The sequence below is a fragment of the Cylas formicarius genome, unplaced genomic scaffold (genome assembly GCF_029955315.1).
Source record: "Cylas formicarius isolate icCylForm1 unplaced genomic scaffold, icCylForm1.1 PGA_scaffold_8__14_contigs__length_24414737, whole genome shotgun sequence".
NCBI classification, from domain to species: Eukaryota; Metazoa; Arthropoda; class Insecta; order Coleoptera; family Brentidae; genus Cylas; species Cylas formicarius.
The window spans coordinates 9,139,334-9,388,486 of NW_026844361.1; the positions used below are offsets into that span (position 1 = coordinate 9,139,334).

Here is a 249,153-nt window from a genome sequence, read left to right on the forward strand (position 1 = left end):
CATGTCAAAAGCCTTAAAATTGCCAGTTTCAGAATATGTCTGTGATGGAAGTGTTCGAACATTTTCGCAGACAAATGTCGATAACTCTAAAAAGGTTTAACGCGTTTTAATAAACTTTAAGTCGCTAAAAAGAGATTTTCCAGGGTTATTAGATCTACGTAATAAATTTTCGTTTTCAAATTTCTGAGACCTTACCGGGACACCCGCGCACACTTACGACCAAAGAAATCCGGTAAATTTACTCCGAAAATTATTATGACGGTCGTTATACGCCGAATAAAGCATATAATGTCCAACTTTCGAAGGAAGTTGGATCGGAAGTTCAGGTGAGCGACCGATTCGATGCGGTGTGAACGCGCGCGTGTGTGTGAACCGAACTAATGCTATTTAACAGAAAGTTAGTCAGTGTTATGGTTCACCCGTTTCACGGCCCTGATGTATACGAATGCCGGTCCCTGGGGAGAGCCCGCAGGGTCCCGGGGGACCCATACGGTGACTCCGCAGACAGAAATACAGCCGAGAGCTTCCCTAATTATCCCCGGGCTCGACGAGCGAACCCGAAGTCTTAAACTCAATCGTAAAAACCGAAATTTTTTGCCACGATACCGCCGTTACTTGTTGTGTTAGAGTGTTAAAGTGTTGCTTCTGGCGTACAAGATGGCGTCGGTAAGTTTTTCAAAATACGTCGACGAGTAACGAAAATAATCGATCAATGCAAATTTTTTTTAGTGGCTGACCGGGGGGAGAGTAGGGAAACATTGCAAAAAATTTAATCCTGCGCCGAAATTTTTTTCTGAAGAAATCGACAAGGATGACGTGAAAAAATGGTTGCTCTCGGTAAAGAACTCACACCATGGGCTCTAACGACTAAAAATCCATCTGATCACGTCCGAATACCAAAACATCAGTATTATCAGATTACTGGAAAAGTCTCTACCTAAAATTACTAATCCTACCCAGTTTTCTCATATAAAGTCAATTTTTGCTAGATGAATTACAATAGAATGTAAAAGAAAGAAAAGGAAAGAAAAAAAAATATTTTGACAGGATGATTTAGGATCATATAATTAACATACAAGGTTATACAAAAGTAGAGCAATGGCCATATATATCAGGAATTGTTCGATTATTAGATGGGATTTTATGGTCGTGTTACGGACGAATCGATTTTAAATCCAAATTCCTTTAGTTATATCTTGTTTTCGGATGAGGCAACTTTTTGTTTGAATTGTTTCGAATTAGCTTTGCTATATCCGAACTACGAATGATTGATAATCGCGAATGGTTTCAACAAGATGGAGCACCTCCCCGTTATACACGAACCTGAATTAAATGTTTCCATGTTTTTTTTTTTAATTTTGAGGGCAATCTAAAACTGGGTAACCCTGTATAAGACTAGTATCAAATTTCTTGACTCTTTTTTTTATGATGATTGTACAGTGTAACCATTTTTCGTTGTTATTAAGGGACATCTCAGTAGAACGATGCAATTTTCGCAATAATTTTCGTGAAACGAAAGATGCCGCCCGAGCTTTGTTTTCGAGATACAGACTGAAACAGAAAATTTGACCATCTCTGCTTAGATACGGATACAGTTTTTTGTACGCTTTTCAAAAATGTGTAATTGTCTAAATACATTTTTTAAATAAACGCTTATGTTAATTATATACAATAATCTGTAAATAATCCAACTGTTTTGCATTTGGTGTAATAATGCCTTCTGTAAGAAATTTTAAATTTTTTGGACGAATTTCTTTTAACAAAAAAAATTGACGAAGTTTAGTGTAGTTTTCCTCCAAGAAATACAGTGTATTATCCCTTTTAACAAAAAATTTATCTGATAGATCTTTATGTTTTATCTGTGTCCTATTCTAACATTATATGCATTGCTTCCAAGGGGTTTTTCACATGGTGTGAACTTCGGACTTCTGAAGACCTTCTAAAGGTACCACTGACTGCCGTCAAAAATACTTTTAGAATATTGCACGAAATCACTAATTAAGTTCACAGATAAATCTTCAAATAGCTGCATTTTTTATACCAGGACACCTAAAATTACCAGGATAGCTTGAAAAAGTGCCGATTACATGTTAAGTGAAAGTAACCAGTTCTAACAATTTTTATAGTAATTTAGGTAATATTACCACCAAAAGTTAATAAATAAAGCTAAAGTAATGATCAACTTCTCATTTCTAAGATTCGATGGAGGACTAAGAAACTTTTCTAAAATTTTAAAGTAAACGGACCTACCAAACAAAAGCCAACATTGTAAATACATGTAATAGTCATTAAAATGACTTCTTGTTGACATGTTATTCTAAAAAATATTCATATCTCTACTAAAAAGTATGCTCAAAAATTGAAAAAATATATATCACAATAAAATCGATATCGTTAACTATCAGTATGAAATGGGCTAAGTAGAAAACTGCGGTATGTTTCGATAGTGAGACAAAAATGGCAGCTCTCTCCCGGACTACGGTCTAAGTTATACTGAGAATGCACTGGTGTCGGGCAATAATCAGGTCCGGTCTCAAACAAATTTCGATGGTCGGGTGAACTGTCGCCAGAATTCACGCTAATAATTTCTTTTAGGTTACCGGCAGACCAAATTTAATTTTCCGTTTTTTCTATGACATGTTGAACATAATTACTCCAATTTTGTTCAGTATCATTTAGAAATGATTCATCTATTAACGAACGAACATATTCTGTATTGAAATGTAAGTAGATGTTATACTACAATTTGGTTGGCGATATTTCTTGATTGTCCTTAAATACCTGTGTCGCCAATTAATAATGAACGTTCGCTCTAACGTTATACTTTTGCGACCACGCCTCACATATTCAAAAAATATTTCTTTTATTAATCTACGTAAGGTCTTTTAAAAATTATAACAAATAAAAAATTATATAAATTGCAATTTCAATCGTTATGAACAATTTGTACGAGTAAACTCTTAAAACCTTTATCGTATGTATAATGATGAGAATTTTACTGACTTGATGCTTTTTTATGTTAAAATTTAATTTCCCTACCACCTCTCAATTTTGAAGCGCCAATCGCAGCTACACTTAAATTCAACTTTTCATCATTTACTTGTACTTCTTGAAAACCATGTTAGTGGTAAGAAATTTAACATGAAATATATGAAAAATTGGTTTTTTTTAGGCCATTTTGACGGACTTGGTCAATTAAGTCATTAAACTAATCCCTTAAACACTGTTACTATTCAGCTTTTATTATTATCTATTTTACAAACAAATTCGAAAAATGTTATTCTAATCATCGGAGGAGTAATTATTTTAATATTTTAATTTATTTGTATTTAAAATGATATCTGGGACTGCTATTTACAGAGAAAAAGAATTAGTTCCTGAAAATAAATATTAAATATCGAATTCGATGAATTGTTTTTTTTAATTCGTATCTCAAGTAAAATATATTTGTTTCATGAAGATTCTAGTTGCCAGGATAAGTCTTATACTATTTCAAGAAATATGCTGTATTATGATAACTCTACTTTGCAAGAAAAGGGGTACAATTATTATTTATTTGCGAGAACTTTTCGTTGCGGTAACAAAAGTGAAATATTTATTTCAATCAATGTAAAATTAATTTACATAGTGACGAAGGAGGAACTCACGAACAATAATATTTCATTGAACGAAATGTAGCGACAGTCGACGTTTTGGCAAAATCAAGTTTGCTATATTTAACATTCGCTTTATTCCAAGCAATAATTTTTGTATTCCAGTTAATAATAAACGTATGTGATGTTAAGAATTGTTTAATTCAGGGAATAAATTATATAATATATACTTTGTTAATGTTGGTTTGTAGAAAATTTCAGCAAAACTTTATTGGAAAAATAAGAATATAATATAATATAATAATAAAATGACGCATTGACTTATGAAACGCTACTCTTACTTAGTGATATCAGTTTATACTATTATAAAATAGTATGTGGTACTTTGTTTTTATTTATTTTTTAATATCTGTAATGCTGAGGGAGACTTATTTGTGGCCCATGTACGTATTCGGGTATTCCCAGAAGCGGATTATGGGTAAATTAGACATCACAAATGCATAATAATTTATTATAAAATACATGTCATTATTAAATAATAATAGATAACACTCCAAAATTGATATTTAAAACATATTGATAGAATTTGACTAGTTAATTAAGAAGTAGTAAATTGACCTCTCAACACTAGCTATTCCACAATATATAACTTATTTTATCATAAATTTGTACTTTACCCTATAATTTCAATATCCTGACACTAAATTTAATATTTGGTAAATATGCATGTAATATAGAATATTCATACCTGGTAAATCAACTTCCAAATTATATTTTTGTTAAATCACATCACAAACATTATAGAAACTGAAATTCAAATAACCTCAATTTATTATAAAAATTAACACCAAGACGAATTTCTCACCAACGCTATTCTGGTAAGAATTGGGAGAGACTTGGTATTTTGCTGATAACGCATTGCCAGCTTGAAAAAAAAAATAGCAAATAAATTGTAAATGAGTATAACTGGGTCAATATAAAATTCAATTTTTTGAGATTCTGTGCCGCTTTCTCCGCAGCATTGCGTATGCTGCCCACGCTGTATTTTCAGTGTTACCATTTCGTTACTTATCTTAATTAAAAAAGCATATTGCTGTGGACATGCTGGGTTAGTAAACATGGAAATATTATAAGGTAACTCCCAAGCACCATATCCAATGTTGCTATACAGAAAATAACCCCTTTACCGCTCGCATCGAAAAAATTTGACGTTGTTCCAGAGATTCAACCAGATCATTAAAGAGTCACTTAGGTGAACTTCAAAATGATGTATTTCTCAACCACCTCGAAACCGTGGAGAACACATTAAACTACCCCCAATAATGAAATACATAAAATTCGTTTTATTTATTTCGCAATCTCAACAAAATCTAACATTGTCCCAAATGTTGAATTAGACCATTGAAGAGCCACTTAGGAGAGCTTCAAAATGATGTTTTACTCAACTACTTGGTAACCGTAGGGAAGATATAAAACTACCCCCAATAACGAGATACATAAAATTCGTTTTATTTATTTCGGAGTCCCAAAAAATCTGATGTTGTCCCAGATATTAAAGGGTCGCTTAGAAGAGCTTCAACCGCCTTGAAACTGTGGGGAAGATATAAAACTACCCCCAATAATAAGATACACTTAGGAGAGCTTCAAAATGATGTATTACTCAACTACCTGGAAACCGTCGGGAAGATATAAAACTACCTCCAATAATGAAATACATAAAATTCGTTTTATTTATTTCGGAGTCTCAAAAAAATCTGACTTTGTTTCAGATATTCAATTAGACTATTAAAGGTCCGCTTAGAAGAGCTTCAAAATGATATATTACTCAACCACGTCGAAACCGTCGGGAGGATATAAAACTACCCCAAATAATGAAATACCCAAATATATTCATTTCGCAATCTCAACAAAATCTGACGTTGTTCCATATGTTAAATTAGACCACTGAAGAGCCATTTAGGAGAGCTTCAAAATGGTGTATTACTCAACCATCTGGAAACTGTCGGGAAGATATAAAACTATCCCCAATAATGAGATACATAAAATTCGTTTTATTTATTTCGGAGTCTCAAAAAAATCTGTCGAAACCGTCAGAAAGATATAAAACTACCCCCAATAATGAAATATCCAAATATTCGTTATATTTATTTCGCAATCTCAACAAAATCTGACATTGTCCCAAATGTTGAATTAGACCATAAAAGAGCCACTTAGAAGAAGTTCAAAATGATGTATTACTCAACCACCTGGACCGTCGGGAGATATAAAACTACCCCAACAATGAGATACATAAAATTCGTTTTATTTATTTCGCAATCTCAACAAAATCTGACATTGTCCCAAATGTTGAATTAGACCATTGAAGAGCCACTTAGGAGAGCCTTAAAATGATATATTACTCAACTACCTGGAAATCGTCGGGAAGATATAAAACTACCCCGAATAATGAGATCATAAAATTCGATTTATTTATTCCGAAATCTCAAAAAAATCTGATGTTTTCGCAGATATTCAATTAGACTATTAAAGGGCCGCTTAGAAGAGTTTCAAAATGATGTATCACTAAACCACCTACAAACCGTCGGGAAGATATAAAACTACCCCAATAATGAGATATATAAAATTCGTTTTATTTATTTCGGAGTCTCAAAAAATCTGACGTTGTGTCAGATATTCAATTAGACTATTATGAGTCCGCTTAGAAGAGCTTCAAAGTGATGTATTACTCAACCACCTCGGAACCGTCGGAATGATATAAAACTACCCCCAATAATGAGATACATAAAATTCGTTTTATTTATTTCGGAATCTCAAAAAAATATGACGTTATCCCAGATATTCAATTAGACCATAAACGGGCTATTTTGAAGTTCTCCTAAGTGGTTCTTTAATGGTCTTATGCAATATGTGGGACAACGTAAGATTATTTGGAGATTGCGAAATAAATATAGCGAACTTTAGGATATTTCATAATTGGGGGTAGTTTTATGTATTCCCGACGGTTTCAAGGTACTTGAGTAATACATCAATTTGAAGTTCACCTAATTGGTGGTCCATTTGAATCTCTGGGACAACGTCAGATTTTTTCGAGATTGCGATATAGTAATAATGTTATTTTTTGTGGTGATCCGAGCGGAAAAGGGGTTTTTTTCTGTATAGCAACATTGGATATGATATATATATATATATATATATATATATATATATATATATATATATATATATATATATATATATATATATATATATATATATATATATATATATATATATATATATATATATATATATATATATATATATATATATATATATGATGATATGATGATATGATTTCCGTGCATGCTTATGCAGCATGCCCTCAGGAATATGTTTTTTTGATTGAGATAAGTAACGAACTGGTTCACTGTAATATTTGCAAATCCGAATCCAAATCCAAATCGAACTTCAGCCACATCAGTGTTACTTGGACTATAGCAGCACGTTGGTAGTGTTCCGGTTGCATCCGCGTAATTTTCGAGATGTTAATTTTCTTCGCGGTTGACATGAATGTTAATTGAGAAATTCCCGCATAATTCGTCCCCCACCCCCGGCCGGTGGTCGGGAATTGCGTCGAAGCTGATTGCCGTAAACACCGACTGTATTAAGGTTGCGTAGGGGGTACCCATTTCTAAAGGAAGGACCAATATTCCCCGAGCAACAAATTTTCCGCCATCATCGTTTGCGTTAATTCTTCAACGTTTCTTTCGCCCTTTTAGGGGCGCGTCCTACGACTGGAACAAAAGCCACCCTCGCTTTCGCCAGCAATTTTCTTCATAATTGGCGCCGAATCTAATCCAGAAAAAAAACACTAAAAAAATACTACCGATGCCGTGCTGTGCAGTGGCGTGGGCGGGTCATCGCGATCGAAATAGGAACGTTCGTTTATTTATATTCGGGCAATTCGGGAAAGTTTGTAGTCGCCGCCCTTTACAGAAGAGTAATGTTAGGTTTTTCACTTTATAAGTTTCAGTTTTTCTTTTAGCTCACGGAAAGGTAATACGCCATGAAGTAGAACGAGAAAACTGCGATAGCGCTTCAAGCTATTCAATAAGTTCAATTCAATAAATTTGTTCCTAAAATATTAATACAAAATATATTACCTGCTGAACGGAGTATTTCCTGAGCTCATTTTAAGAATGAAATTTCAAACGAACACAAATATTTTTGGCTAGTTAATTAAATTTATTATGTCGAAACATATTCAGTTTTTGTTTTTTAAGAAAATTTTTAGTTTATCGGTTCTTGTTTCGAGAGTAGTCGCAGAAGTACTTAACTCTTCACTGGATGTGCAGTGACATTCAGCGAATCACACAGAATTTAGCAAGTTATTAAGGAGAGGAATAAGTGAAGTAACTCAGGTGTAAAGCTCAGTTTCAAGGTAGGTTTGCATTTATTAAACTCTTAATAATTATTTACAGTTATGCTGCCAAAATTCGATTAACCTTGTCGCAGTTATCATAGATTTTATTGTAGTTTGCAAGATTCAAATGATATGTGTATGATCAAAATAATGATTACCTTCAGATCAGCCAAGATTAATGAATGATGGATAGGTAGCTAGATTTATTTAGCCATTTTTGACATAAAAAATCTTTACAACAAATGGCGCGTCAGTAGTACAAAAGAAAAAAGAAAAATTTACGCTGACAACTGTGGTTGTGGATAAATAAATCGTATAAACAGAGTCTTAAGACAGAGAAATAGAAAACTGCGATGCGTGAAAATAATATAACAAAATGTACAATAGACATACACTATAAAAGTGCAATACATAAATTATAAAGTGTAAAAACGATGGAATCTAAAATTTAACAGAAAATGTAAATATAGACAGGTAGATAATAAAACATATGTTGATTAAAATTCGTGGTTGGACAAAAGGGTGTATGTTGTAAAAGTTATTAAAAACATCCTTTGAACCAGAACGATAAACACTTATAACCACTGTATCGATCGTAGGGAACACAATACCGCAGAATTCGGCATGCAAATCTACACAATATTTATCAAGATCTAATACTTCACACTTAATATTATTTTTGACATATATTGCACAGCCACCTTTGATGGTGCTTTTCCTACGCTCTACCGTAGTAACTCTGCAAGATGAAATTTTCAAGATTTACACATTTTAGAACGTAACATGATGCTGAGACATACATACCACATCGAAGTGATTATCCATAAGAAACAGAGACAACATATCGATCTTGCCTCGCCGGCCCTGCACGTTCTGGCGAAAGATTCGGAGGGCCCCACGACCACACGGAAGAGTCCCAGCTACTTGTGGAGGTGCACCCCCACGGGACGGGAGAAAAAACGATTACTCAGTATCCCGGACTTTTGCGGCGTCATAATCACATACCTTGAAGGATGCATAATATTCCGGATATTTTGAATTTACTTTGTGAGGTAGGCTTGGATATCTTCTGTCGTTGTCTCCTGATGTAGTTTCGTGGCATGAAAGCTAACAGGCCTCTCGGCAGCCTGTAGTTTGCATTTGCTCGTATCCCGCAGACTTCCTAACAGAGGTCTTTTTTTAGACGATGTAGTTCTACTCAGCCCCCTTGAAGCATTACGCTCTAGTCCGGCAACATCGAAGCACTTCGTTTCAGTTAAAGCGCTATGGACAGCTACCGCAACATCGCGTTCGGTGACAAATTCGGGACTTTTATTTTTCTGCCGTACTGACTGACTGTCGTCGCAGGTAGACTTTGTTTAAGCCAGCTGCCTCTGCAAATGTAGATTTACATGGCCTGTTTTTGTCGAGTGTGTGTCTATCACTTCGCTTGAGGAGAGCAACCTAATCCTGCAAAGCGGTGATAGCAGTTGCCTGATATTGGATAATTAGATCTTTCTGCTTTAGCAGCTCGTTCAAGTGTGATATCTCGAGATCCAGATCGACCGAACCAAAATCGGCCGAGGTGTCTTTATCCTCATTTGTATTTGTACGGATGTTTTCGTTTGTTTTAATATCGGAGCAACAGCCAATTTTGTCACCATCGAGGTTTCTAACATGTTTCAGTATTTTGACATTTCACACAGACTAAACCAGATCCAGCCACGTTGTCGCACCTCTTGCATGGATTATTATTCCGTTCTCTACCCATGATATTCAAAATTTCCATAATAATCATCCAGTTTTATTTAATGTCTTTACAGAAATTAGTATTCTAGTAATCTTCGAATAGATTAAATTTTTCTACCAAGACACTTTGAAGGCAAGTGAAAATGACTATTATTAACAATTTTTATAATAATTTAGTTAATATCAGTAGCAAAAATTAATAATTTTTTTCTATTGGTCAGTGCAGCCAACTGGGTCACTTTTAGTTTAATTATTCTCCTTAAGAAGAGTGCATCTGACTATCTGACTATCGAATAAAAGTATTCACCTCGAAAAACGTCAGTGGTATTCAATTTTGTTGTATACAATCACTTAGGCATTCAAAAACACCTTTGCATTTTCGAAAGCATTAAAAAATGACATTTCTTACAAACCATGTTGTTAAAAACAATAAATACTTGTCATTTTATGGGTAATGTTTAACCAAATATTAGCAAGATATTTTGCTATCGTATATTGAGTTAACTTTCTAATTTACCTATGCTTAAGTGAAATTTCTAATTGTTTTTGAATACATAAAATTATAAGTGTCTCTATTCTGTATGACAAAAAATCTCGGCGATGTCCAGCACTGGCAACATTGTCCAAGATATTTGCATGAAAACAGTGCCCCTTGATGATATATGTATGGTCAACATAATATAGGACAATTTTTTATTGTTTTAAAATAACTAAAAATATGAAAATACTGGGTTAATCGATTATTCAAATTTCTTCCTAATCCTTATGGTAAACTTTTAACGGACGGTTCGCTCGGATAATTCGCTGTATAATTAACCAGATACGTTAAGTTTTTAAGTCCATAATGCGCCGCCGCTGCCGGGAGCGCGCCAACTCGTAATCTGGGCTCGCGATTGCTCCCGGGCATCCTCCTCCAGAAACAAATGGATTCAAAAGCGATAGCATTTTTCGGCACCATTAAGCGCAATGTTGGCGCCAAAAATTCGGTTAGCTTGGCACGAGCACCGGATGATAAAACGGAAATTACTCCAATCCAGTCACCGGCTAATACTCCGTTGTAGATTTTTCCAGTCGCTTTTTAAGTTCCGCTTTTACGTGCGGGTCGGGGATCATCAGAGAGCGAATCGAGAGACGCCGTAACTCATTTATTTTCCTTCGGGTTTGTAAAGTTGGATTATCTTTCAACAGTTCTGCAATGACCAGGTGGGCCTAGGTTTGATCCTAGAACTGCTGTCGAACTGTCAAGGAATTGCTAAAAACCAGAACGAGCTTTTAGAGTCGTTTCTTTGTGACATAACCTAAATTCTTTGTTACGAATTGCAATTGGTTTTACAAGGTTGAACCGTTTTAATTTCAATACATTTATTATCAACGTTTTTCACATAAAAATTTTCTGTGATGATAGACAAACAAATCTGTTTGGCTTAAACTGATGAGTCATGAATAGTTAAATCCATTATATCTATCACAAAGGCATACAAAAAATAAAAAGCAAAACACAAAACAAGTGGTCCAAAAATCGCACAGGAAAAACACGTAAAAAGATATACAAAAGTAACGAAAAACAATCATAGACCAGTGGACCAACCAGTTTGTTGTATCTACAACTGCCTCTTCACTTAAAACATTAGCATTGCCTACTCCACACAAGTAAAATGGCTCTCGAGAGTGCGACATCTCTTAGATTTGCTATGTCATCAAAAGTGGAAACTTTAATGAGCAAGAACCGAAATACACCTACAGCAACGCCACTAAGTTATTTGGTAATTTGAGTGTTTTAAGAGCTACAACCGATTTCTGAACTAGATCGGTTTGCCGATTTCGTTGTTTAGAAAAAAGCTTATGCAATAAACATGATATAAATGAGCAATGTAAAAAGATGTAGTGCAAGTTGCGGTTGCTGCATTAATACTGTCATTAAAGGTTTATAATCAATTTAATAAAATGTAAAGTTTTAACACAAGTTATAAAATAACCTTCTGCTTCTCTGAATACAATCTTCTTTTTTGAGACCTTTTCGTTCATGTATGGTTGTTGTGTGTCAACTGTAGACATCACATTTATTCTTATTCATTTGTGCTCTGTCACACATATTTTTAGTAACCAAACATAAATTAAATTATTTATTAATATTAAAATTATTATATGATAAAGTGTTATAAATTGTCAAACGAAATCTCAAAGAAAAAATATATTTTAAAATATTCTGATCTAAATTTTGTGATTTAGTACTGTTATAATTATTGTGTTCAGTATATTACATTAGAATAACTGTAATATATACACAGTGTTTCTTGAGTAATCTAAAATATCAAAATTAAAGATTGTAATATTAAAAGCAAAATATTAAATAGTTTTTGGATTTCGCAATTTCCATAATAAGTTATTTTTAATTAGCAATTAGCAACCAGCAATTTTCAAAATGGCCTAAAATTGATTTGAATATCTCGGTGGGTAGCGAAAATATTTCTCCAAGATCGAGAACTTGACAAGTATATCAGTTTTACTTTATCTAGCTTAGAAATGGGGTTTCCTGTTAAAACACCCTATTGAGCAAGTACAATTATGATGCACGGAGGCCCTCTATATCTATGCTGGTGAACACCCCCGACAAGCACGCGGCTCCTTCCGCCTCAGTGACTCGAAGAAATGTCATTATTTTTACTCTGGAACCTGCTTTGGTAATCTACTTATAACCGCCCCATATACAGAGTATGTCAAAAGTCTCACAACGGAGATATATCTCAGTAATTATTAGACTTAAATTTATGAAACGTAGTTTACAGGGGGGTTTCTAAATCCAATGGTGATATAGGCGACGTTCCACATTTATAGTTTTTTCGCTCCGCCATCAAACTTCGTTATTTTAAATGGAAATATTTTTTTATTTCGTTTTTGGATTGTTTTTAAAATTTTCATGTAACATACCCTATACCCAAATTTAATTAGAATTTAATTTATGACGATATAATTGATAAACGGTAAACTTAAATATCTAAAAATTAGAAATTTCCTAAGGTAATAGACAATAATTAAAAGAACGTTACAAAATTTTGTATACGTCTCTTTTAAACAAATGTAGGCTTAAGTTAAATAAGTCCGTATCTTCGTTGTTCAGAAAAACACACTTATTGTACATACGAGTTCATCTAAAAAGTGGAGAGCATAAGAATTAGTTAGATCTGATTTTTTCTATAAAAAAAGTTAGCCTAGTGGACACTCGATATAGACTAGCGTTAAAAGATAAGTGACTTGTACAAGAAGGTGACTCAATAAGATCAATGACAATTTTATAAAGAAAAATTACGTCTGAGCAATTTCGGCGTGTTTCAAGCGACCTTAATTTATAAAATTGTAGGTTATTTCCATACGAAAAGTAGTGTCTGACTTTATTATATCTAAAATTAAGGTTTCTAAAAGGTTTGATGACGCTATTATAAATTAGAATGACTGATTTATTTTGGAGGAAACCTTTGGTGTTACGTAATACAAAACCCAGATTTCGCAAGCCCTTCCTTAAAATATTTTTCACCTGTGCTTCAAATGTTAACTCAGAGTCCAGTATGATGCCTAAATCCTTAACTTGAGTAACTCTTTTAAGTTTTGTATTGTTTAATTTTAAGTCAATATTAATAGGTTCTATTTTTCTTCTAAACTGTATTATTTGGCATTTATCGAGATTAAAAAAAAAGTTTGTGATATTTACAGTACATAGTAAACCTATCGAGATCATTCTGGAGTTCTAAAATGTCCGATTGGGACTGAACTTCTATTCTTCTTTTTAAATAATGTGTTCTGTTCATAAATTAATATGTAATTTATTGATTAAAACATAAATTATTTTCGTTCCTGTTTCGATCATGCACCAAAATAAAAAGTTAGGTAGCTTAGGGAAAAAACACAAATGTAACAACGTCGCCTATAACATTATTGGATCCAGGGTAATTGTGCAACTTTTGACTAATCCTGTTCAAGATAAGATAAAGTTTATCGTCCCTTTTTTAATGCTCACAGTTATCGATGAAACTGGCGAGACAAGTCAAAGAACAATATGGACTTCGCCTAGCTCATTTAAATTCCCGGAGATCCATTAAAGTTTCTTGGCGGGAAGCCCCCGCGATCCTGCACGACGGCCACCATTGTAGCATACGTGACGACGCGACGCGAGTGTATTAAAATTAGACGATGACAAGCCATTTGCGACTTCGCTCAGCTCGTACGTTACCATCTAATGTGGCGGATAGAGTCGCACAGATAGTGTTAATGATCCCCAGGGTTCGGGTGTAAATTACGCCCCTTCCCCGCGTTCCTCCGCGATATCATAATAAATCCGCACCTTGCGCGGATGATGTACGACCGCTGCGGCCCCATGACAAAGGGCGCGCCGTTATATACCCCCCATAATCGAGGCTCCTCCGTAGACAGCTTGCAAATCTGCACGCCGTCACTTGCAACAACAATTAACTTGCTAATTCTGTCGGTGCGTGTCGGCGGTTTTGATATATATCACCGTGATGCTCGCGCTGAGGGTGGCGCCCGGTAACAGATTAGAAACGGTGTCGGCTGGGAAAGACGATGGGGTGGGAACGTACTTCGTCGGGCCTTAGACTAGACAGAGGCCGGGCTCTCTCGATCGCTTGAATTGCAAAAATGTCAGTTATAACCTGTCTCATTCTTCATCGTGTTGGCTTTGGTCGGACCCTTCCCAATCAAACTTTAACGATATTGTTATACTTCGACCACAAATATAGTGTTTTTACAACCGACCCCGTGATTAACTTTGCCCCTGTTAATTACTCCATCCCATTATAGTACACCCTGCCGAGCAGGCCCATACCCGTAACCATTCCAGAACCGTCATGGAAAATTTACTTACCTACACTAGCAAGCAGAATGTAAGTATGTTTTTCAATCTTTTTCGCCGACCAATTTTTGAAACATGTACATACAAAAATTAGTACAATGTAACAATTTATTACGTTCTATTTCATTACGTTTTTGCATAGTATCATTATGTATATGTGTTTTTCATGTGAAGGCGCCACGTCTAGCACACATTTTTTTTACTGTGTCGTGAGTGTCGAACCATGTTTCGTCTGACTACACTATTGACCTATTTTGCTCCCAAAATTTTTCTTGAAGATACCACTAGGATTTGACGTTTATTAATTGTTTGGAGCTGAAGATCCATTTTCTTCAAAAAAGTACGCAACGATTTTTTGGCACAACTAATGCTTAAAGTTCGACTACCATATCCACTTCGTCTTTAACGCAGAATTTCATGTCTTCTTCTAACAGGGGAACATCTTCATTCCACAGTCTCCACATTTTAAAGTATTAAAAGGCAGTAAACCTTCAAAAAACTTTTAATTGTAAGATTCTAATAAATATTTATCTTATCTTATAACGTACGCGACTGTTGTTGTTTACAAATCGAAGAGCTATATAGAAGAGACAAAAATACAAGAAGAAAAATGTTGTTAATCGGCATAGGCATAGGCATACAAGACAAAAATGATTATTTTCAAACCTACCTGTAAGATAAATAGAGTACAGGTACCTTACCTTGTGAACTATCCAGTGAAAACAATATCGCAGTATCAAAGCTTGAGAATCAGGTAAAGTCCGTTCATAGATATAAGAAAGTGACTAACTGATACGAATTAAGGAAAGACCCGGGCAAGCTGTAAGAATGAAATATGACCGAACAGGTCCGTACTTTGCTTAGAACTTAATTATTTGCGGTTTTGTTAGCAAAGATACGAAACAATGTTTATTTTTTATGTGTGTATTTATGTTTAAATCTAAAATAAAATTCCAAATTATTTTTATTACCTACTTAAATTACATAAATACGTACAGTCAAATACCTCCCTCATATATATTCAAACATACTGCAATTTAGATTAAACTCCTAAGAAAGATACATATCACCTGATGTTAAAATAAATGCTTTTATTTATTCGACAACACCCCGCAGCATCGATGCTTAATTAAAGATAAAATTGTCCATTTACGTTTCAAATAAAAATTTGAAGGTTCTACAAATATTCGTTACGGTCCATCTCAAGCAAGATAATGCGGAATAAATATCTGTTGGGATGGGTTTCACCACGGCCCTGAGTCGTATTATACCTAAATTTATTCACAGGCCAGGGTGGGTCAGATATATTTATTTCTTTCTAACATGTTTTTTGTCTGTGGCAGTGTTGAATAATCGTTTTTACTGTGCGTTTCGAAAAAGTTATTTTACAAGAATGTCGCGTCGAAATTTTAATCAGTAGAGGACTTATTCAACAACAAGCTTTAAAAGAAACCTGTCTGCTTACAAAAACGCGAATATCTGCGATAAGGGATATTATTAATAGTGGAGAATTGAAGAAAAGGCATAAACGTAGTGATTTTCAAACTCACAGTATAGATAATAGTGATCGCGACCTTAAAAGAAGGAAAATATATTGTCTTCAACAAAGCGAAGTTGTTCTTACCTTGAATAAACTGAAAAAGAAGAGGTACAAGAAACCAACATAATTATAAGCCGTGCCGCCCTCCATAGAGTTTTTTTGGAAAATGGGATTTAAGTAATAATGGAATCAATCACATTGGAGTTTTAATTACCTTAAAAAAATTAAAAGATATAGATGGGACAGTAGATTCATAAAAACATGGTTCGATACACACGATACAGTATCAAAAGGATGCGTTGATTACCCTGAAAAGTGTCAGACGAAACCACCTTCAAATAAAGGAAAACGATTCACCATAATACACACTGTTGTCTTCAAAGAATATTAAGGATTCTAACTTGGATTATTAAAAAATAGTCTTAATAACAGTGATTGATATTTAGTTAGAAAAAAGGGCCACTTTTGGAAGTCCTGAATTCATATGCAATTAAAAAACAGTATGTACGCGATGGGCATACTGTTTTACGTCTTCCTCCATTTGTGGAACGAAGTAAAATCAAAGGTCAGAGCAGAAAATGTTATTCCTACATTAAGTCCCTGTGTTATAAATTTGATAAAAAAATGTAATTAATAACATACAGCACAATGTAAAAATTGAGGACTCTTACATTCCAATCCAAAACAATATAAATCCTATTATACTTAGCTCAATGACAACTCTAAGCATAGATTTTCCTAGCTATGAAATTATAAATAAAATTATAGTAAAAAAAAATTATATCATTACCAAAACCTTTGAGAATCCGTCCTTAATGTTCTATCCTCTAATTCCTACAAGACCCGAGTTTTATTGCCGTCGGCAGGTAACTTCCATAATTGCTGGCAAACCCCAGCACGATGAAGATGAGACTATACAAAATGACTGTTTATCTCTAGTTCAAGAGGATATAGAAAGTCCTAGCCAAACAGGAATTGCATTGAAAACATGTAGCGAAGAAAACAGCGCTCCTTTTTATCTTGGATATGAACTAAGTCTACACTTGATAAATGGTAGTGATAAAACTGCCCAAAGTATTGTGATAATTCAAAATAAAATAAGGACAATCGGAGCTTGAAAGAATTTTATCGTTATATCAAAAATATCTATTGGAAGACTTGAGAGTTCTATATTACCATCAAGCTTTGCAAGCTTAATCGCTCCGGATATGAAATGTTCATATGGAACGTACACTACCGTAGCCCTGTTCATTCGCATAGAATAAATCAGTGTGGAGAAATTTGCATCATATCCTGGAATGAAAGTCAGGTACTTTATTATCGCTTGCTGTCTCTCAGAAAAAATGCTTCTCCTGACCTACGTTTACAGAAACCTTTTTCAAGAAATCAGTCGCTTTCATTTGTGCATGATATTTATAAGTAAAAATATTGTGCGAACCGTTTAACCAAATTTAAAAACGTCACAAGTTTAAAAATTAAATATAAAAAATGGAACAAAGTGGAGCTAATTTATATTTTACAGTATATTCAACGTCGGAAATATGGTGAAATCACTAACAAAAAGGTTATTATATTATGAAGTTGTAATTGTGATTTGATAAGTATATCAGTTTCATTTACCAGCTCCATGAAATAGGCAGAAAAATCAAAATATTTTAAATATTTATTATTATATACCGAAAGTATTATTACCCATAAAAGAAATAATTAACCTAGTTTCACGGAGCGCCGCAATCTAGCAATAGGATATTAACTGTTTTTATCTAAACCAACTAGTGTAGAAGAGTGTTATATATAATAATTTATTTATATAATATCCCACACGAAAGTATCATTTATAACCAGTGTTTTTCTTACAAATGCGACCAGTGTGCACCGCTTGACATCATGTTTTCACTGAAAGTAATTGAAATACTTGCGGTACGCAGACGACACCGTGATATTGGCAGACAATGCACAGGATCTGAAAAGTGTGCTAACGCGTGTGCTTAAAAATTAACATCAGAAAAACCATGGTTATGATCGTTATCAGGGACCATTTTCCTCATGCACGAATACATATTAATGAAGAAAACATCGAACAGGTTACACAATTTAAATACTTGGGATGTATGATCAATAAAGGATGGGAGCATCAAAAAAATTAAAACGTGCTATCTCGGACATACAATCCGATGAGAACCACACCACTTTCAACGTCTTATTTTCCAGGGCAAGATTGAAGGAGGAAAAAGAGGAATAGGCAGAAAAAAAATATCGTGGCTAAGAAATATCCGCCAATGGACATGGACTTTCAAACACTACAGAATGCTGCAATTAACAGAACCATCTGATAAGAAAACGATGAACGCCCACGCAGGAATCTGCTTGGCACTTTAAGAAGAAGAATTGGAATATTAAAGGTGTATTGCGGTGATCTGTAATTTTGAACGACACTGTAAAAATGACATATAAAGGGTGATTCAATAAGGGTTTCCACATTAAAATAATAAAAAAAAACTCGGAAGAAAATAAAAATATACAAACATTTTTATTTGCCATTTTAGATTAGTGTATTACAATTAGGTATGAAAGATGATGTCATTCAAATGACCCCCGCGACTCATGTGGCATGACGTAATTCGTTTATTGAAATTTCCTATCACTTTTTGACACAATTCAGGTTCTATTCCGGCTATTTCGCATCTAATCTCCTGTTTCAGCTCTGGAATAGTGTTTGGTTTATTTCTATACAATCTGCTTTTTAGATGCCCCAAAAAAAAATCTAGGGGAGTAAGATCACATGATTGTGGCGGCCAATTGATATCGCCGTTACGTGAGATAGTCCGACCAGGAAACTTGCCCCGCAGCAATTGCATCGTTTCTCTGGATGTGTGACAAGTGGCTCCATCCTGTTGGAACCACAAATCTTCAATGTACATACCTTCCAACTGCTCCCAGAAAAAATCAGATATCATGTTTCTATAGCGAACACCATTAATCGTAACAGCGTTCTCCGCATTATCCTCGAAAAAAAAAGGGCCAATTATTCCTCCGCACCAAAATGCGCACCAAACAGTCACTTTTTGAGGATGCGTTGCTTTTTGAACAATCTCTCTTGGATTTTCTAATCCCCAAATACGAGCATTGTGTTTGTTTACAAAGCCACCAACGTGAAAATGTGCCTCATCGCTAAAGATGATTTTCGTTGAAAAATGAATCCCTTGTTCGCGTATCCATTCTGCAAACACGCGGCGCTGTTTGAGTTCTCGAGGTTTCAACTCCTGAGTTATTTGGACTTTATATGGGTGTAGATGCAAGTATTTTGTTAAAATTCGCTGTGTGGTTGAATACGTAAGGCCCACTTCCTGCCATCGATGACGATCGATGATCTTCGGCTACACTTGCGCGAACAATGGCAATATTTTGATCTGACCGACTTGCACGAGCACGTTGAGGGGCTTTGAGGTTAGTTACAGATCCAGTTTGCTCAAATTTTTGAACCACATTCCAAATTGTCCTTTCAGAAGGTCGATTTTGTGCGCCGAAAAATTCACGTAGAGCCCGAAATGCATTTTTTCTTGATCGACCATTTTAATAATAGGCTTGCACAATTTTTACACGTTGTTCAATCGTATATTGCTCCACGACTAATTTTGTTTATGTTTTGAGGTTAGAAATCTCATATGATAATAAACAAATACAGTGGCGTTTCAAAAATATTTCAGATTGTAATGTGGAAACTCTTATTGAATCACCCGTTATTTACACGGGTTATAACGTATTAATGCAACTTTCAATGGAATATGCAACAAAATTAACTGAATCTGCCCACTATTTGTGAAATCACTTAGTTTAGTAATTTTTTGTATATATTGTATATTCAACCTCCGTGGAAAATTGGCATTTCTGCGCGATAAAATATAGAGTTCCAACGAGTCCGACTAATCCGATCCGAACTGCCATAAAACGACAAGGTATAAAGTTCTCTCGAACACACCGTCAGACGGCAGATCTCGAATTTCTTAATTAGCCGGGACCGGACTTCTGGAAAAACATTAAAGTTTCTTCCGCCGGCCTTATCCGGACAGCAGTGCAAACAGCGAGATATTTGGTTTGGAGACGCGGGTGCAAATTGAAACTCTACCTCTCTCTACCTCTCAAACAGACGTTAACTAACTCATCTCTGGGCGCGCGTGTACAGTAACACCCAAATTTGATATTCCAACGCAAACTTCCGCGCCACAATAGTAGGCTTGGCGCACAAAAGATCACATTCGAAGCGGCGAACAAAAACAGCGGCTGCCGCCGCGTAATTCGGTTCGTGCTCTTTCGCAGTCGGCATCGCTGTTTCTCTTGTCGACTATATTAACGACAAACGCTCCCGCGGCCTTACTACATGTATTGTGTTACACAGGAACTCCAAAGCGATACTTTTTGCTTCGTCTCGTTCGATATTATGGAGTGTTTTCCTTGCTGCAACACCGCGAACCTGCATCGTCTCCCTGTGCTTTGCAGCCCCAGACCGCCGAACTACGTTTGATTCTAAGAAGTCTGGGAATAACCACATCCTTTTTCAATTTGCAGTAAAAACATTCTACTTCTTCGGATACCACTGCTAGCTAATCTCACCCTGTGGGCTACTCTTCTAAATAATTCACTGGAACTTCAGTCGCACCACCAATTGGTTTAAAAATAATTATTTAAAATTGAATACGCACAAAACTTAAAAAATATTCTTTTCGCCAGATAAATACAACAACGGCGAACGCCAGTCGCCTAAATTACATGGCATTACACTTGATAGTAGACTTGACTGGAAAGATCATATTTTATTTCTTAAGTGAAAACTTCCAACTTAGGGAGAGCGTAGACTAAAATGCCCTAATGACAGTGTATTATGCTCTATTTCATTCCCACATATCATATGGCACAATATTATAGGGAAATTCTGTCAATGAATGAATAAGCACAATGAACACTGTACTCCATATTTTAAAAAATATAAGATAATGAGACCGCCCTGTATCTATATTCTCCATAATCTTTTAGAAATTCACAAACATACTAACATATTTAAAGATGTGTTTCATAGTTATCCAACACGTGCAAAAAATCTTATGGTGCCAGATAGGAACAGACATATGGCTTTTAAGGTGTTCAAAATAAATATTAAAGTGCTGCTTATTGAAAATTGTTTCTGTAGTGTGGACGAGTATTCCATCAAAATAGAAAAACTAACGTAAAATCCTTGGCTTACTGAAATGTGTGAAGATCTTGCACTTTCTGTACGATTTTTATACTCCGTGTTGGCATTATGGACCTTTACATTTGTTATTATACACCACTGTGTTATTTATAACATAAGTTTTTTGCCTTTTACACCTTTAACTTTTTAAATTATGCTTTTGTGTTTTACCTTATATTGACAGGCTGCAATTATATTATTAATGTACAATATGTGGTTAATAATAAAATTCTTCCAAATTCTTCTTTTTTCCACTCCCTCAAACTCCGCAGCCAGGATATCTTACATAGGCCTACACACTTCTTTCACCTCTTATCTTGCATGATATTTTTCAATCTTGATGTGCCCCAAATACTGAAGTTTTCCTCTTTTGATTGTGGTGATTGTGGGAGACCCTCAGCGTTCGTTACCCACGAAGGTTTCGGTGATCGAAGCATATGAATTCTAGAATATGTAGATCCCGATTACGGAAGAACTTTCTTTTTATTCAAAGTCGAAAGAGCGACTTCTATTCTATATCTTATTTCTTTATTTTGATCAGTGGAAATAGTTATCCAAGTACCCAGTTATTTGCTCTCTCGCTGTATTGTAAACTTTTAGATCTCCTTCATGGTTATGTGTTTTATTTATTATCATCGTTGCTTCATAAATTCCTGTATTATAAGCAAAGGCAGGGCCTCAGTTACTGATTGATTAGACGAAGCATTAAAACTAAGATTAACGGGTCATAAAATAATATTTCTCAATTTGGTAAATCCTTTTGTCAGCAGGCAAGAATTTTTAGGTTTCCACAGGAAGACAACCAAAGACAAAATATCTGAATGCTCAAAAAATGGTCAATTTTGGTCCAAGTCTTATAGCATATGTGAAGTGACAAAAAGAATGTGCATGAAAGCAAAGAATTGAAAAACAGTTCATTTTAAATGAAATAAGTAGATGCATAAATGTAAATGAAACGGTTATTCTACTGAGTTATAAGTAAAGGTAAATTGGTTTGCTGATGAAATATTATAACTTTTCAGATAGACGGACCAGACCTGAGGGCAGTAACAATGAGTTAATCTTCGGAGTACATAATTATGAATATCAATATTAACATCATGTAGCATGGTTTAAGGTGTAGATTTATGTTCACTTTTCACGTGTTATTATTAGTTTTAAAAACAATATGTTTCAGTACAAATCAAATTAGTTGCGGCATTGACAAGCAATTTAGCAAATTTAACACTTTCTTACATATAGTAAAAATCAATCAATTACATCTTGTGCAACTGGTAAGAACATGGATTCTTATGTATAACATATATCAAATAATTATAATTAAAAGATGAAGTTGAGTTTTGCTTTTTGTAACTAAAACTAACATTTCTTGTCCGACTCAGCTCTGCCTGTCTCTCGGATATTTTTTTCTAATGTTGGCCGCTTGAAATGGTCGCCTAATTAATGGAAATGGCGCGTCCATTGTACAACTTGATTTGATGTTCTAAATGAGTGCAAAATTAGTTTTGGTTCGTTTTGGTAGTAAATACCGTTGATTATGCTACTAGTGAGATGACCGCCTGAAATGATACTTGTAAGGGGTGTTTTTTTTTCGATGTATAGAACTTGTTGAAGTTGCAATAAAACAAGGATGGATTATTCGATTGACATGAATTTTATTTATCCGAAAGATAATCTTGTGACATTACATTTTAAATATGATTTCTGGAATATGACCGCCACGGCTGGCGCGGATGTAGTCCAATGTGGACGTCCAATTTCGATGACTTTTTCCAACATTGCCGTATATCGGCAATTACACGGCGAATGTTGTCGTCCAAATGGTCAAGCGTTTGTGGCTTATCCGCATAGACAAATGACTTTACATAGCCCCACAGAAAGTAGTCTAGCGGTGTTAAATCACAAGATCTTGGAGGCCAATTCACAGGTCCAAAACGTGAAATTATGCGGTCACCAAACGTGTCTTTCAACAAATCGATTGTAGCCACGAGCTGTGTGACATGTTGCGCCGCCTTGTTGAAACCACATCTCCTGGACATCATGGTTATTCAATTCAGGAATGAAAGAGTTAGTAATCATAGCTCTATACCGATCACCATTGACTGTAACGTTCTGGCCATCATCGTTTTTGAAGAAGTACGGACCAATGATTCCACCAGCCCATAAAGCGCACCAAACAGTCAGATTTTCTGGATGTAACGATGTTTCGACATACACTTAAGGATTAGCTTCGCTCGAAATGCGGCAGTTTTGTTTGTTGACGTAGCCATTCAACCAGAAGTGCGCTTCATCGCTAAACAAAGTTCGCTTATGAAAATCGGGAACAACGGAAATCTCGTTTTGGGCCCATTCGACGAATCTACGCCTTACTTGATGATCGTTTGCCTTCAATTCTTGAACGAGTTGGATTTTGTAAGCACGTAAACCAAGATCCTTCCGCAAAATCTTCTATAAAGTGGATGGACGCCGATTCAATTCCCGTGCTCGATGGCGGATGGACTCATTCGGGTCTTCCTCAATGCTATGCTCTACAGCAGCAATAGTTTCCTCTGTACGCACCGTACGGCGTCTCTGGGGATGCGAGTTATCAATAAGAGTAAACGTGGTGCGAAAACGTTCCATGTTTAATAAAATTAACTGCTCTGATGGACGATTTTGTCGACGATAAAATGGACGTAGTGCGCGATACGTATACCGCACAGAACCATTATTTTCGAAATTAAATTGCACTATCTGCAAGCTTTGTTCAGGCGTGAGTCTATTCATGATGAATTGCCAAACCAAACTAAGAATAAATCACTTGACAGCTGTTAAATTGGTAGTCATCTTGAACAGTAATGCCAACTTAAAGTTCTATACATCGAAAAAAAAACACCCGTTAGATTTTGATATTAAACATAAATCAGAATTCTAGGAAGCCATTGAACAGGTCCGGGCGTTCCAATCTCGTGTTCGTAGAAGTTTTCTTGTAAGTAACGCCTCACAACATGCAAATTATGTATCGAAGCATCTTTTTGTTGGAAACAGATTTCATTTAAATGTCCCTAGTATGAAACAAGCGACAGTAAAGCCGAAGCTCTAGTCTTTTTGGATTAGGCCAATTTTATTAAATGAGTTTTAATCTTATGGAACCTAGGCTGTCTTCTTTTCATTGCACTTATTATTATTAACCACTTTCTTCTTAAAAAATAACATAATTGTGGCAAGTCATATTGTTCAGGTAAAAGTATATAAAATGTATAATGTTATAGAGTGATAGTGTCATACACAAAACTGAAAAAACAACAAAATACAATACTATTACACATTAAGAGAGGATAACCTATAAAATATCACAGATGGAATCCTCCATCATGATGGTGGTTTGCATGTACTTCTGCACTGGTTTTTGCAGAACCTTTTTTGCATATGTTTCAAATTTTTTATTCTCAGTGCCTTAACATTTGGTCATTTATAATATCAACACATAGAAACTATTTTTTTTGCATTTAATATACTTAAATTTCTGGTTGAGAAAGAAGTCACTTTGAGGTATTATAATCATTATAAAAAGAAGTTCAGCCTGAATGTGCCTTTGCCTCTCTGTACTTCCAGCAGTTGCCAATGAAGTACAGACTTGGAAGAGGCATGATTTTCAATCCTTGAAAGATAGAATTACTGTTTCTCTTACTACCCTCTTTTGAAGTTTAAAAGCCCGAGCAACTGGAGAAAAGTTACCCCACAGGACAACACCATTGGTAAGGTGTGAATGAAACAGAAGATAATATGTCATTATTAATGTTTCCTTAGCGACTATTTTTTTTAATTCACGGACTACAAAGATATTAGATGACAGTGTTTTACACATCAAATTAATATTATGAGCCCACCCCAAACCATCATTCAGTGTAATCCCCAGTATCATTTGCAGAAAACATGAATCAAATTTAATCAAAGAGATAGTTTTGGTTTAGTGTACATAGTAAAAAGCAGTAGGCCCAAGACGGTGCCCTGTGGCACACCACTGTTACTTTCGAAAATCGATGAAATCGAATTTTTCTAAAGTATCTACGCTCGTATAAAATTTTTATATCTCGATCACGGTAGGTCCTGTGGGATCGTCGTTGGTACAGAAATGATCACCGTCGAAAAAAAAATTTTTTTTTGGCTGTCCGTTCTCCGTTCTCCGATCGCCGTTCTTGTCTTTTGGTTTTTCCTGAATAGCTTTCGAACCGTTGGAGCTATGAAATATAAATTTGCCTCCTTTTTAATCCTAGACAACGCATATAAGCTTATGAGAAATGGCCCTGATCCGACGCCGGTATGCATATTTTTTTCACTATTTTCGACTGCTTTTTGGACATTGCTATGAAACACGATAAGTGTTCAAAATTTGAAGCAATCGACTTCATATTTCGCATATATGCGGCTTTGCCCCGTGACGGAACCTATTGAAAATGGTTGGGCTGGGGGGGTCGAGAAGTATTTTAAAAAAATTAAAAATCGCGTATGCAAGGGTCTACAAAATCATTTATGAGACCAACAAAATTCTTGAACCAGAATCGGCTCCATAAACTTTTATTCTTGACAATTTTTCAAAAATATACAGGGTGCGCCGCAAATTTAAAAAAAAACTGAAAAATGGGCCCCCCTATTATTGAAAATTACAAATAATTAAAAATCTGTGTTTTAGATGTCAGTTTCTTTTACAAGATGATATAGCCCATATAGACAGCTAAAACTTTTATATTTAAGGTTTTTAAATATTGTACAGGATGTTCGCGATATTCCGTGCAATATTAAAAAACATAATAAGTGCTCCAAATTTGCAGCTACCGACTTCAAACTTGGGACAGAAGTAGTAGTCTGGACTCGCATTTAGGCTCTTTAAATTGGGCTCAATTATCCGATCGGAAAAATTTTACAACCGTAATACGTGGGAGACCAGGCACTATAACTTTTGTTTCACGCATTTTTTCGATTATATGCAAAGTGTTTTAGTTATTGACAAAAATCTAAAATTGTTCTTTTAGTTCTTTTGTTCTTACCGTAAATCAAAATTCGTACAAAAAATAGCTAATCCATTCAAACAGTATTATAGAATTTTTGTATTTACGGTTTTCGTCTATCAGATACGCTGTTCGAGATATTTTAAAGAATCCAAATGAAAATCACCATTTCTCGCCCTCAATCTAGACGCGATGACGTCATATACTATTACCAAGTACTGCATGGTATCAGAAACCAAGTAGTTTCTTGAAAACTATTTACTCCATTGGAAAAATTCCTATACCAGGAAACTAAGGAGAGCCAGGGCTATATCCCCTATTTCGAACATTGTAGGAATTATATACAGGGTACGTCCTTTGTGGGCAAAAAATTCTAATAGATCCTAGAAATTTCCGCTTTTGTGGGTAAATTATTGGCGAAAAGTGAAAAACGTTTAAAGATGTGAAAACTTGATCTAAACAGTATCGTAAACTATGTCGAGGTTTCGAGATATTTGAAAAAATATAATTTTAAATTGCAATTACCAGTACAAATTTTAATATTTTCCGAAGTTTGCCATAACTGTGAAATTAGACGAGATGTGAACGACACTTTATACAGGATGTATTTAGAATAAAATTACATCGATTTTGCGAAAGTTCCATAGTGGTCCGCAGGAGCACGATAGAAAAACAATGCATCCCTCTAGGACAAGAAACCGCAAAGCCCCTTCTGTTTAAAATAAAATGCTGATGCTATATTTCATTATTAGAGAGCAGGGTCTACTAGATCACAGCTATGACTTAACAAGATCCAATGGAAGTCGTCGTTTACCATATTTGTTGAATTTTTCCAGCAGAAGACTGTTCAACAATAATTTGTTTTAAAAATTTAAAAATAAAGTATGATCCCAAACCGTTTTCGCGAGATCCAACGGGACGCGCATATCAGTAACGGTCGACGCCGAAAACTACCCCGTGTTTCGCTCAATTCTCACGCTCGCCAGTTTCGTAATTTATCATTGCAGGTAACCTGTTTCGAATTACAGTTGCGTCGCAAATTCTGGCGGCGTCGCGGGGATGCGAAGGGTGCGCGACCATCCTGGCGTATCGTTGCAGGGTCCCGCTAAATGCGGCAAGTAGACTAATTTATATTATATCTTACAAAGGGACGAGTCTAACCTACATTAAACCTACAAAGGTTAGAACCCCTAGGGGCGCTTATCCAAGACCTTGTGTGTCGCTAGGAGAAGTTTAACCACAGAATACGAAGGTTTGAGCAGTGCAAACGCAGTATAAAGACTTAGAAATACAAAAGAGCGCCGCCGTACCGTGGCATGAAGAACTACAAGAATATATTATAATAGAATATCATGCTACAAGTGTGGTAAGACGCAGCGGAGCGAGTTTATCTTCATAGAAATAATACATTTTATAAATGCACTATTTCTAATTAAAACATAATGTCTATTGGGAAAGATCTTTTACCATAAAGTCATTGTTAATTAAAATTATTATTATCTATTTATTTATTTATTTTACACCACTGAACATATAATAGTATATTATGCAACAAGTGCGGTAAACGGCATATGACTCACCAGTTTTTAGTAAACAAGTGACGCTTCCTGTACCCTAGATCGGTGTGTAATTAGGTATTTTACAGACGGGAGTAGAAAATAGTATATTATGCAACAAGTGCGCAAACGGAATTTGACTCACGAGTTTATTTGACACGAAATGAGTGAGTTCAAAAGTTTACCGAACGTGTTGCATACTATACTTCTTCTACGACCGTTAGTTTTTGGGTACATTTTCGTAAAACAACACAAATATATTCACTGACATGACCGTCAGAATTGACAAACGTCATAATTCAAAGCGTGGGAAATATCTCTGAAAACATCCGATTGCTCCCAAATCCGTGCGGTAAAATCCCGGAAATGTCCGAAGTGGCTCGGATTAATAGGAAAGCTGACGTGGTAAAGTGACGCTTCCTGTACCCTAGGTCGGTGTGTAATTAGGTATTTTACAGACGGGAGTAGAAAATAGTATATTATGCAACAAGTGCGGTAAACGGAATTTGACTCACGAGTTTACTTGACACGAAATGAGTGAGTTCAAAAGTTTACCGAACGTGTTGCATACTATACTTCTTCTACGACCGTTAGTTTTTGGGTACAGTTTCGCAAAGCGTGGGAAATATCTCCGAAAACATCCGATTGCTCCCAAATCCGTCCGGTAAAATCCTGGAAATGTCCGAAATGGCTCGGATTCGTGGGAAACGAAACTGACATGGTAAAGTGACACTTCCCACACTCTAGATCGGTGTGTAATTAGGTATTTTACAGACGGAAGTAGAAAAATCTAATTACAGTTAGCAGGTAAACTAATCTGGAAGAAAATTTATCGTTTATAACTTTTGTGTACTGTTGTTACGTGAAAATTTGCCTATGTTTGTTCCAGATCGTTTAGTATAAAATGTTGGGAACTCTCCGACTTTAACTCTAATATTAATGTGACTAAGTAAGTAAGAAGAATCAATTACACTATTCATTAATTACAATATGCATAATAATTCTGCTATTTGACGTCACTGCTCTAAAGGCTGTATAGAAATTTCTTCCAAAAGCACTTCTTAGGAAAACACAATTTTTTAAGTTTTATTTGAATTTTTTCTAATTTAAATTCTAATAGCAGGGTGATCTCACTACCGATATCTTCTGTATAAGGTAACCAAGCTCCATGAACTATCGATTAAGAATGAAGGCGATAACATCAATTTTTTTGTTGATATAAAGCCAACCTATTCACACGTCATCTGTGTGTTTTCAAAGATAATGTAGTTACATTCACTCTTGGTCTCACAGTATACCTTGGGCGATTAGCTATGTCAGACTCAGAGAATTTCAACCATATCATTAATGAAACATTTAAACAGCATTGATCTAAACAACTAATTCTACAACATGTTAACCAATCCTACAACATTTTATCAAATTTACGAAATAGAAGGAAATAGCTATTTTGATCAAGACAGCAATAAATTGGGTAATTATTAAAACAATGAATGCAGCAGATTTATATCCTTTGTGTTTGTGTTGCCGTGTGTCAATTCTATTCATTACGGGAAAATATATTGTAAGGTAAATAAAATTAAATAAATGTTTTCTAACGATCTCACTATCCATTAACATGATAATGAAATAATGACCGGCATTGTCATGTTAATTCGAGATTATAAGAGAACGCTGCCCTTACAATTGGTGAAAATACAATAGTTAAAACAGTGTATAAAACGGTAACAGAAAAATAAAATTGGCACTAAAAAAATATGGGCATAACGATAAAAAAGTTTACGGAAAACCGAAATTAAATTTCTTTTTTTAAAGTTTCCTTAAAATGTCTTCCAACAGTTACTTTACCTTTTGTGACCCTTACAACCAAATCTGTAATTCAAATGTGCAATTTTCCTAAGTATTTAGGTGAAAATAGACTCCGGTTTCACTTATAATAAATATATAAATAAAATGCAACGTTGCCGCATATGGAAACATTGTTACCTTATATTGCCTATATGTCCTATATTTTATTACATATTTAGATTCACTGCTTTTTTCTGATTTTTTTTGGCTTAATACTTTCCTATACTAATGTCATTTTATAAACATATGTTGTCTCTATTATGGTTATTTATGGACATTTATTTATTATTATTATTTTATACAGGGACGTACCTCCTAAAAGATTCCTAATATATGGAAATATTTTATCGTCATTGGAACATGAACATTGAACATTAAGTTGGTTATGTTATCATTGTGATTATTTATAATTTTGTGGTGACATCTTTAAAGTTATTTATGATGCCGAGTTTTTGTCTGAAATTTAGGAATCTTTCAGGGAATATCGACCCGAAAATCTAAGCACCCAAATTTTGAAAAAGATTCTCTTTTCGGTTCTCTGTAAACACCAAACTTTCTTTCAACAATCATATAATACTTTGTAGTACAATTTTTGTTATCGGATTTCTTAAATTAAACAAAAGGTACTTCTTGGAAAATGTGCCTGATCAGTAGGATAGCAAGACTGGTTAAAATCTCAAAATTAAGAGGAGCTCTGCGTTGCTGACACCACGCTTACAAACTACTGACATCAGTATTCAATCAGACTTTCATTTGACAAAATTTCGCCACACGGTCGGTCGTTTTTTTGATCCCGGCGCAGTAACATCTATTTTGGCGGAAGCGAAAAAGGGGCCATCATTTATATTAGTCTTTTGTTTCGGCTGATGAATCGGACGGGACGCGACAGTTTTTTTGTCGGGCGACAAATTGACAAAGCGCGCGCAATCATCCAGTTCCGGGTGGAAAAATTCGGCGCGAAAAACGGAAATTCAGCCGTTTTCCCCATTTAACACTTACGCGGCATTATTTTCGATTAGCGAGGGGGGTCCGACGATTGTTTGGCCTTTTTTTGCGTAATGGCGACACGACTAGCGCATACGTCACTTTTTACAATCTGGAGTTTTAGAAATATTTTACAGTTTAATATATAGATAAATAATAACTACATTAAGGTATTTTTTTTAATATTATTTAATTTTAGCGCATTATTTTTTAACCAAAATAAATATCGAGATGCAATTCTCGCATTACTTTTAATTACGCCATATTATTATTATTATATTTTATTTATTATTATTGATACAAAAGATATACAATTTTAGCAAGCGATGCAATATACAGGGCAGCATTGAAGTGGCCTAATACAATTTAATAAATGATGCTCAGGGTCAAAGTAACTTGTATATAACAGAAAGAGAAGCCTTTCTAAATGAAACCAATGTGAGATCACCTTAATACAGGTAGTCTGTTAAAATAGTAAATATAATAATTATACATGATTATAATTCAATTAAATTAGAACAAAAAATGTTCAGATTTTCACAGTTTTTAGTGATTTAATATTATTTAATGATTTATAAATAAGTCATTAAAAACTGTGCAAATCTGAACGTCTTTTGTTCTAATTCAATTGTGTTAAACTAATTTTCATCAAGTAAAAGCCACCTCAGGCCAATTTTTATGATTGTAGAGATTTTTTTTGAGGGAATTGTACGTGAAATCCTTTACGGACGTCCTGCGTGGCAAGCGCAGATGCGTGTGGGACTACCTGGTGAGTTGTGCAATCCAGGTTTACCCACTAAAACACCCTCAATCTACAGCATCGGCTGCTAGGGTCCTTAGCTCTCAATCTCTATTATATCTACACATATGTTCCTCGTCTAATCATAGGATTTTCTATATATTGTTAAATATGTTGATATCTTTTAAATATGCCAATCTGTTCCTTCTTCAAGTTGTCTTCAAAAATCGGTTTTATTTTATATTGTTGTCTTTGCAAACCATACATTGGACACTCACTGATTATGTAAACGACTGTCAAATTTACCTCACACTTAGGAGGAGATTCACCGTTAAGGAGATGCTTGTGGGTAAGGGTTGTGTGTCCTCATACTTGTGCACTCATACTTTGCCATAACTTCAGGTATTGTTTCTTACATCCAATCCAGATGATTTGCCAGTCCTAGCGAATTTTTAATTAACCAATTGTCTGAATTCTTAACAAGTTGTTTTCAGTTATCACCTCGTCATCTATCAGTTCCGTGGGTAGGTTAATTTCAATTTTTTCGAGATACCCTCAATATCTTACTGCGAAAGGACGTGTAATGGGCAGATAATTGAGATATTAATTAATCTAAGATCGAGTGAATAGAAACTTATAGATAATTAAGAATATAGAATTAGAAAATTATAGAAAATAGATTAATTGTAATAAATATTATTGTTAAACAAAAACTGCTACTATTTACAAGACAACTTCATTTGAAAATTTTGGTCATTATGTTTCGAGTAGACGTTCTTCATTTTTTATAATCCACCGTCTTTATTTTCTCTTGCGTGAGCGTTTCAACACCCTTAATTTTAAAAATGGTGATATGCCTTGCTAAAAATCCTTTTACGTTAGGTCCCGTTATTTATATTTATATATCATACATCAAGTTTTATTCAAATTTGCAAATTCATGTAGCTTCCTTTTCAGCAAATCTTTCTGGAATTGCTTGTTATTTAAATTGAGACAATGAATTTTTTCTCAAGAAGACGTGGTTATTTTTTCGGATTTTCTTGAATGGTTGCTAGCATTATCCATGATATAACAGACCCAAGAAAAATAAGACCTAGCATTTGCTGGAAGTAGTCTTCAAAAACTGTCTAACTCCTCTCAAATATCGTTGTCGCCAGCAGATAATTTCGTCTTCCTTTGCCACTCCCGAAACTCTTGACAATCAATAATTAATTAAGAAACAGAGCACAGGTCAAGTGTCCACAATGTCCACCAAGTGCCTTCTATTTGTTTACTTTGTTTATTCTTGTCATTTTGTGTGTCTTATACTCTTATTTAGTAGTCTTGTTATCATTGAGATGACTTGTACTACGTGCAAGCTAAATAGGAAAATGTACGAAATGTAGGCTTCTTTTATCGATTGATCTGAGGTGACTTTTACTTGATGAAAATCCATTTATCAAAATAAATAAGAACTAAAAGTTGTTTGATAAAGACACGGTGTTGTCGAAACAATTGTCATATAAAAATATATAATTTCGTGAAAATCTGAACTTTTATTTCTTATTTATTTTGATAAATGGATTTTCATCAAGTAAAAGCCACCTGAGTTCAATTTTTGAAAAAAGCTGAAATTGGTTTCTTGGCTATTTCTTTTATCGAGTCTGGACTGAACAAAATATGAATTAGGTATCCCGGCGGGGTCGAAATTCATTAATTGCATCATTTGATGTCACTTTTATAATACCTTATATAAAGATATAACAAATACTTATAGCTCACTTCTATGAGCGAAAGCTAGACTATGTTTCAACGGCATCAAAATAGTCAGTCAACAGTGTCGATCTATGCTCCCATCAACATAAAGCAATGACGCCGAGTACATGTTTTAATATAATATGCTTACGTTTCTTATTTTTTATATTTTTCATAGTCCCTGGAGAGTGGCGTCCGAGTCTAAGGCCTGCATGGTGATCTCCGAAACGATTCGGATAACAATGGCAATCGCGAATGCAACAAAGAAAAATAAACCAGAAGAAGAGGCGACGGAGAATGAACACTTAAGTTTTTAGCTCAAACAATACGATGTTTCTAATTCAAATTTGGTCTTGGATCTTGACTAAATTTAATAGTAAACAGCACGCAGTGATTATATATTATAAATTATAAATAGTAGAGGACTCGCGAGTCCTGGGACACATCGCTTGTTAGAGTTTGGAACGGACATCCGGAACTTCCTCAAACTGCTGTCTGCTTCATAGGTTTGAGATTATAAACGTACTACAGTTTGGATATTAAACACCACTTAAACATATTACGATTTGTGATGTAAATTAGAATAAAAGGAAAAAATACATACATCAAACAATCGATATAACACCACAATGGCAGCGGCTTCACTGACGTTTCCAATATTGCATCGAAAACATTTTTACAACTGCGCGTGAGCTTGCTCTTTTTGGTCCATCAAAAGGCGATTTTTTTACAATGAGCTAACAAGCTTCTGGATTTACTCTGATGTTGAAAAATAATGGAAGATTTCATTTTCATTTCGGTTCGAACAAGATGTACGCTTTCATTGGTTTTATTAGTTTGAGAATATTTTTATTAGACACGAGAGAATTCAATTGGGAAACCCTAATAAGTAACATTGACTGTTAAATTTCGAGCGAATAAAATTTTAAAAGTGTAATAAATTATCGAGTAACGTTGCCTTGTGTTATTGTCAGGAGCGGCAACGTTGTATTGTCGATTGAGCAGACTAGAATATCCAAGTATCTAAATTTTTAAAAAACAATTCTATTTTCGATTGCCCGTAAACATCTATCACTATCGAGCGTCGATCAGCCGGTATGCGGTGAGCTACCTTTTTGCGGGACCCTCGTGTATTTTACCCGACCACATTGGAAGTTTATAAGACGACATCGTTGATTTACGACTAGCAGTAATCTTCGGGTAGATTTATTTGTTTAAAAAGACCTCCTTCGAGTTCTGAATTATGTCGTTCTTGCTCGCCGCTGCCCGATCTAAAATTCCCTGCTCTTTTAACACGCTTTTTATTTACGAAAACTTTCAGTTGAAAACAAAAGTTAAAATATTTCGGTACACATTTAAACTTGGTCTAACTTTTAGAAAAGCTCTCCCTCTCTCCCTCGGATTTGCAAATATTACATAATACATAATAATCGTTAAATATCTTAATTAAAAAAATCAATTTCCTGTGGACATGCTGGATAAGTAAGCTCGGAAATTATGTAAGGGAGGTCTCAAAAACCATATCCAATGTTGCTATACAGAAATAATAATCCCCTTTCGGCTCGTATCAGCCCAAATAATAATTTAATTAATATTTTGCAATCTCGAAAAACTCTGACGTTGTGCGAGAAATTCAACCAGACCATTGAAAAGCCAAGGAGGAGAGCTTCAAAATGATGTATTACTCAACCACCTTGGAACCGTCGGCAATATATAAAACTACCCCCAATAATGATATAACCCAATATTCGTTTTATGTTTATTTCGGAATCTCAAAAAAATCGGACGTTATCCCAGATATTAAATTAGATCATTAAAGAGCCACTTAAGAGAGCTTCAAAATAATATATTACTCAACCACCTCGAAACGGTCGGGAAGAGATAAAATTACCCCCAATAATAAGATACCCAAGAATTCGTTGTATTTATTTCGAAATCTCAAAAAAAATTGACGTCCCAGGTATTGAATTAGACCATTAAAGAGCCGCTTAGGAGAGCTTCAAAATGATGAATTACGCAACCATCTTGAAACCGTCGGGAATATATAAAACTACCCCCAACAATGAAATAACCAAATATTCGTTTTATTTATTTCGGAATCTCAAAAAAATCTGACGTTGTTCCAGAGATTCAACCAGACCATTAAATAGCTACTGAGGAGAGCTTCAAAATGATGTATTACTCAACCACCTTGAAACGGTCGGGAAGATAAAAACCTACACTCAATTATGAGATGCCCTAGAATTCGTTTTCAAATGGTTGTCATATTTAAAATGTTAAGTTGCACACCCTGTATATTTTATCATGTTAATTTTAAGTTAATTTTCAAAAGGTGTATATTTCTGTCTCATTTTGTTTTTAAATTATTTGAAAAAAATTGTACAACCAGCATGATAACTATTGCTCCTAATCCGCAAACGATTCAACGATTTTTTCTTTAAATGGGACACCCTGTTTCTCTAAACAGCATCAAGTACAAAATTTAGTCCCCTGTCGAATATTAGCGTTTCTTATACTGGAAATATTTTATAATGAATGAATGGGATTAATATCAATTGCATATTATAATTGTTATTAATCCCAAAAGCTCAAATTTGTGCACAAATGTCTTCCCAGAAAACTTTTAATGAACGGCTAAATAAAAATAAAAATGAAAAGTACAAATAAAATTAAGAAAGTTTCCTGAATATCCCGAGCATCCATGATGATGTTGTCTTTGTGAATAAATTTCGAGTCAAAAACCAAATCTCTTCTTTGATAATCGCGAATTTTAGGGTAACTCTTTATTAGGGGTAGTTTTACATCTTCCAGACCGTTTCGAGGTGGTTAAGTAATACATCATTTTGAAGCTCTCTTCAATAGTCTGTCAGGGACAACGTCACGTTTTTTTGAGATTCCGAAATAAAATTAAAGAATATTTTGTTATTTCATTATGGGGGGTAGTTTTATATCTTCCCGACGGTTTCAAGATGATTGAGTAATACATCGTTTTGAAGCTCTCCTATGTTTATGTTTTTTTAATTAAGGTAAATAACGTACTGGTTCGCTGTAATATTCGCAAATCCGAATCCAAATCCAAATCTAACTTCAGTCACATCAAGCGAGATGCAACAGTAGCTAACAAAGTTCCCGGAATAAACGCCAAAAAGCTCGGACAAGCTCACTGACCCAGCGCTTATCTTACGTTATTGAAATGTGCTTAGTAGTCAGAGAATATTTCTTAGTTTCTTTATTGCGAATTTTTATTTTGTTTTCATTTTTGTATTACTTTGATTTCGTGTGCTTATCGCGGGCGTCATTGTTTGACTCGCTTGGATATGTCAATTAATTTGAGAAATTTGTTGAAAATTAGTGAAAAAAAAAAGAGCACGGCAGTACCACTACCCAATTTTAGTTAAAATATACTATCTCTACCAATACAACTTTAATTTGTGGGTAATTGTTATAAAAGTGATGAGATATCCATAAGCCACAATTTTGTTATATGCGAAGCCCCGAAAGAATTGAACATAGACCAACTATTTAAAACTTAAAAAATAAGTAATAAATCCACAAATGAGGGCCCAACAATTGGTTAATTATGTTTATAATTTCCAATCAATTTCGATTTCAAACTTTAAAAGTTTATTTACAGAACGTGGGTTATGATAAAATTTATTATATTTAATGGTCGCTAAATGTGTACTACAACCATGTAGTAATTTCCCGAAAAAACATCTTCTTAAATTATTTAATAGAGCAACAATTCTTTATTCATTTAAATCCTCTAATGAAGATATAAAAAAAATCAGGCAGAAAAGAAAAATCACAATTTTATGCCAAATTATAAATCCTTATTTTACTTATATGTTTAAAAGTTTTTAGTTTTATAAAGTTTTATGTAAATATTTTGACATAGATACTTATGTAATCATTATACGTATGTATACTTCTACCAAAAATATAGTGCTTTTACAACCGACCCCGTGCTTGACTTTACCTACTGTTTATTACTCCAAAACCGCAGCCCCTTATAGAACACCCTGCCGAGCAGACCCTTACCCGTAACCATTCCAGGACCGTCCTAAAAATGTATCTACCTACACTAACAAGCGGGATGTAAGTATGTTTTAAATCTTTTTCGCTGAATAATTCTTGAAACATGTACATAAAAAAAATAATCCACCCTCCATGACGTTTTTTAATTAAAAAGTACGCAACGAATCTTTGGCACAACTAATGTTCAAATCTGGCAGTATTTTTTATGCAGTTCTTCTAGGGTTAAAACACTTTATAAGCGTCGTAGATATACACCTAATTAGATCTGCGTGTTGCTCTTTGAAAACTCAAGAGGTACCAGCATCTTCTCTCACTTTCTTCTTGACAATCCCATTGACAACAATTTTTCTTACATTTGACTTCGGAACTTTGGTCATGTCACTTATTTTTATTGCTCCTCCTACCTCCTCTTGTATACATTCAAAACAATTTGTTTATCATCCGAAGACAATTGGATTCGTTTTTTTATTTCCTGAAGTAGTTCGTCTCCTAAAGTGTCATTAGGTTCGACTACCATCTCCACTCCGTCTTCAAATTCTGCGTTGTTTTCCATGTCTTCTTCTAACAGGGGAACATCTGCTTCATTCCACGGTCTCCACATTTTAAAGTGTTAAAAAACAGGAACCTTCAAAAAATGTTTAATTCTAAGATTCTAATAAAGATTTATCTGTATTCTTATGACGTATTTTTATCTACCTCGAATATAATATATAGTTTTACAAATCGAAGGACAATCTAGAAGACAGAAAAATACAAGAAGAGGAATATTGTTAATCGACAGACACACAAGACAAAATGATTATTTTCAAACTTACCTGTAAGATAAATAGAATACAATACCCCGTGAAAACAGCCTCGCAAGGTCAAAGCTCGAAAATCAGGTACATAAATACGTACTTAAAGGATCACAGTCAAATATCTCCGTAATATATGTGAATATATTGCAATTTAGAACGATACATATCACCTGACGCTTAATCAAATTTAAAACGGCCGATTTACGTTGTAAATAAAAATTTAAAGTTCCTACAAATTTCCGTAACGGTCCGTCTCAGGCAAGACCTTCATCTACAAAGTACTTATAAAATTACAATAATAAATAAATAATGAGTTTTTCTTTTTCGTGCAATTTTATTTAAAACTTAAAAAGTACTTTTTATTTTCAAACATTCGACAATAACCGAATATAAAATGCACTGCAGTTTATTTTCTCTGATAAACAAATTTTTCTCAATCTATGACGGGTATAAACGTCAAATGAAGGGACCGAAACAATGAACAAGGTCACGACCAATGCATCTTGCGTCCTAAATTTCTAAGGTGAGGACGCTTTCTGAGGCCTCTCGTTAGATTTCAGCTCTCTGATATGCTGGCAACATGTCTAGTGCTCAATGAAACTATGAACGAAAGGGGTGTGTCTATTCGATTTCCGAACGATTACTAATTTAGGCCGAGCACCGGCTCTACGTCCGAAATATGGAAATGAATTATTTAGATTTTATTCAATTATTCAGAATTTTATATCGGGCATAATCCGTATGAATTATTAAAGGCCTGATGGCCGATTCGGCAACGGGACCTCGTTTCTAATTCGGCCTTTTGACTTTCATCCGCCTATCCGGACGCGTGCCGGAAAGTACGGGACAATTTAAACCGAAAAGGTTAGGTGTTTTTTTTCGCTTTCTCGCTTTTCCTTGACGTGGGCAATCTAATTAAGGACATTCGCCCATTACCGACTACCGTCCAGCGTTTTTCCTAAAAGTCCAAGTAAATTAAAAATGGATCAGTTACATTTCCTTCCATGTACATGACTACTCTAAGCAGTCTGAAATTTATGCACACCAAGTCTGTTTATAAGCTGCGTACTAAGAAATGGGTTCCAAATTATTCACAGAAAATATGGCAGCTACCAAAGAAATGGGAGAGGGAACACGAGAATTAATCATACTTCTACTTCTCCGCATTCATACAAGTTACCTTTACGTTAATTCTGCATAGGTGGGCCGGATAACAGCAGTGATTACTTCTTAATCTACACAGACTAGTAATTTCTTTTCTAGTGAGATTCAACCCATTAAACCAGGGTTTAGCCGGGGAGTTCTCGTGGAAACTGGTATAAAACCATAGAATTTATTTTTCACCAGTAAATATACAATAATTTTCAGAACAAACTACTATTTATAACGTATGACTCTAAACGTGTAAAAATCTTGTCAGACAACAAATATCTAATCTACAGGCTATTTCAGAAAAGTGTAGTGTAAAAAAATTGTAAATTCCGCCCAGTTTTTCTCAATTTCCCTGTAACGACAGAGTAATACCTTATTGACATCAGTACTGTATATATTCCAATGATTCTCCACTATCAATCAATATTGTTTACTGGAAAGCGATGAAACGGTTTGCTGACGACGAAAACACTTGAGAGGTGTAAAGAAAATTTTTTATTTTTATGAATCGTGAGTTAATGAAGGTTGTATGTGTAGAACCAAAAATGTGACTAAACAAAAATGTAAGGCAATGCATGACATTTTGTTTCTTTTTATATTATATTTATTTATTGCAGCACGAAAGTTACAAACTAGGAAAATTGAGAAAATGACATGTTGCTTTTTTTCTAAAATATAAAGAAAAATATCAATGTCGTCGTAAGTTTAGATGCATTCAAAAAATTAATGCTGAATATCATAATGCTTAAAATAGTGTCGGTTGTTGACAAATCGAACTTGCTGAGTCGCATTCTACTCTATACCTGCTTTTATACTGTTTGAAGAGGGTGGAGCCAAAGGAAAGGTATGAAAATTGTCTTAGAGTCCGATCTTGCTGAGTCGCGGTTAAGATTGTTTGGTTGTTCAGAACTTTTTATGCATTTTATTTCTCTTAGTCCAAGGCCCTTTCATGTTTTTTAAGCCTAGTTGATATTTTTCGTCCTGTTTTTGCGCATATGCATGGAAAGCTGTAAAGCCCTAGTATCTTAAATGGAATTTTGTCTTTGACGGATCGAAGATATTGAGAGATTTTTGGACAAGGTGTAAATGTTATATTCGTTAAAAACTTTTTATATGTAGTCAGTGATATTTTGAATGCAAGAAAGAGCCGCAGTGGCAACTGTGGAGCTGTTTTCAGACTCATTTTCTTTGGACGATTGTTGTGAAGTATGTTTTGTGATGAACGCTTAAAATATCTAATGTGGAAATTATTAGAGAGAAAAGCAGGTGCGAGGTGTTTAAATTCTAGGTTTAGTAGCTCGGGTTTCCCGAATTCTAATAGAGAAAAAGCCTTAATAACAAATTTAAGGTTGTGTTCCATAGATACGTAAATAGTTCATGACCACCATCATTTCCTTTATCTGATTTTAGAATTACGATGATTAGATTTTAGGTTATTTTAGGTTGGGTTTGGATTTTTAAAGAATTTTTGCGATTTTTTATTTCGACTTAGGTTTTTGAATCTAATTTTCTGTCGATGGCAGGTCAATCATCTACGATGACACCAGTTAACTGGCGAATAACATTCATTATAGAAGAAGAGAAAATGTGGGATCCTGACTATTTTATCGATCGAACCATCAACTCATCAACGTTAAGGGGAGATGATAACTCCTTAGGTAATGAAGAATATATATTGTTATCTTAAAATTTAATTTCCGTGTAATCTATTTTTTTTATTATATTCAATAAAAAATAATGCCACAAAAGGGTTGATTTATTCTATGTTCAAATAAAATTCTTCCCTTTTTAGCAGTATCCTCCACCGTTGGCACACAATTTTCAGTGTTGGTTACTGAATAACAATAGGCAGAACCCAAACTGGCCAAAAACCGTGTAGTACTACCTGCCCTCGATAACAAGAAACAAATGAAATCTGTAGTCTCCTTGCAGACCTTATAAGGTTATATTTTTTAACAGAAAACCAGAAAACGACCTCGATTAAAAATTTATTTGGTAGAGTCTATGCAAATATAAATCCACTCTGCGGCTCGTACGGGAATCGCAGAGGTGACAAACAATGGCATCAAAAACCGTTTTCGACCCCATTAAGGCAGTTTTAATGCGCCGTATCTATACGAAAGTGTAAAAATCCCCGTCGGAAAGCGGAGGACGACGTCCTGAAAGTTGAAAATGTATAATTCGAAATTTTTAAGCCGGTTTTTAAACGGCTTTCCGGTAGACCCGGACATTTTAATTAATCACGTGCTTTTCGCGGTCGTGCGTAAAAAGCCAAATCCGGATACTCCGAACCTTATCGAAGAAGTATATTTCAAACTTATCGTTATTACAGTCTAGATAGCGGCAATCGAATAGACGAAGAAGACACCCCTCGCGATATTAATAATACGACGCCCTCCCCCAAGTGGTTAAATCTAGAACGATAAAAGCGACACAAAGAAATCGCGTGTTGTACGTATTTCTAAGGCGTGGGGTTTTCCTCGGGGACCAATTCGACGTTTTCCATATAGAGGGGTTTAAATTTTCACAATTTAGGGTGTAAAATTCGGTTTGTTTTCGGATAATGGCGGCATAATACAAGATTTTATGTATATTGAACATTTTGTGAATTAAAAAAAGTATGCAAACACACCAAGTCGAGATCTCAATAATAATTAGTATTAAAACATTCTACGTGTTTCGCCTGGACGGACATCATCATCAGAAATTTTCATTTTTTTTTTATCTTCAATGAACGAGATTAATGTTCAAGTAGTACAGAATTTTCTTAGTACTCATAAAGCATAGCATTACAAAGAATTAGTGGAAACTATGCTTTCGTCTAGACCCCTTTCCACAAAACTTAAGTTAAGTGACTTTTAAGCAAGATCGTTATCAGGACCAAGGCCACATGATGGCCGACTACTGCTGAAGCCTTCAGCGAGACTACCTTAGTAAACTCAGTTCTAGAAAGTTCTATAAAAGTGAAGGTGACAAGTGACTAACGCAAGTAAATCTAATTTTTGTAATGAATATTTATAATCTTGCTTTTTTTAACTGGCAATAATAACATAAAACTTAAAAATATAAAATGATAATATAACCCATATGAAAAACTAGAATCCTGCATCCAAAAATTGCCCAGAAACAGTTGAAAAATCGCGGTCACCAAAATGTTCATTGGAGGTTTCCAAATAAACATCCATTAAAGAAAGAAAATAATATTTGACTCCAAAACACAATTGGAGCGGATGTGGACTCAGTCTCTTCTTGTTCCGCTTGTGTTCCAGAAAAATGATACACGCCGCTTCTCATGCAAGAGAACACGTCACTCGAAAAGCGCTATTTCGAGCATTCCATTTTGAGCGCAAACTATTATAACATATGTAGGAATTATGAGAACTACTGGTTTCAAATCGCACGGAAGACAAACATTTTGCTATCGAATAAATACTAACCAGAACTAACCTAACAAAAATGCCTGAAAGCGACGTGTTGTATTCAGTGACTTTAAGCCTTTGGAAAACTTTTTCGCACTTTAACACATATATTTAGCATTTAGCACATAAAAAACACGTCAATTCAAACACACACAGACGCAAACTGAAACGAGATCGTGAAAAGAATAGATTTGAAAGAGAATTAAAAACGTAGAAAAGTTAAATTAGTTGTAATTGAAATATAAAAAAAAAAACAAAAAAAAGCTATAAGAATGGGACCTTGCCTATTGCCTTAAGAGAAAAATCATGGCAGTATTGCAATTTTTCAAACAAAATATATTTGGTTAGTTTCGTGGAGATTTAATTTAAAAATAGTTTTTAGTGTTCGACCATTTTAATTAAATGGCTAAACATTATATAAAAATTGTATTTGCCAAGCAGATAATGAGTAATGAGTATATAAGAAAAATCCATAATAGATAATTGTTTGAATTACTTAAAAAATACAAATCCAATGCAAATTATATAAATTTTTGTATTCTCTAAAATTAATTTCTTAAATAGCGGAGTTATCAACATTTAAAGATAATATAGGCTCCTTATGTCTCTTATTTATAATCTAGGCATTTATTAATAACGTCATTTCATTAAAAACACGAAATACAGTTTTTTAAACAAATTGTCCATTGGCAATTTTTATAATAATGCATTATTATTATTCCCGTGTATGATATTAATTGGAATAGGGAAAAGAATTGAATTCGCAACTTTTAGAAAGTACAATGTAATACAATTTTCCTTCAAACCTCCCCTTTTTCCATAAGATTTCCGCCTTCAATTCTACATCCTATGGGCTTTTTGTATTTCACTTTCAAATGAAATGTTTAATGATACTAGTTATCAATATCAACAGGTCGTTTTAAGAAGTTCGTCTGCAAATACAAATTGCCTTCTAATATAATAAAATTAAATCCTCCATAAAGTAAATTCCAATGCTTGAGCGTCTTCTGTAATATTTCATTACAATTGGCTGAGGTGTTTAAGAGTATATATTTTAAAACGAACAAAGCACTGAAGAAATTTCTAAACAAAATTAGATCAGGAGTATATTCTTTGAGGTATGAATATGTAGTTTATATTACGGGGATCAAAGTTTGGTGAAAAAGCAAAAAGACACTCATATGACAGAGACCAAATCATGCTCATCTGTTTTACGGGGCATAGTTTTCAATGTCAATTTTTCAAATGATCTTCTGAATAAATTCGAAATCACCAAAACCAATCTTTGATTGTGTTAAGGACGTTTTGAATTTTGAGCCGACATTAATTTATAATAACATGCACTGTAGGTCTTCTGCATATGTGCGTTTGAGTTGTCTTTTCTGTATGTGCGCATATTGCTAAATTTATGTATGCTATTTGATTCTATTAAGGTTTGCTTGTACAGATCTCGGCGTTGACTTATGGGTTTGTTTCAATCCTCACTTTTATAAAACCTGGTCTCTTCGAATATGGGCCATTTGTTTTAATTTTTAAATCAAATCGCAAACGTCTCCGGATAGAAGGACTAATTCTTACCTCATCGAGCGCCAAATTCAACAGCTTAGCCTCGGCCAATATTGCCAACCCGAATCGATTAGCGGACACGCGAGTTCTTTATTTCTAAGGGATGAAGACAATTAAATCCGTTCATCTGGAATGCCGAAAAAAGAAGCTAATAAAAATACATCACCGCCCGAAAGCCGTATATCAACATTTGCCTTTTTTTCCCCGTTTTATTTTAATATCCGCTCCAAAAGGGCCGCCATTGTTTGCGGCGATGAGAACTGGCCGATCTGTTTCCTCTCCGATAATTAAAAATAACACGGGTAAGCTTTCCTTGGCGTACCCGCTCTTTTTTTATTTACCTTTCGAGACATTGTGTAAGGGTATCTGGAGATGACGGCTCTGAATGAGGGCCTACTATGTGCTAAAAGCCTGGTAGGTACATAAAATCACAGAGAGTCCTCAAACGCAACGTTGGGTTGGTGTTGCTTTATGTTAGTGAAACATGGGACATTACAAGCTTCAATTATAAACTAGCTACGAGTAGAATTTTGGCGTTCCATAGATATCCTGGTTTGCCCTTACTTTCAACGGAGATGTTCTTGCCATGATGACATATGACTTACAATAATCACGTAAAAGTAGCGAAGACGGACTACCTCGGAAAAATTATCTCCGCCATATCATCCAGATGATCGACAACGTCCGATGACAGAAGTTTTATAAATAAAATTATTGAGTTCCATTTTTTCAAAACTATGAGATACTAAATATCGGAAATCTAAGTGAAAAAGAAGCAACTGTAGAACACTGGGATGAGGTTCGACAACCACATCGATTCCGATGTGGTTTTCAGATTATTGGTTAGAAAAAGTCATACCTAGACAGAACGCTCAATCCTCCATTCCAAGTCTAGTGATCGCAGGTGAAAGATTGAAAGTGAAAGGTGAAGATTATGAAACAAGCCAATAAACAATTTGTTTAAAAAAACTATATTTCGAGTTTGTTACGAAATAGCGTTTTTAGTATATAAATGGATTGGAATTTCGATTAGATTTGGATTTTTTAAGAAATTCAAACAAAAATGCCCACTTCTCTCGCTTTTTATAGAGCTGAAATTATGGATTTTATACACCCATTACTCATTATCATCATTATGTGCATATATATGAAAAAATTTCAGAGTGTCTACCAGCAATTTTTATCAGCTCAGAACACACATTTACACAGCAATATCCTTGTATCCATTGCTGTGGTGATTGCCGTGGCGCCATCTACAACCAGTTTTATACGCTCTGTCTTTGGACGAATTTATCTTTGGCGCCATTTTCCTGCTAAACTTACTTTTTAAATGGCAATATTGAAGGTTCGTTCTCAACATTTTACTGCAGGTTTGTGGTCCATGGAATTCGCAGCATGCTTTTCAATTTTTCTACAGTATATTATCGAAGCAAAGACAGAACGAAAAAGGAACATAGATAGTGTTTAAATATCTAATTTTTAATGCAGTAGAAAGCTGGAACTTAAAGAATTTAAGAGAGTTAAATAGATCCAGTTTTGGGTCATGTTTTGAAAGCAGATATTAATAAATATAATCTAGGTTTCCTGGATTTACGAATGAAAAGTTTTAATATAATTTAGATCAATGAGTCTCTAAGGGTTTCCACATTAAAATAATAAAAACTCGGAAGAAAATAAAAATATACAAACATTTTTATTTGCCATTTTAGATTAGTGTATTACAATTAGGTATGAAAGATGATGTCATTCAAATGACCCCCGCGACTCATGTGGCATGACGTAATTCGTTTATTAAAATTTCCTATCACTTTTTGACACAATTCAGGTTCTATGCCGGCTATTTCGCGTCTAATCTCCTGTCTCAGCTCTGGAATAGTGTTTGGTTTATTTCTATACACTCTGCTTTTTAGATACCCCAAAAAAAAAATCTAGGGGAGTAAGATCAGATGATCGCGGCGGCCAATTGATATCGCCGTTACGTGAGATAATCCGACCAGGAAACTTGCCCCGCAGCAATTGCATCGTTTCTCTGGATGTGTGTCTCCATCCTGTTGGAACCACAAATCTTCAATGCCCATACCTTCCAACTTCCGCACCAAACAGTCACTTTTTGAGCAATGCATCGCTTTTTGAACAATCTCTCTTGGATTTTCTAATCGCCAAATACAGCATTGTGTTGGTTTACAAAGCCACCAATGTGAAAATGTGCCTCATCGCTAAAGATGATTTTCGTTGAAAAATGAACCCCCTTGTTCTCGTATCCATTTTGCAAACACGCGGCGCTGTTGATGATCTCGAGGTTTCAACTCCTGAGTTATTTGGACTTTATATGGGTGTAGATGCAAGTCTTTTGTTAAAATTCGCTATGTGGTTGAATACGTAAGGCCCACTTGCTGCGATCGATGACGAATCGATGTGTTTGGATCTTCGGCTACACTTTCGCGAACAATGGCAATATTTTGATCTGACCGACTTGCACGAGCACGTCGAGGGACTTTGAGGTTAGTCACAAATCCAGTTTGCTCAAATTTTTGAACCACATTCCAAATTGTCCTCGCAGAAGGTCGAATTTGCGCGCCGAAAAATTCACGTAGAGCCCGAAATGCATTTTTTCTTGATCGACCATTTTCATAATAGGTTTGCACAATTTTTACACGTTGTTCAGTCGTATATTGCGCCATGACTAATTTTGTTTATGTTTTAAGGTTAGAAATGATAATAAACAAATACAGTGGCGTTTCAAAAATATTTCAGATTGTAATGTGGAAACTCTTATTGAATCACCCGTTATAAAGTTTGGACAAAATGTGGTCTTTTAATAAACGGAATTAATTCTTCTTTCTGTATATCCTATTGAAAGAAAATGTCAGCTCGTCGAAAAATAATAATTAATGTCTAGTAAAAGCAATAGTTAATGTTATACATATGAAAATATGCTTGTAAGGCTGCTAGCGGGCTGGTACGTCTCGATACGCACACGAATGATATTTCTTTTTATTTTTTTCGTTTAAACTCACGCATTAAGGTGGTTTTATTATTCTAGACATATGCTTAATTTTGAGAAGAAATTCTTTGGTTTCCTAAACACCTGTATTGTAAGAAATAAAACCTAAATTTGGACAGCCGACGGCGATATACGGGCGTCACATCCATAGTTGGCCTTCGTTACGGCCACAAAAGGCCGTGGCGGAAACGTTCCTTATCTCGGCTATGACAGACGAGAGAGCGGATGGGCCGCGCTTCAACGGTTACTTGATTTGATAGATGTGTATTCTTCTTATAACAAAATTGCTTAATAGACGCCTCTCAGGGATGATATATATTGACGTCGCTCTCGAGAGTGGGCCGGGAGATTATCGAAAATTGCAAAAAACACAGACGGCAATAAAAACCACATCTCAGCGCATTAAGAAAGCAGCTGGGGCAAATTGAGGTTAAGGTGTTTTTTTCCTGGAGTTTAAATAAAATATGAAACGGGGACTGTATGTAACTGCAGCATAAAAAAATAATTTAACTAAGATATAACAGCAATTTTTTAATGAAAAACATGCAGCGCACCTGCCACGAACAACCATAATTAAAAAATATACTGGAGTAAAATTTCAATTTTTATCAGGCACTTTTAAAATGAATGGGGTAAGCAGAATAAGTGTTAAAATTTTGTAAATATTTAAAACGCGCTAAATTAATATAAAAAAGTAAATAAAGTTCCAACAAAATAAAATTCACCACTTATTTGTATTTTTTAGAGGTACGAGTACAATATTTATCTGATCTTTAACTATGGTAAAACGCAAGAACATAGGAAGAAGTAGTTTTGTAACACTTTAGAATCGTTATTACAGTGAAATACGATCCGGCACTTCCGTGCTTACATTTTAAATTCTAAGCGATTTCTTTTTTTGCTGCCTCACCGGCAAACACCTGACTTGCTCTGACGTCTACGGCAGTGCTACCAGGCTATTAAAAGTACTTCAAATCCTTCAAATACTTACATCATAATTAAAAATATAAACTTAAATAATCAATAATTCAATCCGACAGCGGAATAAATATGTACGTATTTTCCTTAAATACATAATTGTTTTGCGCAATAAATTCGTACCGCTAGTATCATTCGCTCCGAGCGACATACGTGGTATCGTATCGTTTTCCTGGTACTTGGTAGAAGAGGAGTGTTGTAGCTAACCAAAAGTGATTAAACTACCAGATTTTTCTTCATCCATCGCTTTGCGGATGTGTGGTCAGCGATTTGGTGAATCCGTTGCTATTTTTTGGTATTTTTTGGTACTTTTGGAAAACTACCCATACCTACTCTGTAAGAGGATTTGACGGCTACCTGCTGCCCACCAAGCTTTCACTCTCAAGAACATTCACCGAGAGTCCTTGGAGCACCCGTACTCTGCCTGGAACACCCGCACTCTGGTAAGAGCATCTGTACTCTCTTTGAAGCACCGTATTGACCTTAGAGTACCCGTACCCCTTTAAGAGGGCCCGTGTTTTAGAAGCACCCGTATCGGTGTATTCTGGGAGGATCCAAACTTCGAAGTCCCTGTGTTATCGGGATATTGGAGCCAGACCTCTTGTAGGCTGCACTGCTCAGGAATCAACGAGGTGACAATTTGATGTAAGCGCTTCGCGAGATATTATTAGGCGTACTTTTTTTTCCTTTTCCGTTTTATTACGCTAGGTTATTTAATCGATAGTTGTTTGCTATACCGAAACGGAGATTCGATAATCATGTAGTTTTACTCTCGGAAAATTTGTGTATGAATAGTTGACGTACTCGTAATACTGAGTACGATTGTTGTCGAGTTATTAACAGTTATTTATATTGCCCTTGTTAGCCTGTGGTGATCACCTAAGGGAATTTGTTTTTTTTTTGTGTATTTCTATTATTTTGAAAATTTCGTATTAAATGGGCAATCAACTTATTGTGGGCAAGGAGATTAAATTAAGTTTAGGTCGGTACGTCACGAATTTATAATTTTCTATTTTCGCCGCATATTAAATAACGTAGATCAATTTTCATCTTTTATTTTTTTTACACCCCTTAACCTTCACGACTTTTATTTAAATTTAATAGAACATTCCATCGTTAATATTCTTTTAAGTTTTTTTCATCTACCTATTGATTTATTTATCTTTTTTTTTTCATAATTATTTCTTTTTTTTTTCACTATTCCAAAAGGTATTTCGAGTTGCTTTTATATATCGTTATATATCGTTAAGAGTTTTGTCTTTAAGACCTATTTTTCTTCTGCAACACAAATTGCAACACATCCAAAGATCACAAAGCGCAAATGTCAAAAAACACCCAAACTAAGCTGCGAAAGAACGTGACAATGGTAGAGCTAGCAAAAGCAAAAGATACATTCATGAACAGCAAAGTGACATTTTTATTAGGTTAGGTTTATTGTTTACGACGAGGAAGAAAGAAGATTTTTTTTCTGTTTGGTTGGACACCTAAACTACTGATTTATGTTCAGTACAGAACAAACGATAATCTATTATTGTTATTGTTTGCTATTGCTATGCTATATTGTTTGCTATTAAAAATTGTAATAAAAATGTCAAAAAGAAGATTTAATAATAATATATTTTTGTTCTTTAAAGTCTTTTTCTCTTAAATAGATTTTCTTAGACTTAGAGGAGGTTCTTTTATCATTTTATGTTGCAGGGGTCATTCATTTTTATTTATTGACAATAATTGCTCTTTTAGAACTGATAAAATGGAATAATTACTATTAGCCCATTGCTTTGGTCACCATTTTGTGATATTCTTAATTAACCAATATCTAATTAAATTAAACAGTTTAATAATTAATTATTGTATTTTAATTTTTTTTTTCTTTAGAAAGAGTTCTAAAAATATTACACACTTGACACCCCTATTCTGAAATACACGTTTTGATTCAATAAATGCAAACTAATTAGAACCCCAGAACAATTATTAAAGATAATATTTTAATTAAAATATCTTCGTTGTTTTTTATTTGATAATGTTATATTTAATATTTATGATTAATTAATTAATTTTATATTAATATTAATAACACGGTCTCGGAGTCGCGGTTAAGATTGTTAAGTTGCTCATAGATTTCTATAGACTCTCGGGTTTTTCGTTGGTACATGCAAGAATTTTAGTTTTATCGAATAAAATTTTATGTCCGGTTGCGTGATTGTATTCGGCAACTTCTGATTTGTCTTAGCCGTAAGGGTCTTTCATATTCTTTGAGCCTAGTTGATATTTTCGTCCGATCTCTCCCTTCCACCTATTGTCAGCAACATTGGTTCTCCAACATATTCTCTAGCAAAATATCTAGCTTCCTTATTAAAACCCTTTACAAGGAAAACTGACAGTTTCGTACTTAATTTTCACTTCATTGAACAAATAAAAAGCATTACATTAGATACACAAGATATTCTGGTGAGTTTCGACGTAGAATCCCTGTTTACTAAAGTTCCCATTCCTGAAACTCTCACCATCATTTCAAACCTTCTCACCTTAATTGACATATTTTCCTTATAACGGTCAAATTTTGGAATAAATGTCAGAAACAGCTATGGGTTCTCCACTATCACCAGTCATTGCGAATATAATTATGGAAGCCTTTGAGAAGAAAGCTCTCGACACCTTCCATCAAAACCCAAAATTATGGAAACGCTACGTCGATGATACTTTTGTTATTTACCCTCATGGTCAGGAATACCTAGTAGATTGATTTCTTTCGACATTTAAACTCTATATACCCTAACATACGTTTTACCACTGAAATAGAAAGTAATAGCAACCTCCCGTTCTTAGGTATTCTTATCAATAGGCAATCAGGCCTAACATTGGGTGTTAATAAACGGTATTAGGTGTTTACAGAAAACCTACGCACACAGACTGATACACATCACCATCCGGCCCAAAAATCATCGGTTATCAACTCTCTTGTTTACATAGTCGTAAAACTATCTCAGCCCGAGTCATTGAACCCAGAATTAAAACACCTTACCGCTTCTTTCTAATAATTTCCACTTTAAAGATATTAAGCGTTCCATCATAAAATACACTTCACCACAACCTTCCAATAACAATGAAACCGAACGCAATCCTACACTTACCACTGTTGTCCTACCTTATATTCAAAACATCACTGACCAGATATCAAAAGTTCTAAATAAATATAACGTCAAAACCAGATTTACCACTTGCCTAAAAATCTCTCAACATCTTCGATCCGTCAAAGACAAAATTCCATGCATATGCGGCAAAGAATACATTGAAGAGACCGGACGAAAAATATCAACTAGGCTCAAAAAACATAAAAGAGCCAGTTTCGGTCAAGCTCCGAAGAAGCCAACATGATGATTGGCGAAACGTTAGCTGGTTCGACTCAACAAAAACCGACGCAGAAGAAATCCAGAATTTTTATAAAAAGTATTACTGTAGCCTGTGGAAGTTTCTTTGAAAAATTCTCAAAATGGTGTTTTTGACGCGACGTGCTTGTCTTAGAAACCAGCTGTTCATTTTTGTGTCTTATAACTCTGTATATAAAAGTCAGTACTTTATAATTTTTCTTATAGCTCAGAATAACAGTAGTTATTGGATTCGCTCTTTCCAATGGCATTTATTATTAATTTATTTATTTATTATTAAAGATATCTTGGCCACAACTACCAAGCTCATCGCCCAAGCTTTCTAAACTTCGAGCAATTAAGCTGTGGGAAAAACCGCTAGAGCTCATCCTTTTAATACTGACAGTTATGAGACGATGTTATATTTGTGTTCTATTCCATGTCAGTTTCCTATAAAAACCCTCAATTTTATTTTTAAGTTAAACATTTTTATTTTAATGGCCTACATTATGGATATTTGCTAAAAGAAACATGGGATGTCGCCGGGCTACGATACTTTGACCACCTTCGAATCTTTATTCGCAAAAAGGAAATCCGCAGTGTCTGCGACGACGTCCGGAATACCCGCGACGTTTTGATCCATGCAACCGACCCCGAAAAAAGTTTCGTCGCATTCGTCGACGCGGAAAGAAAACGAAGAAAATTTGTAACCAACGGCCCGGATAAAAATTTACGAAAAGTTTTAATGAAATTTTCCTCTTCGCCTTTTTTTTGGATTTAATTGAATGCGCGCTGTAACCCTGATGGTGTAAAACGGATTCTCTGTCCGCCCCCCACCCCGCGGCACTCGATCGATCCGCGTCCATTCCCGTGCACACCTGATTTTAACGATTCGCGGGGATTTAAAACGTCGACTCGAAATGCAGAATGACGGGAAAGCGCAAACACACCTCCCCGCCACCCTCACCGCACGGGCTCAAATCCTACGTACAAATATTCCATTTCGAAAGGCACGTAATCATGCTAATGAATAAATCGCCCTTTGTCCGTTCTCTGTTCGAACGTAAACAATTTCGTCCTAAATTATTCCGCTTAATTTCGATGGAATTGTCGCTTATAAATTCTTAAGTGTGAAGCCAATCGCCCGCCACCGTTTATTAACCCGTTAAAAATTCATAATTTCACATATAGTACTACGGCACTGAAATCATGGGTTTGTACTTTATAAATAATATTTTATAAAACCCCAGAATCTATCTTATTAACCCATGGAGAGTCTTATAAAGGTAACGGTGACCAAATTTTAGTCCCCAATAAAACTTTTACTCTCCATTTTATAAATAATAAATAAGTTTTACAACGGCAAGGAATAAGTTTTTGGTTACCGCTATAGAATCTACCTACAGTCCTTGTAAACACCAAACAAGAAACGAACCATAAAGGTGACAGAAATGGATTCTTACTTTGACACTACTACGAAAATGTCGCAAAAACTCTTTTTTCCAACGATGACTTAATTTTATTTGACACAAAATAGTATATTATGCAACAAGTGCGGTAAACGGCATTTGACTCACGAGTTTATTTGACACGAGCGGAGCGCAGCGAAGCGAGTGTTTAATAAACGAGTGACTTAAAAAGTTTACCGAATGTGTTGCATACAATACTTTTGTACGACCGCAAAACAACGCGAATACATTCACTGACATGATCATCAGAATTGACAAACGTCAAAATTCCAAGCGTGGGAAATATCTCCGAAAACATCCGATTGCTCCCAAACCCGTGCGGTAAAATCCCGGAAATCTCCGAAGAGACTCGAATCCGTGGGAAAGGAAACTGACGTGGTAAAATGACGCCTCCCGCACGCTAGATCGGTGTGTAATTAGGTATTTTACAGACTGGAGTAGAAAACAATTATAAAATAATTTTATATTTTACCCTTCCGAAAACTGAAGCGCTCTCGTTTTAAACACTTCAAAACGCACTTTTGATAAAATTTTCGTGTTGCAATTAAAATGTGAGATCCTTTTTAATCTTATATTTTTAAGGAAAGATGTCGTCAAGTTTAAGGAATACTGCTTAAAATGCAATATTCTTCTTTTTTATGAAATCATTTATGTCAGTTTGACAAAACATAAGAATTGGCGCCACATGAATCATGTTCACCATGTTTAATAACTTATAGTCTTAAATGGGCTTTCAAGTAATAGTAAACTTGGGAACTATTCCAAAACTGACCTGGATGTCTCGTAAGCATTATTATAAGTAACCAACAATTCGTGCATTCACAATGTCGCAACACGATTCTGAAAATTTTCTACTGTTCAAAATGCGATATTCTTCTTTTTATATGAAATCATTTTGTCACAAATTGGACAAAACATAAGAAGAATAGTCAAGTAATATTAAATGCCTTGGAAACCATTCTAAAACTGATCTGGATGTCCCGTAAGTATTAGTATAGGTAAGCAACAATTCGTGCATTCGCAATTTCCGAAGCGAGCCGATTGACATAGTATTAAGCAAACTACTAGTCAGATTCATTCTTCGGTTAGATTATTGTTTAGTTGAACGATCACGTAGCAGAGATCACATAGCACTATTCAAAAATAACCAAATATTTACATGTACTCCTGACTCTACGGTTACTTAATATCTCATCAATCGACTTGCTTCGGAAATTGCGAATGAAGGGGATATCGGCTTCTGATAATATTACGCTATAAATGTAAAAGCAATCGGAAGACCATTATGCAATCATAACCTCAGTTGTTGCAAGCAGTATGCCTAGTATTTTGAAAATATCTAGATAAAGAAATTGGCAAACGGCACCGTCTTTGACGATCCTCCCAAGCGCATGGTAGTTCAGGTTTTACAACAACTGAAGAATATTTATTAGGTGCTTTGAGATTTATAAGGGTTTTACGAAATAAGCAACACCAACAGTAGACGTATTATTAGTAATATTTTTAGTAACGCTATAAAACCTTTGTAAGGAACGATCAAAGGTTTTACAGGTAAAGTAAACGTTTTGGATGCAATGTATAAAACTTATCGTATTTATTGTCGAGTTATTGGTATTTATTGGATCTCCAAACTATAAAAACATATAACAGGTAATGCTTCTTATAAATACCTTTTCTATATCAACAAATTTGAACACCATTCTGACCACCACCAAACTGACGCACCTTGCAAGTAGTTTTTCTTTCTGCACCTAGAAAAGTTCTCGCTTTTAACCAAACCACTTCTCTCCTTCATAGAATACCTGTCCATTACTGGATGTTGGTGATCACATAGGAATATTCTTCTCTCCCCGCTGCGGTATGCATCAATTCTCCTATCGTTCGTAGTCCTGTCCATTCCCATATGTTTCTCAGCCAGAACATTTGTTTCCTCCCTATCTGACGTTTACCTTCGATTTTTTCCTCTATTGTTAGTTACAGGAGCTCGCATGGTCTTTTTAAACGACGGCGATGGGTCCACATTTCAAATGCTTCCGGTTTATTAAACATTGTCGATTTCAGGATTCAAGCTATATAAGAGGGCCGACCGCACATAGCATTTGATGTAATGTACCTTTAGACTAGAAGTTAGCACATTCTTATACTTGTAAAACGCACTTCGGGCCATTTTGATTCAGCAATTAATCAGTCATTATCACAACTATTTGCATCTTGTTGTACTTAGGGCAGGATTATCCACATTTATTTCAGTGTCGTCGTATCTTATCATATATTTTGCCTTTTTAGAGTAGTTTTTCGATGCTATTTCCAAGGAGCATTGAATCGTCATCGCATCTGATGTTATTTATATGGACTTCATTAACTTTTATTCCCAACGGTTAGTTTTCCAACAAAATCATTAATCCAATTGCTTTTCAAAAATTGTAATTTTAAAAATTTCTACACACATTATTTAAGAACTCACAGTTTCATTATTTAGTCATTCCGCAGTCATATGGAATAACATCTCTAGGTTTAACGTTTGGTGGTTATTCTCCACACTAACTACGAATCATTCCAGTTCATTCTAGAATGTACTGCAATTATAATATTATATTATATAAAATTTCTATCAAAATAGTAGTCCATTGTTGTTGATAATCTCAAATGAACTCTAATTGATTCACAAACACTTTTGTTTGTTGTGTTTTCACAAACAATTTCTCTCACAAACTTTTATTTGCCACCAAAAAATAACTAAAATATTGCATATTTTTTATATAACTAAAGATCGATTATTTGATAGACAGATATAAACTAACCAAAACTAACTGTTCCGAAAGCTCCGTAATTAGCTCAATGTCCACAAAAGTGCCTTCTGTTTGTTTACTATTTTTAAGTGTTGGAATTTTGTGTGTTGCATACTGTTATTTAATAGTTCCATCGATATTTGCCGTGGATGCATTATAACATTACATCGGGTGAGTTGTAAAACCAGCATACCTCGTTACTAACTAATTCAAATCGCCGCAGTTTGTAAACGAAACATAAGCATAAACATAAGGGTTTGGTTATTTGGTAACCATCGCGAAAAAATAGTGATTTGGATCGAACAACGGCGCTAATTAGAATAGAACAGTGTTGCAAGTAGAAAACTCTATTAGTTCAGCAATGTTGCTGGAAAGACAGTAACAAATATAAAAGAAGATAAAATGGTAATGAATAATCAGATCTTTCAAAATCATGGGAAATGAAATAATGTTCAGGCCGTTCCATTTAAAAAACTTACCTGACAATGAAATATGTGCTTCGGAGACAACCAGTATATATAGACTTGTACAGTAGCAGAAAAGGGGAAAACGCCTTCCGCACTCTCCACCGTAAGCCTAAGACAAAATTCACAAAGCGCGGGGTCATATTACACATGACCCCCTGCGTCCCGGGCAGAATTATAAATTTCGACGAAACTAATGAGTTTACTCTGGAAATTAACTTCCAAAAGTAAACCAGTAATATGCTTAATTTAAAGCATTATTTCGCTAAAGCGGACCTGAAGCAGACTGTTACAGAGGCACTGAACTCAATCGACTCGAAGTCATCAACATTCTTTGAAAAGTACTCAATCCCCGCGGTGTAATCTTAGCATAACATTGCTAATGTAAATAGTAACTAGCTTAATCGAATACTAAAAGGGAGAAGATAAGTTTTGGAGAATTAAAAATAAATTGTTTATACAGCTTGGGATAGTTAGTGTCTCTGGTCGTTACTAGTTTTGGCAATTTATATGGGTTGTACAACCATAGTTAATCTGCCTAAAATCAACATTGGTTAGAATTGCACGCCAATGGACACAACGTATTAATAGTTCTTAATGCGGCCCATACATAGTGCAACTCAAAACATCCTAATTTTAAACAAAAATGAACACGCATTAGCAGAAAAGTGACATTTTTGTGAGGTCAGTTTTGTTTAGTTTTTTTTATTAGAAATGTTGTCTTTCAACCCAGTGGTTCCTATGGTTCCGAAACATGTGCTCAAACTTAGATTCTCAAAATGGCGCTTTTTACGTGACGCATTTTGTTGCCTAGTCCATCGTTGTCAAGTTGTACTCTCTATCACAGTATAAATATTATCAACAAAAATAACAACCAAAAAATACAAACTAATCACAGCTAATTAAATTATTTCTGAACAGTTAAGCGGAGTGTTCATTTTTGCATCTTCACCCAAATTTATTGCTGTCCTTGCCTGTACACGGTGAGATAGTTGAAAAACGACGAATTTTGGATATTTATTGATAATAATAAATTCGTGGTTGACACAGAAAATCGAAAAACTACCCAATTTTAAAACAAAATAGCCATTTTAATTATTATTTTTTTGTTTTGTGTATCATATTTTGGAAAAATGTTACTTTTAAGATTTCGTTGTCAATAATTTAAAGCCAATCATTTTTTAGCTTCATTATGTATAGTATATATGTATATGTGCATATAATGGATACTTGTTTTTGATATTTGCTTAGTTTACATTGAAAAAGAAAATGTGAAATAAAAATTGTTATAATAACAATTAATGATGTTCTTTTTTGCATTTTTGTTTCTTTTAATAATTTGTATTTCTAAGGGATATTTATTTGGAAGCATTAGAGTATTATTTCTTATTTCTACAATTCTTAGGTAACTGGGGTCGTTTAAATGTTTCGCCACCTAACATTTTTCTGTTTTGGACATTTTGCTTTTATAACAAACATATGCTTCAGAAGTGCTAGTCTTGCGAACCCTTCTGCGTATGAATATGGTACATCCTGCACAATAGACGCGCTATCGCGAAGTTATATTAAAGTATTAAAATAAAAACTATTGAATAAAGTGACACATGTATTTTATTTGGTTTGTGTTATTGTTCTTTATGCTATGTGTGTTTTTTATAAGACGATAATAATCGTGCCCAAGTGTCAGTGGTTTATCTCTGGTACATTATAGAATCAGCAATCCTCCAACAAGTCCTCCCCACTCTAGCTATTCCCTTAAAACTGTTAACAAACAATATTAAAGGATTGTATGAATGACTAGTTGAGCCTGTCTGAGCCTGAGGTTTTATCCGCAGCGGTGCCTTGGAAGCCGTCTTCGACGATTAAGTTCAATGGTCTGTAACGGGCATACAGTTTCACGTATAATTCCCCGCGCTTCCTAGGGGAAATTAAAATAAAGTGTTTGTCTTTATACCCCTCTCGCGCGCGCTTATTCTGACCGGGGTTTTGTTTGGTTACCGCGGTCAGATATAGCTAGATACCCCGAAGACTAGAACAGGTCACTTTTTCGCCAATAGCGTTTTTTGCGCCTCTTATTTTGACGTTGTTTTATTTACGTTGTTGTTTACGTTTTTCCTTGTTAACCGACAGAATTCAACGTTACCTACGACGCAATAATGCTCCCGACAATTTTCTAAAATAGCAAATATTTTGGGTTATTAATTTAAAAAAATTAGATTTGTTTTTATTTCGTTGTACTTATCGAATCGTCTGCTTTTAATAGTAAAAATATTTTTATTTGAGTAGTTTAAATTTTGTTTATTCCATATAGTTACCAGAGACATAAAGGCCCTTCCTACTCCGATAATACAGGAACTTATGAAGCAACTATCAATAACAATGAGAAAACCATCCAACATGCGCATACGCGGGATTTAAAATTTCGTTTTTAGCCAATGCCCTTGCAGCATTCAACAACTAACATGGCCGCTGACAGATCATTAATAAGTTTGAATGCAGCATTTTTAGGGCAGTATTTTTTAAAAATATGCCTGCATGAAACACATTTTCCATTACAATTAAAACTATTTTCTCTTTTAATTACGGAAAGAAGTTCAGACTTACAAAGCTAGAAACAAGGAAATTCTATAAGAGGTGCAAAAAGTCCGCAATAACGCGTGATTCTTAAAACGCTTTGTATAATTTTTGCTTTCAATACTTTCATCTTTCATAAAATTAGAGCAAATGTCGCAAATATAAGGACCTAATAGGATTTTAGATAAACCCGAGTGACGTCTATTTCCATTTTCTTTCACTTTTTCTATACGTTTATTTAAGATTATGTGAAATATCCATCACTGTCAGTCAAAAACATCGGGATGGGAATGGGGATGGGGACCAAAAGAGCAGGAGCAAGACTACTTCTTGATAAGCTGCAGATATTGGCATGCCTGTGCATAACGGGTGCCATGAGGGCCCCGGGGGTTCTGGTGGGTCTGCGCTCTCTGGCGGATCGGGTGCGGATGGACGCGGCCAGGACGGCTGTAATGCTAGCGAGCTGCGGGCTCTGGAGAGAGGGAACCTTCAAGCGGGTCCCGTACGACATGCTGGCGCAGGGATTGCGATGTCATAGGCATGCCGAGTGACGTCATGACCCCTGAGACGACCTTCTTTGACAAATGGAGCTTTGTCTTCCCATCAAAGGAGGAGTGGAGAGAGAGCAGAGTTGGCTCGTGGAATTGATCTCCTGGTACACGGACGGGTCCAGAAAGGGAACTTTGGCCGGAGCTGCAGCGTACTGCAAGACAACGGGATCAAGCTTGTCGGTCCCTCTGGGTCTGTACTGCACCGTGTTTCAGGCGGAAATTTTCACTATTTTGATGGCGACCAGAGAGGTGCTTCGGCTCAACTACGGTAGCAGGAGAGTATTCTTCTGCTCCGACAGTAGTGTTGCACTCCTTGTTGATCCTTGTTGATAAAGGAGTGCAAAGGGGTACTAAGGGAAGCGGCCGAGGAGAGGACTGTCACGTTGGTCGGGTCCCGGGTCGCACCGGGCAGCGGACGCCTTAGCCAGAGAGGGCCCCTCGCACAGGCATATGGGACCAGAGCCCCGCTGGGGGATCGCTCCGTGCGTGGGCCCGCCTGCCCTCGGACCAGGGAACTTCTTGGACTGCCCAGAAGGGACTGTAGATCACTAACAGGGTCTACACAAGACATTGCATGCTTAGGAGGCATCTTTGCTTTGGAGACGACCCGGAGCGCAGGTGGTGCATGGAAGGGGAGGAGACCTCGTATCATCTTCTCACTGAGTGCCCTGCTTTGACATGGGCAAGATTTGGAGTCTTCGGAACGACCATGATGGATCTGCACTCAGTGCACGGTATTGGGCTAAAGGAGTTGCTGACCTTCTACATGAGGGGCGGCATTCTGGACGCCCTCTAGCGTGGTCTGGGGGTACAACGGGCCCATCTGGTGACCTAAGTGCTTGGACGTTCGCTTGGCGCCCCCTTAAATACCAATACCAATTGTCAACTTGTGGAAAGTTACTTCGAAAGTTGTAAATAATGCCACGAAAACGATGCAATAGGTTCTAAATTACATATTTTTTAACAAATTGATGCCCTTAAAAATGAAACTGAAACCCTACGCCTTAATATCCTCGAGGTAACATGATATTTGTCCGCAAGAAACGTGCGTTTTTGGCAACCAGCATGACGTCATTGCAAATGAGTATAACTTTAGAAATAATTAAATCTTTTAATTCAATAGATCGCAGCCAAGTTATACTCCCGCTCCCATGTACATATTATTAAATAATAGTGTAAATACGTATATGCTCTCTCCTCTTTTGTCTCTTCTCAATAACAGAAAGTAACCAAAATTAACAAAATATATTCTTATTTTAACAAAACTAAACTACACAAAGCCAACAGCAACAATGGATTCTAAATAGACTATAAAATTGCCGCATTCAAACTTTTTGACTTTCTGTCAGGGCCCGTGACTTGTTGGTCGAGAGCCACAATTTGCAATTACAAATGTCAGTTGTTAAAAACGACATTTTAAATCTCGCGCATGCGCATGTTGAATTGACCTTCTTGTTGTGGCTTAATAAGTTTATGTATTATTAACATTTAGACTGGACGTCTGTACTAGCCATATAGGGGAAACGGCTACTGTGTTCAATAATTATCCGAGTGCGCCGGTCCTGAACTTGGAACGAGGCGGCAATAAAACTACCGGAGACGGGATTAAACCGCGGAAAAGCGCGGGACCGCCATATATCTTTTCTACTTTTTAATAACGCACAACAAACTCAAAAGAAACAAAAGCGACGGATCGCGCGCGGATACAAATTATACGACCCGAAATGCCGGCAATAAAAACGAAATTGCTAGATAAATAACCGGCAGGGAGCGGGTGCGAGTTTTTTATTTTATTTCTAGCAACTTTCAATCGATAACGAGCCGAAAAATAGGATGGCGTCCTACTGCTATTTATTCTATAAATGAAAACAATTATTTCCCTATTCACTGGCCGATTACTTTTTATTATATAGACGAAAAACCCTATTTTAACATGTAACATCCATAACCAATATTTATAATCCAAATCTCTTTCACAGAGCGTACCTAACGACAAAACGCCAAATTTTATTTAGTATAGTGGCGGTAAATACCACCAAAGAACAATTTTCCGACAGATTTGGCAATGAGTTAATAATATCAGCGGTATTTATTTATTTGTTAAACTTATGTGAGGATGAAGAAACTCTGCGCGTTGGAGCTCGATCAACAGTAAAATTAAAAAAAAAGAGTGAACTACTAAACTAACCAATTGGTCGAATGATCCTAGCAAATTTGCCCAATAGCAGCAAAAAAAACTAACCAATGTTTATCTTTGAAATAGAAGTCGGCCTTTTCTTGAATCTAATGAGGTTTTTGCTTCTTTTAAACTGTTGTAATGTTTAAATAATGTCGACATCGAGCGCCTTTTGCTGTATTTGCATTGAGACTGCAACGAATCTCGTCAGCGTGTTGCAAATCGACGAACGTGACACAAAATATGTTAAAAAATTAAAAGTTTGTGAACCAAACCAGGTAGTCCTTATTAATTTGATTTAGTTTAAAGTAATTTAATTGCAATTTAAGGATTGGGAGAGCGAGCAGCTTAGCATTTGCAAACTTTGCATTGGTCGACTGGATCTGGCATATATTTTTATTGAGGATTGCCGTAAAAGTGAAACTTTGAGGAACCAAAAATTGTTACAGCTTAGGGACAAAAATAATGTGGGAGAATTCATTAATCTAATTGAGTGTGATTTGAAAGAAGAATCGACGTGTAAGGAAAAATCAAAAAATATATTAGAATGTGATACATGCAAGAAACAGTTCAAGCAGAAACGCTTTCTTAAGCTACATATAACCCGGATTCATAGTATTAAAAAGAAAATAATTGAAGTTAATGAAAAAGTGGAAGTGAGTGAAGATAAGGAAAACAGTGAGTTAGAGTTAATTAAAACTGGCAGCGATAGTGACTGTGATGATGAATTTTTTGAAAATGGAGGTTTTGATGATAATAATATACCTAGTGATGAGGAAGTAATAAGGCAACCTAAACTTAGAAAAAAGTATGCCAAAAGGAAAGATCCATTGAATTGTGAATATTGCGGCAAACTCTTTAATCGAAGACAACATTGGTCAGCTCATATAAGAGCTAATCACACATTTGAGAAGCCCTACCAGTGCAGTCTATGTGAAGCTAGTTTTATTAATTCCCACAGTTTGTTGGTACACAAAAGAAAACACAATAATGAGAAACCTTATATATGCAGCTCTTGTGGCAAGAGCTTCGTGTGCTCAGGGGACTTATACCACCATAGCAAAATTCATTTAAATAAGCGGGAATACCAGTGCAATGTATGTGAAAAAAGATTTAACACAACCAGTATTTTGCGCACCCATAAGATTGTTAAGCATATGGACCCCAAGGAATGGAAATATGCCTGTTCAATCTGTGATCGGCGGTTCCCCATAAACAGTGGTCTCGCTATCCACATGAAACGTCACGCCGGCGTTAAAGACTTTTCCTGCCATATCTGTGACAAAAAATTCTTCAACAAGTCTGAAGTTACTAAACATGTTCTAAGCCACTCAAGCGAGAGGCGCTTCAAATGCCCCAATTGCGAAGAAAAGGAGTACAAAAATCGGGAAGGGCTTAGAAAACACCTGAAGCTTGCCCACGACATTGGCAACTGGAAACCTCCCAAGCAAGACAAAAAGTTCCTTTGCCCTATGTGTCCCAAACTGTTCAATTTTAATAATAAGCTGCAGAGACATATACTGACTCATACAGGAGAGAAACCTTTTAAGTGTGAGCACTGCGACAAGAAATTTATAGATAATTACTACCGAAAAGTCCACTTGAGAAAAGACCACAAGATCGTGGAGTGTGATGAAAACAAATACTAAACTTGTCAGGACATTAAACAGGGTCAAAACAATTGACTATTTGGTTCTATGAAAAATATGTCAATTAAATCAATCAGAATTGACCAGTGTGCTAAAAACAATATATAATTTTTTTTTTATTTGACTTTTTCATTTTGGAATTTTCATACGGGAACAAACTCAACATGCAAAAAAGAACAATATTGATTTTTAAAATGAATTTCGACGTAAGAATCAGCACTTTGCAATTAATAATATTTAGTTACAAATTACAAAATACTATACCTAGATTCAAATAACATTATTAATGTAATCCAACATAACCACGACTGCAAAAGGTAATCAAAAAAGCCCAAAACTCAGGTCTTATCCATGTAAAGTTCAAAAAGCTGTAATGTAATTTAAAGTTAAACAGTTTGGGAGCAACATAAGGAAAGGATCGCTGAAATAATTCAGAATTATTTTGTTAAAGTTATTCAGGAATGAACTGGACAAGGAAGGAAAGAAGGAAAAAATTATGCGAAAAAACTAAGTTATATAAAGAGACCTTTTAAAATTAAATTCCTTTAAAAAAATATATTGTTTGTTTTTTGTAAATGGAGTTGTCAGTTGTCAAAATTCAAATGATACATACACCACTTCGGATTAACTGTCAACATTTTTTTTTGGCGATTCTGAATGATTTTATGGACATATTTTTCAAAAAATTGTCGATTTATTTAGCCCAGCCTCAGTAGAAATTGACTTGAAAAAATTCAAACAATCTCATATATTAGGTATTAAGTAATTGTGAGTGTGTGCAACGATTTAAGTATATAAAAATGGTATATATTTCTATATAAATAGTTTTTACATCTTACATAACATATTTTTGTATATAAGTAAGACATTAAATGCAAACAATTAAAAACAATAACACTAAATCACATGAGCTCCTGTATAAGATCTGCTTTGGTTAGTAATGTTCTAGCTAGTTGGGCCTCATTTCCCAGGAATTTGTTGGCCCGCTTCGGGTTCTGTTCTTCATGGTACAGTACTTTGAGATTCATCTCCGTGGCCCGCATGCAATGTAACTTTCTACCGTACCGCAGGAACATTTCCAAAATATTCCCAACATCCTTGAAGTTGTCGCCCAAAACGTTTGCTATATCATTATCCACTCTTATTAAGGGCACCAGGTGTTGATATTTTTTTCGTGCTGTAATCAGACCACTAACCAAAAAATACTTTCACCCACGAACCTTTACCAGCCACATAATCCCTCCCATAAAATGATATATATTTGTATTCCTCTCTGTCAAAATGTCCGGAATTTTTGGACACGTCCATGTTTACGGTTAAAGACACTTTCGGGTTATATTGCCTAAATGGTATGGGGCTAAATATTTGATAATTTTCTATGGTATTCATCCTGACCTGATGAAAATCCAATTAAATAATGTGGGCGATAGCTACCTTTGGCTTACCCTATTTAGAAAATCGATTGTAACGTTGGAATAAACATCCAAAATCAACACCAGACTGTCTAACCCGATTTTTTTCAATGCTAAGTCGATAAGTGCGAAATTTAAGGCGCCATGATTTTCCAAAAACACCCCTCCGGCAGCGTCAGGCAACCTAATCGACACCCAACCAATTTTAATGTCTTCAGTTTTATATTTGGCAGTCGTTTTGGTGGCGAAATCCTTTATTTTTAAATACACATCGTCTAATCCTATTAAAATTCCATGAAAAGAAAATATTAACAAAATAGGATAATTTTGATATGGTATTACCTTTGCTACTACTTCCATATTGATACATAAATACAAGCATTAAAAATGTTTTCTCTTTCTTATCCATTATCAAGGAACTGTAAGTCGATAAAAAATTTAAAGCCAATTCTATCCCAGTCTCTTGTATAGGCAAAAGGATGGTGACCCGCGAATTTTCGGTAACATAGGGGGCAGGTATGAATTCTACATTACCCAAGGGCTTGCAGACTTCAAACCTAATAAATTAAAAATGCTTAGAATTACCTCTGCAAAGATATCTCCTAGATACCTTTTAACTATTTCTTTGCCAGAATTTCGGTCCCTAAATGCTATATCCAGAATGTAATCCATACCTCTGCTCAAGTCAAACGTCTTATAACCATTGATGAGCCTTTTAAAATCCAGATCTTTGGAATTCCCATTTAAAACTTGGGAAATTACATTTTCAATTATATTCTAAGGTAATAGTGGATGATTGAAAGGTAGCTGTAAGTATTGAGGGTGTAAATACCTCTATGTCTAATAGCTCAGGTTCATTATGGGCTCTAATAACTGTAAAATCGTCAGGAAAGAAAATATGAGTCATATTAAAGTAGTATTGTCGTGGCAAATCAAATCTGGTAGCTGGTTTGGCTCCAGATCTCTGTCCAGGAGGCCAAAAACCTGTCAAGGTTTTAGACAATAGCCCAATTTGCTCATTTAAAACTGATAATCTTTGCTAAAATAAATGCTTATTGAAGAATAAAATTAGATGGATGGGAATACCTTAAGAAAGTAAGCATTTAACATATAAAAGTCATTTTTCTCGAGCACCGGGTATATAGTGGCAGCTTCCTTAAATTCTGTGTTTCTACTTAAGTCTAGTAAATGCTCTTGTAAGTTGAAGTGCTTTAGCCTGAAGGAGGGTACTGTCTGACCCTAAAATTCATTGCAAAAGTAATAAAAGCAATGGATTTGCATTTTCATCTGAACCTGAACTTTTTCCTGACATGTAAGTCCCAAGCTATGATGCACACACCGCCCTAAATTTTCACTGTGATCATCAGATACTGCATTTATAATACACCATTCTAAATGTGTCCTCATCATTTTTAATACTGAGTTGCTAATTACAATTCCAGCATCTGAAAAATAAAATTTCAAACTGAACTAACACATCAGGGTTATCACCTAGGCTGCAGTAACTTCCATCAGGTACTCTGGTGCCCATATAAACATCCATACTAACACTTATTTTGGCAACAATATCTTTTAAGCGATGGATATTGACAAAAGTGTGGTCATTAGCCAAAAAGTAATAATCGTAATCTTGAGCAAAAGTATCACCCACATATTTGATTACTTGAAAAGGTCTATATTTGCTTCTAGCATCAGTGAACCCAACTAAGCCCGTCAAGTTGAATTTTGTTTTGAGTTTATACTGGGCTGTGATAAAAAACTTAATTTTATCAACTATATGCCCAATAGTCTTATTTATATGTATCGCCTGAGTGTTGACTTTCTCTTCAGACGTAAAAATACCAACAAACATCTTCTCCCTGATGCCTAATTCAGTGGAGTAATACCTTGGTCTCACAAGTTTTGATTTCTTAACGTCGTTATCTGGATTTTTCGTTACAACTTTCGGGGCCAACCGATTTACGGAATTATCAATAATTTCTCTTGCTGTTTTGTTGCTTACTTTTAAATGGTCGTGGTTTAGGATAGTGCAAGAAAGGTCTAGACTTGACGATAGAAACGAGGATATATAAAGACCTATAAGTATACCCAAGAAGAGGTACATATTGTCAGAAACCATTCTTTTGATTCCCTTGTACATCTTGGCGTACAACACTTAAGGGATCCGTAAAAAAACAAACAATTGAAATCAAAACATGATGAGCCTTTAACCAAAAATATAAATATTAACCAACTACTTTGTCATGGACAGAAGATATTGCTAAAGAATATGTGGTTGAGGGCTATGGTTGTGGTCATTCGCCCATTCCCAACATTGATTATGTGATACTTGTTATAGTTTGTCGAAAAAGCTACCGCTTTTACAACCTTTAAGTGATTTCACTTAAAAAATGAGTTTATGACCCGAATGTTGTAAAGCGGAAGGGATCATTCTTTTCAGCACGTGTGCCACAAGCCAGGGCCGGGACTTTCGATGGAACCATTGCACATGGCGGACGTTGCTCTTGCCCGGTTCCAAAAAATCTGTAGAAATCGGTTGAAATTAGTGTTCTTTAAAGAAAATTTTGTTTTGTACATTTGTTATCTGAAGTGATAGAGGCGTAGTGCCTATAAATATGGGAAAAAGTGTTCGTCTTACGCGGATGTACACTGATTTGTGATGTGTTATTCCATGATGTGTATGTTAACATGGTTTCCGGATGTCTTATATTCACGCTGGTAACCAGGCCCAATTTAATGAAGGCATTCTTCAGAATTTTTGTATGTTACACTTGTAAGGTGCCCGAATGACCTATTGTAGTCGCGGCCATTAGAAGTAAAATCTAATCCAATATCTAATTCAAGCCAGTGCCGCATTTAAGGTGTTAGACGACAGTTGCTGTTTACAGTCCATACTGAGGTAGTTTGATTGCAAGTTGAATTTGCCCATTAGATAGATTGTAAAAACACATTGGAAAGCTTAAACGCATTCCCAATTTAAGGGTTTAACGTAATGACACTAGAATATTTTCCTAGGAAAGCAATACAAAATCTTAGACAGATAATTGATTTATAATGTGTTTGCCCAATTTACTACTGGTTGAATTGTGGGGGTTGGTGAAATCAAAGTATGCTGTCCGTTTTATGAAACAGTATTTTCTTAGCCGTCAAAACTTTGGAATTATTTCTATTCCGTCTTGTATTTATAATTAGTAATTACCAGCTTACTGTTATTTAATAGTTTTTCAAGACTCAGTGTGCCATTTTTATCGAGATACCATATACATTTTATTACAATTTATTTCTTACCAAATACTAACATTATTCATTTTTGTTAGTCACTTGTGGTGTCCAGCGACGAAGAAGTCGAGAATGTGGTCTATTACATAAAAATCGTTGATAATGAACATTCGTCAAATTTAAATGGATTAAAGACTCTGAGACATTTGCTGAAAAATTATAATTTGAAATGTGTTTTTGAAATCGACATCCGGGGAAAGTGGAGCCATAAAATTAACTGGCGACTAAAACACTGTATGCTACAGTATGTGACATATTTGTGAATGGTGTCCAAGAAACAAAAACGCGGAAAGACCGTGGGGTCCCAAAAAGTCTACTTGACATGCACCATGCCGGAATAGGGTAGATAATGTTTGTTGCTTTCTGCGAAAGATGTCAAAGTTTTTTGAAACATTTATTTCCCAATATTCCACCACACAGTGATGTGATGGGCAACGCCAGCTACCATTCTGCACAGGCGGAAAAAATACCGAAATCTTCTTCCCAATGATACGAAGTATAATGTGGACAAGTTGACCGTAGGGCAATGACCGCACTGCAATTTTAATCTGATAGAACTGATATGGGGATAGCTGAAATCCAGTTTAACAACACAACAATTAATTAGAAGTGAAGTGCTGTTCGTTGGAAAAAACGTGTAGAACATGTTTTCAAAGAAGAAAATGTTAGTCGACTAGTGCCAGAATTAATTATTAATGTGGCAGACGAGTCCAGTGACGATAGTGATTTTTTTTGTTAAGAATGGATTTCTGACTGCATGGACTGGACTAATAATAAGCGAAGAAAATCACCGATGAAACTCTACACAAATCCGTTAGCGTTCAACATTTGTATGTATGAAGTACCGAAGCACCGTCCTGGAATGTCATAGTAGTCTTCAAAGTATTATCAATTATGTAGAAGACTGTAAAATAGATAATAAAAAGGAGCCCTTGGTAATTAATTGCGTACAACTCACAGATCCATGCTAAAGTCCGCTAAACACAATGCAAATGTATTTTTGGATGTCGCCGACACCTAAAAAGTGATTTATTAATTCAGATTCTTACCAATACCGAAGAATTCTCAGTAGTAGTTTTAATATCTGTTATCTGGTTGAATGACCTTTAGTAGACACGCCAATTAGTAGTAAAGAGAAAAAAGAAAACCAAGAAAATTTTTAAATTTATTTTCCCAAAATTACATTTAGATAAGTGGATAGTTCAGCATAACATCCTGCCTGGCCAATTCTAGCAACATAGGATCGTCGAAGAACTTGTTGATGGAGACGTCCTGACTGAGACCTTTGCGCCGCCTGGTCTTGATCATGAATTCTCTGGCCAGATGCGTAGCTGGTTGCGGTTCTAACGGCCTTATGACGATCGATTTATCCAACGGGTCGCCCGGCACTATCTGCCAATGATGAAACACAGACAGGCAAAACGCCTGGCCTTGCGTATGAGTTCTCAAATCGGTCTCAAAGCCAAAACTGTCAATGGCGGGTATAAAAGCTTTTATCGTGTATAGAGGAGAGCCGGGCACGGGCGCGTCTTGTGTCACGTGACCTCTCCGTTTAGCCAACACCGTGTAGACGGCAGACACGCAATCGGCCGGCGCTTGAACCTCGACGAACAAATATGGTTCCATTAGACGAGGCGTGGCCATCAGGAACGCAGAGTACACCACTCTGCGCGCGGTCGGAATGATTTGACCTCCTCCTCTGTGCAGGGGCTCTTGAGCGATGACCGCGTCCAAGATTTTAAACTTGACATTACGGATGGGTTCCTCGCACAACGGGCCCTCCCGCGTGCCCCATTGGAAACCCTGCACTATGGAGTCCTTAACTGAGCTGAGCAAACCTTTGTCCACTTCAGAGGGCAGGGTGTCGTCCACCAATATGTTAGGCCCTACACGTTACATAAAATAAAAATATCCCAAGGTCACTTAAGGTCATTTATGTATACTATATAAATGGGTAAATGCCAATATGGTCTAATTAATAGATAGGTTAGGACAGCATAAAGGTTGGTAGAGTGTGTCAGAAAGTATGTCGCCTTGGTTCTTGATGACGTTCATACCTTTTGTTATTGGGTAAACCAACAACCAATAATGTATGTTTAGGTAAAGGACAAGACAGGGGCTGGTCAGGTAGATGTCAATATTAGTGGCAGAGTTGAATAACCCCTTCTTCTTTGCGTTTTTGAAAAAGCTTACGGGTTATGCAGTTTCGAAATCACTTGTAATTAGATGCAAAACAAATTGTGAAAAATGTGTATGGTTGTTTAATAATTAGAGGATTCTTTAAACAAGAAGTTTTAAAAGAAACCGGCCTACTTACGAAAACGCCAATATCCTGGATAACATGTTAACAGGGAATTATTAAATGAAAGAAAAAAACGTGATTTCCAATCGTGCCGTCTGGACAACAGAACAAGATATGATAAGAAGGCAAGTGTATTCCGTTTAGCAAAACAAAATTGTTCCTACTTTGGACAGTGTCATTGTCTTTATCTTTATAAAATACTTTAAAACTCCGTCCCTGATGCTATGTCTTACAATACCGACCGGCCAGGTGTTTTATTGCCGTGGGCAGTATGCAACATTGACAAACAATCACTTTTCTTCTTCTTTTTGTGGTGCCTATCCGTTACGAATGTTGGCGATCATCATGGTAATGCGTACTTTGTCAAATGCTGCACGAAAAAGGCCTACTGTTGTATTGAACCATCTACGCAGGTTCTTCAACCACGCTATCCCTGCAGAATTAGCTGCAACAAGTCATGCCGCTCGCTTATGTGTCCCAGACATTCAAGCTGGCGTGTTTTTATTAAGAGAAGCAGCTCGTTGTCTTTACCCATTCTTTCTAGGACCCTAGAATTGGTTATATGGTCAATCCATGGGATTCTTAAAATGCGTCTATATAACCACAATCTCAAATGACTCGATTCTTGTACACGCAGCCTCGGTTAAAGTCCAGGATTCCACCCTGTAGAACAGCACTGGAAATACATAGCACCTCAATAGTCTGATCTTAGTTGGCAGTGATAGATCATGGCATTTAAATAGTTTTGCCATTTCCAGAAATGCGGCTCTGGCCTTCTCTATTCTGCATTTGATCTCCAGAGAGTGATCCCACGTTTCACTTATCTTGGTTCCGAGATAAACACAAGTCTGAACTCGTTCTATATACTGGTTATTTATAGAAAGTTGGCCAACATGGTTGTTGGTTTTTGACACAACCATAAATTTTGTTTTCTTAAAGTTCAGAGAAAGCCCGTATCCTTCACTGACCTCGACCACCCGAACCATCATCTCTTGGAGACTCTCTAGGCTATTAGCAAACACTACCGTGTCATCTGCGTATCCTATGTTGTTTATATACTCGCCGTTGATCTTAATCCCACTGTTCGTGTCTTCCAGAGCCTCCTGACAAATTCGTTCCGAGTATACGTTAAAAAGTAGAGGCCTCAGCACACAGCTCTGACGGACCCCTCTTTCTATCAAAGTATCCCCCGACTCCTCTCCTTCGATGCGCACAGATGCGGTTTGTTGCCAGTACAAGTTGATAATTATTCGTAGGTCTTGTTCGCCCAATCCGATCTCCTTTAGAATTTCAATAAGTTTGTTGTGTTGCACGTTATCAAAGGCTTTCTGGTAGTCGATGAAGCAGGCAAAGCAACTGACGTCCCTGCACCGTTTGAAAAAGGACCTGAACACTAACTAGTACCTAGTACCTAGCGCGTTTCGAAATCCGAACTGTGTGCAGTTTACTTGATCTTCGCATTGTTTAAAAATTCTCCTATGTATTATTTTCAGAAAGAGTTTGCACCTCTTTGCATGACAGCTTTTTGTTAGTTGCCTAATGCCGGCCGCATCAAGCATTGGCAAAATTAAAAAGATGGCAAATGGCAAAATTAAAAAGATTGCTACCAAATGTAGCAGGGCCAAGAGCTGCGAAGAGACAGATGTTGTGCAATGCAACGCAAAATATAATAATGTATGGAGCACCCATTTGGAGCAAAGCCATCGAGAAAGCAAAATACAGAAACAAAGTCCTTAGCGCACAAAGAAACATGCTTCTGCGAGTGGCGTCAGCCTACAGGACGACATCCGCGGTTGCACTTCAGGTTGTGACTGGTGTCCTACCTATGAACTTACTAATAAAAGAGCGAATATATATACAAGAACACAAAGAACAAAGGGACAGAAAAACTAAGGCAAGACAAATATCCTTGGTAGAGTGGCAAGACAGGTGGGATAGAGAGACAAAAAAGCGCAGTGGACTAAGAGGCTAAGAAAGAATATTAAAAGCTGGATAGATTGTGCACATCGAGATATAGACTATTTCTTAACACAAGCATTGATTGCACACGGATGTTACAGGGCGTATGCGAAGCGTTTTCATAAAGATGAGGCAGATCGATGCATATACTGCCCAGAGGACGATACGGCAGAGTACACTATATTTGATTGTGACAGATGGAAAGATATGAGAAGGGATGCAAGTAATAAAATAGGGTAGATACTGACGTCAGATAATATAATTCAAACTATGACCCTAAAAAAGGAATATTGGAATGTGGTGCACAAAATTATCAGTAACATTATGAGTTTAAAGGAAAGAGACGAACTTGAAAGGCAAAGGAGAACCAGCACTTAGCCCGACTGTCAGATGCACCTGAGGTTATGTCCACAGACGGTTCCGGGTGTATCGAACGTGGCGAAGGGGTTTTAGTGGGTAAAAATCCCACACGCTTGACTGTACGGGCAGGATAGTGTCTTCTTGAAGATTTCCCCTCTCAAAAAAAAAATAGTGAGTATACTTATTAGTATTAGTATACTTAATAGTAAAGACTTCAAAATCAGGGACCACATAAGTTTTTTTTGTATAGTCTCAACATTTTTCAAAGCGAGCAGATAATTTATTTTATCATTGAGATATTAGAACCAACTGAAAACCCAATAGTGAAGTTACAAACCTGTGTTATCGGGGCCAAACGCCCAGATACTCCGCGCGGCGAGCAAGTCCCAATCGTACTTGTTCTGGAAAAATTCGCCAAGTTTCTTCTTATTCCAACCAATCTGCACGTGTTCGTTTTCGATGTCCTCGGCGAGGCCCTTCTCCAGCGGTTCCGCGATCATCGTCAGTTTGTTCTTCTTGTTGGGCGTTTCGGCGAAACACTTCAAGCTGGACGTTTCGACCACCGTTTCGCAAAACGCCACTACCGGATCGGCGACCTTGATATCTATCTCCGAGTACATTTTCCTGAGGTCGTGCATGACGCAGTCCAAGTAAAGCTCGCCCGTTCCCAAAATGACGTGTTCGCCACTCTCCTCGACCCTCGTGGTCAGCAGGGGATACGATTTGTTTACTTTCCTGAGCCCGTCGAGCATTTTCGGCAGTTCCGAAGGATTGACCGGCTCGACCGCGATTTTTATCACGCTCTGCGTGTTAAACTTCAACGGCCTGAATATGTAGAGTTCGTCGTGAATCGTGAGGTCGGTGATCGTTGCCGTTTTCACGATAGACTGATCGATACCCTCGATCAGCACCCAATTACCGGCGGGCACTCTATTCAATTCCACTTTGTACCTGAATTGACGTCAAATTTATAATTAGCCTCGGAGAAGTCTTTTTAAATTATATTACCTTAATTACTGAAAATTCAACGAAGAGAATAATATTGTAAATGTAATATCAAGTGTACCAAAACATTTTCCAACAGAGCCTTTGCAGATTTAAGGCAAAACATCATAAATACTTTTTTAAAGACCTGTTGAAGTTTGCAAGACATGAAGTGAACTAGAGTCCTTTAAATATGACGTCACACGAAAACGCTTTACTAACTTAACTTAAACAGATTTTTATCTATGGATTGTGTGGTACTGTTGTCATTGAAGTTGCAGTAGTCGCATTGTATACTTTTAGAAAATTATTTAAAATTTTTTGAGGGATTTACAACACTTTACATGTTAATTTGCATAAGTTATTAATTAAGTAAAAGTATTCTGAGTTAGGGCATTTCGAAAATATTTGGCAGGTGCGTTCTAAATCTACTAATACTTTTATAGCAAATAAAAAAAATAGGAACAAGCAGCCTACTCTCGTAAACGTCTGGCAAAAGCACAAATTAAAAACTCAGCCAGAGGCTGGTTTCATTCAAATTCACAATCTTTAAACAGTAAATATAGAATTGCCAAAAAAAATGAAACAGAAACGTTTTTTAGTCTTAAAATTCCACATTAAAGAATTTAAAGAACTAAGCAAAAAAAATAATATAACACACTGATGCGGAGTGTCAGGACTGTAAACATGAGCATGTTCCCAAAATCTTACATTGTATCCAGACAGTAGTGTATTTTGTTACTGTTTCATCCTCCCACTAAGGAAGACTTTGAGAAAACAAAATTGAATATTCCTAACTAAATAAAGATTTAGTTCCGCCACTCATGTACAGATGGTTAGCACACCAAAGAATTACAGACTCCAAACTCGCTCACCAAAGACGTAGGTGCAATTTTTTGGATAGACTTACTGAAGTACAACTATATTTTCTGAACCAATAACTAGTAGGCATTCCATAACTGTATCTATAGAGTTCTAACCATTATTTTTCCTTAATATTTAATAAACTAAGTTGCATAATATTGTTGCCTGCAATGTACCGAAGTTCGAATGTGCATAAATACACAAATAGTACTGTGTAGTGACTGGTGATTAGTGACTTTGTTATTTAAGTTTTAAGGGGAGTGGCTTATTTAATTTCATAAATACATAGAAAAACAAATAAATAATTAAATACATAAATACACAAATAGTAGTATGTATAGTGAATGGTGATTAGTGACTTTGTTATTTAAGTTTTACCCGAAATGACTTATTTAATTTCATAAATACATAAATAAATAGATAAAAATAAATACATACATAAATACCCATAAATACACATATAGCAGTGCGTAGAGTGAATGGTGATTGGTGACTTTGTCATTTAAATTTTATGATACAGAACAATTTTAATTCATTTAAAAACGATACCTTGATTCGTAAATCCAAAGACGTCCCACAGTGAGTACTCTGGAGTCCTCTTCATCCTGGAGGGTATAGTTTTCTCCCAGGATTCGGACGTCGGTGCCCGCGTGCAACGTACCGCTCATTACTCTCGCCAGGACTTGGAAAAAGGTGCAGTCCTCCGTCGGGTACATTTTCGTGCTGTGCACCTGAAGACATCACACCTCGCATCAAATAATACAGAAAATTCATCTCCTTACCATTAAATATCCCTCCTGATCGCAATTAACCATATCATCGTACACTTTGCTAATATTGGGGCCAGTATAAATGTGATCTATTTTCTTCTTGGCATTGTCCAAAGGAGAATGTATGTGTTCAACGCACATATTGACGAAACCTAAAGAGAAACACTCTAAATGGAAAACAACTTCTAAGATGAGACTGGTTACCGTTAAAATCGCCGAGGAACTTGTTGCAAACGAGCCGCAGTAGAGGTCTAATATTCAGTTTGCGTTCGTTTTTGGTCAGTTTAATTCCTAACTCCTCTAGGACGTCGGGAAGCGTGGTGTCCACGTCTCCGACGACTTGAGCGAATATCTTATACAATGGTTCTAGAATAAACTCAACGAAACTCCGCTGAGCTGAATTGTGGGGCGCCTTCTTTGTAAATTTGCGACTAAAAAAAATGCCGCGTTCATTTAGCACAGAAAAACAAATAACCATAATGCGACTTACTTTTTACTGTTAAAGTATATGTCCCCCCACAGCCTCTTAGAAAATTCATCAATATTAACTTCCCCATAATACTGATGGTAAATGTTTGCAAAGGACTTTAAAGTGAAGCAAACGCCGTATTGAGAACTGGCAAAACACACATTGCCAAGCACTGGGGAAACTATGTGTGGATTAGCGTCGTCCGAATACAACCTACCGCGGGAGACATAGTCATAGTATTTTTGCATATAACAAATGGTTTGGCTTACGTGAGAAGGCCGTTTATTTCTTCCACAATATGTCTGAGTTTATAATAAGCATCTTGAGGTGGCAATTTGAGCTCCATAATAAGTCGGTCAATTTTATTTATGCAAACTGTGATTTGCATCTGTTCCTGCACAGCGTGTTTGAGCAGTCGTTCCGTGTTTAACATCACACCCTCGGCTGCATCCACAAAGAGAACAACGCCGTCGCACAGGCGCATCGCGGCAGTAACCTCGTCGGAAAAATTCACGTGACCTTAAAATATAAAGTTTAACCCAAAAAGAAACCAAGCTAATTATTTTTACCAGGTGTGTCAAAAATATTTAATAGATAACTTTTGTTTTTAATGTCCTGAAGGAGAAGAGTAACCGGAATGGACTTTATTGAACAACCTCTCTCCTGCTCAGTAAACAGAATGTCAGTATACCGTAAATTCTTCTCCTCATTATCTTGATAACCTGGATGGGTTTGACGGATCAGACAATCAACAAAAGTAGTCTTGCCATGATGCAAATGCCCAACGAGGGCCACGTTTCTGATGAGGGAAGTGTTATCCATCATGTCTGCCAAAAATTCCATGCTGTAGAGTGTTTCTGGCAAATCTTGTTCTTTGAGTTGGAACTTTTTCTTTTTGACAGGCTCTACCAATGGAACATCTAATGCTTGGGTGTCTTCCTCTTGCACAATGGTTTCGACATCCGGTCCGTACACTTGCAATGCTGATGGATAATACTGTTTGTCTTCGTGCAGCACTATAGCCATCGGTTGAGGCTCATCTTCCATTTGTTCATCCTGCACCAGTATTGCATGTAATCATTTATTAACACCTTTGCAATACTCACATCATATTCCTGCTGCTCATCGTCATCTTGACGATCTTGTTCTTCTTCTTCGTCATCGTCGCTGTCCAATTCGGGGCCAATATAATTTCCAAATTCGTCATACAAATCACCATCCATATTCTAAAACCTAGACATCAACATAAAGACAAATTATTTATTTATTATTATTTAATATATTTACCTTGGTACGCTCTCACACTTTATTCGAATTATCTCGACTTTGTTCGCTAAAAGTTTATTTTGACTTGATTATTACGCACACACGCGTTTGAGGTTAAGTTAATACAAAGCTATAACAAACCATACAGAAGATTCAATTCAATTCAATTATGCGTTTCACAAAAAAATGTTGGGCTAGACTACTAGGATCATTCGCCCATTGCCGACTTCCGTCGAGGATTTTGCTCTAAGCTAGGCATGTTTGCTATGGTTATTCACCCATTTCCCAGCATCCGCCCAGAAATTTTCTTTTGGTCACATGTCAACACGTAAAAAAAACTATAACCAACATTTGTTCTCAGCTTGGCAAAAAAGACTTTGACCGATAACAAAAAACGGCCACCCCCGGTTCTGCCACGGGTCATCCTCCGGGCCCACGCACCCTTTAACCGGCGTGGATGACAAAAACAGCGGAGCCGACAACAATTACACACTTTAAAACTTTCACTAAACACTTAGAAAACTAAAACCACAAAATTGAAATCGATATCAATTTTTTTTTGGGAAGATTACAAAAGATTCTGTCCGGAGCGAGCGGAGGTTGAACCGCCATGCGTAAGCTCACGACAGAATTCCACCATACCAAAATTCCAAGAAAATAATAAAGTAGTGAATAAACTGCATATATTGGACAATTGATCCAAGCCTATTTGCTTTGAGAAATAATAAAAAGCAAAGATTTGTTCTAGGCAATAGATCATACCTTACCTATGCGGTAAATGTGCGGCAAATATGAAAAATAATTCGAACCTGTCGTTTCTTTTATATATGGAATACCAGAATCATACTTAGTATTCTGTGATATCGTCTAACAGTAAAATGTGATATACGGAGGTTCTTGATTTATTTTTATTTTTATTTATTTTTTATAATGAAATCATAGTTTACTGTAAAATGGGCGCAAACCTAAAAGCGGAGGAAGTGTTGTATTTAAATAACATCGATGATTTAATTTTTGAAGAGGAATGCAATGAAGAAAAAATATCAGAAAACGAGTTTACTAAAAATGTAAAAACAGAACTGTGTTCCATCGAAGATTCAAGGTTCAAGTCGGAGTACGAGCAGTACGAGAATAAATATCAAATAAATCACGAAGTTTTAAAAAGTGAATCAGATGAAGAATCGCGAAAACCAAAAGTTATTGAGAAAAATGTTTTAAAACTTAAGGGGGCTAGGCGCAAACGCACACGTCGTGCCATATACGCGTGCAAAGAGTGTAACTACAGAGGAGCTTCCGAATCAAATTTTGAGAGACATAAACTGATACATGCAGACCCAGACAAAGTAAAGTGGTATCATTGCCCTGTATGTCATTACAAAACTAAATATGATTATACATTGAAAAATCATGAAATTATTCATAAAAAATCTGAGGAATTGACATACTTTAATTGCCAATTTTGTTCTTACAAAGCAATTAGAAAAACAACTTTAAAGAATCACATACGCAATCGTCACATCCTTGTTAACCATTACTACTTTTGCGCCCAATGCAATTATAGAACCAATTGCAAGGATCGTCTGAAAACACATATTTTCGGTACTCACTCCCAGAAGCTCTTTAATTGTGCAAAATGTAACTTCATTACTAATTCTGTACGTAACTTAACTGGTCATATGCAGAGAATTCATATGAACAGTAGCTCAAATTTTTGTAGTCTGTGTGATTTTGAGGGCAAAACCCCAAGAGACGTGAAAAGGCATGCGGATCGCATGCATTACAAATCTCAGCAAAAATTATTCAGCTGTCCACAGTGCCCCTTTCAGTCTATTTACAAACACAATGTTCAAAAGCATCAAATACACATGCACGAAAATTCAAAAGATGTAGAAAAGTTTATTTGCGGGCATTGTATGCGGGAGTTTCGCTACAAGTGTCAGCTGAAGGCGCATATATTAAGGAAACATGTGCACTTCACTAAAGATGATTACACCAAGTGCCCACTTTGCCCTTATAAGTGCAAGGTTCCTTTTGCATTGAAGCGACATACTGAATTAAAACACAAAAAGATTAAATTGAAGTGCGAGAAGTGCAATTTTGAAACATCAAGGAAAATTTCAATGACTGCGCATGTGAAAACTCACAATTTGGATGCAGATGTTTATTTGGTAATTTCTAAATATTTCATTTTTGCTTAGTAATGTTGTGTTGTATTATTAATCTTTAAAATTTGATATTTTCAGTGCAATGAATGCCCATATAGGGCGACCTCTGTGTCTTCCTTCAAATACCACATGGAGAAATTTCATGATATAACGGTGGGGCATAAAAATGCTTGCCAATTTCTAACAAATGGTGCTGAATCTAGTTAATGGTGCTAAAATATGATTTTTTTTATTAATGTGCAATGATTTCAATTTTTTTTATACTTGCAGAGATCATCTGTTTTTACATGTTTTCTCATGTAGCCCTTAGTTTAAATTAAAGGTTTAAAACCTCAAAAATGAACTGTCATCTCGATCTGTTTTGCAAAATGCTTTTACCGAAGGTGTACTTTTTCTACGACCGTCAGAAAATGTACCCAAAAACTAACGGTCGTAGAAAAAGTATAGTATGCAACATGTTCGGTAAACTTTTTAACTCACTTGTTGACTCGCTCCGCTGATGTCAAATAAACTCGTGAGTCAAATGCCGTTTATGACACTTGTTGCATAATATACTATTGATTGTTATTGGCTCCAAATTCCTGAGACATTTTTAAACAAACTATATTAACAATACCACCATTAACAAAATATCTATATATTTTCAATTTTTGCAACACTGACAACTCACAACAGCATCCCCATCAAGGTTTTGAAAGGTCCAGCAATTCATTTTACAGGTTATAAGTCCTTCCATTGTTTAAGATACTTTTTAAGTAATATAGTTATTTTGTATTTTTATCGTTGTTAACTGATAATTGAGGCAATAATAATATTTTTATATATTTCTATTAACATTTATATATAAATATGTTGTGTCATATTTTGCTAAATTTTACACCATGCTATTGCAATTGTTATAACACACGTTATGCATAATAAAAAACACATTACTACCCACATTTATTTTGTTTTTACCAAAAAAATATATAAAAAATGTCAAAGGATCAAGTCATGTTAAAAGAAAATAAAAATATTTTCTAAGTGATTAATAAAATATCAACATTGTGCATTCAGATCTCGGAAAAAGAAAAATTTGTTACTATTTGCCTTAACACTATCAAACTACTCTTAAGTGTGTAACCTATAATAAAACTATTCTGGACGGCTTAAAGGCAGATGATTATGAACACACAGTTATTCCACTGAATGGAATGATTAAGTTGTGGTGGTTTCTTCTAGCGTTCCAATTCAAACTGCATTTGGGATTCTTTAAATCTTTGTTTTTTTTTCTTCTGAATGTGTCCATCCACAAAGAACAATGTTGAAGCTACTAAAGTGATAGCAACTCCTATGCAGGCCAGAGCAAATGACCAACCAAAGAAATTGTTATCATGGCCAGGCATCCACCGTTTCCTATTTGCACACGAAGCAAATACAATCACTGCTATTGCACCACAAATACCTCCCGCAAGTAATAGCCAGGAATTGATCCGTATTAGCATAAGGTACTGCTTCATGTCTGGACCGCAACACAAAAAATACACCAAAGTGATAATGGCTCCGATTAAAGTAGTTATAAAGCAAATGGTGAAGAAGAACTGAGTGGCCACCATGAAGCTCGGTACCAAAAAACCTCTGATTTCATCATATCCAGTGGTGAAAGGGTCATATATCCACCTACAACCGACGAAGAATCTTCGATGATGCAGGTCATTCGGATCGGGCAAGGACCGGAAACAATGTGTCCATAATCCTAGCCGGTTCAACTTAGCTCCAGTTATCCTGTAGTCTGATACTAACCAACTAGGGGTAGCAAAAGACACTGCGACTAAAATAAAGGCAGCCAGAACAAAGAATATACCCACATTTCCGGCCAAAGATCGTTTTTTTTGTTTGTTCTCCGTAAATTTGTTCATGATCGAACAAAATCTCAGTTTTTAATAAACGTAAACATAAACAACTCCACTTGCCACAGAACACCAAGCTTAGAACTGACTACGCCTTGTTTTTGTTGATATATGCGTCATCACTGTTAATGAAAAATTGCCCAACAATGGAACGTCTATGGGAATCGTGAGAAACTACATTATGGTAACAATTAGGTAATTGTTAAGAGAAATCATCTACAAGAATTTCATATTCACTTAAAATTATAACAAGTTTCGTATACAAATTTTATTATTTATGATGGATACAAAACAATTTTTGTTTCTAAATCATGAGACCTGAGGAACAAACTTTCTGCTTGTATCTCAATCAGGAATGATCCTGGCAGTCGTGGCAAACAGCGGCAATGAAACCTCAAGAAAGTGGTCGAATGTCGCAGATAGTCTTGGCCGAAGGTAGCACATTTAAAGGGAAACAAACCTCAATTATTAAAATTTGGAGGGAAATCAATTTAAAGCTCTGCAATTATATACAAATAAACTTGTCATGGAAGTAATGGATCTTGACGAACAACAACCCGGCACCTCTAAAGCGATCGATAGTGAGTTACCTAAGAAGACGTGTAATCTACCTTGGTTTGCAAAAAATGTAATGCAACTTATATCAGCCTTATAACTACCTCCTTTTAGGATCGAAAAATACAGACCGCAAACGTTCCAAGAAATTGTGGGTAATGAAGACACGGTAACTAGGCTTTCAATATTCGCCAAGCAAGGCAATGTACCTAATCTTATTATAGCCGTAAGCTATCTTTACATTCTCAGTTAAGTTTTCTCAACATTTCGTTATTTCAGGGACCGCCCGGAGTCGGAAAAACGACCACAATTCTCTGTTTAGCGAAAATTCTGCTTGGTCCGGCCTTTAAAGATGCTGTTCTGGAGTTAAACGCATCCAATGACCGCGGAATAGACGTAGTTCGTAACAAAGTTAAGATGTTTGCTCAACAAAAGGTCACCCTGCCTCCTGGTAGGCACAAAATTATCATTTTAGATGAAGTTGATAGGTAGCATCAGGATTTTGCAGTTGCATCTACATACTTGAAATGCAATTTTTAGTATGACCGATGGAGCCCAACAGGCTTTAAGAAGAACCATGGAAATTTACAGCAACACCACTAGATTTGCTCTAGCCTGCAATTATAGTGAAAAAGTAATTGAACCCATTCAATCCCGTTGTGGTGTTCTTAGATATTCGAGGCTGACTGATGCCCAAGTGTTGGCTCGTGTAATGCAGGTTTGTGAGAAGGAAAACGTCCAATTCACAGAAGATGGCTTGGAAGCTATAGTTTTTACAGCCCAAGGTGATATGAGGCAGGCTCTGAACAATCTACAATCAACTCACAATGGTTTTGGTTTGGTTAACTCCTCCAATGTATTTAAAGTATGCGATGAGCCTCACCCCATGCTTATCAAGGAAATGATCAAGTACTGCATTGAGGGAAATATTAGGAAAGCATATAAGGTAATCGAACACCTCTGGAATTTGGGCTACGCTGCTGAAGATATAATCAAAAACATATTTAAAGTATGCAAGAACATGGACATTGATGAGCCATTGAAATTAGCTTTTATTAAGGAAGTGGCATGCACCCACCAGAGGATTGTCGATGGATTATGCACTCTCCTGCAAATGTCGGGTCTTTTGTGTCGGTTGTGCGCTGCTTCCAAAGGTCCTGGAGAAAATTAAATTTGTTTTTTTGTAATTTTCTTTTTTTTTTCTTCCAGTGTCATCCCCTAAGGGAGGTTCTAAATGCGTCTTTGTCTCTTGCAATCAGCTCTCCTACACTCATCTAAGTCTAGTCTCTGATGTTCTTTCTTCCTTTGCCTTTTCTTCCGTCCAGTCGTGCCTGCATGATAATCTGTAGTAGTTTGTACATATTATTTCTCAAAATATGGTCAAGATAAGTTGTTTATCTTCGTTTGATCACACTCATTAATTTCCTTTCTTGTCCTATTCTTATTAATGCTTCCTCATTAGTAATGCTAGCAGTTCAGGGGATTTTTAAGGTTCTGCGATACAGCCATATTTCAAAAGACTCTATTTTCTTGATGATGGTCTGAGCCTCGAGAGTCCAAGTTTCTACTTCATACAGTAGTTGTGACCACACGTAGCACTCAATAAACTTTAATCTTAGTTTAAAGCGTAGATTTTTGTCGCTGAATAGTGTTTTGAATCTTAAGAACGACTTATTGTTATTTCGTGGTCTCGTCTAGGTCGGAAGTTATGTAAGTTCCTAGATATTTATATTTTTTTCACGCGCTCTATGGGTTGTATCATCAGCTGACTTTGACTGACTGGGTTTTTCGAGACAATCACGAATTTAGTTTTTACAGAATTAATTGTCCTATTTTAATGCTTTCGTCGTTTTTTTTTGTAAGAGAATATTTTGTACTAAACGTTGTATGTGTAATAATATTAACGCAAAAAAAGGCCACTCTCCTAAATTGTTTTATTATCAGTTTGACAATAACTCCTAGTCAATAGTAATTGAAAAAAGCGTTAACTTATAACGATATCCTTCCAACATATTTAGATATCTCGAAATAAACACAAAAAAATTATAAAACCTGAATAAAGTCCCCCGAGCAATTACCTGAACATATATCATTGCACGAGGGAACTATATCCTAACGCGTCGCAACATCTCCATCATACAAACGAATATAAAACGTTCAACATTTCGCGCCCTAAGTAAAACTATAAAGTTAAATCGGAAAATGTTTTTTTCCGTGCGGTGGACAATTTTTCGGATAAATAAAATTAAATAGTGGGCGACAAGTACCTAAAATATCCGCACGAATTGGTGGAACTGCTCGAAAATCATTAAAAATCGATATTATGTACAAGCCGAAGGATAACAACAAATAGCTGTAAAAAAAGGGGGTTTCCTCGAAAAAACAATTGCTAAAAACCGCTTGCGTCGGTGAATTTTGTCAAGAAAAAGTAATTTGCTCAAGTCAGAGACCGAGTTTCGACAAAATACCGCTCGAGCGACGCTTTGTTCTCGGCCGATAAGCTAGGGAAACGGTTAACGTGCTTGACGAACGTTTGCGGCGCTACTGGCTCGATCGGGACAGCTACCTTAGTCGCGATTTCCGTATGCTTGGCCCAAGAACACAAAAAAGTCGCCCACTCGTCGGTCTGCTTCTCTGTGTGGGAGGACGAGAACAACAATTCCGATCGTACCAGCATTACCGTCAGAGCTGACACCCCGAACTAAAATTAAACCAATCAAATAACTCCGAGCGGCCGGGTAACGTCGCGAGATGCTAAAACAGCAATCGGCAGCAGAAAATTTTCTTTTTAAAAACGGAGAAAGTGTTACTTCTATTGCTTGTGAATGATAGAAATGAGGAAAAGATACGAGCTTATACCTACATGAAATTGGTGGAAATTTGGTGTCTTTGGCAACATAGAACCTTTTCTCCCTGCCTTATTCCTATTTTTCCATTTCAAGAATATGCGTCTGGTTTGCAGAAAAATGTTCACGTAATCGAAAAATTTGGACGATATTAAGATCCATTTTAAATATTACAAAGGCAGCAGATAGAAGGATATAGATATATAGAAAAGAAAAAGAAATTAAGTTGTGGAACATCTCATTAAAATTCATTTTTTCTAATATGCAAAAATATATAGGGCATTTCATTGAAAAAAATATAATTTTTAACCTGTACAGCATAAAAGTATGTTTAAAATTTGATACATTAATCGAAACATTTTTACAAAACAAAGAAAATTTTTTGAAGAATACAGATAAATCAGTTTTGACAAGTTTTATTAAGCCGTTAATAATGAATTAAACGATATTAAGATCTATTTTAAATATTATAAAGGCAGCAGATTGAAGGATATAGCAGACTGTCGCATTAAAATTCAAAAACAATCACCATCTCAAACAATTATTTCTTCTAATATACAAAAATGTATAGGGCATTTCATTGAAAAATATATAATAATAACCTGTATAGTAGAAAAGTATGTTTAAAATGTTTTAATTTGATGCTACATCATATCGAAACATATTTACAAAACAAAGAAAAATTGCGCCACTTTGTAGATCGTACATTTGTCCTTTGTCAATTATGTCCAGAGTCGTTTTAAACACAAATACCCAAATTATTGGCTAAATTTAGTGTTTAATATTAGTAACAAATTTATACATTTTGAAATAGCACGGTTGTTTTATTTAAAAGAAATCAGAGAAAAATGCATAAGCAATTCATACTCAACCCTAATAAAAATATTTCGTCTACCTATATATATATATATATATATATATACAGCTATAAACGCCTTTCTGGAACAGATGCGCTTCTAGCGACACCTTGACCATCACAAATTTGGTCAATACGCTCACCTTGCTATTTTATCTTCTTTTCTCTCTCAATTTTTTTTCAAGAAAAGGACTTGGGTGAAATAAATAAATCTTCGAAATTTTTAACAAATTTTAAAATAGATGAAAAACAGTTAAAAAACAGATTTTCACAGTTATTTAATGATTTAGGACAGCTGTTTCGGCAACACCGTGTAACAGTTAAATTCTCAACAACTTTAATAAAAATTTTAGAATATCATATTGCCTTTAAACCTGTTATCAAAAGTTCGTTCGAACTAATTAACAAGGTTAAAGCAGCAATTCTAGTTTCATTTGACGTCCAAAATCTATTTCTTAGCAATAAACATTAGAGACAATATTCTCACTCAGAGGCAAGTCAACCCTATCATAAAACAAGAATTGCTAGATAGTTTAATAATTATTAAATTATTTTAAATTTAATGGTCAATTTTACATTGCTAAAGAAAGATTAATTATGGAAAACTCACTTAGTCCATTACTTGCAGAAATTTTCATAGACAATTTGGAAAATATCATACATAAACATACTCTGAGTAAGGGATTTCTCTGTAACATGATGTTTTTGCTTTTTCACTGGAACGGAAAGACAACTGCAGTCCTTTTTGAGTCATATTAACTCTATATAGATCTAGATAATTCATTGAACTTTTTGGACTTAACTACAACTAAACTACAGAACAAATTAGATTTTTCCATTTACCATAAACCCTGACACACTGGCACAATAATATATAATACTCAAATCACCGTTACACACACAAAATGGTGCTTTTATCCCCAGACTATTTAATATACCACTTGTCACAGAAAAATATCAAAATATTATTTGACCAATCGGTTTTAACAATGGTTTCAACTCCTCTTCGATAGATAAGATTATAACTACAAAGCAGTTTCAAATAACTGAACTCTATCCCATATTAAACACAGAACCCAAATTTTAGAAAACAGTAAAATACATAGGAGAAACAAGCCAGAAAATTTCGAAACATCTATCTAAATTTAGTCTTAAGATTGCTTTTAAAACTGAAAACATTATAGGACAGTTTTTAAAAAACAGTAAAACTAAATTACGAACTCAAAAATCCGGAGTCTACAAGTTGAAATGTGGATCACTAACGAACATAAAAATACCCCCTTTTATAAAAAAATAAAAGTTCCGATTCTAACTATGCCATTCATTTAAGTTCAGAAATGCGCAACTTTGACGATAATTTTGATATTTTACATAATCAAACAAAAAGCAAAAAACTAAATTTGTTGGAAGCTATGGATACCAACAAAATAAGATATTCGAATCTATTACTTAATGACCAATTGGATTTAAATGCGTCTCTGTTGTTAAATTTCAATTTATAACTCTACACCGATAATTATTTATATATGTATACAGGTGTCCGAATAATTGGAATAATTAAAAAAGGCACCGTGAAAACCGTGAAAATCTGAACATTTTTTTGTTCCAATTTAATTGTGTTAAATAGATTTTCGTGCAGTAAAAGCCACTTCAGTCACACCGTTAAAAAACTTAGAATCCACCACTCACCTTATTCAGAAGCATGAAATATAAAGGGGCTTTGCCGACGTGACTCAACGGGGTACTTCTGCTATTCTCCTGCCTCACGACCTCAACCAGACCAGACGTCATGTGCAATATCTCGGAAAGATCGCAGTTTTGTACGTACCTGCAACAGAAACAAACGCCGGTGACAGACTTCAGAAGCGGGATGGCGCAATTCAAGAAACCTTTTAAAGCTCGGATAGAACTTGGGCAAGATGTTGTCGCCCGCAGTGTCTCTCCTGCCGATTACAGGTAAGCTTAGCAACAGCCGGCTCCAGATTTCCAACAACTGAGAAGCAAATTGATCCCTAGTCAAATGCGGTAGCACTCTCAAGAGCAACATCTAGAAAACCAGTTTTAAAGTTGCAGCTACATAAAATGCGATAAAGTAAGAGACCTTCCCCTTCCTAATGTTCATGAAACTCGCAAATTTGTCATCCTGAAGCAAAGCGCTAACGATTTTGATGAAATAATCTAGTTGGTTCTCAACAATAGGTTCACTCTCCATTTTAAAGAGCCGCAGCACCTCTTGTTTCTGCTCCGACGTCGGCGCCTGTTCCAATTCCTTTAACCTATTTATACAATCAAGGAAAATAAAACCCTACAACGTTTAGCGCAGACAACGCGACTTGCCTTTGCTTTTGCTTGATTTCCCGCAACTTTTCCATATTACTAATAAACAATGGATTTTTAATATCCTCAGCTTTTAGCAGTAAGGAATAGAGAGCCTCGAGCTCCAAAAGCAACTGTTTGGTCTTCCTAGAATCTTTAGACAGACTCAGGCTGTCCAAGTCTTTATCTGGTGTCACTATGTCCATATCTATTATTTTTCGAGGCGCGGTTACTGAACCACACTAAAAAATTAGATAATAAAAGATACAGAAAAATATTTGAAAAAATAAAATTAAGAAAAATGATTACAGACTTATTGAAATAGAGAAGTAGTGGGTAGATGTCAATAAATTAAAGCTATTTATTAAAAATTAAAGTAGATAACAATACGCGAACGAGGTATTTCTAAGATTTCAGGAAAATTGGTTTGTCACAATAGCAGTATATATATTTTCTTCAGGCATATGTTATTGTAGGATTTGAATAAGTAATTTTTAAAATTGTTTTTTAGCGTTTTAATTGACTTTATTTATAGGCTTTTATAGCCTTGCAGTAAGGCCGCTTTTCAAAAAAGGTGGGACTAAAGTCTGCAAATGCGCTCTGGAATGAATGTGCATATTTTTATATAGACTATAGTTTCTTTGAAATAATAGAGGATTTTTTTAACACATTAAACTAATGAAAAATATAAAGACAGTATAAAGAAGCTGTGAGTACATTAAGCCTTTTAAAATACAGTAAGTATGACACCTGTGGACGCAACTTGTACATGCATCTTAGATTCTGTGCAATGAATTGACCATTTTCAAGGAGGATCCCCAAAAAAGTATTGCATAAATAACTCAGGACTGCATAATTGCAACATAAAAAATTCTTATAGTGTTGTTTAATTTTGAAACAAGCCTTTCAGTTGTTTTTTTTCCAAATTAGGGTTTGATCTAGGTAGACTCTGGACAAATAAACCTTATAATTTTTGAAAAGCAAGTTTTGATAGAATTCAACATTAAACTATGGTTTTCACTCCATTCATTCATCTCACTAATATCTCCCGACAGTTTGATGACTTTGTGTAAATTTCTTACCTGCAGTTTCCCTAAAGAATTCTCGAACTGTAGAGGGGTATACACCCTGGGGGTGAGAGTATTGTTTTCTTGCCTCTCACTGTTTCTCCTTTGCCTGCCATTGCTCGCACCGAACCAGTTACCTTTGTCATTATTCGGTGTATTTTCCTTGTTGTTCTTAAGTTTCCTCTCTTTGAAAATCTGAGAAAGCCCGGGACCGCTCAACTTTACGAATTTACTTAAACGCCATTGCTTACCGTGTAGTAATAGTCATCGAAATATGGTGTGCCGGTATTTAACTGCAAGAGTTGAATGTTTAATAACCACTGTTTGTCTCTTATTGTCATTAATCCGGCGTATTCGTCTCGATTTACTTCTTCCAGATCTCTGCGTTCATACCTACAAGACACAAACAAATTTAGCAAGTAATGTAAAGAATTTTTTTTTAAGTAAAGACATTTTCAAATAGCACCTGACAGTGGCGCCATTGATCATGGATTGCAGCAGGTGCTCTCACCATTGCTGTTCTTAATATATTATTTATATTATATTAATGACATTGACAATTGAAATAAAAACCAAAAATATCTATTGAAGTTTTGGATACAGAAATGGCCAGTTATTGATCTAAAAAGTAAAATAAAAAGAATATTGAGCATATAAGTAGTTGAGAGTTTACTTTGATACTAAACTTTCTTTTGAAGTTGAAGCACATATTGGCGAGAATGCCAAAAATTTTCCAAGACAATGTTATTTATAAAAAAATATAAAAAAACACTAACAATAAAGTAATATGCATGGTCAATTTCATTCTGTTCAAGTCGCTAGGGACAGACAGGTCTGTACATTTCACCTACTCTGTAGGTCTGACATATACTTCCATATGTATCCCATTATATCTATATATATCTCCATAACTCTCCTATACCTTCATATACTTCTCCTATACTTCCACATATCTTAAGTATAATGAAATTGGAATTATATGTCATGGAAGTATAGGAGAGGCATATGGAGGTAGAAAAAGCTATAATGAGATACATACCTGTCGGCTTTAGCGACGCGATACCTAGCTATGGGGTATTCTCCTCATGAAAATATATATTTTTTTATTATGGAGAAGAGTAATAAGAGTAGTAATAGAGGGGTATATTTATAGACCTAATTTACCAAACACTAATACACTGGAAGTTTAAACAAAATCTTGCAGATATTATATTGGACTGCTTAGTTTATATTAAAGATATAGTAACACATAATGCCTCTCACTGATATAATACGTGTAAAGATATAAACCCTGTATTACTCAGATTGAAGAAATCTATGTATATCATTAACTATTAAACCAGTTCCTTAAACGGAGAGACAAAATACTTTAAATCCTTGACCTACTAGTGTATTCTAGATGGATGCTAGGATAGCTTTAAATTAATTTAAAAATTGTGACCCGTGGTAAAAACGCCTTGTATTTGGAAACATCAATAAAGCTTTACTAATTACCTGTAATTGCCACTATTATTACGAGATCGTGGATGGTGATGCGTCGGCGAGCCATAACTCGTCTGATTGGAGTACATTTTCTGATGCATATTCTTATTCGCCATCATACCCATGCTATGGGGTGGCGGAGGAAAATTAAAAGGATGATTGGCCTGAAAACCATTAGTTATTTAATAAAAGACTGATTTTCTTATAATAAAAATTGCCTCATGCACTATTAAATGACACTTACGGGTAGGTTGTTGCCATGGTGGTTGATGTACATAAACCCTGGAGGACCATTGTGCTGCATTAGATGTGGATGTGGAGGCATCATCCTTATCATCCCTGGTGGCATCATTGGGTGATGGTGAGCGTTCAATGGTGGTCTAGGCGGTGGCATATCTATGAACAGTTAGTTATATAAAGGCGGATCCATTAAACATTAAAAATATAATTGAAAATAAAAATTTGTACTCACTGAGAGGTGGTAAACCAGGAGGTGGCAATCTAGCGTTAGGGTGCTAATAACAAAAGATGAAGATATCACTTACTAATCAGTTAAACAATTAGCTTGACCTACCTGTAAAATGGGATGAAAGTGGTGCACTCCAGGTGGGGGAGGCAGCACTGGTCTTTGCCCAGGCTGTGATTGCTGGGGTGGCAAAAGTAAAGGTTTTTGTTGCACATGGACATTGTTTCTAGAATTCTGAATAAGGTTCTTCTCCAGCTCTTCAACTGTGCAAATTTTGTTCGGCAAACCTGGAGGATGTCTGGCTGACTGGTTGTTGAAATTTGGGGCATCTGTTCGGGACTTGATCTGAAATTAAAAACCCAGTTACTTTATGAAGAACCTAGTGAAGAATTAGCAATATTGAACCACTTACAAAATATCTTGATGCTTTTTCTATACTGGTAAGTACTTCTTGCTGCAATACTTCTCTACCTAGGGTGGGCGTAAAAGCCTCAAATAGAGGATCTTTAGTAAAAGAGACATGGCCAGCTTCTGAATCATCAGATGAATCATCCAGAACTAACTGGGACAGTGAATTTTCTACAAAAAATACATATTTACATTTGGTTATATATTTTTATCCAAATTATCACATACCAATTTGTTCTGACTGCTTCGAACTCTCGTTGATCTCGGCGAACTGCTCATGCTGCTGCTCCCAATCATCCAAACTGGATTCGTCAAGAGCCCCGAAAGTCTCATCATTTAAAGCATCATATTCTTCTTCATTTTCAATGCAATCATCTTCCTCTGGTAGCAAGGTCTCGCCGTTCTAATAAGAAAATATCGTTTAAATTTGGTTGCATTGCGAACTTCACATAAAGCGCAATACTAGAAAATTGATTCCCTCCTTAGTCTGGAGCCAGTAAAATGAAAAAATTACATGAACTTCTTCCATCAAAATAAAGTCAGTGGTTTTTACAAAGCTCACCTTTAGCTCTAAATTGCCGTTTAACGAAGAATCGAAATCAAAAAACGTATTGGCCATTGGATTTCGGGAAAACATTCAATATTCTCATTTTACAAACTCTTCTGAACTTAGCAGTTTTTTCTGTTCGTTTCCATATGTTTGTTACCAACCTAAACATTACCATTGTCAAACAGGGAAATTTTCAAATTGCCCTTTTAAAGTAATTTGCATTCAATAAAATAACTTTCTGACGTTAATGCGCAACTTAGGAACCACCCTGCAGTGGCATTCACAGTAATAGAAACCTACGAATCACATTGAAAACTGTTGTTTTATAATTTATCCAGTTTGAAGCAAATTTAGGAACAGTCGTACCACCCAAGGAAAATAATCTAAGCAAGAATTAAAATTTTGACATAAATGTAGGTTATTTTTTCCATAGAAATGGTAGATGAAAGTACACGTAAAACTTTAAGTAGTATACCGCTACTGAAAACGAAAGCGGGGCCTCGCGACAAGGAACTCTGGGTGCAACGTTTAAAAGAAGAATATCAAACACTAATAAAAGTAGTTTATTGCGCTTGAATATTTCCAGAATAAGTAACACCATATGTTTACAGTATGTTCAAAACAATAAGGCGGCAGACAATGACTGGTTTCGCTTAGAATCCAACAAAGAGGGTACCAAATGGTTCGGCAAGTGCTGGTACATACACGATCTACTCAAGTATGAATTTGATATTGAGTTTGATGTAAGTACCTAACTACTAGCATTTGTATACAAATGCGGAATTATTTGATTTTCAGATTCCAGTAACTTATCCCACCACAGCACCGGAGCTAGCGCTGCCTGAACTGGACGGAAAAACTGCCAAAATGTATCGAGGTGGTAAAATATGCCTTAGCGACCATTTCAAGCCATTATGGGCTAGAAATGTGCCTAAATTTGGTATCGCTCATGCTATGGCCTTGGGGGTAAGTTAATTTTTGGATACTGGCAGAATGTTTAACAGCAGTTTTTGCAGCTTGGACCCTGGCTGGCAGTTGAAATTCCAGATCTTGTCGCAAAAGGGGTTATATCTTATAAGGAAAAGGTGGAGAGCCAAGGATAGTTAAATTGAATCAGACATATATGCATTTTCTGAGTTTCTCCTTCCGAAGGAGCATTGATTTATGCCTCAGGAGAAATAAAAATGTCCTTCAAAAAACCGTTTTTGTTAATTTTGTGTTTTGGTATTATATTTTCTGTATATTTTGATATCAATATAGATTTTTTTAAATTGATTGATATTTATTAAGAAATCCGCATTTATATGCAGTAACGCGGCAAATATTTTTAGCAAGTCCATCAGATCTGTTGCAAAAGCGCATAAATTACATCGTAACCTGTAATTTAGGAATGCAAGCCATTCATATTTTTCTTTAGATAAAGCCTTATTCGAACACAACGGGCTAATCTCGCAAACGCATTAATTTTGTAATAAAAGCGGCAAGTCGCCGTATACGTACAGACGAAACAATTTCACTTTAAACATGTTTAACTTACGAAGACAAACCATATTTATTGAAAACCAGTTTTGAAATAAAAATTTATATTGGCCGAACAAAATGGATAGACAGCAAATACGAGAGTCAGTGGATTGCTACCTTTCTCAAAATACATGTGGATGCGTCCGCCGTTATATATATATGACAATTTAGTTCTAGTTCTGCAGTCACGCAATAAGTTTTATAGTTATTTTGAAGCAACTATGAATTTTTTTAAAGAAAGTCCGTGTAACATGCGAATGCGCGAGATTTAAAATCTAATTTTTAACCAACCAACCTTGCGGGAAAAGTATTCTATTCAACAATCCAAACTGTAAATAACTGAAAACAGGAAAAACCTGCAACTTTTCTGAAAAAAAAATCCTTGGAATTCCACGGTGATCGTATGTAGGTACATATATGACTGTCAATTATTATAACGTCAAAGTGAGAATTATGACGCAGAAGAATTTGAACAGCATTTCGCGATATTTGAGTGCAGTAACCTTTTTTTTTGAGCAACTTAAGTAAAATTTTGAAATAATTATATATTTATGCCGAATACAGAAACAGTAATTATTATAATCAATCGCGTTGTCGCTTTTAGGTGAATCTTTAATGGCATTTATTTTGTTAACACTGCCGCGATGCTTTTACGTGCTATTGTACTGTAATGGTTATTTGTTTCGTTATCGCTTTCTAATTGTTTTTAAACTGCAAATAACTATACTTATGCAAGTAAGGGTTTTCATTTAGTTACTCATGGTTTTAGTTTGATATTTTTGTAGTACGTTTTTGGATGTAACTTGCGCGGGCATTTGCTTTTTAATTTACAAGTTATTAATTTTGTTTATCTTAATAGTGGAATTGAATACCGGAAGCATCCGCGATCCTCATTATAAATTTATCCGACAAAAGATCGTTTCTCAATTCACGAGAACGCGGCAGTACCCGTGTGGTCGGACGATGGCCCGTGAAAGTAAATTTTATAATTAGGTACCTAACTATACATACGAAACTTTGACCTATTGCCTCAATAAAGAACGCGGCTGCGCCGACCCGTTGTTTATTCCATTTCGGGCCAATTGCTTTTTCCTCGCATTTATTTCGAGAGATAAGCAAACATTGCTTTTTTTCGGCGCAATGGTTGCCCCAGAGGGATGGCGCAACTTATACAGGGTGATATTCACCCAAACATTATCATACGACCTGAGTACTGTATATTTTAAGTATTTATTCACTGCTTAACATTGTCGTAAGTAATATAACGTATGCATTATGTACTACCCGAAGGTCTACCAAAGTTTGAATGTATCCGAGAAAATAAGTCCTTATTTAAAGTTAACTTGCCTAATAAAGCAGTGCAATAAAAGAAATCTTTATTTGTCGCTTGCCGCTTGATATCATAGAATAGTGTTGAACTTACCAAATTTAGAAATCTGATATCTATGGTTCTGTCATTGGCATTTTGGTGTTTCAAATTATTAGAGTGGATATCAGCGTATTACGTAGAAAAATTAATATTGTATATCGGGCTAGAATTGTGTTTTCTTTGTACAATTTAGTGCATAATAGGTATATACCTATACATCTTACGCAAAATGTGTAAGGTATATATCTATACATTTTACGTAAAATGAATGTACAGAAAACCAATTTACGTACTTACAGTACTTCTGTATTACGTACTTGCAGACTTAACAAATGCGTACATTCTATTGTATTATGTGTGAACTATGTACATACAATTCTGTTAGACGCAGAGGCGGACATATTTTCGAAGTATGTTGTGTTTCAAAGTATTTCGTTTCTTATATATATGTCCGTTATATAAATTGTGAAAAATATGTATGAATTTTAATGTCAAACCGTCTGGAACAAGATATAATAAAAAGCAAAATATATTCTCTTTATCAAAACTAGATTGTTGCTATTATGGATAAACTAAAAAAGAAGCAAGAAGAAGATGAAAGCAACATAATTATTAGCCGTATCACCCTCCCTAGATTGATTTGTAAAATGGGATTTAAATACCGCAAAATAGACAAAAACAAGTGGTCATAGAATCGCACAGATTGCGTATTAGAAGATTTAATTATCTGAAGAAAATTAAAAAGTGTAGATCCGAAATGAGATGGATTCACGTAAAAACTGTCGGACAAGAGCGCCTTAAAATAAAGAAAGGCGCGTAACAATAATTCATTCTGGATCAGAACAGGGATTTATTCTCAACTGCTTGCTGTCTCCTAAGAATATTAAGGACTGTACCTTGACAATCATGAAAATACAAGTGCAAAAGTTGCAAAAACTGGTTTCAAAATTATTTTTTAAACAATATTCCAGATAACGGTGTCATTGTAAGGGCATACTCTTTAACGTCCATATAAAACCACGCAAAATCAAATGTGAGAACAGAAAATGTTACTCCTACTTTAAGTTCGAGTGTAATAAAGTTAATTAAACATGCAATTAACAATGTACCTGTCGAAAGTCGGTACTTATTTAGGACAATTTGTATATACTGAGTGGCATCGTATTTTCTGTTGTATATAATATTTAATGCTAATCTCTGTTCTCCAATACCAACTGATCTGGTGTATTATTACCATCGGCGGGTTATTTCGATAATTCCCGTCAAAAGAATACACGACATACTTTTAGACAGACTATACCTTCGTCTTGAACTGGACGTTCAAAAACCGTTTAAGGTACAGTACGTTTGTGATGCCTTGCAGTCTCCTGGCGACGCGTTGACATTTCCGCTTGGTCCGTCATCGTGGCAAAACAAGTTGCCCCCTTTAAAACCGATCGCTCAAGCATGGCGTCGACAAAAATGCCTCCGATAACGATGAATAAGCTTTACGTCGGCAACCTGCCCACAGAAACGAACGAAAACTCCCTCAGGCAACTATTCCTGGAACAGAACCTAGCGTGCACGAGCGTGCTTGTCAAAAGGGGCGGGTACGCCTTCGTCGACTGTCCCGATCAATCGTCCGCTGACAAGGCCATAGACAAACTCAATGGGTTCAATTTCAGGGGATCTCCTTTGGTAGTGGAACCTTCAGTAGCTTCCGGGAAGAGGAGGCCGTTGCCCGAAAGGGTCCCGGTTCCCGTAAGCTGGATGCGAGCCGGGTATCGTTAAAGGCGCGGGCGTCTCACATGTTAATATATATTGTAATGTGTACGACACAATAAAGTGATTTTGGATTTTGCCAAATGGCATTCACGATAGTGAAAGAAATTTAATTTTACTTTAATGTCTTTGTCAGTTTTATTTTTAGGTAGATATATCTAGTTTCAAAATATCTTCTAACGATTTTCACAGTGTTTCTTGAAGTACAATATTTGTAGTTATAGCATTAAAAATTAACTTATCCTAAATACCTAAATCTATCCTAAATATAAAGGTAGTCACTAACTACTGGCGAACTACTAAAAGAAATCAACTATAGAGCTATAGAAGGATAAAGTAAGGCACTGAAATCAAAAAACTCAACTTAAAAACTTAAAAACAAAGGAATATATCAAAATCAAATATATCAATCATCAGAAGCAAAAAAGAATATAAAATAATAACATCTCACTTTTCACAGATCCAAGCCATCTTTTGCAGATTCTTTTATACTGATAAATAATCATACCATGATTTTTTAAGTCTGTGAGAATTAAATTATATATTTTTGGAGTAATATAAGTAATGCATTTTTGATGATTTTTATTGTATACTGCGATAAATAGTTAAACATTCGTCGGTTCGGGTTTGGAAAACGATATAGGTACTAGATATATAGACGCGCTGCCTATACTGATAATAGAGGCTCTTCAGGTTCAATACGCGCATGCACGGCGATTTCAAAGCAACCAATAAAACCTAGGGGCATTCAACAACCAACATGGCTGCAGTTCTCCAATTCGACAGTTTTCAGTTTGGATTGACTGACCAGAAAGATTAATCTGTATTGTGAGGTTATGTCAATTTTATTTTTGGCTCTGTTCCTTATGGCTTTGTGAAAATGCGTGAAATTGTTATATTAATTATATGCGAATGTCTTGTTAAATGTTCTCGAAATATAAGTTAAGTGTTTGAAGATGATTTTTTAGGAAGAAAATGGAGCAAAATGCAGTTTAGTGTGTGAAATTTAGAGGTGTGCGCCGAAAATCATTTCTTTGTGTACGCAAATACTCGTCAGGCACATCAATTATTAAAAAAGAGAATTGTAAATTTCCAATTAAATATCGGAAACTGTATTCGTCAGCTCTGTACCGTGACCTACAGGATTAAGTCATTTTTGGAGTTACGTGGTGGGAAATTTGAATGGAAAATTGTAGAGAAGAGTAATAAAAATGCAATACCTCCTAATTAGTCTCGCTTTAATTTTTGAAAGAAATTTCCACAGGCTACTGTTATACTTATAGAATATTTGTAAATAGTAATCTCGCTTTATTGCGTAAATACAAAATACAAAGAGCAGCAAAAATAAATTAAAAACACAAACAAAGAGAATATCAACAAACTGCCATACCTCTATTATATATGAAATTATTATTATTGTTATTATTATTAAATTAAATGAAATTCTTATTGTTTCATATAAAGCGAAACAGTAAAACTTGCTTCTCGATGTATTTTATAAGTAGTTGTAGGACGGAACCATACCATAACTGAAACATAAATAATAATATTACACTTCGAGCTGGATTATAGCCACTTCTTATTCCAGCCCGCCTACAATTGTAAGTTTATATTATACTAATAAATGCAGTCAAATAAAATTCTATTCTATTCTATGAATTATTGGAAACAAAATCATAATTAAAGGAGAAGTGTGACTGTTTCGGGTAAGTATAGAAAGATAATTTCTCAAAGAAACTTCCACAGGCTACTGTAATACTATTTACCATATTAAAACCTTTTATAATTAAAACTGATAGTTTCGTACTTAATTCCTTTCCCTTCATTGAACAATTAAAAAGCATTACATTTGATACACAAGATATTCTGGTTAGTTACTAAAGTTCCTATTCCTGGAACTCTCACCATCATTTCAGATATATTAAAGCCCGAAAATCTGGAACCAAACCTTCTCACCTTAATTGAAAAATGCTTTCCTGGAACATATTTTTCTTACAACGGTCAAATTTTTGCACAAGCGTCGGGAACAGTTATGGGTTCTCCATTATCACCGGCCATCGCGAATATATTTATGGGAGCCTTTGAAAAGACCAAAATTATGGAAACGCTATGTCGATTATACTTTTGTTATTCAGCCTAATGGTCAAGAATCCCTAGTAGATTTTGTTAGACATTTAAACACTATACACCCAAACATATGTTTTACATTGAATTAGAAACTAATAATAACCTGACAAGAGAAAACCAGAAGTTTTCTAAATAGTATTATAGAAAAATAGATAGATATAGATTTTTTTGTTAGGAATGAATCGGCCTTCAAATTTATTTTTAGCAATATCGTTTATTTAACTCAAATAAAAATAACGGTGAAATGTGTGATTTATTTTTTTTTTCAGAAATTACAAAATGTATATTAATTTGCAGATATTTTTTATTTTTATTGTATTATTTTTAGAAAAATATTTTATATAGATGTAGATTTTTTGGTTAGGAATGAATCGGCAACCTTCAAATTTTTTTTTAGCAATATCGTTTATTTAACTCAAATAAAAATAACAGTGAAATGTGTGATTTATTTTTTTTTTTCAGAAATTACAAAATGTATATTAATTTGCAGATATTTTTTATTTTTATTGTGTTATTTTTAGAAAAATATTTTATATAGATGTAGATTTTGTGGTTAGGAATGAATCGGCAACCTTCAAATTTTTTTTAGCAATATCGTTTATTTAACTCAAATAAAAATAGCAGAGAAATGTGTGATTTTTTTTTTTTTTCAAAAATTACAAAATGTATATTAATTTGTAGATATTTTTTAGATAATGCATTTATAGCTTAGTTATTATTCTATTTTTGTATAATTCTCTTGCATAACTGGGAGATTGATGGCAATGGTAAACATTGAGACAAAAGACGAAAATTTTAAGTCACTATTAGAGCAAAACCTATACTTACTTTCTAGTTAAACTCATTTTATTTGATAATTCTGAAGCAAGATGGGCAATAATTAATCCATAATTAATTTTAGTAAGTATTATAATTGTTATTGATAAATTAGTATTTAAATATTCAAATTCATTAAACATCCTGAATTAGTTCGATGACAAGGACGCGCATTAGTTTACGTCTTCGGGGATCCGGCTATAAGAAAATGACTAAAAACTAAACAAAAACAAAGCCACGCCTCAGGGCGTACAGTCTGCATGCGCTCTGTCGAACAAGGCGTGGCCTAAGGGCGCTGCACTGTGGGTAAATCTCATAAAATAGCACCTGGTCCAGTTTTTATTCAGATTCAGAATATTTTTTAAATTGGCTGATAATGTGAAAATATTATTGGCATATTTTTGTATAGAAATTTATCGAAATAGACGCCCTATTTATTAAAGAAAATTAAAGTTTAGTTATAACGTATCACATACATATAAGAGCTGAAAACAATTTAATACTCTCTGATTAAGCAACTGGCCTTCATAGTCTTAATTAATACTTACTAATTACTATCTTTATTGTACTAAACTCATGAATATAATGATATTAAGCCAAATATGCGTTAGTAAAATAACGGGTGATTCAATAAGAGTTTCCACATTATAATCTGAAATATTTTTGAAACGTCACTGTATTTGTTTATTATCATATGAGATTTCTAACCTCAAAACATAAACAAAATTAGTCATGGAGCAATATACTTCTGAACAACGTGTAAAAATTGTGCAAGCCTATTATGAAAATGGTCGATCAAGAAAAAATGCATTTCGGGCTCTACGCGCAAAATCGACATTCTGAGAGGACAATTTGGAATGTGGTTCAAAATTTTGAGCAAACTGGATCTGTAACTAACCTCAAAGTCCCTCAACGTGCTCGTGCAGGTCGGCCAGATCAAAATATTGCTATTGTTCACGAAAGTGTAGCCGAAGATCCAAACACATCGATTCGTCATCGATCGCAGCAAGTGCGCCTTACGTATTCATCCACACAGCGAATTTTAACAAAAAAAAACTTGCATCTACACCCATATAAAGTCCAAATAACTCAGGAGTTGAAACCTCGAGATCATCAACAGCGCCGCGTGTTTGCAGAATGGATACGAGAACAAGGGGTTCATTTTTCAACGAAAATCATCTTTAGCGATGAGGCACATTTTCACGTTGGTGGCTTTGTAAACCAACACAATGCTCGTATTTGGGGATTAGAAAATCCAAGAGAGATTGTTCAAAAAGCAATGCAACCTCAAAAAGTGACTGTTTGGTGCGCATTTTGGTGCGGAGAATAATTGGCCCTTTTTCTTCGAGGATAATGCGGAGAACGCTGTTACGGTTAATGGTGTTCGCTATCGAAACATGATATCTGATTTTTTCTGGGAGCTGTTGACATTAAAGATTTGTGGTTCCAACAGGATGGGGCCACTTGTCACACATCCAGAGAAACGATACAATTGCTGCGGGGCAATTTTCCTGGTCGGATTATCTCACGTAACGGCGATATCAATTGGCCGCCACAATCATGTGATCTTACTCCCCTAGATTTTTTTTTTTGGGGTATCTAAAAGGCAGAAATAAACCAAACACTATTCCAGAGCTGAAACAGGAGATTAGACGCGAAATAGCCGGCATAGAACCTGAATTGTGTCAAAAAATGATCCAAAATGGCAAATAAAAATGTTTGTATATTTTTATATTCTTCCGAGTTTTTTTTTATTATTTTAATGTGGAACCCTTATTGAATCACCCTTTATAAATAAATGAAAATATATTAAAAAAACAACTAAGAAGAAGGTTATCATTATTTTCACGAGTTTAATCTAGTATTGCTTTTTGGCGTAATCAACACAGACCACCCTTTATATGAAACTAACAATACACATAAGAAAATGCATGTGAAAATTGTAGCCTCTGAAATTAGAAAAAAAAAATCATATGAAATCAAGTCTGAATAACGTAAGAGATAATTTAAGATCTCTTACTGAGAGATAATATACTAAACGAATTGAATGTGAAATATTGCTTTACATAAAAAAATATTATTAATAAAATATTAATAAGGCGAATAGCGAAGATACAGCGACTGTTTATTAGTTCGGAAAAAATATATTTCAAACCGAATTTAGTGCGTTAATTATGAGTGATAGGCAATACAACTTTAATGAATTTAGAATATTTGAATTTTATAATTCTTGGGTGCTAATTTGAAAGATTTGCACTTTGCAGGAGGTCGCCAATATTTTGAACATTTTATTTGAATCGCTGTATAGCGATTATGCAGCACCCATAACGACCACGTATTTTTGTGGGAAGTAAACGCAGATAAACTAGTCGCAACTAATCCTGAGGCGTTTCGAAATATGTTTAATATCTGCCAATGCCCATGCTTTACTCGTTTTTTTTAATGGTGTTTCTTCGGGCCAAAAGTGAACGTCTTACCATTTATTATTTAAATTGCGTGTAGATCCAAAGACGATACAATTAAAAGAATAGCGAACGAACTTTGCCATTTAGTTAATATCGCAAGTAAATAATATATATACGCACTTTACTGGATCCAATAATTTTTCGCCTCGATTCTGCCCTACTTTTAGCACCTCGATTCAAATAAGTAGCAGGCTGAGGATTATCCAAGCCATGATTTTTGAAATTTCAAACGATCCCTGCTAACCGTACCTTGGAACAAAAGGTTACTTTGCGAATAAAATGTCAGTACATCAAAATTCTTTAATTTATTGTTTTCTTTATTGTCAACTTGGAATTAACATTTCTTTTCATGATATATGGAATTACTGTAGCGGTTAATTGAATATTTTATTATGTGTTAACTAATTAGGCACTAGGCCAAGGAAAAACCATCGTTGACAGAAACTGAAAAAGGGAATTGAGATTATCGAAGGCTTATGATTCGTTAAACATTCCAAAAGGATTTTCACAAAATAACTGTAAAACTTTCACAGGGTTGGAAACTTTACACTTTACTGAAAGCACAGTAAATGCAAACATTCTCTTCTATCAAGTGCGGCAATGTCATATCGATCCTTAGATTTTATGTTTCAACAGGACGATGCCTGATGTCATACTTCTAAATCTACCAAAAAATGGATGACAACCTACTTGAAGGCTTAGTTTGGATAATGCCTAATAAAGTTCATCCTGTTATTCCAGCTAAACGGAAGATTACTCCACATCAAGTTTTCTTTTAATTAATTAAAAAACACTTGTTCCAATATTTCGTTGTCAGTATTATTTGATTATTAAACAATTAATTAAATGGTAATTTTATATTCGCAAATTGGCATTTTATTTAGAACATACAGTTGTTAGGGCTGGTAGAAGTGTCGCACCAATCGCAAAAATATTCCAGTTCACGATTGAAACCGGCAAGCTGCTTGGATAACTTGTGATATCTTTTAAGGTTATTCCATAAAAACTTCACCCCTGAAGTAAAATTTTATTTGAAGAAGGAAAGGCACTCCTTCTGGATATTGCTTCTCTGCTCATCCTAATAAGGCAGCCTTCATTTTTATTTCGACCATAAATAAATTAATGATCGTGGAATCCGATGATGAAGAAACGGCCATAACAGAAAAAACTGCATTAGCGTCCAGCGCCGATGAATTCAATGAAATTCACAAAACTTAAGTTGAAAGGTGGGCTCAGTGTTACAGATATGAGCCAGGTAATCAAATCCTCAATGACGCATAAGTGTTGAAAGTACGTCACAACCTGATTCATGCGGAAAAAAGCTAAAACGAAGAAAATGATGGAAAGGTATTAGTCCAAAGAATAACCAAAACTAACCGAGAGGCTGACGAAACTGCCAGCATCCTACTAAACTATTTTAGGCAGCGAGAATCTTTGTACACACAGACGACAATTTTTTAAAAGCTGCCTATAATACATACTATAACGGGTGACACAAGAAAGTGGGAGCACTCTAATGTCATTTTCGAATTTTAAATGGCACAACCAATATTTTTTTGCATTTTTGGATTCAGGAGATCATTCTACGTAGGATAGAACGGTTTTTCTCTTTATTTTTTGTGGTTTTTTAAATTTTCATTTAATTTATTATTTATTATTTATGACCATCATAAATACCGGGTCACCTGGTCATGGGAAAATTGTAAATGAAACTTTTCTTTACTTATCTAATGGGAAATTTTTTAGAATAACCTAGTTTTTTCAAATAGCACCCTAGTGTGAACAAACTTTTTAAAACTGGAATTTTTTTGTCGACATTTTGAAACCAAAATTTTCAAAATCCGTTGAAAAATAGGCTCACAGAAAAGAAAAAAACAGATAAGTAAATACATTGTTATAAAAACAAAATATTACTTAGGTGGCTTTACTTCTATTCATTATTCATTCTCAAGTTGGTAAGATTAAAAATACAGAAGAAACTCTCGACAAGCTCATGCAGAGGAAAGAAAAAACGGATCAGTATTAAAGAATGAATTAAATCTAACGATTATAATTTTTTGTTGAAAGTGTTTTTTGGAATACGAGGATAGAGTCAAAAACTAACTTAAGTATTGTATGTATACGTACGTTATAAGGTACAAGCACTTTCTTGTGTCACCCGGTATAGTTATCCTTTATGTAAAAGCCAGTTAACATGCCAATGTAAAGTTTTAATTTTTCTTTATTTAGTGTAAAAGTTTGCTTGTAGGGGTCTAATTTTTTGTGCGGTTTTCTATTTATGCAATATAAAAGTTATTTTGAAATTACGATAACATTTTTTTATTATCTCTTTAGTAAATATATATACAAAAATAGGTCCATTAAAATATGCAAGAAATGAATGTTTGGATTATCTGGGCTTTCAAATTGTGGAGCACGGATAATCGGGGTCCTGCTGTGTAAAAATTATTTTAAGGAAATAAGACGACCTTTGTTGACCTGCACATATTTGAACACAAAAAAAACGTTCACATTTTTATCGTCGCGAATAAACTTTCTCCGGTCACTTGACAGTATGTCCGTCGCTAATTTGGGAGAATACGTGCCTAAAAAAATGTGCTAAAATCGACAAGTAACAAAATACACCAATATTTCTATGATTATCATTCATTTAACAATCACTTTCACTGGATACTAATCAATATTGACACGGTTGTTTGTGTCGATATTGAATTAGCTTTTTAAAGAATGAACATTCCTGAAATTCTGGTTAAATCTTAAGTCGTCAGATGGTTGAATAATTTTATTAATTAATTAGCAAATTGTAGTTATTATAAGTAACAGTTTTCGTTTTTAAATGTTTTAAGGTGGGCTTATATCAGTTGTGTGGTTAGCAAAATCATGATCATTAACTGAATTTAATTTATTCACCTATATAGTATGCTGTAGTATGACGTCATTGGTTCACTGAAACCAGTACGAAGAAAAATATTGTCCCAATTTACTCTAGTTTACGTTTTGTAACACGCAGTAATAGATTATTAATTTGCTTCATTTTAAACCCTTTTTTAAAAAGAAGTTTTCGCAATCTCACGACCACATATTTATTATTACTATCGAAAAATCGATGAAATCGATTCTTTTCGAAACTATACGCGCTCTTCATTAAACTGGGGATCTCGGTAACGGTTACTAGAGGACCGCCGTTGGTACTGAAATGATCATCGTCGAAAAAAAAAATGTCCGCTCTCCGTTCACTGTTCCTGGAGTTTATCCGCGGTAACTTCCGAACGGTGTGAGCTAGACGGTTCAAATTTGGCCCCTTTTTATCAGAGGCTGTTTTTTGGACATCGCTATGAAACACGATAAGTATCCGAAATTTGAATCTATTGAATTGACATTTTGCGTACGTATAGAGCTTAGCTCGCTAACAGAAGCTATTAAAATGGGGGGGGGGGGGCTGGGAGATCGGGAAGTACTAAAAAAATATAAAAGTCGATAAAAAGAAAAAAATCAAATCAAAAAATTTGTGAACGAGAAGATTTGCGAGATCATATTCTATTATTCTTTATTCTTCATAATTTTCAAGAATGTACAGCGCGTGGCGGGTATTCGCAAAAATCTGAAAATTGGTGTCCCCTAATAATGGTAATTGATAATAACTAGAAGGCTGTGTTTCAGATGTTCGTTTCTTTTACATGACCATATATCCTGTATGAATAGCTAAAACTTTTGTATTGAGAGTTTTAGCATATTGAACAGAGTGCTCTGGACGTTCGGGGCTATATTAGAACTTGTAGTAGGTATTTATCTCCAATTTGCAGCTACCGACTTCAGATTTCGCAGAAAGGTAGAAGTCGCGACCCACACTTGAACTCTTAAAGTTGGGAGCAATCAAATACCGTAAAGTATTTAAAAAAAAATGAATATTTTTTTGGGTTATTTTGGTTTCCAAAAAAAAATTATTTTCTTTAAAACTATTAACCGATCGGCAAAATTATTTAACCAGCGGATGGGGAATATCTAGTGCTATAACATTTATTTCAAGCATTTTTTCGATTATATACAGGGTTTTTCAATTATGGACAAAAATATAAAAGACTCTGAAAAATGTCCTTTTCCAAAGTAAATTATTAGCCTTTTTTGTCGAAAACCATTTACTATGTTGGAATAATTCATATACCAGGAAAAGTGGGAGATCCAGGACTATAACTTCCACTTCTGGCAGTTATTCAAATATGTACAGGGTGTGTCGGTAATGGGCAAAAAATATAAAAGATCCTGAAAATTGCCGTTTTTGTGGGTTAATTATTAGCCGTAAAGGAAAAACAATAAAGCATTTGATAATTTGGTCTAAGCAGTACCGTAAATTGTGTCGAGAGATAGTTTCAGGTTTCGTCAATGATGCAGGGTGCGCGAGTATTTACCAAAGGGTGCCGTGACTTTAAAGTTCGACTAGATGTGAAAGACAGGGTGCATGCACAATTAAAATAGATAGAGATAGAGAGACAATGCGTTCCTCTAGGACAAGAAACGGGGAAACGCCTTCTTTTTAAAATAAAAAGCTACTCGCTACGAACTTGCCCCGCTCACCGACGATTTTTCGAAAACAATCTTGTTATTTCTGTATGCTCTTACCTCAATTTTTGCAAAAGGTCCAGTTTTTTGAAAGTATATGCGTCTTTTACTTTAGGTCTCTCTGATATAGATTTATTATAGATTCAAAAGCAATTGTATCTATGAACAGACCATACAATATCCTATACTATACTCACTGGCCTACGTGCATTTTTGAGTTTAATTTTAATCAATTTTTCCTCATAGTTCGTTGGCGGTGCGACTGAAGTCTAATATCAACCCAATTTGAACTACCCCGCTTATACATAACAACGATATAAAATTTTAAAATTTACCATAAAATTTTAGGCGTATTGTTAACCAAACACGCTGCTGCTCTGCAGAAACGTTTTCCTTTTTCATATAGGAATATCGGCGATCCGACAACGAGGTTGAAAAAAAGTTAAATTGTTACCATTCGATCGCGGGTGAAAGGTATGCCTCATGGGTGGAATTGTTCAACTAATTTACTACAGAATTATAGAGAAATTGGTTTGGGAACGAACTCTGACCTTAGATTGAACACTGATAGTAACAGTGACGATAAGAACACCGAATGTCGCTTGCTGGCTTGATAAGTTCCTGGTCGGACGTAATATCTACGCCTCCATATTAATTTTTTTGTCAGCATTCTATAGTACATTACATTAATTAGTATTCATTTGGCAACCTTTCGATCAAAACACTTTAACAAAACAGTTTAACGGCTTCTTGAGTAAAAAAGGAGGTGGATAACATGTTGAAAACCGCGTTTGCTAACGTATAAGCAAAAGCTGAAACGGAAACATTTTCAAATGATTTGGCACTTTATAAACGAAATACTGATGAATTTTTGTCTCGATTTATAAGTACGCACGAGACATGGATTCACCACTACACTCCTGACAAAAGACAGTCACAACAGTAGACAAAGAAGGCAAAGGCAATTTTGTCAACAAGCAAGGAATAATTTTTTTCTACTCTCGTCTGTAAAATACCTAATTACACACCGATCTAGCGTGCGGTAAGCGTCACTTTACCACATCAGTTTCGTTTTGCCACGAATCCGAGCCACTTCGGACATTTCCGGGGTTTTACCGCACGGATTTGGGAGTAATCGGATGTTTTCGGAGATATATCCCATGCTTTGAATTTTGACGTTTGTCAATTCTGACGGTCATGTCAGTGAATGTATTTGTGTTGTTTTGCGAAAATGTACCCAAAAGCTAAGGGTCGTAGAAAAAGTATAGTATGCAACACGTTCGGTAAACTTTTTAGCTCACTCGTTTATTAAAAACTCGCTCCGCCGTGCTCCGCTCGTGTCAAATAAACTCTTGTGTCAAATGTCGTTTACCGCACTTGTTGCTTAATATAGTATTATTGTTTGTTTTTTAAAACGGTAAAATCATCAATGGAGAATAGTATGTATATTTATTGGATTGATTGAGCAAAGAAATAAAGAAAATATTTGAAAAAAAATCTCCATTCACCATGACAATGCGCTAGCACATTCGTCAATCTTTGCACCTTATGCGACGGACTTAGCACCCAGCGACTATGCTTTGTTCCCTAATCTCAAAAATTGTTATTACTGCTGTGCTTAAAACAAAAAATAATTTTGCGGAATGCATAGTCAACTTGATGTGAAATTTTGACCGATCGATATCGACCAGGAAGTTGATTTTCTATCCTATCACGAGAAGATTATCGTGCAATATCGCGACTTCCACCTTTCCTTGCTGTCGTAACAATGCAGATCGGCACAACGAAGCATCATCGTCGTAATCTTTACTGCTTGTGGTACAACCGGTAATTCTCATTTTCCATTTACGCGTGAAAGTAAGATGTCTGCGGCCTTCTGGTTCTTTTTATCGACCCGAAGAATTTATAGCTTCAAAATACATATTCGAGTTGCTACATCCGAATCAAAACGACAGCCGTAAATTTGGCAACGCTGATCTTGAAAGCCGCTCATTAAATCGCGCGGTAATCACTGAAGAAATTGAAGATATCGATTGAGCAATCCTCTCGAGTATGTTGTTGAACTCTTTGAGAAAAAATCTATTCGTGTTTCCAATATCATTTCGCTGTTACAAAATCTTTCCAATAACAGAAAAAATTGTAATTATGCACTAGAAGCTCGATTATCGTGACTAGATAATCCGCGCCGGATCGTCAGACAGCCTCCGTTTAATTATAACTGCTAAATGGGTACACCTGCTCAGAACGTAATTGTTCACAATCTTTGAGGGAAAAAATTGCATTATGTGGGATTATATCATTGTTTATTTCAATTTCGATTAAATTTTATGAGTGAATAATTATCTCTATAGCTATATTGCTGTTCAATTTAAACCGAATATTAAAAAATTGTTTAAGAAATTATATTTCTTATGTTCCTTAATTTTCTAAAAATGCCATTGTTATGATAAACTATGTTATATTACTTCAAAGGTAAAAAAATCACAAAAAGATATTTGAGTTTTCGATTGAAAAGCTTTTGCATAAAAAAATTAATTAATTTCAAAATTTCGTCAAGTCCATGAAACGAATGATTTCACTCATTTCGTCTCTTACTCGAAAAGAGACGTTTCTATGACAATTATCTTTTTAAATATGAATAGTATATCGTGTCTCTTGCATCAAAGGCTAACCAAATCCCGTAATCTGCATCATGTTTGATCCAAAAGCAAAAATATTTCAAATACTGTTTTCCTCTGTAGCTAAATGATTTTGGTCTTTACAAGAGCTTTCTAATTTGGACCTATGCAAGCCAACTTATGAGTATTTATGGCACGGGAACATTTTCTCATTGAATTAATACGTAGATTAAGGGGTTACAAATTATTTTGTCAGAATAATTTTGATTATTACTATACACTTAGATATGTTGTAGTTGTTAAGATTAAACATAAGTGAAACCTTTAATTGCAGTTCAGAAGTTCAGATATAATTATTGGAAGCGTCGTGAACTAAACAGTTAGGCTATGCAAATAAAACGTTATTAAAAGAGAAATTCTTCGACAATCTATTGGACAAACAAGTGATGTTTGCCAGTATAATTAGCTATATCTGCTTTTATTTTTTATTTCGATTCGAGAGTTGTTTATCGTCTTTCATTTTTCTATATTTGAAATTGTTTTCCTCTATTGGTCATATTTTTTCTTGTTATGTAGGACCTTTGACGCTATGATTATGTATAAACCACCACTTGAAACAATTTTCTTTTACATACTAATTTTTGCTAAGAAAACTTCTTTCCCTTATACAGCATTTTCCGTATGCCTTTAACTGCATTGAGTTGTTTTTAAGAGCAACAATTTGAAATCAGGGTATGTGTATGAATATGTCGATTTGACTCAGTCAGCTCGTAAATAAGAAGAAGAGCACAGAACAATAAAAATATGAATTGTAAAATTGAAATAAATAAATTTCTCTCTCTCTCTCTTCCAAATGTTCGCCGCAAAAGGTACATTACAAACAAATGGAATAAATGAAATGCTGGATGTTCGGAGCAAAAGTTATAAAAATTGAGAGGGGAAATGCGATAGTACCAAAGTCTGTGACGCATCAGAACACCACTTCCCTTATAATACGGACACAGATATTTGTGAAGCGTTTTCTGCTTTTCTTTCTAGTGTTTATGAGCCTTCCACAACTCATGCAACTATCCTGCTGTTGGATTCGCCATGTTACATAGTTACTTTAAACTCCATTTCTGAAGAGCACATTAGGATTCCATTAAACAAACTAGATAAATAAAGGCCCTCTCCGCTAGACAAATTTCAATCATTTTTAAATCAGTTTATCAGAAGTGTACGTCCCGACTACTTGCAAAAGTGGTACCTGTTCATAAGAGTCTCAGGAAGAGTCAACTATTTTTTAAACACGGTGAAATGCAAAATTAACTAAAGTAATCCAAAAAACCATATAGATTTCGAATTATATTAAAGAAGTTATCAGGGGTGTAGGAAAAACTATAGACACCAAATACCAAAAAACCGTAAGCGTATAAAAACTTGGGATTTATTTTATAACGCCTAGGTGCGGTGCCATCTTGAGTTTGCCGGAATAAAATGGAGTCGCCAGTATCATAAGTATGTAAATACAATTAAAAACTTCTTTACTTCTATCATATGTTTAAATTATCTGTCAGGTGAATAGTATACAGTGGCGTTTTTTGCATAATATAATAAATAAAAGAGTAGACTGTCAAAAACTGATTTAGGAAATGTCACCAATATCTCCTTTGTAAAGGAATTATAACAGTTACTTTTTACACATAGATATTTGAGCTTTGTCACTCATTTAGTTTAAGAATCAAAAAGTGAGAGTTTTTCGCTCAAACTAAATTTATTTTTTTTTTTTTATCTACTCTTTTGAATTAAGAAAAATGTTCTTAGTGTACCATTGGAAATTGTGACGTTCGTACGTCATGTTTGGGAAAATCGTTATGAAATAAAGAAACTACAAAGAAAATAAATTTTCCATTTTCACCGGTCCAAAAATTTACGGGATTTGGGCAACAGTCAATTCTTTGTTTATTTGGTTAGTTAACTAAGTACGTTGTACGTTACGCGGATGCGATCCTATCGGCTCTCAAGTTACCCAAATTAATTGCTGTGTGTCCGTAATGTGTATCGTTCACGCGAAAGAAGCTTCTTTATTATCGGGTTATGTAAGGTTGATCGATTGAGATCGTCTGCGGAGAGTCCGGCCTTTCCTAGTTCAGCGGACGACGATTGTTCCCACAATGCATTTTTAGGAGCGTGTAGAAAGTGAGATGCGTCGAAACGTTTGACGGAAAACGTCGTTACAACTCTTGTTTTCTGGGATGGTCGCCGTATGAATTTTTGACCAGACTCCTAACGAATGTAATCTGTAATTTGTTTACTAATTGCTCGGACCGTGGGAAGAACCGTGCGTAATATTAAAACACTATATATTTTTACATGTTGTCAGGTCGATGCATGATTATAACCAGGAACTAAGCGTGGTAAGAGTTTAAAAAAAATGTTACGAATAATTAACCCACTTTTATTTTCGGCATTTCAAAATTCTCTCTTCTTATCGAGTTTTTCAAAATGTGTTTTGGCTATTCTTATCAATCAATGGAAAAGTACAAAGGTTTTCCCGTTACCAAAAAAAGTAACAATTCCACTATATATGAAATTATACCTGTGAACTTTTTTGGAGAAGATCATGCTTAATCACGTAAAGGAGCATTTGGATGCCTATCAGTTGCTTGCAAAAACTCAATCAGGGTTTCAGGATTAGATTTTAAGAACAATAGATGGGAATGGAACAATGTTCCGCATGAACCACGAGATTCTTTTGTCGGCAATACTCTACTTGGTCTTTTCAGGAAGTGCAGCCATATAGAAGAACAGGGCTGATATTTGATGCAGATGATCACAGAATAAATATGGATCTCCAAAATATAGTGGAATTATTAGATAAACATCAACTTGAAATAAATCTTAGCAAATCGAGTCCATTAATTTTGGCAGAGGAGTTGGAAAATATTTCGGAGTTTGCAAACAGCGAAAAATTAAAAGCAGTTGTCGAAGTTGGGAATTTAGGGGTGATCATCGACACAAATTTTTTAATTTTGAAGATGTATCTACAGAGGAGTGTTGTGAGCACAAATATTAAGCTAAAATTAGCAGACAGTCTTGTTTCAAGTCATTTAATGAAATAAAAAATCCTACCTTAGATGTTCTTACACGATTAGAAAACATGATGCAGTACCTCACAAACTCAAAGATGCTAAGTGATTATCTATGAAAAATATAGTGCCCACAGTACTTGGATCAGAATATTTACTACAGGGCTCATATGTATAAATTAAATTTAAGATTTCAACAACATATTTAAATATTATACGTAGCTTATAGAGTCAGAACATTGATCTTTTTAAAAATTGTTTTCTAACCCAATAAAAGTTCCATAGGATTTAGTTTGTAATGTTACTGCGGTGTGCACAGTACAGTTACATTATGCTTTTCCACCATGTTTTCCACAGCGTCTTTCGGGAAGCAATGTTATCTTTTGACTTTTGTATTAGCCGGAAGATTTTATCTTTTCACCGAAATAGTCTTTCTTCAAAAACATCTATTTACTTCACAATAATGTACTTTTTGACCATTTTTTTTTATTTACTGAAGCAGTCCGTATTACCGCTGTAATTTTACTATTATTTTTACCAGTTGTTGCAAGAGGTATTGCTATATTATTAACTGGTCAAAATATTAGCACTTTTTTTTACCCTGGTGGTGGCGATGATCCAACTTGATACGAACATCCAGGAGATAAATAAAATTCTCATATTGTTTCTCGAGAAAGTAATGAAAATGAAACTTTTCTAACTTTGGTAGTAATATAACAATTGGTTTATTGTGTTTCTTAGCGTGAGTACATCTTATATTTACCATTGCATGGTATAAATGTTGATACTCGAGCATACTGTACATCTGACACTATTATTGGCATTTCTATAGGAATTAAGCACATGAAACTAAGTAAAATTTTGAACCCACAGCTATAAGATTAGTGGGATCTATTTTTTTAATCATCTTTGATGGATAAACAGGAGTTATTCTAGCTAACTCATTCATTGATATTATTGTCCACTATTCATCCGCAGTAACTCATTCCATTCATGTTTTATAATTGTATTTGCTAATATCCGCTGACACCCATTATTTACCGGATTAACTTTAAATAATAATCTTCTAAAGAGGGGAAATTATAATTTTCTTAGAATTGCCTTTATCCCGTTTACCCAGATTCTTTCACTAAATTAGATATTATTTTATCATTTGACAGAATAATTTCTAGCATTTAAGCTCTCAAAGTTAATCTTTATTTCGATTTGTGTGCTTCCAAAACATTAACTCTCCAACATAGAACTTCACCATTGATAGAATCAGTAATCTTCTTCTATGATCACAGATTAATCATATTGATTATGATACGAAATTCAAAGTTGTGTTTTTCATTTTTGCAATAGTTCGTTGCACTTCATACACTAGACCAAATTTGTGGAATTATTCAGCTGTCAAATCGGTAATTTTAAGGAGCGCTAGGTTGATGCTTCGAAATAAAAGTTGAATAATGAACAGACGGAAAAAAAAAGCAGCTACCGCCAAACGACCACGAAGTTTATTGATTAAAAGGCGTTAATAAATACACCACTTTACTCGGCAAACGTAATAAATCTTAGCCAAATGGCATATTACCTACGCCTTGCAATAGTTAAATAGGTTTGCTAATTGCATTAGTGTAATTAGACTGTTCTCACAGCTGTAACCGTGCGGACCAACAAATAGATTACTAAATTGTTTTCGTTTCGACAGAAACGGATGGGAACGTTAGTCTGAGACAAAGTATAGCCAGATTGCGGACGTTTCAAGTGAAAATATCTGGGGGATCTTATTGTTTTTTTCTGATTTGCGATCCCATTGCTCAATTTTACGAAAACGTCTAACAAGATTTACATTTAGAGTGTTCGATATGATCAGTAAAATAGAAATTTTTTTCGTAGGTAAAACAATTGTAATCTCGATGTTGTAGCTTAAATCTAATAATATATAATCTTTGCTTTTTGAATATACGGATGCCGATTTCAATAAATGATTAGCTTTGGTTAGTCATACCTTCATTTTCTTCAATTTTTGCTGTACCCTACTATTACATATTACACTATATTATTTTTTAATTATCTAAGCAATTTAAGGGTATTAACTATAACATACAAATACAATTCATATTGAGCATAGAGCCAGCTTATTTTATTATTTACTGTCCACTCCTGTCCATTTTGCAAACTGTGTTTAATCTCCAATTCTATAGTTAACATGTTAAATATTCAAACAATATATTTGAGCACAAGCACTATATAATAAAATAAATGTACTTTTTAAGCTCAGAATAAGTAAAAGTAATATAAAACTAATATAAAATAAATAAATATAATATTACTGATTTAAGGGAATTGCGCTTGTAAGAAAAGCTTAGTAATGATATGATGATTGGTATCGCATATCTAGACTGAATTAAACTTACTGTATATTCCAGTACAAATATGCCTTACCTACCATTATGATATTGTAATTATAATTCTATTCTATTTGTCCAAATAGATTTTTTGAATTTTTTGAATAAACCTAAAAAAATATAATAATTTTTCTTTCATTCATTCATTGAGTGCTATAGAAACGTGCTCGAAAAAGATGTACACTTCTCACAATAACTAAGACTATGGAAAACGGTAATTATAAACTATTGAAGATATTTCTTCTTTTTCCAATTTTTTTCGAATATTCAAAAGAACTAGAACTAGAAATTTAATATGTTTTACATTATTTTTAAAAAAATATACTTTCATATGGGCCTTCAAGTAGTATTAAACAGCTTGGAAACTTTTGTAACTCTAACTTAGGCCTCATATGAAAATTGATGATGATTTTGTAATACTTATAGTTTTATATCCCAAAAACGGGGGTATTTATAAAAACTTTTGTAAGCGTTATAAAGCCGGTAAACAAATGAAAAATATTATTTTTCTACTCCGGTATGTAAAATGCCAAATTACACACCGATCTAGCCTGCGAGAAGCGTCACTTTACTACGTCAGTTTCGTTTCCCACGGATCCGAGCCACTTCGGACATTTCCGGGAGCAATCGGATGTTTTCGGAGATATTTCTCACGCTTTGAATTTTGACGTTTGTCAATTCTGACGGTCATGTCAGTGAATGTATGCCTGTTGTTTTGCGAAAATGTACCCAAAAACTAACGGACGTAGAAAGAGTATAGTATGCAACACGTTCGATAAACTTTTTAAGTCACTCTGGTGTTTCGTTTTTGATAAATATCTAGATAAAGCTCAGAATTTAACTAGACATGCCTTTTTAAATTGTGTAAACGGAAGAAGTTGGAAAACAGCACCGTTTTTGACCCCTTACAACAGTTAAAACTCGTTGCCATAACCTTATCACACACTTTTTATAAAAGCTGTTGCTATTTTAATTTTTTTGCCAATTTTTGTTAGCTTGTAATCGGCTTGCTTCTACATAAAAAAGTTTGTTCCTGGGTTACAAGTTTTATATCATTTTGATGGTTTTACCTGTGGAATATTTGTTAGGTGCTTTACAATTTATAGGGGTTTTTCTGAGGAAGCAATAAAACCTCGAATAAAACCCTAACAGTAAAAATGGTTGTTAAGACTGCTATTAAACCTTTTTAAAAACCCCGAAGTAACCAACATCAAAAGTGTGTATTTAAAGGAAACATTTTGGATTCAATACTATTAACTTAAACAATTTTGGTATTTATTCGACAAAACACCACAATGGCCATAAAAATATTAAAGCTGTTGTAAACCTCTTATACATATTACCTTATAACAAAAACTTAAACTGCGAAAAATGTTAGTACACAATTCACCACTACTTTTGTTATACTTAGACACTTAGGCATAAACTTCAACATCAGTCACAAAAAGCTCACTAAAAAACGTCGAAAAACTACTAAAAAACTTGGTATATCAATGGGATACCGTGGTTGTCAAACCAAATGAGATCGATAGATATCGGTAATTGCGGACATTTTCTTGATCTCTGTTACCCATCTTTCTGGGACTATTATATTAACATTAGTTTTGTTCATATAACTCCTTCATAAGCTCACTAATAATGGTGGATGGTATAATAGAAATCTAAAAAAATATATTCCAAGCGATTTTTACTCGCTTCTAGCGTGCGAAATCTTATTTCTGACCAAAACCTAATGACCCGTACAATTCTCGGACTTCCTGTGTACCAAACAAAACGTTATACATCCACGGTGCGAGATAATAGTAAAAGTAATGATTTTTCTTTCGACGCCGCAGCGTCGGTGAATGTAAAAAAAGATGCGCTTTGTAAGGTAAGGATCTTCTCCTCGCGTTTGATCGGGTGGGAGTTGCCACTATTTAAATACATAGTTGATGAACCTAGGAGCATCGTATGATCATAGCTTTAGTGCCTTAACCACCATGAAACCGTTTTTGGTACGTACGTTAGAAAATATAGTTTTTCTTTTTGACACGGCAGAATTTTCGAAAAAGTGACGTGATTTTTTTATAGCAGAGTGGTAGTGATTCGCTTGGTTTAATTGTCGTGCTATGTACTTTCGAGGCGATAGTATTCATATGGGTTTTCTTATTTTCTAAGCATTTTCAAAACATAATTTTGTGATTTGATATGGATTCAATTTAATTTTTGACCGTGCTTTGGGTTTATTTATTTACTTGTAATACGTCCATCAATAAGCTGACACCACTTGTAGGTTGAGCAAGTACATGCGCAATAATTGTCATTATAGATGAAGTTGATAGATTAATATCAAATAACCAAAAAGTACATGTCTCAAAATGATTTGTTGTGGTTTGGGCCTTATGTATTAAACTTCAAGAAATTCAAGTAGAAATTAATAATATTAAAAGAATTGTGTAAATATTAATTCAGTTTGGGCCTTATGTATTAAACTTCAAGAAATTCAAGTAGAAATTAATAATATTAAAAGAATTGTGTAAATATTAATTCAGAATATAATGTGTTAATACATTTTTCATATATATAATTAATTTTGTTGGTTGATACGAGTGAACTTTAAAAGATGGAGTTTTGGTTAGTTTGATTTTCATTTAATATTTCCGCGCATGTTTCTTGTTTCTAGGAGAAAATCATCTTTTTATATTCGTAGATGGTTAACTTGGAATTTTGGAACATTTTTTCACAGTTTTTTTTGTTACAAAAATTGTTTCGGTTTCGCCATCCACAAAAAGTTATTGAAAGGAAACTTATTTTGAATTTAAAGTAAACGATTCTTGCTATCAGGATGTTAAGATTTAAAATGAAAAATGTAGAATTTTAAATGTAATTAAATATATAGCAAATGCTTCTCTAATATTAGCTCATGCCGATGTATTAAGAATTTTGAAAGTATCAACGACTTGGGAACTCCATTAATAACGAAAAATGTCGTCGAATTGCTTTCATTATCATAGTCCCTAATTCACATCAATATTCGCTGAATGTATGCTGATTCGTGGAATTTTTAATTTATTTTTTTCTCTACGCAGAATAATACGACCCTTTGATGTAACCCACATGGTTAAATTTCTATTAATTTCGGGTTTTAATTATTCAATAGCTTATAAAAATATAATTGCACAACAGAGAAAAACAAGAGACTTGCGATCATTATTATAGGTTTATTTACTTATTGCTTTGTCCTCATTTTAGTGTTCGATGGCATTTTCCATAAATTTAGCAGATTCTCTTGCTGAAAACTATTTTTTTCTTCCAAATCTTCACATCTATCACTAAAAAAACTTTAACTTTTAGTAATAGAAACTTATTTTAGGATGATCGAAAGAGAAAAACACCTTGCAATCTTTAACGACGTATTTTCTACCTTCAATTATACCGAATGTGCAAAATGAATCATGTTAATGTGCTAAACGTCGTAATTTACCAATAATTGGTTAAAGTTTAATGAACCCAAGTAGTTAAGTGTCGTTACGGAAAATATAAGTATTTCAAAAAACGTTTGACTAATTCTTAGGATAATCTAGCTATGTAAAAGGTACCGTTTCTTTTTAATATTCAGTACAGCAGCGTACAGTAAGGGCAGTTGTTCAGTTACATATAGTGACGTAATCAAAAGTGATCCGTATGTCTTAGCTACATTGCCACCATTTTTAGAAAAGTGACAAAAAAACTGCCAGTGTAGACAAAGGTGTCATGCTATGACGTAACTGCACAATTGCTGTGACTGGACTTTACTAACGTTTTCCGCTCGAACAGCAGTATTAAACATTCTAAATTTTTCGGGTATTAACCTCCAGTTGCATTATGAAGTAATGAACGCTAATCGCCTCTGGATCGCATGTGCGAACGCGGCTAATTCGATGTTACGAAAGTGCGAATCTTTCTGTACGAAATCGTGGGAACCTCTACTTTCGAGCCCAGTCGCATATGAATTGGACCAAGGAGAAATATTAACACAATCTCACATTTCTAAACTAATTTTGATTTATTTGAAATAACTCCTACTAAAAACAACTAAAATAATTTTCTGCTATATGGTATTAGCTAATACTTAACAATGTTTGATGCTTAATTCAATTATGATTATAATTATAAACGTTTTTAAGATCTGGCGCATATTTATATTACAGTTTTCTTAAAGATTGATTACAGTTAGCATTGATCGCAGCCCTACTTTGTCCACTAATATGTTGCAGTATTTTGGCTGTTAACTAATGACAATTTCCGAAACTTTCTACTTTAGTTTGGAGATAATACCAATTGGATAGGTTCGAAGTGCTTTTTTCAATCGGTGCCACAAGCTCTCAATTGGGGATAAGTCCCACCTATTTAAAAGTCATTTTAAGACGAGAATATTCATTTCTTCAAACCATGAGCTGATGAGCAGTATATTCTGCTGGCATTATGATAATCATATGCTTCGTGCTACCCTATCTCTACGGTCCTTTGCCCGCTCACAAGTGGTTAAAATATAAAATAGAATATTCTTCTAATGAATTTGACTTTTTTAAAAATTGAACTTCTTCTTCTTGTATCAGCTTCTTCTTTGAAGGTTGCTGATCATCATGGCAATCTTCCCTTACCTTCACTTTTGATACTGCTGATCTAAATAATTCAATTGACGATAGTTCAAACCATTCTCGAAGATTGCGCAACCAAGATATTCTTAGGAGCCCTACACTTCGTCTACCTACAATTTTAGCCACGATAATGAGTTTAAGCAACTCATATCTTGCACCCAGGAACTCACTTTTTTGCCTTCGCCTTTTTTAATGGTAAAGAGTATTTCGAGTTCTTCCCAACACTTCTTTGTTTGTAGTTCTACTCATCCACGAGTCTCTCAGCATGCGTGTATTTCAAAAGCTTCCAACCTCCTTGTGGTTTCTCTATTCAGCGTCCAGCCTTCCTAGCCATAAAGCAACACGGGACCATTGGACCATTTTTGTTCTTACTGTTAATGACAGGTCCGGAGCTGTCAATAGATTTTTCATTTTTATGAAGACTTTTCTTGACTGTTCAATGCATGCCAGGATTTTAGACACCATTTAACGCAATTAAACTATAACAAAAAAATATTCCGATTTCACACTTATTTCCGTGATTAAATTTGATAAAAGCACGGTGTTGCCGAAACAGCTGTTATGGACCAATCAATTGTTATATTGTTACACAATTAAACTTTTATTATGATATATTTTTTACTGACAATGTACTTCTCCATCCCATTTTTTCTAATGTTGTCAAACAAGTGTATTTTGAAACTTGTTTATCAGTGACCATTTAACAGCTATCTCTTTAAGCGCCGCTCTGTTGTCTTGTTTGATAATTGCATGAAAAGTCCGCTCATCTCTCAGAGTGTCTCTTGTTATCCCTCGAGGATTGGTTAGGTTTTTTTTGTCCAAAAATAAAATAAACTATTTTCTCTTTTTATATTGTTGTAAGTCAAATAATATTTATTATTTGGAACAACTACACGTTACTAAATTATTTTAGTTGTCCTGGTTTTAGTTATTTGAGATTTAAGTTCAGAAATTCACGATCGTAATGATAATGAGAGCTGAATATTAAGAAAAAGGAGGACGTAAATCAGTATGAAAAATATGTTCGTTCATCCTTATGGTTAGAAACAGCAGGAAAAAGTAAATATGTTCTTCGAATACTCGTTTGCGGATTTTCGTGGCCAACATTAACCACTTGACCCGAAACAATAATATAGGGAACCAAGAGAAACTCTTAGCGTTAGAATGGTAGACACTCGAGCGGAATTTAAATGTATGCGGTCCTCGAATACGGTCGCATTTTCAGTTATAATTGTTATTATAACTTTCTTTTCATTAGGCATGCGGTCGGCGCGGATTTTCACCTTCTACGCGCGTGACCCCCCCAGCTTAACTCTTTCTTTAACCTCTCCGTTTAGCGGGTCCGTCGTAAATAATACGGTAGAAAGTGCGGGCGCTGCTATTATTGACAATAGCGTTATGGTCTTTTCGTGATAAAGCTCCGAGCTTTATTTCGCTTTCTATAGATTGTCGTTTTTTTCTCGGTCTGTGGTTTGACACTTGTTGAGTAGCCTTTTTTTTTGAGAATTTAATAATTAAAGTCTATTTCAGAAAGGTGTGGAGTAATGACACCTTATTAACTATAACCGTTTTTTTTCGGATTCAACAAAATAGTTCTCGAAAACTGTTTATCTACTTTTTGATCGAGAAGACGCGTAAGGTATGGTTTCGATATCCTTCGCATGAGATATTTTTACCGGGCGCGCCAGTAATTCGCCAAAAACTGAATATTGAGTTCTCTTTGGAAATTTGTGTTAGGTTACTTTGTTTGAGAGCTGGAATTTTCATCATGTCTTCTAAGCGATAAATTTTTAAATTTACCGAAGTTTGGCACGATTCTGAACTTAGCTCGAGTATATATTTGACAGGCATCTTCTACAAGATACGCGTACAAAATAATTGCATTGAATTTAAGAAAATTACATAGTGGCTCCCAGGAGAGCAATAGAAAAAAGCTGCGAATTGACTCCTTGACAATAAAATGCGACACACGGTGTAGTTATTTCGCAACATTGACAATGAACGTTATGTCGGCAGCTTTTGTCAGCGCTGGTGGCCTTGGCCAGTGCTGAAGCTGGCTACAGCTACAGCCCCCCAAGTACCTCCTACGGATCGCCGTCCAGCGGTGGCGGCGGATTTACCAGCTCCGGAGGTGGATTCTCTGGTGGAGGCGGTAAGCTCATACTTTAGCAAGTTGTTGACAATTATGAAACAAGGCTCTAATTTGAGTTGTATTTTAATACAACTTATTGAATATATACAAAAAAAAAAACAAAAAATTCTTATGTCGTAGGCTAAATGCCAATGTGGGCCATTTTCGTCATTTTCTTTAGTATTAATTTTATAGAAATTGTGATTCAAAAACATAAATGGGCATAAAAGTACTTCATAGTATTTGCATACCTACTTTATTTGCCGTTTTTGAATGGCGAATCTCTACCTATATGTATATATATATATATATATATATATATATATATATATATATATATATATATATATATATATATATATATATATATATATATATATATATATATATATATATATATATATATATATATATATATATATATATATATATATGTGTGTGTGTGTGTGTGTGTGTGTGTGTGTGTGTGTTCGAAGTGTTTTCTGAGCGCGAGCATTGAAGATGCCAAGAGAGATTTTGGCGAAACGTCTGCAGGATTCCAGTCGGAGTCGGAATATAGTGTCATCATATATAATTTCGATTTTTTATTAATGAATTCGTCTTGATTTTCAACTTCAAAGTTGTTGTTTTTTGTAACTGACTATAAATTTTCTTATGAATAAGGAAACTTTTTTAATTTAAAAAATAACATCCAGGTTGTATATTAAACTTTTAGGAGGCCACTATAGCTCAATTTTTTTGATTTTTTATGGATTTCTTTGGATAGGCAGGTGTAGATTGTATCCAGTTCATTTTCCGCTGAAAGAAATAAATTGTTTTTTCCTTTTAAGGAGGCGGATTTGGCGGAGGCGGCGGCTTCGGCGGCGGCGGCGGATTCGGAGGCGGAGGTGGTTTCGGCGGAGGTGGCGGATTCGGAGGTGGTAAGTTTCGATTAAACGCCACCTAATCCAATTCAAATATTACTTATAATATTACTGCAACAGGAATCGGAGGTGGTTTCGGAGGAGGCGGCGGCGGCGGTGGAGGCGGCGGATTTGGCGGCGGCGGCGGAGGTGGATTTGGTGGCGGTTTCGGCGGTGGTGGCGGTACCACCATCCAGAAACACATCTACGTCCACGTACCTCCACCAGAACCTGAAGAATTTAGACCGCAGAGGCCCATTCAAGTAGGACAGGCCCAGAAACACTACAAGATTATCTTCATCAAGGTAAGGCTTTTTCGGTGTGCGACCTATAATTATATTGTATATATACGTCGTCTTTGTATAGGCACCAAGCGCCCCAACACCGACTGCCCCAGTGATCCCGTTGCAACCACAGAACGAAGAAAAGACCTTGGTCTACGTTTTGGTCAAGAAACCAGAGGAAGCGCCTGAAATTAACATCCCCACGCCTGCGCCAACTCAGCCCAGCAAGCCCGAAGTATACTTCATCAGATACAAGACCCAGGTTAGTGGTTTTCTTGCTATATTTATAATATTTTTAACGGCAAGGTCGCAAAAATTACCTAACTGCCTCTAGTAACAAATTAATGACCATGTAGCATTTGAAGCTGGCAATTCAAGAACTTGTACATTATTTTCCAAGGGTGAAATCTCAACCAATCTAATAGGTATCGCACTAACTTGCACTTCAGGAATTTCAGGAGATATCCTTCGTTCTGATAACTATGGAAACGAAGCTTCTTTTGATTCTTCTATCAATTCAAAATGTAGTTTTTCGCGGCCTTAGCGATTTTGGTATTTCTATACGCCCTCTATCATTATAACGTGAAATAATTCTAGAAACAATATTTTCGGAAGTTATAAGAAGGCGTTTATTGTCATTTGATGCATCTCCGTGGTGATGCGATTTCCTTTTGGTATATTTATTTCGACAAAAATGGGAACTATAAAGTTGAATGAACCTGCAAAATTTCATATTTAAATTTACCTTTATGCTAACTGGAAGATTTGTTGTCGCGTTTGTAATAGGATTCTTTCAACTATACAAGTTTTGATTTCAACGCTTCCTAGTTAAAGAAAAATAGAATTCATATTTCATTTTATTTTATCATGCAAAGACAACTGACATCGATTTTGGTTAAAAATTCACGCTTAACAGAAGTTAACGCGGAAACGTTTCTGTCGGCACGCGCCGTTTTACGTCACACAGTGATACAAGCATTTTTCCGTCTTGCGACAATCGACGCATCTTCCTATTTTTATGCTTTCCAATGAAAGTGCATCTCCGCCTGCGTTTATGGAGGTGGGCTTTCACTTTTATTTCAAACGGCGACGATTATTTATTGGTGATTCAACAAATTGCAGGTGCATCGTGCCAAAACGTTACCGTGTGAAATTTTTCCGAGAGCTTCCAACAGGTTATAGAAATATAGAAAAAAAACTGCGTATATCTTAATTTCGTTATTAATTTTAAAATTTCAGGTTTAAAAATCGATACTGTTATAAAACTGAATATGTAACTTTCCTTGCGCAAATTTTTTTTTTCGGTATTTTGGTTCATTTTAACAGATACACTTGATCTTCGGCAATAATAATAATAATAATAAGTAATAACTGTGCTTTTGTCTTCTGTAATGATAACCAGTTTAAACAAATCATTAATACATTTATCAACTTGCAAGAGCGAAGCTTAGTGTAATAGGGGTTAAAACAATCACTTATTGTTGATACGACCTAAATAGCCGTAATTTTTTCTCCAGACATATCCTGAAGAACTATTTTTGTTAGTTAATGTTAGTTAATATTGATGTTTTTTAATAAAGTTGAGAATTAGCTTCATTAATTTGTATCAAAGAACCAAATTGGGCATGATTTTCGATATATTGTATAAAATAGGGGTTAAATTTAAGTTATATTTTACACAAAATTGTATATTGCACAGCATTTACAAGCATAAACTATTTCTGGTTCTAAAATTTAATGAAACTGTTTCAAAATTTTTGTTAACAATGGCAAAATAACAGTCCCAATGTTATTACAGAAAGGATATTTGTGATTTACAGGTTGACCTATCTTTTTGACTCACTTTGTATTATGCCTATGCTAGTAATATGTGCAGAAACTTCTAGATGATTAAAACTTTGAGAAGGGCCATTCAATAGAATATTCAATAAGAACTAACGGCATTCAATAACCAATATGGCCGCTGATAATTCGTAAATTCGGCAGTTTTCAGTTTCGATTCTTCATTTTCGGTAATAACGGGCATAATTCTGTGCGCTCGGATTATTTTGACAGACTAGACATATTAATCTGTGATTGTGAGGTGATCTTTATCTGCTTTTCATTATACGCTTTGTGAAAATGTTCGAAATTATATGATATTAAGGATGACTAAGTAAATTTCGTTTGACCACAGTGATCAAAATATACTCAGAGGACCAACAAAACCCATCAAATACCGAACGCAGCATTAGAATTTTACTACCGTCACGTCATTATTATTCTGCATATTTGCACATTTGTTCTACAGACAAGCTATATTCATTTTCATTTTGTTAATCTTTTATTTTCAGAAAACTACCACCGGAGGTGGCGGCGGAGGGTTCGGCGGCGGTGGCGGTTTCGGAGGCGGCGGCGGCGGAGGATTCGGAGGTGGCGGCGGCGGCGGTATCGGAGGCGGCATCGGCGGGGGCATCGGCGGAGGCATCGGCGGAGGCATCGGCGGCGGTAAGCCTTTTACCACTTAAATGGGGTTATTATTAATGTTTAACTAATCTTCAATACTATGTGAATAATTCTCTCTAACCGACAATTTTTATCTGCCCGTGATAGGAATTGGTGGTAGCGATCACGGAGGTATCGGAGGAGGTAAGCAAAACAAAATAGAGCCCTTGCATGAAATTTAATTTGAGGCAAAACATCATAAAACTTTTTACTCACCTGCTAAAGCCTGATACCAGAAACTCTTCTATGGATTCTGTTGTTGTCATTGCATTTAATCAATAATAAAGTTGTCCTACGTTACTTTACTTAAGTTATAAGTTGTGTGATGATCTCTAACTTCATAACACAATAACAAAAGTAATAAATAAATTTAGGAATGAAATGTTAGCGAAATTATTATCGTAATTGAAGAGTACATTTTTTGGAACTTTATTGAGATTAAAATTAATTTAAAACTTACATATTATATTAAATAATAGAAAAAAAGAAAATCCGACCTACTCTTTTTAAGTTATCTTTGTTGGTTGTTAAGCTGAACTTTAATAAAAGTGGCTATCAAGTTTTGGTCAGTTTTTAATTCGTTGTTAATGTTTTATACGTTATTTGTATAGTTCAAAAAGAATTTACTGATTCGTCCATATATTCATTTTTATTATACTGGGACATTTCTTCCATCTTCCTTCTTTTCTTCTTAAAGAATTTCCAAATTAGAGTAGTCAGTTTTGGTTAGCTTTTGATATTCTTGAAAACTCCTTTCCTGACTCTTGCAGGGCAATACTTATAATAATATAACCTCAAAACGCAGAGAAATTGTATTATGATTATCAGCCAACAATTTCCTGTAAGATTATCATCAAATTGCACTGAAAGTTGTCAAACTGTTATGAAATGATGAGGGAACGACAGGTGGTTTGAAACCTAAGTCAGTGTCGTGCAATGCATACACTTCAAATGTTCCAAACAAGTGTCAAACTAATGTGGTTAACACTTTAACGTATATATCCGCATCCAGCTAAAAGACGTACTAAAAAAATATGATAAAATAAGGGAGCACATCTATTTAATTAATATCTAATAATAACTTTCTTCGTGTTTCTTTTACCGCCGCAGTGTTTTTGTTCCTTCTTCTTCTTTTTGTTACAGGCAATCTTATAACCTTAACTAAATGTCAGGTCTACCAACTAACGCAACTTTTTTTTTTAATTCCAATACCAACACAAGAATAACTTTTAGATAAAATCATATGTTAATTTTTTTTATAAAGACGTACCTAAGCACATATGATAGGCAGTTAGGCAGTTAAGTACCCATGGTAGGTAGATAAACAAGTAATATATTTTCCCAGGAATCGGTGGCGGTTCTGGAGGTGGAGTATCTTCCAGTTACGGACCTCCAGGAAAATCCGGACCATACTAAACGACCACCCTTGCGTTGGCCGCGTTCGTTCAAGAGGGAAGCCCTTATTCCGACGTTTCATCGCTCATTACCTCCATCAGTACTCATGACCCGTCGCTTTTTCGAATCGGAATACGTCGTTTTTTTCGAGCACGGACCGGCCGCAGTTTCCCCATTCGTGATCTGCTGGATATTTTGGAGTTGGGGCTGCCGCGTTTGCGGCCGAAGCCGCCCCCCGCCGCGTTTTGAAGACTAAAAACAGGTCGCCGTATTTTTTTTGTGGGAGGGGGCGCGTTTCGGTCACGCGCGGCGGCCGTTTGTAAATATTACGTGCAATGTTATTTTTTTTATATATTTTATATTTGTATATTTTATTTTTTTACGTGAAATCAAAATACGGTGACAAATAAATGTATTAAAAAAAAACGATTCGTTTTAATCTCACCCGCGTTTATATAGATTATCAGTACTTAAATTAACCTGAATACGGTGCTGTTCGGGATCATCTATGAACGAGTCAGAGATGGAGAAAATACAATTCGCTCTTCACTGGGCTAGTCTGCTTTGGTCATTCGCCCATTTTCCGGCATCCGCCGAGCATATTTCTTTTGGTCGCATACCAACACGTAAAAAGAAGAAATACAACCAAAATAAACCGGCTTCCCCCGCGGACTAACCGGGCCCATCCGGCCTCAAACCGGCGTGAACAGAGAAAACAGCGGGGCCGGCACATTTAAACACTTCAAAACATTCACTAAACCATTCACACAAAATAACCGATATCAAAGTTTTTAGCAAGAACATAACAGAATAGGAAAGAATCATCAAAGAAAGTAAAGTGAGACAAATTTTGAGGGAAATCATATACATATTATTATAACGATCATACAACATATCTTTTAAATGTTTGTAAAAAAACAAATTTGTAACAATCAAACTTTTTTCTGATGTCTTTTAGCGGTATTATTTCAAAAAAATATTAAAATATAATATAAATATAGTACAATACAAATTGAATATAAACACAATAAAATACAATATATTTACCTAGATATTGTAGGTATAGCTTCCAATTTAGGCGAACAAAGAATAAGTTCACGTATTCTGACGAAATGTCAAGCATGGCGTCTAAAGTGTATTGATGTGATATATTAAATGGTTAAAAGTTTAGCATGCAAATCAATTTGTAACCGACACAAAAAAAGTTATTTTTAAAAACTTTTTTAAACAGTCAGCGGTATATACTCAAATAGTTTGGAAACAATGACATCATTGGGAACACTTGGCAAAAGTATTAAATTTTGTAAAAAATATGTTATAAAAAGAAGAATTATTAAAATTTTTACAAGGACTCACATTTGGCCTTACCCCGTATTAAGTGCTGCTATTTCCAATATAAATCATCAACTTTGGATATATTTTTCTTGAATATTAGGCCAAGTATTTCTACGATATGCCCGTCGACTTCGAGGTTTAATAAATTATATGTGTATTATGTGTATATATATTTTTAAAAAAAATATATTTTAACTGTTGAAGTTACTTAAAATTTTAAATTTTAATTCCGAAATCTGGAATGAAATTTCTGAATTTCAAACTTGAAAGCTGTTGGGTTTATTTGTGAGAGAAAGCGTTTAAATGGCAATACGCCGAAGAAATAAACTATTTTCAGAACATGCAAATTTATATAAGTTATTCTAATTTTTAATTCTATGCATTATAAAAATAAATAAAAAATATTTTCCTTTTAACTTTTATATATAATTATTGAAATTACTACCTAAAGTTCTTAGACAGGCCTTTTTATACGAAGAAAGGTATTTAATTGTATTGAAAAACTTAAGCATAGATATTCCTCCGCAAACATCATTGTTGTCGGAAATTATAAAATATTTCAAAAAATTCACACTATCTCTCTCTGTTTCTCTCTCTCTCTGCCAAAACTATTTTAGCCGGATGGTCCCCATCGATTTTGGCGTAATCCCAAATTTACAAATTTTTAGGAAGCATAGTTTTTTCATAACATTTTGTCGAAGTTTGTGTGTATGTGTTATTTTACGGCGCGGTATTGATATACTTGCCGAACATACGGTTAGCGCGGATCGAGATTGTTCCGAGTTTTTGATGCTGAGGATGAAATCTTAGAGGAAACGAAAAATGAAATTGTCCACAACAAAGGAACAAAATGTAGTCATTTATTATAACAATAATTTCACAAAAGTCACTGGCAGATTTTCACGTACAAAACAAACTTACGCTATATCGAAAATATATTCCGCAAGGTTTTCCATAGAAATTTCCCCGTTAAACTAAACCGAAACTAAACCCAAATTTTATTTACTTCGAAAATTAAAATAAAACAAAAGTCAACTCGATTTAACGCTTTTCTAAAGAGTGAGTGATTAGTGATCCAGAATCACGGATCACCGGCGATCCCTCTTTTCTCAGGTATAGCAGCCACTTCTCTTTGCAAACCTTTCGCTTGGGCTCAAATATTCCCTACCAGAGGTTTAAAGAGACTGGCCCAGCACGCCTCCAATACTACTGTGATGCTTAATAAGTACTTATTTACCATAGGTGTTTCTAAAATAAGTCCGAATAAGGCGCGTGTTTAGATTAGATTTTACTTTTAGGCAAACGGCCGTTATCATAACTCTAGCTGTGTACAGGGCGTTTATTTATTGGGCGCCATTCTGAGAGAAAAAGTAAAAAAAAAAACAGAAGCAGCCCTAATGAACTAAAAAAACGTTTTTTTTTTTGTGCGAAAAAGATGCTTTCATAAAGTCTAATTTACCACAAAAATAAGGATTTCCAAAAACAATTTAAAATTTTTAAAAAACACAGTGGCCTACTATATTTTCTTCTTAAATATTCAATAAATCAACAATGTGTATGCAGGTGTGTATAAAATCTGTTAAAAAAAGCTATTTTCTTCTTTAATTGGGCGATTCCGTGTTAAATTAAAAAAAAACACACACTTTTGCATAATTTTTTCGTAGCAAGTAGCAAGCAAGATCCCAAAAACAATTTTCTTCAAAAAATCTAATAAAAATATCTGGCATAATAAAAAGTATATAACAAGGATTGACGCCCTTAAACATGAGCACAATTGAGAAATGCCCAGCACAATTGAGAAATGCCCTGCACATTAAGAGCTTAAAAAAAAGTCTAAAGCGCCTAAAAATCACATTCAACTTATGAATACCATCTACGGCGATAAAATATACAATCCTACGTCTTAACGAAACTAATATCACACAATCAAAATAATATAAACGACAATTCCGGCCCCATCCCCTTACTTTCCCGATTTTGTCAAAACGTCCGGACTAGAGTTACGCTGATAGTTTTTCAGGCATTTGATGTTTTTCAATTCCCTGGTACCGTTATAAGTAAAATTAACGTCGCAGTTGCTCAACGGGTGGTTGTTTAAGGTTTTGGGGCTCGAGGGAGTACCCACCCCGCTGTCCACCGAATGGGTAGGTGAAACTTTCGAGTCGTCCGCGACTACGTCGCTGTTTTTCCGGTTGTTCTCGTACTCTTGGATTTTAATGTCGATTCGGCTGTTAGGCAGGTTAGACTGGCTGTTGTTCAACCTGCAAGCACGAGTTTTGTCGTCTTTTTATTTCGAAAATGCTTGCAGTGGCGTGTACAGGGTGTTATCGAAATGACATCATATATTCTAGTATACCATGACCAGAAATATGGTATTTTTACAACCGACCCCGTGCTTCACTCACTCACTCACGTACTGTTCATTACTCCAAAACCGCAGAACACTTATAGCACACCCTGCCGAGCAGACCCTTACCCGTAACCATTCAGGACCGTCCTAGGAATATATCTACCTACAGTAACAAGCGGGATGTAGTATGTTTTCAATCTTTTTCGCCGAGCAATTCTTGAAACATGTACTCGTTTTTCAAAATTAGATCAGCTTGGTACTGATATTTTAGCTATGGTCTATTCATAGAAAGTGGTAATACAGCGTGTGTTGAATCGTGAGCGAATTATGCAAAATATGTGCGAGTTTAGTGTATCGGAGGAGATGCTCCCGCGCAAATGTAGAAAACACTATTCTATTGAGACTAAGGAAGTTATAAACAATGTTTATTTGATTCTCATGGAACGTGGTGCCAGCAAGCAAGCATCCTTAGAAGAAACGGCCACATTGACTAAAATTCCAACATCAACTGTATCGAAAATTGTGAATAATCCCATTTCAGCGAGGAAAAAAAGAAGCCATGCTGACATTTTCTCGAGTGTAGATGAAAATGATCAAGATATAATACGGCGTAAAATTTACCAGTTATACGAGGAACAAAGCGTGCCTACATTAGATATCTTAATTAGAAGGCTTGAAAAAGATGAAACCGGTGTTAAATGTGGCCTTATGGAAGTGTACTCAACATATGGGTTTTAGATTTTTAAAAAAATGACAAAAGGCAAGTTTTAATGGAATCTCTTAGAATTCTGAAATGGCGAAAGGAATATCTAAAAAAAATTAGGATTTACAGAGAACAAAAAAGTCCATTATTTACTTGGATGAAATCTGGTTCGACACGTATGATACGATACGGAAAAAGGTTGCGTTGACTCAACTGATAAGTGTAAAATAAACGCGCCATCAAAAAGAGGTAAAACAATAACTATTTTGCATGCTGGCTCTAAAGACTCTTGATCACACTCAAATACCTCCGTAATATATACGAGTATATTACAATTTAGATTAAACTCTTGTGTGTTTTGCGAAAATGTAAAGTCTGTTCATAGATATAAGAAAGTGGCTAACTGATTTGGGGTTTTGTTAGGAAAGATACTAAACAATATTTATTTATTTATGTATGTATTTACGTTTAAATCTAAAATAAAATTACAAATTATTTTTATTACTTACTTAAATTACTTAAAATTATTCACATAATATATCAGTATCACTATCGCTATCATCGTTCTAATTATTATTTGTTCTATATTATTTGCAATAGGGATATACGATTGTTCTGCTTTTTCTATATGTTTAACAGAATTTGCCCAACTAGGTGGAGGGATGTTAAAAACTTCGGTTTCTATAAGTTTGAGGACATTGGAGTGAACACGGGGAAAAACATTGTTACGACGAATGGCAGATTTCAGTTGGTGCCAAACATGTTCAATGGGATTAGATATATAGTGGTAATAAAACTGTATGGCCTAGATTTTTTGCATAGTTATCATAGACGTATTCCTTCCGATTAATGGGGATTTTCAAGCCTCCTAATTAAGATATCTAATGTAGGCAAGCTTTGTTCCTCGTATAACTGGTAAATTTTACGCCGCATTATATCTTGATCACTTTCATCTACACTGGAGAAAATGTCAGCATCGGTTCATTTTTTCCTCGTTGAAATGGGATTATTCACAATGTTCCATACAGTTGATGTTGGAATTTTCGTCAATGTGGCCGTTTCTTCTAAAGATGCTTGCTTGCTGGCACCACGTTTAATGAGAGTCAAATAAACATTGTTTATAACTTGCTCAGTCTCAATAGAATAGTGTTTTCTACATTTGGGCGGGAGCATCTCCTGAGATACACTAAACTCGCACATATTTTGCATAATTCGTACACGGTTCAACACACGCTGTATTACACACGAAATAAGAATGATAAATAATAAACTTAAACTAAGTAGTATACCAAACCAAAGAATATAAATCACAGGTAGGTATAAAATTATTTTCTATTACGGACCATAATTTTATCTAAATCTAAATTCCGAAACTTTAGGAAATAGTCTTGTTGTATTGTATGTTATTGGCTACCATTGGATAATCCCATTCAAAAGCAATTGGTCACTTTCTTATATCTATGAGCAGACCATACCCAAAAACTAAAGGTCGTAAAAAAGGTATAGTATGCAACACGTTCGGTAAACTTTTTAACTCACTCGCTGCGCTCCGCTCGTATCAAATAAACTCCTGAGTCAAATGCCGTTTAGCGCACTTGTTGCGTAATATACTATTTTGGGGTTCGAATTTATGACATTTATGACACTGAAGCACCTTTTCATATTTGAGCTTATTAAATGCGGGGTTGCACGATTTGGCAACGCTTATTGCCTGGTTTACCTCCGAAAGGTCACACGACAAGAACTTAATACGATATTTTTCCAGAATTTTTTCTGAAATACCAGTAACGGTAATAAAGAGCATTGTTGTCATTTGTTTCTCGTCCATAGGATTCATTTATTAAATTGTATGTCATTTCAATAACACCCTGTATAAACAACCAATGGCAATCAAATGCTAATAGAAGTTTCGCTATTTGCATTTTCGCATTTCGCATTTTTATTTTGCTTTCTGTTGCGTTATATATTTTTTATTGTTGTAATAAGGCAGTATTAACTGTCCTCATTTAAATCCCCCGCAAGTTAACGCTAAAAAATGAGCCTTTTTTATATGGCTACATCTTTTTACAACTATGATATAGGACAAACCAGAACATAAACGTTTAGCGATATTATGGGAAAAAACCTACCTTTGCTGCTCCAAAATATTGCTGTGCGAACTGGAGAAGAACTGAGACTTCTTTTCTTCCCTTTTTAGACCGGCGGGCAACGCGTTCTGAGCGTTGGCGTTCAAACTGTTCGATCTGGGCATGCTCTGATCCAAATTCGTCGACAATGCGATCCTGCCGGTACTCAGGGATTTCACCATGAGCCTATCTGGAGACATCGCGTTGTCGTGTTGCTGGAACATCTTCAGGAGATTGTTCTGAGAACCCTCTTGCTGTTTTTGCTTTTCGTTGATCGATATTTTGGACATGATGCTTCGAACGTCGTCCGGTATCTCCACGTCCACCTTCTGGTCGATCAATGTTCCTATGAAATTCGCCAAAGTGGCTACTGTCACTTCTAAGCCGCGGCTTTGCATTTCCGACCGATTCAGTCGCGCTTGTTGGAGCAAGCGAGTTTTCTCCAACCGTTGCACGTTGGCCAGAGCCATGTCCAACTGGGCCATTAGAGTTTTGTTTTGGTCGGTTAAAGTTTTGTTTTGAGCCTCCAGCTTCGACAAAGCTTCCACCTGAGGTTGTACCGCCGACATCTCCTCCTGTAGCACTTGGTATTCGACCTTGTACTCGTCCAGTTGTTTGTTGATGTCCGTTGTGTAAACCTGCAGAGTTTATGGGTTTCAGTGAATTCTAGTCCCATTCTTGAAGCATACAAGGTTATACGTGCGTGAATTTGTGGTAAATATTACCTGTTTCATCACTTTTTCTAGACTCGGTTTATCCACGTTGGCCAGAGGCCCTTTTAAGTAGTTCATTATTTCTTCGAAGCTGTCGCAAAGCAGAATTTTTTCTTTATGGTGGTTTAGCAATGCCAAAGCCACTCGAAATATCACGTCGGTGCCCTCGAAAAACACCAGATCTGAAGGAAACCAACATTTTAATGAAATGAAATTTTCAGTAACCTGTTTGAATAATATAAAAGTGCGGAAAGTGGTACAGTGATAAGTGATAAAAGTGATACACAATGAAACTAACGAAAGGATGTTTCATCAGTTAATGATATTATTTTAAATGATTTCATAAAATATGATTACCCGAATTTCATCGTACAGAAACTGTCGACATCTGTTCCCGAATGTCTACAGTTGCAAAGTAGACCCTTTTTAAAATGTTGTGGGAAAAAAAACAGCATGTCAAGAGGAACCTTACAGGAAAAGTCAAGGCAGACCAGTAACAGTATGTAAGAGTCTTTGATGAAGACATCAAGAGTGCAATTAAAAGAAAAGTTCACTCTTTTTATTTAAAAAAAAGAAATACTCACCTTAGGTGGAGCTTCGTCAGGATGGGAGCATGTCGTTGATAATTGGAAAACTTATGCACATAGAATAATATATACTGAAACTTTTATGAATTATTATAAAAATATGGATTTTGCCTGCGCCGAAGAGAGAAGACGAAATTCCGTTATCTTTATGAGAGTTGGATTGACGAAGATCATAGAGTACCAATATCAATGGGTATTAAAGTGCCTTCAGGAAAATAAAACAGACTAATAATCGTCCATTTTGGAAGAGGAGAGGGATTTCCAAAGAAGGAACATTTCTGTTATGCAATGCGGGAGATTACTATGATGTTTTGGAAGATTGCTGATACAGCAGTGGTTATGACACAAAAACTTATCACTGGTCAACCACCAAAAATATTGATTTTGAAGATAATTTCATAGAGAAGCAACTATTTTATATAGCAAATCAAGTGCATCTTTGGAAACCATTTTTAGTGCATTTGGAATTATTTCAAGTCCAAAGGCGTAGCATAAAATATAAAAATTGCACAATTGCACCTTAAAAAATGTTGTTTAAAATTAAAAGTTGTATACATATACGAATATATGCCCCCCTAAACATTTGTTTCTCAAAACAACAGTGATTCAAATATTCAGGAAAAAATGTTTAACAAGCATTTAAAATAAAGATTTTTTTCTTTCGATTTGCATGCATAGGATTTGTTACTCTACTCCTTTCTGAAACAGACTTTAACACCGAATTCGGTTATGTCGGGAACCATTTCTTTACTTACCGAAAACTCTAGTCACAAATCCCAACGGGAATTGCGACGCGAACATGGTGAGCAACCAGGGAGCCGCGTACAACGTGGGAGGCACCTCGTACAAATCAAAGTGACTATAAACCTCCGGAATCTGGTCGTGAATTAAGCGAGAGAGCTGATAAAGTTTTACTTGTAAACCGACCATATTGGGGAGGTATTGATTGCGCAGCCCTCTTCGGAACATCAAGTGTCTCAATAGAAAAAACGCTTTGGATTCTTCCATCTAAAAAAGAAACTAGTTTCAATAGAGCGGCAACAATGGCAAACAACAACTTTTTTTTTTCTGAGCAGTAAATAGAAAATATACAAGGTAGGTTCAAAAATTGGATGTGGATACCAAATTTTGTTTTTGTTAAGTGGAACACCATTTTTTAATATCCATTTTCGAATTATTTCTTACTTTCTTCAAGCAAAAGTATAAAACACAAAAAAAATGTTTTGAAATTTTATTATTATACCATACAAATTTTGCTAGTAATAGCAATAAGATATCAAGATACGTATTTCACTGCGCTACCTATATTTCATTTTTTAGAGGCGCTGTAGCGGCGTCAATGAGTGACGATTTAATGAAGCAATAAATGCTTTTTCCAATGAGTTGAAGTTTTTTAAAATCCGCGCTTAAACTATTTATTTAAAAAATATCCATTCATCCCTGATCACTTTATTATAATAGATACCAATACAGTTAGGTAGTTAAGATAATATAAAGAAGGAAATGATTTTTCGCCCATGTCTACATTTCAATTAATAACATGTACTTGGGCACCATTTTCTTTCTAAACAGCGATTTCCGTACACTTAAACTTAAACTATTGACAATCTGTCAGCGGTCATGTTGGCTGTTGAATGCCGTACTGTCATTGGCTAAAAACGAGATTTTAAATGTCGCGCATGTTCAAGTTGAATAGCCCTCCTCAATTTTTTTTACAATTACTGTATTACGGCCTAGGCAGGGCCTCTATATATCTAGTAGCGATATAAGTGTAGCAATAGAGTGAAGTCCGGATATAGTGTTCACTATATCCGAGGTTTGCTATAAGCAATAAATGAACTTTTGTACACAACTGATGTTTACCCGATGAATGGAGGTTATTACATAATTTATATTATGTACGTTGGTTTTGTAAAAAAATGCCACGATATACTAGCATTTTTCTAGATATGTATATGTATTATGTAATGTGTTATTATGTTAAATATCATTCTGTACAAAACAAGTAACAAGTGAACAAGAACACGTAAACAATATATAAAAACTGAAAAAAATACATGTATCCACCTACTCTTGGATAAACAAGTCGGATATTTTGGTTTGTACGAGTCTGTTAGTAAAGTTAATATTACTTATGTAGTTTTCAAGGTTACAAAAAGAATTCCAAACTTCTCTATTATTTTTTCCGTCATGTCTTTTACTGAAGGAACATTGATCAAGGCCACTTCCTCAATAGCCTCCTCGTTCACTTCACTTCACTCAATTCTGTATTTGTTTCTGAAAAAAAATAACGAAAATCAGTCATTCTTTTAATGTCCACATTTCATGTTAACGCCAACTGGATAAGTCTTATATCAAAGATTTGGTTGGAATAACTTGATCGTCTATTGCAACGTAACTTTTGAAGTCGTTCAATTCCTAATTCCTATTCCTAATCTCTGCTTCAAGGACTCTCCGGGTGTCGGTATTTTCCTCGGTATTTTCAAGATCTCCTTAATGTTTTTTTAGCCATTCCGTTAGAGGAAATTTATCATCAGAGTCAAAATCATCTTCTGCTTCAAAATATCCAGCATGTTTATAACAGTTTGCAATAGTGTTTTTGCTAATTATCTGCCAAGCAAGGTGAATAAAATTTACAGCATCCTATAAGCTCACTGAAAACTCTTGTTCATCATCAATTACTTTTTTCATCTTTATCAGCAAAATCTTCCTATAGTGACACTTCAGGGCTGCAGTTTTGAACTGGTATTGGGTGGCATAAAAACCAGTTTGAATTGGTTCAACGGAATATTGCTGGAAAAATTATCTACTAGAAGAATAATTTTTCTGTTCTTCTTCTTCAATGCTGTATCCCATTGGAGCAGCTATTCGGTAAGTAAGTCAGATATCATCCACGCTTGGTTGTATGACCTGTACTTGACCGGTAGGGTCTTGTTTTTAAAACATCTTCGGTTTACTGATTTGCCGATAACATACAGCTTTCTCTTTTCTGTCCCAGATATGTTTGCAGTAACCAGAACTGTTATTCGAACCTCGGACAATTTTCCACCTGCACACATTTCTCCTTGGAATTTCAATGTCTTATCAGAGGTTAGTTTGTAGAAAAGGCCGGTCTCATCGGCGTTAAAAATATTGTCACTGTCACAATTTTTGCAAAGATCAGGCCAAACCGTTGTAAGCCAGTTATTAACAACATTCATATCAACTGATGCAGACTCACCAACAATTTTTCGTTAAAACGTTCAATCCAACTTCTGGGACACACAAAATCTCTTCCTTCTACTCTACTACCTATTTCACTTGCTTTTTGCAACTGGACCACTTATGGGAACATTTTCTTTCCTTTTTTGGGTAAACCACTGTAAATGACCCTTATTGACGCCTTCATAAGCTGATTTTCTGAGCCTTTTACAATTTGCATTGACTGACCATAGGACGAGAGAATCCTATATTTTTTTTCCAAGTAATGGAGACAGTTGCTTTAGGCAAATTCATTTCACAACAAATATCACTTTGTTTCCTACCACCTTTAATTTTAACATCGTATTTTTCTTTCAAAAGTTCATGCTTTTCGTTTTCGCTTCTCCATTTGAAGGTCTGTCATGAATATTCTCCACGAAATCTAAATCACAACTGAGATCAAAACCATAACAAAACGAATGTGCTATTTTAACCTTTCTGGAGGGAATTACCTGGTGAACCCCCGAAAAAGTTCATTTTAATCTTCCGGGGATTACCGGCGGAACCCTATATCTGGGTCCACTATAACCAGTACAAATTTACATTTGTCTTATGAGACTTTTTGAGTGTATTTCAAAAAGTGTTCATTATAACCGAGTGTTCCCAATAAACGAGTTTACATATACGAACTCCACTGTATAAAGAGTGTTAAACGAAAATCACTCGAACAAAACTTGGTTTTAAAAATTATATATTTTATAATGCATCAGTGCAGATGGTAGTTACTCCCCGTTTCTAATATTTCCCTGCACTATTATCCAACCACTCTGTACGTACTAGGCTTAACAAAGGCTTACATGAAGCAGAAGCACTCCAGCGACGAAGCTTAAGCCCTGACAGTAACCAACGTCCGGATCCAGCAACGAATACGCTTTGAGCAGGTTAAAAAGGGCCAGCTGGCCCGGTCCCAGGGGACTGCTAAAGTACGAATGGCTCGGGAACGTCCGACCCAAATCGATCAAAATGGCGTGCTGGTGCGAGGTGAGTTGCCTCAGCAGTTGTTCGTAAGGCACATTATAGTTGGGATACTTGACGCAGTCTGGCGGCGCTGATTTTAGGCAGTGCTGTTCGGACAGGAATTGCCACACCTCGCCCCTTTTACCGCGAGGGACGCCTATTGTTACGATACAATTTGAAAAAAATATTGAATATTAAAATTTAGCTTGATAGGAATAACTAACTTATAAAGCATTATAAAGTAACGAAAACTCTTTATAAGAAAAAATGTACAAAGTTTGTTACTAAGCTGCAAGTGGGAACAACTAACTAAAATCTTTGCAATCCTTTCAAGCTATGGAATTTTGCAAGACGTGAGAACTACACACCCTTTCCTTAATTTTTCGTTTAGCATCTCTCAAAAAGAGAATGTCTGATAAATGATATCCTACTCGACAACAATGGGTTTTTCACCTCGCCCGTTTAGAAAGAATTTTTTTGGCACTACACCAAATACAGCACATAACGAGGACTTTTTAGTTTTTCTTGGCAAATATGGAAAGAAAAATTGTTTCCAGCTAGCAAACAAAATATGATTACAAATCTTGTGGATAGCGAATGATACAGATTATTCTTTGCAGTCATTGGGCGGTGTCAATCTGGAACACACATTGGTCACTAATCGTCACAGTAGTATTCACTGCAGAGATGGATTTCCATAAAGTTATATGAATACCGTAGATGTGTACGCTTTCACAAAGACAGATGATTAAATAGTACACAGGGTAGTGTGAAAACAAGCTCAAAGTGCAAGTGCACTAACATTCATTCAGTCTTGCTGACACTAATAATTCTGGAGATAATTTAGTAATTTTTCTCTTTCTGCTATGTTTAGTTCCCAAGGTTATTTATCAGCGTTGAAATGGAGATATGAGAACGCGTGCCCGATAACTTACCTTGCCTAATTGCTTGCAGAAGCATCTTCTGATCGCACTTGATGTGGGACTCCTTATTGGTCAGCATTTCCCACACCTCCATCACCTCGCGTTGGTTCGGCTTCATCTCGTCGTATTCCAATTTGATCCTCTTTACCGCCGATTCTTCCTGTTCCGCCTTTAGTCTCGCGTTTTCCTTCTCCATCCGGACAAGCAAGACCGCTTGTCTGATTGCGCTCTTCCACAACGCCCTCAGCTCTTCTTTTGTGCGCTTCTTCCTCGGTTCTTCCTGCTTTTCGTCCTTCTTCGGAGTTACTACTCGCTTAAAGATAGCCTGCCGCCACGTGCCGGCGTCCATCTTGTTTCGGGCATCCTCGAAGTGACTGGTTTTGGGACTATTGCCGACCTTCAAGAAGCTGCGAATAAAGTTGGTGATAAAATTGTTACCAAGGGCTCGACTGAAAACTCCTACATGTCCATCATTGGAGATTTGAGGCCTTTCTCGGACCCAGAAACACTTCGGTCTGGTGACACGGAGCTTTGCTTGGCGTTTCGGACTGATAGGTGGATGTCCTTGGCTTCAGAGTGAGACTCCATGGTGGATGTTCTGGAGCGGAAACCGTCGGAATCCTTGTCGGAGACCGACGCCTCGCTTACCGATGCGCTGATAGAGGGGGTATGCCCTGAAGGATGTGGCGAGGATTCCTTCAATATACAATGATCCTTTGAACGCACGAACTGATGTTCGAAATGCAAAATATTAAGCCGCATAGATCTGGTCAAAATAATTGATGGTTTTTGTTGTATTGAAAAAAAAAGAAATCCGTATTATTATATAAATTATATAAAGTTTAGACTTTCTTAAAGGCCCAAATGAAAAACATCTTTAAAACCACATATTGGAGAAATATAAATTTGCAGGGGTTTGTGTATGTCAAAAACCAAGATGGCATCTTTGATAGCCGATGCGGCTAAACGAAGAAGTACCCAGAATTCAGAATGGAAATCTATTTAGAGAGATAAAAATATACAGTGATAACTGTTGTTAGGTTCCACTTCCAAACTCGACTAAACAACGAAAGTGACTAAAACGGTTATAGACCCAATTTGAAATATAGTAAACCATTCAAACTGACTTCTATGGAGTTGGCAATATCAAAACAACATATACTCGTGGAATATTGAATATATCGAACATGTATTACTTACTCTCTCTTTCAACAAGTAAGTAACAATTATAAATCCAATAAATCTACCATTAGCGAGCCTCGAGCATATTAAAATAAAATAAACGACTTACCTTATCTTACCTTACCTTACCGTTTGTTGTTGAATTGAAGTTGCTGACGATTCGCCAATCATCCTCTTGGCTTCTTCAGAGCTTAACTGCGGAAGTTTCTTTGAAAAATTAACAACCCTTTATGGAGGACGTCAAGCGCAAAAGCAGAAAGTTAGAACATCACCGACTGAAACTGGTAAGATTACTCTGGACACTGACCTTTTTGTTAAGACCACAATCTTATCCCTAATTTTCTTAAAATATCCCATCATGTCAAAACCTAATCCGCTGTGACACTGTGATAAATGTATCATCTCACCAACTTTCTGACACTGAAAAATCAGTTCTTGCAACAGGTTCCAACTTCGTCCTTGTATTATACCCAAGGAGGAAATCATGTCAAGTATAGAGTCTATCCTAAACAAACTGCCATCTCATACAGCTAATGAAATTCGATTTGAAATCGCAAAAGTAATTAAAAAATCAAAACCTTATAAATCTAATATTTCCGACATCGTATTCTAAAAGCACATAAAGAAAATTCTACAATGGTCAAATGAAAATTAGGAGAAGATTGAATGTTATTCTTACTGACGGATCCTATCGTCAACTTAAAAAACATCAATGGAACGCAACCTGTTATTAAAGATTCTTTTCTATCAAAATCCATGAAAAAGTCTGTCACCTCTCATGACTCTAAAATTCCTCGTCTCTACGGAATCTTCTCTAGCAAAATATCTAGCTTCTATATTAAAACCCCTTACAGGGAAAATTGATAATTTCATACTTATTTCCTTTCATTTCATTGAAAAATTAAGAGACATTACATTATATCTACAGGATATTCTAGTTAGTTTCGACGTAGAATCCCTCTATTCCTATTCCTGGAACTCCCAACATTATTTCGGATACATTAAAATCAGAGAATCTGAAACCAAACCTTCTCATCTTAAGTGAAAAATACTTGTTTGGAACACATTTATCTTATAAAGGACAAATTTCATAGTCAAAGTCATAGCGAATATATTTATGGCCTTTGAGAAGAAAGCCATCGACACCTTCCATTTAAAACTCTAATTATGGTAACATTGGTTCATTCTGTTTACAGAAACCCTACGCACACATTCCGATGCATTGTGCATAATGCTTTGTCATATCACCATCCGGTCGAAACATCATCGGTTATTAATTCTCTTGTTTACAGAGTCACTGAACTTAGAGTGCTCTTCTCTCTAACTTAACTTCCTCATTAAAGATATTAAGCGTTCCATCACAGAATACAAGTCACCATGACCTTCCAATAGCAATGAGCCCGAAAGCAATCCCATACTTGCACCTGTTGTGCTTCCTTACATTGAAAACATAACATATCAAAAGTTCTAAAGAAATATAATGTCAAAACCAAATTTATCACTTGTCCCAAAATCTCTCAAGATCTTCGATCCGTCAAAGACAAAATTCCATTTGAGATGCCAGGAGTTTACAGCATTCGATGCATACGGGGCAAAGAATACATTGGAAAAATATCAACTAGGCTCAAAGAACAAAAAAGAGCCTTAAAACTAAGACAAATAAGCTCATCAGCAATTCTTCTATAATTCGAATTCTATAATAACGAAAAATCCGAGACTCTATAGAAATCTATAAGGAAACAAACAATCTTAACCGCGACTCAGGTTTTTACCCGTCACCAATATCAGTCATCCAAGATGCTTATGCCCTGCAATATGCGGGCGAGTTTCAGTTCAGCTCTGAAGAAGCCAACAGGTTGATTGGCGAAACATCAGCAAGTTCAATTCAACAACAGCGACGCAGCAGGGATTAACAGATCTTGTAGGTAGACTTACCTTATTTAAATTGTTGACAATTGGTAGGCTCATGTTCCTCAAATTCCCGCCTGAATCGGTAGTGGACGCTCTGCGTTTCAAAAACTGGTCAAACGAATTGGTCAAAGACTTTTTCGCCTTGGTGAACACGTTGCTTCCTCCCACTCCCAAGTATTGATTTAGAAATTCGGAACTACAACGAAATACATGATTCGATCGAGCTTTTTTGAGTTAACATTTTGTTTTCCTACCGGTTCTCTGCGGTATCGTGGGTATGTCTGTTCTGCTTCATTTCGCAGTGAGCCCGCAACAGCATCATCAGGAATTCATTTTGTTCTCTGATGGAGTCGGTTTCGGCACCCCTGAATTTCGTTAGTATGGTCATCTGTTCGTCTTGATCTAGTTGTTCTAATCTAAAAATGTACTTTCTTCGATTGCAAGTCTAATTGGAACTCAAAGTTAAACGCCACAATCAACACATTTGCTTTACAAAACTGAAGAAGTACCAATTAATTGGGCAATTTATTTACTTTCTCAAAATGGCAGCTTGGGTCTTTTTATCGGGCAGGTGTTCTATTTCGGTGCACAATTTATGGAACCAGACCATCGGACAATGATCGCAGGACGTTATCACAGATTTGGGTCTCGGTTCGCTGTTCAGGAAGGCTTGAGTGATTGCTGCAAAACACTTGTAAAACCCAGGGCGGTGTGTACTTTTGCATGCGAGTTACCTGCTACTGCGTCACCAGCTATCGACGAACTTTCACATTTGAATATATAACCCGTATGGGTTTCTACGTTATTGCTGTACTCCCTGCATACGAAACCAAAATGTTCCGCCCTCGTCATACCCTATAACATTTGGAAGAGTATATAATAGACGTTTGTTTCGCTACTAAATACAAAATGATCACATCAAAATACACACGAAAACCCAAAGAAAAACACACAATACACATCGAAGATTTCTTTGTTATAAACCCGCATATTTTAATTCTTTCAGAACTAAATGAAAAGCTGTTAACGCTATTTTAAACTTCTCAAATCAAATCCTTTCCTATATTTAGAGTGTTGTCTATTACAGACAACATGCGATTTCTTGTGGAGTGATCATCTCTTGGTAATTTAAATCCGTTTAACACAAGTAGAAAGTAGAATTAACTGATAATCAGAATTTCTATCTGAGTAAAAATCACATTCCAGGTCAGAATTCATCAGCTAAAACTATCACGTTTCCAGCGTTGTTATTTGTGAAAACACTCGCAGGTATTTTAACGTTGAAGACCTTACACGTTATAGTTTGTCCCTTTGCTTTTATTACCTAAATAATCCACAATTTTACCTTGTTTGCATATCAGGAAAATTTAAGTGAAAGTTGTATCGATGCATGTTTTACCCATACTTTCCTACTACTTTTTTTTGCTATTATTATGAGATTAAATCAAAATTTACTTTTTTCTAACTTCAAAGTCGAAACCGGTCTTAAAAAATAAAATAAATTGCTGCATAAACAACGAGTTCCAACTATATTGGTTTTAAATAACCAGGACAGCTTGTATAATAGACGAAAATCGCTAATAAAAAATCTGTAGTTCCCAACATCGTTCGCGGCAAATATCTCCGTTTTCTAATAGTTTTTTTAGTTACATTTAATTACTTAGCCATGGAAACGTCAATTTTGAGACATTTTCACAAAATTTTAAGCACTTAGCCCGAACCCTTCAAACCCCCTGCCTTTTAAAAGAATCCGACACAGAGAACGGAGGACAGAAAAAAAAATTCCCCTGTACTTTACGACCAGCCGTTACCGTTGTTCCTTAAATATTTTGCAAATGCTCATACTCACCTGAACACAAGTAGTGACATCTCGGTGGTGCTTGTGAAGCAAGATAACTTTTCTATCCGGACTGATCAGTCTAAGGTCGGTTCTGTCGACCTGTAGTACCATAGTGCGGTTATGGTCGTCCATGTTCACAACGGTTGCAGCATCTTTGGATTCGCCTACGAGTCAAATTCAATTTTCTGACATACGTACACACATATAGGAAGCATTACTCTGGTTTTCCTCGTCGGAAGTTTTTTCGTGGGGTTTTGCGGTTAAGATGTTCGAATGCAGCGATATGGATCGTTGCAAACCGGAAGCGCTGGTAACGCTGTCGATAGAACTGGTTTCACTGATACTGGAGTCCTATTAGTATGTTGATAAGAGTCGTCATTTATCCAAATAATCGGAGACTTACTGTCGATCCGCGTCTGTGTATATTATCTTCGCTTTGCAACTTGCCTATGTTGCCTAAAAGTCTCAGTTTATTTTTCTCTAATTCGTGGATCCTGAATTTCTCTAAAGCGTCATCTATGAACGTGTCCGGGACTTTCTTCTGCCAGCATTTAATTTTTCCGATGTACAAAACCTGCGAAAAACGCTCGTAGTAGGTGCATAGTTAGATGAAGATGAACCAAGATTGAGGTTCAAAGTTCGTGTCGAAATTACGGTTTATTAGTTTATGAGTGCGGAGGTACAATGTGCTAACATTTACCAGTCGACTGTTCAATTTGCAAGAGAAAAAATCTCTTTTTCTAATCCTCAATCTAAAATACTCAAAGTGTCAATTTGAACGCGCGTGGTATTTTACTCAAAGATTGGGAGCGTTGATATATTTTGACGTTTCTCGATAATGATGGTTGTCAATGTATGGATGCAAAAATTATCATTAATAGTAATTATATAACATTAAAAGATTTTGTTTTTTTAGAGGACTGAAATAGATAATCTTAGGGTGATAGGCATGTCCGCATCCAACCTCAAAAACTGATGTGGGATATGCTTCAAATTTTGTTCGTGGATAGCATATAATTGTGATTATTCACAAGAACAGTGAAATACATAATAATAAAAGTGATGCAACACGAGGGCTTAATAAACTTCTTCAGACGCTCGTTTATTAAACTAGTGACTAAAGTCTCATTTATAAAACTTTTTGCATAATGCATTAGATGCTCTAAAAATTAATTTTAGATGCAATTTCCCCTAAAAACTCTGCATATATATTGCATATAAAACGACACTGGTTTTCTAGCCTTCGTTTTACGCCTTAATGCTGGTATTCACCTTATCTACCTAATAAAAGTGGTTAATTCGAACTTTAGTCTGAAAAGAAGTAATCTTATTTATGTATTTTACATACAATACAATGCAAAAACCACCTTTTATCTAGTATACCTAACAGATCGTTTTAAAAGTCCGTCTTGTTAACCATCATCACCTAAGATCGTATTCATAGTCATTTTTGAGGAGTTGAGGGTGCATTAAAAACTTGAAACGATGGATTCCAAATATTCCTACAAATTTTCACTAATTTTTCCCTCTACACTCACACATTGCATGATATTTAATTTTTATTTTTTGAATTACTCACAATTCCATAAAATTCATCTGGAATTCTTTGTATTAAATAATAGTTCAAGGAATTTGACCCTCGACCATTTTTCAATAACACCCTGTGTAGTAGATATAGTAAATATAATATACCACGTCTTTCCAACATTGCCGGCTTTCCTTTTCTATCCATTTTTCAAGCACATTAAACGTTATTCAAGAAAAACAGAATGCTAGCGAGGTATTTCAGAGGCTCATTCGGTATTCTTCATTTAGACACCGAAATTCTAGTTCTAAGATCCCATTTTTAGAACAAATAAGAAAATTATATCTATATATCTAAACTAATTCTTTGAGGAGATTTTTTTAAAAAACAAAGGCCCCAGATTCACCAGAATCCGAAACTCCCGATAACCACAGTTGCGCGTGAGGCTCACCTCGAAGAAGTTGCTCGAACTGGGTGATATATCGACGCATAAAGACGTCAGGGTGGCAGCGCTGCTCACTGATCTAGTCGGAGTCGCGTGACTTTGTTCTTTCATCTGCCTGTATAGATCCGTAACCTAGAACGAAAAGAGAAACAATATGGATACTTGTTAAACCGTCATGGATCATAGTCAACATTATCTTCATAAATTAAAGTTAATGACCTTCAAGCTTTTATTAGCAAATGCGTTGTCGCTTGTAAACGCACCAAACCAAAGCGTAGCCAAAAATACGACGCCGATATTTCGACTTTGATTCCGCCTAATAAATTACAAAACATCAAAACAAGGTTGCCTTTCGTTTGTCGTTTGTTTTTGAACGCCTTATTCAAACTACAAGAACGTGGTATGACATCTGAATTGGGACTCTCTTAAAAAGTGCAAGAGCTCGTATATGCTTGCTTATCTTTTGTTTTGGTTCCTTTGGGAGTTTCTAATGCTTTTCTACTTAAAAAATATGCTGCAAATAAACTCAGGCAAACGAATTATTGTTAAGGATTGGAAAAAGAGAGGAAAGTAAGTAAATAAGATGCAACGATACTATATAGTAATCTACACCTGTAATTAATAACCGCGAACGGGTTTTCCGTTTTTAACGACTGTACAAAGTAAGTCACTGATTGAAAAAAATAAGTTCTCGATTTATTCAATTATGCTTCAATCTACATAGTTACAAACACACAATATTTTAAAATCGTTTTGAAATATACCTAGTACCTACAGTTATTTCAAAACAAAGATGGCCTGTATGCATTGCCCTTAATTTTCTGGTCTCATAGGGCCATTGTGCAAATATACACCAATAGATATTTTTTTTATTTAGACAGATAGGAAAAAGTCTGGTGTGTATAGAGTGATGATGGTGCATGGTGCATTCAGAACTCGCAACTTTTATTTAATATGTATAATAGACATTTTAACTAGCGCTTAGATGAAAAACTTATGGTTAGAACTAATTTTAAGTGGAAAATAATATATCCTAAATTTACATATTCTAAATTGCTATTCGCTATCTGCTACTGCTCTCACACACATTCGAGAAAACTTGCAAATTCTGTGATACTTAAAATGCACTAGATCCTGTACAGGTTTATCCGATTTATTTATTCTATTTATTATGACTGAAAGTTTATAACATAAACATTACTTAAACCTTGCTTGCTTGTATGTTCACTTCTTATCCTTTCATTGCTTCGTTCTTGCAGAAATTTTGTAAATAATACAATTTTAATATACAAGTTAGTTAACCCGACCCAAATGGTTTAATCTAGTTAATATCTAAAATAAATCTTAATGGCTTATTTTACCGTGACCCATATATTGTTTAGGTTATATTTTATTATTCTGAATTCCTAATAATTACAATATTACATTTACGACATTAAAATAATAGTAATTTTTTCAATACTTCTCGAAATATATACCTAGTATTTCTTAAGCAAGCTCAATAAAAAATGTTAAAATTACTGGATTCCTCCTGCGTCGGGCTTTGCTGAGCCGAAATTGCTTGAAGTAGTTTCAATCAAGCTCTGAAGAAGCCAACAGGATGATTGGCGAAACGTCAGCAATTTCGACTCAGCAAAAAAAGACGCAAGACGAATCCAGTGGAAGTTTCTTTGAAAAATTAATGTTAAAATTAATTTACTAAATAGTTCCTGTATTTCACAATTTTCTTTTAATTTATTGATTTAAACTTCCACTGTCAGTTAAATTATTCTTAAAGCCTTTAATTGAAATAGGTGGCCCAATGATACTGAAACAAAAAATATAAGGCCATTTTCACGAACAACATAAAATAAAAAAGTTGTATTCATTGGTGGGAAAATAGAGAGTTATGGGTACGAGAGTTATATGTACCCTAAAGCTCATGCTAAGTCTATCTAGTTTAGAAATAATTTTTTTCCGACCTTCATTTACGACTGACTGTTGAAAATTATATCGCAAAATTTTCCATTGAAAAGTTTTTATTCCACAGAATATGATACATCTTTTTTTGCAATTACTTTAGTTTTGGTTTTCATTGTTTATTTAATGTTACACTATATGATACGGGAATAGTTTTGGTTAGTCAGGTCAGATAACTTGTTGATCCGACAATGTAGACATAAAGTTATTATCGATGACTTCTTAAATGGATTCAGTGGCAACATTTTCGAGAAATATGAGAACCGAATCTGAGATACCCCGCGTATGTCAATTTCAATGGTTACCTTCGATCTATACACTAACCACTTTGAATAATTTTCCCGTAACTCGGAACGTAGTTCCATCGGGTTTCCGATCACCAATTTAATCAAGCGTCTCGATTGCACCATTATTTAGCGCCGTGTTTGCGACAGCAAATCAATTGGGCGGTTACGTCTTTAATAAAAACGTTAAATGTTGTTCAAGGCGTTCGTATTTGATCGTTGCAAAATATATCTTTTATAACTTGAGAGATTTAATTCGGTTGATATAGCACTGATCCGATTTTTTATTTGCGAATCGCATAGGAATCCTGGAGCTTACACTATAGGATTTCAATTAACACGACGAAAGCATACAGGTACATATGAAATGGGTATGGAGGCCTTTTTAATTAAACGTTCCGTGAAAAAAATCAAAGGCAAGCCTCAAGGTTAGTTAGCTTAGTCCCCTGCCCAAATATTTGCAATACATTTAACGTCGTTTCCATTTGAAACTAATTAAAAAACGCATTAAAAACCTTGAAAATTTTCAAAATGTATGTAAAAGCATTAGTCCTTTTGTCACAAACCACAAACTTTCCCAACATAAATCACAAAAACATGTCACACGCAATTTATGCTGGTTTTACCCAACTTTCAACCGAGATAACTCATTGCGATTGTCCATAATAATAAATAATAATTACTAATAACATTACATTAAATTTAACAGTTTTGCTTTGCTTTTAGTGTGAGATTAATGAACATTAAAAAAATAATGCGAAATTGTCAGAGTGATTATTCTTTTTAAATAGTCGTTTCACTTATGTTAATATAAGCATTTTTGCAGATCTCTTCACATTTGGCGAGGTCTCCTCCACAACACCTCAACGTTTGTCGCAAAATTAAATTGAAGAACATTTAGAATAACTTTCTGTCAATATTTGAAGAACAAATTTCACTAGGATTAGACTATATCAAGAACAAACCCAATTTTAGAAAAACAAGACCAGCGGTTACTGATTTAATTGGACAGTCACCCTAATCTACCTACGAAACCGTCCACACAAAATTTCTAAGAATTATTTGAAAGTGTAGATACCTAAATTAGAAAGTTAAAACTAAAATTAAAAATTAGAAAATTTTACTAAAAATAGTACTACAGCAGCCTGTGGCAGGTTCTTTGAAAAATGTATTATATATTTTTTTTAATTTATATATTTTTATTATATAAACTAAAGAGATAAATGACATTGAATGATTATTATTATTATTCAAGACTCAGATAATAATATATGTGATCTGTTAAAATATAAAATATTTCCATAAAAAAATATCAACCTGTCAAAATTAGACATTCCAATATTCGTCCAAAATTTGTTAAAGTTTATAAAACACAAAAAAAAGAGGAGAATAGGGACTGGGGAACTGAACTAAAAATAATGGCACACAATCAGTAAATATTAGAACAATCATCTTCTTCTGAATTTTTTGAAATCCCTATTTAATTAAAGACATTCCCAGAAAATTTTCTACCAAATGAAATATAACTTTCAGTAATGCCAGTATGTAGAACACCCAGTACTGTGACATTATTTTTCTTTCTCGACCTTGTAATTGAAACTTCTCCTATACTTCAGTACTATTACACAAAAAATGAAAATAAAACTCCTCAACCAAAAATGAATACCTCTTCACAATTCTTGAACGGCTGCCAAATATTGTGCGAGACAAGGCGACACCAGTTTCCACTTGCTGAATTTTTCCAACTAGACACACGGAAGCTTTCATTTTATTAATTAATCCTATCCACTGCACCAATCATTGTCTAAACTTCTTGAAATTTTGAATTAATTAAAGGTGGTTTAGAGAAAAAAAAGCAATGGCTTCTGTTGCCACAAACGCAAACTGATGGTGCCAAAAACACTAGCAGGTTATATTATAAGAGCTGTTCAATTTACCAAAAGGCGAGTGCTCACAGAACTGTAACCTCAGGTAGTAAGCAAAAAATGAAAGGATACAATTCTCCAGGAATAAGGAACTAAGCCACACAGGCCAACTAGATTCTCCTGCTAAAGCAAACAAGGAAGACGGTGAGAAAATTGAGAAGGGATAAAGAGGCATCTAAGAAGAGAACAGTGAATGCAGATTTTACCAAGAAGACGAGGAAAGAGTCAGACGTATGTTATGTCAAACTAGAAACATTAAGAGGTCAATATCAAAGCCATGGAGTTCAATCAGAGAGGAGAAACCATATAAATCCCTAAAACGATGACAATTTTATCAAATTATAAGATTTTATTATTGGAAGTAGTCATCTCGGAATGTTGTGAATATTCTTTAATTATTCTGACGTCTCTGTGTCCTGCGGAAGCTAGGTTTGAAAAGCACAAATACATATGCTGGATACTTGTACAATATAATAACCTTCAGGACTGACGTAAATACACTAAATATACGTTTCCGAGGAGATTCTATACCATGTCACAGAACTGGCATTTTCGACCGTTCGACATGTGACTTGGCTACAGTTTACAAGGGTTTAGCCGAATCACTTTTGTACAGCTTCAGTATACGTGTTTTCTAGAAAAGGTTTTTGTATTTCTTATATTTTGTTGTTTGCCTCCTTTATAACGGATATTGCCACTTCAAATATATATTATTTTATAATCATAATAACAAATCGACTTTTATTTCAAATAAAAAGAATAAGAGAAGCATCTTATAAAAAAAAGTATGCATATATAACTAATTCTGAGGTAAATTTCAGTGCCAACGCTATTGGTCAAATTACAAGTTATATCTAAACGTTTAAACGAATCTGTTTGAAAAACAATGTTGGCGTTCAAGAGCACTTGTTTATATTTAGGTTGTGAAACTGAATTAATGAATGGAGTTTCCTTCGATTTTTGACTGAACATCTAATCAATCACCTAACTGAACTGAAGTGACTAAAGCTAAGGGTAAGACCATATATGTTTTTGTTCATATTTTGCTCGACCAGTTCATAATATACAATTAATTCCCAATTTTCTTCATGCAGGCAATCAATCGACAAAACATAAGGTTTTAGTTGTTATATCTGTTACGGGCACTTTGATAATTTAGTTCAGTTTTCAAAATGCTTGGTCGTTTTGAATAATGACCACTAATATTGACCAATTTAACACATTTACATTACTTTGCGATTAGGTCTCACATTACCTGGTCATTATAAACAGTGCAATTATTTCCTTTGTCAGTTGATTATTTGATAGTAATTGGACAAAGACGATGTGGTATGAATCTCAAAGTTGTCGCATTGGCTTTCATTTTTTGTCGCGTTTTATTCTTGCGACTTCAAGTCGTTTAAGTTGTACAATTTATCTTATCTGGAACCAACGTTTCTTGTTTGGAATGACTTAAGTCGAGTTTGGACTTTTCTTTATTAACTTTTGATAATATCGTATAAAATAAAATCCATAAACATTTACTAACAACAGAAGTATTGGATGATCTTTATAGGTCCTTCTTCAAGATAATAGAAGACCAGGAGATAGCCGTAGCCAACTTTGTAGACATAGAAGGGAATTCTATTACTAGAGCCATAGAAAGGAGAAGAGCTCCAATACCGCTGTGCAAAAAAATACAAAACAGGAAGATAATATCCACTCTAGGATACCATAAAGGTAGCAGTGGGATGATATGGACTATACTGGTTGATAACTTACTACAAAAACGGTCTGCAGAGGACTGCAGACGATTTATCATAGTCTACAAATGCCAGTGTTGGTGGACATAGCAACAAACATGACAAACTCTATAGGAGACAAAGGCAAACCTAGGTTATAGACAGCACTACACCCAAGTACTGCATTGTTAAATCCCCTTGAAAAATCAACAAGGGCAGAAATAATCTGGTGTATCTGGTACCCAGACAAAACCTCGGAGTTTTGAACCGTCCAAGGTATGAGTCAAGGACGAAAATAATCAGAGAGCCGATCCTATGCTATGGAGAAAGTCACAATAGATCCGTTGGGTCGCACAGGCCAATATTATCCCAAATTTAAATCTTTGATTCTTGAGGTGATATATGAAGAGGATCGTATCAACGAACGCCTATTTATTTATTTTTGATTCAGTATTGTTTGGAGTTATTACATCATCTCCTTTATCAGGGAAATGTTGGCGAAGAGAAATAGTAACACTTACGGCTTTCCTTTCGATGTAAGAAGCGTCACTTTTGCTGTGAGCTTCGGCAATATAAGGACTGTAGAGTCCCACAGGGGCCGATATCATGTCGAGGGACGAATATCGGGTACTTCACGGACAAAAGATCACCAGCGCACGTGTCCAGCCCGCGGAAATCACCACTCGTAAACGTGTTTTCAGAAAATTTTAGGCATAAAAATCCCTGCGTCATGTATAGGTAACCCGCATACTAAAAATATCCTCGTGAAAACAAACAATTTCGTAGCTGTACGTACACGATTTCACTCAATCGCGGGTTTTATGCTAGAGATTTTGCCTTTAAACGCTCAAATGGTAAATGAAAAAAACCGCGACGGATGCCGGAGCCAGTTTGAAAACTGAAAAGCCGCAATGATGGAGTGAATTATTTTCAGCTGGTCACACAGTCGGTGTGTGACTCGCGGTTCAAAGTTCCCCGTCTGTCGGATTCTGTTCTAATTTTAGGAGCTTTTAAGAAGGTGGTTGCTTTGTCGATGTAGGTTACTTCCTATGATATAACCTCGCTGTATGGAACTGTGCGAAAGTTGCAGAATCACAATCCGCTGTCCATTCATTATTCCGTCTGATAGTCACCAAATATTATAATAATTTAAAAGAATTGATATTATTATAACAAACAGCCTCTATTTGTTTGGATATAATGCGAAGGACACGTTAATCATTTGTAGCGGGGTACATCGTTTCTCTCATGAAAACTTCCCGCCCCAGCTATAGTCAATTTATTCTTTTTGACGTATTATTTAAATTTGTTTAAATAATTACTTATACACAAACATAAAAATTCGTATTATATTATAAAAATTAGTATTATAACGTATAAGTAAGTGCATATTTACTAGATACATACTAAATATACTTTTTCTACTCCCGTCTGTAAAATACCTAATAACCCACCGATCTAGCGTGCGGGAAGCGTCACTTTACCACGTCAGTTTCGTTTTCCATGAAGCCACTTCGGACATTTCCGGGATTTTAGGAGCAATCGGATGTTTTTAGAGATATTTCCCACGCTTTGAATTCTGACGGTCATGTCAGTGAATGTATGCCTGTCGTTTTGCGAACATGTACCCAAAAATTAACTGTCGTAGAAAAAGTATAGTATGCAACACATACGGCAAACTTTTTAACTCACTCGTTTATTAAAAACTCCCTCCGCTGCGCTCCGCTCGTGTCAAATATACTCGTGTAAAATATACCATTCTACGTTAGTACATGTAAAAGCACTTTATAGCAATTTTAATTTACCCTAAAAATATCAATCGGATCGAGTGATTACCGAGCAGGGGACACAGGGAGAAAGAAACTGGCCAGGGTTTGTACCCTGCAATCATTTTTCTAATTAATTAATGTTGTTGAAAGAGTAAGGCAACTGTCTGCAAAACATCTTTGCGAAAGGTTTTAAGTTTATAGATATGATTAGTGTTGTTATTAATAGATTAATATATGCTAAATATTACAAATTAAACATATTCTTATTTAAAAAAAACTCAATTTTTAGCAAAACCTTTTTAGATATGGTTTGAAGCAAATTAAATATAACAAAAAAACTTTTAAAACCTGTTATAGCATATTATGCAACAAGTGCGGTAAATGGCATTTGAGTCTTGCGTTTATTTGAAACGAGCGGAGCCAGTGCTTAATAAATGAGTGAGTTAAAAAGTTTACCAAAGTTGTTGGTTATTATACTTTTTCTACGACTGTTAGTTTTTAGATGAATTTTTGCAACACAACACGAATTCATTCACTGACATGACCGTCACAAGTGAGAATCGTCAAAATTCAAGCCGAAATGTCGAAAAGGCTCGGATCCGTGGGCCAATAAACTTACATGGTAAAGTGACGCTTTAAATTTAAATTTAAATCACGGTGAGATACGCTTTTTTTTTATTTGTAAAGATAATTGTAAATCAGGAAACAGATACTAGGCAGTGCTTTCTTGCATTTCCCTGCAATTTTTCTTCTGTCAAAATTATCTGAATGAAGTATATTTATTATTAGATTAGATATTAGAAATTCTAAATGGAACTTTTCTTTACTTGCCCCATGGCAAATAGCATTTATGGACTAATTGTTTTTTTGGATAACCTAGCTTTTTTAAATAGTAGAAACTCTTTTTAGAACCGGTAAGTATTTGGCAATATTTTGATCCCGAGATTTTATTCTTAATTTTGATTTAGTTGTTTCTTAATGTGACCTGATGTTATAACGGTTTTTCAAAATTTCCAAATGTTGCAAAAAAGTACTGCTTTTAATAAGTTATTTGTTCCCAAACGCCATTTGATAACTGACAAGTAAAAAAAAAAATTAGCAAAGAGCCACTTTATCGCTTCTTAACCGTGCACTTTAAAATGGTTTTGGTTGATTTAATTATAATTTATTTGAAAGATGCTGCCTCAAAAATATTTTATCATGAGAATACAAACTAAACAAAATTTTTATTCTTCACTTTAATTTCTGCATTTTTTGTATCATGTTTTTAGGTCTATTTAATGGCTAAAGGCTGATGTCTAACACGTTAAGACGATCTCGCGTGGTCGTAGAACGTTAAAACTTCTTTTTTTATTTTTGCTTAGAGAAACTCCTTTCCCTAATTGCAACAGTTATTGGTATAGTCGAGAATATTTTTAAAGCAACACTAAAGGTTTAGGGCCGAAGTTGCTCTGAAATTATATATATTAAAATAAATAAAAGAAAATTTATTTTAAATTTTTCTTTGGAATCGTTCTTCCTGCGCTTACAGGCACACTGTGTAGTATTGTTATAGTATTGTAATAACTTCATTAAAGGACTTTTCAGATTCAGAAATCCCCAAAAACATTTACAGTTCTCCGATGGATAAAATGCAGATGCTAGGTAGAAATCTTCTGTTTGCAGCAGATTGCTTGCGGGATTAACGCAGTTCTATATCAAATTCAATAATGCTAACAGTAGGGTTGTCAGATATACCACTTTTACATTACAGAATTTTGGCATTTTAAATGGAATTTTGGAGGTTTTTGAATACTTAGTGAAAGATTACCAGAATTATAAATATCATCGCGAACCCTGACAATATTGCTGTTATCATTTTTGAATTCTGCAAGTTCAAAAACACCCTGAATTTTTGGCAATTTTGGAGATATTTAAGCTTTTTGGTACTTTTTACTGGAAAGCGGTGTTGTCGTAGTTCAATAATTAATAGAAACAAAATTTTGAAATTATGAGGCCTTACTAAATTCGACATGCCCAATTTATTGCAATAAAAATAGATAAAGCATTTCATTTAAAATAACAAAATTTTGATCTATGACGTAAACGTGGCAAATCTGATAATATTGCTGTTAGTATTTTGGCATGTTCAAAATCCTTCAGGTATTGAATTTTATCGATCCAGTTTTTGTAGTTTTGAAGATATTTAAGCGTACCTGCACTTTTTTTTTCACTCAATCCGATATAACAATTTAATAAACTCGAGGCCTCGTGTAATTAAATTATTTATATTTTTTTTTAGTAGCTGCTCAACAAAGAGTCATATTCAAATAAATAATAATAATAAATTTAAGTTAAATTTTAAAGGCTTAAGCCTTGAACATGTTTTAAAAGTATTGTCTATCGAAAAATAAATGCTGAACAATATAAGTAGATATTTTTAATGGTATTAAAGAAATTAGCGACTTTCAATCGCAGCCTCTTCCATATCATTAACCGCTAGATTGAGTGAGTGGCTAATATATGGCACCGCTAGCTTTTAGATTATACTACTGCTTTTTGTCCGCTCATATAATATCTTGCAAATTTAAGCCCAAATCATTGAGTTCCTCAATTAAAATTTCCAGTGGACCTTAACTGCCATTAATGTTGACATTATTTTAATTCAATTTCTGTCAAAAACAAAACACCAAATATAAATATTATCAATACTGAACATATAAATTGAAGTAAAAATATTACCATTGCTTAATAGAAACTTTTTTTTCTCTGAATCGATTTTTTAAATAATTTCTAATATGAATATTCATTATGTTTTTTTTTTCTTTTTTCAGGTATAAAATAATCAGAGAATCAGATTAAACACGCAGAAAGGGAGTCAATATTTTCCATTCCAAAATACGCGTCGGTGTTTACGGGGAGTGTGTTTTGAAAAGAAATTGTCTGGTAGCATAAATCATTGCAGGAAGATAACAGAAAACAGATGTTTGTTCGGCCATGTGGTTCCGGTAAAAACAACTACCGCAGCCTGCTGACAAAAGTTTTGGAATCCAACACTGACATTAACAGTTGACTACGAGCGACAGATAATTGTTTTAAATACCGAATGTAAGACACAAAAGTACACTGTCCAATGCAAATGCGCAATTAAGTTTTTTTTTCTTATGAATCGAACGTCACTAAAACACGAATACGGAATACCTATAATTAATGGTTGATACGATCTATGGAATCCGCTTTAATTTTTTTTATTTACATTTAAATAGTGGTTGAAATATTCTTACCGAAATAAGAAGATCGAGTCGTGGAAAGACGACGGCACAATATATTCACGCCCGCGTTAAATCACATTGTCTCACGCGTGATAAATGTTCCGGGAACACGGAAACCATTTGACCGTTTTGCGCAAAAAAAAAATTATTTATTTTTATTTTTTGATAACGTCGACGGATCCTTAAAGGTGACTCTTAACAAATACCGGTGTTAGAAATCACTTGGCACTATCGCTGATTAGTTTAAATTTAACCAAAAATTAGCTGCGACATAGTCCGGGCCGAAATGTACACATTATACTATTTCTTATTACTTGGACAAAAAGTCATATCATTTTTTATTTTTAATTCAATTTTGATAATCTAATAATATAATGACTTACACATTCAGCACTTTGTCAAATACTGGCGTTTTCATCATTGAACAGTGTAGACCAAATAAGTTGTGCTCGAATTTTATGAAGTATCCTGCGGTTTGACAGGTAGAGGGCGTTTGTAAAACTGCCGCGTAACTTTTTTAATTTTTAAAGATTTTTTTAAATTGGGACACTTTCAAACTACACTAAAATTACACACTGTATATTTCTACATATTTGAAAGAGAAGAGAAATTACATTTTCAACGGTGTGGCATGCATTATAATTTGGGGAAATGTGTCTTTGACTCGAATTAATCAAATCTATTTTCTAACCAGGCCTTTGTTACTGTGTTACTGATTTTTCAAACAATGAATTTGGGAAAATGGAAATGTGGTCGTTTAAGATTTCCTGTCTCGAAAGAAATTACAACTAGAGAGTTGCTAGAAGCTTAGGCGATGAGCTTTCGAAAGTTTAAACGCCCTCATTAGTTACGCCAAAATTGGTAAAAAACTGTGTTTCATGCAAAGCTGTCGACAATTTGAACATTTGTTTTAAGTTCATTGTGAATCATTTGTCGTGTTCTAATTCTTCTTTTGTCATTATTACTTGTTTTTGCTAGACTGATATTACTGAAATTATATTGTGTGAGTATGCGAAAACTTTTAAGCAATTTGTCAATTTGGAACTATAAAAACCTAAATACTTTCATAAATATATAAAACATAATCGAGATCCGTAAGATCAAAATTATATTTAAATGTCTCTCTCACTTTCATAGTTAAATGAAGTCTCCAAAACCTCCGATTGAATTTAAAAAAAAGACTATTATATTTAAATAAGAAACCATAAAACAAGAAAATAACTAAAAGGATTTCTTAAATTTCTTCTTTTTCTCTAATTCTAAATACCGAAAAATCCCGGAGGGTTCGTAAACGGTATATAAGAAATGTTTCGATTAACCAGACTTCCAGATTAGTCTTTAAATTTGTACATACGAAACGTGGCTTAGCAGGATCGAAAGCTATATTATAGCATTACGCGGTTTGAATACATCCGACGACGTACTAAACTGGCACAGATAAACAAAACCCAACTATCGGGCGGGTGTTTACAGCATTAATTTTAAAATACGCGCGAAAATACCGAAAATTCTGTTGTCACAGTATAAAATGTCGTTAATCTGCGATTTGTTTGCTTATCACTTACGAAGGAAGTGTGAATTAATTGGGTATGCTTAACGAAAATTGCAAACTTTTCGGAGAAACGATAACGATTAATGCGGTTTTAACTCTTGGTTGCTGTTATTTCTAATTAATTATTAATAAAACATCAGGATCGGTTAGGATGAGGTTGGCGTTAAAGGACATGGATGTGGAACTACCTGTTTCTTCGGAGTCTGAGGGCCTTGTGTTAGAAGTGTTAGAGGCAAATATTTTATCTGGCAGACGGCCAGGAATCTCTTCAATCCTTTGTAAATTACCTAAACTCCGTATATCCAAACATCAATTTCAATATTTAATTAGAAAATAAACTTGGAAATAATAAAAACTTCATTCTATTTGTTTTTTTATTTAATAAAAACTAAATTTATAATAAATAAAAAAAGTGGTAATGTGATTAAAAGGGAATGATATAAAATTATAAATCATATTTGTCTTTGTTATTTCAGTGGAGTAGCCAAATTCTACACCTTCACGAAACTTAGATGGGTATTTTTACAATAATTATTGTTAAATTAATACCTTATAATAAATGTTTGTCCAATTATTATTATACATGGTGTTCATTAAGTACTTCTATAAACTTCAAAATGTTTAGTCGTTGATAAACGAGGTGTCCACAAAAACTATTCTAAACTAAACTAAATTATATTTTTGTTCAGTAACATGTCAATACTACCCAGTATTGACATGTACCCATACTACCCATATTGATGACGCGGAAGCTGAAATATTTGTAGTTTTTGGTTTAATTTCACAGAGGACGCCATATACGATGTTTGAATTTATTTAACGCTAACATATATGTCATTTTTGTCTAGGGAATCAATTCAAAAATTAGCTTCAAGTAAAAATTCAACCTTCAGTATTTACAAGTATATAATTCTTTAACAAGAATGTAAAAAGAAACATTTAAGTTAAAATGGCCCACAGTAGTCTAAAATGAATTACAACAGCTTATTTTACTATAGAAATAGGAAATTTATTGTTTAGGTTAAATTTCGAATAATCGTTTATTACAGTAGTTCAAATGTAATTTTGTCAATACTTCTAAGCAATCTAAGAAAATGAATTTATTTGGGAGCTATAAATTTTTGGCGAAGAAAATTATTAAGGAATTCCGATAACAACCTATATTTAGGTCCCTGATTTAGGAAATATGCTCTTTAAATTGGTAAAACTATTTAATAAGCAATTAATAAATAATAACAGTATCCACGATTACGCGCGATTATCATCAACACGATGCGACGACGACGGTCAGAACCTTGATCCAAAATCCAAAATAACAGTTCCTTAAAATCACTTCGACTGTAAGGCTTTAAATTTCTTCGCAGTTTCAACGATGCGGTCCAGTTCGCGTCCAAAATGTTTCGACTTTTATTAGTGTTTAGCGTTTTTCCAATTGTCTGCAGTCAACTTTATGGCAGCACTACCTACGAAAGCATCCAGGAAGACGCGAATTTCGAAGCATTTTACGACCTCCTAAGGCACAATGGCGAAGCGAAAAATAACTTATTAAATGACGAGATTACCATTTTCATACCGGTAAGTAGGGTATAACCTCTATACAAATAATTGAAAATCAAAATGAAAAAATATTTTTGTTTTGTTTTTTTGACCATTTTTGTTTTTTTTAACATTGTTCAGTTCCAAAAGAAACCCAATTTAATTGTCTGATATATTGCTTTTTGAAGCACATATGATACGATTGTTAAAGGAATTTACTGCACCTTGGTGTTGACCTTTTGCGAAAAATTGAACATCGTTGTGTATAGAAAAAGAATAACTATTTACATTATTTACCTCTCTATTTGATTCAGCAACGATATCTTTGTCTGTTAGTAACATATCAGTCTTCAATCCACCCCTGAGGCCCATGCTTATATATCATCCATTGGAATATCTGCGTCTAATAATTTCTTACCATAATTTGTTGTTGTTTGTTCTGTTGTTTATGTATATTTGCTTGTTCATCTTCTTCATCCATCTCCTGGATGGACAACTATGACTTTCTTATTAGATCCTATTCAAATTTGAATAATAGATCTTCTGGTAAATAAATTTAATTCTATCAATGTTTTTTGTACTGTCGATACGAATTTACACACACCACTTTCGTTAGCATTACAAACCAAATCGTGTTAAAATCCCATTTCTCTCATTTTTGAGTGTAGCTTTTCTTTAAATGGTTCCACTGGGTGAAAAAATTTCATTAACTGCTGATAAAAATAATGATATAATAATACAATAATACTGTTACAAAAGGTTGAAATATTTAAATTAATTTTGAAATACTAAATTGCCTGGATTTTATTTTTGCCCTTTCTTGAACTAACAAAGTCTTTTTTTCATTGCTGTATATACCCTTAAACACCTACCACTGCACTTGATGACGTAGAACCACGCAAAGACAGTTTGACGAGGGTAGGATTGTGACATGAGTGTCCGAAGTTAAGGGTGGCCGCATTGTAGAGGTTAGGGAGGGTCAGATGCAATACAATTGCGTATTCAAATATTGATTGATTATAAAATTCAATAAAACTAATTGGTAATAAAATGATTAGATTCATGTTTTTCCTAACAGAAAATCAATATTAGAAAACAATTTTTTTTTAAATGTATAATATTTACACGAAAATATTATTTTTGGGATTCAAAACATATCTATTTCTATGAGGTCGCGACCAACGGTTTGGCCATGTGCACCGAAATTCGCCATCTTTGCAATTACGATTTCGATAAGAACGAAATTTTATCTATTATCTGTATCTTTTAATCATAATCATTGTCGGAGCAGTTACAATTATTTCACAATATACTTTCTCCTTTTCCTTTACAAACTTACGAATAATTGTTCCAATCTATTTTATATAGACAAACGAAGCTTTCCAGCGATATGGACCGATCCTACATTCCGATTTGGCTTTTTATCATATGGCATCGGCAGCACGCGCCATAGAAGATCTGAAAAAGACTCGAAATATTTCCTGCATAAATCCCAAGTTTCCGCCCTTATGGATTTCCAGAAACGGCGACGACCTGTACGTCAATAACGCTGAGGTATTTTCACATAACTACTATCCGTCCAAAAGTAGGACAGGAGAAGGCGGTAAACCGCAGGTTAGTTTAACGGTAAACCAACTTTTCGACATATGTGAGGGTTGTTTCGGTAGTTACAAAGGCTAGAACATTCCGGTAAACTTGCTTAGTGTTCATAAAATTTGTTGCATAATAGATTATTATTTATATTATTCAATTAAAAAAATACATAAAGAACTATAAACCCAACAAATTGGAGCACATTGAGCAATCAACCAATAAATCTCGTTGGGATTTGAGTCCTGTAAAGTTTCACAAAGTAGTATTTGTTTGTAGTGCCTAAAGGTAACCCTAGAAATTCTTCTTCTTTTATCTCTTTGAAACTTGTTTTTATTGCCATATCTACCAAATCTTAGTAACTGATCTTGCTTCTCCTTCAGTAGGACGTCTAGTGCCATAGCCATATTTGCAGTAACGTAAGGCTCGGTAGTTTTTATACTCTACTCAGTTGCTTCGTCGCCAATGTGCATAGTTCTTGTCCACCAGATAACTGTTCCATCATTCGTGTTAGTGCTGCAAGGAGTTCTTTCCACACATTATTCGGTACATCCCTCGTTCAATTATTACCCTAAGTGTAGCCTTTAGAATTTATGAAGTGCTAGTAAGCCTCTGGCCAATTGTGGTCCTAGACACCTTGCTAACTTGGAATATTTAACCATTCTCCGTTTAGTTCTGGTGGTTTCAGCCCAGTAATAATAGCCTCTTGGCTTCTCTCTTTACTAATAAATTTGCTTTGTACCACAATCGTTAGATAATCTATATAATATAGTCATAAGAACGCTGGAAGGTTTATTTAAGTCTTCTAAAGCCGGATCTGTTGATTTCCTGATTGGTAACGCATCGACGATCACTTAGCGGGACAATTGGTAGTGAAATGCCTCTCACCTAGGCTTTCATCTACCCAGCAGCGTAACCAAAATGCGTAGTTTTCAAATGGTTATACTTTTGGCTATATATGTAGGATTCTCTCAAAGTGTCGTGGAATCGAATCCTCTGTATACCATAGCATTTTTGGATTCTCCTGTAAACACTAGTGTGTTTTAATAAAGTTTATGGCACCTAAACCTTAATGTAATATTTAAGTTATCACCATCTAATAAATATACTTAGCAAAGATGGACTACTTTTTCAAGTTAGATTTTTTTTGACTTTGCGCACTTTAGATCGTTTACCTCATAGACCGAGTGTTGGATCCATTGATTAGACTGCCTCATTTTAAACACACCGCATTCGATTTTATGGGTTCGTTCAGCAAATTTACATTAGGATCGACAAGAAAGTCCGTCCACAGTTTCTTGTACAAAGTACAAGAGAATAACGTTACCGACTTATACGAAGCACAAGGAGGAAACACATATTTCATTCCGGTGAGATCTAGTATCTGGCTATGCGAAAAAATATCACAGCAGCTTTTCTTTACAGATAGACGAGGGAATCGGTAGTAAACAGTTTCACGCAATAAACAGATACTCCATATACAGTCACATAATACCCAACGTTGTGCTTTTCACGAGACCGACCAAAAGGCAATTTAACTATGAGTCATTGGCGAATGATGATTTCGTATATACCGTATTATCGCTAGAAGACAATAGTAAGTAAGCCCTAGATACACGACACATGGGAAAAACTTCGGGGTTGTGACTCCTCATTCAAAATGAAAATGTATTTTGTTAGTCAAAACTCGCGTTAGAAATACAAAAATAAAATTATAAATAATAAAAACAACAAGAAATAATACATACACAATAATAAAAGAATAGAATTTTATGCATTTGTGGTACATGAAATTATTTTTCCGTGTCACTGCCTCAATTACGTTTACCAAGAATATTTGAATCTCCTTTCCGCGTTCTAAAAATGTGAAAAAATTGGCAGAAAACATATTTTTCTACACCCGTCTGTAAAATGTCTAATTACACACCGATCTAGGGTGCGGGAAGCGTCACGTTAGTTTCGTTTGCCACGGATCCGAGCTACTTCGGACATTTCCAGGATTTTACCGCACGGGTTTGGGAGCAATCGGATGTTTTAGGAGGTATTTCCCACGTCTTGAATTTTGACGTTTGTCAATTCTGAAGGTCATGTCAGTGAATGTATTTGTGTTGTTTAGCGAAAATGTACGCCAAAACTAACGGTCGTAGAAAAACTATAGTATGCAACACGTTCGGTAAACTTTTTAAGTCATTCGTTTATTAAACACTCGCTCCGCTAGTGTCAAATACACTCGTGAGTCAAATGCCGTTTACCGCACTTGTTGCATAATATACTATTTTCTACTCACTTCTTTAAAATGCCGACTTATACACCGATCTAGGGGTATGGGAGTAGTCACATGTTTTCGGCTTGAATATCAGTGAATGTAGTCACACGTTTGGTAAAGTTTTTAAGTCACCCGTTCATTGAGCACTCGCTTCGCTGCGCTCCGCTAGTGACAAACAAATTCGTGTCGTTTACCGCACTTCTTTTTCCGCTATATTTTTAACAAGATATCCCGTAATAAAAGAAACGTTTTTTTTTTGCACAGTCAATGACTAAAGAGCTGAATTGAAAAAAATTTCGGGAATTTTCAATTATCTCAATACTAGAAACTGGCGTAGTGAGAATCAGCATTTAATGTTTGAAAGGACTGACATATAGCTTATAGAATACTTAGAAATCCTTGAGGAAGTTATTGCGGAACTGCTGGAAAATATTCTATAAGCCTAATATAACGCAAGATAGTGCTCAATTCAAAGCTCTAAGCTTTTATGGGAATTAACTTTGCTCAAAGATGGATAAATACCAACAGACCTATTAAATCGCCACCGCGATCTCGCAATTATATTTACGGCGTCTTATACGAAATGAAGTATATCGAAATCTGCGATGAGACCTGTGAGTTTTTTTAACTTTATTCAAAAGATTATAAAAATGTTCCAATTTTGTATTGGAATAAATAATCGTCTATTTAAACATTACCTTTAAAAATTTGTTTCTTTCTTTTTTTTAATAATGTCGTTTTTTGTGTTATTTCAAACTTACTATTATTATAAAAACTTCGTTAGCAATATCTAACTTTCAATTGTTTCTTATTGTTATTGAAGGCTTTATTTTCACTTCACTTATTTGCTTGTTTCTGAGTAAAAGTCTTATATATTTTATATATTTATTTTATATATTTTATAAATATACAGAGTGTTCTGTTTGATAAAATAAAGTTTTTGACCTGGCACTGTATAACTAATTTGAAGAGTGGAATTGAGTTCTATGAGAAAAGTTATACAACGGACATATAAATATAACTTATTGGATAGTTGACATACGAGGGGGGCTGAAAATATAAAACTATGTAAAGAATAATGCAAAATGCCATTGGAGGTTAGGTCGTGCTTAATGTATAGGCAATATACTTTTTTTAAGAAGGAAAGCTCTACGTGAGAGGTAACACGATTCTGGGCAAGCCGAGCAACCCTCAAGGGGAATTTGTAGTAGAAATTTTACATCCCGACATTCCGGTCGCTAATGGAGTGGTTCACGTGATATCCCGACCCCTGGGGGTATTTCCACACTCGCTAAAACCATTCCCCTACGTATCGGTCTTGGAAAAAGTCGCATCCGATCCGAATTTGGACACTTTCTACCGGTTAGGAGAAAAATTTGGTAAGTTTCGCTAGGGGAGGGACGTCTTGTATTATTGCGGGACGCGTCGTAAATCCTAATAACAGTTTTACAGTAGATTGGTACACAAGAGTTCTCAAAATCCTAAACAAAAAATTGAACCTTGAAGGTGAATTTTAACTACGACTGCAGTAAATTTCTCGTTTTCCAGGATTTCACAGTATTTTCACGGCTCACGACTATTTTTTTACTTATTTCGTGCCCAGCGAATACGCGTGGAGGCAAATTCGAAAGAGCGACTTGCAATTGGTCGGGTCAGAGGTCGACTTGCTAAAGCGCCATCTGGTATTGTCGGAAACGCCGTTCTCTATGGAAAGATTGCTGGCGACGAGCAAAACCAGCAACGTAACGTACGTTCTACTCAAAGATATTAAATCACAGGACCAGCTATGTTCGCAGCAAACAAAACCAGAAGTTATATGGTTGGGTCTCTCCCATGATTTAATGTCTTTGGTTTTATTACAAGCGATTTCAGAAAAATGTAGAGTAATAAAAGTGAAAATTTCGAAGAGTTTCGCTCAATTTTGAAGTTGGGAATGTGAATGAATGATAAGTTCAAACATAGTGAACATAGTAATTATAAGGCAGCATAACAAGACACAAGATATTTAAAATGAAAAACTTTAAGCTACTTCAGAAAACTGGCGATAAGCAGTCCAGCTTAGCACTGTTTCGACTATATGGAATAATCAGACAAAAATCGCGTGAATTGCTTTCAGGTAAAAAAGTAAAGTAAAGTAAAGTAACATTTACATCAGTAATTAGATAATACATTCAAAGAGCTATCAAGTGCACATTGAATTTGACAGATTTGTGGGTGTATTTGTGCAGTCTAATACATCTTAACTTATTAGTTATGGCTAAGTTAATATTATGGCTTAAATTAAATTACGTGACAATTAATTAGGTAAAAATTAAGCTGTTAAAATTTCGGACGAAGGTGTTTTCCAAATGTTTTGAAAAGATGTATTAAGATTAGGGAAATTTTCATTTTTCAAAAATCTGAAAAAGTTAAAAAAATATATACTTGTTTGAGGATTATTTATGGAAATGGACATGGACAATCAGGGCCAGTGTAACAAATACATAGTAAATAGATTAAAAAATCAAAATATTTGTTACTATATCTATATTACTAGTTTTGTAAATAGTATTACAGTAGCTTGTTGAAGTTTCTTTGAAAAATTACACCTATATAAGTTTGTAATCAAAAATATATCCATTTTTAATATGTATTATAGCAAATAGATATTAGTGGTTTATATGCAAAATGCGTCATGCGTTCTTTAATACTAAATTTTTGGTATAAGTTCGTTGCCTCTATTTCTATTTTTCGTGATGGATGGTAATTGTGGGTCAAATGTAAGAAGGAGCATGTTCGATGTTGACACTAAAAACAATAACTCTTTAACGGACAGTTGCACCTAAATAAAATATGTTTTAAATCACAGATAATGAAAATTTCTAAATATATACGGAAAATTACGAATACGATATTTATCGATTTTTTATTAAGTCAACAGTAAATAAATACTGTTATAAGAAAAAGTGTTTTTTTATAAATAATATAACTATGGTTACCCATATTTGTAATCTCGGTTTCTAAACATACTGCAACACACACAAAATGTTACAAGTTGGGAAAAGATATCGAGCTATTAGATAATATAGCTGCATTTTACGGTAAAAATTAATGATAATTTTCTCCCTAAACAACTCCTTTTTCCAAGAACATCTAATGAGATCTAGCAGTTCTGTCACTTATCTAGTTTTCCCAGAACACTAGTATATTTTGAGAAAACACTTTCGTAAAAATGCTGCATCCAAACTAATGGACGACCTGTCAGCGGCGATGTTCGTTGTCGAATGCCGCAAGGTCATTATTTAAAAAATATATTTTTAAATCTCGCTCATGCGTATGCTGAATGGACCTTCTCAACATTTCTTTAATAGTTGCTTCATATTTATGTATCGCTGTATTATCGGCATTAAGCAGTGCCTCTAAATCTCTAATAGCTACATGGGAAAAAACTTTTAAAATAATAACTTATGCCTAGCGTTGGGCAGGTCATTATAGCAGGTAGCTAGGTATGTTTTTACAGCCAACTATTCAAAAGGTAATGTTAAAAATATTTTTATACGGTATTTTTAAATATTCTAAAATAATTATTGATTGCTATTTGTTAATAATAATTATAACGTGAAGAGGAGTGAACAGTGAAGAGTGAATTTTTTGTATAATGTTTAAAAAGAAAATAAGGATTCATAATTCTTTGTATTGGCGTTTTCGATGTTGGCGAATGGATAACAATAGGCAAAACCAATGAATTGACCAAATTGCCATAAAACCAATGCCAAACAATAACAGTTGAGGACCATGTAGTGTTTGAAGTTTTATTACTCCACGCCTTTCTGAAATATGCTATAGCTGTCGATTTTTTTTTTATATTATAACAAGTCGTGTTCTAGTGGCGTGTCACTTCAGACTGTGGGGGGTCTAATCAAACTACACATTCACCTCATAGACGGCACCTATTATATACAGTGGTACAACAAGTTGATAAGGGTGACGAGGCCCAACTACGAGTGTAGCGACGGGATCGTGCACGTTTTGGCTGGCCCGATCGCAACGTTTCAAAGGAACAGTTTTAATTTCCTAGCTCTCAATTAAAATGTTCACACAGATGCATTTGTTTTTTTTTGTTTCGTTTAATCGCCCGCAACGCACTTACGTCAGTCGTTTTCTGCGCTTGAAACAGGTAGCAATACAAGAGGTTATCGCCGTCATCTTTCAAGAGGTAGAGAAAAGTACACGCGTCAATGTCAGCTTGCGAGAACCTGGTCATTTGGTGGACCCTGTGCGAAAATTGCAGCTCAAAGTCCGGATTGTACGCCTGCAGAATACCATCTTCCACTCCCAAACTCAACTGAAAAGAAAAAATAGTTACACGTGGAGAAAAATACCTAAGCATCAAAAATTAATTTAAATAAATAATGTCTTTTATTATACCATTTACTAAACTTCTGTATTCTTCCTGCGTCGATCGTGAATCCAACTTGCGGACGTATTCTCTAGCAACATATCTAGCTTCTATATTACAACATTTGCAGAGAAATCTGATAGTTTCCTACTTAATTCCTTCCGTTTCAATTAAAAGCCATTACATTAAATACACACGATATTCTGGTTAGTTTAGACGGAGAATCCTTTTTTACTAAAGTACCTATTCCTGAAACTCTCAACATTATTTTAGATATATAACAAACGTCGCTATGGGTTCTCGATTATCATTAATCATCGCGAATATATTTATGGAAGCATTTCCATCTAAACTAAAATTATGGAAACGCTACGTTGATGATACTTTTATCATTTGGCCTCATAGTCAACAATGCCTCCAAGATCTTCTTAGACATTTAAACTCTATACACCCTAACGTACATTTTTCTATTAAATTAGAAACCAAAAATAATCTCCCATTCTTAGATATTCTTATCAATAGAAACTCAGACCTCACATTGGATCATTCTGTTTACAAAAATCATCGGTTATCAACTCTCTCAAATAATATATAAGCAGATACAGAGTAAAATGCGAGCCAGTTTCAGTTAAGTTCTGATGAAGCCTACAGGATTATTTGCGAAACATCAGCAAGTGCGATTCATCAACAACTGAGGCAGGAGGAATATAGAAGTTTAGTAGATAGTGTTACAGCAGCCTCTAGAAGTTTGTTTAAATAGTTAAGGTCTTTTATTACGTTACCAAAACAAAACTACCGAACAACCGAAATAATAATACTTTATAATTGCAGTGAGAATATAACAAACACTACGTACCCAAATAATAAAAACGTAATAACATTTTAGCATACAAGCCATAATATCAGATGTACCATCATGACTGCAATAATGCTATTAATGTTGCTATCTACTCGTAGACATTTATGGGCCAATAAATACGGGTAGGAGTGAGGAAAATGAATACATTCTGTTGTATTGCATACTCTATAACACACATTAAAATAAAATAAGTCGTAAGAATAATTTGAATCTGTTATATCATTATCATCCAAGGATATAATTAATATTATTATGTTGTCCCAAGTTTTTTATTTTCGCCTTTCAGTACATGAATAGCACATTGTCCCCAACTGTTCTCTGGTATTAATTCACAATGAGTTTACATAAATTTCTATATTATTCAAATCGCAGTGAGAAGATGGTAATCTAAGGGGTATATTACCGGATTTTTTCATGACCTCGTCTACGCGATAAGTTTTATCATACGCTTTGGTTCTCAAAACCGTAACTAAGTGAGCTTTTTGGATAAGTATCCTCAATATACTCACCAAGGAACTCTTGCAATACCTTTTTTTTGCTGCTGATCGTTGGTACTTTTTTGGCTAAAGTGCGGTGATCACTAGCATTATCATAAACTATTACTCTGCCTGGTAAGATATTTGGATGAAAAGAAGTTTTCATTGTATGTTCAAGAAGTTCACTTGTAATGTCCTGGTGGTAGTCTAATGAGCAATCTTTAGTAGCAAAGCAAAATGAATATTCTTTTTCCTCTAGGTTCAAACTCATTCAAAATGCAGTTCGATAAGCCTTTCTTTATAGTGTCCATGCATGTCGAATCAAGCCTCGACTAAACAATTTATATTTTTTTCTATTTGAGGTTAATATTTTTGTCTCCATTTCACCAATCGTTGGGTCACTTTAATTCAACTACTTGTCAGTGTCGGCCAGTAAATCGGCCATTTTCTTTTAATTTTTGTTGCAATGTTTAAAGTGAGAAATCTAATTACTCTCATACATCGCATACACTATCTGCAAATCCACTTTGCGTCACCATCACCCAGCCACAGTCCAAATATAACAAATAATGACTGTAACACCACGAATGCCAAAGTGCAAATGAATTTCTAAGGTGTCGACTTGTAAATCGTTTTTTTGTTGCTCGGTTTACTAAGGGTAAAGGGTCTTCCGTTTATGACAGGCAAGGCAAGTCACGACCATTGATAAGAGAATCGGGAAAACTAACAAAATTGTAAATAAATTAACCTTTAAACAAAAAAACAGGGCAAAATGTATTTGCCTTTACGTTTTTTAAACACGTAACGCATTGAAATTGCAATCAGGGGTACTCAATATATTTTATAGACAAAGTTACACCAAATGGTGTTTCTATCTATTGTCCAGTTTAAGCAATTCTAAGATGTGTTATCATTTTTATGGTGTCATTTTTATGATGTCAAAAAATTGTAATTTCGGGTTAAGTATAATATATTTATACTATTCATGTTAGTTTTTACTTGGCCAATGTCGATTTTACTACCAATATATATTCCCCAAAATAAATTCAGGAATAATATCGAGTTTTATAGAATATATCGAATTATAGAATTAGGGGTTTAAGCATCGACAGCATATGCCACAACAAATCTTAAGGGATTTTCAAATATGGCATAGAACTTGGAGATAGACCAGACAATATTTTTTTATAACGATCCATTTCTTGAGACCACTAGACTTAATAACTGCAGATGAATAATTAGCGAACCTAAAATATTTTCGCTTAGGCAATGATCGATATATAAGACAGTCGGTACAGATCAATTCAACATCGAAAAAACATTTTTTTCTCTCCTCTGTTCTCCGTAGCGGATCTTTGAGAATTTTTTTATTCTGGATAACTTTCGCAGAGAATTATTTTATCTTATCCTTATCCGTCCACATATTTCGAGAATTTGCTATTAGGCTCCGCTGGAAGGTGGCAACTGGAACAAGACAAAATAAATACGAAATAAAAGTTCAGATTTTCACGAAATTATATATATATATATATATATATATATATTTATATATATATATATATATATATATATATATATATATATATATATATATATATATATATATATATATATATATATATATATATATATATATATATATATATATATATATATATATATATATATATATATATATATATATATATATATATATATATATATATATATATATATATATATATATATATATATATATATATATATATATATATATATATATATATATATATATATATATATATATATATATATATATATATATATATATATATATATATATATATATATATATATATATATATATATATATATATATATATATATATATATATATATATATATATATATATATATATATATATATATATATATATATATATATATATATATATATATATATATATATATATATATATATATATATATATATATATATATATATATATATATATATATATATATATATATATATATATATATATATATATATATATATATATATATATATATATATATATATATATATATATATATATAATTTCGTGAAAATCTGAACTTTTAGTTGTTATTTATTTTGTTAAATGGATTTTCATCAAGTAAAAGCCATCCTAGTTCAATTTTTAGAACAAGGCATTTATTTCGCGAAATCAATTCATCGATTCAAATAAAAACTAACTACTGGAACTCCAAGGTACCGTAAACGGAAAGCTAAGCAAATTAAACGAGGTTAAGTGGCAGATGACTGTTTCCTATACCCAAAGTGTGATAAACGTCATTCCATTCACGAGTTTGATTTCGCACGAGCGGAGCAAATGCTTAATAAACTGAAGTTTTTCAACGTCTTACATAGTATATTTTCTATGGTACATTTTTTTAAAGCTTCACGAACACATCCACTGAGTGACGTTTGACGTGATTATCAGAACGAACAACCGTTAAAATTGTCCCATTAAATATTGGATTTGAAGCTATCCTAGTACCTTGTGGACATCGATAAGGTATGAACTTTTGCCAATGAATGAATATTATGTTTTACATTTTATTGCTGTGCAGTATTTTGTAAATCATGATAATAAATTCAAAATAACCGTAATTCAACAAAGTTGCACCATGGTGATTGTAAGATCATCTCGTCTAAATGTCAAAAAAGCTAAAGCAGCTCCTTGTCACGTTAAACACAGCGTCATAATTACAAATATTCTCATGGAGAGAGAGAGCCAGACATCTTGCCTATCTCAAGAAAGATACACGTTGCTGTCGCCAAAGAATGTGAAGAGAGTTGGGATCGATCAAGCCAAGGCTATCGCTCATTGTATTACCCTCCAAACGGAGGAGTTGTTTGGAGAGATCACCTCGATCGAGCAACTTTTGTAAGTGATCCCAAAAACACCTTACCAACGGGCGTCTTTCTCTAACACTCCTACAGATATCAATGTCACTTGTCTCTGGGGATTGACGACGGCGAAGGCAACATGGTCGCTTTTTTATGCCTCCATACATACCCTCATATTCCTGCGATTCCTCCGTGCGAGTGGGAGCGCTGGCTGACGAATATTTACGGTAACGAACGTCCCTCGAGGAATGTTTCGAAAAGACGACGCCATTTTTTTAAGGAATCGAAGACGCTCACAGCGAAAACACTCTTTGGGTTCGCCTCTTCGCGTACCAGACCAAGTACGAGATGTTTTTCATGAAAGCCATTGCGCAATATGTGTTCAAGACTTGTAGATACCTCGCGAATATTTTGTTAGTACTGCCACCCATCGAAGTCGATGTGGGTTGCATCGAAGACGTTTCTGTTCGAGTTTTTCCTAAGGGTAACTAACTTGTGCTTCTCTAACAGCAATTATCCACCAATCTACCGATAAAGTTGGATTTATTCTATCTAACGTGCATCCCTGCCCGCGCATATACTCAGTATCTCATGGAAATATAACATCTCTTTTTCTGTTTCTCGGGCTCAATGAATTGCAAATACAGTGTATTCGGAATTTGAGTTCGGAAACTTGGAGGAAAGGTTGAACGTGGTAAAATAATGATAGGAAGTCATGTACTAAAAATTCGAAATCGTAATATTTTCCGAGTTATAACTTGTCAAAATTCTTTTTTTTTATTTAATTTTTAACGCAGAGGAATAGGAAAAAGCTCGCATTTTACAAAATAAAAGTGTCTGTCACTAGAGGACACTTCACCGAAAACATTTTTTTATTTTCCCTGTATTTTATTTATTTAGACTGATATTGGAAAATAAAACATATTACTTTAAGCAGAATTACAAATCCTCAAAAATTGTTATTCTTGATTTGAATTGATGAGTGTTATCGTTTAGCCACAAATCGACTTTTCTTTTCTCACCCCCAATTTCTTCTTCACTTCTAATTTACAGAAAGGTGATATCTACTGCATATAGCGATATTCATTTCTGTTACGGATAAGCAAGTGCAGGCGACGTGCAATAAATTTTTAAAAGCAGTATACCACAAATTATAAAAATGAAAAAATAAATGTTTAATATGTTTAATTTAAGTAACATAAATATATTTCAGAAAATACAACATTTTCAAAATGGCCATTGTTCGTTTGTAAACATTTTCTTATACATTTTAAAAAATGCTGTTTTTTGTCGTAGATCATTAATATCTGTTATAGGTGTTTGATATACTAACACACACACTGCAAGGGTGGTAGTTCATCTAGGAGAAATTTCAAATACATTTCCCTATTAAACGATCCGTTAAAGAAATGAAGTCATTTTTTACATTTTTTTAAAAAAATGGCGCTGATGTTTTCCTTCAATTTTTGCATGTGGGTTACAATGCCATCACTAATGAATGCAGCTTCGTCAGTGAACAAAATGACATTTAAGAATTGCTGGAAATTTTGAATTTTTCCTAAAATTACTCTCAATTGTTCATCGCAGTGCTTAAACCCGATGAACATGAAAGGACCGAAGATCATTTTCATGCAAAACTTCCCAAACTGTAGAGCAAGCAATTATTTCCTGAGCAGCAAATTTTCTCGTACTCGTTGACTGATCAACCTCCACATTTTGAAGCATTCTTTCTTCTCTTGTAGCTGTTCTTTTATACCTTAGTCTCCTTTTATTCATATTATCACGTTTGAATGATCCTCTTTCACCAAGTCTTCTGTGTATGTTGATGAATGTGTTAGCAGATGAAACTTTTCTATTGGGATAGCCTCGATATAAAGCCGATGGACCACCACAGTAACAGTTGGATAATAAGTAAACTCTTTTAATAGAAACTAAACGGATTCTGACAATGACTTTCAAATTTTATTTACAAGTAATGTTCGTAATATAATAAAATACAGGGAAAATAAAAAAAATGTTTCAGGTAAAGTGCCCTCTAGTGACAGATTTCTGAAACTCTTTTATTTTGTAACGATGAGTTTTACTAAATGTGTGTAAAATACCAGCTTATTCCGTTGAGAATTAAGCGTTGAAAATAAAATTTAGAAAAATGAATTTTGGCAAGGTCGGAAAAAATTACAATTTCGAATTTTTGTTACATGATTTACTACAATTATTTTACCACGTTGAATCTTTCTTCCAAGTTTCCGCAACTCAATTTCCGAACATCCAGTATAAATGTACTTATCGGACTACCGTCTTTTGAGTTTCTCGTAAGCACACAACAATATCGCATAGATCTTTACTAATACACTGGGGTAGTTCCCCAGGCGTACAGTGTATGTGCCTTACGACGAGTATTATTAGTATTAGTATCTTTATCTCTCGAACGTGATCGACTTGTTGCTGACCGTAATTTTTTTCTTTTTATTCCTTAAATTGCTGTGAATTTTATTTCTTAAGCATCTTAACAATGCTATGTCGTTTTTGTTACGAGTTCAAAGTTGAATCTTCGCCGGTTGATTAAACTGGAAAAATAATATAAGACAACAGTCAAACTTCAAACATACATCAATTTAAAGAACAATACAAGTCAGACGTTTACACTATCAAAGTTTCATCATTCAACGAGTGGTAAAAGTGTTAAAATTCAGAATACTGCGAGTATTATTGAAGGAAAGCTCAACCTTGGATGAATTTTTATATTAGATCCTATTTAACAAAGATGGTTGTAAATTAACTCTATTTTCCATTTATTTATTTGCAAGAAAATAGAGCATTCGAGGAACAACCGCTCAATACAACGTCAGAGGAAATCCAATTACACATAGAGGAGGTTAGAAAAGCTCTAAGAGAGACAAAAATTAGAAAAGCGGCTGGTGTGGGAGGTATTCCATCAGAGCTTCTCAAATATGGTTCAGGAACAGTTTTAGGAATGATAACAAATCTCTTCCGAAGGTGCATAAATGGGGAAAACGTCCCAAAGAATTGGCAGACTTGTCATATCACACCTATTTATAAAAAAGGAACAAAGAGAGGGCCGAAAAACTACAGAGGTATTGCAGTTATATGTTCAATCGGACGTTTATACTCGCGGGTCATATAATCAAAAATTGAACAGCAAACAGCTACAAGGGAAATGGAAGAGCAGTTAGGTTTCCGCGCCGGATGATCGGTGATAGACAATATCTTTACTCTTAAAATCCTTGTAGAAAAGAGGAAACAGAGAAACCTAGAGACACACTTAGCCTTCATTGACTTGGAAAAGGCATATGACACCACATTTGCAATTATCGTTCAAATCATGGTATATTAGCTTCTCGATTTCAATCTAAGTCTTCGACATTGGAATGGAGATTGTGATTCTCCTGGTTAATTTATTTCATTTATTTCCATTTCAATTACAAGTTAAATATAGGAATTGTCATGATCTGTTAAAATAATGCATTTAAATTATTAAAAACTTATTGTAAGAACAATTGAACTCTTTAATGGCCCCAAAGATTTCCGAATACGAGTAAAAATATATTTTCACTTTTCAGAATTGTTAGTCCTTTACAAGTCTGAGACAAACAATATTCACTATTTCACACTTTCTTTATTTTTATTTAAGTCACAAACAGCTTCTAGGATGTAAGATGCAGGATTATTTTTTTGTTAATCAAATAACGGGTGTATAGGACTTTCAGCAGAGGACGTTCTGATATTACCAGATGCTCGCATTTGTCTATTATACACAAGTTTTATTTAACAGCGCATCGAGAAGAGTTATGTAAGCCCACCATAATACGTCAAAATCTTATTTAAATATACGGTATTTCATTCTTACAAGGTCAAACTAAGATAATAAAACAAACTTTTGAATTATAGCATATGTTTTAGACACGCATAACAAATACGTCACCCGTTTAACTACGTTTTCCTGTAATCTGTAAATTGGTTTTAGCGCTACATAAATTAGGGTTAAGAAAGGTGGGAAATATACGATTCGTACACTAATAAAGACATAAGATTGTTATTAGTTATTACAGCTTTACAGTGATTTTTCTAGTATTTCATAGAAACCGTTGGCCACCCATACATTTTTATAGTTACTAAAAATATATAATATTATGGCTGAATATAAAAATTGTTATCTACTACTACTCCGAAAAGTTAAACCGCGTTTGATCGAAATGTAGTCGTAATTGGAAAAAGCAAATTGAAAGGCAGGATTCGAAAATATCATGATTGTTCTGATAGATTAGTGGTGAATTCAGGGAAAGTATATCCACCACTGGGACAAGTTGTGGAAGTTTGTTTATAAATCCATGTGCCCATTTAAATTTTTTGTATCTCACCCGTTTTTCAAATATTTAAGAAAAATAAAAATACCTATGCGACCATTTCTTTTTTCGAGGATTCTTTTGCATGATGGTCATTTGCATGCATAAGGGAAGATTTCCTGTTTCGTTAGAAAAGTTTTTTATGTTTTGAATATTTCTCGAAAAATTTACCGATTTTGAGATAAATGTGAAAAATATTTATTTGACTTTCTGAAATAAGATTTTTTCTGTTTTATCAAATTTTCTGCTGCAATTTTAATTATAATGAATTGAAATTTGGTACACTTCAACAAGTCAATAAGCATTCTTCAATACTAACATGGTTGAGGATGATATTTTTTTGTTTGAAATTTATGTTAGTTTCTCTCTATCACTTGATTATTGCTCGAAACATTTAAACAATTCCTTTACGAGAAGATGTTGCAATACTGTAAAATATCTATTTAGCTCTCTTTGGCTGACTAGCAAGCAACTTTTGGCAAAAACCAACACACATTATAGTAACGGTCCATGTACTTTAACAGACTGGGACGGCTCGACGAAAACCCAGTCCCTGTACCGAATCAACCGGGATCGAATCATGCCGCTCTATAAAGTGAGGAGGGCCGTAGAAGAAGACAACGACGACTTGGTGCCTCTAATAGACAAGCATTCAAAACGACTGGTCGCACTATATGGGGAATACTACATAGCCGAACTGCTGACCAGACATAAAGATTCAGGTTTTATGACCCAGAATTATTCACTAAAAAAATGTTTTACTTTTTGCCAACAACGGGAATCGTTTCAATCATACTACGGTTACTTCTTTCATCTAATGTAGGAGACTCGACGAGTCCTTAATATTTCAGGGTATGCCTATCATATTCTAATCTACATAGATTAGAAAACCATAGATGAGACGTATGGTCATGTACCATAAAAACACAAACAAATGAAAAGAGTTATTGTTTAGATTTATTTAAAGGTTTAAATAACATAGTATCAACAAACAATACAATTATTAAAAAAACCATTTAAAATATAAAACGATAATATTAATTTCTTGGAAACATTGAGACAGCATTGAATTGAAACTATCCACATTATTATGACCACTTCATAATATAATTATTAAGGGCCACAAAAATTATAATCATTAAAGTTTTTTGAAAAACAAGTTACACCATTTAAAAAAAAAACAGTTTGTAACATGTTCAACTTTGAATTTTCTATACATTCAATCCAAATGTTAAATACCTGCAAAATACAATGTCAAAAATCTTCCTCATTTACATTTTCTGTGTGAACTAGAACGACTTTTTCCACAATGTTAGTTCTTATTATAGATTTAAGACCAATAGACAGACAATTGTTGTCATATACATTTATAATAAAGCTTACACGGAATCCAATGGCACCCTAGAAACGTTCAAAATGCAAAAAGAAAATTCTGAAAGCGTCAACATCATAAATGGGTAACATTCAGAACGAAATGACACGATGGTGAAGTATGACAGTTTTAATTATCATTTGTTGAGATGCTAGCGACAAACGGTTGGTTGTAGCACAACTACAATCAACTATTCTCCAAAGAAACTTCCACAGGCTAGTGTAATACTTTTTTTTATGGTGGCTCTTGGTTTCGAATCATTTTATGAATGAATTGTCGTGCCTCCTTTGGATACAATGTCTTTCGTTTTAATCTGTAACAACACGTCATGTCGTTATAGAAAAAAGCTACCTACTAGTTCTATCGAATAATTTGCAGAAGCACTAAAAGCACTCAGCGGTAGCGAAAAGAATGACAAAAAGTTGTAGGAGATAAGAACTTCCCCTAACAATTAAATTACGCCAATTCTGCTCCAAATTGCGTCTCCTTCAATTAAAATTTAATTCCGTCCATTTTTTCAATGTCAAATAATCGTGAGGGTGAATTTTGCAGGATTTAATGCAACGATGTTTATTGCAGGACGGCATATAATCGTAGCAGAGTACCGCGACTCGGCGGTAGCGGTAATCATATTAAACGACTCAGTTAATTACGACAGGTTAAATGAAGAATTCGAACTCGTCCCTTTCAACGGATTCAAAAAACCTAGTTCGGAAGATCACGTCGAATTCGGATGTCCCAGCCAAATGGACATGATGGAATCGGTTTCGGAGTCGGTGATATAGTTTACGGAATTCTATAAATTGCCTCACTCTCGCTAAATCCTTGTGATACCATGGCGTATTCAAATATTATCGATAATAAAGTAGAATACGTCAAATTTGTTTCAGTTAATATTATTAATATTCACAAATTTCGTAATCAATACTTGACGTACTATCGGACACAAGTTGCAGCTGTAGTTGTCGGCACTTTACAATTAAAATATAATAATAATTATAGGGCAGATTTAGAACTTTGGCCAGAAGAGGAAAGGCAATTTTTTAATAAAGGATTATACATATACAAGGTATTACTAAAGTTACATCGTTTAATATAACTAGTCAAATTGAACTCCACTCTGATGCTAAATTGACAATTCCTCTTGTAACCTTATGCGGCCCAACAAAAGGACTATGACAGCAACTGGGCATCTCACTGTCAGACTGACAATCGCTATGTATATCAAATAACCCAACTTTGCTAAATGATATGAACATGTTTGCGACAAATATTTCCTATTAATTAAAGTTAAGCTGCGAAACCTACTTATGTTATTTATCTGGTACATGGTACATTGTTATGATGCAAAAATAACCAACAATACCGTTTATGTGGTCAGTTGTTATGTTTAGTTTATAAACTGCGTCGATTTCAGTTAATTAGTAATAACAGTGTAATATGTAAGTAGTAATATATGAGCAAAATACCCGAACTATTAATGGTTTTATTAAGTTTCGGTAATTGAAAGAGATATGTCGAAGTAGTGAATTTTTCGTAGTGTGATGGGCCTTCGGTGGTGAGCATTTTAAATGTCTTGTAAATGTTTTGTAGTATTTTTAATACTTGGATTCTTGATTTGAGCTTTTCGTTGAAGCGATCCCAGTGACCGATCGATCATATAACAGTACATACAAAAAAAATATTTGAAAGGAATTTCGTGGTGTGGAGAAAACCATAAAAATTGGTTTGGTTCCCGACTTTTGTCAGTTATACGTCACGCACACTTCGTGCCATTTTCTTTATAAATAACGATCGTCACACGCTTTATTCCTTCGTTGATAATTTATTGGTATCTGGGCATATTTTGACCAAATACGCCAGAAAAATTGACTAACCAAAACTGACGAATTGATCACTTGTCAGCGGCCATATGCATGTTGAAGGCCGCAGGATTTTATTGCTTGGGAGCAAATTCTGCAATACGAGCCCGCGCATATTGAAACTTTTTTGAGTTTGGGAGTGAGGCAAATGATATATTTTTCTGTAAACTTTGATATTACAATACGAAAATCGAAAATTTATATTGGCGAATTTAGCTTTGCAGATAGCGCCGATAAAGAACTGTCACACAAAGTCCCTAAAGCGGTCTTCAGCCCAGATTTCGAAGACAAAAATGATCGCAAAGTGGATGTGAGTCGCACTGAGAGTGACTATTCTTTGCTTCTTACCACAGATCCGTTCGTTTTTGAAGAAGACCAAGAACTGGACACGCAAGGGTTAGATTTACTTTTATAATAGGTCTTTGACCAACTTTCTTGAATTATTTTGAATGCAAGCAATTTAATGGACCTCAGAGTGACGATTAAGATTACATGGTACGTTTATCGTCATTAGCGTCAAATAGTGCCTGTAAAAAGAACACTTTGTATCTTATTGTATTATTACATTCTAAAAAAATTTAACTTCTGATATAATGAATATTGATTTAAAAATTATATTGGAACGACGAATTTTTATCTTACCGACCACCAATATCACTTTAATAGTGTGCTGTATTATATTATCACTTGAACTTATCACATACAGGGTGTTCACAAAATTTTGAAGCTACTAGAATTAGCAACTTTTTTCTCGGCTCTACAGAAATAAAATCTATCAACAACATTGCAAAGAGGATTCGTGATACGGATTAAATATACATTATTCTTCAAAATATTAGCGTCTTATATCTTTAGAACCAAACATTTTATGATAATTGTGTGTCATAAAAATTGTGTTTATTTTAGCTACATTTATATTATTTTGTTGGTTGATTGCTGGCCTGACCAATGACTTTTTTCTCCCAGTCCGTTTACTATCTCATACGGTATGTTTTTAAGAATTTTTTGGTCCTAGAATATCAAGACATTCAGAGGAACAGGATATATATCATTTTTGAGTGAATAATTAAATTAATTTAATAATAAGTCAAATCTTAATGAGCTGAATTATATAGAGGTTTCTAAAGTTATTTTTATGAACAGTACTCCGTGTTTTATGCAAGTAAGTGAAACCAATTTTCCTCTGAATGGGTCATATTATGCTTAGGATTACCCAATGAAGAACTCTAAAAAACTAATAAGATAGTGATCGTAGTTATTATTCTCAAATATAGTTTCCCACAGCTGAACGTAAAGCTATGCCCTTTACCAATAAATAAAAAAAATCCTTTAGCACGAGTATAGGGGTACATTAACAACGTTTCAGTGTCGACGAATATACCCTTACTCAAAAATCGGAGGAAACTCAGGACACCAAAGTGCGCGATTTGAGCTCGCAACTAACACACGTTTACCCTAGCGAGGAATTATCTAAAAATGTTGGTGAGTGCTGTCTTTTTTTTAACAAATCCCAAGCCTTTAGAAGGGAACTCATGTCTACAGCAATTTCCCGCATCGTTCAAAGGTTACCAAAGTTTGTAGGCGAGCCAAACGCCTTTTGCATCGAAGTAGCAGCCTGTCACGCAGATCACGAGTTCAGCATATACCAAGTCACACGGTTCGATAATTTAATTGAGAGTCGCCTATCTATCTGTTTGCAGGTTTTGGAGGCAGTGTTTCAATGTTTTCCCAACAAGGAATATTGCATCATGAGTCTGCCATGCAGCGCGAACGTGGAGCCATGGATGTTTCCGTTTGTCAGGTATACAGTGTGGTCCATGACAGTGAGCAGTGACTAAATTGGCAAATTCTTACGGATATTTTTGATTTTTGTTCTGTAACTTGACAACTACTTTGGTAAAAAATTATGCGAAACTTCAAACTTTTTCATATTGATCTTTTGGGATCACAATAAATCATGTTTTTTTTTGTTAATCGTTTATTTCAATAGTATGTAAAATACTACCACTAATAAAGATATTTCTACACAGTGAAGCTCTGGCGTCGAGAGAAATATTATAAAAATAGTTGAATAAAATGACAGTCCCTCTAATATTCTATCAAAATGAGGATCAAAAGGTACAGAAGAAAGATATCTTTATCTAGGCAAAACAAATTACTATTTGGGAAAACTTTATAAAATTCATTTAATAAAACATATGTTGACTTCCATGATATTTATGAGATAAAAAATAAAAACTATTTTATTACATGTCCATTGATCATAATACTTATTTATTATTATAATTTGGGGTTAAATCAACCCCTAATCTCTAGAAACAACTCTGTCAAATTTCAAACAAATCGGTAAGAACATATTTACATTAAGTCAAAAAACATTGTTTAAAAAAATGTACACCCCGTATCTAGAAAATAATGCATTTTATGGGAACTCTTGATAAAATGATCTGAATTAAATATTGCCGCGTCTTTTTTAAACACTCTATATAGCTGGTCGGCCGGAAAACGTCGATCTTTTTGATATACAACTTTTTATACATAATTTTGAATGACATTTAGTTGATTCGTGCGAGTTGGAGTTTAGACTACCCCATATATATCGTACTGCAAAACAGTTTCAATTAAGAGCAAAGTATCTAATAAACCAAAATATGTCTTTATCTTTAGACCCGATTGAGATAAAAAATAAAAATAAATAAATTTTTATTTTATTTTTTACCAAAATACATACTTTGTTTTGTTTGTATTCAGATTTAATTTATTGTAGTACAAACATTTTAGATAACGTTGAGTATTTTTACAGGGTGATTCGAAGACCGACTAGTACTTATCCATACGAACTTTATGCATCCCATAAGAACGCTATTTTAGGACGACTAGAAGTTTGTGTAGGTGGTTATACCTTAAACTCTTTTGCGTTTCTAAAAACATCTCAAAAATCTGCATTTTTGGTTACATATTTCACAGGCTGCCGTGAGAGATCGTATGACTGAAATCCAAACTCTCCTCAGTAGCATTCCTAATCACGCTGTGATCCTTTCTCAAGTTGAAAATTGTTTAGAATGCCCAAGCAGTCCCTATGAGTGTTTCTTGTTTCTATGCGAACGACAAGTCATAGGACTGGCAGGTAAATAACACAATGTTCTCTAGTTTTCTCAGTATACTGTTGTTAGTGTTATGTGCTTCAGCTGACAACTGTCATTTTTAATATAACACATTCAATATTTCAAAAACTGTCAAAATTGTGCCATAATTTTCTGTCGAATTTTATTAATTTTGTTTTAAAGTTTTTTAAAGAGACGTCCTCAGGCTCCTGTATTACTATTTAAAAATCTTCTGGATTGAAGAAGCCGACAAGATGATTGGCAAAACGTCACCAAGTATTTATAAATAGTTTTTTTTTAAATATTTTTATTTCTTTCTGTGTATACTTGTAAGCGTAATTCTTTATGAAACCTGTAAGTAAAAGGTGTCACAAATATTTAAAAAATAAACCAAATTTCCAATTAAATAGTTTTAAAATGATTATTTCCTTTTTGAAAGACTATTTGACTGAGTTCAATTTTTTTCTCTAACAATTTTGCTCCTAATGGAACCAGCATGATACAGGCTCATTAACTCCTTAAACTTAAAAAATAATAAATGAGATACTATTATGAAACTTAGTGATTGTAATTAATATAAATTAATAAAAAAATAATATTTTTTTTAATTAATTTATTTTTTGTTGTATTTTTTTGAGTCGTCCCTTTCTTAATTTTAATAAAAATCAACATCACCTTATTTGGTTTTAAAATGTTAAAACCACATTGACATCAAATCAGACCTCCAAAAAATGAATAACGTTTTTCATTGTAAGGTGATGGAAGCCAGTGTGATTTGGAAAAAAATTGACTCATCCAGGATTGTGATTTTCTTTGAAATCAAGTGTATAAGATAAATTTAAGGAAAAACACACACGTACTCAGTGCTGGTTTGATTCCCATTTCTTTAAATCAGAGTAAATAATCAAGTTTGTCCGAGAACACCATGTATAAATTTCCCGTAATGGATTGTGCATGTATTATAATAATTATATGGTATATCTTAGTATTATCAGAAGAACACGATGTTGCATACCAAGACTCGTTCTACAATATCCGACCGTGGATTCGACCAAAATATTACAAAAACGGTAGCTTCGGAGTTATAGAAAGCATAGCCGCGTCTCCAATATTTCACTGTGGATTCGAGTAACATTTTTAAGGAAATATATGAATCTATTTACCGTCATATGATATTTAGGTTTTTCAAACGAGAACTTCACAGACTCAGCTACTACCAAGTTCTTTTCTACAAGCACCAAAAGTCATCCAAGGAGACGCTACCTTTACCAAACGACCTGCACTGGCTGATTCCCGCTTTGCCTAGACAAACGCCTGAATATGATTATAAGAGACTTTCGGAAGAAGGTAAACGCTCAACTTCCGCCCCTTAAAAATAACCAATTAAAAAAATTCTCAAGGTTACGACGTTTCGAATGCAATATTCCCCAAAGATCCCTACAGCCTATATCTCAGTTCGACAGCTTCTTGTAGCATCTCTAGACTGCCGATCAACACCCGCATCGTAGTGGCCGGTTGCAGCAATACAGCTTACGCTTTTATGGAGTCACTGATTTTCAAACAGACAAATACGAATTACCAGGTACATAAACGTAATGGATATGAGATGGACGCGATATCCTACCGACTGCGCCGCTTGTAGGTGACGTTTAACAATATTACGCTAGTGTGCGCTGACGGAATTAATCCTAAAATTCCGAAAAAGGCGCAAGAATTCTTCGCTGTCCAGAAAAATTTCATCACTAGCAAATATCTGGATACGATCCGCCTGGAAACCTACGTCAACGTTGTAAACGGAGTTCTCACGGAAATAAATCGGTATATCCCTTCGTATATCCTACCTATTCGCAAGGGGAATAAAGGGCAACGAGAAAAGATACTGTAAATTATTTTCCTTCAATGTCCATTGAGATCATTATATTTCATGGTCTTTGCTCTGCCTGTGATAGGATAGTGGTGGCTTAACGTATTGTATTAAAAAAAAATTGTCAAATTTCTACGCTTCCCTAATACCCTACCCCGTTGCCCTTGTTTGCCTTGTTGCAACTTGTCTACCAAAATTCACTCTATAGACCGAAACTGGCTAACCTGTGACTCTTTGAAGGATTATTTGTGACTCTCGACTAATGTGCCCGAGCTCCCTTTTCAATTTCGTGTTATTATATTTTGAAAGGAAAAAGAACATAACCTACTCAGAATTAAGCGATGACGAGAGGTTACAAGACTTAATATCATTGACTGACGTCATGCAACATTTACAAACACCGAATTTACCCCTCACAGTGTATGTTTAGCGTTCAAACTAAATTGCAACTTTTTCAAAAGGACATTACAAATAAAACATTCTGTTATTCAAAAAATCAGTGAAAAACTAGAAAGAATATGAACGGAATGTTAAAAGAGATTTCAGTATTTGAAATATTTTAAGTCTGTTGATTTTTTTTCTAAATACATTTGAAATTAATTCAAGGTGAGTAGTCCTTTTCCAATATAATTATTATCCAATCAGCCATCTGGAGAATTAGAATTAATAGAGATGCACCAATCAGTCAAGAGAAGAAAAATAAATGTGATTAATATTTAAGTTCAATACACATATTCTTGTACTTTTATTTATATGCTTTCAATCAATATTTATGTACCAAAATTTTCGGGTTTTTCGCCTTTTAAAAACGTATTTTATTATGGTCGCGCAAAATTTCAAATTTTGAATGCCACTATTAGGGAGCAAATAATGATATATAATAATACCAAAAAAACTACGAAAGCTGAAAATTTTGGTTTTTTCCTTTTTTCTATAAGTAGCGAATTGAAATTTGAAAAGGTTTAAATTTAAAGTATATCAGTCTCTATGCCCCTTTTTTGAACGTTTTTTAAGAAGTTTTATTTCAAGTTATAAATTTTATTTTATGGCAAATATTGAAATAACTTGTCGATCACATTATTATTAACATTATTAACATTTATAATGAATGAAGTGATTAAATATTCTTCCATTTAAATAAATGAGCAAGAGAAAGACAACAATCCCCATTATAAAATTTACCTTAATTTTCACGCCGTTGCGATTCCAATTTAAATTTTCTTCGAAATTCGTTTTCAAATTTTCCTTCCCTGTTTCCCAAAGAATTCCTAACTCGTTTGTTCTCTGTTTTCACCAATTATCTTACGTGTACCCTTTAATGCCCCCTTGCATTGAAAGTGTACAGCGTGGTTGACCCACTATCCGCTCTAAGAAATAGTAAGATCTCCAAAAAGAGTTTAATACAAAAGTTTTTCTACACTTTTTTGACAAACAAACTCTCATAGCGAGAATATTTTTCACATCTTTAAATTTATAGCAAATACAAACTCCATTAGAAAGTTTCTACCTGGCCTGAAAAAAAAACAACCACATAAAAACCATGTACAGTCACGTCAATACATGAAGCTTTTGTATTAAGTCATTTTGCGTGAACTATAAAAATTCTTAAGTTCCACCAATTTCTTCCTGGCTGCCTTTTCCATTCACTCTGTTCAACTTTCTGCATTAAATGCGTTTTTCCTTCTTGTTTTATTATTCTCCATCGATAACTAATGTGATGCGACCTTCGACACTCAACTTCAATCGACACTGCTTTTTTGTTTAATAAGAAAAGACCAGTACATCGTAATCAACGACCAAGCGATGTTGCAATACGATCTTTTGTTCTTAATGTGCGGGGAGGAATTTCAAATGCCGCTGAAAAGCTATAAGTTACCGTTCGTCGAGACCCCGAACAATGTGTTCCTTATAAACGGACCTTTAGACGGAAATCGAGCAGTTGCAGAATTGAAAAAAATGCGAAACCATCGAACTCTGGAAGGTAAAGTGTGGCTCAAAGTATATCGCCTTGTTATTTGCAAAATCAAAGATTTAATTAATTAATTTAATTCATTAATTCATTTAACATATTGTCTTATCTGGATTTACCTAGATGAAATCTATCGCAAGGATGAGTTGATTCCAGTAAAAGCTGTCAGACAAAAGAGGGACTTATTCCAAACTGCATGTTGTTGTCTATGAAAAATATTACGGACTCTCACCGATTATCTTGAAAATGCAAGGGCAAAATTAATTTAATTCCGGATAACAGTATCATTGTAATGAATAACGCAAGGTACCATAGCACCAAATTCATCAAGTACAAAAATTTAAATTCAATAATTGTTACAAAATGATATTTATTTTGAATCCAGTTCCAAGAAAGAGAAATTTTGTGTTAAGTGTTACATTCATATACTATGAAACAACAATATGAATAGTTTAGCTGAATATACTGTTTTACGTCTTAATCCATATCAATCATAGAATTTTTGTGACACCAAATAAAATCACGTATGAGAGCAGAAAATAAAACGGAATTAAATTTTAAATAAATTTTTACGTAATTATTGATAACTTGTATATATTTAGTGTCATCTATTAGTATTAATACAATTTTATTATAACTAAATAAATATAATTAGATTTTTAAAAGTTTATTTTGACATTTGTCATTAACTGTAAAGACGATATACTTTGAGACGAAGTATGCGGTATGAGGTTAAAAAAAATATTTGAATGGAAATATTTCAGACACCGTGATTGTTTATGGGCATTTTCTGCAGTCGTACGTCTGTTTGGCGGGATTGTTAGAATACGGGGTACCAGGTTCATGCATTGTCTTCGTGGAACCTTTTCCGTACCGCATGGCGATTGATCGAAAACGGAGGCACAACATATCCATCTTTAATGACTCCGAAATTTATCACGCAGTAAGTACCACGTAGTGTCATGCAATCATTTTTAAAGTCCACACCTAAATTAAGATTTGTAGGGACTTTCGTTTGCGAGGCTACTAAAATTAACCCTAAGTCACTGTAGCCCAATCCAATCCAATTTGAAAATTGTACTAAAACAGTTTTCTTTACCAATATTGAAACCAGAATTGAAACTTCACAAAGAGTTGCTCGAATAGTTTATCAGAGAATCAATTTAACGAAAATGGGTCCTGCGAAGGGCGAGCCATATGCTACCGAATATTTCATTAAGGCTCAGTGAACATTTGGGTACAAAAAGTAGATACACATGATGAACCTATTGAAAGAGTTGACAGATCTCAGGAAATAAAAATCCGGATCGCAAAAGCACAGAGTACTTTTATGAAGTTGAGACAAATAGTCTGCAGTAGAGATCTTAACCTAGAACTGAAAATATGGCTCATGAGATGTTATGCTTTGTCAGAAAAACGATGTGAAGAAAATAAAAGCTTTGGAGGTCGAGGTTTATCGCAGAACGTAACGAATTTCATAAGTGCAGAGAATAACCAATGCTGAGGTGTCAAGACGAATGAAAAAAGAGGGTGATATAGTCGATGACTATTAAAAAGAAAATACTGCTATACATAGGACACATTATTCAACTCATAATGCACGAATGGTCCAACACCACCAGTAATACGCATAGCTTTCATAATTGCCAACCTTCGGAACGAAGAAGAAGATCAGTGAGTGGAACCTCCCGAGAAAAGTCTGAAGCAGACCAGTAAAAGTCCTTCATGAAGACACTACAGGTGTAATTCGAAGAAAATTTATTTAAAAATAAAATACTCAGCCGAGATAAGATGGAACTTAGCAAAGATGACAGTATTCCGTTGAGAACTAGAAAACTTTTAGGCGCCACTTTCAGTTATGCGATTGAAATTGTTTGGTGACAGAAATACTTGGGAAGTGTGAACCCGTATCGAAAGAGAAAAATCTTGATAAAGTATATAGTACCAAAAAGACGAAAATTTAAGAAGTTTTCATGGAATGTAAGCCGAGAGGTATTAAGGTGTCTTCAGGAAAAGGGAAGAGACTAATTATAGATAATAATAGAGCTATCAGTTGTGCGATATGGAAGATTACCACGATTTCAGATGTTTTGAAGACTGTTTTGTTGAAATGACAGTGACAAAATAGTGTTACTATGTTGCGCCAATTTGTAGTAAGACACAACACGACATTGAATCAGCAATTATTTAGAGCTACAAGCCTAGATGCAACAATAAAAGTGGTGAAGTATTTGTTAGATCACTCTAGTCCCTCTACTACCTAATGAGGTTTTATCAGCCTCTAAAATAAACTTTAGATAAACAAATCCTAGTAATTAAATTTTCCTAAGATACTCTAAAATACAAAATTTTCCATAGAAGAAAGGTGAGTGTTAGTTTGGAAATGCACATTTTCTATAAACTCCCTAACATTGGAGAATAACGGCCCCCGCACCCAGACATTAATTTTCCTCTATTTCTTTTAGAAAGGGCAATTCCCAATCTGACTCGCCGGATACATGTAAACGCTTTCATTAAATTTAACGATGTATACTTCATCTTTTTTTTGAGATTCGTTTTCCTCAACTCAAAATTATTGTATTATATTATAATACTCATATTATATAATATATTATATATATATATATATATATATATATATATATATATATATATATATATATATATATATATATATATATATATATATATATATATATATATATATATATATATATATATATATATATATATATATATATATATATATATATATATTCTCACGTATTGATTCACGGATGGAAAAATATGATGACACTATATTCCGGGATATCATCCGTTCGCTCGTTGAACTCCGACTGGAATCCTGCATCCGACTGGAATCCTGCAAATCCTGCATCCGACTGGAATCCTGCAGACGTTTCGCCAAAATCTCACTTGGCATCTTCAATGCTCGCGCTCCGAAAACACTTCGAACAGTGTTCGAACAGTGTTCGAAGTGTTTTCGGAGCGCGAGCATTGAAGATGCCAAGTGAGATTTTGGCGAAACGTCTGCAGGATTCCAGTCGGATGCAGGATTTGCAGGATTCCAGTCGGATGCAGGATTCCAGTCGGAGTTCAACGAGCGAACGGATGATATCCCGGAATATAGTGTCATCATATATATATATATATATATATATATATATATATATATATATATATATATATATATATATATATATATATATATATATATATATATATGATGACACTATATTCCGGGATATCATCCGTTCGCTCGTTGAACTCCGACTGGAATCCTGCAAATCTTGCATCCGACTGGAATCCTGCAGACGTTTCGCCAAAATCTCACTTGGCATCTTCAATGCTCGCGCTCCGAAAACACTTCGAATGCTCGGAGCGCGAGCATTGAAGATGCCAAGTGAGATTTTGGCGAAACGTCTGCAGGATTCCAGTCGGATGCAAGATTTGCAGGATTCCAGTCGGAGTTCAACGAGCGAACGGATGATATCCCGGAATATAGTGTCATCACATTTTTCCATCCGTGAATCAATACGTGAGAATATATATATATATATATATATATATATATATATATATATATATATATATATATATATATATATATATATATATATATATATATATATATATATATTTATATATATATATATATATATATATATATATATATATATATATATATATATATATATATATATATATATATATATATATATATATATATATATATATATTTATATATAAATATATATATAAATAAATAAATAAATAAATATATATATATATATATATATATATATATATATATATATATATATATATATATATATATATATATATGTTTAATATTCAAATAAGTGCAAGAAATAATAGAAAGTTTGGATAGCTGACTGAAGCCCCGATTTTGAATTATTTCTTGCTTATTTATTTAGATATATCATCTCTTCGAGCAGCAGATATGGTCTGTTCACACATATAAGAAAGTGACCAATTGCTTTTGAATGGGATTATCCAAGGGTGGTCATTAACATACAATGCAACAAGATTATTACCTAAAGTTTCGGAATTTATTTATTATTCTTTTGATTTTATTTTATACCTACCTGTGTTTAATATTCTTTGGTTTGGTATACTACTTAGTTTAAGTTTATTGGTAATCATTCCTACTTCGTGTGTAATACAGCATGTGCTGAATCGTGTGCAAATTATGTAAAATATTGCGAGTCTAGTGTATCTCAGGAGATGCTCCTGCTCAAATGTAGAAGACACTATTCTATTGAGACGAAGGAAGTTATAAACAATGTTTATTTAACTCTCATTGTATGTGGTGCCAGCAAGCAAGCATCTTTAGAAGAGACGGCCACATTGACGAAAATTCCAACATCAACTGTATGGAAAATTGTGAATTTCAGCGAGGAAAAGAAGAAGCGATGCTGACATTTTCTCCAGTGTAGATGAAAGTGAGCAAGATATAATACGGCGTAAAATTTACCAGTTATACGAGGAACAAAGCGTGCCTATATTAGATATCTTAATTAGGAGGCTTGAAAAAGATGAAAAGTGTATTCAACACATGGGTTTTAGATTTAAAAAAAATGACAAATTGATTCGACACTTATGATACCCTGGAAAAGGGTTGGGTTGACTCAACTGATAAATGTAAAACAAACGCGCCATCAAAAAGAGATAAAAGAATAACTATTTTGCATGCTGGGGCCTCTAAAGATGATTGGATTCCAAATGGACTTCCTCTGTCAGCGAAAAATATTAAAGATTCTTCTCTGGATTACCATGAAGACACCACCCCTGATTTATTTGAAAGTTGGTTTAAAAACAAACTAGATCCAAACATTCCTCCTAATAGCGTAGTTGTAATGGACAATGCAAGTTACCACAGTAGACAGTGAACTAAAACCCCTTCCTCATGTGACACAAAAGCCACAATCCAAAACTACATGTATAATAACGACATTTATTTTCACGAAGATTATACCTAAAAGCAATTAATTGAGGTTCTACAAAGCTTGAACCTACCAAAGGAATACGTCTGTGATATTTATGCAAGAAATCTGGGGCACACAGGTTTAAGGCTTCCACCTTACCACTGTATATTTAATCCCATTGAACATGTTTGGCACCAACTGAAATCTGCCATTGGTCGTAACAATGTTTTTCCCCGTGTACTCCAATGTCCTCAAACTTATAGAAACCGAAGTTTTTAACATCCCTCCACAAAGTTGAGCAAATGCTGTTAAACATATAGAAACGATTGTTCCGCAATCGTATGTCGATACTGCAAATAATATAGAAGAAATAATAATTTGAACAGGCGATGATAGCGATAGTGATACTGATATATTATGTGAATAATTTTAAGTAATTTAAGTAGGTAATAAAAATAATTTGTAATTTTATTTTAGATTTAAACATAAATACATACATAAATAAATAAATATTGTTTAGTATATTTCCTAACAAAACCCCAAATAATTAAATTCTAAGCAAAGTACGGACCTGTTCGGCCATATTTCATTCTTACAGCTTGCCCGGGTCTTTCCTTAATTCGCATCAGTTAGTCACTTTCTTATATCTATGAACAGACTTTACCAACCTAACTGCCTGTCATTTTTAGACGATCAAATTCATACGAGCGCAAGGCGTAACGGTATACCCTTCGTATTATTTTATCGACTGGACGTACTGTCCAAAAGAGAATCGAATTTCAGCCGCAAAGTTCGAGTCGAAACACAAAATGATAGAAGTGAAATGTCAAGCCGCCTTTTTCTTTTACGAGAAAGGCGTCAGCCGCAGAATATACCAAGTGGTCAGCAAAGCAGGACTAGTTTTTGACGGTAAAGTATTTAGTAATTTTTATCGGAACTCCAAGGGCCCCAAATACAAATTACATTAATGAGTCTATGCCCGGTACTTACAATATGTTTTGGTTACGAATGTTGCCGTATGATGCAGAAACTGAGATTCTAAGTTGATATTTGCAGGTTTGAAGTGGTCTTCGGTACAATATGTTGCGGATAAATCAACTTTGACTGTATTCTAATCGAAATCGACAAGGATAGGAAACTGTATGAACCAGAAAGTGAGATTGTAACTCAATATCTAAAACATCATTTTATGATACAAATAGCAACTTTTTTTTCTTGATTTCGATCAGATTCTAGTAAAAATCTGGTTTACTTCAATAATATGTAGTATATTAATAGTCTAACTTGCAATCATTAACTGGAATTTAATTCAGAGCGGGTGATCTCGAACCAAACGTGAAACTGGTAATGTTATTTATAGAATCTAGAAATTTAGAAGTAACAATAACTAAACAATGGAATTGTGGCATAATAGATAACACGGAGTGTACAGAACTTTTAATGACGTCATATATGCCGATGCCAAGTATCCATAAGCCGCATGACTTGCAATAGTTGAGTGACATCCATCAAAAGGCACTAAATAGCAAACTACATCAAACAAACTATTTTTGTAATCAATATCGACATAAACCATACAATGCAAACTTATATAAAAACGGCGCAATCTATAAATTTTACTTCCTAAGTAGCTTCACATCCTTGCCGTCAGAAGACTCATTAAATTGGAAAATCGGTTGATTGGCTAGAAGAGATGACGTGTGCTTTGAGTCGGTGTGGGTTACAGGTTAGATTTTTTAAACAGCTCACTTAGCCCTAAATAATATTGTTCGATTCTCGCTTTCTGTAGACGTGCGAATGAAATTAATGCGTTTTTGGGGTAGATCAGGTTAAATGGAAACCAGCAAACATGAAACTCATATGAAAACAGCGCAACAGTTCCAAGTAGATTGACATTTTCTATTTTATGTATGAAATAAAAAATGTCCTTCGCAAAAATGGATTGGGAGTTTTTTGCAGTGTTAGCAGATGAATTAATGAGATCGCCTTATCCCTTTCTTTTATATTTTCATGTTAGCATTTTCTGGAGTTTGAATTTAAAAAATAAACAACATTAATGCCAAAAGTGATTAGCAGTCTTGAATCATTGAATTAGTGACATGAAAAGTTGTATATACGACGTCATTTCACCCTTTATCCGGCAGACTACGTTGTATCGATTTTCAACAGGTCGTTTGGTAGTCGATAACGACTGCAAAACGAACGACGAGCGGATCTACGCGGCCGGCACTCTGACCAAATATTCCAGGAAATATTTCGCTTCCAATATGGCGCACAAGTTTTTTAACAGAGTCGAAATAGGGCGTAAGCTGGGCCGCCAAATCAGGAACATGCTTGTGCCCGGACACGTTAGGCGGTCTAATTCAAAGAAACTTGGGTGGAACTTCCATCTAGACATTCGTAATAGGTAAAAGTGGTGTAGCAGCAGTGGTATGGTCTGTTCATAGATATAAGAAAGTGACCAATTGCTTTTGAATGGAATTATCCAAGGGCGGTCATTAACATACAATGCAACAAGATTATTACCTAAAGTTTCAGAATTTAAATTCAGGTAAAATTGTGGTCCGTAATAAAAAATAATTTTATACCTAACTGTGTTTAATATTCTTTGGTTTGCTATACCACTTAGTTTAAGTTTATTAGTAATCATTCTTATTTCGTGTGTAATACAGCGTGGGTTGAATCGTGTGCGAATTATAGAAAATATGTGCTAGTCAAGTGTATCTCAGGAGATGTTCCCGCCCAAATGTAGAAAACACTATTCTATTGAGACTAAGAAAGTTATAAACAATGTTTATTTGACTCTCAATGAACGTGGTGCCAGCAAGCAAGCATCTTTAGACACACACACATTGACGAAAATTTCAACATCAACTTTATGGAAAATTGTGAATAATCCCATTTCAGCGAGGAAAAAAAGAAGCGCTGCTGACAGTTTCTCGAGTGTAGATGAAAGTGATCAAGACATAATACGGCGTAAAATTTACCAGTTATACGAGGAACAAAGCGTTACATTAGATATCTTAATTAGGAGACTTGAAAAAGATGAAACCGGTGTTAAATGTGGCAGAACTACCTTATGGAAGTGTATTCAACACATGGGTTTTAGATTTAAAAAAATTGACCAAAGGCAAGTTTTAATGGAATCTTTTAGAATTCGGAAATGGCTACTGGAATATGTAGAAAAAATTAGGATTTACAGAAAACATCAAAGGCCAATTATTTACTTGGATGAAACCTGGTTCGACACTTATGATACCCCGGAAAAGGGTTGGGTTGACTCAACTGATAAGTGTAAAACAAACGCGCCATCAAAAAGATGTAAAAGAATAAATATTTTGCATGGGGCCTCTAAAGATGATTGGATTCTAAATGGAGTTTCTCTGTCTGCGAAAAATATTAAATATTCTTCTCTGGATTACCATGAAGACACCACCGCTGATTTATTTGAAAGTTGGTTTAAAAACACACTAGTTCCAAACATTCCTCCTAATAGCGTAATTGTAATGGACAACGCAAGTTATCACAGTAGACAGTTGACTAAAACCCCTTCCTCATGTGACACAAAACAACAATCCAAAACTACATTTATTTTCACGAAGATTATACCAAAAAAGCAATTAATTGAGGTTCTACAAAGCTTGAACCTACAAAAGAAATACGTCTGTGATAATTATGCAAAAAATCTAGGGCATACAGTTTTGAGGCTTCCACCTTACCACTGTATATTTAATCCCATTGAACATGTTTGGCACCAACTGAAATCTGCCATTCGTAGTAACAATGTTTTTCCCCATGTTAACTCCAATGTGCTTAAACTTATAGAAACCGAAGTTTTTAACATCCCTCGACAAAGTTGGGCAAATTCTGTTAAACATATAGAAAAAGCAGAACAATCGTATATCCATATTGCGAATAATATAGAACAAATAATAATTAGAACAGGCGATGATAGCGATAGTGATGCTGATATATTATGTGAATCATTTTAAGTAATTTAAGTAGGTAATAAAAATAATTTGTAATTTTATTTTAGATTTAGACATAAATACATACATAAATAAATATTGTTTAGTATATTTCCTAACAAAACCCAAAATAATTAAATTCTAAGCAAAGTACGGACCTGTTCGGCCATATTTCATTCTTACAGTTTGCCCGGATCTTTCCTTAATTCGTATCAGTTAGTCACTTTCTTATCTCTATGAACAGACTTTATCCAGAACTAAACAAGGGCAAATTCTTTATTTACAAATTATAGCCATTTATTTAGCTAATTAGTGAGTTTATGAATTAAATGCGCCGTCAAAACAAAGAGCAACTTTGACAGTTCGAGTGTTTAAAGAGCCACTACATAATTGTGGTTGTTTGTAACACAAAAGTAATACAAAGTAGGATTTCATTTGAGCTTATGCAGATTGTCAACTAGTTCAAAATTTATTAGGAATTTAATGCTTTAGTGAAATGACTAAAAAATAAAAAAACCACAATTGCCGAACCTTTCCTAAATGTATTTATTTGAACTTCTGTAAACAAGGTAAACATATTTTGCAAAGAATATCTCCCGGTTTCCAAAATTTCAAAACACGAAACAATAAAATTATAACAATTTAAAAAAAGTTAACATAACAACGCTCGACTAGAGACAACCCAATTATGTTCCCGGTTGTTGAAATGTTCGACAACTCTGCTGGATTGAAATTTTGTTTAGAATATTACATTTTATATAAGGTCTAACATAGAGTACTTAATACAAAACTTATTAGTGATAAGATACAGTGCGATCTCTTTTGGTTTATTTATAAGAAAATATACTGGGTGTAAATTTTTTAAAAATTATACATTTTCGAAAAAACGGTAACAGATTTTACCAGCGTTTATTTATATTTTATTTATTCCTTAGTTTTTCTCTAAAACAGTCAACTATTTTAATGTGCTTTTATACAAGGTGTTACGAAAAATGTAGGTCAATCCATTAACCATATATTGTTTTGGCTAAAATTATAGGACCTTCCTTATGTCACATTTCATTTGAAAACTTTGTTTTTAATATATAAGGTGTTAAGGCTAACTTTAAAATGCATATTTATTAATTTATACAATGGTGTTTAATAAAAACATGAATTGTAATTTTATATTTAACATAAAATCAGTTGAATGCAGTTTCTTTTAATTAAATCAAACAAAAATTTTACATTATGTAAATTGGTGTCGCCTCCTTCGATTTATTTGACAATTGTCACAAATCGTAACGTGGTGCGATAACTGAAAATATCTCATAAAAGAAGCTTCAAATCAAAATTTTAAACAAGAGACAAAAAAAACTACAAAAAATTAACTCCACGTCCATAGACAGCAAAAATTAAGAGTCGAACTCACCATTGGTTTCTGTTACTTATTTGAAATTTTTTGCTAAATATTTACGGAAATATATTTCAGAAAGCAACCGGAGATATTAATAAATATATATTTTAAAAATTTAAATTTCACACTCTGTATATTGAAAACGAAGCATTTTAGTAAAATGTAACATATGTAAGAAAAAATGAAAAGCAAACATATAAAATAAAACAAATCAAATGGATTCTACAAAACTGTATCATTTGAAATCTACAGATAAGACAAAAGTTATCCTTGAACTGTTGACTAGATTTAATTGATATAGCTTCAAACGTTTTCTTATTCCATTGACATCCAGTATATTGAACCTTGAATGATACGGTTTTCTTCTTGTAGGCTTGTACCAAAATATGAACAACCCGTCATGCGCTACTGTAGGTTACCAGGAGGCCTGTATTATCTGTCGGTTGTGAAACCGGGACGTAGGATTCCCGTAGAAGCTGCCAGTTCTCAGGAAAACTACGTACGTACTCTAATTGGGTACTCTAGTACTCTAGTACTCTATTACTCTAATTAGGTATTCTAGAAGTTTTCGATTTTAAAACACCAACCTTTAAGAAAAAAAAACGCTCTATGTACCAAATACTTTTATCATAATTTATTCAGAATTTTTTTTTATAGGTTTTCGTGGAAAAATATTATCCCAAACCTTAACGGCTGATCTATTATATAAATTTGCTTGCCCAAATTCAACCATACATTTCAGTTACTTAAAATTAATTAAATTAAAAAAATCCACAATGTCGAAAAATAAAAATATTAAATGAAAAAAGAAACTGAAACGATAAACAAATAAAATTAAGACAATCAAATATTTTCTTACAATTGTACATTTTCTCTTTTATATTTTCCAAGAAGATATTCTAGAACAAAGTCAAACAATGCTAGCCTCTATCTGTTTCATTCCAATTTATTTGCACTTGAATTTTTAAAATAGCAATGTAAATGCATCTCTTTTTTAATATAATAGTTATAGTTATAATGCTAACCACTATACCGACGATTTAGGGTCAAGTCTTTGTAACAGGAAACTGTCGCAATCTGGATCAACAAGGTTTCTTCAAGTTACATTTCAGTGAATATGGCAGAGTCGACACCATAACTTGTTTAAGCAAATCTGTGAGCTTCTATAAATGATTATGCCATGATTAGCGTCAATAAAAACACTCTTTTAGCCCATAGACTTCAAAAATTTGTACTGTTTATGGGGAAAACACAACAAATTGCTGAACAATATCCAAAAGCGCTTTGAAATGAGCCTGATTTCTGATTTCTACGAGTATTTCAAGCAGCCGTGGGCGTATGCATTGTACCACGACCGATTTAACCAATTAATGAAAGAACTAAACAATTTGATGACCTCATCGGTGGTTGGGACTTAATATGATTGCCTCTTCCGGCATTGTTGATTTAGTTTGTTTATTGTAGGGTTCTGACAGAGAATGTCTGATTGCGGACGTGATAGAGCAGTACAAAGTTCGCAAATGGCAACCGGTAAATGCATTTTAATGTAATTCGTACGGTCTTTGAGGACTTTAGCCTTTTAGCTGACAAGCGAGCAAGAAGAGGCCCTCAACTCCAAGTTTTCCAACATGTTGTATCCAAAAATCATAGAGCAGATGGTGTTGAATTTTATCCAAGAGAATTCCGATTATTTGTGGATGTACGCCCATCCAACGCTCGTAAAGAATATGCTAGAAGGATTCGACAGGAGTCCGATGTTCTCTAAGCAACGCTATGTTACCTTGAACATGCAGTGATCGATGACTAAGGTTAAAATTAAAGTCTTATTATGCAAAATGTTTCAATGTTTTGACTTCTTGTATTTATCTTAGAGCACTCACCACGAACACAATAGTCATTGCAAGTAGCTTGAACGACTATTTATTACAACTCAGATGAGCTTTTCAGTTGTTTTTCCTGAACGATTAAATAAGTTTTCCGAAAATGTCTTTAAGAGATTGTTTCCTCTGCCAAACGATAATATCACATTTTCTCACGCTAAATTTACAATTTGTCTACGCGTACATATTTATTATATATATCTAGCGATTTTTAAAACGTCCTCCGACGTCATCAGATTCCCAATCTCCATCGATTTCTGTCCTTCCATAGTTCCTGCCGCTCTTCTCCAAAAGTCCATCTCAGTTGCCTCCAGCGTTCTCATGGTTCTTTCTTTTAGTGGCCAGACTTCACTGCTGTATGTGACTATGCTTTTAATCAACGTATTGTATATTAGATGTTTGTTTCGTCTCGTGATTTTTTGGTCCCACAAGAAGGTGTTCAGCATAGTAATAGCCTTTCTGCCTTGATTATTTCGTTCTTTGATGGGGTAGTCTAAGGTCCCACTGCTGGATATGTACATTCCCAGATATTTGTAGGTTTCGCAGTTTGATAGCCTGACCGTCCTCTAACAGGAGGTCGCGTTGTACTCCACCGGTACATATATACTTTGTCTTTGGTAAGTTTACTTCTAACCCCCATTTCTTGTATTCTTCTTAGCTTAGAGTGTATATGATTGCATTGTTAGGGGGGATTCCATATTTCTGCATTTTTGCTTCCATATCCTTAACACTAGTTTAAGATATATTTTGAACAGGGTGAGGGATACCTGGTGATTTTTTATTTTTTAAGTTTGTGCAAGTATGTTCTACCTCATTAATGCTGATCCTGGTCGGTGAAGCCGAAACCTGTATTATGCTAGGGCTGTCGTCTTCAAGGAACTGTTCTCGGTCCTCTGTTAAAAGCTTACGGAAATAATCAGCCCATTTATTCGTTGTGACGGGAGTTACTATCTCTCTCTCTTTGTGTTTTGGTGCAGAGATTTCAGAAGCTTCTAGCTTTCACTACTTTTTGTTCCTCCCAGGTAGGTATTTGGTACTGACTTTTAGAAAGGGAAGTTTACCTTTAAAAGTGTGCAATGTTCTCTCTTTAACTATGAGTATTTAAAGTCATTTTTTAAAAATAAAATACATTCTGCTATTCTGCATTGAATTTTCCTTTTTCGATTTTTTTACAGAAATTAGATTATTTACAAACATTTTAAATGATATATTGTTTGATCAATCCTTCCGTTTATACAATTGAAAAAAATAAAACAAAAGACAACAATTCCTCGTCTTTTTCTGATGTAGATTTTACTACTGTATGTATACATGTCTAGGGATCAGGCATTATGGACTATAATGCCAAGCAACATAATTTTCAAACTAACCCAGCCTCTAGACACTCCACAGAGAAGAATTTTAGGACCGTTACAGGAAACAATAAATATTTTTTCTTGTTATTGCACAATTTATTGGTTTTTGCATAAATTTAGAAAAGCTGTTGTGGTTAAATTTACGGTGGTAAGTCCAGTAAAATAAGTGGTAAACCAATAAATTTGACTTAGATTATAAAATTCCTTGCCTCCTATATTAATGCTTGCCTAAGGAGAGATCCAGACAACGTCGGTAGTAAATTGAATAGAGTATCTTCTGCAATCTTAAGATCGAGAGACTCATTTTTTCCTACAAGAGAGCTTAGAGATGGGGTGATTTTTAAAATGGCTCCTAGGCGGTCGTGTATGCATATACATTTTTAAAATAGCAATAGCAATAGAGAATATAGCCAAAATTAAATTGCATGTTCTATAACACCATAATTTGACCCTCTGAAACCTCAAAATCTCTTCCATTAAAAAAAATCCCTCAAGAGTCTCTTCGAACGCTTCCTACAGCCTTGATTAATACGAAGTAATTATGAAAGCATCTAGAGTTGAAAACAAAAATATTAAATTTTTAATAATTGTAAAATAAATATTCTTAAGTAAATTGATGCACTTGGTATATTATCTGTATCTTATAGTTGTTATATGTTACATGAAAATGCTCGGAACTACAGGCATACAACTCTAGAATGAAATCTTAGCGGTTGCTGGAAAACTGTTTAACTAATACATTTAAGACTTTTTTGAGTATAATACGACCAAAAATATAGTGCATTTATTGGTTTGACGTTTTAAGTATTTTACAGTAACTTAACCTCAGATCTTCGCAGGACCGTGGTAAAACCTATCCCAACAGATGTTTATTCTGCAATAAGCAGGCCTTTGCCTGAGATGGACCGTAACGAATATTTGTAGAAACTTGAAATTTTTATTTGAAACGGAAACGGATCGTTTTAGATTTGATTAAGCATTGATTAAGTAGAAGCGTTTATTTTAACATCAGGTGATATGTATCATTCTCAAGAGTTTAATCTAAATTGCAATGTGTTCGTCTATATTACGAAGGTATTTGACTGTGGTCCTTCCGTATTTATGTACCTGATTCTGGAGCTTTGGCCCTGCGAGGCTGTTTTCGCCGGTTAGTTCAAAAGGTAAGAGTAAATACCTGTACTCTATTTATCTTACAGGTAAGTTTGAAAATAATCATTTTTGTCTTGTGTGCCTGTCGATTAACAACATTCTTCTTGTATTTTTGTGTCTCCTACATAATTATTCGATTTGCAAACAACAACAGTCTTTTTTAAGGCTATAGATTATACTCGTGGTAGGTAAAGGTACGTCATAAGAATACAGATAAATACTTATTAGAATCTTACAATTAAACATTTTTTGAAGGTTCCCGTTTTTTAACATTTTGAAATGTGGAGACCGTGGAATGCAGCAGATGTTCCCCTGTTAAAACAAAACATGGAAAACAAAGCAGAATTTGAAGACGAAGTGGAGATGGATGTCGAAACTAATGAAAATTTAGAAGACGAACTACCTCAGCAAATAAAAAAAAACGGATCCATTTATCTTCGGATGCTAAACAAATTGTTTTGAATGTTTATAAGAATTCAGGAGGGGCAGTAGCAGCAGCAATAAAAACCAGTGATAAGACGAAGTCTACTGTAAGAAAAATTGTTTCAAATGGGATAGTCAAGAGGAAAGTGAGAGACGGTACCGATACTTCGCGAGCAACACGCATATCTAATTAAACGTATAATCCACGACGCTTATAGAGTGAATAGTGTTTTAACCCTAGAAGAACTGCATAAAAAAGTACTTACGGACTTAAACATTAGTTGTGCCAAAAAATCGTTGCGTACTTTTTTGAAGAAAATGGATTTCCACATGGAAAACGCATAATAATCCTTCATGCTGGGTCCACAAATGGTTGGGTGAAAAATGCCTCATTTTTGTCTGCCAAAAACGTCAATGTTTCAAGTGTCGATTACCATGAAAACATGGCCGCGGAAATATTTAAGGACTGGTTTGAAAATAAACTGTTGCCAAAACTATCGCCAAATACTGTTATTGTGTTGCCTCGTATCATTCAGCCCAAATTAGAAAAATTCCAAATACTTCTTCAAATAATTAAAGAATTTCTGTACGAAAAGCTACACGAAAAAACAACTTCTGGAATTATTAAAAATAAAATATTTTAATAAAGACTAGAAAATCGATTCGATAGCACAACAAAGCGGACCCCCGTATCATTGTATATTTAAGCCGATTGAGATGATTTGGTCTGCGTTGAAAGCGCATATAAGGAGAAATAACACTGCACCAAAATTTTGTGATAGTACCATAAACGTAATTCTGCAAGAGGTAGCTAAAATATCAGTACAAAGCTGGTCTAACTGTGAAAAACGAGTGGTAAAAGAAGAAAATATTTATCGAGAACGATTAGTGGCAGGGTTGTTCATTGAACAAGGTGGCGACAGTAGCGATAGTAAAGATTTTTTAAGTGACTAATACTTTATTATTATTATATTTAATATTTTATATATTAATAATGATACTATGTAGAAATGTAATGAAATAGAACGTATAATTTGTTACTTTGCACTAATTTTTTTAAGTACATTTTCAAGAATTGCTAGGCGAAAAAGATTGAAAACATACTTATATCCCGCTTGTTAGTGTAGGTAAATAAATTCCTAGGACGGTCCTGGAATGGTTACGGATGTTCTATAAGGGGCTGCGGTTTTGGAGTAATAAACAGTAGGTCTAGTTAATCACGGGGTCGGTTGTGAAGGCACTATATTTCTGGTCTAAGTATACTCACCTCTTATATTTATGTATCATATAAAAACTTTAATTACATTTTAATATTATGTTATTATTTTGGACCCACCATTTGTTATATTAAAATCAAATAATACATATTATGACAACACATTAATTGTTTTGGCTCTGTAGACTTGTGTAAGGTCTGTAAGAGGATTAACAAAACGAAAACAAATTGTAAAATAAAGTAATACACTTTATTACAATCTATCGTTTAAAGGTTGCATTTAAGTCAAATTACACGGGCAGTTTAATTATTCTGACGCCAGCGGTGCAGAAAAAACACACACACCGTTTTAATTAAAGGCCGAAAAATTCCGCAATACTCACGCGTTCGTTATAATCCCTTCTTCGGATTTCCGACACCACCCACGGCAACATCGGGCTCGAGAATCTCCTGTCCATGGACGTGAATCCATGGTAAGTCACCGGTATCAACTTCATATTCGCGAATCGCGCACGGAATTACTGATTTTTGCAAAAAATCGGCATTTTGGAAAACGTTTGGACGCGAGAAGCGGGCAATGAGTCATCGGCCGTCGAAAATGTGAAAAATCGGAATCATTTCTTGACGTTTCGCGCGCGGGACACTGCCGACTTGATTATTGATCGACGGAACGAGGGAGGAAACGGCGACGATCGCGAGACCAAACACAATCGAAAGCGTGCTGCGAGAGGTTTTCGTTGAAGAATGGTGTGCTAAAACGCTAGAAAAAATCAACACTCGTAGCAACGACGAGGACAAGGTCGCCGCGGTTTTGTTGTTCTGCGGTATTATTATTTATAATGTTTTCGTCGTCGAACTCGTACGCGGTGCGGTACAGGGTCGTTTTGTAGCGAACCAACCAAAGGTTATTGAAAGAAGTCTAATTTTTGGAAAAACTTTATTTTGTTTAAAAGTTAAAAAGAAACTTGTTTTTTATTTATTTTTTGTTTAGCATTAAAAAAATTACTGCCTCGAAAAGGCGTTTTTTATTTTTTGTTAAATATTTAAAGAAAAACTTTTTTAATTTTTCAAAAAATTCAATTCAATTTTTCAAGAATGTTTTTTATTTATTTGTTCTTAAATATTTAAAAAAAAAAATTCAAAATTTTTCAAAAAAGTGTTCTTTATTTATTTCTCATCCTCATTTTTTAAAAACGTTTTTTTGTTGTTGTTTGTTATTGTTTAATATTAAAAGGTGTTTTTGTAATTTTTCAAAGTGTGTTGAGTATTTTTTGTTTATTTTGTGTTGTTTGTTTTTTGTTGTTTTTTTTGTTTGTATTGTTTGTTGTTTGAGTATTTTTTGTTGTTGTTGTTTCTTAATAAGTTTATTTTTTATTTTCACAAAAGTGTTTTCTATTTATGTATTTGTATTAAATATTAACAGTTTTTAGAGAAAGTGTTTTTTGTCTATTTTTTTTCTTAAATTTCGAAATTTTGAAAGACCTTTTCTTTTCAAAAATGTGCAAAAAGAGTCACTTTAAGACATATAACCGGAATAAACTGCACTTTGCGTCAATTTCTTTCTAAACAACTATATCCACATACTTCCTCCTTTTTGCCTGAAGATTTAATGGGAACATATTTTGAGAAAATACTGTCGTAAAAATGCCGCATCCAAACTTATTGACGCTTTGTGATGGGGCATTTCCAATTTTGTTTTTCAAAAGTTTTAAAAATTTGTTTGAATCTAATCTAATAATATGTAAACAACATGCCTTTATACAATATAAGAAATAAAATTTAGGATTTTAACTATTTATGTTGTTTTATGTTCTAAATTAATTTATCTGAAAAGAGAATCGTTAATAATAATATAAAGAGAAGGAATTTCTGATCCACGCGTTCTGTAAAGGGATGAAACATTACAGGCTTGTTTAACAATTTTTTATTTAAATTTATATTATTTATATTCAGAAAAATGTAACAAAAATAATTACAAACCCTTTCTACGGTCATTCCTGGTTGTATTATCTGAGTTAGAAGTTTATAGTAAACAAGTCATTGTGTAATCAGGCGAGTTCGACACTTATGAAAAATGTCTCCTGGTTTACCGTTCTTGGTAAGAAAAGAGATAAATCCAATATATTATACTGGCCCAATGATCCTGATATATTTAGTGCCATGAAAATAACAAAAAATTGAGGAACACTATTCAGTCCAATTATTTTAGTAGTTTTACCTGTTAGTTGCAAGAAGAAGAAGAATCAAAATTTTGAAATGGTCGAGTTGTCAGAGAAGTAGGAATCAACCGACTTTAGGAGGCCTGACAAGGATTCTGTGGTGGAGCATTGCACGCGGCGGTTTAACCTCTGTTCTCTCCCGACAGAATCCCATGTATTCGTCCCAAAAAGTTTAATATCGGTTTCCACGGTGTGGATTTAGTGTTTTGAGTGTTCAGTGTACGTCTTAAAGTGATAATCGTCGTCGGCCCCGTCGTTTTTCCCCGTTCACGCCGGTATGGAGGCCGGATGGGCCCGGATGGTCCGCGGTGGAAGCGGGGGGAAGCTGATTTTTTTGGTATCGGTCAGAATCGTTTTTTGCTAGTTGAGCAAATTATTGGTTATTTTTCTTCTTTGTACGTGGTGGTCATTGACCAGAAGCGAAAATCCTCGACGGAAGTCGGCAATGGGCGAATGATCCTAGCAGTCGAGCCCAACATTTTTTGTGAAACGCATAATTGAATTGAATTGAATTGAGGCCTGACAAATTTTTTAGTTATTTATTATCAAGGCAATGATTGTTCTATATGACAGATTTTCTGGTAGAGAAGAAATTTGTGCTGTTTTTGCAGTCGCACTAAATTACTATGATGAATTCACTAGCACGGCGTATGTTATTTGCAATCAGCCTTCGCAAATCTTACTCTCTTTACTGGAAGCGCAGGTTTAACCTAGAAATGGTATTACCAACAGTAAACAAATTTAGCTCCCAAACATTTAACCAAGATGTATGCTGGAAGTGCGGTCTAGAGCGAAAAAATATCACTAAAGTGTTTTGCGAAGAATGTAACACTGTACAGAACCCTTACGAAAGCGCCAACTACTTTAAAATCTTTAATTTAGAGGAAAAATTTGATATCGACCCAAAGGTACTACAAGGCAAATACAGAAGACTGCAAAGTGTTTTGCACCCTGATAAATTTACTACTAAGTGAGTGATATATTGCTTATTTTTTAAAATGTTGTGAACTACGTTATGGCTAATTTCAATGCAGAAGTGAGGAAGAACGAAATATCTCCGAGAATTTTTCATCATTAGTAAATAAAGCATATAACGAATTACAGCAGCCGTTAAAAAGAGCAGAGCACTTACTAAAGTTAAAAGGTGATATTGGTGAAAAAGAAATATCGGCAGAGCCAGAATTTCTAATTGAAATGATGGAACGAAATGAAGAGGTTGATTTAGTTGTAGTGTTATACTATCAACGAAATTGAAGTTTCTATGTTTTTAGATGGAAAATATAACTGATCCCAAAAAATTAAGAGAGCTAAATTTAAAAAATAAGAATGAACTCGAGAAAATCGCCAAGGATATTGACCAGTATTTTAAGGAAAACAACTTGGAAAAAGTGAAGCAGTGCATACTGAAGATGAAGTTCTATTCCAGTTTGGGTCACAGGATAAATTCAGTTATGAGAGAATTGGGAATTGTCGATTGAAATTCATAATAACTTTGTGTAAACAAAATTTGGGCTTCCTGTGTATATAGTGTATAAAATATATAAAAATTGTACTTGTACAGCAAAATTAGGTTATGCTACAAATACTTTTAAGATAATTACGTAATAAATCGTTAAAATGAGCTAGGTATATACAGTGACTATGCTCTTATTTATTTGTTTTTTCCACAATCTAGTTAATGAAAAACTAAGAGTTGATGGTATTCATATATGAACTCTGCTGTTTCGATATTTTAATAGTAGCTAATAATAGTAAATATTCTTTAAAACTCATTATACTTGGATGATGGGCTGCTAAATATAAACAATCAAACCTTTCACCAGTTCATTCTAACTACATAAAAGACAATAAAACATTATTCCTGGCTTTGTTATTTTTAATGGTATGTGGTTTGTAGAAAATGGCGCAAGAAAAAATTCCTGCCACAAAATTCATTTTTATCGTATTTATTACAATAACTGTTCCGATGAAATAAAATTTTGAATTGTTGCATTAATATTGCTTTTAAAAAAGACCTTTCAGTTATCAATCTCTGCAGTAAACTCAATTAAAATTACATGTTTTGCATTTAACAATGCTTAAATTAAAATTTAAAAAAAATATAAATTAAATTAAGTCAAGCAATACTTATAAGTTGCTTCCAAAGTGGTCAGAAACGCGTTTAAGATTTTTCAGAGTAAACCGTCCATAAAGGGTTGGTCAAGAGTTTCTAGGATTTGAAGGGCAGAAAAAAAACAAAGCTTAACAACAAAGCACTTTATTGCTAATGAAAATCTTACAAGGTTTCTGAGTTTAACAACTAGATGAGTTTGTTACAAAAAGGAGAAACAGAAAACAACAAATCTTCTATATTAGATTGAACATTAGGGATTTCTTCGAAAGAAATTAAAACTTACAATCTGACAACCTATCACATAAATAATCAATTTGATCCTCTCAAAACAAAAAGATATATTATAAAAATGTATGTACCGATTAAATTTAGTATTGTCAAGTTTTTTTTCAGGCTAAACTAACATTTTGGGCCGTTACATTTTAGTTTAATAGCGCACGGCACTGACTTAGGATTTAACTTACACTTATCGGACTTTCCGAACGTTTCCTCTTCGTGATACCCGATAATAAATAAGTTTATTGACTTTTACAACGTCCAAGCACATTACAATAATTATTCTAGGTAATACTTTTTAGTGCCGAAACTTTAAGGATAAAAATAACTAATAACTTACGTAGTGAGATATTTCGGGTTCAATCACATTATTACTGCGCAATCGCTTTATTGTTTCATGTACGGATACTCGATATCCTTTAAAGGAACGAACGTTTCTTTGATCGCTTGCGGGTTGCCCCATCGCAACACATAATGAGGACCTCCGGCTTTATCGTTTGTGCCTAATAAAAATAACTACTGTCATACTGTATGGTGTGTTATTCGTAACTCACCTGAGAGCCTAGCACCGCCGAATGGTTGTTGACCCACGACGCTTCCCGTCGACTTATCGTTCACATAGAAATTGCCCGCTGAGAATTTTAGGTGTTCGATTGCACTTTTCAGAAAGTTTCTGCAATAACATAAACATGGTTCGGATATACGTAATTTAATAGCCCACATGGGCCCACAGTTTTTTAGGTTTGCCTGTCATTTTTTTCGGCAGTATTTTCTCAAAATATGCGCGGGTCCAATTCGATTTTCGGGGAAGACGGGATATTTTGTTACCTTCACTTCAACAAGAAAATCTCTATCTACCAATATTCAGAAACTAAGACTTCATGAATCCTATTGTGAACAAGACGTAGACGGTAAATACAACAACTTTCTTGAAAGAAAATTTCTGGGCATACTGATTGATGAAAATCGGAAAACTAATGTACAAGTTCCATGAATTATCTAATATGTTATCTTTGGAGGGACTAAAAATGGTATATTTTTTCACTAAGAGTCTATAATGATTTATGGATGGTGTGGGGTAATGATATAAGACGCATGTCCTGGGGTTGCAGGTGGCTCAAAAATGGATTATAAAAACAATGTATTTAAAAAAAAAGCGATATCCGCCTAACTTACTTTTTGCGAAGAGCAAGCTACTTACTTTTAAACAACTGTATACCAAATCACTGATAATATTTATGTCAAAAATCAACTATGATAAAACCGAAATGGTATTAACACAAGGTCTGCTACCCAGCACCATGTGGCTCTACAGAACCCCAAATATGTAGCGTTTCAGAAACTTATATACTGCACTGGACCAAAAGTGTTCAATGCTCTGCGTCCTGAACTGAGAGTTAAATTATATAAGAGAATAAAAAAAGAATTGCTTGATTGGATTAGGCTCAGCGGTTTTAATTTAGTTTATTTGGAATAAGCCCGAAAATAATAATAAAAGCTCTATAGTGTAACTTTTAAACTAAAAAACAACCTTTAATTTTTTAAACAACGTTACTGGGCAAACACACAGTATCCTAAGATACCATTATGAGCACAAAAATATTATTGATAATTGTTAACTTTTGATAATGTGTGCTATAATTATAAATAGTAATGTAATGTAATTAAAAATCAAATCAAATGTTGAGTTTAGTTTAGTGTATTTCCAGAACCAAACATCAATGTCTCCAACTACAGAAATAATTAGTATAATTAGTTTATTTGTATGCACAATTAATATTGTTAATATTTATATTTATAATCAAATCATTAGGTGTATAGAAATCGTCTTTACGAATAGAATGGCAAAATGCAGGTTAAGGTTTGTAATTTAGGAAAAATGTCACTGTTAAGATATGTCATGAAAGAGGGAAACTGCAAAAGTCATCTAATTGGCCTATTCACCAACCAACATGGCCGCTGACCGACTGTTGGTAAGTTTGGATGCAGCATTTTTACAGTAGTATTATCTCACAATATGCCAAGTTCTTTCCAATGTTTACCGCAGTAGGGTAGCGATTTCCACACACAAAAAAAATGTTAAAATTACAAGAACTTTTTAGTTTCATCATCAAGATAAACATTCTGTGGTTCTTGGGCTCAATTTTTTGTATGTAAAATATGGTCTTAAATTAAAATGCTAAAAAGATGGACAGGCAAAAAAGTCTACTCGATTATTTCTAAAATCAACAAGCTAATTTTTGCCAAAGATTGCTCTAGACTTATTTAAATCAGGCGAGCTGTTGGGTAATTAAAAATAGATTGCCAATTTTTTTTTTATAGAAGTTCTCGATAGATCTTTAAAATTCCTTTATCGACTTTACTGGCACCTGAAATTGTTAGAAATAATTAACAACATGTGGGGTAGGAAATGATTTATCATATGTACTAACAAGCAATTATTTTTTGTCGCTATTTTCAAGTAACTTTTAAAGTAATTTAGAAGATATATTTTTAATTATGTATTCAAATGCGATTTAAAAATAGAAATTATTTAGAGAATAATGTCAACTGAAAGAAGAAAAAAAAATTGTTGGAATTTTGTATAACTACCTATGTTTTTGAGTCTGATCCATCGAATTAAAATATTTTAAAATAATCAACGTGGCCGATTGTATTGTTGTGATATCGTTATCTCAATAAGCATATATTATCACATTTTTGGCATGTGCTTAATAGCTATACCTATACCTATCTAGAGCAGTTTTCGAAATGTTTTTTTTTCTTCAAACATGACACCACTTAAACCTGACTGCTATTAGATAAAGTTATTCCAAAATATACAACGTCGTTTACCTTGTATATCAGCAAAATTTCTGAAAGATAAATTAGTATTAATCAATTAGCCGAAGAATATGTGTTGTTATGTTAAAATTATTTTTAGGTAAATAAATGCAACTTTTACAACTTTGGCATCTTCAAAATTGAAACAATAATTTAACAACTCCCTCATCTTCAAGAAAATTTTACTATCAGTCAAAACTATATTATACAGGGCGTGTTATTTGAAAAAAATATGTTTTGGTTAGTTCTTTTTTGTGTGCCGCGTCGGAATACGAAATAAATTTATCTAGGTAAATTACCATTTCAAAAATCGCTCTAGATCAATATAAAAAATTACTAGGCAGAAATAATCAGAAATAAAACACGGATTATAATATAATATATACTATCTAAATATAAAAATATTTTAGCTCAATAGAGAAAACCCAAAAAACTTCGAAAATATCTACAAAAAACTGTTTTAGGTTCACCCTAAAAGTATAACCATCAATCACCCAATATAAGAAGGGTGAGTCACAATTGGTAGTTCAAATAGTATACTAAGCGAAAATGAAGACCAAATTCGTTTATCGATCAGAAATATTAAAAATTAAATCTCTCACTCACTCGTCTTGGGCGAATACTGCACCGGTCAAGGCGAACGGCGTCGTGTTATCGACGAGATCCAGAGTTTCCTGAACTTGACCGTCCTTGTAGACGTAGATGGTCAAGACAGGCCCGAAAATTTCCTCCTTCATGATCTTATCGTGTGGGTCCTTGGTCTGAACAATGGTAGGCTCGATAAAGTAGCCCTTGCTGTCGTCGTACTTGCCACCTCCCAGAATCTCCAAGTTGGGAGATTTCTTGGAATGTTCGATGTAGCCGGAGATCCTTTTGAAAGCCTTGTCGTCGATCACCGCCGACGTAAAGCTGTCGTACTCCGTCGGATCCCCGATCTTCAACTTCGCCCGTTTCTCCAACAGGCCCTCTTTGATCTAAGATTTTTTTAATGTAACAGATGCCCCTCTTCCAAAGCAATAAGCGAAAATTGCATGCAACTCAACTAACCTATAGAATAACTATGCTATTGTTAATGCCAATATAATTACTCTAAGATACTATGGAAGCGAAAACTTATATCTGTTGTCCGGGTAAGAAACAAAAAATAGGGTTTGTAGAAAATCACTGTATGTTATTTAAATATGTCTGGAAGAGATGGATTATGTCACTAGTCTGTTGGAAGAGACTAGTGTTGGGACTGGTCAATTGAACGGTCAATTGACCACTTCTTAATTGAACGGTCAATTGGTGACTTGTTAATTCACTAGTCACTTTCGATCAAAATGTTTTAAATAACACTTAAAGAGTGTTATCTATTGTTCTTTAATAATAATATGTATTTTGTAATAAATTATTATGCGTTCGAATACGATACTTAGCAACTCGTAACGCACAACATATATAAATAAATATAAATTTCATTGCTTTTTAAAAATGATATGGTCATTTTTTTTTTCATAACATTCCTTTTCAATTGTAGTTGATAACATTACGTGATTTATTACTGTCTTTTAGACTTTTCAAATTTTATATTTCACCAATTATTTATGCAAAATTAATGTGAAATATTTTATGAATATATATGAATATATTCATAAAGCTCCTATTAAATAATATAATTTGCAATAGCAAAGCTGCAAAGAGAAAAACGAACGCACTCGTTGATCTCTTTCTTATTTTGTTCGGTTGTACTTCCAGATCTTTAATCCTAGCAGTGTGGAAGACAGAAGCATATTGTGCTTTGATAATTGAAAATTACGGGCTCTTGCACTTTATGCGTTCATGTGTTTCATATTTTTCTAAATTTATATAATCGAATTCCAACATCACGCAGTTGAAACTGACGGGCATTATTTGAGCAGGATATTTTTTGTATATTTTCAAATCATCGGTGAACAATAAACCCTCATTCACTACGGTTTTAATTTGGTTTTTTCGAGAACACCAGAAGGAACATCCACTTCTTGAAAAAAAAAATTTGTTTTCTACCCTTAAAGTAATCTGTAAGTATTCTCAAGTAATGGACCTGATTTACAGATTTAATCGGGTTGATTCACTCCTTTGAAATCCATATTATTCTTCAATCGTGTCTAACTTTAGTGCTGTAGATAACACATCTGTTACCAAACTTTCAAACAGAAAAATATCAGAAATTAATAGACACAGATTAGATTTCTTAATACAGAGTGTAGTTCAGCTTAAAAAGAACTGACTGAAGGTACAGTGTAGAATACCTAGAAAAGAAGAATGAGGCAAAAATGTTGGTCATATCATGACCCTTACTCAACATCGTGTTTTGCAGTAACAAAATGTTATACATTAAAATTTGATAACACCTAGTATACTTGACATTAAAACATTTCTTCAGCTACTTACACTCCAAAGGCAAACAAACGGATATTCTGCATTTATATAGGCATCTAAGTAAATATTGCGCATTTGCTTATTGATAGTTACTAGCTTACCTTCGGCCATAGAGATTCCGGCACGTACATACGGCTGCAAGCGCTACACTTTTGGCCGCAAAATTCGAACGCACTCCGAATGGTGCCGTTCACCACTGTTGGCACGTCAGCACTCGGATGGACGAAATGGTAATTCTTGCCACCACACTCTCCAATCAGTCTCGGGAAATTTTTATACTTGCCAATGTTCTCGCCCACTTGCTTCCAGATACGCGTGAACGTCCTGGAGAAGCAGAATTTTAATGAGACCTTGCCAATTTAATATGATTTATGATTATGATCTCGTATAATCTTTCAATCAGCTGCCCTTGCGATATTAAAAATGGACCTTAACATAGTCAAAGACAGTTGAGTAACTAAGTCGTCTTGTCAACTTAAAGAACTTTACGCTAATTTTGTGTTTTTTAACTACTTTATGGTGTTTAACATCTTTTTATACTTTTCTTTTGCTGAGGTTTCCTTCCCTATACCCATCAATTCAAGTTTTTACATAATATTAGTTTTCATTAATCATATACAAACATGCATTAATTTATCGCTATTTATATTAGCCTGTTTACTTAAAAATCAATTTTTGTTACTAAGTGGTTTTGATAAACCAAAATTGCAAATTGGATAAATTCTTGTTTATATTTGCAAAAAATAGTAATATAAACAACGACATTTGTTAATGTCTCGAATAACAAACAAACAGTAAGTTGCAAGTCTGCTTAAAAAATACGACTAAGCGATAATTGACACCTTGCACTTGGCCGCTGCATAAGTAGGAACTACAAAAATCTATTTTTGAGCAAATAGCGTCGTCTTTAATAAATTACTTAAATTAACGTATTTTTTTTTTCAAAATAGAGATGAATAAGAGAGACGTAGTGTATAGTACATAGAGAACTATTGGCCTAAGCTAATAATTACGACACTTTCATAACCAACAGGAAAACATGTTCAAGGGAATATTCCATACCCACACACCTGTGAGTCCATGTGCGGTTTAAAAAAAAAGCTCATGGCCTATTGTACAAAAATATCATAACCCTGTATTATCTAGAAGGTATATGGGTATAGCTCACGGTACACTTCCGGTGAAGTTCACGCCGGCCAAATGGGGTGACGCTGTTATAGTGTCACCGAATACTGGTCCATCCGCCGGCACGAAGTTGACAACTCCTGGCGGAACTCCCGCTTCCAGGCAAATTTTGAAGTTCACCCAGTTCGCCAGAATGGCGGTGTCGCTCGGCTTCCACAGCACAGCATTACCCTACATTGTATGCAGAATATAAGATGGCGGAAGTTTTATTAACCAAATTGTTTATTTTAGCCTTCACATTAGACAAGTCTTTTGGAAGGGCTAATTCTAATTAAAAACTTATCATTTTCCAGGAATTCTTTTTGCACCATTTAAAAATTTATTTTAAAAGACTTAGTAATATATACTAGATCGAGGTCATGTCAGGTTTACGCAGGGCTAAAACTGAGATACATAGTGTGTCAAATTTGCTGTCCCTATTTTTATAATAGTTTTGGGTGCAGGTTTATGTGTTAGATTGGGTGTAGGTGTTTTTGGTGTTTCAAGTTGTACAAATTTCCTATGAACCCAACGAGTTTTACTACATATGAATATATTTCTAGGAACTATTTAAAAATAACCTAACGCAAGTAAAAAAATCAATATAAATGTTAAAATTACGTATTGTTTTATATAAATTCAAAGTATTTCTTTATCTGCTGATCTTTATAAAAAAATGTTATATATCTTGTATTTGTAAGAACATTTGTAAATATAAAAAATATTTGAAATAAAAAATAAATATAAGTATTTAGATATTCCTTACCTATCTATTGGATTACATAAAAATTTAAAAAAAAGTTTCCGACCTCAACCTGAAGATGGCGGCACTAGTTACTAAAAGCCAGTGATCATAGTTATGTACCCTCTTGATAGTTACTTACCAAAGTTCTAGCCATTTTGGACGCGTGGGTTTTTGTTAAGAGTCGTTTGAGTGAGTATAGAGCTGTTATAAAATATTTGATTTTGAAATTCAATAAGCCTACGCAAATTAAAGTTGAGTTAGACTCTGTGTATGCATCTATCACAGTAAAATTTTGAGCAGCTGAATTTAAACGTGGCCGTAAGAACTTAGGAGATTATGAATGTTCAGAACGTCCAAAAACTGTAACTACCGACTCCGAAAAAAGCAAAAACCATTTTTTCGGCCGGGAAGGTGGTGCCGACTGTTTTTTGGAATAGCCATAGCCATTACCTTCAAAAAGGAAATACCATTATAGGAGCACACTACGCATCATTACTTGACAAGTTGAGGACAGAATTTGCGGAAAAACGACAGTATTGGCAAAAAAATCCTGTTTCCTTATGAAGTTACAATAAAATAAATTTTATTTTATACAAATAGTTAAAGAAAGTATTATTTGATCAACAAACAATATGTAAATGCTTTCAGTAAGAATTATATGTGTAAATAAAGGAATTACACAAGTTTAACACCATATTCTCTATTATACTAGAGAATGATAAGAATACCTAATAACCAAAAGGCCACACTGCTAATGAAATAAAGAAAGAAAGAAGAGGTGGGTCACCCTGTAGGTTAATTTTTTTTTAATTAGTTTTCTAAATCAGTTAAATTTAAATACAGATGCACTTTTAAACTTACAATCAAAGCGGGAGTGTAAGCCAAGTTACCACCAATAGCAGTGAAATTAAATGGCGACACAGCGGCTACAAAACCCTCTAACCCTCTATAACGCATTGAATTTTTTGTTTCCCTCGGATTCTCTGATATAGGCTGATATTTAGTGGCCTCCTTTAAAAAATAGGCATTCAACCTAGAAAAACAATTACAAATATATTAAGTAATCAGTTAATAATTTACCTAAAAAAGTCTATCAGTTCAGCAGCAGCGTCGATTTCAGCCTGAATAACAGTTTTAGCTTGACCCAACATGGTCGCTGCATTCAATTTTGATCGGTACTTGCCCGCCATAAGAGATGCAGCTTTCTCCCAAATTTTTAACCTATAAAGACAAGCAATTTTTTTTCTGGATTATTTTCAATGTACCATTTACCTTTCAGAAATGGGAGTCCTGTCCCATTTCTTCTGAGTTTCGGTGGCAACATTAATAGCTTGCTTTATTAGTTTTGCATCTGCATAGTAAAATTTGGCTAGTTTCTTTTTGTGGTCGTGAGGCATCACCTAAAATAAAATCTGACGGTTTAATATCAGAACCTAATGTTCATAGACTGTTCATACCTGATATCTTACATCACCAGTTTTGATTTCTTTCTCGCCTATAACAATAGGAATTTCTTCAGTTTGACTCGCTGTTTCCTGAAGTGATTTCTCCAGCTCGGTCCTCTCAGAAGAGCCTTTGAGGTACCCCAAAACGGGTTCGTTTTTAACATCGAAATTTTCTACTCTTAGTTCAGGCACTACAGATCCAAGACTTCTTGCACTAGCCCTAAGGTTTAAAATTCGTCCTTGATAACAAACAACCTCAAACTATCTTAGATCGACACAAAGTATAATTAACGTTATCATATATTTTCTCAAGGATTTGTTGCAGTTTTTCAATAAAGATAGCCTATTTTTAGCACTTGGCAAAGCGGTGCCTATTTGTTATGGAATAACCCACAACTTTCATAAATAAAAAAATACAGACTGAAGCAGTTATATTTAACACGAATTTTGACTAATAACCAGGTAAAGCTGTCAGCGTCCAAAATTAAAAAAGGAATTTTCCAAACAAAAATATAGGTCAGATGTCAAAATCAGCTGATTGTTTAATGGTTATTGTAAACCCTTAAAAAATAGTTTTTATTCGGTTTTCTGATAAAACGGCATTAATTTTCTTATCAGCCGACAGCGGACAAGAAAATCATCAAATCAATGCAAACATTTGCGTATTGTAACGCATCTATTTCTGTGGAGTACACGAGAAAATATTGATTTTACGCGTAGAAACTTCCTAGGCCATTTATTTCATTATCATAAAAAAATACCTTTAATGACAATGCACTTGACCCCTAAATAATAAAAGGGACTACCCGACACTAAATAATCAGACAATTTAAATTTATTAACAAGCGATAAGAAACGTTCAACAACGCGCCTTTTATGATAACAGAGCGCTTTTACTGACCTTTGAAGAGACTGCGACAATGTTTGTTTACAAACCGATAGCATTTTTAGAGCAGTGTTATCCAATAACAGACTGATAAACAACTTTGAAAATTGGAGCTTCTGCTGGAGAAAATAATACTCGCAACGATTTCTTCGACCATTTGACAATTCACCTGAATTGCAACGATGACGTAACGACTTGCGTAATGTAATGTGTCCAAAATAAACGTCAAGTTATTTTCCACGGATTTTATATATATATATATATATATATATATATATATATATATATATATATATATATATATATATATATATATATCTTGTTCATTCGATTCTTTTGTTTCGAATCGCCCACCAATGGGCTAACGTTACGAATAAGAAATTACATTTTACTGGCTATTGCAATTTGCTAAAAGGCTCCAGGCACTTGACCTGAGAAAATGGTGACGAAATTTGGTTAAGTAAAGATATTTTTTCTCTTATTGTTAAATAGGTATTTAAAATTTGGTATTTTTTTAAAATGCCGCAGCCAACAGACTCTGATAATCACATATTTTGGCTGAATTATCTCAATAATTGGGCCAAAGAAGGTTGAAGAGGACGAAACCTTCTATATTCTCACAGATGGGGGTTGATGGGGTTGTTTTTTTAATATTTGTATGGCTTCATTTGATACATACATATAATTTAGTTAGAGCTATAATAGTCTTTGACTCTAAGACTGCCCTCCAAAGTCTGAATTCTACAAAGTTGAATGCTAAATCAAGTGGTATTCTCCTAGATGTTAAACATAAGCTTCCGAATCTCTCTTTGTTGGGTTCCTAGCCACTCCGGTATTAGAAATAATGAAATTGTGGATAGGGTGGCCAACCAAGCTAGAGAGAATGTCCTATTGGAATTAAAACCTCATTTTACTGAGTTTTTTAGAGTTGTTCAAAATAATCTATGGATTTCAGGGTCTTTATGATGGAGAAGAATGGGTACCAGCTTCCACGAGAATCCTCTGGCCAAACCCTGGTCTCATGGATTGAATTTCACCAGAAAAAAAATTACTACTATGTGCAGATTAAGAAGTAACCACTACTGTAATCCGGTCCACCTATGCAGGATATATAAATATAAAGGCAAGTAACTTATGCGAATGCTGAGAAGTATTAATTAATCACATATTTTTTGATTGTGTGAAGCATCGAAAATACTCTCAATCCCTTTATAGAGACCTGAGTAATTCTCATGTTTCCTCCCATATTTCCTTGGTACCTGCTATATTTTCTGTGAATAATTTGAAACGCGATGCTAAGACTATATGTAACTTTCTTAGTACATGTGATAGACGCTTGTAAATCGACTTGTGTGCATAAATTTAAGACTGCTTGAAAATAGACTTTGTGCATGGAGAGTTATGTAAGTGCTCGGCGGTAGTCGGCAATGGGCGAATGTCCTTGGATAACACGCCCACTTTAAGGAAAAGCAAAGAGAAGAAGAAGAATATTCTGTGCTTCAAACATAAGAACCGCGCTTTCCTAATTATTTGAAAGTAATTGATAAGTCCTTTTTTAATATATACAACACACACATACACACCTTTGGAATAAATTTAGTTGATTAAAGTATATAGAAAGGTAGGCCATGAATTTTCGTTACCTCGACAACCAAGAATTACAAAAAAACAGTTGCTGTTTTGCCCATTTCAAAATTAACATTTCCGCCGGAAAATGGCTCTCAGAAACTGCAAAATTACCAGTGAAATCATTCAGAATGTATGTTTGGGAAGATTTTTAAGTATTTTATCTTCAGCGAGCTCTTTTCTAGTGCAACCGCATTTTCTCAAGTAAGCATGACATGTCCACCAAAACCAAGCCGATGAGCTTAGAAACACAGACCATCGCCGCTCGCCAGTCATTTAGATACAGAATCGCCAATTTGGAAAGACCCCAAGACTTGCCGGAGATTAATTTTCCTAAAGAAGAAATTACGCAGTTTTCTGAGTTACAACCTTCAGCCAAACCACTTTTTCGTTTTGAATATAACCAGGCAAAATGGATAGAGAGGCCGTAAATTGTTTTCCTGGCTAGCTGAAATATTCACTGAGCGACTAATTGTTGTAGAGAGGACCGGAGCCCTTTTCCACAATCCATAAAGGCTTTACGAAGTGAAACGCAGATCTCCTCAGATCGACAGAAAGCGGAGGAGAAAATACTGAGAGCCAAAGGCTTGAGCTTTGTTCCACTCACGAGGAATTACTCGATAGTAAACAGTTTTTTTTTTATAATTTGTTGAAGTTAGAGTTCCCTTGAATTTGGCAGTTTCCGCTGATATGAGTGCAGTTTTCGATTACCTGTTAACAGTACAGCAGGGGGACATGTTTTCGATTTGTTTAAAAAAGTGTACTTCCTATTAATAATACAGCTATGTGGTTTTTTTCCATAGTTACATCCGTGATATAGAGAAAACACAATAATGGGCTTCGTACTTAAAGCCAGACAAATTAATATCCTAGAACATTCGATATACGCATGCGAGAGTCATTTCAAAATTCACTTTTAACCAATAAGATCTTGCTGTGTTCAACAATCAACATGGTCGCTGACAGTTCAATTTGACAGTTTCTAAATTGGATATGACAATTTTTTCGCCTGTATTTTGTTAAAATATGATTAGATTTCGTTTAGTTTTAAGAAAAAATGCGTTAAGTGTGCATAGATCGTTGTTTCCATAGAAAATTGCGTAAAGTTCAGGTTAGTGCGTGAAATTGTGGGTTATGTGCCGAAGATAAGGCTTCCTTTTGGGGTATATTATATTATCTAATCGCTATACGGTTTTTCTCGGTAACAAAAAATAAGACTTCACTTACAATAAATGTTTTGGGATATGTTAAAATCGTTAGGATAATATCAAATATTAGATGGCGTTGACGAATTTTGCTTTGACAACCAATTTTAATCAGCTACACCTCGAACCTTCAACCGTGTGGCGTTGTCTGTTTATGATATATACAGGGTTACAAGTCTCAAATATATTTTGCAGTATACCTACTGTGCTACCTTTTCGTGAAACGAAAAATGCCCACTGCCCTATTTAAAAAATGCAACTAAAGAAAGTAAATGAAAAAAATTGGTAATGGGGTTTTTGAAATTGAATAAACAAACAAATATTACAACGGTGGGCCGCTGTATCTCTGGGATCCCAATAATAGTGAGAATCGAATTTGAAACACTCGGTATGCATTCTCTTTCGATAGGGCGTCGAACGGACCTATGGGGGCAAGAACCCGAGCGAGAACAACAGCGAAGGCAAGTGCGGCAAAAATAAGTTGAAAAGGGATTGCACGGCTCAAAGACCGCAGCAGAAAAGTTGCGGCATGAACGACGATTGTCCCAGACATAAGTTGCACGACTGTGAACAATCCAAAGGGTCCAACTGCAAGCTAAACTACTTGGACGTAAGTTATTAGTTAGTTTTGGTTAGTGGGACTATTTAATTTATTAACATAAATCCTACAGTTTATTTGTAACATTAATAAAATTTTCTTTCATTTGCCATATTAAGTATATTGTTATAATTAGGGATCGTGTAACATGTTCTGCATATAAAACAGTGGCAATGTGAGATAATTACATAATATTTTTTTGATGAATTCATAAAGTTTTTAAATTTGTGTATGTTTCTTAACTTTTATTAGCCAAGAATATCGAAGATGCTTTTTCTACGATTTAGTTAGTCTGATTTCTGTAATTTTGTCGTGTTTAATTTCATAGCCCCATTGCACAAAAAAAATGGCCCCATATCCGTCCTACAGCGAGTCCTGCGCAGAGCAGCTTGTTGAGGATCCCTCTGAGTGCACCCAATGTCCGTGGCGCATCTGCGATGGCGCGGACACCATCGAGCCGCAAAAAAACAAAAGTAAGCGACGCTATAGCACGAACGCTAGCCGCTACGCTACTACAGCCGACCTGCCCATCAGACCTCCCTCATCGGGCTCCATTTTGCCTAGCATCGAAGACATCGACGGGTTGATTTGCGATGTTAGGAAGGTATATATCGATAATTGTCGAATTTCTTGCACTCTCGGAAAAGGAAGTTGCAAAAAAGTGTTTCGTCACAAATTTTCTCCCGTAAGCACATGCTGAGCACTTTGGGCCATCTGAACACATTATAATTAATTTATTTGTAATTCTCCCCAAATTTAATGATATTTACTTATGTTGAAATGCTCATCATAGGTTTCGTCCCCAGAGGGCGCCGATGTTCATAGGTGCTAACGCTAAAGGATAATGCTCACATTTTTTAGTAAACTAAAATTAGGAATGTAAATTTTGCAGTATTTTGGGCAGCCCAACAAATTAATGGAATGAAAATCGCAAAATCGTCAGTTAGGTCATTGAACTGTAGTATACTTTAACTTGGTGTTCTGGAATATGTTCTTGTCATGCAGTCGCAATAGTTATTTTATTATTATTATGATAAAAAACACATTGGCGTATATAAAATGAAATAGGGTGTATTTTATGTATTGTACTTAACCAAGAAAATTTTCTAACGCCTGTTTATAATTTTAAGAAAGCATTGCAAGTAGTGAAATGATCACCAGCGTCTTATGGAATACCCCTATATGAATAGATCCAGTAAAGAAACTTCTAACACTCTGGAAAATGTTTCTTTTCCTATTGATCTCAAACAGTGCTACTACTTATGACCTTTGACCGAAGAAAGCGTTTGCCTATTAAAAAGTGAGGAGTCTTTTTTGCCGTAGTCACAATAGAGTTGCATATTTGCACACTTTGCAAATTGTTTGCTATTAACACCGAGCAAGGAGGCAGCAAAAGTTGTGGTCCAGAAGATGTGACACGGATGAACGCCAGTTATTTCTACCACATCTTTGGAATGGCAAATTTCTCGCCTTTTCATTGCACTTTTTTTTTACCCATATAGCCTCCTTGTAATCCGCCTCAGTCGCCGTGCGACATTCGCCGTCAACTGGAGGAGGAGTTGAAACGCAAGGAGATGGAGAAGAAGTACGGAAATAAAGAGAGGAATAGAAAAAGGGATGGAGAAAATAACGAACAGAGGAAGGCGATGCAGCTGGAGCCACTAGGAGAGAAAAATGTATCAGAGGGAGTCGAAGACGCTCTAATGTTGTCTGAGCAACAAAAGAAAAGGAAACATCCCAATTGTCACAAGAATCGACCCGGAAAGAGGCCGGTTGAAAATAAAATCAATGTAAGTCAAGTTTGTAGTTTGTTGATAATGAGATGCAGGATGCTTTGAGAAATAGTTTCACTTAGTCTCAGATGGGTTGAATTTATGCTGGTATAATCACAGTTCAAAAACCATATAAAAAAATTATAAATGATTTTTGTCTTCCTTTTAGTCTTCCATTACTCATTAAGAGTAATGACATTGGACTCCTCACCATGAGTATAGGTTCCTGTAAATGTTAGTTCAAAATCAAATTCACCATTTTAGAAGTTTAAAAGTAATATGCTTTGATAACGAAAGTTAACATTTCGGTATGTTATATATTGATGGTCTAGCGCACAAATGTTGTCAGTACAAAATTAACAATTAATCATTAACAATTTTTAGTCTAAACTTTAGTTAAAAATATAGAAATGGTTTTATAGTACTTACATTTGTGCATGGTTTGGTATTCGATGAGTGGTTTAACATGATTAACCCAATTTGCAAAAATAATTACTTAACACATTAATACATGTGCGCTAAGCCATCGATATATTTTTCTACCAACCATGCAAATTTGTGTTGAATAACATATTCACAAAATTTCGAAAAAGGCGTTTAAACGATTTATTAAGATATATTCTTTCGAAATTAATTATTTAAAATATATTAGAATCAAATGATTTACAATGTTTTAATCTAAACCATTGACTATAGTCCACCCACCTCATGCGTTTTCAATTATAGTGTATCTCAAAGGATATTATGTTGCTTTTTGAAAGACCATCCCGCAATAAACCTTTAACTAATTTATTAGTTATTGTATTACCATTATTATGTGACATGGTAGGAGTGGAACAGGTAAGAGTCCGTCCCTAATATATCCTGTTCTGTGCTTAATACCTACCGGTCCGGAGTTTTATTGACGCCGGCAGTTACAGACAAAAGTCGACATGATATACTTTGAGACAAACTATACAACGTGGAATTTAAATCGAAATATGAGAAAAATGACTTTCAAATTCGGTGACACGTTGTAATTGATAACGAAAGAACTAGAATGATCCCAATCTGCGAAATATCATTTCTAGAGCTGTTTTAGGTAATAGACGAAAGCGAATGTTTTTGTATACTCGATGTGTCAGTGGTGTCCATGCGTGTTTGTTTTGTAATATTAAAGGTAAGTTGACACTGTTTTCGTTTAATTTCAGTGGAGACCAAAGTGCCACAAGCCAGTGAACAGAAAGAACAGGAACGACCCCAAATTTTATTAAAAGAAATGTAATTAACATACAGTGAATAAAGCAGCAACTTCACGCTTCGTTTTATTTTTTTCCTGTCGTGAATGTAATGCCTTTGTTATTGCGATTGCTCGATTTCAGAATGTGCTGATGAGAGGGGAGATCGAGGCTTGCAAAAAAAAACCTGTAAAGGGAGACGAGGGCAATCCTCCGCCGTGCGAGGACTCAAAACCCACAACGCATATTTGCCCCAAACAGCCGATGAAAAAGCCGAAATACAAGAAGAGGTCACTAAAAGAGGGTTACTATAAGAAAAAGGAAGAACCCTACAATGTGGAAGAGTGATCTTAACAAATATATATTTTGTCACATGTTCTAGAAAAATTTCAATTTTCATATTGTTGACCAGACACAATTATTTTTAATAGTTTGCTGTATATTTTTAACTCTCATATTTGCAAATTTTCCAAGAATCAAAAGTTTTTAAATAAAACTCTATCTTAAGAAATATATATATATATATATATATATATATATATATATATATATATATATATATATATATATATATTCTCACGTATTGATTCACGGATGGAAAAATGTGATGACACTATATTCCGAGATATCATCCGTTCGCTCGTTGAACTCCGACTGGAATCCTGCATCCGACTGGAATCCTGCAAAATCCTGCATCCGACTGGAATCCTGCAGACGTTTCGCCAAAATCTCACTCCGCTCCGAAAACACTTCGAACACTTCGAAGTGTTTTCGGAGCGCGAGCATTGAAGATGCAGGATTCCAGTCGGAGTTCAACGAGCGAACGGATGATATCTCGGAATATAGTGTCATCACATTTTTCCATCCGTGAATCAATACGTGAGAATATATATATATATATATATATATATATATATATATATATATATATATATATATATATATATATATATATATATATATATATATATATATATATATATATATATATATATATATATATATATATATATATATATATTCAATTGTTTTCTGCATTCTATATCCTAATCAGCGTGAAAAGTACTACGATGTTAATTTAACTGACCGCGTATCTCTAATAACAAAAAAGATAGAAATACTGCGCACTTAATTTCATACACCGTTTATATTAGATAAGATTGATGAGCCTCACACTGCTGGGACATTTTTATAAAGATAGAGATAGTTCCACGCATGCCGTTAAATTTTACACACCAACCTCTGGCGTCATTTTTTTTCTTCTAAACATACTCATATATCAGAAGCTTTTAACCAATCAAAATTGATTTTTTTTATTTTATCCGAAATTTTCCTTTCTTGGGTAGGTAAAACCAATAACAAATTATAGTGGAATATTTTTGCTATGATTTGCTATTTGGAACATATACGCGATCATTTACACCTAAGGACAAGAGTGTGTAAACTGATTAACTTCGACCGATACCTCCACTGGGGGTGACAAACTTGTAGATTTAAAGTTTATCGTGAGACTATGGAATTACCCAATTTCAGTTTGATGCCGCAAAATAATATGTACAGTTTGTTTTTTACTACACACTTTTACTGTACAAAACAATTAAATATAAATTTGTTTCCAAAAGGTTTGAAAATATCACATTTCCATGGCCAATTTTTTGCCCCGCAATTAAAAAAAAAGATTTTCCAAGAATACTCACTGACGTAGTGTTGACAATAAAACACCACCCAAGAAAAAAAGAGGATCGGTCTGATTTTACTCGATTCGTTTTTTCTTCATACAAATATTTAAAATTGCTAAATTCGCTCAAGATGGCCACATTTAATTTTTATCATAAACGTTAATGAACTTATTTTACAATTTTTTTTATTTCGATAAAATAAAAATTACTTAACGCCAAAATAAATAAAATATTCCTAAATCTTGAAAAATTACAATAATCTGCCCTTGCATTCCAACGAGGCGCAATGGCAGTAGAGCACCCTACCCGGTACACTGCCGATATCGTAATTATAGTTCCAGGTGAGTTCTGTGCCAGCACGAATAAACTGCGATGAGAAAAACGCGACCCAAGGGAACCTTAGATCGTGAGTATCGACGAAAACATTTTGAACAAAGACGTTGGGCGAACACGAGTGCTGGAAGAGTTCCATTAGTGTATTAAAAAAATAAGTACACTCTTACTCACATTCAGAAAGCGTCCGATATTGCCAGCGTTCTTCGCGTCCATGATATATATATTCTCTTTTTCACCCGGTCCAAACAATTCTCTAACCGATATGTACTTTAAACCTCTATCATCTAAATCGGTATTCGCTTTTGGGTTGAAACTGAGTACCTCTCTTCCCTCTAAAAAAATTATTTATCCCGAAAAGTGTCTAGAAAAGTTTAACAAACTATGTGCTGACTAATTAGCGAAATATCAGCTAAGTTAAATAGTTAAGAATAATTTACTTTGAAATACATTTCTATCATAATTAGGTCAAAAAAATTATATTGGAATAGATTTAAGTTTTTGCTTGTTTAATCATAGGTTAAAGTATACCAGTGATAATAATAATAATAAATTTTATTTAGGTTATGGGCATCTGCAAGTAACAAACAATAAACAATATAGTGTAGTATCCAATAGATCTTGTATAATAAAAAACCCATGATAATTCCTGAATAACGAGACATTCAGTTGTTGTTCACAATATATCAAAAAATTACGGAGCGAGTTCTTAATAAACTACTGACAAAAAGTTTATCAAAGGTGTGTAATTTTTCTATAACCTTTAGTTTTTGGGTACATTTTTGCAACAACACGAATACATTCACTGACATGGCCGTCAGAATTGACAAACGTCAAAATTCAAGCCGTGCGGTAATATCTCCGCAAAACATCCGATTGCTCCGAAACCAGTGCGGAAATATCCAAAGAGATAAACTTTTCAAAAATGTGTTTTCGGAAATATTACCCACAGCTTGAATTTGGCGTTTGTCAATTCTGACGGTCAATCAATGAATGTATTCGCGTTTTGCAAAAATATACAATGTATGCACTACATTGTGACCCGAGCAAAGGCTTAAACAAATATTTGAGTATAATGTCTGATCTATATCTAGAAAATGCTAATATACTAATTTGTTAGTTTTGGTTAGATTGGTTAATGTATACTTAATGTTTAATGTTGGTAATTTCTCTTTATTTTATTAACAAACTATTGTTTGGTGATTTATATTTATTACTTGAAATTTATAATATAACATCGTTGCAAAAAGGGAAAATGTAGTATCCAGTAGATATAATAAAAAGACCGGTGATAATTCCTGAATAAAGAGACATTCAGTTATTCTGCAACGGTGAAACTAAGAGCCCAATCATAATTTTATTTCTCTGACAACATACCAAAGTATTAGATCGAGCAACGTGAAGACAGCTAACACGATTACAAAAAATTATACAACTCAACCTCATTTAAATCACAGATGAAACCCATAACAACAGATACAATTAATATAATTTTTATAAAATACATCTACCATTTTTTCTCAGCATTTCATTCACACTTCGGTATGTTACCTAACATCTCTGATAAAAGAAAAGAGGCGAATTCTTACCTAATTTTAAGACGAAAATAAGGTATATAATTTCTTGGAATGTCGCTTCCGGCAATACAGGGTGTTAAAAAAATCAAATTTTATGGGTTTTCTTGTCAATATTAATTAAGGGCAGACGATATTCCAGTGATATTTGGTACACAACGGTCATTTTTTTTACATCTATATATAGAATGAAATATTACCACCAGTTCAATTCTTCACGAAAGGCGCCCCCTATAGCCAAACTCTAGTACTTACCGTCTTCGTCATCGCTTATAGTAACTGTATCGATATTGTCTGTGACACTTTCGATAATGGCTTTGACGTTTCTATCCGGATCTGGCTTAACCTTAACCTGAGGTTCCTTTTTCTCTTCCTTCTTTTCCTCTTCGTCCTTCCTCTTTCTCAATCTCGACCGGATTGTATCCGCGTTAGATTTGGGAATAGCTGCGCTGCCAGGCGAAAAATCGTTATCCTCCAGGTAATTGTTTCTACGGGCTTTTATTCCAAACGGTTTCACGGGAGTTCCGTCCGGGTCGTCGTCTTCCGGAGGGGGACTTTTACTTTTTTCTCTAGTAGTTTCCTCTTCCTCTTCGTATGCTTCCTCTTCGTAATCTTGTTTGAATTTCTCAACTGTCTCAATATAATCCAGCTCGGCGAAATACTCGTCGCCATACTGGATACCATCCTACAATATTAAGTGGCTTAATAAAAGCTTGGTGAAGCGTAGATGGACGTACTTCGTTGGCCATTTGTTCGGTGTGGAGGGTACCGGCGTAGATACATATAAAAGTACCTTGAGGGATGTCGTTCAGACACCTAATACCCCACCCTCGGTTGTGAGTTTTGAACACTTGTAATTTCAGTGTCATTGGGTTCTGGGCAACACGATTCAGACACGTAGGTCCGCATTTACATCTAAAATTAACCAAAACCTACCAAATTTTAGGTTACTACCCACGTTGAAGATCTAAGACATCAATGTGGAGAATACATTTCAAAAATATATGTTTAGTTCTGCATATATAAATAAAAAATATATACTTAAATTTTGTTTTCCTAATTCTCAACACACGGGTTGTGGTTACTTAAAGCCCAGACCCATTATTTTTCGTTTCAATTTGATAGTACACCAGCTTGGTTATAATATGTAACCATATCGTATTACAGGGTGTCCATTTTTTTATAAAGATACTTCCACAATACTATTGCAAAACTTCTTAATTTCTATATCTTTACAATCGCTCCAGATATCTCCAAAAATTTAACAGATATATAAAAATAACCAAAAAAAAACAATTTTATTAAAAAAATACTTGGTGAAATTTGATTGCACCCAATTTCTACTGTTTAAATGTGGACAAAGACTTTTACTTCTCCGCTAAATTTGAGGTCGATATCTACAAATTTAGGACACTTAACAAATTTCTTACATTGCAAGAAATATCGGAATACCCTTTCCAATAGGTGAAAACCTTAAATACAAAAGTTTTAGCTGTCTATACGGACTATATCGTCCATCTGAAACAGAGTCTTTTAGTTATAGCCAATTTTCACTATTAGGGGGACCCATTTTTCAGTTTTTTTTTTCAATATGGGGCGCACCCTGTACATTTTTGAAAAATTATCAAGAATAACAGTTTACGGAGCCAAATTTTGTGCGTTTCGTTCAAGAATTTTTTCCTTTGCATAAACGGTTTTGGAAAAAGAAATGAAAAGAAAAGAAATGATTTTCACCTCCCAATAGGTTCCATTAGGAGACCAAACCCTATTTGCCTGCCAAATTTGAGGTTAATTTTTATATGTGTTATGCCCCACCGTGGATGGTTAAAAGGGGCCCAAAATTTTAAACGTGTAGCTCAAACCGTTCGGAAGTTATCGTTGAAAAACCCTGGAACAGAGAATGGAGAACAGACAGGCAAAACAAAAATTTTTTTTCGATATGTACCAACGGTGGTCCTCTAGGGCCCACCGTTACCGAGATTTCGAGTTTAGTGAGAAGCGCGTATACTTTCGAAAAGAATCGATTTCATCGATTTTTCGAAAGTAACAAGAGTGAACACCCGCCCGCTTTTGACTGGTCTCATTTAAATTAGAAAGACTTCCTACTTTGGACACATAATGCGCCATGAACAGTATGAAAAATTGCAGTTAATCCTGGAAGGCAAAATTGAGGGTAAGAGTAAGAATAGCTAGGGTAAATATAGGCAGAAAGAAGAAATTGTGGCTCAGAAACATCAGAGAATAGACACACATCAATGGTAATACTCTACTTCATTAAGTTTTTTTTGTTTTTGCTTATTTGCTGTCGTTTTTCAGTTACAAACAGTAAAATGTAAACAAAATTGTATTTTTGTATTTATCGAATAGCAGAATTATGTATTATTTTTAGGATCAGTATTTAATTATAAACTCTTTATGCTAAGTAATAAACAAAAAACATTTTTTTTTATAAATTGGTTCACTCACCTGGGATTACATTCATAAATACCCGTGATCACTTGCTCCTGCAACCGCCTGTATATGTATCCGACAGATATAGGATCGATATCTTTTCCCAAATATTTCAACCCTTCTAGGGTTAATTTCCAGCAGGAACATTTCAGCTTGTCCTGCAGACGAATAAATCAGCACGGGGCAACGGGCATACGTACGAAAACCTTACGACGCAATCGTCATCGCAATCGCATCCGCACAAAAAGTCTTGGTTCAGGTTCATATGCACTCCCTCCATGGGAACTCTCTTGATAGAGTAGTTGCAAAAATCTAGCATATCGTTGTTGAAGCCGTTTATCACCGGAATCGGCACCTGTTCCAATCCTACACCGAAGAATGAGAAAAAAAACTCTATTTGTGAAAATTTTTGAAACGCACCTTTCGACAAGTCTTTCGGGTCAGGAGTGCATTCGACGCTAAACTCGGCCAAACATCGCACCATGTGATTGAAATCGAACAAGTCCACTGTCATCTCGCTTTCGGTCACGCGCAGATAGTAGTGAATCTAAAATAGATTGGACGACAAAGGAAATTATAAAGTATTTAATTTCAGTAACGGCTGGAAACCCTGAAGTCTCCAAAAGCATAACGCCATCGGTTAGATTGGCCGCCATATTTGTTGAACAAGACTCTTTATTTTGATTTATAGAATCACCTGTTGATTATGTGGCAGAGAAATCATGAAAATGTTTTTTTGAGCAGGGTTTAGATTTAGATAACTTTTTTATGGAACTCTAATCAATCGTAGTTTTGAAATTTGTTGCTATATGGCAGGAAAATGCAATGTTTTCAAAATTTTTCACGTTTGGGATATGGGGTGGTCTATTACAGTTACTTTTTAGAATTACTTTCACATCATCCAAGTAGTCCCCAAAGTGGTAGGTGTATTAATCCTCTGTATACTATAGAACTTTTTAAATCTATGGCCAAAATAAAGAAGAGTTTTAATAAAGTTTACGATACCTATATATATATATATATATATATATATATATATATATATATATATATATATATATATATATATATATATATATATATATATATATATATATATATATATATATATACCTAAACGAATTCGAGATCAAACTGCCATTTATAAAATGTGTCTTATACAATAATATTTTCTACCTCTTATTCTCAATACCCAACTATACAACAATCAAGCATGCGCAAAGTGTCACTTTCAAACATCAGCTTCGTTGGGCCGTTAGAGCTACTTGGAATTAGAAAGAATCACATTTGTTCAGCTGATATAGTATACATTTGTCATATATTAAATATCAACTATATAATTTACATGTTGTTCCAATTGTAATATTGATTATCTGTATAAAAATGAAAAGGACTATAGTAGCTGGTCTCGCGAAGCTGTTTGAACTGTTGTATGTCCCTTACTTCGCCGATATCCCTGATCATGCGTCCGCACGGTGCCTTATAAATGATCTCCTTCCTACCCCTATCTTTCAAAGTCATTCGGGCCCATCCGCACAGCAAAGGCTTGGACAAAGGATTGTGGCCGCGCAACTTCGTAAAGTTATGGGTGAGATACGCTTTGCAAGCTGGCGAACATTCGTGAGGCCTGTACTCGCGCTTTGTCACTTGCTGATCCCTCGGCGTAAAGTACTGTGAAAAAAAAAACGAGCTTAGTGGCGTTTGCCGCGAGACAAAAATGGAATTTCTCTAGTATAGCTACTAAATAAATTTAACTATGGGGGCTTCCTTTTGTTGCTTTATTAATTAATTAATTTATAAAAAGCAACTTGGTCTGGACATTTAGTTTTGCACCCATCCTATATATTTTCTATTTACTGCGAACAATGCGTAAGAAAAAATTATGACGGGTGCGTGCGATCATATGTCTTGAAATCCAATATCTGATTCTTAAAAAATAATTAGCCGTTCACTATCTAAAAGAACATAAAGTTAATTATGGAACCCATAATGCTTTTCACTCGTTTGAAAATATAAACCCTGAATTTCGCAGATTGAGGAAATCGAGGTATACCATAAACTTCCGTAGGCTTTCACGGCCGGTATCATAATAAAGATATAGCTGGAAATGACGACCGATTATTGTCCCTACATTTAACGATTAGTGCCAGCATAAGCGCAGAAGACTTGATGAAGATAAATTGGATCACTCAGCAGTCGATGGAGAGTACTCGATGGAAAACAGAGACAACATAACTTTAAAAATTCGATAAATTGACAACGAAATCAGGCAAATCAACTACACCTATTTTGGATATTAACAAATCTGACCGTACCTTAACGACGGCAGAAATGTTTGTATTGTTACGTGTTTTTTGAACGGGGATCACATCAGATTTGAAAACACGGAAGTATTGCCCATGGAGAAGCATTATTATGCAAGGCTACCTCGAGAATCCATCGAAATACATAAACACAAAGACAATTTTAACAAGAGAGAGGAAAGGTTACAAGTGAACAAAATATGGCACAATATCTTAGAAAAAAGACACACGAAATCGTATACGAACAACGCGGCAAGGGGCGGGCCATACTAACACCCGCTCAATCCGCCGTCCGTCCGAGCGTCGAGCGAGAGTAGGACTTTGACAACCCGAACCTCTACCGCAATTGTTGTCGCGCTACAATCTACGGTCCACTGATCATGGCTGCCGCAAGAACAGTTGAAAGCTGTGGTAGCAAAACCAATAGACAGCTCGGAAAAACTCAGTAATATAGCATAAACTATTTTACTCTTAAATCCTTTAATAAGCTATGAAATCATTTGAAACAAATATAATATTAAAAACTTTCAAATAAAAACACTTTCTTAATTATATAAAGTATATTAATTTCTAAATCATCTCACATTTAAACACGATTAATGAATATATATGAAAAAATATGACCTGTGATAAAATAGTTTTTATTTGGAAATACCAATAAAGATTTTTGTAGTCTTGGTAGACAAAACAATAAGATCGTTTGTGTTTTTCATATTTGAATGTATTAAACTATTGGTGCCCCAATCATTTTAACACTAATACTGAAAAAATGTCTTTTGGGTTTAAATTTAGGAGATTAACAATATTCATGTTAAAAAGTAATCGAGAACCCTTATTAAACAAAGGGTTGCACGATTTTCCTGACTTATCGCTGTCGCTTATTTCACTCATTTCACTAACACCCTATATATATTTTTTTGTTTTAATTTTCTTCTATTTGGAAACAGTTTATTTACATTTCTTTCTGCATATTTAATTTGCTTTTTATAAGCTTTGTTAACAAGAAATATTCTTTCCCAATGGCCTCTTCTACCTTTTGGTGAATATTGAAGCGTTGTTGACTTACCATAATTTTGCTCGTTGGTCCGGTGACATTTGCGGGAGTCTTATTTACAGGAGGTAAGAACGGTACAACGTTGGGAGCCGCGTTGGCGTGGGGTTGCGCGGTGCTCTTTCGGGCTACCGCCCTGACTGTAGAACTATTATTCTCTGTGGGAGATTGACTGTTTTGGATAAAATCTGTGTTCCGAGTGTATTGCACAACCGAAGCCGATTCATTCTAAAACCAAATATGATTAGTGTCACCGACCAAGCTTATCGAAATTCACGTACGTGTCCAATTTTTCGTCCCCTCAAACCGGTGTGGCGGTTCGTGGCCGCTTGTTCCTCCCTAAACATCGGATTCAACCGAGTCGAACCCCTATATATCCATTCGGTCCTCTTCAAAGAACTGAAACGCACCTGAACGAGCGAGCAATCCACATTGATTACCGCACAGGGCCACCACTTGGCGTTGTATTCTACCCTGACGGTTTGGTGCTTCAACAGTTTTACCATTGGTCTGTCTTGACTCTCCAAGTATTTTTTAATGAAGGGTCTCTGATCTGCGGGCATGTCTTCCCACACGTTCGCGCTCGCCTCGAATACGAGATTGATGCCAGAGTGCGAAACGTACTGGGAGTAACCAATATCGAAAAATATTAAATATCTGAAATTATGATTTATTTATCCATATTTCAAAATTACAATAGAGTGATGAAGGAAAACAAAAGAGAAAAATATACAATATCGATATAACTTTAGGTAAGAAAATCTGTTATTTCAAGCAAAGCTAAAAAATGTCAATAATTATAGCTATCACATAGGGCCCAAAGAGCGTCAATTGCGTCTAAGGGAGTGAGAATGAGTGGAGAGCACAGCTGAATCTGTGCAATTACTCATAAAATATTTGAGCGGTAAGGTCAAGGACAATCAATTGTGGATGAGTTCGAGGTCCCTCTGCTTTCTTCTACAGGAAAAAAGATTGACACATTGAGTGTGTCATACAGTGGTACATACCGTTGAAAAACTTTCCCAGTTTATGTGGCTGGAAAAATTACTATGTACATTTTCCAGGCAGTGAATATGATATGCTGAAGTCGAAGCCAGCAAACTTGCTTACAAATTATAAAATCATTACGGGATGAAAAATTCAAATAGGAGCTCAGCAAAACACCCAGATCCCTCAATTGATTCACACAGTTCAGTGGACCACTATTAATAGGATTAATTGAAAGCTCTGTCAAAGTGAAATTTCATTCCTTTCCACTTTGACACATTGATTGCAAGTGCAAGACAATAATTTTTTAATATTTTTTATGATTAACTTTAAATCGTTAGCAAACAGAAAAAGCAATGTAAGAATTAACAATTGATGTCATTGATCAATAGATGAAAAAAAACCCTGCTGGGACCAGGATTTGAGAAGAAGTAAAGTTTTGGAATTGAACTGATGATGCAGATGGGACTGTAACTTATTATCACATTTGTGGAATCATCAGATTTCTGAATTGGTATCACCACAATTGTGTTTGCAATATTCCAAAATTGGATGGATATAATCTCTTATATAGAGCAGCTTTTTTACACTCTGAGTAAATCTCCAAAATTCGATTTATAAATTCAGATGGATGGAAGAGCACTGGTGCTGGGGGATGGTGATTTACCACTGGGTTTTAGCAAGATTGAGTCTTACTAGCGCTTTGCATTCATTTTTGTCCTCACATAGTTAATTTTATTCATTAGGGAAACCTTTTAGTAACCATTCTCTTGGCATAATACAAAAAGATCAGGCCAACTCATTGAAAAGCATGTTCCCTTTCCAGGAAATGAGTTGAATTGAGTTATAGTGGATATGTTGTTAAGACGCTTCACTTTTTTTTTTTTCACTACAAGACATAAAAGATGTTGTCGCATTTTTGAATAGCAATTTATTTATGGTTATTTACCTGTATTTATTAGATTCAACAGGATGTTCTCCTACAATTCCCGCATAATATGGATCACTTTTAGGTTGTTTCGCTTCAACCAGTTGGTTTGAATCTTTGAAAACGGATATAACTCTCGTACCTACCGCTAAACGAGACTTACAAGCCGTCATATAAGCTAAAATAATCTATGTATGAACGAAAGCAAATAAAATCCGGCGCAAAAGTCCTACCAACATCTTTCCCACTCAATAGTCTTTCTCGTTGCTGTTTCAACTCGACAAGTCTGTAAGTGGTCGCAGGCCAAACCTGGCCGTTATAATTTGTATTTGGCGGAATCACTTGCTGCAGCCGGGCCTTTATCCACGATGCCTGACTGTTGTTTTTTCTCGTAATGTAGTAGATCGAGTCTATTAAGTTTAACATTGACACAAAATATTTGAATCAATATCCTAAGCAAAGTGCCGACTTCATTTTTTTCAGGCTATATATTTTTATTAAAGGTAAATATCATTAAATAGATAGGTACTCCCTATTATACCTAAACAACTAAATGCATATATTTAAATATAAAAGTAAAGTTTGTTATGAGAAAAAAGTTTAATTTAAATCTATGCTTTTTGTTTTTATGCTTTACTACCCACAAATACTGAATATTTTTTAATGGATGTGCTTTATTCTGTTCCAATCTAATAGATCAAAGGTGCCCAGTTTGTTGTTCCCCAGAAATTTGAATAGGAATCTTAAAATGAATCAAATTTTGTAGACTAGCGATCTTATTGCTTAGCATCTGCCTATATGTGGTACAAAATAACTTCTTTTTGCTTTATAGTACAAGCATTGGAAAAAATTATTTTCTATTAGACAGTAGTTCAAATGTTTCACTACGTAATATTCATGATTATAAAATGTTAGAACCAAAAATTCTTTATTATTTATTAGAATCAACATTACTAAGAAAATGATAACGATGACATACCAATTTGGGGTAGAGGTTTATCGAGCAATGAATTGATGGGTAAATCTTTTGGAATTTCAACTTCAGTTTTAATGGGTGTTTTAGTGAGAGGGCTGCCTAATTCATCCTTAGAATTGTGCAGACGGGTACTTTTTCTCTGCATCTCCAGATTGGGAGTGATTTCTTAAAATTGAATAAATGTTTCACCAAACCACAAACAAATGGATAACAGCAAACCTGCTCGTATTTGAATTATGGGGCTTACTGTATAATCATCCATAATACTAATGCCCTTTAACATCCTCAAGTCTGGTCTAAATTGATTGTATAAATCAATCTGGATCTTATCTAAACAAGTTCTCACATCTTTGACTTTGGTCTCTAGTTCTTCACAATCAGCTGCCAAGAAAATATGTTATAGAGGAAATTCATGTAATTAAGAGATTTACCTTCAACTTGTTTGGCTCTCTGAGTCAAAAATGCCCGTTCTTTATCTATTTGATTTTTGACATCAAATTTGTCAATGGTCTCCAGCAAGATATTTTCTATGTTATCACTGATAAATTTAAAATTTTCATCAGACATATATTCCATTTCACTGTTTGGATTGTCTTCTTCATCTGAATCATCAATCTGAAGAGTTTCATTGACGATTGGAAAATCGATATCAAAAAGGAGGTTGCCTTTAAGAAAGTGTAGCCAAATACCAACAAACAAAAGAATAAAAGGACCTACCTTCTGTGAGAGCAGTGGCCAGTTTATCATTATCATGGACTGCCTGAAGGTAGCAATCCATACAAATCTCTTCCTTACCACTTTTGGACTTCTTTACACGAAAATAAGACAATGAAAAATCTGGAGCAAAGATGACATTTGAATTGTTTCCCTTGCAGTTTGTATTCACACATCGAGTACATTTTGGCTTTTCTACCAAATCAATTATTTCTTTTACCGGTCCCGGCTCTTTTCTAATTGTCTCGTCATCGTCATCATCCAGAATTACAATGCTCGCAGCATTACAACTACTAAAATATAAAAAAAAAACAGTGAAGATAGGGTTCAAATAAATTATATCTACCTTTTAAGGTTCATTATCTCAATATTTTTCTCGATATCTGCAAAGTCAGCCCTTCTTTCAATTATAGGCGTGACTGGGATAGGGTCGTCTATTTCCATAGCATCGTCGGCGTCTTCCATGTCCATTTGTGCCGGTATTGGTATTTAACAACCTCCTAGAATGAGCTATCCAAAAAGACGAAAAATTAAGACGTAAAGGTAACAGTGCAGTATTCTAAATTGATATACTTTTCCGTTTGAAGTTTAATACAAAATCACCATGTTTCAATTAAAAGAGCAATCCGTGTTCAAGACACAAAGTAAACAACTATAAATATCATGAATCAAAAACAGAGAAAGAGAAAATCTTCTTCTTTTTTAAGTGAACAAATATCGTCAGTGTCTTTAATATGTTGCTCAAGGTAACGTCAATTGTAAAGGAGAAGAGTTGTTCTATGAACAGTTGGATATTTGATGCCATTATCTGTGGTTTCCCTCCAGTTTTCTTGAGCCTCATGTTTTTTGGTTGCAGTCTACTGTAGGGCATCTAATCATTTTACTTCTAAATTTTATTAACTAATCCTGAGCCTAACGAACGCTTTTGTGTTGCAAGTATCTCTCAGTTCACCAGACTAGTATAACTGATTTTCAAAATGTTTTGGGGTAAGTTTAGTTTTGGAATGGGTTTCGCTTTTATCTGATCCCACGTGTTCTCTTACAGGTTTAATCATGGAGCCTGAGAGGCGCTATTCACAGAAAGTGAAAAAGCAATTTCACATATCGAAAGCCGCCTTGGATATCTCTACATCGGGCGATGAACCTTCACAAGTAATGTGTGGTTATGAGGGCAGAAACTATTTGCTATGTACTTTAAGGAAACCTGATGTGCTACAGTGTGATTTAGATTTGGAGTTTGCGGTAAGTGATTTGTTGTAAATTAATAATTAACATATCAAACATAAGGTATAGATGAAAAGTAAAATTGCTTAGGAATAACTAAGATCTATTGTAACATTGTCGTGTTTGGGAACCAGTACTTTTACATACAGTGTGTTTTATCAAAAACTTTTCAACTTTCAGGAAGGAAGCGAAGTTTCTTTTGCCACTAATGGCAAGGCACACATTCATCTAACAGGCTATTTAACAAATTTAGATAGTGAACTGAGTTTTGGTGACTTGGAAGAACAGGAAGAGGAAGAAGTTGAAAATGACGATAGTGATGAAGAACAAGTTGAAGAAAAATCTGTTCCTGTCAAGAAAAAGAAGAATAAAATAGATAGAGTAGAGAATGGTCGTAAGTGCGGAGATATTTTGAAATTAAGTATTATTAAAGATTCATGGGGTCATTTTTAGCCCCTTCCAAAAAACCAAAAATTAATGGAGTTCCAGAGGACTCTGATGAAGATGATTCCGATTATGAGGGTGTGGATGAGGAAACTGAAGGCGCAGACTTTGAAGATTCAGATGAGGATGACGAAAGTGGAGAAGAAGAAGATGAGGATAGTGAAGAAGAGGTACAGGAAAATGTGAAACCCAAGGCTGCCAAGAACCAGCAACAAAATGGAGACAAAAAAAAAGAAAATAAAAAGGTGGATTTGCAAGTGAAACTGAAAAAGGAGCCAAGCAAGAAACAGATCAAACTTGAAAAAGGAGTTATTGTTGAAGATTTGAAAATTGGAGATGGAGCAGTGGCCAAATCAGGCAAATTAGTTACTGTAAGTGTAAGTCGGTTTCATAAAAAAAGATAACTGTTTTTTTTTTGTAGGTATATTATGAAGGCAGGTTAGAGAAAAATAATAAACTATTTGATTCTTCCAATAAGGGGGCAGGATTTAAGTTTCGGTTGGGTGCTAATGAGGTGATTAAGGGTTGGGACATTGGGGTTATTGGGATGAAGGTTGGAGGTAAAAGAAAAATCATTTGCCCGCCGAATACTGCTTATGGAGTTAAGGGTTCTCCTCCAGCAATTCCATCAAATTCCACTCTAGTATTTACAGTTGAATTAAAAAAGGTTACGTAAACAAATGCAGAAATATGTTGGATTTAAACAATGAGCTTTTTTTGGTTTTAAATGAAACAGAATATTTTATCAGAAAAAAAATTGTTCTGTTATTGTTTCCAATAACTTTTTCTTTATATTTAGCCACTCTCTTTGTGTATTCTATGTTTGTTTTAAATTAAATATTTGTAATTTTTCTCATTAACTTGTTTTTCTTCACCTTTTTCCCTGGTTGATGTTGAAATGAAAATTGACATTGGGAAATTGTGATAGTTTCACTTGGATTCAGCATATATTCCCACACGAGAAAAAATTCCCTTATATTCAAGTTTATGAGGTCAACATGTGGTATGGGGAAGCATGTTCAGGGAACTTGTTGCTTTTGAAAAATGGATGAAATCAATTTATTTTCGAAAGTATACATGCTCACTAAATTCGAGATCTTGGTAAGGGTAAGTCCTAGAGGACCGCCGTTGGTATAGAAATTATCAGCGTCGAAAAATAATTTTTTTTGTCCTCTGTTTCAGGGTTTTTCGACGATAACTTCCGAACGGTTTGAGCTAGACTCGTCAAATTTTGCTCTTTAATAGTCCGCGATATGCATAAGGCTGCGGTTGAACCTCGGCGTCCACCTTTTTTTTTATCGATTTTCGACTGCTTTTTGGACGTTGCTATGAAACAGGATAGGTATCCTAAATTTGAGGCTATCGACTTCAAAATTTGGCCAACAAATAGTGTTTCATTCCCTAACTGAACCTATTGAAATTGAAGGTCAAAAATAAAAAGCTGAAAATTGAGTTCGTCTTAATAAAAATCAACTAACTAGGAGGCTGTGATTCGGTAATCAATTTGTCTTACACCGCGATATAATCCATACCTACAGCTAAAACTTTTGTATTTAAAGTTTTCACCCATTGTACAGGGTATTCAGGATATTCCGAGAAATGGATTAAATCTCCGAAATTTGCAGCTATCGACCTCAAATTTAGCAGCACATCTAAGCAGTAAAAATTGGGAACAATCAAATATCACCAAATATTTAAAAAAAAATTTTTTTATATTTTCTCAAAAACAATTTAACCGATCGGCAAGATTTTAGAACCAAGAAATGCGGGAGTTCCAGATCTATAACTTTTATTTTAGACATTTTTTCGATTATATACAGGTTTTTACAATTGTGTTCAAAACTCTACAAGACTGTGAAAATTGTACTTTTCCAGAACAAATTATTAGGCGTAATTGAAAATTCGTAAAAAATATGGCAAATTGGTTTAAACAGTATTATAGGCAGCATCGAGAGCTACAATTTTTGTATTTACGATTTTTGTCTGTCACATACGCTGCTCGAGATACTACAAAAAATCGATATGAAAAAATTCTAGGACCAGGAAACATGGGAGATCTAAGGCTATAACCTCTATTTCCGGCATTTTCCAATTATGTATTGGGTGTGTCGATTATCGAAAAAAATTCAAAACCACCCTGAAAATTGCCGTTTATATAAAACGTGGGATAATTTGAAGTCGTTATATGCCACCAGTTAAGGTGCAAAAAAAGCACACCTAACCTCAAACCCAAAAACCCCAAGAAAGCCCCCGTAGCTTGTATGGTGTATTTCGCCCCCGCCCTAGTGTACCCCCAGTGATTGTTCGAAAGCAATCTTTAATAATTTTTTTACCGTTAGTAGGACCACTATATTATCTAATAGCTATTTGGTTTAATATACTGCTCAATTCTAAACCGCGGTAGACACTATGCAATTTCTACCTCTATTTTATCGTATAAAAGTTTCTGTTAAAAATGCATGTATTTTTAACTGGTGTTTTTTGAGCAAAATGTGATTCATTATTTTGATGCTATGTTGTTTTTTAAGTTTGCACACTGGATAGTTTTTAGTGTGACATTGTATTGTGATTTTGTATTTTTCGCTCGTATAATAACTTCTCGGTGTATAAAGAAAATCCATATTCAAAAAAGAAAAGGGGAGAGAAATAATTGTTTGAAAATTCAATATATTAAATTTTGTATTTTCTAAACTAATTTTTGTGCAATTCTCTTATACTGAGCACTAATCTAAGACACATTAAAATGCATTTTTAAACAAATTGTCCATTCGCATCTTTTAAAATAATATTTGGGAGACGAAACTTTCATCTGCAATCATTGGAGCTGCGTTGACGGTATGATCTTGCTGTCTAGGAGCCTTGACTTTTTATAAACAGTATCCCCTCGCTTAGAAAATAAACTAAATGGTTTGCTTTATATTAAATACATATATTTACACTTTTAATATCCATCTTTCGTGATTTGGACCTATTTACATTTTTATAAGTTCGAGAGCAAACTTGCGCCGATTTTTAGGCACCACATATTCGGGAAAAAAATAGCTGGTAATTTTTTCTGCAATTGCAATTTACAATGTTGCAATATTTACATGCAGAAATACGTGTACAAATTGCATGGTGTCTGTCTTGCTTTATTGTACGAAATAATTTAAGTATTTCGAAAACTTAACAAAGATATATCTTTTGAACCACTGAAATTTATTGAACGAATCTTTTTATTTTAATTCGAAGTAAAACTTATTGCTCTATGGCGGGCGGATATGCATATGTAAGTTATAGTATAAAATATAAAGTATTACATTAAATTAAATTGGATGGTATTTTCATCCATGCCTAAGAAAATCGGTAATAAATAAGTAAATCAAATATTAATTATCACTAGATCACTACATGTTGCTATATCGTAGGACGGTAATTTTGATTGGTTTATATAGGGGTATGCAGCATGCAATAATTCCACAGAGAAGCGCCGCCTAGGTATATAAAATGTATTGCTTGTGACCTCTATACACCATAGATATTTGGGGTGTGTGTATTGGTGTCGTTGGTAATTCATGTCAGAACGCCTGATGAACAGCGGTTACTGTGTGGTGGTGGTGACTGATAATGTGTACCCATGTGGGATTCAGTCGAGTTATCCCGGATAGTTTTCTTTGGTCGAACAGCTAATTCGTTAACGTACTTTGACCTAGTTTTGCCACTATTATTACCAGATAATCAGTACATATTACTTCGAAACAGATGTTCGTTGAGCAGTTGGGAAACATATTTACTTAAATATTTAAAAAATAAGGAACATCTTTTCACCTAGATCGTTCCGGGTATTACCTCTTGACGATTTAATAAAAACTATTTATCGCAAAAGGGGAAAAACAATTTGTTGGGAAAAATATCAGATCTTTGTACACGAAATAGGTAAACAAAGCGTGTTTTTATAAGTTTTCAGGTATATAAGTAACAAGCTTTTGCTTATGAAACACTAATAGTAGTTTGCAGGTTGAATCAGTAATCAGTTTAATTACTTCAAAATGGGCTACAAAGCGTCAATCATTTTGGGACTTTTTTTAATTTTTGCTATTATCGGCATTGTTTATTCAATGCCTAACGTGGAGAAAAAGGGTAAGAGCGTAGATAAATAATTAATTTTCACCTATAATTATTATAAAAAATATTTTCTTTGTATATACTAGGCCCACCATTAGGTATTACGTGCACCGGAACTGTGGATCCCACTTTCTGCACCATACATTGCATTTACGATGGTTATAAGGGAGGAAGATGCATCAACGGAATCTGTAACTGCTTTAATTAAAAGGCAATTTTTCAATTTTTTTCAATCACGTCCTTTTACTTACACTTGTGCTTCTAAAATACAATGTCTAGATTTATTTGTAATATATTAGGTGTTAGCTGGAAATAAATGGCTAAACTCTAATGCACGTTATATTATTTCCGGTACCGCTAATCCGATTTTCGTTCTAAACACTGCAAACACTTAACTTAATATCATCCGTTCGTTTGTTGTTAATTTTGTACTGAAGTGGCTTTTACTTGATGAAAACCCATTTAAAATAGTTAAATAAGAACAAACGTTGTTCAGATTTTCACTTAAATATATTTAAATGACATCTGTTTCGGCTACACCGTGCCTTTATCAAATGCGAATATCAAACGGTACCGATGTTTATAAATACAAATCCGGTAGTAATTACTTAATGTGAGGGCATTACATTGAGATTTAACAAGGGGGATCCATTCGAATCCAGTTGGTCATTAAGTAATACATTCGAACCTCTCATCTTATTAATTTAATTAATTTAAAATTACGCTATAAATTTAAACACAATTTAGACGACAATTTCGATATTTTACACACTGTTTCAAATAGTAGAAAATTAAATTTACTAGAAGCTACTGAATTTGAATGGATCCCCCTTGTTAAATCTCAATGTAATACCTCACATTAAGTAATTACTACCTGTTTTGTATTTATAAACATCGGTACCGTTTGATATTCGCATTTGATAAAGGCACGGTGTTGCCGAAACAGCTGTCATTTAAATATATTTATGTGAAAATCTGAACAACGTTTGTTCTTATTTAACTATGTTGTTAATTTTGCCTGATCATAGTAGCGATGTCCCCGTTGGCTGCTGCGTATGGCTCTGCCGTTGATTATCGTTCTCCACGTATTGGATAAAGGTGACCGGACTTTTGTGTCTCGATGGCCTCTCGTATAATCCTGGTCCTAAAATCAGAAATAGCTATTTCTTTGCAAATACCGAAATCAATTTTATGGCCTGTCTCGTGTTTGTGCTGAAACAAAGCAGATGTTTGTTTCTTATGGCTAAACGATGTTCCTCGAGCCTGGCTGAAATCCTTCTATTGCTGTCCAACTTACGTTAGGCTGCACGATCCGCATGCTACACTGTATACTCCTGTTCTTCTCGCTTGTGAGTCTGAAGGACCGAGCAATTATTGTATTTGCCACTGCCTGTATCTGTGATGGGTGGTGATGAGACTTAGCATTCATATATTTATTGGTGTGTGTTGGTTTTCTATAGACAGTGTGTTTCAAGTGTCCATCTCCGGTCCTTGTGATGTGCACATCTAGAAAGGGCAGACTGTTGTCCTCTTCAAGTTCTATTGTGAATTGAATCCTAGGATGAATGGAATTTAGATATTCTAGAAATTTCAAATGCTCCTCTTTGCCAAAAAGTCATAGAACAAATACGTCATCTACGCATCTTGTCCATAGTTTTGGCTTCAGATTTGCCTTCTCTATTGCTTAGCATTTTTCAGGCAATGTCTTGACAGATCTCCGGAAGATCTTCGTTTTGTTCTATAAGCAGGAGTGCCTCCTCTACTGGAATGCTCGTCCTTGTCTATCCTGAGAGAACCTAAAATCTGAGTGAAATGTTCTAAATAAATTAATAAAATTTATTGAAAATGACTGGGCAATTGAGGTTTCGACAGAAGCCTTACAGAATTTTGCTTACAAGAAATTCAATAAAAAATTAATAATATCTAATTTCAATAATCTTTTGCACCTTGCAAAAGGATTTGGAAAAAAATGGTCTAATTTCATGATATATAATCGTTTCCATTTTGCCGGTAACATTAAATCAAATTGGAGGATATACTTGCGCTTGGGGACACCGAGACGTTAGCATCATTGTTGATTTCCATTAGATTAAGAAGATAGTTGCCAACTAGCACTCAGATATTTAAAATGGACAACGAATTTATATATGGGTTTTAATGAAAAAACCCCAATCAGAATTTTATCGTTTGCTAAACGGCGTTTACCAAACTACTTAAGTGAACAAGTTATTTATAGTTTCACAAAACAAATAATCAAAATCAGAATGAACTTAAGACTAGGTTACAAAAAATAAAAAAACGAAAACGTAAGTTTTCTAGTTTACTAATGTTTACATACTTTTTTATACAGTTTATGTCCATTTTAAAGTATTTTGTTCCGCGTTTAAGTGATAATTACATACAGAGATGAAAAACTTAAAACAGCTTTGTCTATCAGAAGAAATGGAAACATAAAAGTGTTTTGAATAGCTCCAATCTGCAACCTCTTGGACAGGGTGATATTTAACATTGATCATTCAAATCTCAAGTAGAAAGCGGTTCGAGTGATACTCAGTTAAAGCTATTGACAAACGTTTTTGAGGAATACTAGAAAATCTATACTTTATAATATTCTTCTCGGTAGGATGTAAATGAATGAAAACTTTGAAAGATTAAATTTTCATTTCATTAAATTATTTTTTATTTATTTAAACACTAAAAAATTTTGTTTTTGTTTTCTAGTACACCAAGAATGTTATAATTGAGATTAATTCATACACATTTTTTGTTCTCACTTCCCTGGAGAGAAATTGTATCCCTCGAACCTCACTCTATTCAGGATTTCGGATGTGAATTTCGCTCTGTCCAAGGGATTGCAAATAAAGGATAAGAGAAAAGCAAAATTAAATAAAAAAGTCTTTATTTATCGTATTTTATACACAATGATCAAATGGAGTATAATAAAATAGATTGCATCAATAACATACAAACCAGAACTTTTTCGTAACAAAAACTTCCAAACAAAAATAATAGTTTTCATATAAGATGCGTTAACATCAGTAAACTGAAAAGGAAATTTGTTTAATTTTTTTTATTTTTATTAAATTTATTGCATATGTAAACTTTTATCACTGGCCACGTTTTGATTGTAAAAATTCGATTAAGCTCATTACCTCCTGCTGTTTTGTAGGAATTTTTTTTTAATAAGTTTTTTTAAAAAACATTCCATTTTTTTTCTGATCGTTTGTTCGTGGTACCAGCTTATGTTTGCGTTTTTTGTTTTTTTCTCTAGGAATGTCTTCAGCAGCAAAGGCACTAACCTGATTCTGATTTTTCAATTTGCTAGGATTTTGATTTTCTAACATATTTTCATAAATACCTTCTGAAAATTATCATAGAATTATCATCAATTTCCTTTATGATCTCATCATTTAGTTCTATTTCACTCAGAGGTTTACCTTTGTTCTTTTCAAATAAGCCACTGTTTTGTGAAAGTAATAATAACTTGCTCACTTTAGCAGTCTGCGAAAAATATTAAAGATTTTTCCCCGGATTACCATGCAGACACCACCGCTGATTTATTTGAAAGTTGATTTAAAAACAAACTAGTTCCAAACTTTCCTCCTAATAGCGTAATTGTAATGGACAATGCAAGTTATCACAGTAGACAGTTGACAAAAACCTTTTCCTCATGTGACACAAAACAGCAATCCAAAACTACATGTATAATAACGACATTAATTTTTACGAAGATTATACCAAAAAGCAATTAATTGAGGTTCTAAAAAGCTTGAACCTACAAAAAGAATACGTCTGTGATAATTATGCAAAAAATCTAGGGCATACAGTTTAACCTTACCTTACCAGTGTATATTTAATCCCATTGAACATGTTTGGCACCAACTGAAATCTGCCATTCGTCGTAATAATGTTTTTCCCTGTGTTAACTCCAATGTCCTCAAACTTGTAGAAACCGACGTTTTTAACATCCCTACATAAAGTTGGGCAAATTCTGTTAAACATATAGAAAAACTAGAACAATCGTATATCCAAATGCAAATAATATAGAACAAATAATAATTAGAACAGGTGATGATAGCGATAGAGATACTGATATATTATGTGAATAATTTTAAGGAATTTAAGTAGGCAATAAAAATAATTTGTAATTTTATTTTAGATTTAAACATAAATACATACATAAATAAATAAATATTGTTTAGCATTTTTCCTAACAAAACCCCAGATAATTAAATTCTAAGCGAAGTACGGACCCGTTCGGCCATATTTCATTCTTAGAGCTTGTCCGAGCCTTTCTTTACTTCATATGAGTTAGTCACTTTCTTGTATCTATGAACAGACTTTACCTATGTGGATAAGAGTTTCAGTTTATTTGTCCCGGATATTTTTCTTTGGTCGAACAGTTAATTCATTAACGTACGTTGACCTAGCTTTGCCACATATTATTACCAGACAATCAATACATATTATTTTGAAACAGATGTTCGTTGAGCAATTGGAAAACATATTTACTTACATATTATGTTTTCACCTAGATCGTTCCTGGTATCACCTCTTGAAGATTTAATAAAAAAAATATTTATTTATCACAAAAGGGGAAAAACAATTTGTTTGGAAAAATATCAGATCTTTGTACACGGCGACAACGAAATAGGTAAACAAAGCGTGTTTTTATTAGTTGTCAAGTATATAAGTAAGAAGCTTTTACCTAAGAAACATCAATAGTAGTTTGCAGTTTGAATTAGTAAGCAGTTTAGTTACTGCAATATGGGCTACAAAGCGTCAATCATTTTGGGACTTTTTTTCATTTTTGCTATTATCGGCATTGCCTATTCAATGCCTAACGCAGAGAAAAAAGGTAAGAGCGTTGATAATTAATTTTCAGTAATAATTATTGTAATAAAAAATATTTCCCTTGTATATACTAGGCCCGCCATTAGGAATTACGTGTAGCGGAACTGTGGACCCCACTTTCTGCACCATACACTGCATTTACGATGGTTATAAGGGAGGAAGATGCATCAATGAAATCTGTAACTGCTTTAATTAAGTTATTATTGGGTTACAGAATATTTTTTTACAAGAACATTACTGTACTTACTACATATATAATATATTAGATGTTATCTAGAAATAAATTACTATATAAACTCTAATGCACGTTATATTATTTTTGGTACCGCTAGTCCGATTTGGTCTGAAAATTTCACATGTACCTTGCGCCATTTTCTTTCTAAACACTGCAAACACTTAACTACTTTTCTTAAAACGTTGAACGGGGTCTGAGCATATTTTCTGAAAATTTTGCAGTAAAAACTGAAAGTTCTCTAATTGACGAACTGTCAGCGACCATGTTGGTTGCTCAACGCCCGTACATGACTGGGATTGGTTTGAATAAATGACATAAATGAAAATATAAAACGAGTCTATAAAAGTAACTATAATATATTGTAAAAAAAAACAGAATAAAACACTAACATGTCTGTCGTTGTCAACGACTAGAAAAACAATCAGATATAATATACCTAATAATTGAATTATTTTTCTGCTTCGAGAATTATTGCATGCGCTAGAGCGATTTCTTGTTCTTCTTGAACGTTTTGTTCAGTATACATTGCCACACGCTTCTTTTTTTTTTGTTTTTTGTGGAATGTAATTTGCCTCTTTGAGGTATTATTTTTTTATTGTATGCAACTGCAATGTCAAGCGAATTATTTGCAATGGCATTTAGAGTTGGGATGACAGGCGTATATAACCTTTTAAATGCATTTGTTTGCTCCATAGAAGTTAAGTTTTCTGCCGTAGATCCACTGCATGATCTACGGCCCCAGGCCCCAAGTGCCCCCTACCGCTCTCCGGTACGCTCACAGAGCTCCAAAGGCCGACCTGGTCCTTGATCTTATATGTTCCTGGAAGGTCAAATTGGAGTCCAAAGCTGTCAATAGCCCACCTCAGCCTACTATGGGTAACCACCCTCCTTGCCGTGGCGTAGTCGCATCCAAGACGACCCCCGGCTTCAATATTCCCCCCTATGTCCGGATCAGCGGACCCTGGGAAGTGCGTGGTCAGCAAAGGTTGTAGTGTGTCCGCTGGTCCCGCTCTGTTGCTACCGCCGGTCCTGCGGAATACTCCCAGTCTTCCCGCAGGGTCACTTCTGAAAACCCTAAGGAGCCTAGCCGTGTCCGGGGTATTCATTACTCCGTCGCAGTAGCCCCTCCAGCCCTTCCTCTGTGATGCCCGTAGTTCTTTTTTGTACTGTCTCCACCAAGGAGTCCTCCCCGCCCTATGCTCTTCTGTCTCAGGGCAGCTCTATTCGAAAGCCCGTATCATAGCGGAGCTGACTCGGTCGGCGGCCTCGTCAATCTCCTCCAATGGCCGGTGTTTTCTTGGTAAACCTCCTAGGCGCCAAGCGAGCTCCTCCCTATAGAGTTCCCAGTTTGTTGCCCGGGGGTTCCGATATAGCCCATATAGACAGCTAAAACTTTTGTATTTAAGGTTTTTAAGCATTGTACAGGGTGTTCGCAATATTCCTTGCAATATTAAAAAACCTAATAAGTGCCCCAAATTTGCAGCCACCGACTTAAGACTTGGGAGAGAAATAGAAGTCTGGACCCGCATTTAGACCCTTTAAACCAGGAGCAATAAAATAACGTATTGGAAAAATTCGTATAACTGGAAACTAAGGAGATCCAGGGCTATATCCTCTATTGCGAGCATTGTTGGAATTATATACAGGGTACGTCGTATGCGGGCAAAAAATTCTAATAGATTTTAGAAA

General features: G+C 34.6%; 18 protein-coding genes and 1 long non-coding RNA gene across 28 annotated transcripts; 12 read left to right on the forward strand and 7 right to left on the reverse strand.

Moving 5' to 3' along the window:
- Window positions 1-61,627: 61,627 nt before the first annotated feature.
- On the forward strand, window positions 61,628-63,194 carry LOC132705879 (zinc finger protein 708-like). The gene is made up of 2 exons (XM_060676822.1): window positions 61,628-61,823; window positions 61,875-63,194. The coding sequence occupies exons 1-2, from the start codon at window positions 61,698-61,700 to the stop codon at window positions 63,192-63,194; spliced, it is 1,446 nt and encodes a 481-aa protein (XP_060532805.1). The 5' UTR covers window positions 61,628-61,697.
- Window positions 63,195-64,056: 862 nt separating this feature from the next.
- On the reverse strand, window positions 64,057-66,956 carry LOC132705878 (chondroitin sulfate glucuronyltransferase). The gene is made up of 9 exons (XM_060676821.1): window positions 66,098-66,956; window positions 65,900-66,051; window positions 65,693-65,845; window positions 65,439-65,645; window positions 65,217-65,383; window positions 64,949-65,163; window positions 64,640-64,887; window positions 64,421-64,589; window positions 64,057-64,371 (listed from the first exon to the last, which is right to left on the reverse strand). Exons 1-9 carry the CDS (start codon window positions 66,744-66,746, stop codon window positions 64,097-64,099), a joined length of 2,235 nt encoding a protein of 744 aa, XP_060532804.1. The 5' UTR covers window positions 66,747-66,956; the 3' UTR covers window positions 64,057-64,096.
- Window positions 66,957-68,948: 1,992 nt separating this feature from the next.
- On the reverse strand, window positions 68,949-76,990 carry LOC132705877 (116 kDa U5 small nuclear ribonucleoprotein component). Its single transcript, XM_060676820.1, has 10 exons — window positions 76,881-76,990; window positions 76,700-76,826; window positions 76,163-76,649; window positions 75,863-76,112; window positions 75,615-75,806; window positions 75,329-75,555; window positions 75,137-75,276; window positions 74,904-75,085; window positions 72,844-73,457; window positions 68,949-69,771 (listed from the first exon to the last, which is right to left on the reverse strand). Exons 2-10 carry the CDS (start codon window positions 76,814-76,816, stop codon window positions 69,071-69,073), a joined length of 2,910 nt encoding a protein of 969 aa, XP_060532803.1. The 5' UTR covers window positions 76,817-76,826; window positions 76,881-76,990; the 3' UTR covers window positions 68,949-69,070.
- A 740-nt stretch (window positions 76,991-77,730) lies between these two features.
- Window positions 77,731-79,800, forward strand: LOC132705894 (zinc finger autosomal protein-like). Its single transcript, XM_060676842.1, has 2 exons — window positions 77,731-79,027; window positions 79,103-79,800. The coding sequence occupies exons 1-2, from the start codon at window positions 77,813-77,815 to the stop codon at window positions 79,229-79,231; spliced, it is 1,344 nt and encodes a 447-aa protein (XP_060532825.1). The 5' UTR covers window positions 77,731-77,812; the 3' UTR covers window positions 79,232-79,800.
- Window positions 79,801-79,953: 153 nt separating this feature from the next.
- Window positions 79,954-81,021, reverse strand: LOC132705896 (uncharacterized). Its single transcript, XM_060676844.1, has one exon. The coding sequence runs from the start codon at window positions 80,920-80,922 to the stop codon at window positions 80,242-80,244; it is 681 nt and encodes a 226-aa protein (XP_060532827.1). The 5' UTR covers window positions 80,923-81,021; the 3' UTR covers window positions 79,954-80,241.
- A 4-nt stretch (window positions 81,022-81,025) lies between these two features.
- Window positions 81,026-83,310, forward strand: LOC132705895 (replication factor C subunit 2). Its single transcript, XM_060676843.1, has 5 exons — window positions 81,026-81,108; window positions 81,267-81,528; window positions 81,583-81,694; window positions 81,748-81,956; window positions 82,009-83,310. The coding sequence occupies exons 2-5, from the start codon at window positions 81,440-81,442 to the stop codon at window positions 82,637-82,639; spliced, it is 1,041 nt and encodes a 346-aa protein (XP_060532826.1). The 5' UTR covers window positions 81,026-81,108; window positions 81,267-81,439; the 3' UTR covers window positions 82,640-83,310.
- Window positions 83,311-83,401: 91 nt separating this feature from the next.
- On the reverse strand, window positions 83,402-91,683 carry LOC132705893 (protein PAT1 homolog 1). The gene is made up of 14 exons (XM_060676841.1): window positions 91,472-91,683; window positions 91,138-91,312; window positions 90,914-91,080; window positions 90,610-90,846; window positions 90,508-90,550; window positions 90,280-90,431; window positions 90,048-90,199; window positions 88,805-88,946; window positions 88,569-88,748; window positions 87,508-87,728; window positions 87,272-87,446; window positions 87,060-87,217; window positions 86,860-86,998; window positions 83,402-84,169 (listed from the first exon to the last, which is right to left on the reverse strand). The coding sequence occupies exons 1-14, from the start codon at window positions 91,544-91,546 to the stop codon at window positions 83,906-83,908; spliced, it is 2,280 nt and encodes a 759-aa protein (XP_060532824.1). The 5' UTR covers window positions 91,547-91,683; the 3' UTR covers window positions 83,402-83,905.
- Window positions 91,684-91,733: 50 nt separating this feature from the next.
- Window positions 91,734-92,734, forward strand: LOC132705897 (ubiquitin-fold modifier-conjugating enzyme 1). The gene is made up of 4 exons (XM_060676845.1): window positions 91,734-92,017; window positions 92,071-92,202; window positions 92,258-92,425; window positions 92,476-92,734. The coding sequence occupies exons 1-4, from the start codon at window positions 91,895-91,897 to the stop codon at window positions 92,560-92,562; spliced, it is 510 nt and encodes a 169-aa protein (XP_060532828.1). The 5' UTR covers window positions 91,734-91,894; the 3' UTR covers window positions 92,563-92,734.
- Window positions 92,735-94,571: 1,837 nt separating this feature from the next.
- LOC132706448 (insulin-like growth factor 2 mRNA-binding protein 3-A) lies at window positions 94,572-96,192 on the forward strand. Its single transcript, XM_060677794.1, has one exon. It carries the CDS (start codon window positions 95,796-95,798, stop codon window positions 96,117-96,119), a length of 324 nt encoding a protein of 107 aa, XP_060533777.1. The 5' UTR covers window positions 94,572-95,795; the 3' UTR covers window positions 96,120-96,192.
- A 19,938-nt stretch (window positions 96,193-116,130) lies between these two features.
- Window positions 116,131-126,364, forward strand: LOC132706643 (uncharacterized). Its single transcript, XM_060678104.1, has 8 exons — window positions 116,131-116,145; window positions 120,787-120,922; window positions 121,732-121,821; window positions 121,885-122,108; window positions 122,170-122,349; window positions 124,421-124,574; window positions 124,680-124,715; window positions 125,917-126,364. The coding sequence occupies exons 1-8, from the start codon at window positions 116,131-116,133 to the stop codon at window positions 125,985-125,987; spliced, it is 906 nt and encodes a 301-aa protein (XP_060534087.1). The 3' UTR covers window positions 125,988-126,364.
- Window positions 126,365-128,139: 1,775 nt separating this feature from the next.
- Window positions 128,140-204,023, reverse strand: LOC132705826 (TBC1 domain family member 1). 4 transcript variants are annotated; one of them, XM_060676730.1, is made up of 17 exons: window positions 203,499-204,023; window positions 167,786-167,980; window positions 145,810-145,935; window positions 144,237-144,407; window positions 144,052-144,184; window positions 143,843-143,997; window positions 142,728-142,848; window positions 142,527-142,674; window positions 142,248-142,409; window positions 142,018-142,189; window positions 139,364-139,596; window positions 138,913-139,307; window positions 137,818-138,134; window positions 134,536-134,788; window positions 133,206-133,375; window positions 132,484-133,118; window positions 128,140-129,562 (listed from the first exon to the last, which is right to left on the reverse strand). In XM_060676730.1, exons 1-17 carry the CDS (start codon window positions 203,610-203,612, stop codon window positions 129,265-129,267), a joined length of 3,798 nt encoding a protein of 1,265 aa, XP_060532713.1. In that variant the 5' UTR covers window positions 203,613-204,023; the 3' UTR covers window positions 128,140-129,264. The 4 variants fall into 4 exon arrangements, with proteins under 4 accessions (XP_060532713.1, XP_060532716.1, XP_060532714.1 ...); XM_060676733.1 differs by lacking the exons at window positions 167,786-167,980; window positions 203,499-204,023 and adding an exon at window positions 156,725-156,880; XM_060676731.1 differs by lacking the exons at window positions 167,786-167,980; window positions 203,499-204,023 and adding an exon at window positions 152,214-152,575.
- LOC132705827 (fasciclin-1-like) lies at window positions 159,521-167,733 on the forward strand. 3 transcript variants are annotated; one of them, XM_060676735.1, is made up of 7 exons: window positions 159,521-159,839; window positions 161,169-161,414; window positions 162,557-162,760; window positions 162,816-162,987; window positions 164,799-165,035; window positions 165,205-165,403; window positions 167,523-167,733. In XM_060676735.1, the coding sequence occupies exons 1-7, from the start codon at window positions 159,660-159,662 to the stop codon at window positions 167,722-167,724; spliced, it is 1,440 nt and encodes a 479-aa protein (XP_060532718.1). In that variant the 5' UTR covers window positions 159,521-159,659; the 3' UTR covers window positions 167,725-167,733. The 3 variants fall into 3 exon arrangements, with proteins under 3 accessions (XP_060532718.1, XP_060532719.1, XP_060532717.1); XM_060676736.1 differs by having other exon boundaries at window positions 161,169-161,354; window positions 164,796-165,035; XM_060676734.1 differs by having other exon boundaries at window positions 159,523-159,839; window positions 164,796-165,035.
- Window positions 171,829-198,959, forward strand: LOC132705825 (cilia- and flagella-associated protein 61-like). 3 transcript variants are annotated; one of them, XM_060676726.1, is made up of 24 exons: window positions 171,829-172,281; window positions 172,338-172,471; window positions 172,525-172,728; window positions 177,133-177,330; window positions 178,560-178,752; window positions 180,059-180,238; window positions 181,209-181,324; window positions 181,385-181,491; window positions 181,543-181,643; window positions 182,646-182,730; window positions 182,810-182,969; window positions 183,933-184,074; window positions 184,127-184,293; window positions 184,347-184,528; window positions 184,589-184,764; window positions 186,580-186,791; window positions 187,544-187,722; window positions 192,418-192,637; window positions 193,898-194,135; window positions 197,465-197,591; window positions 198,137-198,247; window positions 198,304-198,498; window positions 198,557-198,622; window positions 198,676-198,959. In XM_060676726.1, the coding sequence occupies exons 1-24, from the start codon at window positions 171,926-171,928 to the stop codon at window positions 198,886-198,888; spliced, it is 4,062 nt and encodes a 1,353-aa protein (XP_060532709.1). In that variant the 5' UTR covers window positions 171,829-171,925; the 3' UTR covers window positions 198,889-198,959. The 3 variants fall into 3 exon arrangements, with proteins under 3 accessions (XP_060532709.1, XP_060532711.1, XP_060532710.1); XM_060676728.1 differs by lacking the exons at window positions 172,338-172,471; window positions 172,525-172,728 and having other exon boundaries at window positions 171,829-171,909; XM_060676727.1 differs by lacking the exons at window positions 198,557-198,622; window positions 198,676-198,959 and having other exon boundaries at window positions 198,156-198,247; window positions 198,304-198,444.
- A 1,440-nt stretch (window positions 204,024-205,463) lies between the features above and the next one.
- On the forward strand, window positions 205,464-207,316 carry LOC132706189 (iron-sulfur cluster co-chaperone protein HscB). The gene is made up of 3 exons (XM_060677370.1): window positions 205,464-206,304; window positions 206,369-206,549; window positions 206,606-207,316. The coding sequence occupies exons 1-3, from the start codon at window positions 205,961-205,963 to the stop codon at window positions 206,810-206,812; spliced, it is 732 nt and encodes a 243-aa protein (XP_060533353.1). The 5' UTR covers window positions 205,464-205,960; the 3' UTR covers window positions 206,813-207,316.
- Window positions 207,317-207,575: 259 nt separating this feature from the next.
- LOC132705917 (delta-1-pyrroline-5-carboxylate dehydrogenase, mitochondrial) lies at window positions 207,576-217,378 on the reverse strand. The gene is made up of 10 exons (XM_060676882.1): window positions 217,205-217,378; window positions 216,316-216,523; window positions 216,131-216,258; window positions 215,939-216,079; window positions 215,720-215,891; window positions 214,118-214,305; window positions 213,051-213,273; window positions 211,153-211,520; window positions 208,278-208,396; window positions 207,576-208,226 (listed from the first exon to the last, which is right to left on the reverse strand). Exons 1-10 carry the CDS (start codon window positions 217,246-217,248, stop codon window positions 208,111-208,113), a joined length of 1,707 nt encoding a protein of 568 aa, XP_060532865.1. The 5' UTR covers window positions 217,249-217,378; the 3' UTR covers window positions 207,576-208,110.
- Window positions 217,379-218,815: 1,437 nt separating this feature from the next.
- LOC132705918 (uncharacterized) lies at window positions 218,816-224,006 on the forward strand. Of its 2 annotated transcripts, none has more exons than XM_060676883.1 (7): window positions 218,816-218,948; window positions 219,001-219,242; window positions 219,297-219,438; window positions 220,430-220,630; window positions 220,947-221,222; window positions 222,121-222,408; window positions 223,752-224,006. In XM_060676883.1, exons 1-7 carry the CDS (start codon window positions 218,904-218,906, stop codon window positions 223,953-223,955), a joined length of 1,398 nt encoding a protein of 465 aa, XP_060532866.1. In that variant the 5' UTR covers window positions 218,816-218,903; the 3' UTR covers window positions 223,956-224,006. The 2 variants fall into 2 exon arrangements, with proteins under 2 accessions (XP_060532866.1, XP_060532867.1); XM_060676884.1 differs by lacking the exon at window positions 223,752-224,006 and adding an exon at window positions 223,581-223,706.
- A 631-nt stretch (window positions 224,007-224,637) lies between these two features.
- Window positions 224,638-237,262, reverse strand: LOC132706365 (histone-lysine N-methyltransferase eggless). 2 transcript variants are annotated; one of them, XM_060677652.1, is made up of 18 exons: window positions 237,177-237,262; window positions 236,950-237,113; window positions 236,607-236,896; window positions 236,321-236,554; window positions 236,109-236,270; window positions 235,893-236,054; window positions 235,147-235,323; window positions 234,935-235,091; window positions 233,280-233,655; window positions 233,014-233,226; window positions 231,088-231,315; window positions 230,065-230,191; window positions 229,856-230,010; window positions 229,660-229,802; window positions 227,931-228,108; window positions 227,449-227,878; window positions 225,794-225,954; window positions 224,638-225,743 (listed from the first exon to the last, which is right to left on the reverse strand). In XM_060677652.1, the coding sequence occupies exons 2-18, from the start codon at window positions 237,072-237,074 to the stop codon at window positions 225,537-225,539; spliced, it is 3,525 nt and encodes a 1,174-aa protein (XP_060533635.1). In that variant the 5' UTR covers window positions 237,075-237,113; window positions 237,177-237,262; the 3' UTR covers window positions 224,638-225,536. The 2 variants fall into 2 exon arrangements, with proteins under 2 accessions (XP_060533635.1, XP_060533636.1); XM_060677653.1 differs by lacking the exons at window positions 236,950-237,113; window positions 237,177-237,262 and having other exon boundaries at window positions 236,321-236,504; window positions 236,607-236,737.
- A 140-nt stretch (window positions 237,263-237,402) lies between these two features.
- LOC132706170 (46 kDa FK506-binding nuclear protein) lies at window positions 237,403-239,127 on the forward strand. The gene is made up of 5 exons (XM_060677340.1): window positions 237,403-237,590; window positions 237,649-237,845; window positions 238,008-238,221; window positions 238,281-238,642; window positions 238,693-239,127. Exons 1-5 carry the CDS (start codon window positions 237,581-237,583, stop codon window positions 238,945-238,947), a joined length of 1,038 nt encoding a protein of 345 aa, XP_060533323.1. The 5' UTR covers window positions 237,403-237,580; the 3' UTR covers window positions 238,948-239,127.
- A 2,000-nt stretch (window positions 239,128-241,127) lies between these two features.
- LOC132706338 (uncharacterized) lies at window positions 241,128-242,706 on the forward strand. Its single transcript, XR_009619579.1, has 2 exons — window positions 241,128-242,390; window positions 242,462-242,706. It is a non-coding gene; the product is annotated as an uncharacterized LOC132706338 (long non-coding RNA).
- The last annotated feature ends 6,447 nt before the right edge of the window (window positions 242,707-249,153 follow it).

What these genes read in the sequence shown, in the direction of transcription:
- LOC132705896 (XM_060676844.1), bottom strand. Translation starts at nt 80,922, where the DNA reads ATGAACAAATTTACGGAGAACAAACAAAAAAAACGATCTTTGGCCGGA.
- LOC132706365 (XM_060677652.1), bottom strand. Translation starts at nt 237,074, where the DNA reads ATGGACATGGAAGACGCCGACGATGCTATGGAAATAGACGACCCTATC. An exon ending in CCCGAAAGACTTGTCGAAAG is followed by an intron (nt 230,011 to 230,064) that starts GTGCGTTTCAAA and finishes TCTTCGGTGTAG; the next exon opens with GATTGGAACAGGTGCCGATT. An exon ending in CCGAACAAATGGCCAACGAA is followed by an intron (nt 227,879 to 227,930) that starts GTACGTCCATCT and finishes TTAATATTGTAG; the next exon opens with GATGGTATCCAGTATGGCGA.
- LOC132705893 (XM_060676841.1), bottom strand. Translation starts at nt 91,546, where the DNA reads ATGTTTTCCCGAAATCCAATGGCCAATACGTTTTTTGATTTCGATTCT. An exon ending in GAAGCAGTCAGAACAAATTG is followed by an intron (nt 91,081 to 91,137) that starts GTATGTGATAAT and finishes TATTTTTTGTAG; the next exon opens with AAAATTCACTGTCCCAGTTA. An exon ending in ACTTTCATCCCATTTTACAG is followed by an intron (nt 90,551 to 90,609) that starts GTAGGTCAAGCT and finishes TTTTGTTATTAG; the next exon opens with CACCCTAACGCTAGATTGCC.
- LOC132705878 (XM_060676821.1), bottom strand. Translation starts at nt 66,746, where the DNA reads ATGTACAAGGGAATCAAAAGAATGGTTTCTGACAATATGTACCTCTTC. An exon ending in ATATGGAAGTAGTAGCAAAG is followed by an intron (nt 64,888 to 64,948) that starts GTAATACCATAT and finishes GAATTTTAATAG; the next exon opens with GATTAGACGATGTGTATTTA. An exon ending in CAATCGATTTTCTAAATAGG is followed by an intron (nt 64,590 to 64,639) that starts GTAAGCCAAAGG and finishes GATTTTCATCAG; the next exon opens with GTCAGGATGAATACCATAGA.
- LOC132705879 (XM_060676822.1), top strand. Translation starts at nt 61,698, where the DNA reads ATGTCGACATCGAGCGCCTTTTGCTGTATTTGCATTGAGACTGCAACG. An exon ending in AAGTTTGTGAACCAAACCAG is followed by an intron (nt 61,824 to 61,874) that starts GTAGTCCTTATT and finishes TTGCAATTTAAG; the next exon opens with GATTGGGAGAGCGAGCAGCT.
- LOC132705895 (XM_060676843.1), top strand. Translation starts at nt 81,440, where the DNA reads ATGGAAGTAATGGATCTTGACGAACAACAACCCGGCACCTCTAAAGCG. An exon ending in TACCTAATCTTATTATAGCC is followed by an intron (nt 81,695 to 81,747) that starts GTAAGCTATCTT and finishes TCGTTATTTCAG; the next exon opens with GGACCGCCCGGAGTCGGAAA. An exon ending in ATTTTAGATGAAGTTGATAG is followed by an intron (nt 81,957 to 82,008) that starts GTAGCATCAGGA and finishes TGCAATTTTTAG; the next exon opens with TATGACCGATGGAGCCCAAC.
- LOC132705917 (XM_060676882.1), bottom strand. Translation starts at nt 217,248, where the DNA reads ATGCTATCGGTTTGTAAACAAACATTGTCGCAGTCTCTTCAAAG. An exon ending in CTGGTGATGTAAGATATCAG is followed by an intron (nt 216,259 to 216,315) that starts GTATGAACAGTC and finishes ATTTTATTTTAG; the next exon opens with GTGATGCCTCACGACCACAA. An exon ending in GCAGTATTCGCCCAAGACGA is followed by an intron (nt 208,397 to 211,152) that starts GTGAGTGAGAGA and finishes ATGTTATTGCAG; the next exon opens with AAACTTTCTGAAAAGTGCAA.
- LOC132705826 (XM_060676730.1), bottom strand. Translation starts at nt 203,612, where the DNA reads ATGAAGTTGATACCGGTGACTTACCATGGATTCACGTCCATGGACAGG. An exon ending in ATGTCACTACTTGTGTTCAG is followed by an intron (nt 142,849 to 143,842) that starts GTGAGTATGAGC and finishes CAAATGTTATAG; the next exon opens with GGTATGACGAGGGCGGAACA. An exon ending in CTGGAGTGCTTCTGCTTCAT is followed by an intron (nt 134,789 to 137,817) that starts GTAAGCCTTTGT and finishes TTTCTTTTTTAG; the next exon opens with ATGGAAGAATCCAAAGCGTT.
- LOC132706170 (XM_060677340.1), top strand. An exon ending in ATTTAGATTTGGAGTTTGCG is followed by an intron (nt 237,846 to 238,007) that starts GTAAGTGATTTG and finishes TTCAACTTTCAG; the next exon opens with GAAGGAAGCGAAGTTTCTTT. An exon ending in AATCAGGCAAATTAGTTACT is followed by an intron (nt 238,643 to 238,692) that starts GTAAGTGTAAGT and finishes TTTTTTTTGTAG; the next exon opens with GTATATTATGAAGGCAGGTT.
- LOC132705827 (XM_060676734.1), top strand. Translation starts at nt 159,660, where the DNA reads ATGTTTCGACTTTTATTAGTGTTTAGCGTTTTTCCAATTGTCTGCAGT. An exon ending in GAGAAGGCGGTAAACCGCAG is followed by an intron (nt 161,415 to 162,556) that starts GTTAGTTTAACG and finishes TGCGCACTTTAG; the next exon opens with ATCGTTTACCTCATAGACCG. An exon ending in GAAACACATATTTCATTCCG is followed by an intron (nt 162,761 to 162,815) that starts GTGAGATCTAGT and finishes TTTTCTTTACAG; the next exon opens with ATAGACGAGGGAATCGGTAG.
- LOC132706189 (XM_060677370.1), top strand. Translation starts at nt 205,961, where the DNA reads ATGATGAATTCACTAGCACGGCGTATGTTATTTGCAATCAGCCTTCGC. An exon ending in CCTGATAAATTTACTACTAA is followed by an intron (nt 206,305 to 206,368) that starts GTGAGTGATATA and finishes ATTTCAATGCAG; the next exon opens with AAGTGAGGAAGAACGAAATA. An exon ending in TGATGGAACGAAATGAAGAG is followed by an intron (nt 206,550 to 206,605) that starts GTTGATTTAGTT and finishes CTATGTTTTTAG; the next exon opens with ATGGAAAATATAACTGATCC.
- LOC132705894 (XM_060676842.1), top strand. Translation starts at nt 77,813, where the DNA reads ATGGGCGCAAACCTAAAAGCGGAGGAAGTGTTGTATTTAAATAACATC. An exon ending in TGGATGCAGATGTTTATTTG is followed by an intron (nt 79,028 to 79,102) that starts GTAATTTCTAAA and finishes TGATATTTTCAG; the next exon opens with TGCAATGAATGCCCATATAG.
- LOC132705877 (XM_060676820.1), bottom strand. Translation starts at nt 76,816, where the DNA reads ATGGATGGTGATTTGTATGACGAATTTGGAAATTATATTGGCCCCGAA. An exon ending in GAAATAAACGGCCTTCTCAC is followed by an intron (nt 75,807 to 75,862) that starts GTAAGCCAAACC and finishes CTCCCGCGGTAG; the next exon opens with GTTGTATTCGGACGACGCTA. An exon ending in ATATACTTTAACAGTAAAAA is followed by an intron (nt 75,556 to 75,614) that starts GTAAGTCGCATT and finishes CATTTTTTTTAG; the next exon opens with TCGCAAATTTACAAAGAAGG.
- LOC132706448 (XM_060677794.1), top strand. Translation starts at nt 95,796, where the DNA reads ATGGCGTCGACAAAAATGCCTCCGATAACGATGAATAAGCTTTACGTC.
- LOC132705897 (XM_060676845.1), top strand. Translation starts at nt 91,895, where the DNA reads ATGGTAGATGAAAGTACACGTAAAACTTTAAGTAGTATACCGCTACTG. An exon ending in AATTTGATATTGAGTTTGAT is followed by an intron (nt 92,203 to 92,257) that starts GTAAGTACCTAA and finishes TTTGATTTTCAG; the next exon opens with ATTCCAGTAACTTATCCCAC. An exon ending in CTCATGCTATGGCCTTGGGG is followed by an intron (nt 92,426 to 92,475) that starts GTAAGTTAATTT and finishes CAGTTTTTGCAG; the next exon opens with CTTGGACCCTGGCTGGCAGT.
- LOC132705825 (XM_060676726.1), top strand. Translation starts at nt 171,926, where the DNA reads ATGAATGAATATTATGTTTTACATTTTATTGCTGTGCAGTATTTTGTA. An exon ending in ACTCCGAAATTTATCACGCA is followed by an intron (nt 187,723 to 192,417) that starts GTAAGTACCACG and finishes TGTCATTTTTAG; the next exon opens with ACGATCAAATTCATACGAGC. An exon ending in CATCTAGACATTCGTAATAG is followed by an intron (nt 194,136 to 197,464) that starts GTAAAAGTGGTG and finishes TTCTTCTTGTAG; the next exon opens with GCTTGTACCAAAATATGAAC.
- LOC132705918 (XM_060676883.1), top strand. Translation starts at nt 218,904, where the DNA reads ATGGCTCTCAGAAACTGCAAAATTACCAGTGAAATCATTCAGAAT. An exon ending in TCACGAGGAATTACTCGATA is followed by an intron (nt 219,439 to 220,429) that starts GTAAACAGTTTT and finishes CTCTTTCGATAG; the next exon opens with GGCGTCGAACGGACCTATGG. An exon ending in TGATTTGCGATGTTAGGAAG is followed by an intron (nt 221,223 to 222,120) that starts GTATATATCGAT and finishes TTACCCATATAG; the next exon opens with CCTCCTTGTAATCCGCCTCA.
- LOC132706643 (XM_060678104.1), top strand. An exon ending in AGGTGGCGGATTCGGAGGTG is followed by an intron (nt 121,822 to 121,884) that starts GTAAGTTTCGAT and finishes TTACTGCAACAG; the next exon opens with GAATCGGAGGTGGTTTCGGA. An exon ending in CGGCGGAGGCATCGGCGGCG is followed by an intron (nt 124,575 to 124,679) that starts GTAAGCCTTTTA and finishes TGCCCGTGATAG; the next exon opens with GAATTGGTGGTAGCGATCAC.